Genomic DNA, 243,793 nt, shown 5'->3' with positions numbered 1-243,793 from the left:
GCTTAACCGACTGCGCCACCCAGGCGCCCCAAGACATAATATTTCTAAACACTATTTATCATTTATGATGTATATGAGTCTACACTTTTCATTACAACAAGATTTCACACAACAACTATCTTAAGTGTATGTTTTTTGGCACCAAAAAATAATTTACTTGACATCAAATCAATAAGATCCAGGGCATTTACTAACTTAAAAAGTTTTTGTGGGGGGGGCACCTAGGTGACTCAGTGGGTTAAGCATCCAACTTTGGCTCAGGTCATTATCTCACAGACAGTGAGTTCAAGACCCGCATCGCACTCTGTGCTGACAGCTCAGATCCTGGAGCCTGCTTCAGATTCTGTGTCTCCCTCTCTTTCTGTCCCGCCCATGCCCGTGCTCTGTCTCTCTCTCTCAAAAAATAAACATTAAAAAAAAGTTATTTTTGTGGGGCAAGGTTGCTAGTTGAGATCCTAGAAAACGTGGCCTGATGTCATCCTGGCCAGTGACTCTGAAGAGCTGACAATTTATGGATTTTTTTCCTGGGTCATGTGGGATTATGTTCTGTTTATTTATCTCCCACAATGTAATGAAAGAAATCTTGGGAATTTATCTTCACAAGCCACATTATTTTGGAAGTTTCTGGAATTATCTGAAAATTGTTTTTATTATGGTTTGTGTAGGAATGACAAATTCCCTTTCCAGTTACAATTTTTTAAAGCATGTTAATCATGTCCTTGCTCATTTCAATAGTGCAGATCTTACCACCCAAGGAAACTCCAAACAAGGTCTCTACTATTGGATTAACTTTACTGCTCTCAATTTTTTTTCCCATAAGTTACCCCTCTGGACTAAGCTAATGCTTAGTCCAACTGAAGGGACATCTGATAGCAACTCTTAGTTAACCTCATAAACAGTGAGAATAAGTGAGTAATTAGTATTTGGATTTGGAACATATTATGAGATCCTGGGAAATAATTGCCAATACTTTTCAAATAGCATGTTTCTTAAACTTGCAGTAAAATGAATTTCTATTTCTCAGCACATATGTAAATTGATGGCAAAAGGAATGATCTTGAAGGCAAGAGAGATTTGGTTGGGATTTCAAGTTTCCTACAGATAACTACAGAAGCAAAAATTCACATTACAATCATTGCATACTGTGACTAAACTTGACTCTGTCATAACTTCTAATATGTTTTCAAGATCTCATACGTATGCCATCATAAACATCTCATTCCCAAAGCCCTCAGTGCAGAAAATTTGCATCTTTCAGCATTAAAATTCCTTGTGATTAGTCCTCCTGAACTTTTAAGCATGTGCATTATTAGAAACAACACTACAGGAGCCCATGACATTGTCACTAGTATAGCTATGAGGTGTATGAGTCTGTGACTCACCTGGACAGGACAAAGTACAGAGATATCCCTCTAAACTCTTGGGAAAGTAATGACTCTTCAAATGTCTTTTGTGTATCATTCTTCGTGGTGCTTTTTCTTCCTCTTATCCTCACCCTATTTCCTCCTTCAAAAAAGTACAATTTTGGCTTTGTGAAGTGCTGCTAGTCTTGACATCAGTCTAGGATTCTGAATCGAATGTCATTTCCCACTATAGTTGTATGATAAAAATATAAAAACAGGGTTTCTGTGTGTTTATAAGGAATTTTTATTATTTTTTAAATTGATTTCTTAAAGTTTATTTTGAGAGAGAGAGAGAGAGAGCACATGCAAGTGGGGGAGGGGTAGAGAGAAAGAGAGAGAGAATCCCAAGTAGTCTCCGCACTGTCGCACAGAGCTTGATCTTACCAATCACAAGTTCATGGCCTGAGTTGAAACCAAGAGTCGAACCCTTAACCTACTGGGCCACCCAGGTGCCCCTATGAAGGATTTTTTAAAAGAATAGCCTCACTGGCTTGTTACAAGTATAAATACTATATAAACTCTATCAGTTTCAGTAATAAAGTAGGTTCTGATATATAATTAATATTCCTATTAATTACAAAAGAAATATGTGAGGGGTGCCTGAGTGGGTTAGTCGGTAAAGCATCCAACTTCTGCTCAGGTCATGATCTCATGATTGGTGAGTTTGAGCCCCACATGGGGCTCTCTGCTGTCAGCACAGAGCTTACTTTGGATCTTCTGTCCCACTCACACTCTGCCTCTCCCCTGCTCATGCCCTCTCTCTCTCTCTCTCTCTCAAAAATAAACATCACAAAAAAAAGAAATATGTAAAACAATGATTAAATAAATAAAAAGTACAGAGGAGTTTTGCCATTATTCTTTGAGCTTCCAAAATATCTAGAAATACTTTAACAATGTAGCTACCTGGAAAAATGTAGGAACATGGTTTGAAATAATAAAAATGTGGTTGAAGAAGTACTTTTTATTTTGGAAAATACTAAGACCTGATATCATGAATAGAAACAAGAGAAATGCCATCTGTACTATCTTTGTTTAAAATCTACAAGTACCCAGTTTCCAGTAGGTCACCAAACTATAACTTTATAGAATTATAACAAAATTTATCATGGTCTTCTAATATAACTTTATGAATTTTCATATACGCCCCCAAGGATACATGGAATATTTCCACATTTTTAAATTAGTTATATTTCCAGAGCTGTCTACCTGCTGGATGATGGGCATGGGTACTTTGAATATTATGGGTAGTTGGAAATAAACTTATCCCTGTGATTTCCAGAATTAAACAACTCTTAAAAAGTCATTATTAAACAGAACTGTATTATTAAGGGTAAGCTAAGATATGCTATGGCAACAAATAAACCACAAAAATCTCTTTGACTTAAAAAAGCAATGGCTGGGGCACCTGGGTGGCTCAGTCGGTTGAGTGTCCGACTTCAGATCAGGTCATGATTTCTCAGTCTCTGAGTTCGAGCCCTGCGTCGGGCTCTGTGCTGACAGCTCAGAGCCTGGAGCCTGCTTCTGATTCTGGATCTCCCTCTCTCTCTGCCCCTCTCCCGCTCACACTCTGTCTCTCTTTCTCAAAAATAAACAAACATTAAAAAAAAAAGAAAAAAAGCAATGGCTTCTTTCTTACAAACTCAGTCATCCAACTTCACTTGGTGGCTTTCTTCCACATGGTATCTCAGAGATCCAGGATCCTTCCATTTTGTGATTTTGCCATCTTGAACATGTAGCCTCTGAAGTTAATATAGAAGGAATAGAGAATGTGTGAATGATAATGGATGGATTTTTTTAAAGCTCCTTTTGATGCTTTTTTTTAATGTTCATTTATTTTTGAGAGAGAGAAAAAGAGGAAGAGAACAAGTATGGGAGGGGCAGACAGAGAGGGGACAGAGGATCCAAAGCAGGCTCTGTGCTGACAGCAGAGTATTATCTCCTCTGCCTACTACCACTGGATAGAACCTAATCACGTGGCTACAAACTAACTCCAAGGAAGGCTAAGAAATGTATACCCACAAAGAAGAAATACTTGGTGTCTAGATAGTGTCTAGCTAGGTTTCCATCACAAAAAAACCCTATAGTATGTTCTGTGCAAAAATTTATTGTTAGTCCTGAGCTAGACCTATAGAAAGATGTGTAACATTTATCTTGGCTTCTGTAATTTCAGCAATAGCATGACTTCTTTAAATGAACACTAAACTGTGATTTTGTTCAAATTGGTAAGTACTGAACAACTGTGAGTATGAGGTCATGTTCCCTGACAATATGTAGAACATGTAGAACTCTTCTATCTTGCCTATTAATGCTGAATCATATGCTTTAACTCAGCAGAATGGAGATGAGACTGATACTGTTTTATGAAAGCTGAGGAGTTCAAGAGGTCTAATGACTAAATAGAAAGTTATCTCCCAGACCTACCTTGAAGGTAACCCAAAGGAGGGCTTGAGGACAGTCCAAGAGTTCTCAAAAATTAATTTTGCAATTCTCCAACACACAGAATGATCCAGCCGTAATGTTCTAAATCAGCACTGTCCTATAGAAATAAACAGTGAGCCATATATGTAATGTTCTAATACCCACATTAAAGATAAAAAGAATCAGGTGAAATTTGAGTATATTTTATTTAAGCTAATATAATCACAGTGTCATTATTTAATTATATAACTATTAATTTCCTATTCGTTGCTGTAACAAATTACAAGACAATGGCTTAAAACAAACACATTTGGGGCACCTGGGTGGCTCAGTTGGTTGAGCCTCCGACTTCGGCTTCGGTCTTGATCTCATGGTTTGTGAGTTCAAGCACCACATCAGTCTCCTGCTATCAGTGTGGAGCCCTCTTCAGATCCTCTGTCCCCTTCTCTCTCTCTGTCTCTCTCTCTCTCTCAAAAAAAATAAACATTTTAAAAAATAATTTAAAATAAATAAAACACATTTAGTTATTTAATTATTCACTAATTCACCTATTTTTCTGTAGGTCAAAAGTCCAATGAAACCCTCACTTGGCAAAAATCAAGGTGTTGGCAGGGCTCTGTTCTCTCCTGGAAGCTCAACAGGAGAATCTGTTTCCTTGTGTTTTCCACCTTCTTGGAGGCCCCTTCCTCTATCTTCAAAGCCCATTAACATTGCATCCCTCTGTGTCTTTTTTCTGTAGTCACATCTTCCTTTCCATTTTTAAGAACTCTTGTGTTGGACTGTCAATCTAACTCTATAATTTGGGAATTCTTTTTATCAAACTGTTCATAAGCAAAATAAACATAATCTTACTATCCCATGCCCGACTTCTGCTCAGGTCATGATCTCATGGTTCGTGAGTTCCAGCCCTGCCGTGAGTTCGAGCCCCGAGTTGGGCTCTGTGCTGACAGCTCAGGGCCTGGAGCCTACTTCCGATTCTGTGTCTCCCTCTCTCTCTGCTCCTCCCCTGCTCACACTCTGTCTCTCTCTCAAAAATAAATAAAGATTAAAAAAATTTTTTTTAAACAACCCACAAATCTCAGTGACTTAATACAATAAAAATTTGTTTTTTTTTTTCACACTACTGTCTGATGTGAGCTGTCCTTGATGTAGCTAACATAGCTATACCATCTGAAATATGAGGCATCCAAGGTCACTATGGAAGAAGAGAGATGGAGAATCACATCCAATGCTATTAAAGACCAGAACTGCAAGTAGTTTATATTACTTCTGTCTACACTCTGTTGGCCAAAATGAAGTACATGGCTCCACTTAACCGCAAGTGAGAGGAGAGGAGGTAAGTTTCATCTTTCTGTCTGCCCAGGAATAATGATTACACAGTATCACCTCTGACTTAGAGGTAGAGCTTTTCACACTCCAGAGTTCCCCAACTAGGACATGGACCTCTGGGGGACATTCTTACAAATGTCAGGTTCATGAAGTTTTCTTTACCATTCTCAAGGGAGCAATTTTTTACTATCTTGGAACCTCCACTCTCATTTGACTATTTTTTTTTAAATTTTTTTTTTTTTTAAATTTTTTTTTCAACGTTTTTTATTTATTTTTGGGACAGAGAGAGACAGAGCATGAACGGGGGAGGGGCAGAGAGAGAGGGAGACACAGAATCGGAAACAGGCTCCAGGCTCCGAGCCATCAGCCCAGAGCCTGACGCGGGGCTCGAACTCACGGACCGCGAGATCGTGACCTGGCTGAAGTCGGACGCTCAACCGACTGCGCCACCCAGGCGCCCCTTTTTTTTAAATTTTTAACGTTTATTTAGTTTTGAGAGACAGAGCTTGAGTGGGGGAGGAGCAAAGAGATAGAGGGAGACACAGAATCTGAAGCAGGCTCTAGGCTCTGAGCTGTCAGCACAGAGCCTGACACGGGGCTCAAACCCATGAAACCCAAGATTATGATCTAAGCAAAGTCAGAAGTCCAACTGACTGAGCCACCTCTCATTTGACTATTTTTTAATGTGTACTAATTTTTAATTTTTATTTTCAACTGAGAAGATTAGAAGTTAAAATTCAAATCTGCAGAAGTGAAGGGATATCAAACAGAGTAATTAATCGTCATTAGTCAGGGTTTTCCTGAGAAATAGAACAATAGTATGGATGGCTATATGTAAAGAGATTATAAGGAATTGGCTGAAAAGTTCTAGGATGGGCAGTCAGCAAGCCAAAGATCCAAAAGAGCCTATGATGTAGTTCCAATCCAAGTTTGTAGGTTTGAGATTCAGGAGACCCAGTAGTGTTTCAGTCCAAAAACCAGCAAGCTCAGAACTCAAGAGCCAATCATTCAGTTCAAGTCCAAAGGCTGAAAAAAACCCTATGTGCAGTTCATAGCAGTTAGGCAGGAGGGGTTCCCTCTTACTTGTAGGAGGGGCAGGCTTTTTGTTCTATTCAGGCCATTGGATGAGGGCCACTCATATTAGGGAGGGCAATCTGCTCTACTCAGTCCACCAATTCAAATGTTAATCTCACCCAAAATACCCTAACAGGGGTACCTGGGTGGCTCAGTCGGTTAAGCAATGGACTTGATTTTGGCTCATGATCTCAGGTTGTGAGATAGAGCCCCCAAGTTGGGCTCTGCTCTGAGCGAGGAGCCTGCTTGGGACTCTCTCTCTCTCTTTCTCTCTCTCTGCCCTGCCCCTGCTCATGTGTGAGTGCACTCTCTCTCTCTCAAAGTAAATAAACTTAAAAAAATAAAAGACACCTTCACAGACACATCAAGAACAATGTTTAACCAAAAATCTGGGCACTCGTGGCCCAGTCAAGTTGATACATAATATTAGCCATCACATAATCCAAAAAGCAGAGGATGAACTTGAGTGCTTATTTAATATCCAGATTTTTATTACTATGCAAATGAAAATCAGCATTCTAGTGTTTCTTGTGGTCCAGAAACCCCATAAAAAACAAAAAAAAACCCAACTTTGATACATGTAAGTAAAAAACTTATAATAAAGCCATCATTGGTACAGTGTCACTTAAAACAAAATTTTCAGAGGGGTGCCTGGGTGGCTCAGTCAGTTAAGCATCTGACTCTTGGTTTTGGCTCAGGTCATGATCTCATGGTTCAAGGGATCCAGCCCCATATCGGGCTCTGTGCTAGCAGCACAGAGCCTGCTTGGGATTCTCTCTCTCCCTCTCTGCCCCTCACCGGCTTGCACCCTTTCTCTCTTTCTCTCAAAATAAATAAATAAACTTAAAAAAATAAAAAAAGAATGAGTTGTCTCAGAAACCTCCAAAAGTGCCCCTTAGCATCCCCGCTTTCTATCATGACAAGCTCATCTTGTACATTTCCTGCCCTAGATCTAGGGTCAGCCATTTCTTCAAGGAGCCCTGCTTCTTTTTGTTGGAAAATAGCATTCAGAGACTACAGCACTGGGATGCCTCACCACTTTTGGACTGTCATTATTTCTATGCCCACTCTGTAGACAAAGCTAGGAAACATGTGAATTTTTGAAAGAACACTAAATTATGAATTCATATAGTTATTTCCAAATCAAATGAAATTAGAGTTTTCCCTTAAATTCTTTGATTTTATATTTTTATTTATATTTTATATTTTTGTATCTTTTATTACACAGAAAATATTTAATGAAATTAACATAATTACTTGTTTATGCATTATATATATACATATATACATATATATACACATACACACACACACACACACACACACACACATATATATATATATATATATAGTGCACAAAGTAGTTTCAAAGTGACAATACTAATATTACCACTAACAATAGAACTACCAATTACAACTGACTATTTTATTTACTTAAGATATATCCTGCCAGGAAGGTACATCAAATGATTGAGTTTTAAAGTCATTTCAAATATTTTTTTCTGTGTGGTTATACCATCAATGATATACTCTAAAGTTCACTTGTATCTATTTGTTTCACATTTTTAGGGATTTTCTTTTCCTTTTGATTCAAGTTTATTTATCTATTTTTTTAATTTACATCCAAGTTAGTTACTATCTAGTGCAATAATGATTTCAGGAGTAGATTCCTTAATGCCCCTTACCCATTTAGCCCATCCCCCCTCCCACAACCCCCCCAGCAACCCTCTGTTTGTTCTCCATATTTAAGAGTCTCTTATGTTTTGTCCCCCCTGCCTGTTTTTATATTATTTTTGCTTCCCTTCCCTTATGTTCATCTGTTCTGTGTCTTAAAGTCCTCATATGAGTGAAGTCATATGATATTTGTCTTTCTCTGACTAATTTTGCTTAGCATACTACCCTCTAGTTCCATCCACGTAGTTGCAAATGGCAAGATTTCATCCTTTTTGTTGCCAAGTAATACTCCATTGTATATATATATACCATATCTTCTTTATCCATTCATCCATCGATGGACATTGGGTTCTTTCCATACTTTAGCTATTGTTGATCGTGCTGCTATAAGCATTGGGGTGCATGTGCCCCTTAGAAACAGCACACCTGTATCCCTTGGATAAATACCTACTAGTGCAATTGCTGGGTCATAGGTAGTTCTATTTTTAGAGGAACCTCCATACTGGTTTCCAGAGTGGCTGCACCAGCTTGCATTCCCACCAACAATGCAAAAGAGATCCTCTTTTTCTGCATCCTCGCCAACATCTGTTGTTGCCTGAGTTGTTCATGTTAGCCATTCTGACAGGTGTGAGGTGGTATCTCATTGTGGTTTTGATTTGTATTTCCTGGATGATGAGTGATGAGCATTTTTTCATGTGTTGGTTGGCCATCTGGATGTCTTCTTTGGAGAAGTGTCTATTCATGTCTTCTGCCCATGTCTTCACTGGATTGTTTTTTTTTTGGGGGGGGGTGTTGAGTTTGATAAGTTCTTTATAGATTTTGGATACTAACCCTTTATCTGATGTGTCATTTGCAAATATCTTCTCCCATTCCGTCGGTTGCCTTTTAGTTTTGCTGATTGTTTCCTTCGCTGTGCAGAAGCTTTTTATTTTGATGAGGTCCCAATAGTTCATTTTTGCTTTTGTTTCCCTTGCCTTTGGAGATGTGTTGAGTAAGAAGTTGCTGCGGCTGAGGTCAAATCTTCCAGATTGTCCATTTTATTGGCATATAATTCCTCACAATATTCTCTTACTATTGTTTGTATTTCTGCTGTGTTGGTTGTGATCTCTCCTCTTTCATTCTTTTTTTTTTTTTTTAATTTTTTTTTCAACGTTTTTTATTTATTTTTGGGACAGAGAGAGACAGAGCATGAACGGGGGAGGGGCAGAGAGAGAGGGAGACACAGAATCGGAAACAGGCTCCAGGCTCCGAGCCATCAGCCCAGAGCCTGACGCGGGGCTCGAACTCATGGACCACGAGATCGTGACCTGGCTGAAGTCGGACGCTTAACCGACTGCGCCACCCAGGCGCCCCTCTCCTCTTTCATTCTTGATTTTATTTATTTGGGTCCTTTCCTTTTTCTTTTTGATCAAACTGGCTAGGGGTTTATCAATTTTGTTAATTCCTTCAAAGAACCAGCTACTGGTTTCATTGATCTGTTCTGTTTTTTGGTGTCAATAGCATTGATTTCTGCTCTAATCTTTATTATTTCCTGTCTTCTGCTGGTTTGGGGTTTTATTTGCTGTTCTTTTTCCAGCTCTGTAAGGTGTAAGGTTAGGTTGTTGATTCAAGTTTTTTATATGAACCATTCACATGGTTCCAAAGTCAAAACTATAAAACAGAATGTAGTAAGCGAAGTCTTTTCAACCCTTTTTGTCCCTCAATTTCACAAAAAAAGGGCTTTTTTTAAGGGTACAGAATTGGACCAAATTGTTAAGAAAGCCTGATACCAGAGGGAGGTTCAACAGAGCATTGTTGGTAATAGCCATAGGGGAAAAAATTAGCTATTAATGAATTAAGACTTACTGTTTAAATCAGTTAAACATGTTATAGGTCCAACCTATAACAAAAAGAAATTTTCTTGTGGCGCCTGGCCGGCTCAGTCAGAAGAACATGCGACCCTTGATTTCAGGGTCATGAATTTGACCCCCACATTGTGTAGAGATTAAAAAAAATTTTTTTAAAAAGAAATTTTCGCCTTTCTGGTGAAGTGCCTTACTTGGTTTCTTTAACTATGATTCAATCAGTCACTGGATAGAGGGAAATAGTCACAGAAGTCTTCACTATAAACAAGAGGAAAACAAAGCAGCTTCTTGCAGACTGGAAAATATCTCCAAATTTTCTATTTACAAACAACTAACTGAATATATGATGCAGGGAAAAATTCCTATTCAAAATAGCAAATGACACATGCACACAAACCCTAGGCCTACACTTAATAAAAATGTGCAGAACCTGTAGGAAGAAAACTAAAATTTTACTAACATATATGATAGAATAAATGGAGAGAAACAGTAGTTTGTTTAGTCAGAGTCAATATTCTAAAGATATTGATTATTCCTAAGTTATAAATTCAATACAATCAACGTCAAAATTAGTTTTTTGGAAACTTGAAGAGTGATTCTAAAGTTTTCATTAAAATATGTATTATCTTGGAACATTTGGAAAAGTATAATTGGGGGCATCCCTACCTGTGTGCCCCTAATCTCAGCTGGTCTGCCTGCAACCCCTTGAGTGACAACCCTAGCTCCCTGCACAACCCCACTTCCACCCCGACAAGAAGAAAGGAACTATCGTGAGCCAGGAGAAACTCACCACACTGCAGGCACAAGTACGCACGGGTGGAAAAGGAACTGCTTGCAGAAAGAAGGTGGTTCACAGAATAGCTACAGCAGAAGAGAAAAAATCTTTAGTTCTCCTGAAAGAATATTAGGAGTCAACAATATCTCTCACACTGAAGAGGTGACTATATTTACAAATCAAGGAACAGTGAGGCATTATCACAACTCTAAAGTTCAGGTGTCTCTGGCAGCCAGTGCTTTCACCATTACAGGCCATGCTGAGGCAAAACTGCTGACAGAAAGCCTACCCAGCATCTTAACCCAGCTTGGTACAGACAGTGGGACTAGTGTAAGGAGACTGGCAGAAGTTCTGTCTAAACTCTCTGGGGATGGAAAAGCATCACTTGCTACTGAAGAGACTGATAATGAAGTTCCAGATCTTGTGGATAATTTTCATGCATTTCCAAGAATGCAACAATGTGATTGGAAGTTGGCTTCTGAAGAAGACAGAACTCAAAGAAGTTACTGGGAGATGCTACTTTACTGTAGCATCTGCTACTATTTATAACTGCTTTTAAAAATTTTGTTCATGAACCTGATAAAATCTAGATCCGATAGTTTTAAGCCCAAGTCCCCTAGCCACTAGCAGCTCTTTTCAGTTTTTTGCTTGTCACAATTCATTCTTCACAGCTAATTAAGCTGAAGAAGCCTGGGAATAAATTTTGAAACAGAGGTTAATGAAGTTCTTTGCCTAGTTAAAAAAACAACACATAATTGGGGGAGAATTTAGCACACTAGATATTAAAACCTACCATAACACAACCTTAATGCAACAGCACTCAATTGAATAGAGTCTATAAATAGACCAATGAAAATATGTTAATTTGCTCTATGATTACATTTCAATATAGGGAGAAAGACAAAACTATTCAATAATTATATTGGGATTATTAATAGCAACTTTTTTGAAAAAGTTGATTCCTATATCTTTTTATTTAACGAATCATTTTATGATAAATTAAAAATTAAATGTAAAACAACCTGAATTATAAATGTCCTAGGAAGTTTATTTGACTCTTTATTATGACAGGTAAGCTGAGAAAAGTGTCCTTGTTAAAAAACATTATTAAGTGATGGACCTTAATATGCTCAAAAGACATACGAAAAAGATTAATTAAAAACAAAATATGGGGGCGCCTGTGTGGCTCAGTTGGTTAAGCATCCGACTTCGGCTCAGGTCATGATCTCACGGTTCGTGGGTTCAAGTCCTGCATCGGGCCCTCTGACGCTCAGAGCTGGGAACCTGCTTTGGATTATGTCTTCTTTTCTCCTTGCCCCTCCCCTTGCTTGTGCTCTGTCTCTCAAAAATAAATAAATGTTAAAAAAAAAAAAAAAGCAAGAAATCTTAAAAGCATTTATGAGAGCCCAAGGAAACTGCTTTCAACTTAAAGGCAGAAGGTGAAAGAGTTTTTGCAGGGACAAATACCAAACAACTCAAATACTGTATCTGAGAAATGAATCAAAGGAAAAGAAATGAGATCCATAAAAATATCCCTTAAGAGAAGTAAGCATTTTATGCACGATAAAATTGATGTTGTGGATTGTTGGACCAGAAAAGGAAGAAGCCACAGGCACTGAACTTTCCATTTTAACTTAAAAATCAGGTGCCTTATATATACCACGAGAAATGTTTACATATGTTCATCAAAACACATGGACAAGTATGTTGGTAGTAGCACTGTTCATACTGGCTTCAAACTGTGTGGAAACCACACAAATGCCCATCAAGAATGGAATGGATGGGGTGCCTGGGTGGCTCAGTCGGTTGAGCGGCCGACTTCAGCTCAGGTCATGATCTCACGGTCCGTGAGTTCGAGCCCCGTGTCGGGCTCTGTGCTGACAGCTCAGAGCCTGGAGCCTGTTTCAGATTCTGTGTCTCCCTCTCTCTGACCCTCCCCCGTTCATGCTCTGTCTCTCTCTGTCTCAAAAATAAATAAACGTTAAAAAAAAAAAAATGGAATGGATACACAGATTGTGGAATATGCACAAAGTGGAGTAATGCACAGCAAAAAAAGATAATTACAAACTGCAAAATTAATGAACCTCACAAACCTAATGTTGAACAAATATAAAAGAATCTGTTTATATAAAACATAAAACAGGCAATAACCATTATCCTGATTCCTAACAAAATGCCATGTTCATAGATTGGAAGACTCAGTGGGGTCAATTCCCAAATCAATCTGTAGATTCAAAGCAATTCAGTCAAAATCCCAACAATTTTTTTTGTGTGTGTGGATATTCAAAGGGTGACTTTGAAATTTATATGAAAAAGCAATAGGCAAGAATACCAGCAGAGTCAAGTAAAGCAAGGTGGAAGAATCTGCTCTGATATTAAGACTTAATATGAAGCTAAGGTATGCAAGACAGTGGTATCAACTCAAGCATAGAATAGACCAATGGAACAGATTAGAGAGCTTAGAAAGAGAACCATGAATATATGGATACTAGATATAAAAGGTGGTACTGCAGAGTAATGTAGAAGGCACAAACTTTTCAGTAACTGAGATTGGGCAATTTTACATTCACCTGGAAAAAAGAAATGAGAAATAACCCCCAAATCACAGCATACACAAAAACCAATTCCAGGAAAATAATCGAGTTACATGAGAAAAGGTAACACAGCTTCTTAAAGATAAAATATGAGACTATTTTCTTGACCTTGAAATGAGGAGAGGCGCTTAATTTTTTAAATTTTTTTAAATGTTTATTTATTTTTGAGAGAGAGAGAGAGAGTGGGGAGAGGGCTAGAGAGACAGGGAGACACAGAATCTGAAGCAGGCTCCAGGCTCTGATCTGTCAGCACTAAGCCTGACACGGGGCTCTAACCCACCATCTGCGAGAGGAGAGGAATTTTAAATAAGACACATAAGGAATCAACCATAAAAATATGGATAAACTTAATATTATAATCAAGAAATCTTTTTTAAGTTTATTTGAGAGAGTGGGGGAGGGGCAGAGAGAATCCCTCCGGGTCCACGTGGACAGGGCCAACAGCACAAAGCCCAATGCAGGGCTCGAACCCATGAACCATGAGATCAAGACCTGAGCCAAAATCAAGTCAGATGCTTAACTGACTGAACCACCCAGGTGCCCTACAAATCTTTTTTTTTTTTTTTTTAACTTTATATATTTATTTTGAGACAGAGAGCATGAGCAGGGAAGGAACAGAGAGGAGAGAGAATCCCAAGCAGGCTCAGTGCTGTCAGCACAGAGCCGGATGTGGGGCTCGAAATCATGAAACTGAGAGAGATCATGACCTGAGCCAAAATCAAGAGTCAAGACACTTAACCAACCGAGCCACCCAGGAGCCCCTAATCAAGAAATCTTCTTAATCAAAAAAAATACCATTAAAAAAGTGAAAAGCCAAGCTACAAAGTAGAAGATATTTGCAGTGCATATATTCAATAGACTTATTTCCAGAATAAATACAGAACTCTTAAAATCAAGAAGAGAGAGTCCCCAAAGAGGATATCTAAAGGTTTTTTTCAAAAAATGGAAAACATTAGTCATCTAGAAAATCCACATTAAAAAATATGTAACTTGTGACCTAGTGATTACACTCTTAAATATACCATATATCCATGCATATGTTTACCAAGACATGAATGTTCTATAGCAGACTTGTAAGACCCTAAAATTGAAAACAATCTCAATATCCATATACTGGTGATAAATATTAAGTGACATACAAAAATGAGTCACAGAAACATGTGGACAAAAGAAGTCAAAATACAAAATTCATTATGATCTCATTTATGTAGAGTAAAAAATAGGAGATGAAAAAATAAACCAATGTTGAGAATGCATGAATCACTTTCAAAACTATGAAGGAAACCAAGTAAGTGACTACCATAAAGTCAGGATAGCGTTGTATAGAAGATAAACTGACATACTGTAAAATTTTGAAATTTGAGCAAACAATTTTGAATCTGGGCAGCACTAAACTCCTGTCAAGAGCTAGGGGAAAGGCTCTTATAGAGCAGACAGGAAGCAAAGCAAGGAAATTATTTGATTGGCTATAGCTGAAGCAATTGCCTTATCTGTGGAAGCCAAGTTGGCTGTTTGTGATTGGCTGTCTGTAGGTTTTTCAATTTCCTAACCTTGAGGCATCTCAAGGAATTTACTGTTTTAGGTTTTAGTTTGCTGAAGTAGGCTGCCATGGATTAGAGCTTCCTTGTTTTATTACGTGGTTATGGTAGGGCAGGAAAGGGAGGGAGAAGTCATTGGAAGGGATTCTTGGGTCCTGGCAATGTTCTAGTTCTTCACCTCAGCAATTACATAGCTGTCAGCATTCTAACAATTCATAAAGTTGTATATGGTGTTTTGTATACTTGTCTGTTAATCTCAATAAAAGAGCAATCTGTTTATCCATGTATGAGTCAGTTACTTAGGAATACATTTCCCAAATGATATCTAAGACCTTTATGGAAAAACATTAAAGGAAACTGAATAATGGAGATATTCATGTTCAGAGTTTGGGTCACTCCTAACCCACTCATATCCACTATCCCCAAACCTGTTCATTCTAGTCCTCATCTCAACTAATGGCAATTCATTTCTAGTTGTTCAGGTAAAATCTTTACTCATCCTGACTTCTCACAACCACCATAGTCCACCAGCATATGCCCTGGGAAATATCTTTACCCAAAACCTGATGACCACTTTTACAACTTAAACATCTTGGTTTAAGTCATTATATTTTGCCTAATTATTGCAATAGTCTCGTTTCTGTTCCTGCTCTTGGCCCCATTTCATCTTTTCTCAGCACAGCAGCCAGAGTAATTCTGTTAACATAAATTTTATTATCACTTCACCTAAAACTCCCTTTAGACTTAAACTGGCCTGTAATGCTTTGTACCAGCTGCTCACCTACCCCCATTACCTCTCTGAAATACTTTACAACCTTTCTCCTTGGTTACTCTGCTCCAGCCATAATGGCTCCTAGCTGCATCTTGGTTCACTGTTTGAAACAAGCATACTTTATGTGCTGGAAGAGACGCAACTGAAGTTGGAAAGACAGATTGAATCACAGAAGCCATGTTAAGGACTTGTTGTAATTTACTTATAAATTGCCTATAATGCACAAGGCCCCATCCTAATTATTTGAAATAGAGCAATGGGTTAAAAATAATTTTAAAAACCTTGTTCTCCAGCGTGCATTCAAGTGAGAAGCAAATAAACCAAAGTACAATGTTAACTATATGATATAATGGTAAATGTTATGAAAATAAAGCAAGTGGACAGTGATGGCAAGTAGTGATTTTAAGAAAATCAGAGTAGGGGCGCCTGGGTGGCTCAGTCGGTTGGGCGTCTGACTTCCGCTCAGGTCACGATCTCGCGGTCCGTGAGTTCGAGCCCTGCGTCGGGCTCTGTGCTGACAGCTTAGAGCCTGGAGCCTGTTTCAGATTCTGTGTCTCCCTCTCTCTCTGACCTTCCCCCGTTCATGCTCTATCTCTCTCTGTCTCAAAAATAAATAAATGTTAAAAAAATTAAAAAAAAAATCAGAGTAATCAAATGGCAATAGGAAGCAGTTGTAGGCATTTGAGTATCATTTTTTGGAAAAGATAATGCTAGGGGACATAAAAATATTTAAGAAATTTTCAGATTTCTCAGGTTTATTTTTTATCAAGTTGCAATCTTCTTCACTGACTTATTAGTACGAAGATCCAACCATGTAATTTGTTTTCTAGGCTAAGTGCTTTAATGGAATTACCTCAAGAAGGAAAACTGGTTATGACTTTACTCAAGGATTTTAAGTTCTTTTTGGGGGGGGGCGGGGGGGGGGTACCTGGGGTGGCTCAGTTGGTTAAGCAGCTAACTTTGACTCAGGTCATGATCTCACGGCTTGAGTTCAAGCCCCGTGTCCGGCTCTGTGCTGACAGCTCAGAGCCTGGAGTCTGCTTCAGATTCTGTCTCCCTTTTTCTCTGCCTCCCTTGCTTGCTCTTTCTCAAAAATAAAAAAAATTTTTTTAAATGTTTTAAGTAATTGAACCCCAAAACATTTTAAGGACTTGTTCTGACAAACACTGGTTCGTGTTACTTCACCATATAATCATTAGTAGCTTTACTTTCAAATTTATGTCAATTTATAATTTATTACTTTGGTGGGATTTGTTTAATGTAATTACTAAAGTGTATTTGTGTATTTACTGGAGTTCTAGAAATAGTGCATAAATGAGCCCTATTTGGAAATACAACTCACTGAAGATAAAATTATCTTCTATGTGCAAACCTTGGGATTTCAGTTAATCAAGATGTTTCCTAAACAGCTCCTTTGATGTCTCCAAACTAATTTCAGTCCTTAGTCTTGAGCCCTATCCATCTTCTGCTTCTAAATTTTCCATTAACAATAATTTATAACATCTAACAGGAGGACCCCATTATCTCTTTTCCCTAGGAAACTGTCATTGCTTTTACATTCTTCTTGTATCTTTGTAAGGAACCAATTACATGGTTCTCTGAAAATAAATTCCATATAATTTCACTTCTAAAGACAAAGCATTAATTGGAAACATCAAAAAATCAAAGACACCCCCCACCACCACCACCAAAAAAAAAAAAAAAAATCCTTCAGTTTTAAAAATGAAGTCTTCCAGGGGTACCTGGGGGGCTCAGTCAGTTAAGTGGCTGACTTCGGTTCAGGTCATGACCTCGTGGTTCACAAGTTCAAGCCCCACATTGGGCTCTGTGCTGACAGCCCAGATCCTGGAGCCTGCTTCAGATTCTGTGTCTCCCTCTCTCTCTCAAAAACAAATAAAACATTAAAAAAAAAAAAAAATCTTCCAATTTAGAAGTGCATATCACTAGTTATAAAATTTAAAATGGAATTCTTGGGGTGCCTGGGTGGCTTAGTCAGTTAAGTATCTGACTCTGATCTTGATCTTGCAGTTTGTGAGTTTGAGCCCGCATGGGGCTCCACGCTGACCACCTGGAACCTGCTTTGGATTCTGTGGTCTCCCTCTCTCTCTGTCCCTCCCTTCTCTGTCTCTCAAAAATAAGCGTTAAAAAAAAGAATTTAAAATAGAATTGTGTGTGTGTGTATATATATATATATATATATACATACATACATCAAAATTTAAGATAATTAAAAATTGAAATTCCAAAGATCTTTTTTTCTCTCCATGCATTACAGCCCCATTACCACTTTCAACAACTGAGCTTAAAGCCAAAATTAATTCCTGAAAAGCATGATGACAAGTGTTCAAGTTTTCCAGGTAAAAATGAGTGAAAATTTTTACAAAGGATCTTAATACATACAATTATTTTAGATTCATCTAATAAGGATTTTAAGAACCAGGTTACATTTACGGTCATCCCTTTTAAATTTTTACCAACCTTTTCCTTATCATGTTATACAGGATAAAATTTATACTGCATCCCAGAAATTATTAAAATCCCCGGATGAAGTTACTCGGTGGAAACTAGCCCAGGAACGCAGGTAGCTAGCTCTGCAGTTTCAAAAGTTCTACTCACTTACTGTTTCATAATTATTCCAAGAAGGGATTTTTTTTAGAGTACTTGAATATGTCCTCTTATATTTTTACAGTGCTGGAAATACTTATTAACATTTTCACCATCACCATTTACTTGTCAAGGGAAGAAATAATATTCAGTCAAGCCTAATACTAGTCGATGTTATGAACTCAAAGGCCATTTGCAATTAAAGTGCTCTCTTGTGTAAAAGCATCAAAAAGTTAATACAAGTACTAGTCTTAAGCAGTCACACAAGTCTAAGCCACATTTATTTGCACATGTATAGTAATGGCAACAGATACTCCAAATTCATACAAATTGATAAAACAACAAAGTTAATCACTTGGTACACTTGTGTGTTATCTTGCTTACAGATTCAAGTGTAGATGAACTTCCTTCATTCTGTAAACTTTCATACAATACTTAAACAAAAACTCTTGAAAACACATATTGGCATGTTTCAGTTAGAGCCAACACAAAAGTTAAGACAAGACCACAAACTCAAAAACCAAGTTTAGAGTATACTTTTCTACCTCCCTCCCCTACAAAGTGATTATTTTCTTCAATAGATGTATATGCTATATCACACAAGTAGCCATGGAGACAAAAGAATGATGCTCCCATAATCATGAAGAAAATGCCAACCAAATTATACTGTTTTAAGTTATCTACCAAATATATGATTTATATATGAGAAACAGGGGGAAATGCTTAGATTAAAATAACAAGGGAGATTAGAAAAAAATAGTAAATGACTTCGAGAACTATGTTCCCCCTGAAAACTGCAAAGATCTGACTTTGACAACTCAAAATAATCATCTAAGGCAAGTAAAAGCGAAGAAACCTTCAAAGACATTCTAATCACGTTCAGTATCTAGTGATAAAAGCTGAAAATGATATCAAGAGGGTATTTATTATACAAGTGTCAACGAGGACATCCCAAAACTAATGAAAGAAATGCACATTTATTTCTACAAAAGCAAAGTATGGTACAGAATTAGAAGGGAACAGACTTAAAGATTTACCTATTAAAATATACAGATTCTTACTGAAGAGTATAGGATTATTTAAAAAAGATGACAAGGGATGTTAATCTTTTTTTATTATTATTATTTTTACATATTTTGGAACCTCACATAATTTTGATAAATAACTCTTACAAAATTATGCAAAAAGTACAAGAATGTCTGGTAAACAAACAGTCTGTATTTTCCAAAAAGATTTTTTACAACATGCAATTCTTAAGGCAGCATCCTCCTTACAAGGAAAGGTAATCCTTTTACTCATCAAGAAATCTTCTGCTGCAAAGAATAGGCTAAGAAAGCCTGGCTTCTTCCATTAACGCCTTTTGTCTTTCCTGTCTGATTTTCGGTCTCTTTCACTTCTTGAAGATCTTTTGCCTGATCGACTACTCTCTGATATAGACCTCTTTCTGTCGGACCGAGAATTCTTATCCTTTGATCCTTTTGTATCTCTACTACTACCACCTTTCGAAGATTTGTGACTTCTTTCTAGTCCTGATGTATCCCTTCGCTTCCGATCCACGCTCCTTCTGTGCTTTCTATCTCTATTATGTCCCCGGCCCCTACTCCGACTTCTACTCTCACTACTACTAGTAGTGCTGCTGCTACTGTCTCTGCTGCTGCTGCCGCTGGTGCTGGAGCTGCTACTGGAACTACTTCGACTGCTACTGCTGCCACTGCTGGAACTGCTTCCACTGCTGCTACTGGTTGAGCTGCTACTGGAACTACTACTGCTACTGCTGCGACTTCTACTCTTGCTGGTTTTATTTCTAGCTCGACCTCTACTTCTGCTCCTAGTTTTGGTTTTGCTCTTGCTCTCTGGATGTACTGTTAAGACTGACTCTACCATCACCTCAGTGAGTTTTACAGATTCCACAGGAAACTCCTTCCTTTCAGATAGTAAATGCCCTTGCTCCTGAATAACCTGAATTGGTGGCTGTAAAACAGCTAATGGCAAAGTCTCAGGATGAGAAAGAGGCTGAGGTTGGAGTACTGCTTGGGATTGGGGCTGGGGCTGGGGCTGGGACTGGGGCTGGGACTGGGGCTGGGACTGGGGCTGGGGCTGGGACTGGGGCTGGGACTGGGGTTGGGACGGGGGTTGGGGTTGGGGCTGGGGCTGAGGCTGGGGTTGGGGCTGGGGCTCAGGCTGAAGCTGAGGCTCAGGCTGGGGCTGGGGCTGAGGCTGAGGCAGGGGCTGGAGGTGAGCTACAGGCTCAGGCTGAGGCTCAGATTCTTTCTCTTCTTTCTCCTCAGGCTCATTTTCCATTTCTAGAGCACACGCATTCTCTTTCGTGGGAGAAAGAGATTTACATTCTTTATCTGGCTCAACTTCAAATTCCATTTCTGGCTCCAGTTCTTTGCTAGTTTCATTTTCTGAAGGTTCTACACTTTCAACTTGATTGATTTCCATTACCTCCTGCTCAGTAATTACATTTTTGACACTCTCAACCATCTCTAGCACATCCATAACTTCGTCAGGTTGACTATCCTGCTGCTTCTCACTTTCCCTTATCTCAGTTTCCTCCTCCATCTTGACCTCCATTTCCTGTTTTTGTTCCTCCTCCTCCTGTTCTTTCTCTGCATCACTATGAACTATACCTATTTCCTTTTCCTCTTCCTCTCCTGCTTCCTCTATTTCTACATCATTGTGCTGATTACCTGTCTCCTCCAACTCTTCCTCTCGCTGAGCCACCTTACCCTCTTCTTGTTCCGCCTTCTGTTCTTCATTACGCACCACCTGATGCTCTTTTTCCTTCATTGATTGTCTTCTAGGCCTAGCCTCCATTTTATTTATTTGTTCTGCAAATTCGATGCGTCTACCTTCAAATAAAGCTGAAGGGTAAAAACATACATGTATAAATAATTAAAAATCCTCAAACTCACAATTTGACATTTAGTCACAAATTGTCATCAAGCTTTATCTAAATGTCTTTTTGTAAAGAGATAACGACACAAGACTGATTATAGCAAGTAATTACAAATTGACATAAAATGACGCAAAGATCCCCCCAAAAACCTATTATCAGTAGGCAACTACACATTATCCAACTGATGGAAAAACAAAACAATTTTTTGCCATTTTACTTCATGCTGGATGAGAAATTTTGTTTGAAATACAATCATTTTTATGCTATCATATCATGCATTAATTTTTCTGATCCCAGAAAAACACTAATCATCTAATCACCATCTCAGTAGTGTCTATCCTTCCATGTGTGCTCTATGGATTACATCAATGTTCACTTTTGTCTTGCTTCATTAGCATTTATATCTGGCTAAAAAGAAATCCTTTCATTCAGACACCTAAGAAATCTATGTACATACTGCCTAAAACATGGTAAGTTTCAGGTTAAACTCCATCATAAATTAAACACTCCTGCTTCAAACCCATTACGATCTCACAGAATCTTTAAAAAAAAAACAAAAACACTACTGATACACAATTACAGGATACATGTATACATTGAGTGTATCACCTTATTCGTTAAGAAAATTTCACTGTATCTCTACATGTACACTTACCATTCATTTTTCTCTGTGACTCTTCTATTAATTTTTGGGTAGCTGGACACATTCTTCCAGGAATATAGAACAAATGGGGCTTTGTCTTAGTTCTTATATATTTAATTATCTTGGCATTATGCTCATTCCATTCCTCTTGCTAAAGAAAAGGTAAAAGGTCAGGTTTTTGTAAACATGAAGGATTACCAATCTTAGAATTCCAATTCCGAACTACTACTCACCAGCTGCGCAAGCTCAACCTTCTGTTCTAAAAGCCGCAGTTCTGTCTGTTTAGCACGCCTCTCTTCAAACAGTTCTCTCCTCTCATTTTCAACTTGTTTTCTTTCTTCTTCTGCCTGCACTTCAAGTTTTTGTTCAATTTCCTGGCGCCTCTTTTGCTGAAAATAAGCGATTATCTTTAACAACTTATTACATACCGTGATTATATGAAACATTACTATTTTAGTAAGTTATCTGTATAGGTTTCATATTTGCAATTCAGGATACCAGCTAAATCAAACTTAGTACTTAGCATTTGAAGCTAATCCCAATTTCTCTTTCATGAAAGGCAGACTGAAGCCTTTCCATTTAAAAATTGAAATACCATGGACATTAGCCATACTATCAATAACTGTTCCATTTAACTTAACTTTTAGATAAGGTTCTTTCATAATTAACCTAAAAAAGAAGAGCACTGTCTTTGTAAGTTATCTTTAGTTATTCTTTCTCCCGAATCAAAGAATGTGACAGAAGGGACATCCTATTTTTGAACATGATGCTTTGAAGCCTTTTATATTCTCTAGGGAAGTTAACATATAAAAGCTATAATAGAACTTTATTAATCTATAACTGAATTGTTATCTCCCTTTCCACCACAGTTCTCCCTTGAGAATAACTTGGGTGTTCAACACCAAGGACACAGTTTTGTAGGTTTAATAAAACAAAAACTTCTACCAAGATTGCATAGTTAAACAAACTGTGGACGGCAGGGAATGTTTAGGCTTTTACTTCCAGAGTGCTATGTGAAATTAGTGAACTACAATGCTGATTGAGTTCCACTCCCTTGTTTGAAAGAAAGTACTTTGGGGCCTAAAGAATGACAAGTCTTCTCCAAGACCACAAAATAAGACTGTTGTAGAGCTGGGATCAGAACCCAATTCTCCTCAGTCACAGACCAAGGCTCTTGGCTCTATAAAGAGAAGTTCATTCTGTTACTTCACAGGACCTCAAAAAGAGACCAGCTAAAAATATAACAAATTCAGAACATTTTATAAGTTTTTTTCTCAGCTTCATTTTAGGCTTACAATTCAGTCTCAAGAGCATTTCCACTCTTTTCAAAACATGTAATAAACTACTTTGATAACTTAAAGGAAGCAAAGGAAAATTGTAAATACCCTTTCAGTAGCAACAGTGGATTCTTGTTTAAATTTCTGAAGAGTGCCCATCAACAAGCCAAATATTCGTCGGTTCCTAAAGAACAGAAAGAAAAATTCAATTTCAGTAGGTTCCACTTTTAAGCTCACCATTTCCTAAAGGAAACATACTACAGGCACTTGAACAATTTTTAAAGATAAATTTTCCTAAAATTGCATTATTTGACAGGAATTTTCTCACACATAAAAAACTAAAGATACCTTTGCTTTCCCTTTTCATCCATATTTTGATCCTGGATAAGGTCTCTACGTGTGCGTTCTTTGGAGGTAGCTACAACTGAAGACTGCAAAGCTGGCTGCAGGAGAAAACAAATCTCAGTAATTTAACAAGCATATTCAAGGGTGGCACTCCAAAACATACTAAGATGGTATAGAAAGTTCTTTTGATCTCAGTTACCTTTTTAACATCATCATCCTCTGGGTCGCTTTCTTGGCGTGATTCTCTTCTTGTCCGACGCTCCCCGCCCAGCCTAACATAGAAGAATTTTAAAGGCCAAATTTTAAAATTTGATTTAAGTGCATACCAAGGTCAAGTGATTATTTTTATTATGACTTATTTCTAGAAGCCTCATTTTATCAGTCTCCATCCCATTCTACTCTATCCTCTGGTAGTAAAAGGATAAAATGTGTCACCAATGCTTAATGCAAATATTGATATCCTGTGTTTCTCAACTGGTTAAATTTTTATAGTACAAAGCAAAAAAGTGGCACAAACTATTTTCTCAATCTTATTCTTCTCATGATCTTTATTTTGGTAAAATGTCTGTTATTGTTAGTGAAGAACTGAGTTCTGAGGGACATCGGCTTAGCTCAGTCAAACGTAAAGGGAACAGAATCAAGGGAAGTGGTATACTGCTCAACTCTAACACAATAGAACAGTATTTATTAAATACTTAAACTTACATGCTACCTCAGAAAAGAGCATACAAGAATGTCTTCGGAACCTTTCCTCCAACGTACCTAGTGACTGCCCCTTCAAGGTCTCTCTGTTTGGCTGGGGGTCCTCCTCCACTATCTGAGAATCCACGCCTGCAATTAAAAATGTGCAACAGAAAACACTTGAAATTTAAGATAAATGATATTTCCCTTTAGCAAGACAATTTGAGTTTAAAAAAAAAACCCTTCTAATTATAGCAACCACAAACAAGCATTCACTCCAAGATGCTTTTTAGCACTATTTTAAAAACCACAAAAATAAACCAAGTTTACACAAAGCTGGTAGTTAATGTATTCTTCAGTCTCTAGTTTTACATATAAATGAAGTTCCAAGACAAGTACACGGAAAACTACAGCTGATCACAGCTTTAAACAAAACACAAACATTTCTAACATTGACCCTACCACGAATCTTTAGACCAACACTTAATTGAGTATTAAGTGTGTACAATCTTAGCACGTAAATTAAGTCCTAAGAAAATCTTACCTCAGCAATAAACTACCACGTCCTCTACCTCCACCAGGACCAGAAAGGGCCAGCAATCTGGCTTGGATAGGCCTAAAAGATATTTACAAACCAATAAGAAAACCATGTAGACTTATTCGATGTTACCCCACATTCCACGGATGCGGTACATCAGAGAAAAACGACCAGAAAGGTTCAAATAACACGGTTTCAAATACACGTGCTTGAAACCAGACAGGAAATACTATTTTAACTCCCTTGTTTTTTACAAAACCAGCATCACAGGAATTATATTTACCTTATTGCCACTACCCACTAATAAGCTTGGATCAGGCCCGAATTTCGCCAACTCCAAGGAAGCTGCACGTGGGCAAAAGCCTGCGGGGGAGAGGCGGCGGCCCGCGTCCCAGGAGGGTCTCTGGACCAGCACCAGGGCGGGTAGCCGCCGGATGGGGAAGGGGCTTTGTGCTGCAGTTCCCGGCCTGCAGGGCCGAGGGCGGGAATCGGCAGCCCGGGCCTTCCAACACGGCAGGAAGCCATCCGGCATGGCTAGGACCCACTTTCCTTCCTCGCGCACCTGAGCCCCGAAACCTACGTCGAGGACCTGGGAGACTCCTCACCTCGTCCAGGACGGGGTTCTACCGCCGTCCCGGGAACAGGCCTCGATGTTCTAGTCTTCTCAAGGCTGGCCGCCCTTCCCGCCCCCAATTCACCCCAGCTTGCTAGCTATCTCTCGGACCCGGCATTTCTCATCCACCTCTTACCTCACGTCATTCGGATCCCGTCCGGTGAGCTTGCGAATATTCTCATCCACGTTCTTTAGGCTCTCTTTGGCCTTTTCTAGCTGCTCCTGCAAAGTTCTCACCGCGACCGCCATCTTCTCTCTGCAGCAGGCTTCCAGACTGCTCTACAGGCCGCGCCTGGCTGTGTCGCGCTGCGAGACGCGAGAGGACTGACAGCAGGGCCCAGCCAATGACTATAGGCGTTGTTTTTCGGCCTCAACCACTCAGCGTCCGGAAGGGGGAGAAGCTGACGGCCTCTGTGGCTCGGGGCCAATGAAAAGTCTTCTAGGTGGTTGCCTCCCTCCCCAATTAGAAGCGGGTGGTGGGGCCCCGCTTCTAGCGCAGAGCAGGGGCGCGTTTGAGAGTTCCTGGGTCCTCGAAGACGCCGGCTCACAGACCTGCTCTTGTGGCGCGGCGCACAGAGTTTTCCAGCCCTTTTAACCTGTGGTATGACGTGCTCTGTATCGTTTTAACCACCTAATCACATCAGTGAGATGGAGGCGAGTCTATTTAACCCTCTCTCCAGTAAATGATCAGATTAGGAAAGGGTGCGGCCATTCTGTTGGTGCGCATGCCCAGAGAGGAGTTGGAGGGGTGGCGCAGTCCTCCCTTCATTGGATTAAACCAAAATGAGGGAAGCAAAAAATGAACTTGAAAAATCATTAATCGTAATAGCTAACAATTATTTTGTTCGATACTAAATGAAACGTTTTACATAATTTGTCCCTCACAAACCAAAAGCTTGAATAAACTGCCTGTTATTACTGATAAGGAAATTGAATCAGTAGATACTGTAACTATCTCTAGGTCACGCCAGCTGAGAATCAGTGTCTGATCAGACCCTCTGCAAGGGTATACTAGATGAAAATACCGACGAAAAGACTGCAGGTATCCTCTACACCCGGCCTATACAACCGGTTTAAGATGGGGTCTGGAGTAGCGGCCCTATTGTTAGTTGTGTGTGTACGACAGTGTCTTCTAGCTCGTGGTTCTGCTCCGTGTACAGAGCCAACATGAGAACTGTTTTGTTCCAGAAATACATTTACAAATTACAGCTCAGAAAACATTTCCCCAAGAAACAGTGTTATAAATTACCTTGGTTCTCATCGTCTGTTAGCTGGGCATCAACCTTGCACCAAACATTAGACAACACTATTTAACTCTAGTTACCATTTTAATTCGTCTCTTTAAAAGCTCCTATTGAGCATCACCAGTAATCCAGGCTCTGAAGATAAAACCTAGAACAAGATCGCTGTGGTTCCTGCTTCTGTGGAGTTTGTAGGCTCTTCAAGGAGCAAAAATCATTCATGTAACTCATTCACTCATTCAGTAAGTATTTGCTGAGCACTTACTATGTGCCAGGCACTTTTCTAGGTACTTGCATAGTGTGCAAAAAGATCTTTGTCTTCAAGGAGCTTGGAGACAGACAATAAACATAAGTAAATTACAAAACATGTTAGAAATGGACAAGTGCTATAGGAAAAAAAAGTAAAACTGGATAAATGGGATAAGGGTTGATAAATAAATTAATTATGATTGTAAACATACTTAGTATCCAATGATCCTTACTACAAGGCTGTGTAATAGATTGAACATGAAGCATAAGATTGTGGTAATAGTAGATCCTAACCACCAAATGTAACAATGTTTACATGGGAAAATGCTTTTATTTTATTTTTTTAATATTTTTTGGGAGAGTGCAAGCGGGGAAGGGACAGAGTGGAGGGGGGAGAGTATCTGGAGCAAGCTCTATACTGACAGCAGAGAGCCCAATGTGGGGCTCAAACTCAAGAGCCCTGAGAGATTGTGACTTGAGCTGAAGTCAGATGCTCAACTGACTGAGCCACCCAGGTGCCCCCATGAGAAAATGCTTTTAGAGGCAACCAAAAACATAGGATCTGTTCCTACTTCCATAGGACCTAATATTAGGATTCTGGACAATTCAACAATTGATGGTGGTGATGAAGGGAGAATGCAGTCAGGACATAAGGGACCTGATTTCATATATGGAAATATTAGTGCTGGAAAAAGTAAGATTATGGTTGCAAAATAATCTTTGAAATTCACTACTATTGTTAAATAACAAAAACTAAACAATAAATTTTAAAGATCTAATTAGCTTTATTAATTGATTCATGAATTGGGCAGCATCCCATCTGGCAAGCAGAGGGGGAGCTCCAAAAGGCTACAAAAAGAGAAAGATTTTTAGAGGTAGGACAAGGAAGTCATAAACAAAAAAAGGATTATTTGAGGTGAGGTCACCTTCCTTTGGGGACAAAAGGGCTTATAAAGTGGCTTACTACATCTATCTTTGGGGGTTAGAGAGGGCCTCTGTGACAGATTACCTTATTGGTGCTGGCCAGAAATATTCGTAACTAACCAGTTAAGACTACATTTCTGGTGGAGGTAAGCTCCAGTTTGGTGAGGGGCCTAACATAAATGACTCCATTTTGGGCCTGTGGTTTTCTTTCTAACAGTGTTTTCAAAGGCTTAGGTGGAATTTTTATGTGATGCTCTAAAAACTGATCCAGGGGCACCTGGGTCGCTCAGTCAGTTAGGCTTCTGACTTGATCTCAGCTCAGGTCTTGATCTCAGGGTCCTGAGTTCAAGCCCTGTGCTGGGCTTTGGACTGGGCATGAAAACTACTTAAAAAAAAAAAGAAAGAAAGAAAAAAACTGCCATAATTCTAATTATGGAACATGATCTTAAATATCTGTGGAAGAATATGGAGAATTGAGAGGTTATTGTTAACAACTTGAGAAAACTCAGTATGTTAATTTGGGGGAAACATTAATTGGGGGAAAAAATATTCCTTGTGAATTACTAAGTAAAGAAACAATCACAAGCTAAGCAACACTTTTAAGCCAGAATTTGCCAAAATTTAAGAGGTGCAGATGATCTAGCTATGTATTTGCATCTGTGTAGTAGTTAAATCCCACATCTGCCGTAGATTCTTATGAACTACTTCTCACAGTGAAGTTGCTTTTTTTTTCTTCTTCCTCTTTCTCTTCTTTTTTTAATTTTTATTTCTTTTGAGAGAGAGACAGAGAGCATAAGCTGAGGAGGGACAGGAGAGAGACACAGAATCAGAAGCAGGCTTCTGGCTCTGAGCTGTCCGGTACAGAGTCTGGAACCACAAGATCATGACCTGAGCTGAAGTCCCACTAGCCAACTGAGCCACCCAGGTGCCCCTGTATTTTGTTTCAAGTACGTCCTGTTCTTTGCTTACTTCATCCCGTTTGACCCTTATACCCCACTCCCAGTAAACTTCCTTGTGGCCATAATGACTCTAAATCTTTTTGCATACCCAGGCTTAATTCACAATGGGTTGGGCTAATTTCTCAATATATCTAAACTTTGTAGCCTGAAAAAATGATTTATTCACTTTTTTTTTTTTTTTTTACAACTTTTCTCCCTATTGAACATGTGGCAAAAATAAAAGCTTTTGATGAAGCTAATTCTTGTCAGTTCTAACACATAGTTCGGTAACACACGGACGGCAGCGGGAGCTCCTTTTGATTTATTTTATGCTGCTCCCTCTCTCCCCCGCCTCCGATATCGTCTGGAGGAGGAACCTTTACCCTATGGGGACGCGAGGAGTTCAGCACGGAAAAGGAACTCTGTGATCATAGAGCTGGCGGAATGCCGGGGTAGAGGGGACCGGAAGTTGATTTTCGCCCCCCGCCCAGGGGCCAGATAGGGTCTCCGCTGACTCAGTTTGGTTCCGGCTGCTGTCAGATTCCGTCGTTGGGCCTGAGGGCTTGTTGGCCCTGGGGTGGGCTCGCCCCGGTACCGGCCTCACTCTTGTAGCAGCCTTGGGGAAACGGAGCGAATTCCTGGTCTCCTAGCAACCAGGGACCGGCTGTGGACTGAAGGAGCTGCGGCGCCACAGTGCAAATCGCTCAGGCGCTAGCCGGAACCCTTGAGCCCGGCCAAAACGGGAGCCTAAACTCTGCGCTTGGAAGAATAAGCAGGAAATGGCGGACGAGGCGTTGTTTTTGCTTCTACATAACGAGATGGTTTCTGGAGTGTACAAGTCTGCGGAGCAGGGGGAGGTGGTGAGTTCTCCCACAGGCCCTTGAGGTCCTTTCGCGGTGACACTTTTTGTTTCTTCTCAGTTCTTTCCTTCAATCCCTGTTCTATCGCCACCCAAAACCTCCCGAAGTGTAGACAAACTGGTCCACCTCCAAGTATCCTAAGACTAGAACCTGTGAGCTGTCTTCAGTCTTTAATCCTCTTCTCTTTCGTATTTTCTGTTTGACACTTTTTTTGGGTCCAGGCCCACAGCTGATTCCTGCAGGTCACAAAATTTCTTACTTTTAGCCTTGTTGCTACCATGATTTATGGCAGGGTTCATTGCAACGCTGATTTTGGCACCCCTACTTAATTCTGTCACTTCCAGCACTACCACTGGACATACTTGAGAATCAACCCCTATCCCCTCTCTGTAACCCTCAGTATTCACCGTTCTTGAAGACAGAAGGCTAATGAGATTTAAGATTAAAGGAAAGTTTGCAGGCGTTACTATAATTAGGAAACAAATTTAATTTAAAAAAATGTTATCTAGTGCCCTTATGTGTCAGAGGTGGTTTTGTGTGTTGGGAGTATAGTAATGAACGAAACAGTGACTTCATTTTCCTGGAGGTTACCTCTAATATGTGGGAATCCTCATTCATTCACTGATTCATTCAGAAAATATTTATCAGGTGTATTGTGAGCCTGACACTGTGCTAGATAAGATCATAGTTACTGGGGAATAGGGGTTCAATGAATAATTAATGTATTGGGTAGTAATTAGGAATAGAATCATGGAGTTGTAATGATTATTAAAAATGAGATATTTCTAAGTCATGCTCAAGTCAGAAGCTCTTTGTATAATGCTGTTGATAAAGATGGGTGGAAAGTGGGCAAAAGTAAAGACACAGATGTATGAAAGAGTGTGTGTATTTATGCTTAAATATTTCACTGTGATTAAATTGAATGATTGGAGAGTAAGAAGTGTTAAAAGCTGAAGCTGGAAAGAGTCCTGTATGATTAAAGAATTTGACCTTCTCCGTGGAGAATTTTTAAAGAGGGGAATGACATGGTCCATTTGCATTTTAGGAAGATAATCCCGTGTTTAGGTTAGAGAGAGAGGATCTTTGTAGTGAGAAGAGTTGTTAATTCAGGGGTCCAGGCAGGAGATGATGAAGATCTGAATTAAGACAGAAGAGAGAATGGTTTGTAAAATAAGAGGTAGAATCTCAAGGACTCAGTTAAGTATAGGAGTGAAAGCTCAGCGTGGATGGAGCCTGCTTGGGATTTTCTCTGTCTCCCTCTGCTCCTCTCCTCGTGCATTCTCTCTTTCTCAAAAAATGAAATAAAATAAGTATATAAATAAATACGTAAATAAGTAAAATAACATTAAAACAAAATCTTGGGTCATGAGTTCAAGCCCTGTGGATCTGTGCTGAGCATGAAGCTAAATACATAATTAATAAATAAATAAGCAAGCAAATAAACTACTTTAAAAATAAATGAATAAATAAGCAAATACACAAACTACTTTAAAAATAAATGAATAAACTAATAATACCTTTCTTTTCCTATTGCACTTTGTTTACAGTAAGGAATTGAAAGTACATATAAGCCAAAAGGATTTTTAAAAGTTACGTAGCAGAGGTGCCTGGCTAGCTCAGTCCATACAGTATGTGATTCCTAATCTCAAGGTCCTGAGTTCAAACTTGGGCTTGGAGCCTGGTTAAAAAAAAAAAAAAAAATTAGGTGGCTGTGAAGACTAGAATCCATGTTGGAATCTAGGTGTATGATGGTTCATTGTGTTAGTGTCTCTACTTTGAGTGTATTTCAGATTTTTCATAATAAATGTAAAAGAAAGACACGTAATCCTGACATTAAGCTGTAGTTTTTATGTACCTTTTCAGAGATGAAGTCATTAAATTCTGAAGTGAAATAAAGGGGGGTGCCTGACTGGCTCAGTTGGTGGAGCACGTGGCTTTTGATCTCCGGGTCGTGGGTTTGAGCCCCACATTAGGTGTAGAGATTGCTTAAATAAATAAAATAAATAAACTTTGAAGTGAAATAAAGAACCAGTAGTTTTTACCCTTCAAATCAATGATTTTCAAACCATGCTTGGAGAGGAATTAAATTTTTAAAAATGGCGTAATTGGACATTTACCAATTTATGGAGAATAGATTTTTTAAAAGGTTAATAGAGAATAAAATATTCTCAAGTTTAATTTTCTTTAAAAATTTGGTACCCACTAGTGAGCATTCACAGATGCCAAAGTGAATGAACAAGTAGCAAAATCAGGAGGTATTTACTAGGGCATAATTGAAAAGCTTATGTGATCATAGTATTTGAGAATGTCTACATAAACATAGTTCCTGCTAATCAGCATACTCTTGGGTGATTCTACAAAAAACGTATTGTTCCACAAAACTTATGGGTTACTTATTCTACCTGAGCATGCTTGTTTGTTCTCACCTGAACATGTTTTGAAGTGAGTTGGGAGAATAACTGAAAAACGAATGACTGTGATAGTATATTTGTGTGCCGAGCATTATGACAGCATAGGACCCAAAGGAGTGTCAAGGAAGGCTTTTGGGAGAATGTGATACTTGAACTGAATTTAAAGGATGTATAGTCTGTGGAACAGCATGTGCTAAGGCGTGGATGCGCATGGAACTCTGGAGTTGCTGCAGAAATTTCAGAGTGGAAGAAGGAGAGATGTTTGTGGATATATGGCTGTTAGTAAATCTGGTTAACTAACCAGGATCATTTAAGGAAAGGCACATAATGCCATGCTAAGGAGTTGAACTTTATTTTGAAGAAAGAGGAGAGGGTGTTAAAAGGTTCAATAGAGAAATAACCTGATTTGTTTTTTAGAAAGTCTATATCAGAAATATAGGAGGTAAATCAAAGGAAGAAAAAACTAGAAACAAAGAGGTAATTTGGAAGGCACTAACTGGAAACCAGTAGGGAAAAGAGAAGGGCTAACTTAAATAGTAAGGATAGAGAGAGATGGATTTTGAAAGCATGTAGATAATAGGCTTCGTAGGACTGCAGTGCATGTGGAAGGTTGGGAATAAAGAGGTAAAGTAAATGGCAGTTTTCTGGTTGGGGTAATGAAGTGGTTTCTTTTAATGAAGTTAAGGAATTTTAGAGGCAGCACAGGAGGAGGACATTAAAATAATATCATTTTGAATATGCCTTATTTGAGGAAACTGTGGGAACTCTAGATGGCTCTGTCCCATGAAGTCTGTACTATAAAAGTACAGATTTAGTTGTCACAACCTCATTAGTAGAATACATGGTTCCTTAAAAAAAAGTTGAGCAAATAATGAGGCCTATGGAAGTTTCCACTTCCACTAAGAAGTGGAAACAGGCTCCATTATATAAATATCCATGCCATCTTGGAGCTGTATTCTAGCAGAGGGTGGGGATAGAGGGACATGGACAATGTGAAATTAGTAAAGTATATAGTATGTTAAATGATGAAAGAAGTTCTTTGGAGACAAATTAAGCAGAGAAATGGGATAGGGCATCAGTTATCACCTACATGGGGCTGGAACTCACAACCCTGAGATCAAGAGTCATATGCTCTACCTACTGAGCCAGCCAGGCACCCTACTTTTAGAGGGCTTTTTAAAACACAGATTACACTGGGTTTCAGAATTTGCAGCTTTTGATGCTAATGTTGCTGGTCTTGGGGCACGCTTTGAGAATCATCAGAATAGAGAATTTCCGAAGGGGAATAATTTAGTTTTAAAGAAGATAGTAAAAAAGAGCCTCACTGATGTGGGTGGGTGGGTGGGAGGATGGGTGAAATGGATAAGGATGATTAAGAATATACTTATTGTGGTGAGCACCACTTATTGTGGTGAGTAATCTATTAGAATTGTTGAATGATTATATTGTACACCTGAAAAAGCGGGGCGGGGCGGGGGGGTGGGGATGGACCTCATGAGATGGTGACATGTGAGTGAAGACTTGAAGCTAGGGAATTGGTCATGTGGATATCTGGAAGAAGAGTTGCCCATGCAGGAACCCTGAGGTGGGAGCATGCCTGGCATATTCAAGGACAGTAAGAACAGTGTAGCTAGAGCCCATGTGAGTGAAGAAAAGTAGAAAGTTGAGACCTGAGGGGTAGAGAAATCTGGATTGTAGAGAACTTTGTAAATGATCCAGAGGATTTTGAGAGTCTTCAGCATAGCGGTAGTATTTACAGTCTGAAGACCGGATGAGGTTGTCAAAGAAAAAACAAAGCAATTGCATGATTTCTGACATAGGATGGTGGGATCATCAACTAAGACACATTGAGGACTGGAAAGCTTGGATGACTCTAAGAGACATTTTGAAGCCAGGAACAATAGAATTTAATGACCGCCCAAAGGGAGTGACTGGTGGAAAGGTGATACTTTGACTTCATTTCTATAACTGAGGAGAGAAGAATAGTTGAAAATGGAAAAAAAAAATGTGTAGAGGGAGTAATTAGGCAGAGGCTTTGGCGTTTCTGAGAAGTGGTAACAGTTCCCTGTTTACCTTATTGCCTTATGAAATGATTAGTACTAAGAAAATTGAAATATAACTTATAATTCACTTTTTCTTAGAATATTTTAGTAAAAAAAGTATAAGTACTTTCATATTTTTAGTCGGCATCTTAAAACAATTTTTGAATACTGATATTTTGGTATTCTAAAAATATTCAAAACAATTATTTTTTAAAATAGGAAAATGGACGCTGTATTACTAAGCTGGAAAACATGGGGTTTCGAGTGGGACAAGGATTGATAGAAAGGTGAGCAGTATGGATTTGAAAATTTTCTTCCAGGTAGGTTATAAACAAAGATGATCCATTTCAAAAGATTGCATAAAATTTGAAGTACTTTAATTTTAATTTCTAAATTTTATTTATCCTGTGTTCTTTAACTCACAGATTGAAATTTCTCTTTAGTTCTGATGCCATTTTAACTCGGTTAAAACTTTTAATATCAGAAGAAAATATATATTTGTATTTTAGACTTTTTTCCTAAAAACTTTGGTGTACTGTCTAAAATCTTGTTGCATTTTTGGGGTGCCTGGGTGGCTCAGTTGGTTGAGTGTCCAACTCTTGATTTTGGCTCAGGTCATGATCTCACAGTTTGTGGGTTCAAGACCCATGTTGGTGCTAGGCTGACAGCGTTGGGTGTGGGACTGATATCTTGGAGCCTGCTTGGGATTCTCTGCCTCCCTCTCTCTCTGCCCCTTCCTTGCTTGCGCTCTCAAAAATAAATAAGCATTTTTTAAAAGCTTATTAAAATAAATAATAAAATCTTGCTGCCTTTTTTACTTAAGGTCTAGTAGGTTCTTTAACCTAAATGGATTTTTGTTTAAATGCAAGGGATGGAAATTCTTTAGAGTCTATGTTAATGTATGTACTAATTTTTCAATTTATAGATCCAGTCTTAAGGTCTTATTCCTTTCTCATTATTTGAATAGCTGAACTCTGGTTATATTTTATATAACAATACCATGATTATGCTCAGCTTTTTTTTTTTTTAATGTTCTAGAATTAATTTTACTTAAAATTGCAGCTTGCTGTTAGACTAATTTTCATACTGTAATTGCATAACAGAATGTAAATTGAGATGAGATCTCCTTTGCTTGGTGCTTATCACTTTGTGACCATCAATAAATGTTCAGTGCTGTTCTGGCATTTCAAAATTAGTGAATAATGTGACCCTCCTGCTTTCTTTGGAGGAAAAATACTGATTACTTTTAGTTGATCTTTTTAGGTTTACAAAAGATACTGCCAGGTTCAAGGATGAATTAGATATCATGAAGTTCATTTGTAAAGATTTTTGGACTACAGTCTTCAAGAAACAAATTGACAATCTAAGGACAAATCATCAGGTATTTAGACAAATTAAGGCCTATTTTTTAAAGTCCTTTGACTTAATATAAATGTCCTATTTTAGTTATTATATAAAACTTAAAATAATTTCTAGTCAACTTTGAAATGTTTCTCTTACATGTTATTAATACATCATGATTTTTTTTCTCTAATAGGATACAGTATATAAGAACAAATAGATAGTTATCAGTAATGATAGCTGTTTCTTTCCCCCAAATAAAAACATTATCTTAAGTTTTAAAAAGTAGCAGAATGTCAGAATGATAAAGGTTTTAGGATTTGGTTCCTTAGTTATCATTACTTAATGGTGATTATATGTAGAACCACAAATATATCATGTTTGTCTTTAGAGTAATTTCTGATGTCTAATTTATAGAGCATATTTAAGTAACTCTTGCATTATTTGTTGCATTGTTGGTCATTTTTCTATTAAAATAATTTGTTAAATAAAATTTAATAGATTGGGGCACCTGGGTGGTTCAGTCGGTTAAGCTCCGACTTTAGTTTGGGTCATGATCTCACAGTTTGTGAGTTCGAGCCCCACATCAGGCTCTGTGCTGACATCTCAGAGCCTGGAGTCTGCTTCGGATTCTGTGTGTCTCTCTCCCTCTCCCTCTCCCTCCCTCCTTCTCTCTCTCTCTCTCTCTCTCTCTCTCTCTCTCTCTATCTCTATGTCTCTCCCCGACTCACACTCTGTCTCTCTCAAAAATAAACATTAAAAAAAATTTTAAGAAAAAAATATAATAGATAAAATTTAATAGATTGCGTGGAAAATTATGCATTTAAATAGATTTATAAAACTCAAGGAAATATTTTAGAGTGGATTTGGCATTTTGATTAAATATTAGAAAATGAAAATAATGTATCTAGTAGTTACCAGTACTTTTCATTTTTTTATATAACAATAATAGTGTTACCTTGTAAGTATTGAAATGCTAATGAGAGGAATTGAATTTGGTTATTGGCTTTCTAGATATGAGCTAATAATATATAACTGTTAATTCCACCTGGACATGTATTTCTGATTCCTTTGAGTTCTTTAAGGGTAGGAACTATCTTTTGCATCTTTGTATCTACAGTATCTTAAATCTTTCAATAAATATTAGCTTTATAAAGTTCTCAACAATTCTTCAGCCTACACACTGCAAAACTCTTTCATTTAAAGAAATTTGACCAATGGAAAGGAGAGTTTTAATAACTTAAAAAACTCTTAATTGTTGTGAGGAGAAAATTTTTAAGGACTACAGCATACATTGACTCTGGATGTTTTTTCTGTTTTTGAAACAGGGCATCTATGTACTTCAGGACAACAAATTTCGTCTGCTTACTCAGATGTCTGCAGGAAAACAGTATTTAGAACATGCATCTAAGGTATTTAATGGAATAGAAGATTGGGATTTTCATAGGGAAGAGTACGATGTCAACCACAACAGAGTTTTGAATTTAAAATAGGTTTTAAAGTTGTTTTTTTTTTTTTGTTTAAGTGCTTTTCTGTGAAATAGGAGACAGGTGTTCATCATACTAAAATAATCTGTGTTAACCAATAGCTGAGTAGGCTTATGATGACTAATGAAACACTATAACAAAATGCCATTGAAAGGTAGATTAATGTTAGATTCTTGAATTTAGCATAGGTGTATCAGAAAAGATAGTCAAACTTATAAAACTGGTATTAACTGTGCAAAACTACTCACCTGAGTTTATATTTATAATATCCTTTAGCTAATTAAAAATTTTTTGAGGGGCGCCTGGGTGGCTCAGTTTGGTTAAGCATCTGACTCTTGATTTTGGCTCAGGTCATGATCTCGCAGTTCATGAGATTGAGCCCTGCATAGGGCTTCGTGCTGTCAGTGTGGAGCTAGCTTAGGATTCTCTCTCTCCCGCTCTCCCTGCCCTCCCCTGCTCGCACCTGCATGTGCACTCTCTCTCTCAAAATAAATAAATAAACTTAAAAATTTTTCCCTGTTATTAACGTGTTTCTAAGAATACGTTTTTTGTGTTAAGTATATCTGTGTTTCTGTGTTTTGTCTAGTTTTTGTTTTTAAATCTCAGGTAGGAATCAATAAGTAGATCAGCAGATATATTAAAGCTGACAAGTTTAATGTAAGGGTTCTTTTGAGATGATTAAAATATCTGGGGCAGTATGAGCTATTATTTATCTGTAAACATTTATCTGTACATAAATTATCTAACAAAAGCATTATAGTTATAGTGGAAAGAGCATGCAATTGGAACCAAATAAATCTAAATTTTAAACTATGCAATTTACAGTTTTGTGACATTGGATAAGTTATATAGCCCCCTTTGGACCTTAATTCCCACATTAATAAAGTTGGTTATAATAGTACCTATATTATTAACAATCTCTAAAGTCCCTTCTAGGTCAAAATTTCATGACTCCAGATTTAATTACTGATCAGTACCCATTTATGTAATTATAACATTATCTATATTATTCATAGATATATTGTGTTATTGGCTGTCATACAGTACAAACATGTGCATAATCAAAAATTCCTTGGATAATTTATTTTTTGGTTCCTGTTTTTATCTGGCTTTCTGTGCTGTAGCTCAGCCCCATTCCCTTTTTTTTTGTTTCCATATGACAGGGTTTCCCACGTTGGTACTGTTGAGATTCTGAATGGGATAATTCTTTGTTATAGCAGATTGGCTGTAAGTCTTGAACAAATCAAGATTCTTGGTTGTAGAAAGCAGACACCAACTCTGATTGAATAGGGGAAAAAAACATACAGAATTGATGAGAAAGCTCAGAAAACAGGCAAGAACTGTAGAAGGTTAGGGCAGCCAGAAAGACAGCCCAAGTCACTCCTCAGGCAGGGTCTAGTTAGAGACCTTTGCACTAACAGACACCAGCCACGTTTGCTGCCTCTAGAACTAATTATAACCTGTTTCCAGGTTGTTTTTTCACTCATTCTAGATTCAGAGTCTGTGACTGGAGCACCCAAGTCACGTGTCCATGGTTTAGTTGCCAGGAAGCTGGGAACTTGTTTTAACAATCATTATTTTCAATAATTTAAAAAATTCTTCCACTACCTTTTTTTAAACAGCAATGACTTATTAATAGGAAGGCTTGACTCAGTGTCGTATTTATCAATAGCATTGCTTTCTTAGTAAATCCTTAATATTCTTTACATTTTTCTTCCTTTCAGTATTTGGCATTTACCTGTGGCTTAATCAGAGGTGGCTTATCAAACTTGGGGATAAAAAGTATTGTAACGGCTGAAGTGTCTTCAATGCCTGCCTGTAAGTTGAATTCACATTTCTTAAAAATGTGATTATTTTTAGTGATTATTTTTCAAGTCTGGTGGTTTTTGTTTGTTTGTTTTTGTTAACTTAGAGTTAACTTAGAGGAAATTTAAAATGCTAAAACCATTTTGTTTTACTTTTACCAATTTTAACATTTAATGTAGTAACATGTAGCATCCCTATATTCATATTCAAAGATTTTAAAATTTATAATGGTAATGATTTAAGAAAGTAGGCTAAAGTAGTCCAAATTTATAAGACAGCTTATGTGATGATTCTTAACTTTTAAAGGAAAAATTTCTGCATTATTCTTTTAAGATAGCAAATTGCCCTATAGTATTGAAAATGTCTTTTTTAAAAAGTTTTCTAGGGGCACCTGGGTGGCTCAGTCGGTTAAGCGTCCGACTTCGGCTCAGGTCATGATCTCGTGATTCGTGAGTTCAAGCCCCACATTGGGCTCTCTGCTGTCAGCGTGGGTCCTCTGTCCCTGTCTCTCTGCCCCTCCCCCGCTCATGCTCGCTCTCTCTCTCTCTCTCTCTCTATCTCAAAAATAAACACTGAAGTTTTCTAGAGTACATCTATTATATATAAAGCTATATAAAGCCAACTAGTCTTTTATTGCTAAACTCCTTTCCAAAGATATTTTCACCAGAGCTACCAACCAAGAATAAAATTGACTTGAGCATCATTGTATTTCCTTTTTATTCACAATGATAATTAGCAGTGAAATATCCAAAAGGTAGGAATCACAAAGAGGAGGAGCAGACACCTATCTATTCACAAAACAAATAATCACCTCATAAAAATGAAATTTGCTTTGTTGAGTATTGTGAAAAGTGTGAAAAGTTGTTTGACATAGCAGGTTTCTCCATTGAAACTACTTTCTAATAGAACAGAAAATTGATGTTTAAGCTTGTTTTCTTTGTATGTAAGTCAAGGAATGATTTTTCATTTTTCTTTTTTTAGGTAAATTTCAGGTGATGATACAGAAGCTCTAAAACATACTGAAATGCAAGGCAAGCCTTCAACAGTGTAAAGAGATAAATTATTCGTGTATGAAGTATTTCAAGTAGCAATGATTTAATTACATTGTTGGACATTTGTATTGATATAAGCTATTTGCTAATTTATGTAATGAAAGATGCACTCTTAACCAGGAGTAAGATTGTATTTTATTAATTTAACACAGACCAAGTTAAAGCAGATAAAGACACATTCTACCATAACATAGATTTTACTAAAACTATTCAGAATGAAAACCTGATTTCAAACAACTAAACCCCAAGATTTAGAACCCTTATTTTAAACATTCATATTTGCTCAGACTGGTATGTATTTAACCACAGATAGAAAAGCACAACTCAGGGTTTGATAAATTAGCATTAAGAAAGGTATGCATCAGGGGTGTTTGGTTGGCTCAGTTGGCTAAGTGTCTGACTTTGGCTCAGGTCATGATCTCGTGGTTCATGAGTTTAAGCCCTGCGTTGGGCTCTGTGCTCACAGCTCGGAGCCTGGAGCCTGCTTCAGCTTCTGTGTCTCCCTCTCTCTCTGCCCCTCCCCCACTAGCACATGCGCACATGCTCTCTTTCTCTCTCTCAAAAATATAAATAAAACATTATGAACTTTTTTTTAATTTAAAAAAGTATGTATTAGTCAGAATCATTTCTGTAAAAATGAGCAAATTTCAGTTTTGCTTTATGAATTTCTTTTAGTTATTTAAGAAAAGCAAACAATACACTAAACATTTTTTATTTTATTATAATTTATTTCTTTTAAGAATTTTTATGCCTATGAAAATTTTATATACATTGTGTATTATGTGTGTGATACATATATATACTATATCTAACCGCCTAAATTGCAAAAAATTCATTTTACTTTAACAGAATTTAGTCCTTAATTTTACTTTAATAGAATTCAGTCCTTGAGAACTCCATTAATGTAATTAAAGTGTAATATAGATTAGTTTAAATGTGAATTCAGTGACTCCAGGGCCAAAGACTATTAGGCATTTTAGGAAGGAATTTTATACTTACTCCTGTTACAGTTTTGACTTTCACCTTTTTTCCCCATGTGTGGAAGGACTGGTGAAGGTTCTAACATCCTTATTTTTATTCCCTAATTACTATTTCCCAAGAGCAGAGGGGTGGATAATTGGCTTAGTCACACCAACATTTATTGGACAATGTCTATTCAGTGGGTTGGGTCAGTGCTCATCTAGTGTGTCTATCATCTCCTCTTCCATCTGATAACCAAGAGAAGACAAGCGTGAAGATGAAAGTCATCACATTGAGGATAGCAGGATGCATCAATAGCAAGCACCTTTATTGTGCTTCTGAATTAACCAATCCTGGAACTGCTTTACCTTTGGACTTTTTGTTACATGGGATAATAAATTCCTTATATTGTTCAATCCACTTTTGGTTCTGTATTTTGTTACTTGTAGTCAAAAAGAAGTCTCTTCTAGCTGAGGCAAGGAGAGTTAGGTTATACAAAAAACAATACAGGAGAATTGAATTTCTTTTTCTCTCAGGAAGGGAGGGAAGAGAAGAACTTAAAGGTTTACATGTAAAATGATAAAACCCTAAAGTACTAAAGAAGATATTAGTTTTATCATCTTGTAGTAGAGAAGGACTTTTAAAAAAATGTACAGTGTTATAAAGGAAAATAGTAAAAAAATTAATAACCTCTTCAAATGCTGTTAGGAAAATTGGATATCCACATGCAAGAAAATGAAATTCAATCCTTACTTTATACCATACATAAAAATTTACTCAAAGTGGATTATAGACTGATACTTAGGACCTGAAACCAAAAAACTCGTAGAACAGAGGAAAAGCTTCATAATGTTGGTCTTGGCAATATTTTCTTGGATTTGACACCAAAAACAAGCAACAAAAGCAAAAACAGACAAAATGGCACTACATCAAATTTAATAGCTGCTATACGTAAAGGAAACAGAGTGAAAAGGTAGCCTACCGAATGGGAAAAGTATTTGCAAACCATGTATCTATAGGGGTTAATACCTAAAATATATAAGGAACTCTTACAGCTCAATAGCAAAAAAATAACCCAATTAAAAAATGGACAAAGGACTTAAACATATTTCTCCAAAGAAGATACACAAATGGCCAACAGGTATATGAAGAGATGCTCAGTATCAGTAATCACCAGTGCAAATTGAAACCATAATATCACCTCACACCTTTTAGGACGGCATTATCCAAAAAAAAATTTTTTGCAAGGATGTGGAGAATTTAGAACCCTTGTGCCCTGTTAGTGGGAATGTAAAATGATATAACTCCTATGGAAAATACTATGGAATTTCCATTAACAACTAAAACTGGAACTGCTGTATGATGCAGCAATCCTGCTTGTGACTATTCAGAAGATTGAAGTCAAGAACTTGAAGAGAGATTTGAACTCTCCTGTCTCTTGTGTTATTCACAATAGCCAAGAGGTAGAAACAACTTGCCCTTTAACAGATGAATGGATAAAGAAAATATGGTATATACATTCAGTGAAATACTATTCAACCTTAACCAAAAGAAGAAAGTCCTGTCATATGCCAGCATGGATGAACCTTAAGGACATGCTTAAGTGAAATAAGCCAGTCACAGAGTGACCAAAAAAAAAAAAAAAGCAGGTTATTGCTTTTACGAGGTACCCAAAGTAGTCAAATTCATAGAGGCAGAAAGTAGCATGTTGACAAGGCTGGGGAAAGAGAAATTAGGAGTTGTTCAAGGAGTACAGGATTTGTTTTATGCAAGATGAAAAAGTTCTAAGATCTGTGTTAACAATGTGCATATAGTTAACAATACTGTAAACATAAAAATTTAAGAAGGTAGATTTCATGTTAATGTGTTTTAATTTTTTTACTGCAGACAGAACTGTTGACAAAAATTTTAAAAAATTTTTGCATGGCAGAAAACACTTAAAATGTTAAAATAGGGGAAAATATAGTGCATACCATATTTGCCATAAGTGCATATCTGCCCTTTAAAAGAGCACATCAGTGGAGCACCTAGGTGGCTCAGTCAGTCAAGTGTCCAACTTTGGCTCAGGTCATGATCTCCAAGTTCCTGTGTTTGAGCCCTGCATCGGGCTCTGTGCTGACAGCTCAGAGCCTGGAGCCTTCTTCAGATTCTGTGTCTCCCTTTCTCTGCCCCTCCCCTTCTTGTGCTGTCTCTCTCTCGCAAAAATAAACATTAAAAAAAAAAAATAAAAGTACATCAATTTAAAACACGGATATCCTTTAATGTGGCAATTCCATTTCTATAAATTTAACCTAAGAAAATAAATGAGGGTAAAGGTGGTCAAAGGGTATAATCTTGTTATAAGATGAATAAGTTCTAGGGATGTAATGTATAACATGGTGACTATAGTTAACAATACTGTATATTTGAAAATTGCTGGGGATGCCTGGGTGGCTCACTTGGTTAACCATCTGGCTCTTGATCTCAGCTCAGGTCTTGATCTCCAGGGTCATGAGTTCAAGCCCTGTGCTGGGCTTTGCACTGAGCTTGAAGCCTACTTAAAAAAAAAAAGAAAAAAGTTGCTAAGAGAGTAGATCTTAAGAGTTCTCACCACACACACAACATTTTGTTAACTGGAGTAAGTGGTGGATGTGTTCACTATTGTAATCATTTTGCAATATATATGCATATTAGTCCAGCACACTCTACACCTTACACTTAAAAGACAATGTTATATGTCAAATATATCTCAAGCTGGGAAAAATGAGTAGGCAAACTTGTGTGTATAAGGATTTTCACTATTTAAGTGTTCATTTTTTTAAAATGTGTTATTTATTTTTGAGAGAGTGCAAGCGGGGGTGGGGGCAGAGAGGGACAGAGGATCTGAAGTGGGCTTTGCGCTGACAACAGTCAGCTCAACATAGGGCTAGAACCCATGAACTGAGAGATCATGACCTGAGCCAAAGTTGGACACTCAACCAGTTGAGCCACCCAGGTGCCCCTAGTTAAGTGTTCATTGATGACACTTGATTAAATTATGGTACTGGCATACAAGGAAATACTGTGCTGCTGGTGAAAGGGAGGAACTAGATCAACATATATTTATGTAAATGAATGTTAATTGGTATTAAGAGAAGTTTGTTACAGGATACTGCGCATGGGGGGTATAGCTCACGGGTAGAGCATTTGACTGCAGGACACTGCGCATATAATGTATAAATATACATGATACTATCAAAAAGACTGGAAAGTTACAAGTAAATTGTATAATAAATGGAGATTTTTACTTTTAGCTTTATATTATTTGAGTTTTAAAGTAATCATCCCCACAATCCCTAAGTCAGGAGGGCTAACTAGCAGAGGTCTTTGGTTAGGGAGAAAGACATTATGGAGGGTGCCATCTGGAAAGAGGACTTATTGTACATCAAGATGCCCAGTGCCACAGAGAAGAGATCGTTTACTATGTGGAAGTCAAGCCAATGATACAGATCATGAAGTATTTCAGCCATTTGTGCTGAGGAACCATGTAAACTGTTGTTTTCTCTTTCAAAAGGGGGAATCCATGGGTTATCAGTTATAGATCTGCTAGCAGAAGGAATACTTCTCTAGTCTCACCCAAAGTTGTACTGAGCCTCATCCAAACTGCCCCTTTTGGATAATAACCCCTTCTTTGAAGCAGTTCTTTATTTCATCTATCTATCTATCTATCTATCTATCTATCTATATCTATCTATCTATCTATCAGAGCCTCATAAGAGTGCAGTCCATGCATCAGCAGGGGCTGCAGCCATCACAAGGCTCAACTGCAGCAGGGACACCCTCCAAGTTCACACTCATGGAGTTGTTGATAGAATGCAATTCTTCATTTGTGTTAGGCAGAGACACCTCTCAGTTTCTTGTCATGTAGGTCTCTCCCCTGAGCAGCTCACAACATGACAAATGTCTTCATCGGGGTGAGAACTTTTGAGAGAGAACACAAGTGGAGGAGGGGGCAAAAGGAGAGGGAGAGAATCTTAAGCAGGCTCCACACTCACTGTGAACCTGAGGCTGACCTCAATCTTAAGACTGAGATCATGACCAGAGCTGAAATCAAGAGTAGGATGCTTAACCGACTGAACCATCCAGGTGCCCCTGTAGCAGGAGTTCTTGGGAGGAATGTTGAAGGGGAAAACTCTCAGGACCCATATTTGGGATGGATGGGACAGTGGTGAAAACTCATTTCCTCATAGTATAGGGTTTGTTTGTTTTTTAACCTTTTGGGGGCCAGGGACTCCTATTTGGCAGTGTGTTGATGTTTATGAACTCCTCATAATGTTTTTAATGCACAAATAAAATACATAAGGCTACAAAGGAAACAATTGTACTGATATAATGTTATCAAAGAATTATTTTTTTTGAGAGAGAGCACAAACAGGGGAGGGGCAGAGAGAAAGAATCCTAAGCAGGCTCCATGCTCAGTGTGGAGCCTGGTGTGGGGCTCAGTCTTATGACTGTGAGATCATAACCTGAGCTGAAATCAAGACTTGGGTGCTTAACCACCTGAGCCACCCAGGTGCACTTCAAAGTATTTAAAATGTGATGTAGGGGTGCCTGGGTGGCTCAGTTGGTTAAGTGCTCAACTTCGGCTCAGGTCATGATCTCACAGTTTGAGTTCGAGCCCCGCGTCGGCCTCTGTGCTGACAGCTCAGAGCATGGAGCCTGCTTCAGATTCTGTGTCTTCCTCTTTCTCTGCCCCTCCCCTGCTTGCGCTTTGTCTCTCTCTCTCTCTCTCAAAAGTAAGTAAATATTAAAAAAAAATGCGATATATGTGCTTTATGTTAAACAAGGCAATATATTTAAAATAGAGGCAAGGGGTGCCTGGCTGGCTTAGAAGAACATGTGACTCTTGATTGTGAGTTTGAGCCCCATGTTGGGTGTAGAGATTACCAAAGAGAATAAACAAACAAACAAACTTAGAAATATATATATATATAGAGAGAGAGAGAGAGAGAGACAAATTAAAATTAATTTTTATGTGAAGACATCAGAATGACAGCTGTTGTTAGCTTGCCTAAGAACCTGTGGGGTGTTCTTTAAACTGAAGTAGTCTTGTGGCTCAGTTCCTTCCATTTATAGATCAGTCATACCTAGGTAATACCAGAAAGTAATGCAGATATTTGTGAAACCAGAGTGAGAACACACAACTACAATGTTTGGTGTTGGCTTCCAGGCCTATAGTTAGTTGGCACCAGAAGCTATAGACAGGAAATCTGCAGTCAGACATGATCTAAAGGCAGGTTTTATAACTACTGTATTCTGAACTACTGTGAATATTCTGAAACATCTGCAACTACACTTTGATATGAAAACATCTAGGACTTCTGATGCTAACTAACAAAGTCACAGGTATTGATGAATGATACTATGGTTTGTTTCCTATATTTGTAACTGAAGGAAATGCTAAGTAAAAGGAGGATAGTAAAAATAGAGATGTAATTTTTTTCCTTTTCAAGTTCATGGGCTCCAGGTTAGAAACCTGCTAAAAGGGATAAAATCATAAGATTGGTGTAAACATTGAGATAATCTGTGTAAATAGCACAGTGCCTATTGTGTGTACATATGGAAATAAAGAATAAAAATATCACACAGAATGTTTTGGTTTATAAGCCTTTTGCAATTAGAAAGTGGCTTAGATTTCAGTATCCTTTTGTACGACTTCATCTTAATTAGAGTCATCAAGGGCCCTTACTGAGTAGCATACCTGTTTTAAAGAGCAGAAAGTAGAAAAGTGTACCATATGAATGACAAACTATGAGGACAGCATAAAGTGTTTAGTCAGTGGCTTCTTCTAACCATAATGACACAGCTTGATTCCTTGTGTCTAGCAATCAAACCTTGTAACTGGAGATGTCATCAGAACTTTAGTCCATTTGGGCTGCTATAACAGAATACTATAGGCTTATAAGAAACAGAAATTTATTTCCCACATTTCTGGAGGCTGGGAAGGCCAAGATTAAGGGACAAGGAGATTCAGTGTCTGGTGAGTACCTGCTTCCTGGTTCACAGATGTTTTTGCTTGTGTCCTTATTTGGCAGAAGGGCACTAGCTAACTCTCTGGGGTCTTTTTTATAAGGGCACTAATCACATAATGAGGACAGAGTTCTCATAATCTAATAATCACTTCCCAAAGACCCTGCCTCCTAATATCACTTTGAAGGTTATGATTTTAATATATGGATTTTGGGGGGACATAAGTATCCAGTCCACAGCAGGACCCAATATGCAGTGACAAAAGGAAACAAAATCCTAGAGCCAACGTTGCCTGGTGAACTGTGTCAAAGCTCTACTAGAATATAGCTATAGGATGGGAGTTCACTCAGGCCCTTAGACTGATCGCAGAAACTGGAATTGGCACAATTTTGGGGGTCATCAAATTTTAAGAAACTGGACAGAACCTACAAAAGCTTTTCAAAATGCTCTTTGAAAAATGAGTATTGTGATCAAATATATTTTGGAAATCCATCCTCTTTTGTAGATCTTTAATGCACATTAATGACATTTTACAGGTTCTGAAAACCTCAATAATCAGCTTAATTTTATTTTACCTAGTACTTGATCATAGTAGCATTTTTTTTTTCAGAAACCCTAATAGCTCACATAAATCAATATTCTAGCGTCATTTGGGAAACATTTTTTTTACAAATTTGATGGGAATTTGGTAACATATATAGGCAAAATATAATCTTGGCATGAACACAGGTCAACTTGACCTGTCTCAATTTCTAAAGCATTTTTCTTTTTTTTTAATGTTTATTTTTGAGAGAGAGAGAGAGAGAGAGAGAGCGAGAGCAGGTGGGGGAGGGGCAGAGAGAGAGGGAGACACAGAATCCGAAGCAGGCTTCAGGCTCTTGAGATGTCAGCCCAGAGCCTGACGTGGAGCTCGAACTCACAAACTGTGAGATCATGATCTGTGCCAAAGTTGGAGGCTTAACAGACTAAGCCACCCAGGCACCCCTCTAAAACATTTTTTTATCTTTGTCCCCAGATGCTAGAACTGATAACCTAAACCACTTTTAATCTAATTCGGCCTCTAACTGCTTATTCTGCTAAAAGACACAGATGAGGGGAGCCTGGGTGGCTCGGTCGGTTAAGTGTCCGACTTTGGCTCAGGTCATGATCTCACGGTCCGTGGGTTCGAGCCCCGCGTCGGGCTCTGTGCTGACAGCTCAGAGCCTGGAGCCTGTTTCAGATTCTGTGTCTCCCTCTCTCTGTGACCCTCCCCCGTTTATGCTCTGTCTCTATCTCAAAATAAACGTTAAAAAAAAAAAAAATTTAAAAGACACAGATGAAATAATCTTATTTTTAAAAATAGAAATGAATATAGTTTTAATTAAAATATCACAATTTAATAAACATATAATATCCTCCTGAACAAAAGAAGTAATCTTTTATGTGGAAGAAAATTATAGGTGCAATCTAATTTACTTTGTCACTGCTCCCATCATAGACATGATTAAACTACCATTTGGTAGCTGTAATTTTCAAAATACCTCTAAATTTTATATTTTGGGCGCCTGAGTGGCTCAGTTGGTTAAGTGTCCAACTTCAGCTCAGCTCACAGTCTCATGGCTTGTGGGTTTGAGCCCTGCGTCAGGCTCTGTGCTGACAGCTCAGAGCCTGGAGCTGCTTCAGATTCTGTGTCTGCCTCTCTGTGCCCCTCCCCTGCTCATGCTGTCTCTCTCAAAAATAAATAAATGTTAAAAATTTTAAAAAATAAATAAATAATTCACATGTAAAATGTGTAATTTTTCAATAAGCTTAAGACTTTCTTTTAAAAAAAATTTTTTTAACGTTTATTCATTTTTGAGAGAGCATGAGCAAGGGAAGGGCAGAGAAAGAGAGGGAGACAGAATCCAAAGCAGGCTCCTGGCTCTGAGCTGTCAGCACAGAGCCCAATGCGGGGCTTGAACTCACTTAACCAACAGAGCCACCCAAGCGCCCCTGAACTTTAAGGCTTTCTACCTAAGAGTTGGGGAAATTTTTCTCCTCAATTTCTCATTAAAATCAAAGGTACTTTTAATTGTGAAAGGCTTGATAAACACTAAAGCTATATTGGTAGTCTTCTTTATTCTTAGGACATGAGTGGTTTAAAATGTCTTTAACTTTCATTTGTCTCTACACTCCTGAAAAATATCCTATGCCAGATGAGTCCTTATAAACATGAGTTCTCAGTTCACTATTAGAGATTCTGTGGCTTGCTGGAAAATAGAGGTGTAACTACTTAATTTATACCACTTGTCTTCTGCACATACAAAATTGCCTTTTTTAATCTAGTCCATAGGAATTCTGTTCTTCTGTGAGCAGCATGTGTAACAAGATGCTCAGCCACTAGTTATAGAAGAAATGTAAATTAAAAGAATAATTGATATTTCAACTTTATTAAATCAACCCCCAGCCCCTCACCCCCTAAGCATCAAATCAGCAAAAAATGTGAGGCTATACACTGGTAACTGGGGTATAGGTTGGAAATCTAAACTCTTTAATGTACACAGTGCTGGCTCCCTACCCAATATTCACTCTCTTTTCTAACAGAACTCCCATTTTTGGCAGGCCTGACAGTGTTATCAGCTAAAAAATTATACTTTCCAGCTTTCTTTATAATTAGAAAATTTTATAGATTGCTGGCAAATAATACATAAATTGAGGGTTTCTTGTAATGTTTTGCTCCCTGATATAGACAAGAGGGAGTGGTGCCATTCTTTCTGGAATCTAGATATGAGGCAAGAGATAAAGCAACCATATCATGACTAAAAAGATGAAAGCTATTAAAATTGATGAAAGAGAAATCTGGACGTAGTCCAGGGCATTTAAGATATTGTAGAGCTGCTATACCAACCCTGAACTTGTTACACCATAATTATTATGAGAAGCAAAAGTAAATCCCTAATTTTTAAACCTCAGTTCAGTTTTCAAATGCAGTATTAACTGATAAACTCATTACTGGCAACCCTACTCTTGGGAACTTCTGGTCAAAGAAAGGAAAAAGTTTTATACATGAAGATATTCATGGCAGCATTTTCTATATGGGATTAACACTGAAAACAGATTAGATACCCAACAATGAGAGTGTTTAAATTATGGTAAAACACAATTTGGATTATTAGGCTATAATTTAAAAATCAGCTAAGATGTAACAAGATTCAAATATAAAATTTCTAGTCAATGTGTAACTAGTGGCAAAACTACTGGTAGCTTGGTCCACAGGTATTTCCAATCCCCTCTTCCTTTCACTCCCCTGCCCCCCCCCCTTTTCCTTTTCTACCTTTTACTAGAAAGACTGGAAAGGCTTACAATTTTGCTTCCCCACCCTTCTCCAAGCTACAGGTGATCCTGTTATACACTGTGGCCAACAGATGAACACAAATCTGCTGTGAATTTCTGGAGAAGGTTTTGCCTTCATGACAAAAGAATCAGATGTGAAAGGCTCTGACTCCTTCACCCTTTTTTGGTCCTGAGTACAGACACATTGCCTTGAACTGCAGTGGCCATCTTGTTACCACAATGGAAAGGCCAAAAGATTCTCAGAGACATTGGTATTGTGGGATCAATCATGGAACCAATGCTAGTAGCCATCTCCTCTAGCTCCTCTAGACTTCTTGTGTGAGAAAAATAATCCCCTACTGAAAAGCCATTGCTACTTGAATCTGTTAAGTAGAAAATATTCTTAACCAACAAAGAAATAGATAAAATATACATAAAGTATAAGTGATTGAATAAGAGATTTGACAGACAAAATGATGCGTTAAGAAAAAGTATTATTGAAAATGATGTTAAAAAGTTAAGTTAAAAAGAGAGTGAGACAGAGCGTGAGCAGGGGAGGGGCAGAGAGAGAGGGAGACACAGAATCTGAAGCAGACTCCGGGCTCTGTGCTAATAGCACAGAGCCTGATGAGGGACTCTAACCCATGAACTGTGAGATCAGGACCTGAGCCGAAGTTGGGCACTTAACCGACTGAGCCACCCAGGCACCCCAATCAAAATTATCTTAATTCTAATAGTAAGGACATTTATCCATTATCTTTTGTCAAGAGTCAAACAAGATTTTTTTTTAATGTTTATTTATTTTGAGAGAGAAATAGAGAGGAGTGGCAGAGAGAGGAAGAAAGAGAATCCCAAGCAGGCTCTATAATGTCAGTGCATAGCCCAATGTGGGGCTTGATCACACTAACTGTGAGGTCACGACCTGAGCCAAAACCAAGAGTTGGGCTCAACTGACTGAGCCATCCAGGTGCCCCAAAAAACACATTTACAAGAAAAGTTCATGTGTATATATGTAAAAACACAATGAAACAGCACCTCTGTACAATTTCACCATACAGTTTCTGTACAGGATGCTTCACCAATAAATGGCACTCAATTTGTTTTATAAGCATGTGATTACAGAAAACTGTTTAAACTATTCATCAAAAACTCACTGGGATTTTCCAAAGATACTTTGGATATTCAAAGCAATGCAATTTATCTTCTGAATATCAAGTTGAGATGCACAGGTTAAGATGAAGACCCTTCAAATAGTGCCGAAGATACTTGAGTTGTCACTGTATATCCTCAGACTCAGGCTGCCTTCATCACCAGTATCTTCCATTCCTGAGAGATCAACTACATCAAGATGGTTCATCAGCTAAATCACGTTGGTCAAAATACCTAATAAAAAGAATTTAACGTATGTTTAAAAAATGTTAATAGCACTATTTGTAATAGCAAAACACCACAAATAACCCAAATATCCATCAATAAGGGCACTGGTTGAATAAATAACAGTACATCAACACAGTGGAAGACTATGAGGCTTCTGTAAAGAAGGAATGAGGAAAATACCTACACTGCTATAGTGTAGTTTCTAGGATTTAATAAGTGAAAAAAAAATGCAAGGTACAGAACAGTATGTTTAGTATGCTACATTTGTGTACAAATGCAGATATATTTATATATACTTGCTTATACTTTTAAAAAGAAACAATGAACGATAAACCAAAAATTTATAATAAAATGGAAAACTAAGGGGGAGAAAGGCTAAAGACGATAAAGGTGAATTCTAAAATATTTCAAATGTATCTTGAATTAAAATTTTAACTTTGGAATAATGTAAGTATTTTATGTAATTATAAAACAAGATAAATAATCAAATGAAACAAAATTGCAGTAGAATGAAATATTTTTTACCTTCACTGGTAATTAAACACAAGTAAATAAAAATAATTTACATCTTTTTATTATGAAAATGGAAATATTTATATTAGTTGAAAATGCCCAGTGTTGAATAGGAAATGGGCGGTCTCACTGACACTTTCTGGGAATACAGAAAGGTATGAGTTTCTGGAAGGGAAACTATTAATAAATATCTGTTTTAAAACTACATGCCTGGGTGGCTCAGTCAGTTAAGCATCTGACTCTTGATTTCTGCTCAGGCCATGATCTCACGGGTTGAGTTCAAGACCCACACTGGGCTCCATGCTGACAGTGCAGAGCCTGCTTAGGTTTCTCTTTCTCCCCTCTGCCCCCCCACCTCAAAATAAATAAATAAATAAACTTTTAAAAAAAGTACATGCATAAATAAATAAAACTACATGGCATGCCTTTCAACTTACTTCTAGGAGTTTGCCCTCAGGAAATAATAGGATCTTCACTGAAGCATTACTTACAGAGCAAAACTAGAAATATAGGGAATTGTGGGGCACCTGGGTGGCTCAGGCAGCTGAGCGTCTGATTTCAGCTCAAGTCATGATCTCATGGTTTGTGAGTTTAAGCCCCACGTCAGGCTCTGTGCTGACAGCTCAGAGCCTGGAGCCTGCTTTGGATTCTCTGTCTCCCTCTCTCTGCCCCTTCCCCACTCACACTCCGTCTCTCTCTCAAAAATAAATAAACATTAAAAAAAAATTTAAAAAAAATAGGGAATTGCGATACATATAATACTGTTTCTTTACACCTTAATTTCCTCTGCTTGAAAATGAAAACAATTAGGGGCGCCTGGGTGGCTCAGTCAGTTAAGCGGCTGACTTCGGCTCAGGTCATGATCTTGCGGTCTGTGAGTTCGAGCCCCGCGTCGGGCTCTGTGCTGACAGCTCAGAGCCTGGAGCCTGTTTCAGATTCTGTGTCTCCCTCTCTCTGCCCCTCCCCCGTTCATGCTCTGTCTCTCTCTGTCTCAAAAATAAATGTTAAAAAAAAAAAGAAAATTAAAAAAAAAAAAAGAAAATGAAAACAATAGTCTCCATTAATAACACTATTATAAAGCAAGGAGCCAAGGGTTACTTACCTGCTAACCAGGCAGATTAATAAATTCAAAGCAGGAACCCGCTCATCATCTTTGCTGTCCTAAAGGGAAAAAAACAGAAAAATGCAGAGAGTTCTCCCTAATATTTCTGAAGCAAATTTGCTTTTAAGATGTAAAACATGAAAAATTTATTAGATAATAGTAATAATCACACGGCAACAGAAAACCTCAAAGAAAAAGGAGAAAACTATAGAATTAATAACCCTTGAGGAACATCTAACATGATCTTTTGAAGAAAGATCCTCAACAGGGAAAAGAAACAGTTGAAGGCTCAAAGGAGAATAACTTGGGAGAGAGATCTTCTCTTGTTCCAAGTAGAGGAGCAAAAAAAAAAAAAAGGAGCCCATATCCTAACTAGACAGTAGTGAAAAAAAAAAATTATATAAAAATGTGTTGGGGCGCCTGGGTGGCTCAGTTGGTTAAGCGTCTGACTTCGGCTCAGGTCATGATCTCACAGTCCGTGAGTTCGAGCCCCGCGTCGGGCTCTGTGCTGACAGCTCAGAGCCTGGAGCCTGCTTCCAATTCTGAGTCTCCCTCTCTCTCTCTCTCTGACCCTCCCCCGTTCATGCTCTGTCTATCTCTGTCTCAAAAATAAATAAACATTAAAAAAAATTAAAAAAAAAAATGTGTTAAAGAGCTTACAACTGAGGAGTGAAATCCTGGCTTCTAAAAATTTTTTTTTAATGTTTATTTATTTTTGAGACAGAGAGAGAGAGAGAGAAACAGAGTGTGAGACGGGGAGGGACAGAGAGAGAGGGAGACATAGAATCTGAAGCAGGCTCCAGGCTCTGAGCTGTCAGCACAGAGCCTGACGCAGGGCTCGAACCCATGAACTGTGAGATCATGACCTGAGCCGAAGTCGGACGCTTAACCACTGAGCCACCCAGGCACCCCTTCTAAATTAAGACATACCAGAGGGGCATCTAGGTGGCTCTGTTGGTTGAACATCCGACTTTGGCTCAGGTTGTGATCTCACGGTTTGTGAGTTCAAGCCCCATGTCGGGCTCTGTACTGACAGCTCAGAGCCTGGAGCCTGCTTCAGATTCTGTGTCCCCCTCTCTCTGCCCCTCCCCCACTTGTGTTCTGTCTCAGTCTCTCAAAAATAAATAAATAAATGTAAAAAAAAATAACAGACATACCAGAAACCAGTTCAGGTAAGGGTTCTCAATTGTAATGAAGGTAGTTGCTGAACTGTATGTTTTATAAAGTGGTCTTACAGAGTATAAACTTTATTGATTTATTCATTCATTCTTCATTTTAAGATTTTTTTAAAATTACTTTTTTAAAGTTTATTTTGGAGAGCTTGTGTGTGCACGAGCAGGAAAAAACGTGGAGAGAGAGGGAGAGAATCCCAAGTAGGCCCTGTGTTGACAGTGCAGAGCCCCATGTGGGGTTCGATCCACAAATCATGGTGAGATCATGACATGAGCAGAAATCAAGAGTCAGACACTTAACTGACTGAGCCATCCAGGCACCCCAAGATTTTATTTTGTTAAAGTAATCTCCACACCCAACGTAGGGGCTTGAACTAACGACCCCACAATCAAGGGTCACATGGCCTGCCAACTGAGCCAGCCAGGCGCCCCTGATACTTATTTTTATACATTTCAAGATATAGTCACAATAACCTATTGAGTAATGTTGTAACAGACATATCCCATGTTAATTCAAACTCAGGACAAACTTCTATGGTGTTAGTATACTCAACTCTATGTGTCAAGTGCTATATGGAACAAAGCTAAATAAAACCTACTACTTGCTAATAGCACAGAAGATGAAATATCCATATTAACTTTAATGAAAGGAAAAATATGCTAAGTGCCCATAAAAAAGATACAAAGTATACTGGGAAAATAGAGGATACAAAGATTCTTCTTAATTGTTAGGATCAGGGAAAGTATCATAGAAAGTAGTGGAATATGAGGCGGCCTGGGTAGCTCAGCTGGTTAAGCGTATGACTTCGGCTCAGGTCATGATCTCAAGGTTTATGAGTTTTAGCCCTGCACTATTAGTGCAGAGCCTGCTTGGGATTCTCCCTTTCTCTCTGCACCTCCCCGGCTTGCACTCTCTCTTTCTCAAAATAAATCAATAAAAACTTAAAAAAAAAAAAAAAAGTAGTAGAATATGAGCCAGATTGTAAAAAGTAAATGGTATTTAGATGCAGAACTAGAAGCCTGAAAAGGCACTTCTGTAGAGGAAATAAAGTCTAGGAACAAAACATGGGAAATATTTACTGATTATTAGTAGCAAGTACATTTGGCTTGGAGTACAGGCCATATAAGTTAGTTTGGGCCGTAGCATGGATGTTTAATAAAAATATTTTAGAGTAGCCAGTGGACAACAAGTATACATTTTGTGGAAGGGAAAGAAGGGATGAAAGAAAAAATCACAAATGGGCTTAATCCAGCATAAAATTTATTTATAATGCTGCAGGCATGAGTTAGTTAAGCATCTGACTGGAGAAATTCAAAATAATCATTTTGTCAGAGACTGTTAGCTGACCATTCCAGCTTGTGTCCCCTTACTATTTAGCAAATGAAGCTCAGTTTTAGCTAAGGACACTGCCACCAGCTAAAAGTAAACATTTTCCACAGTTCCTTATGGCCATGTGACTAAATTTTGGCTAAATGAGCTATATAGCCAGATGTGCTTGTGGAACCTCTGGGAAACTTTATTAGAGGATACCTTCTCTTCTTTCTAGCTTCCTAAAAGCAAATAATATAGTGGCTGAAGCTCCAGCAGCTGTCCTGGATCATGAGGTGAGCTTGAAGATGGAAGCCACGAAGCAGAACTGAAAGGCCTGGGTTACTGCCATCTTAGATCTGATCTATCCACTTGTAGACTTTACTTATTTAAATTTTTCTTTTTCTTTAAGTAGGCTCCACACAGAGCCCAATTTGGGGCTTGAACTCATGACCATGAGATCAAGCCTAGGAGGTAGACAATTAACTGAGCTACCCAGGAACCCCTTAATATTTATTTCTTTTAAACTTGATTTAAGTCATCTCTACATTCAATGTGGGGCTTGAATGATGACCCTGAGATCAAGTCACATGCTCTTCAGACTAAGCCAGCCAGGCACCCCCAGACTTCTTTTATCTAAGAAAAAAACAGTTCCATTTTGTTTAACCTGTTATTTTAGGCCTATTTTTATTATGTACCTAAATCTAATCTCGACTAATAAAATATTCCACATTTTCCTATTTCAATGGGATCCTTTTTATCACCATATAAATTGAAGAGTGCTTTCAATTTGAAATAGTAAGTTGTAACTTACCACTAGGAGTCTTACTTCAGAGCACCTTCTTGCAAGCTGCCGAATCAGTGAATGAGCCTCAGGTAATAAAGGTTTTTCAAGACAAGCCAATAAAGCATAAAGCCACCTTCCCTAAACAGGATTTTAAAAGGTAGTAAGTAGCAAATACTACACTATAAGTTTAACTTAAAAAATGTCCAATGTTGTGTCTGGTTATTTGCTATGGATAACTTTATTTAACATTTAACTGTATTATGTTTGGATACAGACAACAAAGGATCATCTAGACAGCCAGCTGATCTCTTTTGTATCCTCTTACTATAAACACAGAACATCAGACACTTCAAAATACCCTTAGCCCCAAAGAGTTCATTTCAGAGATTCTTACTATAAATGAAGTCCTAATTCATGACCAGAAAACTACATTAAGAAGTGTGTAAGTCCCTGCAAAAATTAAGATACATTTTTTCCTCTTCCGTCCATAGACAGATACATGAATAATTTTATAATTTTCTAACTTTGTCCCCTGTGTCTATACAAAGGAACTATACTCTAGATGAAATAATGTTTTGATACTTCTATACTTCTATTAAGTACCATGGCAAATGAAATCTATCCCCATCCTCTTTTAAAATGGGTTTTTCTGACCAAAAAAAATAAATAAAATAGTTTTTTTTCTTTTCAATTACAAAAGGAATATATACTTAATGCAGAAAAACTGAAGAATACAAAAAGCACAAAAAAACCTGCAATCCCACCATCCAGATAAAATTTTCGCTAAAACTTTAAAAATGTTCATCTTTTTCCTATTTACACATACAACTTTTAAAAGATAAAGTTCTATCATTATTGTAACATTAATAGTGGGGTAATAACATTTTGTAACCATCTCATTTACTTGCAATACATAATAAATATCTCCCAATATTGTTAAATGGGATTAACGAGGGAATGTTATTAATCTCAACATAGCACTTATATAAATACTCTTTAACCAAGTACTTATCATACTTTCCTATCATAGCTGGTTTATTCTTTCTTTCCCCCAAACTCTGTGAGGTTATAATGATAGATATTATACCCCCAGGACTCAGTCTTGAGTTGGAACACAACAGGAGCTTAATTAAAATATTTGTGAAATGAATGTTCCATTCTGGATGCACCAAAACTTACTTAGCCAATTTCCTATTATTGAGCACTTAAGAGGCTTAATTTGTTGCTGTTATATAAAAAATAGTGTGATAAATATCCTTAAAATAAGTTTTAGAGCATTTCTCATTGATTTCTTGGGCTAAATTCCTAGAAATAAAATGGTGGTATCAAAGCATATGTATGTTCATAAAGGTTTCTGAGATATAACCACTAAATTTTACTCCATAAAAGATGTATCCAATTATATTTCTACCAGCAGTGTATATGACAGAGTTTAATCTGAGCAATACATCACTTTGGAGAAACCTAAAGAATATTAGAACAACGGTTACATAGCAATTTATGCAACAAAAGTAAATTAGCTCCTCAAGCAACCCCAAAATCAATAAAACTTTTTCCTAAACAAAAGATTCACATCTAGGTTTTTTTAAATAAATAGTAAGTGGAATTCTCTTCTATATCAAAAAAGCTATTGTACATTTAAACTTGACTCACATGTTCAGCACCACATTTACTATATATAGCTGGCATTCAGGTATTCAAATGGTGCTTAAACCGCTGATTGTCTAAGATTTATAGTGAGAGGTTCCTTTTTTCAAAGGTCAGCAAACAGTGAGCACACTGTGGCAATACTAAAACATAAAACCCACCACAAAATAGCAAAAAATTTTCCTTAATACTTTCATATTTGGATGAAAAATGAGGCTGTATTTCTCAAAAAAATATTAAAGTAATCCCAAGTACAGAAATTTTCAAAAAGAGTTCCATTTTCCTTTTGTTAGTATATGATAAGCAAACTTCATGATCTAGGTTTTTACTTTAAACACTGATATTCTCAATAGGAGTGTTCTGATGGTATGGTTACTTGGATACAGAAATTGAACACTGTTGATTTAAGATACAGTTACTCAAAGTTAGACTCAAAGGATTAACTAGGTTACAATTTAGTAAAGCAGTTGTCATTGGTTCAGAAACACTTCGATGGTTCCTCTGGCAAATACAGTTACTTTTTGGTAATATGCTTTCACTAATTAATAGGAAAAGCCAAACTTACCACCCTCTTCAGTGAGTAATCTTTAGAAGTTAAAAAAAAAAAAAAAATCAAAAAAAATCTTACAACACAGAGTTAAAAAAATAAAGATTAAAGGAAGAGAAGGAAAACAGGTCATGTAATACTGCTAAAAGGTCACTATCAGACAGAAAGAACTGATACAGAATTTAGAGTTCAATACACAGATGCCAATGAACAAGTAACACGAATATGAACAAAGTTTTCTATTGAAGGTATAGCTAATATACTAATGCATGGGAAAAATATTGTTTCACTGACACTGAAAGAAATATAAATTGTCTTTAATATGAAATACTACTATAAATTCACTCAATTTGAAAACAGAAATTATAAAATGTTAGATTGAACCATACTGAATTACTGATAATCAAATGTTTTTAAACTACAGAAATAGCAATTGCATATGGTTCCAGAAAAATAGAGTTGCAGGGAAAAGAAATAAGAATCCTTTGCTGATGGCATTCTTAACTAGTTCATTCCTTTTGGAAAGCAATCTGGGAGAGTGTTACAAATGCTTATAAAACCTTGACCCAATAATTATATTCTAGCAATATCCTAAGAAATTGACAAAGTGAAATTAATATAAATGTTTATAATTTAGTCATGATTGTAAAATATAAGGAAGAACTCAAATGATCATTAATGAGAGAATCAAAGTAAACTATAAGGCATTAAGACAATGGAAATTATGTGAATTATATTATCATACGGAAATATATATATGTAATGTGAGCTAAAAATTCCAGAATAATACGTTAATTATACTATGTAAAAGACATGTTTGAGCACTGAATCAGAAACAGTGATTTATTTTTTTAATTTTTGTTTATTTTTAATTAAAAACTTTTTTTAATGCTTTTATTTATTTTTGAGAGAGAAGGACAAAGCCCGAGTTGGGGAGGAGTAGAAAGAGTGGGAGACACAGAATTGGAAGCAGGCTCCAGGCTCTGAGCTGTCAGCACAGAGCCCAATTTGGGGCTCAAACTCATAAACCATGAGATCATGACCTGAGCCAAAGTCGGACGCTTAACCAACTGAGCCACCCAGGTGCCCCAACAGTGATTTATTTTTATTTTTTATTTTTTAGAAGCAGTGATTTTAAACATTGTTTTCCCCTTAAGAAGTACATGTAACATAGCAGAGACTTAAAAGAATAAAATACAAAAACGAAAAATGAAAATCTAGTGATAAAGGATATCACCATCATACTTATGTAAGAGCCTTATCTAAGCCACTTGGCTGAATGGCAAGCTTAGAAATTTGTACACTATATAATGTTGGTTTATCTGTTTCTCCCAGACAGATTCTAAACTTCTGGAGGGCAAAGATTATATCTTATGCTTTGACAGGGAGCTTTGGAGCCTCAGGTACACTCTTTTACAAATATCTTTTAACTATAAAAAATACATGTTTCTAAAAATCAAATCTAGCTTCAAAGGACAATAAAATTTCTTACTAGGGGACTAATGTAGATAATTCATTTATATAATGCCCATCAAACTGACCCCGGTTTTGAAGGTGAAAAATGATCTGTGAATATAAAACTATAAAGTAGAGAGACCATTGAAGCGTAGTTGTTAAGAGTATAGCCAGACTGGTGGGGTGTGAATCTCTGTTCTGCCAGTTATGAGATGTGTGATCTTAAGCAAGTTACTGAATCCTTATGTGCCCCAGTTTCCTTATCTGTAAAATGCAAATAACAGCTCATAGGTTACTGGAGGACTCAAGGAGTCACTATATTCAAAGTTCTTAGAGTAATGCCTGGCACATAGTGCTTGGTATTATTGTTGGCATTTAATATTCTTTTGTGGATTGGATTTCAAAGCCATTTGAGAAAATGTATTTCTAACTTTGTTAAGCCAGTCAAAATGGGATCTCCAGACTGGATGCCAGTTTGTAACTGTTTGTTACTACACTGCCATGAGATATGTTGCTTCTCTCAGGATATAAATCAACTCTTTAGTTGACTTTTTCTAAGGCAAGTCTTTTTCAACAAAAGAAGTAGCATGTTGATTTGCATGCTAGCATAAATTCCTAATTTCAGTGCAAACAAACATAGTTTACATCATACACATAATTATACACAGGTATGATACATACATCTATACATAAACATGTTAGTCATATCTCATATATGAAATAAGTATGTATAATTTTGTCTGCATTATTAAAATAAAAAGAAGCAATGCTACCAATTCTGGAGTAAAGTCTCTTTCTCCAAACCAATTACTCAGATATTCCAAGACACTAGTTACTGTTGCCTAAAAAAAGGAGAAAGGGGAAGTGGAAGAAATGAATTAGTAATAAAACAAAGACAAGTTCAACATGGGTTTCATTAAGTTTAGTTAGAAAACAACTCTGATATTTAAAATGGTCCCATTCTTTAGACTTCCAGAGAAAATTATGACTGTATTTAGTAATTGGTTAGGTGGCTCACTAAGTGAGAAGACCTTTTAGACAAATATTCTTATATACTTTCAAGTATCAATATCTTGGTTTAAATCCTAGGATTTAGTTTGTAACTACTAATTTAGTTTATAAATACCCGAAAAATTCCATGTGCTCTTAAAAAAAAATCTTTGCATAAATACCTTCAAGTTATTTTCATTAAGTCAAAGTAAAAATATAAAAAAAAAGTTACTGTGGAGAAAGATCTGTTTTAAAGCTATATAGACAGAATTTATTAAACTGTTGAAAATATTCTCTTGCTTATTCAAGGATAGTTGGACACTGAGAATGACTACTACAGCATTTAATGCAAATGATCAAGTAAGTGAAACTGTTAGCCAGTATATGATTTACAACAGCATATGACCCTTAAAAAAATTTATCTTCCAAGGGCACCCAGTGCTATGTGAAGGCAAAACAATCAAAATTTTTACTTGCTCTTTAAGTAGGTAATAGAATTCCTCATCCTAAAAGACTGAAGAACCAAAGTCCATTTTTCTCCCCTTTTGTCTAAGAAATTATTTCATTCTTTTTCTTTTTAATTTTTTTTTTTTTTAATGCTTAATTTTGAGAGGTAGAGAGAGACAGACCATAAGCAGGGGAGGGGCAGAGAGAAGGAGACAGAATCCGAGGCAGACTCCAGGCTCTAAGCTGTCAGCACAGAGCCCAATGTTGGGCTCGAACTCACTAACTGCTAGGTCATGACATGAGCCGAAGTCAGAGGCTTAATCAACTGAGCCACCCAAGTGCCCCTGTGTATTTCATAGCAATTTCACCTTCATTTTATTTCAAATCCCAAAATCTAAGACTTATAACTGAAATGTACACAATTGAATAGTTTAGCAAAATGATTTAGCATGAGCTATGGAATTAGGTCAAACTGGGACTGAATCCCAGTGTTGCCATTAAATTTTGCTGAAAAACTCCAATTCTGTTTCCTAATCCATAAAAGTTGGATATTAATAATAACTCCCCATAAAGGGTTATATTGGTGATTAAATAAGAACTGTTAAAGAGTTTAGGACAGGATCTTATATATTGTAAGTGTTCAATAAATGTATTCATAATACTTTCATACACATTGGAAATAAAAGAATAAATACATACTTATTATGGATTTTACCTGATTCATTCTGCTAACAATACTAAGCAAGGGAGGAAAACCAATCTGAAAGAAAAATGAGACTGACATTTACTAAATGGTATTATAAAGGAGGTATTGAAAAATGTTTTTCAATTTGACTACATAAATTTAAAGATAATGATTTTAGTAATTAAAATGTTAAAGTATGAAATTTCTTAAAATGATAATATGAAAAAATTGATACTATGACAATAACATGTTGTATACACTTTTTCAAAATCTTCAGCTAAAGCTAACATTTTAGGAATTAAAGGTACTTGACTTAGAGTGATTTTTTTTCAAACCTAATCTGATTCAGTTAAAAAAGTACGCTGAAGTTTAATGCTGGGATCCTTCATTATGACAACAACACTGATTTCTGAGAAAGTTAAGAGGATATGCATTAACTCTGCGTCCTTAAATGGTTCTTTCACATGGTGTATTTTACTTGTATATATAAGTAAAATAAATACAATAAATGTTAATAAGTTTTAATTGTCAAATTAAAATACATTTTGAAATGTAACATACATTATGGATATTATCCAGAAGAACAACAGATTGTGTAAGAAACAGTGTCAAGATAGCTAGCTTATAGATCTGAATTTACTTATACCCCTACCACCATGTGTAAGAGTGCCTATTTTCCCAACCCTTGTTGACACAGAATATCAAATTTCCTTTGTTAACGTTAGCTGGAAAATAGCAGCTCAGTGGACTTATATTTCTATTACAAGTGAATGCGGGCATCTTCTCATGTAAGAGAAATTCATATTTTTCTTTCTGTGAGCTACTTATATCCTTTGCCTTTTCTGTTTTAATTGGGTTCTTGATCTTTTCATGATTTTTGGAGATTTTACATTTTTTGGACCAATTAGTTTTTGTTGTTTTGTGAAGTGTTGTTAACACTTCATCTCCAGAATATGAAATCTACTAAGTATTTTTTTTAGGTTTATTTATTTATTTTGAGAGAGAAAAAAAGAGTGCACGCATGCAAGTGGGGGAAGAACAGAGAGAAAGGGGGAGAGAGAGAATCCCAAGCAGTCTTCCCACTGTCAGGGCAGAGCCTGACGCAGGACTCAAACTTAGGAACCGTGAGATCATGACCTGAGCCAAGAGTCAAGAGTTGGATGCTTAACCAGTCAAGCCTCTCAGGTGCCCCTGAAATCTACTAAGCATTTTTAAGCATCTGTGTCATGTTTTCCTTTGTTTCCCTGACTACTCAAAACTCATAACCCAGGCTAAAAAAAAGCCCTGGGGGCACCTGAGCGGCTCAAGCATCCGACTTCCATTCAGGTCATGATCTCACAGTTCTGAGTTTCAGCCCCACATTGGGCCTTGCACTGAAAGCACAGAGCCCACTTTAGATCCTCTGTCTCCTCTCTTTGCCTCTCCGTTGCTTGCACGCATGTGCACATGTATGTGCTTCTCTCTCAAAAATAAAAATAAACATTAAAAAGAAAAAATAAAAACCCTGAATCTTATCTAACTCAAAAGTATCACATAGCTAAAACCTAAGAGATAAGAAGCCCACCTTAGAAAGGTCACAGTACACTGTTTCAAAAACTGGGCTGCACATTTTTAAGTTAAAGAGCCACTTAATTAAGTCATAGGTTGGCAAACATTTTCTGTAAAGAGGCAAACACTAAGTATTTTAGGCTTTGCAGGCCACACACGGTCTCAGTCGCTTAGTATTATAAAAAACAGTCGTAGCTCATTGGCTGCACAAAAACGGGCTGCAGACTAGATTCGGCCTAGGCTGTAGTTTGTGAAGTCTTTATGTTAAATTACACACCAAAATTAGAACACTTTTGTTTTGTTTATCCACATATCACCTACTTGTACATAATCGATTCCAGGACCTTCACTTGTAGCTGGTCCCACAGCCCCTTCAGCACATAACCTTTCACCCAGACAAAATTTTTTCCAGCCTTCTTCATCTTCAGACTTTGGCTAAAAGAAAAAGAAAAAAAAAAAAAAAAGGAATTTACTTATTTCTATGTATTTTTCTTTTATTGAATAGTAAAAAAAGAAGTGAGGTCCTCTGTATTCCCACGACTTCAACACAAAGATATGGTACCTGTTATGGGCTGAATTTTGTCTCACCAAAATTCATACGTTGAAGCCCTAACTTCCAGTATCTTAGACTGTGACTGTATCTGGAGACAGGACCTTTATAATGGATTATATTAAAATCAGGTTTTTAGGGTGGGCTTTCATCCGATCTGACTAGTGTCCTTATAAGAGGAAATTCAGACATACCAAGAGGCACTAGAGATGCTTGTGCACATAGGAAAGACCATGTGAGGACACAGTGAGAAGACGGCCATCTGCAAGCCAGAGAGGCCTCAAGAGGAGTCAAACCTACTAACACCTTGATCTGAGACTTCACAGTCTATAGAGCTGTGAGAAAATAAATTACTGTTTGTTAAAACACCCAATCTGTAGTGTTTTGTTATGGCAGCTCTAGCAAACTAATACAGTGCCCAAGTGTTACACATTATGTGGGACATGTCTAGTTTGGATCACACTTTAATGGACACTAACAAACAAGAGTAGGCTCAGAAAAGGGTGATAAAGATGGAAACTGGTATGGAAAAAACACACACTAAGAATGTTTATAAGAACAAAGGATGTTTATACCAGGGAAAGAGACAGGATGATGTACTTCACATACCTGGAAGGGCAGTTCAGTCAAAGAAAGAATAGGTTTATACTACACCATCAAATGTAGGACCAGTGGGGAGAGGCATTCAGCTCAATGTAACCACATTAAGAAACAATTTTTATTTGTACATATCAACTTGCACATTACTTTGCATAGGTACGGTTTTTCCCCCTGAGGATAAATAGCTTTCATTAGATTCTCAGGACAGATATGAGACCCCGAAAAGGTCTATTGTACTAAAACAATGTATTTGCCCTTTCCATTACTCCATTAGGTCAGAGACTATTTCTGCTTCAGGTAACACTGAATAATTCCCGGATTATTAACTACAGCAGGTACTTTATAATAAATGACTGAATAGATCAATAAATGTTTATATTTACATAGTTGCTTTAAATGTCAGAATGCTTTAGACATTTTTAATTTCATTATTTACGTAACGATTACTTTTGCCATGATGAACATGTTATTGCTATTAATATTCCACTGTTTTGATGGACCAGAATTTATTCAATCAATTATGTTAGGTCATTTACATTTTTGACAAAATTATGTTGTCATAATGTTACTGATGCAGCTTCTTTTTAAATTAGTAAGCATGTACCCTAAAGTCCTGATGCTGAGCAAGAAAAAAAAAATCTACTCATCTACCCTTCCTCCCCTACCCCCTTTTTACCAGGAGGCCTCACAACACAGCAAAAGGCTTTATAGCCAAACAAACTTCAATTTGAATTTCAGCTATCCCTTTTATGAGTTAAATGACTGTGGGCAAGTAACGTTAGTTCATTTCACACTTTTCCTAGAGCAGAGCTTTCAATTGGTATGGAGAAGAAAGTAGAGTCTATATAGTGAATCTCTCAGCTTTCAGCTGGTAGTCCAAGGCTATGCAAGCAGCCTGCTCCGTTTATCCCAATGTGTCACCATGTAAGAGACATTAGGAAGCACTGCCTATAGGAAGCTTCTAAAACCTGGAATCTACCAGCTACCTGAAACTGTGAACAAAACTGTGTGCTGGGGCACACAATTTTCTCCTTTGAAGATAAATACTTGCATTTGATTCTCAGGAAGAACATGAGACTCCCTAAAACATTAAAAGTATTGTCCTGGAACAATGTATCCATCTCTTCCCCAACTCCCCTTTTTATTCAGTAGTCCAGAGAGAACATATTTCCTGAAGAGTTTAAAATTATATCTAAGTTGATAAAGCACAGAAAATACTACTTTCTAGTATGCATGACGGGCTTTAGCAAAACGTCTGTGGTATGGCACCATTACCTCATTGAATCTTTTTGTAAATACTGAAAATATATTTATTTTCTTTCTTAAAAATTTTTTTTTAATGTTTATTTATTTTTGAGACAGAGAGAGACAGAGCATGAACAGGGGAGGGGCAGAGAAAGAGGGAGACACAGAATCTGAAACAGGCTCCAGGCTCTGAGCAGTCGGCACAGAGCCCGACGCAGGGCTCGAACTCACGGACCGCAAGATCATGGCCTGAGCTGAAGTCAGACACTTAACCGACCGAGCCACCCAGGCGCCCCTATTTTCTTTCTTTAAAAAATATATTTATTTTCTAAAAAAGCAATGTCTAGAAGAACTCTTAAAATTTGCAGAGGCCTAACAATACCTATCCAAAGCCTCTCAAGATGCTATGGATTAAAACTGTCATAAAATAACAACTTGTATTACTGATTCTATATTTTTAAGACCACCAATATAATGGAATTGTTTCTATTAATGGTCAGTGAAAAGGAACAAAAATAATATAGGTTAAGTAAGTGAATCTTTAAAGACTGGGAATAAATAGGAACTGTCTCAAATAGGTACACATTGTACAACTTAAAGAAACTTACATACCATGGTCACATTACTGTCCAACTGTTGTGATTTCCAGTGACTTCTATGTCTGATCACACTCTGAAGGAAGAAAAGTTAGACAAGTGATCTCCAGTGAATGGATAACTGAAAAGAAATCAACTGTGCAGCATTCTAACAATCCTGAAATTTGGAAAACATGTTTCAAACTGTATTATCTCTAATAATTATTATTTGGTAATTGATTAATAAATATTTTAACTTCATCCTTCAGAATAATGAATCTGATTTTTACAACTATAGTCTAAGAACAGAAATAAATCTTGATGGAGGAAGGGAGGGAGGGGAAAGAGGTTTAATTTGGTTTAAATAAAGTACACTTACCTGTCGAACAGATGAAAACTGTGCCACTTGTTGTTGTTGCCACTGAAGTGTGGGAGAATATCCTTCAGGAGCAGGCTGGCATCCTGAAAGCTAGAGATCAATTCATAAATATTACAGTAAATGTCAGTGGTATAAATAGAATCTCATGCCTCTGTAAAGTAAAAGCAGAATCAAGATGAAGAGTAATAAAGTAGATGATGAAGACCATATAAGAAAAATACTACACTTTGCACATGCAAAACATAGGCCTTTCACTTTACTATTTATGTTCAAATTTAAACATTAGTAAACGGGGAGCCTGGGTGGTTCAGGCTATGATCTCATGGTTCCTGAGTTTGAGCCTGGAGCCTGGTTTGGATTCTGTGTCTCCCTTTCTTTCTGCCCCTCCCCGACTTGAGCGCACGTGCTCGCTCTCTCTCTCTCTCTCTCTCAAACAAACACACATTAAACATTAGGAAATGATCCTTGCATAGTCACTTCAATAAGAGCAATCTGGAATGGTTCATAGTTGAAGTTTTTAAACTAAGAAATATTATATGAGTCCTGAAGATATAATCTAGTCCTATCTTTCTATAATAACAAAACTGTTTGGGGCACCTGGGTGGCTCAGTTGGTTAAGCGTCTGACTTTAGCTTAGGTCATGATCTTACGGTTTGTGGGTTCAAGCCCCATATCAAGCTCTGTGCTGATAGCTCAGAGCCTGGAGCCTGATTCTGATTTTGTGTCTCCCTCTCTCTCTCTGCCCTTCCCCTGCTCTCCCTCTGTCTCTCTCTCAAAATAAATAAACATTAAAAAAAAATTAACAAAAATAACAAAACTTTTGAAACAGATACATTACAAATAAAGGATTTTGGTATGGGTAGAATGTTCTCAAATAATTTAAGACACTTGACTTTACAAGGGCTACTTCAGCTTCCTAAGACAGCACAACAGTTCAAAATTAATCACATACTGCCTTGAAATAAAACAGTACAGCCACTTTTTAAAAGCTAAGTATATAACACCTTCTCTTCCATCAACTAAAAACTTATAAATAGGAATAATATGAAACATTACAGTATCTAAGTTAAAATTTCCTGATTATAAACATCAGATAAAGAAATTACTTAGTAAAAGGAAAAGGACTTATCACAATTTACAAACTGCTGCTTTCCTTTGACCTTAGGTTAAATAGTAAGTTCCCAAAAAAGATCTTCTGTGACTACTTTATCTTGTTACTTATTGGTCTCACTTTTTAAAAGCTAAGTATATAAGACATTCCCTTCCATCAACTAAAAACTTATAAATAGGAATGATATGAAACATTATAGTATCTCAGTTAAAATTTCCTGATTATAAACATCAGATAAAGAAATTACTTAGAACATAAAAGGAAAAGGACTTATCACAATTTAAAAACAATACTCTCCTTTGACCTTAGGTTAAATAGTAAGTCCCCAAAGAGATCTTCTCTGACTACTTTATCTTGTTACTTATTGGTCATTATACATTTAATTTTCTTCATAGCAATAGTCACGATATATAATTATTTAGTCTGCTTGTTTGCTCTCTGTCTTCCTCAGGAGAATGTAAACTCTGCTAGGATAGGGATTTTTCTGTCTTATTCTCTGTTGTATTCCCAGTGAGTGGCACAACCTAGTTGCTTAATAAAAAAATATGCTGGATATGTGGTGCCTGGATGGCTCAGTCAGTTAAGCGTCTGACTCTTTTTTTTTTTTTTTTTTTTGGGACAGAGAGAGACAGAGCATGAACGGGGGAGGGGCAGAGAGAGAGGGAGACACAGAATCGGAAACAGGCTCCAGGCTCCGAGCCATCAGCCCAGAGCCTGACGCGGGGCTCGAACTCACGGACCGCGAGATCGTGACCTGGCTGAAGTCGGACGCTTAACCGACTGCGCCACCCAGGCACCCCAAGCGTCTGACTCTTGATTTCAGCTCAGGTCATGATCTAGCAGTTCATGAGTTCAAGCCCCGTATCAGGCGTGCTTGGGATTCTCTGTCTTCCTCTCTCTCTGCCCCTCCCCTACTTTCTTTCTCTCTCTCTCTCTCTCTCTCTCTCTCTCTCTCTCTCTCAAAATAAATAAAGAAACACTTTAAAAAATATGCTGGATAATATAAATGAAAAAAAAATGTTCAAGGTGTTCAAGTAGTTAGAAAAATGTAAGAAACTTGAGTTTCTATTCTTAAAAAACAAAACCCAGTCAAATTCAAAACATGCAAACTATACTAAATAAGATTAAACACCAGTCCAAGAATAATTATGAAGACAACTGGGAAAAGGTTCCCTAAAAATAAAGGGTAGTGTAAGTAACCTAAAGAGTCCTTTAGGATTGGATCACCTCCTTAAAATATGATCAGTAAGTCTTCATGAATGCCAGGGTTACTGAAAACCTCTCTGGAAGCAGTAAATGCCAACTGTCCTTTTGGGGGAAAAGTACAAGTTAATGTCTAAAGTCACAGGGAGTAGTCAAATCTTACATATATCATCAGAGATACTGTGGGATACCATAGCATCGATCTTTCAATTCCGGCGGGGGCGGGGAGGAAGAATCCCCTGCTGGGTAATAAAACTTACAGAAACATTCACACTTTGCTTCCTTTTCAACTTCTTTGGGTCAATTTGAGCTACCACAACATCTGGGCATTGAGCTGCTTCAATCCTACAAACAAGTAATAAATCCAAGAAATGTGATTACGGCTGTGCTTTGTTCATGTGTAGTAAAACAAGCGATCCATTTCTACAGTTCTTAACGAAATTAGAAAACAAAGTTCAGAATTGCAATTGAAGTACTAAACAATATATTTCTGAAATTAACTGGACTGAAAGCAAGGAATTTAAGAGCACCAAACTTGACACAGGTAAAACTCGCCCATATAAAGATATAATCAAGTGATCCTGATTCGACCCTACCTCGCGAGAGATTGGGGACGGCCACAGAGGTGGGGGCAGAGCGCTTTATCACATTTAGGGGGCAGAGAGGACGACCAGCCCACCCTCAAGGGTCAGATCACTCACTGGACCCGCCTCAAGTATTCCTGAGGCGTGCTCGGGGGTACGGAGGGATCAAAACTTTCTGTCAAGTCGCAGGGCTCCACTGGCAACAGCCGGGGCATCAACTCTTCTACTGCAGACTCTGCTGGTATCCACGCCATGGTTTTTAATCCAGCAGTCCCATCCGGCGCATGCGCCAAATTTAGGTCACGGCGCAGGCGCAGAAGTAGGCACCTTAGGCGCGGAGTTGAGGGAGGCAGGGCTTAGGGGTCGTAATTGTTCTTGAGGAAGCCTGCGGATTGTCCCAAGGTTAAGGTTTCGGTACTGTAACGAAGACTGTGAATTTCGTTTCTTGCAAAGACGGTTCTGAAGTATTTCTTCGTGTTTCCCTTTGTTTTCTCTTATAAGGCAAGGGTAAAGACTGAGGATTATTAACCTTTATGCATCTGCAGTAATGAGGGATTCTTGAACGTTTTTTGAATTAACGAGCATGTTACTGTTACTACCATTTATTGAGCTCCAGATTCTTTTTTGTTTTAATTTTTTAAAACGTTTATTTATTTTGAGAGAGAGAGAGAGAGAAAGAGAGAGGGAGACACAGAATCCGACCCGGCTGGATCTCAGGAACCCCAAGATCGTGACCTGAAGTCCGATGCTCAACCGGCTGAGCCAGCCAGGCGCCCCCAGATTCTTTCTTTTTTTTTTTTTTTAATTGTCTTCAAGAAACTTTTTTCTTTCTTTCTTTCTTTCTTTCTTTCTTTCTTTCTTTCTTTCTTTCTTTCTTTCTTTCCTTCTTTCCTTCTTTCTCAGCTCTAGATTCTTAAACTTCTGGTAGTCACGTCAACTATATTTACTCATGTAATTTTTACAGCAATCTTTTGAAGTAAGTGATATTATCCAGGTTTTGTAGGGGAGGAAATCAATGTAAAGAGGGATTAAATACTACAACTGTGACTTTCTCCCAAAGAGAAAGAGCCATTTCCAACCCAGATTTATCTGATACCAAATGAATGAAAAATTAATTTTCCAGAGAAATTTCTTGTGCTTGGTTACTTGAAAGATCACTTTATATTTGTCTGAAATGAATGTTAGTCCTTGAGTAGCCATCACTTTCTTTTTTTTTCTAGAAAGATCCCTTTGCTTAAATAAAAATAGTGAAAGGATAAAGCTAATGCCAATACTCAAAAGTTACCATGATTAATCTTAGAGCCAATCTTGTGAGGTAGGTGCTGTTATATCTCCATTTTATAGGTGAGGAAACAAGTCAGAAATGGATTAAGTAACTTGTGCTGGGTAACAAATTCCAAGAAACAATGAAAGTATTATATTTCATTCTTTCTAAACAAGCTCTGAGTGAATACAATTGACTTTTATTTTCTAAGATTTATGTTTATTTTTAAGTTTTTTTTTAAAAAGACTGCTGTTAGCTTGCAAGCAATTGATTTCTTCTTTTTTTTAATGTTTATTTATGTTGAGAGAAAGAGTGCTTGCACATGCATGGGAGGGGGAGAGAGAGAGAGAGAGAAAATCCCAAGCAGATTCTGTGCTGTCAGTTCAGAGCCTGACGCAGGGGCTTGATCTCACAAACCATGAGATTGTGACCTGAGCCAAAATCAAGAGTCGGACACTCGACTAATGGAGCCACCCAGGTGCTCAAGGCAACTGGTTTTAAAACCAGAACACAGCTTTTTCGTTTGAAGATAAAGTCAAGACACACTCCTTAGGTTAAGTGCTGAAGAATTTGTACTTCTGAATGGTAACTAAATAATTGGGAGACTTGGAAACACATTGCTTGGCTGAAGTCAAACTAGAATGTTATTTGGTTAAAAATGTTACTGATTTTAGGGGCGCCTGGATGGCTCAGTCGGTTGGGCGTCCGACTTAGGCTCAGGTCATGATCTCACAGTTTGTGAGTTCGAGCCCCACGTCCAGCTCTGTGCTGACAGTTCAGAGCCTGGAGGCTGCTTTGGATTCTGTGTCTCCTCCTGTCTCTGCCCCTGCCATGCTCATGCTCCGTCTCTCTCTCTGTCTCTCAATAATAAATAAACATTAAAAAAAAAAAAGTTTAAAAAAAAATGTTACTGATTTTGTAGTAACTTTGTGTGGTGACAGATGGTAACTACATTTATGGTGCTTAGCATTTCAAAACAACAACAATTTTTTTTTTACTGATTTTGTAAGAGACAAACTTAGAGGAAAATGTGGAGACTTCTGTCCCTAAGTGTTTTGGTAATAATCAAGAAAAAAATTAGAAACAGTAAGTAATGACTTCATTTCTGGATTTTCTCACAAATTTTTTTTTTTTTTGAAACTAACTTGTTAGAAATTTCCACTCATTTTTTGGAGAAAAGAACAGGAGATTACCTAGAAAACTAACTACCAGTGGAACAATGCTTAACACTGGACTCACTGTATGGAACCTCACTGGAACCACGCGTGGAGGAGGAGAATAGCAGAATGGAACAAAGGTTGTCCTGGGAAATAATTATTTTCCAAAGAAGAGGTGAGTAATTAAGTACGTGAATGAATTGAAATAGTTCTAAATTTTTGTTTTATTTTTGAATTATTTATTTATTTATTTATTTATTTATTTATTTATTTTGAGAGAGAGAGAGAGAGAGAGAAGGAGATAGTGAGCAGGGCATGGGCAGAGAGAGAGGGAGAGAGAATCCCAAGCAGGCTCCACACTGTCAGCACGAAGCCTGATGCAGGGCTCGACCTCACAAATCGTGAGATTATGATCTGAGCGGAAATCAAAAGTCAGACGTTTAACCGACTGAGCCCCCAAGGGGCCCGTAAAAATTTAAATACATAGGAATGAGTTCATTCAGGAAAGAGGAAAGTAAATTAAAAATTTATAAGAGTTGCTGGGCCTAATAATTAAACTGACATTGGAGTGATTAACAGGAGAAAAGCATTCACATTTTGTTCAGTATTTCTTACATGTACGTGGGGTGCTTCACAAGAAAAATCAAGACCTAAACGAGTCAGGACTGAAAGCTTATATAGTAGGTTGCACAAAGAGCAGTACATTTTGAAAAATGTAACAAGACAAAGGGGTCTGGGCTGGCACAGTTAATTGCGGGAAAGTAGGAAGATGAGTTTAGTTTAACAAGGTTTGTTTGTACACGTTTATCTCGGGTTCAAGTCCCTCTGTCTCTGGTGATAGTCCTGCTGGTATAGGAAGGTTACCTTTCACATGAGAGTTTTATTTCCTGCTTTCAGGAAGAAAAAGGAAAAGGAAGGTCAGAAGGTCCTTCTTGCATATGCTTTTTTAAAAAGTGCCTTTAAGTGCCAAAGTGGCATATTTGGGGGTGGCATGCTCTGAACCCCTATTCTACTTAGAAGAGGGACATCCTATGAAATTGGTTTGCGGTGCATATTTGGCTTTCTTTGGTTGGTTGATCCTAAATTGGAATCAGGGGAAAATATTAGAAAAGCTGTCAACTTTTAATCAAGTTCTGGGACAATTATTATGAGGTTTTTGTTTGGCTTCCTGGATTGTTGCTAGAGATAGCCATATGACATCCTACAAGTCTGACTTCTAGGCTGCTTTCCCTGGCGGGTTACCATAGAATAATAGGTTGGTTTCCTGGGATGCTTGCTGCAGATTGTAGGTCAGAGTCCTCTATTTTTATATATATATGTGGTCTGGCCGTTGTCCATTTGTATATTCAATCTCAGCAGGTAGAGGAGTTTTTTCAATACCTTATTACTAGAAGAAGTAGGTCATGTTGGAAAAATTGGAAGGAGGTCAGTATGGCTGATGCATAGAAAGTAGGGAGTGAATGGACCTGGACAGGGTTGTGAGAAATGTAGCTGTTTATAGTTATGCACGGGGCACCTTCTTGCTGTGTGCTGGGGGCTATCAATGCCCTCCAACCAAAGACTACTGGAACACTCCTGTAGTCACATGATTATGTGACTAGGGTATGTCTCAGTAAAAGGATGCTAATACTAACTTATTTGTCGTAGGATTGGGGACTTGGTGATTTGGGGATGGTGGAGGAATTGAGGATAGTTTTGAGTCTGACTGCTGCTTAAAAACCTACGGGTGAATTTTCGCGTCTGACCGTAAGCATTTAAAAAGGCTTTACCTGGTAGGCTTCACAGGGCAAAACTGCCCTCCTGCACCAGCTTGGTGCACAGCCAGTGCACTGCAGTCTCTGAAGGGAGTTGCAGTCAAAGACTCAGCCCCACCTGGCTGGCCTTGCTGTTGTGCATAGTTGAATTCCTAGCCAGGTGTTCCCATTTGGAGGTCTCCTTATCAGGAAACTTACCCACTCTGTCACTATGCAGTACGTTTCCATTCCTGTCACCCTCTCCCCTTCCCCCCTCCCCAGACAATGGCCCTGGTTCCATAAATCTGCAGAAAGCTTTTGCTAGGGACTCCCTCAATAGTGAGATAATCTCCAGGTTTGCATTGATCCACCTGACCCTCAACCAGTGGGAGAGTTGGTTCCAGGGGGTAATGGGACAGACTCTTTCGCTTATACAGTCATAGTAAGTAATTAGAGGCTTCACTGTTATTTCCATTTTGGCTCATTTTTGTTTTAATTGCCTACTCTGACATCTGGCAGCTCAATTCTCTCTCCAGCTCATCTGAGCACTTGACAAATTCTGTGATTAGGTATCTTAATAATTTCTTATATAGAAGGCAGGATGAAGAAGGGAAGCTAATGCTATAATTGGTAAAGAAATAGCAGTCACTCAAAATAGCCAGTTAGGGAGGTATTTGGTCATTTTGTGGTTTGGACAATCTTCCTGATTTGTCTGAGTTCAGACACGTTTACAGAGTTGTCTTGTTTTTGTCTTGATCCTTCAGGGACACTAAGTGACCTTGTCTGATGCTGGTGTGCTGTGAATTGTTTTATATTTAACAGGAGAACAATATGGTCTTGCTGTGGGTGCCAGGACAGCTCCTAAAAACAACTAGGCCCAGTTGATAAAGCCAGGCCAGTTTCAGGCTCTTAGAAGCTGCTTTTCTGGGCGCCTGGGTGGCTCAGTCGGTTAAGCATCAGACTTTGGCTCAGGTCATGATCTCTTAGTTTGTGGGTTCAAGCCCTGCATTGGGCACGGTGCTGACAACTCAGAGCCTGGAGTCTGCTTCAGATTCTGTGTCTCCCGCTCTCTCTGCCTCTCCTCCACTCATGGTCTGTCTCTGTCTCTCTCAAAAATACATAAACATTTTTTAAAAATTAAAAAAAGTTCCTTTTCTTTCTCTGGACTAAATGTTCTCTATAGATTATCTCACTTAATCCTTACAATATGTTGTTATCCTAAGTGGCAGGTTACTGTATTTATCTTCGCTTTCAGATGAAGACACTATGGAAACTCTGGAAACTCAGGAAAAGTTATGTGACATGCCTAGGTCACCCAACTAGGAAGTGGATGCAGTTGAGATTCTGTTCTGCGTGGTCAGACTTAAGGAGCCATTGCTCTAAATCCCTATTTTTCACAAGATACAGCTCAATAAAAGTTAGTAGCTAAATAGAGACTTAATGACCAGAGCAGAGAGAGGCATAAGCCGAGAGAGGCAATGAAAAGATAAATATAAGGAGTGTGTCTTAATATACATCCTCTGGACACGAACAGTCTCTTTATCTCTCTGTCTCTAGGTCTCCATCTCTCATTCTCTTTGAGACTGCTGTCCTTCACCTTTGGGGTACAGATCCACAAAGAAGACTACAAAGCTAACTTGATGTCAGAAAATCAAGTCAAGGACTAGTTTAATTATAGAACCTGAAACAAAACCAAAACTTTACTCCTCTTTTAAAGTAAAAATACAGGGGTGCCTGGATGGCTCAGTCGGTTAAGTATCCAACTTTGGCTCAGGTCATGATCTCACGGTTAATGGGTTCAAGCCCCACATCAGGCTCTGTGCTGATAGCTCAGAGCCTGGAGCCTGTTTCAGATTCTGTCTCTTTCTCTCTCTCTCTCTCTCTCTGCCCCTCCCCTGCTCACGCTCTGTGTCTCTCTCTCTCAAAAATAAACATTAAAAAAATATTTTTAAGTAAAAATACAAACCCAGCCTCTTCCTTTTGAAGTAGAAGTTCCCTTTTTTGCTACATGAGTTTTAATAATTTTTATGTTCTTTACAAATCAAAATATAAATATTAGGTAAAAAGAAGGGGCACCTGGCTGGTTCAGTTGGTAGAGCATGTGACTCTTGATCTCAGGGCTGTGAGTTTGAGCTCTGTGTTGAGCATGGAGTCTTCTTAAAAAAAATAGAATAAAATAAAACAAAACAAAAAACAAAATAAAACAAAATAAAATAAAATAGGGGCACCTGAGTGGCTCAGTGGTTGAGCATCTGACTTCGGTTCAGGTCATGATCTCACAGTTTGTGAGTTTAAGCCCTGCATCAGGCTCTCTGCTGTCAGTGCAGAGCCTGCTTAGGATTCTCCGTCTCCCTTTCTCTCTGCCCCTCCTCTGCTGACGTTCTCTCTCTCAAAGATAAATAAGACATTAAAAATAAAATAAAATAAAATAAAATAAAAACCCTGTGTATTTAAAAAGATATCCATTATTTGTTTCTTTGTGTCACTGTAAATGGTGTAAGAGTAGATAAAAGTAATAAAGAAGATGTGATTTATATATACGATAGAATACTACTTGGCAATGGGAAAGAATGAAATCTGGCCATTTGCAGCAATGTGGGTGGAACTAGAGGGTATTGTGCTAAGTGAAATAAGTCAGTCAGAGAAAGACAGATACCATATGTTTTCATTCATATGTGGATCTTGAGAAACTTAACAGAAGATCATGGGGGAAGGGAAGGGAGAAAAAAAGTTACAGAGAGGGAGGGAGGCAAACCACAAGAGACTCTTGAATACAGAGAACAAACTGAGGGTTGATGCCAGGTGGGGGAGAGGGGAAAGTGGGTGATGGACATTGAGGAGGGGACTTGTTGGAATGAGCACTGGATGTTGTATAGAAACCAATTTGACAATAAATTATATTAAAAAAAAAAAGTAGAGCACGCCTGGGTGGCTCAGTTAGTTGAGCGTCTGACTTCGGCTCGGGACATGATCTCAGTTCGTGGGTTCGAGCCCCACATCAGGCTTTGTGCTGACTGCTTGCTCAGAGCCTGGAGCCTGCTTCAGATTCTGTCTCCTTCTCTCTCTGCCCCTCCCCCACTCATGCTTTGTCTCACTCTGTTTCTGAAAAATAAATAAATGTAAAAAAAAAAAAGTAGATGAAAGTATTTCCTTTGTTTTGCTTGATTAAATAAAACTCTTAGTAATCATTCTGGAGTTGGTCAAAGTGGCAGAATGAAGTGATGTTGGAGTATAATGCTGGTAGGTCATTCTGTGGAAGAGAAGCACTTGCTGTTTGAACAAGAGCTGGAAAGTTTAAAGGCAAGTCTTGTCAGCCTTTCAAGGTGAAAAGACAGCCATAAAATGAAAACAGTGTTGTAGGTTTTAAATGAGCCTCAGCACCTTGACCTTGGATGTGCAATTTAACCTCTCTTATCTTTACATTCATTGTCATGTACAGGGATTAGACCAAATGATCATTAAGGTCTGTTTGAATTTAGAATTCCGTAACTCTCCTGTGTAATTTATTAATTAGCCTTATTTAGTATTACTATATCTAATGTGATTGTAGTAATTGTGTGTGCATACTAGAGCACCAGACCCATAATATCCTATATATGGACTGGACACCCTATTGATGCTGAAAATTCAAAGTTAGAACAATCTGATTATTGTTTTTCTAGTGAGTACTACAAAAAGAGTTGGCCAGTGCCATGTAATGTCACCATCTGAACAAATGGAAGAGAATCCATGTTAAAAAAAAAACGCAAAGTGCTTCATTTGTACTAGGAAATGGATTAAACCAAAAAGAAAAGTACAGGTGAAAGCGCCATCTGGTGGTAACCATGTAAAATTTCAAGAAATTTACGATATACTTCACTTGACTATCTTTGAAGTTCTGGCTAGAATCTTCAGTTTAGAAACATCTGTGGGGTCAGAAGAAGGAAAATACTGGTTGTTACACATTAACTAGTATTTAAGGTAATTAATGACTGAAAACAAAGTCATAGGGTGTTTAGAATACTTGATCCCAGATAGTCCCTGGAAAAAAAGTTCCAAGATCAAATATCTTTGGGAAATGTATTTAAATCCTTCTCTTAAAGGTTCACAATAAATGTTAGCATATTAAAATCCCTGACAAGTCAAAAGACCAAGTTTTTCATAATTTAACTGGTGTTTCCCAACTTTATTTGGCTATAGAACCTCTCTCTCTATTTATTTTTATTTTTATTTTTTAATTTTAGAGAAAGATAAAGAGCACACATGGGGGAGCATTTGGGGGTGAGGGAGGGGGAGGGGGCAAAGAGAGAGAGAGAGAATCCCATGTAGGCTCCATGCTCATCTCAGAGCCGCATGTGGGGCTTGATCCCAAGACCCTGGTATCATGACCTAAGCTGAAATTGAGAGTCAGATACTCAATTGACTGAGCCACCCAGCCACCCCTCCCTGTCTCTTTGTAATATTCTCTGGCATTTTGAAAAATGCCAGTTTGAGGAAGTAATGATCTTAGAGTATTGGCTTTTAACAAAGACTTTTGTTTATTGCAGTATTATTTGCAATGACCTAAATGTCCATTGATAGATGAATGAATAAAGAAGTGTATATATAAGTGTGTGTGTGTGTGTGTGTGTGTGTGTGTGTATGACTCAGCCATAAAAAAAAAAATATTTCCATTTGCAACAAAATAGATGGATCTAGAGACTACATAATGGTAAGTGAAATAAGCCAGAGAAAGACAAATACCATATGATTTCACTCATTTCATTCATATTTCATTTATATGATTTCACTCATATTTCACTCATATGATTTTGAGAAACAAAACAAATGAACAAAGAAGAAAAGAAACAAACCAAAAGACAGACTCTTAACTATACAGAATAAATTTATGATTAACAGAGAGGTGGTAGGTGGGGGGATGGGTAATATAGGTGATGAGGATTGAGTACTTATTGTGATGAGCACTGACTGATGTATAGAATTGTTGTATCATTATATTGTGCACCTAAAACTAATATGACACTGTATGTTAACTACTACTGGAATTAAAAAAAATGTTTTTAAATAATGAAAATAAAAAGGAATTTTTTGGGGGGCTTATGTCAGATTTTATATTTTCACAGTCAATCTCAAAACATTAAAGTGATGATGATAATAATTTATAATTGTTTAGGTTATCATGCTTATTCATGAATTTTTAAGGAACAATCATTTTGTGTCAGGATCTGACAAAGTGCTGTAATGAGAGCAAACATTTGCAATCAGTTGCATGTTGGTAAATGTTTAACAAATATCCTTCAGATTCACAGATTAATCTCAAATGCCTTGGTCCAGGAATGTCTATAGTTTAGTCAGAAAGCCAGAGAAGGTTGTTTTAGGAGAGTCTCCCCTTTCTCCAATTCCTAGTCTGACTCTCCTTTCTAAGGAGCTCAAGAAATTTTCCTCTCTCTCTCTTTTTCTCTCTCTTCTTCCTCAACCCAAAACCTCTTAACTTTCAGTATACCAAGAAAAATAGTCTTTACCATTTACAAGCTGGGTCTAATTGACTCTTTTTAATTTTTATATCTTTCTATCATTCCATGAATTTATACAAATTAGAGTAAAGGGATATTCAGTAAAGCTGTTATAAAAAGAGTAAAGGGATAATGGAAAACAACTTTATTGAAAATTTAAATACATATCTAAGCATAGCAAATACCAATTTTCATTCCATATTTTCCTTTTTTTAAGTTTTTTTAAATGTTTATTTTTTAATTTATTGTCAAACTGGTTTCCATACAACATCCAGTGCTCATCCCAACAAGTGTCCTCCTCAATGCCCATCACCCACTTCATATTTTCCTGGTTTTGAAGACGTATCCAAAATGGGCAATGTCCTCTGAATGCAACTACCAGCTTATTGCCTGTGATACATGAATCTGGAACATACCTATCTTGTAAACAGTGATTGCAGATTTCAGATGCATCACTACTACATCCTAGCTAATTGTTACTTCTGGTTCTTCATGCATTTGTATCATCAAAACACAGGACTTGAATTTTTTGAGACCTCTAAAGGCTCATAATTTTGTTGAAGAAAGGACAGCCATCTTTGCTACCTAATTGTAAGACTTTTGTATTTTTGGCTTTATAAGTAATCAACCTAAAGAATTTTTAATTTCTAGGTTATCTATTTCCTTAGATATCATCTTGTATATACATAGCTGCCATTAGCATTTGTCTACTTAATCATATTAAGTAAATTTATCCACATAAACATCATAAAAGATGAAAGAAATACTGTAATATGTGTTCTTAGCAAAATGAGATGGTCCAGATTTTTGTTGCAAAATATTGTGTAATCAAGTTATCCTTTTGAATGAATAACTGGATGAAAATAACATTTTTTTGACCTTAGAAATGTTAACACGATGATCCTTGAGTTTGAGAAGTTCATCTAGGAGATGGTAATCCAAAGATTAACAGTCTAAGATTTCACAGTCATTATCAGGATCTAGATTGCTGTTCTCTGTCTCTTGGCATTTATCTTCCAAATTCTGAATTCTCAACTATATTTATTGAAAACTAAAAACATGTACAAAGGTCTTGAAAAATGCTGCAGAACTTTAGGCATTGCAAAGAGAAAATGCAAGAATGATAGCTTACTCCACTATTGTATTGTCTTGGGTAATTCTATCATTTTTCTGGTTGTCTTATTATTTTAGTCTTTTTAAAAGAAGAGTTGGAATAATTGATGAGTAAATCATTTCATGATGAATTAGGAGAATGTTTCAAGATATAGGAAAAATAAGATCACTAAGATCCCATAATGTATCCTAGATTTACAAGAGTCCAATGGACTCATAAAGCAATTGCAAGTTTTATTCTATTTTTTTTTTTTTAAAAAGCGTCTGACTCTTGCTTTTGGCTCAGGTAATGATCTCATGGTTCGTGGGTTTGAGCCCCATGTTGGGCTCTGTGCTGACAGCATGGAGCCTACTTGGGATTGATACTCTATCTCCCTCTCTCTCTGCCTCTCCCCCTTTACTCCCCTCTCAAATAAATAAATTAAAATAATTATTTTCTGTGTTCTTTGGAAGATCTCTAAGAAAGATTAAAAAGTCATTAAATATGGATTCTTACATATAGAACTCAAAAAAAAAGAAAATTCCAGAAAACTAAAGTTGGGTCCAGTAGATCTTGATGCTGTATCTGATGGTTAAATGCAAACCAGTTCATCTTAAAGTACATAAAGACAGATCTAAATGAATTCATTACCCATCCTAACATCTGTTTCATTGTAACAGGGAACAGAGGCTTTTGTTCAGCCAAGAACAAGGGAATTATGACTTTTTAGTCTTCATTGAGCTGCATGGTGGCAAGACACATTTCTGGGGACAATGAAATGAATGAAATTACCGAAGGTACTATATTTTGGTTTATTCCTCACTGAATTCCAAGATCCCCATGGATCCTCTCTTCTATGTCTATTGGTTCTTGGATCGTGTTTCTTTTTGTGAATGTCCTTATTCCACTTTTATACCATAGTCCACAGCTGTTTACTTGCTGTGCTTTCAGTCAAGAATCCTCATTGAGGTAGCATCCTGAGCTCACCTTATTTGCAGGCCTATGCTAAATTTTGTGTTTTTTTTTTTAATTTTTTAGTGTTTATTTTTGACAGAGAGAGAGAGAGAGAGAGAGACAGAGCACGAGTGGGGGAGGGGCAGAGACAGAGGGAGACACAGAATCCAAAGCGGGCTCCAGGCTCTGAGCGGTCAGCACAGAGCCCTAGGCAGGGCTCCAACTCACAGACCAGGAAAGCATGACCTGAGCCGAACTCGGACGCTCAACAGACTGAGCCACCCAGGCACCCCTAAATTTTGTTTGATTCCCATTTCCTCCTCAGAATTTTATTCAAATTTGACAGACAAAGTCATCCTCTTCTACCTTACAAAACAACCTTAGCATACACTTTATAGGCCGAAAATACATGTTTGGTGCACATCTTATTTCTCAACTATAATGAAGAACAAGGATTTGATCTTTTTTCCAACTCCTTAAAATGCTTCGAGGGCTAAGCCTGGCAAGGTTTTAGGTGTAGTCATGTCTGGAATTAATTCCATGAGCAACCTCACTTAGGGATGAGGTGCTTGAGATCGCCAAGCTGTAATGTCTTTCCAACCCGTTTCTGTCTCTCCCATTTTGCTCAGCTCTTCCTTTGGGAAAGAGAAGCAGAAAACGCATTAAGATGAATCAGCCAGAGATTGCAGTAGTGGGGAGGAGAGGTGGCCGATGTAGTATAGGAGGCAAGAGGTAGACTGTCTAGGAATACAAAAATCCAATGTACAGGCCACGGATTTTGGCCTGTTTTGCCTACATCAATATCACTAGCATTGCTACTGTACCTGGCACATTGTAGATGTTCAGTAAATATTTGTTGCACTAAGTGAACAAACGAACTTCTCACTTTGTATTTTTTTGGGGAGATGCGGTTTTGTAGTCCTAGGAATCAACCAGGGCCCTACAGGTGAGGATGTCCTCCTACTGGACGTTGAGTGGCCACAGAAGGTGCCACTCTGGCCTGCGGCCCTCAGGGAGTGGGGTCGGACGCGGTTCCTGGGAAAGGATTAAGGCGCTCCAGTTTCGCTGGGGTCCCTAGCCCTCTGGAGTTTCCCAGTCTGGTTTGTCTTGGTTGTCCCCGCCCCTCAGGCTCCGTAGCCTCCCTTCCCTCCAGTCTCTTCTCCTTCCCCACCCTTCACTCGGCTCCGCCCGGGTCCCGCACTCTCACCATTAGTTCCCTCCCCTGGTAGCCCCGCCCCGGCTCCGTCCCCGCCCCTTCCACCTCCCTCCTATCCCCTCGCGCCCTATACCCGCTCGGTTCTGCCCGGTCCCGCACTCTCCCCTTAAGTTCCCCGGCGCGGCCGCCCCGCCCCGCCAGCCCTTGACGTGGCAGAGGCGGCACCAGCCATGTTGGCCCAGTCGTGTTCTGCGTGGAGGCCGGGGGCGGGGCGGCGCCGGCCCTGATCGAGTGCCACGGCTGCTCCAGCTCGTCGGAAAGGACCGATTTTGCTGGGCGGAGGTTGCAACCGGCGCGGATCTTGTCTGGGGGCACGGTGGTAGGGACTGACTTCTGGGCCTCCTCCTCCCGGCTCCCTGGAGGGGACGCGGGCTCTCAGCGGAAAGCGGGGGAGGGGCAGCTGTGCGGCTGTGGGCCGGCGGGCGGGTGGGCCGGGGTCTCCGGGATGGTGCTCGCTCTGCCTTCATGATACTCGGGAACAGGTTGGACGCGCCTGCTGTGGCGAGCGGGCTCTGGGGGGCAGCCTTGAATCTTGACCCCTTCGCCCTCTCACCAACCGCTCTGCTTCGTTTTTCCGGGGCCTGGGGGCCCGGTCCCCTCACCAAGCTCCCTTGGATAAGGTGCGAAAGATAGAAGTCGGGTGAAAAAAGGTAGTTCAGCATCTCGCCCAGCGCCCACTCCCGCCTCCCGGGCGATCTGCCTTCCTTACTCCAGCCTATCACCGGTTCTGGACCCTTGGGCTTCTTGGTTCTTACCTTGCTGGATCTGAAGTGCCCTAGACTTTGAACCCAGGTGACTTCGTCACCGGTAGTTCGGCCTTGGGAGTCAAAGGGGATAAGGAGAATTAATTGCCAGGTAAAGCTAACGCCTTAGGCCTCAATTACAAATGGAGTTCAGTTTTCAGGTCCGATCAGTCTTTTCTGTTGTGCTAGTGTTTTCTTCCCGTTTTGGTGGGAAGGGAAAAGCATGGTCAATCTACATGTAACCTCTGGGGTATGTTGAATTCACGTGAATTTCTTCGACCTCCACCCTGCAAAGCCATATATACCTAGCCAAATTAACTTGGTTAAAAAAAGTTTTAGATTTAAATATAAATGTTAAGTCTTCCTTCTCTCTCCTTTTCAGTAGCCTAATTAACATCGTTTTGGAAGTCTGACCATTTTTATTTGACTCATACAATTTTAGAGTTAGAAGAGGCCTTGTAGTTTCTAGCCTAAGCCCCTTATCTTTTTCATGAGAAATTGAGGATCATAGAGGTTAAGGTTTTGTCCAAGATCAACAGCTATGGAAAGCAATTGAAAACACTTTATTGAGGTTTTTACAATTGAAAAGTAGAGACGCACACTTAATTGTTAAATACATCTGATTGGAAGAAACTCAAATTTTACTTGCAATTGAGGATATTTTTCATTTAGAGTCTGTAAAAGTGCTCTAATATTGAAAATTTCCCATTATTTATTGAATAAGTGAAGCTTTTAAAAATACTGTGGGCATGTATTTGATATGCTAGGTTAAAGAAACATTAAGTGTTTTGCTTCTTTGCTTTTAGTTATACCAGGAGAAATTAATTAACCAAAGTAACTCCCACTCACAATAAGTTGTGCTGGGAAATGACACATTTCTTTAGAATGGTCTTTTGTATTTGTACCACTTAAAAAAATATGACTACTGTATTAAATCTCCATCCTAATATAGTGTCTGAATCATTTTTATTTGGCTTTAACATAATTTTAAGGGAGAGAGTGCTGATCAAATAATGGTATTTTATAAAAAGCTAGTTTGTAAAAATAATTTATTTCAGATATGCCATTGTTGGATATGGGGCCCAGCCTGGCAGGTGTTCTATTAGAAAGCTATCTAGAAATTAACACCAGAAAAAACACTACCTAGAAAATCTAGAATTAGTGATTTTGAAATGGCACAATACCTACTGTGGAAAGGTGAGGGAAGTCAAGGAGGTGTTGTGCATGGCCATGTAATTGGACCAGTTCAGAAGAAACAGGTGGGACTTTTTAAAAAATAATACTGGAAAGAGAATGTACAACATAAAACAGATGTTATATAGTGAGCATATATGATCTTAGAGCAGAGAGATTGAAAGGAAAAAGTGAGGAAAAGGAAGTTAATTGTGCACAAAATATCACAGGTAGTATTTAGTGTGTCATAATAAAAAGTCAGGATGTGTAGTTACAATCTGGTTATTGTGTGTAAATGTCTTTATGCTAAGTCTCATAGAGCCTTTCTCTACTGGGTTCCTTGATGGAATTAAGTAAGCCCTATTGTCCTAAGATGGTGGTCCTTAGGACCACTTTAGACTCTTAAACATTACTGAGGATCAAAACAAAAAGAAAAAAAAAACAAAAAAGAAAAACACACCCCTGCCTTAATAGAAGACAGGTGGATTTTCATATCTATTTTTGCGGTCAGTCTATTGTGATATGTTATTATACTTGAATTGTATGAAAGAAATCTGGCTTCACATAGATATGTAGTTGGAAAAAGGGGTATTTTAATAGCTTTTTCAGGTAATTTTGCATATTCTTCTTTAATACTACACTGCAGGGGCACCTAGGTGACTCAGTGGGTTAAGGGTCCGACTCTTGATCTCAGCTCAGGTCTTGATCCCAGCCCTACAAGAGGATGAGTTCGAGCCCCACGCTGGGGTTTGGAGTTCAAGCTCCACACCCAGAGCAGAGCCACTTTAAAAAAAAAAAAGAGATACTGCACTACAACTTGATGGTTTTAATTCATAAATCAAGGGTTAATAGCAGTGTGAAATTTGAAATCTTAGAAATGAACTTTTTGCACTCTATTGCATTAAAATTCATTGGTCTGTTCTGCACTTTGAATGGGTCTTTACTCATGCATGGATCTTTACCTTTGCATGATTTTGTAACATCATGAATTGATCATTTGGGAGATTTTGCTTCACTGAGTAAGGTATATTTTCTAAATGTGGACATGGTTCATTATATAATAGAAAAATCACAATAATAACATTACTGATCTTAGAAAAATCTTTACATATTAGCAAGCTGTGAAGCTCATGGTAGTGGACCCAAGGTTTTCAAAAATTTTGATATTTGCTTGAAAACTCAAATTTTTTCGTTGTTAGTAAATACTGTCAATTATTTTCCAGGTTACAGGCTCACTTCAACATTATTGAGAAAATGTATGCCACATAGCTAACTACTAGTTATGTACCAGTTTTGTAGAATTGAGAAAGTAGTCAAAACATTTTTTTGAGTTTTTGTGGTTCAGATAAAAAACCCTGATTGGTCTGGTAGTTTAATGCTTTTTGGTGGTGCATTTTAGATGACATAGATTATACATTGCAATTAGGTAATAAACAGAAAACTTCATTTGCTTAACATTCTGTAGAAATTATGGGAAGGATTGCATAGTCCCGGAATTTATATTCACATCTGTAACACAGAAGCTATTGCTAATCTGCAGACTATGAAGCAGGCTCCAGGCTCTGAGCTGTCAGCACAGAGTTGGGCATGGGGCTCGAACTCCCGGAACCATGAGATCATGACCTATGCCCAAGTTGGATGTTTAAATGACTGAGCCACTCAGATGCTCCTGTTTCTCCTTTAAAACTGAGGTTGGGGCGGGGGGGGGGGGGGGGGCGCTCCTGGGTGGTGGAGTTGGTTAAGCACCCGGCTCTTGATTTCAGCTCAGGTCATGATCTCACGGTTTGTGAGATTGAGCCCCATGTGGGGCTCCACACTGATAACTTGGAGCCTGCTTAGGATTTTCTCTCTCTCTCTCTCTCTCTCTCTCTCTCTCTCTCTCTCTCCCTCTCTCTCTGTCTCTCTGTGCCCCCTTACCCCCTCCCTGCTTGTACTCTCATGTTGTCTCTTTCAAAATAAATCAATGAATGTGAGAAAAATTAAAAAATAAACAAATAAAACTGAGATTGGCATGTAACACACCTCTGACTATCCCAGATCTTTGTTTTATCATTATTTTTCAACACCCACATTTTCTTGAAAACTCACAGTCTGTCTCTCCAAACTGCCTTCTATATTTAGTTTAAAGATAATCTTTTCTAAACAAATTTAGTTACCTTAGGATTCCTCTTTATCCTTATCAGCCTTTGAAAACTCTGTCTGCTTTTGATTAGTGTAAAATTCTCTAGTTGTGTCTGAGATTCTGATAGGAAATAGTGGTTAATTTTTCTTTTTTTTTAAACTGAGGTATGTTTAATTCTTATTTCTTTCAAAGAAAAGAAAATTCTTAGCTGCTAAGGTAGTCATATTTGTTGAGCTTCACTTTTTGGAACTTTTATTATCAAATCTTTGAAAAATTTTCTAAAATTAAAATTATTGTATTCAGTATGTTTTTTTCAAATACCTTTTCTTCCCTCAGTTACATTTTAGAATCAGTTCCTCATCCTATTGTTCTTTGCAACTTCACCTTCCATGTTGGCTCTTTTGGCATCCTACCTTCGTAATTCTTCAGTTCTTGATGTCCTTCATCTCTCCTACAAATCTTTTGGCCAGCCACCTAATACTTGAAACTCTCTGTCCTCTCAGAACTTTGTATTTTACAATTTCCTTCCATCACTGATCACTGCCGAAGTTTGAGATTGTGAGATAGAACTGTTGCCTAGGTAGGAAAGCTGGCATTCTAGACAGGCAGTAAGAGAGTAACAAGATGGAGATGTCTCTTGATACCGGGCCCAAACCAGAGTGGCATCCTCTTCCCCCTGCTAATAAATGTAAATGATTATATTGAAATTGTATACCTCAAATTAGAGTTTAAAATGCTCTCCCACTTTCCGAAATAATAAAAAAAAATGCCCTCCTAAATTGGAATATTAAAAATATTCTGGGTGAGGGGCACCTGGGTGGCTCAAGTTGGTTGGGTGTCTGATCGGTTCAGGTCATGATCTCATGGTTCATGAGTTCGAGCCCCACATGGGGCTCTCTGCTGTTAGCATGGAGCCCGATTCAGATCTCTGTCCCCCTGTCTCTCTGCACCTCCTCCACTCATGTGCTCTTTCTGTCAAAAATAAACATTTAAAAAAATATTCTGGCTTAATTTTCTGCAAAAGAAGTTAAATGGCATATAAATCATAGGGAACACCACTTATTAAGCATTTTATTTATTGTGCCACAAATACCCTATATTTGCACAATGAAAAAATTACCTATCTAAAACAGAAGTACCTAGTTTTAGAAAAATCTTTTTGTTATGCACTGTTAAGCATTCACGTCTAGCAAGTTTAGTAGAAACTTGTCATTTTCTACATATAAAACCATATGAACTTTAGAATTTAATGGTTTCAGTAATCTGTTCATTAGAATAATATAATTTACAAGGCTGATATGGAAAACATGGGATCTAAATTTTCCCCCATTTTTACTTTTCTTTCTTATACACACTTAAATAAATAGGACACATATTTCATTATTATTATTATTTTTTGCTCTAGCTTTTTCAAGAATGAATAAATAAGGATAAAATACCTCTTGCTGGGCTTAATGAGCATTGGATTCTGGAGGGTGATTTATTTTTTTTTGTTATAAGTGAGGTTATTGTTGCTTGCTAATTTTTTTCTGAGATGAATACCTTTATTTCATTTTGATTTCTCGTGGATTAATATTGCTGAACATGGGAAAAACATTTATTTTAGATTTCCTTACGAGGATTTTTAAACATCTTAAATTTTGTCACAGAAATAAGAATCAGGCTCTACAATGACAACCTATTTGGAATTCATCCAACAAAATGAAGAACGAGATGGAGTCCGATTTAGCTGGAATGTTTGGCCATCAAGTCGACTAGAAGCTACAAGAATGGTTGTTCCCGTAGCAGCCTTATTTACACCACTGAAGGAGAGACCTGATTTACCACCTATTCAGTATGAACCTGTTCTGTGTAGCAGGACCACTTGCCGTGCAGTTTTGAATCCTTTATGGTAATTAAAATATATTGAAACAATTAATGTGGCAATATGATTTATTTTTATTATTTTTTAAAGTTTATTTTTGACAGAGAGAGAGAGAGACAGAGCATGAGTGGGGGAGGGGCAGAGAGAGGGAGGCACAGATTCTGAAGCAGGCTCCAGGCTCTGAGCTGTCAGCACAGAGCCCGATGCAGAGCTCGAACTCACGGACTGCGAGATCATGACCTGAGCCGAAGTCGGTGCTCAACTGACTGAGCCACCCAGGCGCCCCTGTGGCTATATGATTTAAAAATGTAGTTTCTTGTTCATTTATATAAAAATGTCTGTTTTATTTATAGTTATTTTTTCAAATTAGGATAGTCAAATCCAAAGAGCTGTAAAATTGAAGGATATTCTAGTTGTAGTGAGTTGATTACAGACCAAATGTAAAATTGTCACTATATGAACTGTTAGATCCAATCACTAGTATATCTAGATGCTGTGTGTCATTAGACCCATCTCGTGTCATTAGAAAAGTCATAATTGATTGGTATGGTGTTTGAATTAAAAATGTTACAATTTCCTATAGCATAAACCAGAATATCAAGAATCTTCCTTTATTCCTCTCTCCATTCTGTCTCCCTACCCAATCCGTTAGCAACTCAGATTGATTCTGCCTCCAGAACATTACTGATTCTGTCTCCTGTATTCAGTTGCTGCTAGTACGCTCTACTTTAAGATACACCATCTTTTTACTGGACAATTTCATTACCCACCTAACTGGCCCCCTTGTTTCCATTCTTGTCTTTCAGTAGTTTATTCTCTATCCAGATGCTAGAATGTTACAAATGGATATCAGATTATTAAAATCCTTCAGTTTTGTTTTATTATACTTGGAATGAGAAATCCAAACTGCTAGTTAAGACTTACAAAACCCTATGTGTTATATCATCCATTTCCCTTATTGTTATCTACCTTATACCTTACCCTCTTTCTGATCCTTGAACATACCAAATTTATTCCTATCTTGGAATTTGTATAATAGTTGTATATTCTGCTGGATTACTTTGCCCCTAGATTTTCCTGTGACCTGTTCTTTTCATTTAGATCAAATTTCAATTGTTTATTTCAGAAGGTCTTCTTTTAAAGTAGCCATCCCAGGGGACCATGGTGTCTCAGTCTGTCAAGTGTCTGACTCTTGATTTCATCTCAGGTCATGATCTCATGGTTCCTAGGTTTGATCCCCACCCCACCCCATTGGGCTCTGCGCTGACAGTACAGAGCCTGCTTGGGATTCTCTCTCTCCCTCTCTCTCTGCCCCTCCCTTTTCTCTCTTTCAAAATAAATAAATAAACTTTAAAAAATAAATAACGTAGTCCTCCCAAACACACTTTCACATCCTGCTTTGTTATCTTTAGTCTCTTATTGTCACTGCTGAAAGTATCATTTGTATTTATACATCTACTTTCTTTTTGTATGTCTTTCTGTTCCATAATAAGCTCCATGATAGCAGGGACCTTTGATCTCTTGTTTACTGCTGTATCACCAGCACCTAGGATAATGGCTGGTACATATTAAGCATTGAATAAATACATTTTTGAATTAAATGAATGTTTTCTAGATCTGAGTGTAGAAATCACTGAATCATTTGAAAAAAAAAAGAATTATTTTTACTGATATTTGCTATATATTAAAAGTAATAATATGTTCATTTAACTGAACATTTGTATATACAGTTAAAAATATGAGTTCTTTTAGAAAGAAGTTAATTTTATTAAAATTAGGATCATTGTACAATGGAACTGAAACATGAGCTCTATTGTATCTTTTCTTAAAACAGTCAAGTGGATTACCGAGCAAAACTCTGGGCTTGCAACTTTTGTTATCAAAGGAATCAGGTAAGAAAATCCCCAATGCAGATGTTAATGCTGTAGTACTGGTCTTAATATGTAGAAAAATGCATATTTTAAAAAAAGATGAAATAATTTTTCATATGATGAAAAATAGTTTTTAGTAGTTAAGTGATCAGAAAATTATTTGCAGTTTAAAATTTCATTCTGGCAAATAATTCATTCAAAATGTTCATTGTTTTCTCTCTGTAGTTTCCACCTACTTACGCTGGTATATCTGAATTGAATCAACCTGCGGAGCTCTTACCTCAGTTTTCTAGCATTGAATATGTAGTTCTGGTAAGAACATAAATCCTTAAGAAAGTCTTAAATATTCAGCGATTTACTTTATACCAATAGAATTGTTAAATTGAGATGACTTAAAGGGCATTGTTCTCGATTCCCACATTGAATTGATGGAGCATTTCAGAGATAAGAACTGTCCTATTCAATTTGAACAAGGTAATTTCCCTGTTGTAGTTATTTAACGGGTGGCTAGGATATTGGGTGGTGTGATGTGATTTGCTATACTGAGTAGATCAATAAACAGTACACTCTCAATGTTGCTGTGTGGTTGGAAGGTCAGTTCACAAATAGTTAAGTTACTATGATGCTAGAACCTGATGATATATCCCCAAGTCTAACTGTTAAAGTTACTTTTGCATTGGTCCTTGTTAAGAAAAATCATTTTTCTTCCCTTTCTGAACAGCTTTACGTAGTTGTTTACATATTTAAGTTGTAAAGTAATGATATCCTCTGTGATTCTAGTAGAGAAAGCAGAATGTGGTTCACGTGCACCAGGAAGTAGCAGCCTAGCTAGTTCCCAGTTCTCTTATGGTCTAATTCAGGTTGAGATCTTTATTGTTTTCTTTTTAAGCTTTATAACTACTGTTTCCTTATTTTAGGAGAAATAAATACTTGTTATAAGAAATGAAGCCTTATGCAGTTAAACAGATCAAAGATGAAAGTCTCCTTTATGTAATTATAAATAATGTTTTTAAACTTAATTTTTCCTTTGATATGTCTCATATATCTCTCCATGCATAGATAGCTTCTCTCATTTCTGAAATGATTTTATTAAGATTTCATTGTATGAATGTATTTTAAATTACGTAGTCCTCTAATTATCCTTGTATATTGTGCTGACTGTTAATACATTATTTCCTAATTATTACAACATTTTTTAAAAGCGTGGTCCTCAGATGCCTTTGATATTCCTCTATGTGGTTGATACTTGCATGGAAGATGAAGATTTACAAGCCCTGAAAGAATCTATGCAGATGTCATTGAGTCTTTTACCACCTACAGCTTTGGTTGGACTTATTACTTTTGGGAGAATGGTACAGGTTCATGAACTTGGATGTGAGGGCATTTCAAAAAGCTACGTGTTCAGAGGAACAAAAGATTTGTCTGCCAAACAACTGCAGGTAAACAACAAGAATGGTAGTTTCAGCCTTATCTGTGGGCATCACTCCATAAATGTCTATAAATGCCTTTTGGATTTAAGTTGCTAGAAAATATTTTTACTGTGAATGACTAATATAATTGTATTATGACAAAGGCTTTATTTCATGTTGACATCAGTTTTCTTTCATTTGCCCTTGAATGTTGTTATACAGATGGAAGACCCCTCACTTTTTCTTTTTTTAGTTTTTTTTTAAGTTTATTTATTTTTGAGAGAGACAGTTTGTGCACACATGTGAGCAGGGGAGGGGCAGAGAGAGAGGGAGACACAGAATCCAAAGCAGGCTCCAGGCTCTGAGCTGGCGGCACAAAGCCCATCGTGGGGCTCGAACTCATGAGCAGTGAGATCGTGACCTTAGGTGAAGTCAGACGCTTAACCAACAGAGCCACCCAAGTGCCCCAAAGACCCCTCACTTTTAATGGTGAGACTGAAGGTGTTTTGCTAGAGATTTGAAGGGCTAATGGGAGAGTCATGCTGAAGACTGAGGGAAAGCAGCCACAGAATATTAGCTTTTGTTTTTTGACATCTCATTTAGGACCTGAACACTCTTACTATGTTTGGCAGGGGGAGGTATTTTAAGTCTTGAGAGTTGTATGTATGTATGAACCAAGAGTACATATTTTTTCATACACTAGGACAACATTTTTATTTTTGGAGCAAATTGAAGCTTTATCTTCCAAGGCAGAGAGGTTATGTGTGACTTACTAGGATCATCTAGGGATATTTTTCAATAATATATATATATATTTTTTGCCCAGAGATTTTGCTAGACCATGAGAAAGTAAGTGAACGTGTGCTTGTTTTGGGAGGCTGTTGAGAGGGTAGGATTGTTCATGTAAGGCATTTGAAAAACTTTATAAATGATTCTGATACAATCTTGATAAGAACAGTTACCCTGGAATATGGTAGGTAAGTCTTGCATAAAGTAGATAGCAGGAAGTCAGACTTTGGAGCATCCAGGTATCCCAAATGAAAAGGGAAAGAAGATTTTGAGAACAATATTAAATGATTCTAATTTGAAGCTTAGCAGACTGGGGTAGTAGTGCTGCAGTTAACTGAGATAGAAAGTAGTGGAGGAATTTGCAAGTTTGGATGGGGAGGATGATGAACAGTGAATAAGATCACGAATAAGGTTTGAGGAGGTGAAGAAAATTAGAGTTTGCGCTCTTTCCAGAGGTTTGTTGAAGGTAAGGAAGACAATATTGTGGGAATTTGAGAGAACCGAGTTAACAGGTTTAGGTTAGGAAGGGAACTTGAATGTGTTTATACATAGAAGGGGAAGAGAGACTAAAGAGGGTGAATTGAAAGCAAGAGTGAGCTGAGCTTTCAGAGGACATGATAGGGATGCCTTCAGGAAGAGAGGAAGCAGAGTACCTTGGAGAGGAGGCTCATCAGTTTCCATGAGACAGGACAGAAAGTGGGCAAGTTTAATCTTTCTGTGCCTTAGTTTTTTTCATCTGTGGAAGAGTTAATAATAGTGTCTACCTTATACAGTGGTCATGAAAATTGAATGGATTGTGCCTGTAACTGTTTGCTATTGTTATTTTGAAGCTGCAAACTTATTTAAAGTTCTGTAGTGTTACTTCTGATTGTAGAGTACATTTTACTTGAGTTATGTTATTGCATATGAAACACATAAGATACCTGCTTTTTTGTTGCAGACAATAAATGCCTACAGACTAAATTTTTTCCTCCATTGAAATGTTTTTATTTTATTTTATTTTTTTGCCATCTTTATTCAAATATTTCACGGCAGTTATGTTAACAATTACAGTAAATGTTCAAAATTCCAGAATCCAAAAATGAAATAATTTACTTCAAACTAATGTAAAATGAAGTCAAATGCAAAATTTCAATTTAATACAATTCTGAATTAAACTATAAACTCAAAATAGACTGTAGTTGATGAAGTCTATTTAACCTACAAAGTTGATTAGGAGGTCTCCCAAAGTCTAAATAACTGAATGTACAAAATACTAAAGATGCAGGTATAAGCCCAAATTCAAGCTTACAATGTGATTACAAGTAATTATTATAATAACAATGGCATTTAGCTATGGAACCTGACACTGAAGATACCTACTGAATAGCACCATAGCTGAACCAGCTTAATCAAAAAATGGGAAGATATTATCACCCCACTCCCTAAAAATAAAATCTAGGGAACCTACAAATACATTGGCATATGAGAGAAATCAAGTCATGAAAGGACATTAAACAAAACTAAATCACAGGTGAGATTCAAGCTGAAAAACACAACTCTACAGCCATTAGTTTCAACCCTAGTGCAGTTCCATCATCTTCAGAAAGTTCCCATGGTCCCCATAATTGAGCATTAACTATTGTTGGGCTGTGCTGTGATGAAGTGTTTTTGTTTTCCTTCTGTATCCATGTGGTTGAAAAGAGCCTGGTCTTTGCTCCCCAAATAGTCCTGAATTCAAATCTGAAACTCTTCTAGTTGTGTAATATTGGGTTGATCTCTGCTTGTTTTCTTATCCTCTGTGGAAAAGGCTAAATAATTCTTACTTTACCAGGTTACTATTCATGCTAAGGGAAATAATGTAAGAACAGTCAGTATAGTGTTAACTCTTACAGGGCTTTGTGGCAAACCCTGGCTTAATATCTTGCTGTGCAACTTACTAGTTGTGTAACCTTTAGCAGGTTAAAAACCTTTCTGAGTGTCAGTTTTCATTTATAAAGCAGGGATTAAAAAGTATTCTTCATTATTATTCTGTGAAGAAATAGTATATGTGAAGAGTTTAGCACAGAGTCTAGCACGTAGTAAGTTCTTAGGAAAAAGATGCTCTTCCTGCTAGGAGTGTAAGAAATATAGGATTAGTTCAATAATTTTTTCTTTGCAAATCTTTAGACTTTCTGGTTTTCTGTTGTATACTTTTACTCTGTTACTTCATGACCAAGATTCAAGAAAACTTCAGTAAAATAACATTATTTTCATGTGTCTAGAGAGGAATTTTGTACACTTAAAAATCAAAACAAAACTGGTTAGGAATTAAGTCAGAAAATTAAGTATAGACATACATATGTATGTCTTATAACCCCTTTTATACGATTCCATGTACCTCTCCTTTATAACATTTAATACAATTGTAATTTTATACTTTTTTAGCTAATGATTTTATTAACTGCTGTCTGTTTCACCAGATCTTAATTTCATAAGGTCAGGGGCTATATATATTTTTTTTACCATTAGATGCCTGGCACATAGCAGGTACTTGAAATATAGTTGCTCAAAGGGATGGATGAATACAAGTTAAGAAATGTAGACATTCATGTGGGGCGCCTCGGTGGCTTAGTCCGTTAAGCCTCCGGCTCTTGATTTTAGTTCAGGTCATGATCTTACATTCATGAGACTGAGCCCCATGAGATGAGCCCCGTGTCGGGCTCTTTGCTGACAGCATGGAGGCTGCTTGGGATTCTTTCTCCCTCTCTCTCTGCCCCTCCCATGTTGGCACTCGTGTGTGCTCTCTCGCTCTAAATAAATAAGATAAAACTTAAAAGAAGTACAGACATTGATGTTACATAGTAACTTTTTGACTCTTAATTAGAAATAAACTATTTCTGAGCTAGTATCCCTGTTTGCTCATATAGCACCTTATACTTTGTTCTCTTATGCTTGTTATTTCCTTGCATTGTTCTTGTTTACCTGAGGGTCTCCCTAACTAGACCTTTTGCATTCTAAGGAAAGAGACTTTATGTTCTTTATTTTTGTGTTCCTAATACCTAGCACAGCATTTTGCATATGGTAAGTAGTTGATACATCTTTGTAGGAGTACTTAAATGGATATCACAAAAATAATCTCTTTACAGGAAATGCTGGGACTCTCTAAAGTACCCGTTACTCAAGCTACACGTGGTCCTCAGGTACAACAGCCACCTCCTTCCAATAGGTAATTATTAAATATGGCAAAGAGAATTTTACAATTTGTGCAGCTCTTTTAAGCATCCTGTACCCTTAACTGGAACATAGACATTCAGTAATACTATATTGTTATATTTTTAGGAATATAAATACACAGCATTAGTATGTCTTCTAAAAAGTTGAGGCAGAATCATGCCACTGGAATGGTTGGTTTCTTATTATTACAGTGTTAAGGACTTTTTTAGTTTTGATATATTCCTAATCTCCTGTTTTTAAGTTCATAAACTAGTTGAAGGCAGCCAAACAAAAGTAGGGCCTAAAAAACTTTTCATTTAGCCTTAGAGGTAGTTTCCCCCTCCCCAAACTTACTAATCAGAAGTAGTATTACTAAAATTGAGTTGACATATCTTCTCATAATTATTTCAGTAGCCCTAAGGCTGACTGACTGGTAAATGAAAGACGTAGTCCTGATATAATACTTGGTGTGAGTGTTTCACTTACAGTGGTTGTACTAAAACTTTGGTTGTGGACCAGTAGATAGCATCACCTGGGAACTTGTTTGAGATGCACATTCTCAGACCTGCAGAAACAAGACCCTGGAATCTGTTAAAATGAGTCCTTCCACCACTTCTTATGCACACAAAAGTTAGAGAACCATGGGTCTACCATGTATTCAAATTACTTTTTTCTATTTCTAAAAAAGGAAACAGTTTGTTTCTTACAGTCTTACCCATAAACATTTATAAATGACTTTTGATTTAATTTTGTTTTGCAGATTCTTGCAGCCAGTACAGAAAATAGACATGAATCTCACAGATCTTCTGGGAGAACTGCAGCGAGACCCTTGGCCTGTACCACAGGGGAAGAGACCTTTGCGTTCCTCTGGGGTGGCACTTTCCATAGCTGTAGGACTACTTGAGGTAGTGACAATAGCTTTGTTTTGGAATGTAAACGTGTATGTTTGTGTATCAGTGATATCTACAAGGCAATGTTGAGTGAAAAAATTAGGTCATTAAGACAGCAGATACTTAACATTTGATCTGTGGTATATTTTTTTGTGTATAGAGATGCATCTGGAAGGGTGTTTGTTCATCCAAATGTTAACAGTGGTAGAATAAGGGGAATTTTGCTTTTAAGTAGAATTTGAAAATTTTACACTACACATACCTTAGCTTTATAATTAGAAAAGAGACTTTTAAAAAAATTTTTTAAAAAATGAGATGCTATCAAATTTACAGAAAAGTTGTAAAGAACATTTTTCCCTCTGAACTATTTAAGTTGCTGACATGATGTTCCTAACCACTTGAATACTTTAGTTGTTTCCTATGAATCAGGATATTTTTGTATATAACTACAATATAATTATTAAAATCATAATATTAACACTGATACATTACTATCACCTAGCTTTCAGATCTCTTCAAGTTTTATAGATTATTTCAATAATTTCTTTTACTAAAAAGAATCTTATTAAAAATTTATTTTACTAAAAATATATTCAGAGACATGTATTTAGTGGTATGTCTATTTAGTCTCTCTCCTACAGTGTGGAACAGTCCCTCAACTTTTCTTTGACTTTCATGACTTTGATGCTTTGGAAGATTCAGGCCAGTTATTTTATAGACTCTCAAATTACTTTTGTTTTGATATGTCCTCACAATTAGATTCAGGTCTTATAGCAGCAGGACTATCATAGAAATAATGCTGTGTTCTCATTACACCCTGCCAGGTGGCACATGATTTTCATTTGCCCCATTCAAGGTGATATAATCACCATGATCACTTACTAAGATTGTGTCTGCCACGTTTTTCCACTGTAAAATTACTCTTATTTCCCCTCCTTTTGTAATCAATAAACATTAGAAAATGAGAGTCTTTGAAACCAAGCAAATATCCCATTCTGCATAAAACTTTCAGTTTCTGTATTTATTTATTAATATCATTATGGAGTTTACATCTCCTTCTTTCTGTGTATAATTACTTTGTTCCACAGTTAATGATATTTATATAATTATATTAGAAATACTTTGCAATATCCATAAGCAGTTGTTGGACAAAAATACAGAGCACGTTTTTCAAGTTACATTATAACTTCAGAAAAGAATGTAAATGATACAGCTTTTGCAATCCTGTCTGTTTTTGAGTCCTCAAAATTTCTAGTCTACTGATAGCACTCTTATTTTTCATTTATGTAGTTACTTATTTTAAAAATTCTACCATTTTTCTCATTTCACTTTGGAAAAAGGAAAGGTAGATTGGAATACTCAGTGCATCATCTTAAACTAGAAAGATAAGCCATGCATATGTTTTAAACATAAAAAAGAAAAATAAAACTACAGCAGCAAAACAGGAAGATGTCCCTTTTCTTACTCCTTCTCTACTCCTCCCAGTCTAGGACTGGTTAAGCAGGAGCAGCATCCTTATTTATAGGGATCAGGCTTATAGATTATTTAAAACAAATTTTTTTAACATTTATTCATTTTTTTTTTTCTCTTTTTTTTTTTTAATTTTTTTTTTTTTAACGTTTATTTATTTTTGAGACAGAGACAGAGCATGAATGGGGGAGGGGCAGAGAGAGAGGAAGACACAGAATCAGAAGCAGGCTCCAGGCTCTGAGCCATCAGCCCAGAGCCTGACGCGGGGCTCGAACTCACGGACTGCGAGATCGTGACCTGAACTGAAGTCGGACGCTTAACCGACTGAGCCACCCAGGCGCCCCGCATTTATTCATTTTTGAGAGAGCATGAGCATGGGAGGGGCAGAGGAAGGGAGACACAGAATCCGAAGCAGGCTCCAGGCTCTGAGCTGTCAGTACAGAGCCTGACGTAGGGTTCAAACCCATGAACTGTACATCATGACCTGAGTCGAAGTCAGATGCTTAACCAATTGAGCCACCCAGGCACCCCATATGAATTATTTTAAAGCTAGGAAGGCACTATCATTTAAGATAAGATTTCAAAAGAAAGGTATTCAAACAAATACCATGTGTTTAAATTTCATTTTAAACATTTGATTATTCTTGGATAATTTATGCTTTCTTGTTTTCTAGAAAGAATATATCAGAATTCACTTTTAGAAATATATATCCTTGTATCTTCCTTTAAACTCTTTTGACAACTTACTTTTTTCTGATAGTGTACTTTTCCCAACACTGGTGCTCGTATCATGATGTTCATTGGCGGTCCAGCCACTCAGGGGCCTGGAATGGTGGTTGGAGATGAATTGAAGACACCTATAAGATCATGGCATGATATTGAAAAAGACAATGCCAAATATGTTAAAAAGGGAACAAAGGTAATTTGGTTAAGTTTTTTGTTTTAATAGAAAAATTTCATTTGATGGAAGAGGAAGAATAAGCATACTTTATAATAAGAAATCTGATATTGTGAAGTCTGATGCAGTAACTACTGTTCAGAATTGGAGGAATAGTCTCTTTTTGTTTTTGATAGTTTAAGTTACAATTTTTCTAGGTGTAAATATTTAAAGACTTAATAGTAGCACCAGTAGGTAGCTCTTGTTTTTTTTTTTTTTTTGTGGTTGTATTTTTTTTTTTCCCAGTAAGTGTCTCTTTAAAGATTACTCCTGAGAGAAACCCTGTGTGCCTTTTTTGATATTCATGTTAAAGAATATCTTTCCTGCTTCAGGAAAAATTTCTTGAATTTTCCAGTTTTTCATTTGTAAGAGGCTTCCTCTAGATATGTATTTTGTTCATAGGGTGAATAGTCCATCATTGACATATGAGTTGTTTTATGTTCATGTAACTTTAATTTTATTTGAATTTGTGCTAGTACATTTTCACTTTTGACTATTGACTCCCTTGAATTGGTTCTGCTGTTAGTGTTCCTTTTTAAAAAAAAAATTCTCTGGAGTTTACAATTTTAGTTTAGTTGTACTATATTAACACTTCTTTTTGGTAGTCATAATATTTTTAAAAGTGTAAATAATAACATAATTTTTGTCACTATTACTGGATTTTTTTCCTGCCACCAGATTTCCCTTTTGAGGTTGGAAGTTTTCTTAGAGCTTCAAAAAATGTTTTGTATTTGTTTATCTTACAGCTTTTGTTAGTGTTTTTCTGTATTTTGGTGTTTTTGTTATCTGGGTGTGGACTCAGCCAAGAAAAAGAGTTCTGTGTTCCTCTTCTACTATGTTTATGTATAAAGAGCAAGATATTTCTTATACCTTTTCTCCAAGTTTAGCTTAATTTAGGAGTTTATTAGAATGCCTTAAAAATGTGAAAGTGTCAGACTTCTAGAAGTTATTGTATCACTTTATGAGGAGTTTTCTATTATAGAAAATTAGAACATATCACATTTAAATTATTGTGGGTTATAGTTTTAGTATTTTTTAAGGCCATTTTGATATCTTTATGGGAAAAATGATTTATAGGATGGTTGAGTTTATACATTGATTTGATTTGATTTAAAAAATCTTTTGTAGCATTTTGAAGCATTGGCTAATCGAGCTGCTACGACTGGTCATGTTATTGATATATATGCCTGTGCGTTAGATCAGACAGGTCTCCTGGAGATGAAATGCTGTCCCAACCTTACTGGGTATGTATTTAAATTTTTGTAGTTTTTAGGATTATAGGCTAATAATTAGTTTACAAAATATAGACCAATAATGACAGTTTAGGAAAAACAGCCATCATTCTACCACTCCAGGACAACTCCTAACAGTTTTTGATATTGCTTTCAGTAAAGCTCACTTTACATTTTTTTCTAAAATTCAGTTATAAATGCACAAGTTCTGTTTGAAAAGTTCATCTTGATGTCCTGCAGTCATTGTTTTATTATTGTAGAGCTTTTTAAGCTATAATTCACACACCATAAAATTTACCCATTTAAAGCATACAATTGAATGTGGGTTTTTTTTGATCTGTTCACAGGTTGAGGAACCATCACCAAATTTAGTTTTAGAACATTTACATTACCCCAAGAAGTAACTGTACCCATTAGCAGTCAATGCCCTTTGCGGTTTCCTTCTCCTTCTCTCTCAGCCTAGACCCCTAATTTACTTTCTGTCTATAGATTTACCTTCTCTGGATCTTAGGGAAAAACCATTTCATCTTTCACCATTAAGTATGATGTTCGCCGTGAGGTGTTTTTTTTTTTTTTAATTTTTTTTTTTAATGTTTATTTTTGAGAGCGAGAGCGAGCGAGAAAGACAGTGTGTGTCAGGGAGAGGCAGAGAGAAAGGGAGACACAGAATCCGAAGCAGGCTCCAGGCTCTGAGCTGTCAGCAGCTTGACACGGGGCCCAAACTCACGAATTGTGAGATCATTGACCTAAGCTGAAGTCGGACACTTAACCGACTGAGCCACTCAGTCTCCCTTGCTGTGGGTTTTTGTAGATGCCTTGATCAGGTTGAAGGATTTTCTATCCTTAGTTGAGGATTTTGTCATAAAAGGGTGTTAGGTGTGGTTAAATGCTTTTTCTACATCTATTGAGATGATCACATGGTTTTTGTCCTTTTTTCTATTAATATGTTGTATTACAGTGATTTTTATGTGTTAAATCAACCTTGTATTCTTGGGATGAATCTCATTTGTGAATAATACTTTTTATATATTGCTGGATTTGATTTGTTAATATTTTTTGAGGATTTTGCGTCTGTCTTCTTAAGGGATCTTGATCTATAGTTGTTTTATTTTTCTTCTTGTGATATCTTTGGTATTGGCATCAGGATAATACCGGATTCATAAAATGAGTTGGGAAGTGTTCCTTCCTCTTGCATTGGCAAGAATTACTTCGGGGATAATTTAAATAGGCTTTAAAAAACTCAATTAGGGGGGCTCCTGGGTGGCTCAGTCGGTTAAGCATCCGACTTCGGCTCAGGTCGTGATCTCATGGTTCATGAGTTCGAGTTCCACATTGGGCTCTGTGCTGACAATGCAGAGGCTGCTTTGGGTCCTCTGTCTCCCTCTCTCTCTGCCCTGCTTACACTCTTTCTCTCTAAAAAATACAGGGGCGCCTGGGTGGCTCAGTCGGTTAAGCGTCCGACTTCAGCTCAGGTCACGATCTCACGGTCCGTGGGTTCGAGCCTTGCGTCGGGCTCTGGGCTCATGGCTCAGAGCCTGGAGCCTGCTTCTGATTCTGTGTCTCCCTCTCTCTCTGCCCCTCCCCCACTCATGCTCTGTCTCTCTCTGTCTCAAAAATAAATAAACGTTAAAAAAAAAATACAAAGACATTAAAAAAACTTAATTATGTATGTCAATTCATTTCTCAGGTTTATTTATTTAATTTTATTCATCTAATAAATATTAATGAGCACTTACTATGTATCAAACTGTTCAGGGTATTGGATATACACAATGAACGAAACCTAAAAATTTACCCTCGTGGAGCTTATCTTCCAGTGTAGGAGTGTTCAGTGTAATTTTCTATTGTACATGTTCTCTGTGTTGTCCCACTGAAATCTGGTGAGTGTGACTGAGGGACTGAATTTAAAATTTCATTTTAATTGATTTACATGTAAGTTTTTGTATTTTCTAATTAAAAAAATTTTTTTTAACGTTTATTTATTTTTGAGAGACAGAGTGTGAGCAGGGGAGGGATGGAGAGAGAGGATGGACACAGAATCCAAAGCAGGCTCCAGGCTCCGCTGTCAGCACAGAGCCTGATGCAAGGTTTGAATTCATGAACCACGAGATCATGACCTGAGCCAAAGTGGGATGCTTAACTGACTAAACCACACAGGTGCTCCATTTACATGTAAATTTAAATAGCCGCATGTTTGGATGCACAGTTCTAGTGAGAGGAGATGAGACAAGTAAAGTAGATAGGATGTCAGTAGGTAACAAATGTTAAGGAGAATAATAATGCAGGAAATGAGGTTTGCAGTTCTAAAGGGGTGAGAAGGGAAGGCCTCATTGAAGATGAGGTTTTAGCAAAGACCTAAGGAAATGAGGTAGTCAGCCATATGCATAGATGAAGGAACAGTGTTCAAACAGAATAGCAAGGGCAAAGTTGAGAACATGCATAGGGCGTTTGAAATATAACAAAGAGGCCACAGTAGTGGAGTGGGGTGAGTGAGAGGGACAGATTGTGATGGTCTTTTGACTATGGTAAGGGCTTTGGATTTCACTTTTGTTTTTTTAATTTTTTTTTATGTTTATTTATTTTTGAGAGAGACAGACCACAAGCGGGGAAGGGGCAGAGAGAGAGGGAGACACAGAATCCAAAGCAGGCTCCAGGCTCCAGGCTCCAAGCTGTCAGCACAGAGCCTGATGCGGGGCTCTGACCCACGAACTGTGAGATCATGACCTGAGCCAAAGTCGGATGCTTAACTGACTGAGCCACCCAGGCGCCCCTGGATTTCACTTTGAGTAAGATCAGTAGAGGAGTGATATGATCTGTAATGCTATAAAAAGGATCATCTGACTCCATTTACCTTCAGTGGTGAATAGGAATGCAGGAATACCAAGTGGTGGCCGAGAAGTGGTTGGGTTTTGGATATATTTAGAAGTAGAAGATTTGCTGATAGATTGGATCAGGGTTTGGGGAAAACTGAAAATCAAAGGAATTTACTGGAAGGATTGAATTGCCTTTTATTGAAATGAGTAAGACTGTGAAAAGAAGAGTATTTGGAGAGAAGATTAGGAGTTTAGTTCTGAACATGTTCGGTTTAAGATGCCAGTTGATATCCATGAGATGTTGAGTAGGCAGTTTGATATTATAACATAGAATACAGAAGATAGATCTGGGCTGGAGACATAAATGTGGGAGTTGTCAGAATATGGTGTGTGTGTGTGTGTGTGTGTTTTTTAATGTTTATTTATTTTGAGAGAGATACAGTATGAGCAGGGGAGGGGCAGAGAGAGAGGGAGAGAATCTCTAGCCGGCTCTGCTCTGTCCGTGCAGAGTCAAACATGGGGCTTGATCCCATGAATCGTGAGACTGTGACCTGAGTAGAAATCAAGAGTTGGATGCTTACCCAGCTGATCCACCCAGGCACCCCACTGGTGTTTTTTTTAATAGCAGTAAAAATGGATGAGATTGTAAGATTTAGCAATCTAAGAGCAGTGCAAGTTGACTTATAGTGAACTAGAAAAAGAACAGAGGGGTGCCTGGGTGGCTCAGTTAGGCATCCGCTTTGGCTCAGGTCCTGATCTCGTGGTTTGTGAGTTCAAGCCCTGCGTCTGGCTCTGTGCTGACAGCTCGGAGCCTGGAGCCTGCTTCAGATTCTGTGTCTCCCCCTCTCTCTGCCCCTCCCATGTTCATGCTCTGTCTCTCTCTGTCTCTCAATAATAAATAAACATTAAAAAAAAAAGAACAGAAAGAGAGGATTGGAAACAGTTGGTAGAGATTACAAGTTCGCAAGCTTTCATATGTGCAGATCATCTGGTTATCTTGTTAAAGTTAACAGATAACTTTAACAGATATAAACAGATAACAGATAACTTTAACAGTTAAAGTTAACAGATAAAGTTAACAATCACGGCTGTGCATAGGATGGGACTTGAAATTCTCCTTTTCAAACAAGATCCTTGCTGATAATAATGTTGCTGGACGAAGGGCCACACCGAGTAGTGAGGTTATAGACAGTTATTTCGTGGAGGTTTGTTGTGAAAAGGAAAAGATAAGTAGGGTGGTATAAGTTGTCTTTAATGTAGGATGCATATCACTAGGTATAGTGATAACATAGATCATCATAGATGATGTTTTTTTTTTGTTTTTTTTTAATTTTTTTTTTCAACATTTTTTATTTATTTTTGGGACAGGGAGAGACAGAGCATGAACGGGGGAGGGGCAGAGAGAGAGGGAGACACAGAATCGGAAACAGGCTCCAGGCTCCGAGCCATCAGCCCAGAGCCTGACGCGGGGCTCGAACTCACGGACCGCGAGATCGTGACCTGGCTGAAGTCGGACGCTTAACCGACTGCGCCACCCAGGCGCCCCTAGATGATGTTTATAAAAGTAGAAAATCTAAAAGAAACTATTTACTAACTGTTGGAATTAATATGTTAAGTTGTCAAGACTTCTAGATCAAGGTCATTGTACAAAATTCAACTATATTTTTGTATACCAGTGACAAATATAGAGAAAACAACATTTAAAAAGATATATAATATATAATAACATCAGAGATGACATAAATCCAGTATCAAAAATAAAATTACCATTAATTAATTATGCCATATCAGTTTTATTCTTTTGCCTATTTAAATTTTTATTGTATTGTTTGAAAGCTACTTAAAATATTTTAAAAATATGAGCAAATGTATGTAAATGTTTGTATGCATAGGAGTTTATGGGTGTATCTATCCCCTTTTTGTAGAACAGGAGAAAATTCTACATATCCTTATCCACTTTGCATTTTCACTTATATTCTAGATAGTAGTCTATAGCAGTATATTACCTCATTGTGTGGATGTACCATATTTTACCCAACTAGTCTCTAATAGATGGTCCTCCGGATTGTTTCCAATCTTTTATAACTAGTAATACTGAATACACTTGTGCATATATTTGCTTTTTGTTTTTGTTGCCAGAATATTTTTGGGATAGATTCCTAATAGTGGGTTGGCTAGATTAAAGAGAAACCACAAGTGTAATTTTGTTAGATATTGGCAAATTCCCCTGTGTTGAGGTTGCATCATTTTGCATTCCCACTAGCAGTGTATGAGGGTAACTGTTTCTACAACCTCACCAACAGAATATGTCATCAGACTGTGATTTTTGCTGATCTATTAGAGAAAAAATGGTACCTCAGAACTGTTTTTATTTGATAGTTAATGTTTTTTAAAACTTAAAAAAATGAGAACAGGTACATGCTTACTGAAAAAAATTGTACAGTACATGTACATAGTGCTTAAAGTGAAAATCGTTCCATAGCATCCTCCTATTCTTCTTCGCTAAGTTTCATGATCCTGTTATGTCTGATGTGATTGATACACACAGACAGTATATGCATATATATACATATACAGGTATGTATTTGTTTTCAAGAATGAGAATGTGTGCTGGAGAACTGGGTGGCTGGGATGGAAGAGACACATTTGCTACCATGTACCATTTTGTATCTTTTGAATTTTTGTAGCATGTGGATGTGTTATCTATTTATAAAAAATAATGTTGGGGCGCCTGGGTGGCGCAGTCGGTTAAGCGTCCGACTTCAGCCAGGTCACGATCTCGCGGTCCGTGAGTTCGAGCCCCGCGTCAGGCTCTGGGCTGATGGCTCGGAGCCTGGAGCCTGTTTCCGATTCTGTGTCTCCCTCTCTCTCTGCCCCTCCCCCGTTCATGCTCTGTCTCTCTCTGTCCCAAAAATAAATAAAAAAAAAATGTTGAAAAAAAAAAATTAAAAAAAAAAAATAATGTTAATAAATTACTGAGAACAAATGCAAGTGTTAGGGGCACTCAGATGCTCTCAGGATTGAGATTATTTGTAGGGTGAAGATATTCTCATATATTTGAGTTTTTAAAATTAATGGTAGTAGAGTACATTTAGAAAGTATCTTTAAAATTTGTTGGTAGTATTAAGAGGTAATTTACTTTTCTGGTTTTAACACATAGGCCCAGTACTTGTGTCACATATATTATTTTTTGTTCTTTCTGTGCAGAGGATACATGGTAATGGGTGACTCTTTCAACACTTCCTTATTCAAGCAGACTTTTCAAAGAGTTTTTACCAAAGATATGCATGGACAGTTTAAAATGGGCTTTGGTGGTACATTAGAAATAAAGGTAAGCATCAAAACTTGACATGTGTGGTATGTTATCAAAAGAAATTTGTAGTCTTGACCATAATATTTAAATATCATTAATCTGGGGCGCCTGGGTGGCGCAGTCGGTTGAGCGTCCGACTTCAGCCAGGTCACGATCTCGCGGTCCGTGAGTTCGAGCCCCGCGTCGGGCTCTGGGCTGATGGCTTGGAGCCTGGAGCCTGTTTCCGATTCTGTGTCTCCCTCTCTCTCTGCCCCTCCCCCGTTCATGCTCTGTCTCTGTCTGTCCCGAAAATAAATAAAAAAACATTAAAAAAAAAAAAATTTTAAATATCATTAATCAAATTCAATATAGACTTTAAAAGTAGAGATTTTGTTTACCAGAAAAATGTATCATCATTAAATGTACATGAAATTTTACTTGAGCATTTACAAATAATTATTGGAAAAGGAGATACTATATAGGTAAAATTTCCTTTAACTGCTTTTTCTTTATATAGGATTTAACTTTTTAAGTGTGTTTTTTCTTTTTTAGTGCTGTATTTGCTTCTGTGAGTGCTAGATTTTTTTTATTTTGAGAATCAGTAACTGAAGAGAAATCTATTCCATTTGGATAATCAGTAATTGTTTTTTGATTAGTAGGTTGTTGATATTATTTACTTTTTTTTTTTTTTTTTTTTTTTAGAGAAAGAGAGTGCGTGCGCATGTGTGTACATGTGGGCAGAGGAGGGGCAGAGACAGAGATTCCTAAGCAGGTTTCATGCCCAGTACAGAGCCTGATGCAGGGCTCGATCCCACAACCGTGGAATCATGACCTGACCCCAAGTCAAGAGTCAGGTGCTCAACCAACTGAGCCACCCAGGTTCCCTGATACTGTTCACTTCAAATTTTGATTTAAAAAACCCAAAAGTTTAGTGTTATAAAAGCGTATTACAAAATCATTGACTTTGAACTTCCATTAAATATTTCTTCGTAATCTTTTTATTTTATTGAATGCTTGCTATGTGTATAGCATTAGGCAGGGAAATTATGAGGATCTCAAGGGATATATAAGGCACAGTGCTTCTTAAGAAGAAACTTAAGTCTTGTGGAACCTGGCTAGCTGTCAGTGGAGCATGTAACTCTTGATCTCAGGGTTGTGAGTTCAAGCCCCACATTGGGTGGGAAGCCTACTTTAAAAAAAAAGAAACTGGGGCACCTGGGTGGCTCGGTCGGTTAAGCATCCGACTTCGGCTCAGGTCATGATCTCGCGGTCCGTGAGTTCGAGCCCCACGTCGGGCTCTGTGCTGACTGCTCAGAGCCTGGAGCTTGTTTCAGATTCTGTGTCTCCCCCTCTCTCTGCTCCTCCCCTGTTCATGCTCTCTCTCTGTCTCAAAAAGAAATAAACGTTTAAAAAAAATTAAAAAAAAAAGAAACTTAGTTTTGATAGATAAAATTAACATTTGTGATAGAATGAAATAACAGTAGATTATAAAAGTCCTATAAAGGTTTAGGGAAGAAAAATGAATGTATGCAGGACACAATTTATTCTTGGTGATAAATGGTTTTATAGTGAATTACAGTGGTTTTGAAAGATGGCAGAATTTAAGTTTGTTGAAGAAAACACATTTTAGTTAGGATCCCATGTGAGGAAAGGTAAAGAAGTGAGAATCAGCGTGGTATATTTGGGGAAACTTCCCAGTGAGAGTGGATGGTTTGTATTGCAGTGTAAGGGAAATAGTTTTAATTATGTGGTCAGTTGTATTTTGGTGATGCATGTGTAGCCAGAAGAAGCCATTGTAAGTTAATAAAGAATAGTGTTTCAGGTAAAATTTGTCTGACAATGGTATTCAGTTTGTCAGGAAGAAGAATCTCGAGTAGGAAAAGTGAATTAGGTTTTCTAATTTTCTTAGATGGAAACTAACAATGGCTTAAATTTTGGTGTCAGAGATTGGAAAGAAACCAATCTTGGTGACAAATTTTCTACGGGAGGAAAAACAGAAGATAGTGTTTAAAGTTTAGAATTAGGATGTATGAATTTTGGGTACGGTATTATTTTGAATTGAGGGTGAGATTACCAAATGGAGACCTCCTATGGGCAGCTGGAAATAGAGTATTGAAGTTAGGTCAGGGCTAGATTGTAAATTTGGGAGTTATAAACCTCGAAGTGTCCACTGATTTCATTATTGTTATTGTTTTAAGTGTATTTATTTATTTTGAGAGAGAGAGAGAGCGCGCGAGTGTATGTACATGCACATGAGCAGAGGAGGGGCAGAGAGAGAGAGAGAGAGAGAGAGAGAGAGAGAAACCTAAGCAGGCTCTGCACCATCAGTGCAGAGCCTGATGTGGGGCTTGATCCCACAAACCATGAGATCATGACCTGAGCCAAAATCAAGAGTCATGCACTTGACCAACTGAGCCACCAAGGCACCCCTGATTCATTATTATTATTTTTTTTTAATTTTTGTTTTTAACCTTTATTTTTGAGACAGAGAGAGACAGAGCATGAACGGGGGAGGGTCAGAGAGAGGGAGACACAGAATCTGAAACAGGCTCCAGGCTCTGAGCTGTCAGCACAGAACCTGACGTGGAGCTTGAACTCACAGACTGCGAGATCACGACCTGAGCCGAAGTCGGACGCTCAACCGACTGAGCCACCCTGGTGCCCCTATTATTTTTAACATTAGTTTGTTTTCATTAACCTCTGGGTTATAAATGTGGAAGGGTGTCTTTATTCTTTTTTTTTTTTTTTTTTTTTTTAAAGAGCCAGATAGAGTGTGAGCATGGGGAGAGGGGCAGAGGGAGGGAGGGAGGGAGGGAGAGAGAGAGAGAGAGAGAGATACTGAGAATCTTAAGTAGGCTCCATACTTAGTGTGGATCCTGACATGGGGCTTGATCCCAGCCGCCCCAGATGTCTTTATTCTTATGTACTTATAGTTGAATGTATATTTGAACTTATCTTTGAGGACACTAAAGTGTTCACTGTATGCTTATTTTGCAGACCTCAAGGGAAATAAAGATTTCAGGAGCTATTGGACCCTGTGTGTCTCTCAATTCTAAAGGACCTTGTGTGTCTGAAAATGTAAGTCACCTTTAATTTACTCGAAAAAGAAAATCTAGTTAATTCGAAGGACAGACCAACAATAGACTTGGAATGACAGCCTATAGTAATCCTTTCAAAATTATTGTGTGGGCTAAGTTTTTCAGTAGAATGTGGTTCCGTTTCCATTAGTATATATCTGTTTGTGGTTGCTCTTTATGCATACCCTTTTTACCATCTACCCCTAAATTAAAACCTTCGTGCTGTCACCAGTCTTTTGTTTTTTTATGCCTAAGTTATTCCTTCCCCCAGTGTGCCTAAAAAACCCAACAACTGTGATTTGGAAATTTGGAGACTTCTGAAAGTCAAATCTGAATTTTTTTTTGTTAGTAGAATTTCCAACAAAGTAACCAAATTAGCCAGATTTTAGTTTCAATTCCTTTCTTTTTTGTTACCCATCTAGTGGATGTATAGTACACTTTAAAATGGTAGAATTATGTACCTGTAGAGAGGATGATGGAGCAAATAAGGTGAGTAATCATCTGTAAAATGTCAGAGTTTAAAAATTAATTTTAAGCAGTTTGCATGGTAAAAACTCTTATCTAAGAAGTTTTTTTGGGAATCAGAGTGTTTGATTTATGGAATTCTGATCTAGAGAACCTGTATTCTATATATGCATATGTTATGTGTTAAGTCAGTATCTCTTTATACCAATGAAATAGTTGGATAGAAAGATAGTTGTAATTACTTCATTAAATAGTTTATACTGTCTACAATATTAAGAACTTGTATCAATATTTAGAAAGAATTTCAATTGTTTTATAATTTTATTGTGTAAAAATTACTTGATTTTATTTCATGATAAGTTTATATGACTTTAAAAATCTTAGACTTTTAACATTCATTAAATTAGTTAGACACCTGAAATTTAGTTTTTCTTACTGGAGTTTTTTCTCCCCCTTTTACCTTAATATATATTATAGTAATAAATTGGGAGCACCTGGCTGGCTCAGTCGGTGGAGCATGTGAATCTTGATCTTGTGGTTGTGAGTTTGAGCCCCACCTTGGGTATAGAGATCACTTAAAAATAAAATCTTAAAAAATTGTGTTCTCTAGCTTTCAAACATACTATGTTTTTGTTGTTTTTTTACAGGAGATAGGAACAGGTGGCACTTGTCAATGGAAGATATGTGGACTCAGTCCCACTACAACCTTAGCCATATATTTTGAGGTTGTCAATCAGGTATGACTTTTTATCTTGAAGTACTCAATTTAGGCCATAAATATTTCATATTTTTTCTAATAGTAATTATGACCTAGAGCTTATTCTGTTTTGGAATTTTTGTTTGTCATTATCTGTTTTTCAAGACTAAACTCTTTGGTGAGAGGATAAACTATAATAGAAAGAGATGTTAGGGAAACCTGCAAATTCCCAGCATTGGACAACCCAACTTTTAGTCTCAGTTTTCTTGTTGTTGTTGTTGTTGTTTTAATATAAAATTGAAGGCTAAATAAATCTTAAAATTTTTTTTTTTTTTCAACATTTTTTTATTTATTTTTGGGACAGAGAGAGACAGAGCATGAACGGGGGAGGGGCAGAGAGAGAGGGAGACACAGAATCGGAAACAGGCTCCAGGCTCCGAGCCATCAGCCCAGAGCCTGACGTGGGGCTCGAACTCACGGACCGCGAGATCGTGACCTGGCTGAAGTCGGACGCTTAACCGACTGCGCCACCCAGGCGCCCCGAAGGCTAAATAAATCTTAAATTCTGTTCTAGCTATGCATTTTTATAATTAGGCATCTAGGTCCTCCTGATTGTCACAAGGTATATAACGATACATGAAATCTCTACAAGAAATTTTAATATGTCAAAATTCATAAAAAAGGATTGGAAGGTAAAGATTCCAGTACTTGAAAAGATTTTTTTTTTTCTGCTGCAGGAAGAAGTTATCATATTAACGATATAATGTACAAATTACTGACTTACATATTAATAGTTTTTAGGCATAAAATGAACCACAAAGTATAAATAGCCTTCCTAAGACATGTACAGGCATTTTTTTTCTTTAAGCATCAAAATATGTGAAAAAGAGTTGTTCTTACCAAAAAAAAAAAAAAAAAAAAAAAAAAAAATCAAAAAAGCAAGAATGCTAATTGTCAAAGGTCATGAAGAAAGTTTCTCTTATTGACCACTTGCTATTTCTTTCTGAGGACCATTATTATATACTACTGTTGGACTTTTCTCATTAATAGTTTTCTGTTGGTCACCTCTTCATCAGGTGATTATTTTCCTAAAAGTTGTGTTTTCATTTTTCGTAGCGAGGGGAGGAGAACTTGCTTCAATTTCTCTTTATCCAATTACTATTAGGCAAAATTGCCTTACTTGTGCCTTTCTGTATCTCATCATTTCTTTATACTTCTCCCTTCATTTTGTTTCATGTCCCTCTGAATTACATATTACTTGCAATTGATATCATAGCTGGAGTCATGTCTCTATCCTTCATCATTTTCCCCCTTTCCCAGGTCCATTTCTCTTATGTGGCAAATCATAGCTGTTTGGTATGCACTGGAAACAGGCATCCCTCTAGTCGATTTTAGGATGAATTTCATTAATCTAGGGTAACTATATGATAAGACTGTAATAGATTTTGCTTAGTTTTTACTCTTATTTTTACATAGCATAATGCTCCAATTCCTCAAGGAGGGCGTGGTGCCATCCAGTTTGTGACTCAGTATCAGCATTCAAGTGGACAGAGACGCATCCGAGTGACCACCATTGCTAGGAAGTAAGTTGTATTTTTTAGAGATTTAATTTACGTATCAAAACTATCCTGGGTCATGCTTCCAAACTGGGTTTCTGTTTTGAGTGACATCCATAATTATAAAATGAATATTTATGACTAATAGCATTTTATTTCTTTCTAATTTAGCTTATTTGCCAGAATATTCATTGTTAGGATCTGTAAAGCAATTTAAAAAACTACTCCTAAGACATATTCTTCAAAATAATTCCTTTATTGGGGCACCTGGGTGGTTAAGCATCTGACTTTGGCTCAGGTCATGATCTCACAGTTTGTGGGTTAGAGCCCTGCGTCGGGCTCTGTGCTGACAGCTTGGAGCCTGGAGCCTGCTTTGGATTCTGTGTCTCCCTCTCTCTCTACCCCTCGCCTGCTACACTCTGTCTCTGTCTCTGTCTCTCTTTCCAAAATAAATAAACATTAAAAAAAAATTTCCTTTATTTACCATATTTCTCTGAGAGGAGGAGAAATGCTAATAAACATTATCCTATTATAGGCAATAATAATATGTATATACATACCTCATATAACACAATAATTAATAACATTACTTTTCAGTTGATGATAAAGTTCTTAGCTACTATTATCATTGTATGTTTTTTTTTTAAATTTTTTTTTCTTTCAACGTTTTTTATTTATTTTTGGGACAGAGAGAGACAGAGCATGAACGGGGGAGGGGCAGAGAGAGAGGGAGACACAGAATCGGAAACAGGCTCCAGGCTCTGAGCCATCAGCCCAGAGCCTGACGCGGGGCTCGAACTCACGGACCGCGAGATCGTGACCTGGCTGAAGTCGGACGCTTAACCGACTGCGCCACCCAGGCGCCCCTATCATTGTATGTTTTTTCAGCTCTTATTATAATGTCATTTAATTCATTTACCAAATCTTCATTCAGTGTCTCCTTTGTGGCATAGGTAATTTTGGGGCAGGATATGGAATGCAAAGGACTTGAACATACTTGGTCTGCTATATGATATGGAAGAGTCCAGTCCTCAACCTCTCTGTAGTGAGGGGACAGTGTTTTTTTCCTTCCAATTTTTTGGAGACTGATACTTGTAAATACACTAAAAATGCATTACTAGAAAATGAAATTTAAAAAATTCACAATGCAGGTCCCTATTTTTATTATTAGACTTATTAGACAAAAAATTATTTTGTTAAATTGCTTAAAAATTAGTAAACATATGTCTCAGTTTCTGTTCTTACCACATGGTGAACTGATACTAGGTTTGTATACCACACTTTGAGTAGCACTGGTTGAGACCACAAAAGGTGAAGTCTCTTAACAGTTAATATTACAGGGTAGTATTTTGTGTAACAAAGCCATGTCCTACATTTATTAATGTAGTTAACAGTTTCCAAAAGGAAGTGATTAGGCATGACAGATGCCTTTTCTTGTTCCTATCTATATGATGTATTCTCTGAATAAGACATATATTTGGTGACATGTTCTTGCACAGCATTTGCACAGAGAACATGTTGAACTGAACCTATAGCCCCTCTGTTTTCTAACAAATAAATTATTTCTCAGCTCCTTTGATAACCCCTCTGTATATATTTGTGACATGTAAAACAAAGGGAAGATCATTTTGGAATAAAATTAGGAAAGGATTCTTAGATGAGGTGTGTCTAGAAGCAAACCAGTTTTTGGTCTATTTCTGTTTGTCTTGAACTTGATTGTCTGGGTAGGGAAAGTGTTGATCAGTATAAACTTAACCTGATTTAAGCATGGGCTAGAAAATGAACACAGAGACATCTGAAGCTCTCATTTTATTGAACTGTATTTATACTCTAGCTTCATTCCTGAAAATCATGAGATTGTTTTGGTGAGTGATGGACATTAGCTTTATGTTTGAACTGAGTATTGGTTGTATGGTCTGTTACTTATCACAGGATTATACGTAGATTTATTTATTGTCCTCCTCTGTTATCTTGCTTTGACTTAAAATCCTGCATCAGTGTCAGGGGAATATATTATTCATTTGAGCTAAATATCCCAGCTGACTAAGCATTCACTTAGATTTGTTAATACTTCATATCAGGAACTTGGAAGTTTGATTCTTGGCAAACATGTCAATTTATTTATGCCCCCTCAACACACACACACAGACACACACACCCACATGCACACACACGTGCAACTTAAATTGGACATTCAGAACATTTACTTAAGGAAACAACTGGACATACCAAGTTGAGGGATATTTTACAAAGTTACTGGCTTAGAATTGTCAAAAATGTCTTGGAAGGCAAGGAAAGCATTAGTAACCAGTCCAGATTAAAGGAGACTAAAGAGATGTTACAACTAAAGCCAATATGTGATTCTGGATAAAATCCTGTGTCAGGAAAATATTTGCTATAGAGGATGCCATTGAGACAATTGGAGACATTTCAATATGGTTTATGTATAGGATGATAATATTAAATCCATGTGTAATTTCATGAATTGATAATTAAGGCTATATAAGACTATAAGATACTCTTGTTCTTAAGAGATATATACTGAAGTATTCACAGGAGAGGGTCATAATATCTCTAACTTTATCTCAAAAAGTTTGGCAAATGAAAAAGTATGTTTATGTATAAAGGAAGAGAGAATGATGGGGCAAATATGTTAAAATGCTATCAATTGATAAATCTAGATGATAGATATATAGGAATTTATTCTACTCATAGCTTTTATGTATAAAATATTTTTAAAATGAAAAGTTTTAAAAAGTTAGATAACCCAGCGAAGAAATGGGCAGGGGACCCAGGCAGGAGCCTGGGTGGCTCAATCGGTTGAGTGTCCAACTCCTGGTTTCCGCTCAGGTCATGATCTCATGGTTCTTGGGTTCAAGCCCTGTGTCAGGCTGTGTGCTGGCAGCATGGGGCCTGATAGGGATTCTCTCTGTCCTTTGTGCCCCTCCTCCTGCTCACACTTTATCTCTTTCATTTCTCTCTCTCAAAATAAATAAACTTAAAAAGGGGGGTGGGGTGGGCAGAGGAGTTCCTGGGTGGCTCAGTTGGTTGAACATCTCTGACTCTTGATTTTGGCTCAGGTCATGATCCTAGGGTCATGGGATCCACGACTGATCCACACTGAGTGTAGAGCTGCTTAAGATTCTTTCTCCTTCTCTGCCTCTCTCCTCCACTCGTGCTCTCGCTCTCTTTCTGGAAAAAAAAAAAAAAAAGGCAAAAGATATGAATAGATTTTTCCAAAGAAGACATGCTGATGGCCAATAGAGACATGAAAAGATGCTCAACATCATTCATTATCAGGAAATACAAATCAAAACTATAATGAGATATCACTTTACACCTGTCAGATGGCTAAAATTAACACAGGAAACAACAGATGTTGGTGAGGATGTGGAGAAAGGGGAACCCTCTTACACTGTTTGTGGAAATGCAAACTGATGCAGACCCTGTGGAAAACAGTATGGAGGTTCCTCAAAAAGTTAAAAATAGAACTACCCTACAGTTAAGAAATTGCTCTATGAGGTATTTACCATGAGGATACAAAAATACTGATGCGAAGGAACACATGCACCCCGATGTTTATAGCAGCAGTATCTACAATAGTCAAATTATGGAAAGAACCTAAATGTCTATTGACTGACAAATGGATACAGATGTGGTGTGTATACATACAGTGGAATATTAGCCATCAAAAAGAATGAAATCTTTCCATTTGCAACAACATGGATGGAGTTAGAATGTATTATGCTAAGTGAAATAAATCCGAGAAAGACAAATACCATATGATTTCACTCATGTGAATTTAAGGAACAAAACAGATGAACATAGTGGGGGGAAAAAGAAAGACAAATCATAAAACAGACTCTTAACTATAGAGAACAAACTGAGGGTTGGTGGAAGGGAGATGGGTGGGGGATGGGCTAAGCGGGTGACAGGCATTAAAGCAGGCACTTGTTGAGATAAGCACTGGGTGTTATATGTAAGTGATGAATCACTAAATCCTACTCCTGAAACTAATATGACACTATATGTTAACTGGAATTAAAAAAAAAAAAAAATGTGAAACAAACAAGAATAGGTAGTCTTTTGAGAGAAAGGGAGTTTCTTGGAGAAATTTCATGGGTTTATATATTTTTAAGTTTTTATTTTATTATTAATTTTGAGAAGAGACAGAGACAGCATGAGTGGGGGAGGTCAGAGAGAGGGAGAGAGAGAATCCCAAGCAGACTCTGCGCTGGTAGCACAGAGCCCGGTGTAGGGCCTGAACCCATGAAACTGCGAGATCATGACCTGAGCTGAAACCAAGAGTCGTACACTTAACCACTGAGCCATCCAGGTGCCCCTATGTATTTTCAGTTTGCACAGAATTTATAAGGCCATTGTAGACCTATATATCATGTATGTTTTGGTGCTATTTATGTCATTACGTCTCACCCAAACACCCATCTTTTCAAATTAACTTATCCTATTTTCAATAATCAGCACTTATTTTTTCTTTATTTATTAGTAATATGATTTTAGGGGCCTAGGCGAGTGTAATTGTTTAAGTGAGCCATGTGAAAGTAAAGAACTCAGGTTCCTGAGATACAGTCAAAAGTTACCCTATTTTTCATATAGAAAACAACTTTGACCTGGAAAGTTTGGTTTAAAACTACTTGTAAGAATTACAGTGAGGAGGGGATATTGGAAATAAGATAGATTTTACAATGTGAACAAACTCTTTAAACTTTATTTTAAGAGCATAATTTTTAAATTATAGCTAAATAAGATTTAATTCGTGAATTTGCATGCGCTTACTTGTCAATGTAGTTAAAATGTCACCTTTATGTTTCAGATTGCAGCAAGAGAATATCATGGTCATCTTAGTTGGGAAAATGCTGATTTAGATAATTTTGGTTTTAGTTCTTTAAATTAAAATTTAAAAATTTTTTAAATTAAAATTAAAAAATTTTTTAAATTAAAATTTAAATTAAGTTTTTTAAATTAAAAAATTTTTAAATTAATTTTTTAATTAAAATTAAAGTTTTTTAAATTAAAATTTAAAAAATAATGTAAACCATTAGTATAACCACCAAGTTTAAATTACTTTAAAAAATAATTTCAAAATTGCTGGTTCTTATTCTTTTACTGATTCTCATTCTTTTTTGCCTCTTGCTATTTCTCTAGACTGAGATACTTAACAGTTACCAGTCATCTGGAAAATATTAAAAAATTATTTGTCTACTTGAAAAAAATTAAAAATAAAGAAGGAAGAATTTTGAATATGTTACTGCCTAAATCTTGGGGGGATGACTTCTTGCATCTTTGAGTCATGCAAAAGTGGTCTAGCTTTTCAAAAATCTTTAAATTTTTCTAGACTTGCTTAAAGTGAGGTACTTTGGAATTAGAATCAGCTGAAGTATTACAAAACTCTGTGAAACATTAGACAAAAACTGTTGCTGGGTCTCCCCAGGATTAGTTTGACTGGATTGGATTTATAGAACATGTGAATTTAATAGATTACTGCTATTTTATTTGTAATAGCAAATTAATCCCTTAGACTAAAATTTTTACTAACATTTAGCATGGAGGGAAAATAATACATAGAAACTATAATTGTATCATTTTTTCCATTAATTGAATTAAATACCAATGAGAAAATAATTTTTGATAATTTTTAGTTTACAGTTTAGTAAATGAGTTACTTATTTTTGTTATATTTCCATGTTTTTGCCTTTAAAAAAATTGAAGAAATTTTCTTTTTTTTTCCTTTTTTAAAATTTATTTTATTTTATTTTTTTATTTTTAAATGTTTTTACATTTATTTATTTTTGAGAGACAGAGCACAAGTGGGGAGGGGCAGAGAGAGAAGGAGATAGAATCTGAAGCAGGCTCCAGGCTCCGAGCTGTCAGCACAGAGCTCGATGTGGGGCTCGAACTCACAAACCATGAGATCATGACCTGAGCCAAAGTTGGGCGCTCAGTCAACTGAGCCACTCAGGCTCCCCCTCTTTTTTTTTTTTTTTTTTTTTAATAAGATAGAGAAAGCAAGTGGGAGAGGGGCAGAGAGAGAGGGAGAGAGAGAGAGAATCCCAAATGGTCTCTGTACTGCCAGTGCAGAGCCCAATGCAGGCCTTAAACCCACAAACCAGGAGATCATGACCCAAGCCAAAGTTGGAGGCTTAACTTATTGAGCCACCCAGATGCCCTTGAAGAAATACAGTTTAAAGTCTGATATAGAGACTTGTGTATCTATGTGCACATGTGCACATTCACACACATACCTGTGCTATTTTCTTAGCTGTAAAAATCTTAATGTCTTAAGGAGTGTGTTTGGAGATTTGTCTTTATAATTACTTTAGAGGACTTGGGGTGCTTGGGTGACTACGTCAATTGGGCATCCCTTCGGCTCAGGTCATGATCTCGCAGTCTGTGAGTTCGAGCCCCATGTCGGGCTCTGCACTGACAGCTCAGAGCCTGGAGCCTACTTCAGATTCTGTCTCCCTCTCCTTCTACCTCTCCTCCACTCACACTCTGTTTCTCTCTCTCAAAAATAAAATAAAAACATAAATAAAATAATTACTTTAGAGGACTTTATTAGGTTTGGATATATTTTTCTGAAAAATAATGCTATACTGAAACTGCTGTTAGTGATTTTTAAAATGTTAATTTTCCAGATGATGTTGGAATTTTGAAATATTGGAGTAATTTTCTGCATCATTTTAATTTAAATCTGTGTCATAGTCAACTATGATATTGTGAATATAATAATGCAGCGCATTTCTATGCTTTCTTCTTGGCTTTAGCTGGGCGGATGCTCAAACTCAAATCCAAAACATTGCTGCATCTTTTGACCAGGAGGCAGCTGCCATTCTTATGGCCCGGCTGGCAATATACAGGGCGGAAACAGAGGAAGGACCAGATGTACTTAGATGGCTAGACAGACAGCTCATTCGACTGGTAAGATGGAAACATGGTGCTTTATTCAATCTGTATGTTTTTGTTTGTCACAAGTATTTATTGCTGATAATCTCTTTCAACATACTTAACACTTTAACTGCAAGACTGTATGAGGGATACCTATTCAACTTGCTGAGAAAGGCAGCTTGAATGAATAGTAAGTACCTTTATGTCTCCAACTGAGCTAAAATACCTTTTTCTTTAAAATGAAAGAGTGACAATTATGTAACCTATTCTTTTTCTTTTTTTTTTTTTTTTGGTGGGGGGTGCTGGTATCACATTTGTTCCAAATTTGATCCTAAATTATTGTGACTGTTTTTTAGTGCTTATTTGCATATTTTTTCTTCATTGCTATGGTTTTAGTTTTCTGTGTTTATTTAAGAGAAGTTAATTGGGATATAAAAATTATACACTTTAACATACAAAAATATGGGTAAGTTTTGATTATCTGGATCTTTGTTACTAAAGTATGTGTTAGTAAAGTTATTGATAATGATGGTATATTTGGGTTTTTGACACGGCAGGAACCCATTATTTACAGTATGACCTAGAATGCTTAATTAAGTTCCAGTTTTTTTTTAAGTTTTTTAAAAAAAATATTTAATTTTGAGAGAGAAAGCATAAGCAGGGGAGGGGCAGACAGAGAGGGGTACACAGGATCTGTAGCGGGCTCTGTGCTGACAGCAGCGAGCCCAACATAGGGCTTGAGCTCACAGACCATGAGATTATGACTGAAGGTGGACGTGCAACTGACTGAACCATCCAGGTGCCCCAATTAAGTTGTATTCTTTTTTTTTTTTTTTTTTGAGACAGAGAGGGATAGAGAGCAAGCAGGGAAAGCGCAGAGAGAGAGGGTGAGAGAATCCCAAGCAGGCTCTGTGCTGTCAGCACAAAGCCTAATGTGAGCCTTGATCCCATGAACCATGAGAGCATGACCTGAGCTGAGATCAACAGTCAGATGCTTAACTGCCTGAGCCACCTAGGCACCCCAATTAAGTTCTGTTCTTAATACCCCGTTTTTACTCAGCAAACTCTGGCCTATTATTTTAGTCAAACACCCTGTTGAGAACTCTCTCTGCTAAGCTATCAGATTTCTTTTTTTTTTTTTTTTTAACATTTATTATTGAGAGATAGAGAGAGACAAAGCATGAGCAGGGGAGGGGCAGAGAGAGAGGGAGACCCAGAATCTGAAGCAGGTTCCAGGCTCTGAGCTGTCAGCACAGAGCGTGACGCAGGGCTCGAACTCACAAACCGCAAGATCATGACCTGAGCCGAAGTTGGACGCTTAACTGACTGAGCCACCCAGGCGCCCCTAAGCTATCATATTTCTGTTTCTAGCAGGAGTTTTTTGTGCTCTTTGTTTAGATTTTTATGTAGTTTTTAACACATTCTTGAGTGAATTAGTCTTTGTTTAATAAGATCAGAGGGGCGCCTGGGTGGCTCAGTCAGTTAAGCGTCTGACTTTGGCTCAGGTCATGATCTCGTGGTCCATGAGTTCGAGTCCCGCATCAGGTTCTGTGCTGACAGCTTGGAGCCTAGAGTCTGCTTCAGATTCTGTCTCCCTCTCGCTCTGCCCCCTCCCCTTCTTGTGCTCTGTCTGTCTCTCTCTCTCAAAAATAAAAAAAATTAAAAAAATAAAATAAAATTTGTCGTTAAGTAGCGTCATCCAGAACTTTTTTTTTCATTTTAACTTCAAGAGTGTTTTTATACTAGCACCTCTCTGTGAAGAAAACAGTGTTACAACATCAGCATGTCTTTTTAAAAGAGGTAAAACCTCTCATAGAGTCAACCATCAATTGGACACCATCAGTACAAATACCAACACAGTTCCTCTAAGATGAACCATTGTTTCTAGATAGGAAGATAAAATATTAAATATATTTTGACTTTTGCTAGTTTAGGACAGCAGAAACATTTTCTTGAATTTCACTATCATTTAGCAGTTAGACATGACATTAGTGAAATCAGTTGACTCATCAAACTGAATAGAGAAGCTGTTATATTTTTAAGTGGGCTTCATACCCAATGTTGGGCTTTAACTCACGACCCTGAGGTTGGGAGTCTCATGCTCTACCTCCTGAGCCAGCTAGGCACCCCCTTTCCTGAGCCTTTTCAATGAAGGTGACTTTGTTTTAATAAATACTTTATTGTTTTGAGAAGAAGGTATTTGAAGTAATCAGCACCTTTATTTGCTAAATGGCTGTGATTTGTAGGAAAGTGCTTTTGCATTTTACTAGAACTATTTCTGAATTTGTAGGTTATCAAATATGACAGAAAATTTAATAGTACAACTTGGTTATCAGTCCACATAAAACCCACTGATAAGTAGCTTTCATTGTAAATATAGACCTTTTCTGTGTCCTTTGCTGCACGAGTGTAGTGAAGTGACTCAGAAGATAATTCTTTAGAATTCTTTGTGGGCTTATGTCTAGAATCTTTTTCTTCTATCTTACACCTGAACTTCAAAATTTGCTGCATTGTTTGACATACTTGTAAAACAGAAATACTATTAAAATATAAAACAAAATGGCCTTGTAAAGAACTAAATGAGACAGTTAAACAAAAAGTACAAAATTACAAAAACCTAAAATTATAATTCATGTCTGCACATTCTGCAGTTTTATAGCATTACAATGGCAGTGCAGGGCTTTTGGGGATAGAGAATAGATGAGTCATGGCATGCTGAAAATTTTACTCTTCTGTCACACCAGTATAGCTTGTCTCTTCCATTTTTTTTATTTTTTTTATTTTTAACATTTATTCATTTTTTAAGAGAGAGAGACAGAGTGCAGGCAGGGGAAGGGAAGAGACAGAATCCGAAGCAGGCTCCAGGCTCTGAGCTGTCGGCAACAGAGCCCGATGCGGGGCTTGAATTCGTGAACCGAGATCATGACCTGAGCCAAAGTCAGACACTCAACCGACTGAGGCACTCAGGTGCCCCATATCTTCCATTTTTTAAAAACATACTTATTTTGAGAGAAAGAGCATGCATGTAAGCAGGGGAGGGGCAGAGAGAGAGGGAGAGAGAGAATTCCAAGGAGACTCCATGTGAAGTTGGATGCAAGGTTTCATCTCAATCGTGAGAACATGACTAGAGCCGAAATCAAGAGTCAGACGCTTAAATGATTGAGCCACCTAGGCACCCCCAGCTTGTCTCTTCCTATAATTCAGTTGGCAAATGTGTATAAGAGAAAATTGGTAGAGGTAATTTGGGAAGGAGTGGCTGACATTATCAGACTATCACCCTGCTTTCTGGGCAAAATAGCTTTCACTAGTTATTGGTGGCCTCTCTTGTCTTACATCAAAAACTGAAGGGGCGCCTGGGTGGCTCAGTCGGTTAAGCGGCTGACTTCGGCTCAGGTCATGATCTCGCGGTCCGTGAGTTCGAGCCCCGCATCGGGCTCTGTGCTGACCGCTCAGAGCCTGGAGCCTGTTTCAGATTCTGTGTCTCCCTCTCTCTGACCCTCCCCTGTTCATGCTCTGTCTCTCCCTGTCTCAAAAATAAATAAAACGTTAAAAAAAAAATTTTTTTTTAAAAAAACCTGGAAATGGAGTTCTCCAAGTGAGCATAGTCCTACTGCATAGTGCCACATGGGACTGTAAGATGGCTAGAAGAAATTGCTAATAGGATTTAGAAAACTGTCCATCATTGTGGCTGGCATTTTATGGTATGCAGAGTTCAAACACCAATTTTTGACAAAATCACAGTCTCTTATGAACCCCTAGTGACTAAGAGACCCTCATATGTGGTAAATGTGGTGAGAAGGTGATCTTTACATTTTTCTTTGATTGAATATTAGCATACAGTTGAAGTGAAGCTTCAGGTGATGACCAATGAACCTTAGTTATGGAAGCTAAACACTTTTGTACTGATTTCGCACTGCTGAAATTTTAGCTGTAGCAATTATAACACAAATAGAGAAGGGGTTAGTAATACCTTTTAGGTACTATACTTTTGTAAATTTTTGCTAATGAAAAAAAAATCTATGAAATTATATTAAACTTCTTGCCTTAATTTGGCATAGTGAATATAATTTTCTTTTTTTCTTGATGACTCTAATTTTTGTTAAACATAAACATCTTTTGGGGCACCTGGTTGGCTCTATCAGTTAAGTGTTTGACTTGATTTCTGCTCAGGTCATTGCTCTCACGGTAGTGACATCTGAGGCTCTGAGCTAGGCATGGAGCCTGCTTAAGATTCTCTCCCTATGTCCTGTCTCTTTCCTGCATGCAAGCCTGTGTGCATGCATTCTCTCTCAAAAAAAAAAAAACAAAAAAACCCAAAAAACAAAACAAACATCTTAAAAAAATTTTTTTTTTAATGTTTATTTTTGAGAGACACAGAGCGTGTGGGGGGGGAGGGGCAGAGAGAGAGGGAGACACAGAATCCAAAGCAGGCTTCAGGCTCCGAGCTATCAGCACAGAGCCCGACATGGAGCTTGAACCCATGAACCGTGAGGTCATGACCTGAGCCAAAGTTGGATGCTTAATTGACTGAGCCACCCAGGTGCCCCGAAACCAAGCATCTTTTTAAAAAAGACTGTTTTGTAGATAATGGGGCAACGTATGGCCAGATCGGTGCTGTACCACAATTGCTTCTGACACTTACTGTAAGTCTTTGCTTTCCTTTGTCAGAATCACTTAAGACACTGGTATCAACATATGATTTGTTGCATCCATCCTCAGTCTCTTTTTGAGTCCATCTTATTTATGCCCAGCTTCATGGATTTGTTTCTTACCTTTTTTGTTGTTGTTCCTTACATTTTTGACTCCTGACCTTTTCTACTGAGTGACATCCTTTTACAACTTAAACTTGATATTTGACTTTTTTTTTTTTCCATTTTAGACTTTTGGTTTACCACTAACAAGTGTTTTGTTAGTTATTTTGAAAATAATTGTATTTTCCCTGTTCAGTTCATCTGATTAGATTTGGCCTAGGAAATGTCTCTTGTTTAAGACTTTGGGACTTTCCTACTAAATGCTACCCCAGCCAAATTTTTTCTTAACATTAGTGTGACAAGGCACTTTAGATGTGTTTTTTTTTTAATTTTTTTTTTTTAACATTTATTTATTTTTGAGACAGAGAGAGACAGAGCATGAATGGGGGAGGGTCAGAGAGAGGGAGACACAGAATCTGAAACAGGCTCCAGGCTCTGAGCTGTCAGCACAGAGCCTGACGCGGGACTCGAACTCACCACGAGATCATGCCCTGAGCTGAAGTCGGCCGCTTAACGGACTGAACCACCCAGGCACCCCTAGATGTGTTGTTTTTAAAGATGACCACATTGGGGCACCTGGGTGGCTCAGTCGGTTGAGCGTCCGACTTCAGCTCAGGTCACGATCTCGCGGTCTGTGGGTTCGAGCCCCGCGTCAGGCTCTGGGTTGATGGCTTGGAGCCTGGAGCCTGCTTCCGATTCTGTGTCTCCCTCTCTCTCTGGCCCTCCCCCGTTCATGCTCTGTCTCTCTCTGTCTCCAAAATAAATAAACGCTAAAAAATAAATAAATAAATAAATAAATAAATAAATAAATAAATAAAGATGACCACATTTCTGGGGTGCCTGGGTGGCCCAGTCAGTTGAGCGTCCGACTTCAGCTCAGGTCGTGATCTCACGGTCTGTGGGTTTGAGCCCCGTGTCAGGCTCTGTGCTGATAGCTCAGAGCCTAGAGCCTGCTTCGGATTCTGTGTCTCCCTCTCTTTGCCCCTCCTCCGTTCATGCTCTGTCTCTCTCTGTGTCAAAAATAAATAAACATTAAAAGATAAATTAAAAAAAAAAAAAAGATGACCACATTTGTCAGTACCATTTTCTTTTTATTTTTTCTTAATTTTTTTTAAACGTTTATTTATTTTTGAGACAGAGAGACAGAGCATGAACCGGGGAGGGTCAGAGAGAGAAGGAGACACAGAATCTGAAACAGGCTCCAGGCTCTGAGCTGTCAGCACAGAGCCCGACGTGGGGCTCAAACCCACGAACTGTGCGATCACGACCTGAGCTGAAGTCGGACACTTAACTGACTGAGCCACCCGGTGCCCCAGTACCATTTTCTTATAGAGGTTAGACTTTGACCATTAGGGTCCTTTTATTTGTATGCCTTTATGCATAAATAATTACTGAATTAAAGACAGAACTAGATATCTTGAAAGTGTTGTTTTCCTCAAGAAAATTATATTACTGTTGCTTTATCTGCCTGGTTTTATTAATTCTTGAATAAGTCAGACCATGAATCTTTGATACACTTCCTTTATGCTTCAATCTTTTTTTTTTTTTCCCATCTATATTTGTATTTTGGTTAGGTTGTATAGGACTGCTTCTCATGATTCCAGTAATTAATGCTAGGGCACTTGATAAATGTTCAAAAAATTTTTAAGAAGTGGGGCACCTGGGTGGCTCATTCGGTTGAGCGTCCAGTCATGATCTTGCGGTCTGTGAGTTCGAGCCCCGCATCAGGCTCTGTGCTGACAGCTCGGAGCCTGGAGCCTGTTTCAGATTCTGTGTCTCCCTCTCTCTCTGCCCCTCCCCCGCTCATGCCCTGTCTCTCTCTCTGTCAAAAATAAACATTAAAAAAATTTAAAAAAATTTTTTTAAGAAGTAATGCAAAGATTAGAAATGTACATATATATATATATATATATATATATATATATAATGCAAGTTTTATATTGTTATCTGTAGTATAGCCTATACAACTTTAACCTATACATATATACTTATACCCGATACATACGTTATTTAGGTTGTATATATAGTTTATATTTTAGCTATATTTATCAGGAAATAGGTTAATATGCATTTAACCTGGAGGCAGAAGGACTTTTAACATGAAATTAAAAGCAGGAGCATTAAATAAGAATATTAAGAGATGTATTAAAATGAAACAAAATCTGTGTGGTAAAAATACCATTAGCAGAATTTAATGCCATCTTTTATGTATGATTTGTATGTAGGACATATTCTTTACATTTGGCAGAATGTGGAAATATTCATGTATATGTGCTCTTATAAATCAATAAGATTTGGGCAAAAAGAGCAAAGGTCATGAGCAAGGAATTAGCAAAAGAGGGAATGCAAGTGGGCAGTAAACATATGAAAAAATTATCAATCTTATTTATAATCAAAGTTAGAAAATAGAAAAAGACAACAATATTTGTCAAACTGGTAAGAATTAGAAAAACACAGTAATGCTTAAGAATTGGTTAGTATTCAGGGAAACAGCATCATAGCTTGTAGGTTTGAATTGTACAACTTTTATAAACATTTGTATAACCTTATATGTAGAAGGTAGCTGGTGACATATATCAAAAACTTAAAAACTTCTTTTTACCTAGAAATTCTACCACTAAGAATTTATCCTAAAGATATAACAGGATAAATATATATGCTAATAGTGAGGGATTAGATAAGATTGTTATGGTGTATATTTTAATGTAGTGGAATACTAGTCAGCTTTTAAAAATGAAATAATAGATTATATTTAGTCATACGAAAAATGTTCAATGGAATAATAGATTATATTTAGTGATATACAAAATGTTAATAATGCAAGGAAAGTTTTGGACATAAGTCGCAAGCATGCCCTACTCTGAAAATTAGCCTTGTGGATATCACTGGTTACCCAAGTATAACAACAATGGGCTCCTGGCTGGCTCATTTGGTAGAGCATGTGACTCTTGATCTCGGGTCATGAGTTCGAGCTCCATGTTGGGCATAGAGCTTACTTAAAAGAAAAAAAAAGATTTCTTGGGGCACCTGGGGTAGCTCAGTCAGTAAGCATCTGACTGGCTCAGATCATAATTTCATGGTTTGTGAGTTCAAGTCCCACATCAGGTGAGCTCGAGCCCTGCTTTTGGTGAGCCCCACTTATCTGTCTCGCCCTCTCCCACTCTCTCTCACTTGTGCCCTCTCTCTCTTAAAAAAAAAACAAAACCAAACATTTGAAGATGAGTGGTTACTTCATTGGAGCAATATGTTGTTTGCTTCTCAAATTCAAATGTATTTCTTTAGTTGTAATTATCCTCTTGGTAAGTCTATAAGTAATATTCAAATTTTATCCTATATCAATTATCTGCCTTCTAAAGAGTAATAGCTTTTTAAAAATAGAAAACATATAGGCAAGAGGGTTGTTTAGCTGTGTGCCAGGGAAAATATTGCTAACACATTTTATTTTATTTAGTGTCAGAAATTTGGAGAATATCACAAAGATGATCCAAGCTCCTTCAGATTTTCAGAAACTTTCTCCCTTTACCCTCAGGTGAGTAGATAAAAGGTCCATGTTCTTTTCTTAGTGTTGACAGTAGCATTGGGTCTCATTTTTCCTGTTGTATTTTATTACTCATCTTATAGGACCTGTTGTATTGGGTTATTCTTTTGGTAATGTTGTAAGTTTGGGATAGCTAAGAAATCACTATTGTGCTTGAGTAGTCAGTGAAAAGTATATAGTATTTTTTTTTTTACACCCACCCCTAAATGTATAGTATTTTTATGATGGCCTTGAAAATATTCATCTGTTTGTGGTGAGTAGAAATTTACACTGGAGTCCTAGTGTGGAGTAGAATCAGATGTCAGGCAGATTAACTTTCAACTTTCCATCTAATATAAAGGATCTAATTACAGTAGTACCAAAAGGAAGTAACTTTACTGGTCAGCTAGTCTTACAGAACAATCTGATATACCAGGTAAATAGAAAGAGCTGATTTTCTGTATTTTAGGGAAGTTTTTCCACTTGGGTAGTTGAATCTACCTGTCTTATTTTGATCGATATTTAAAAAAGTCTAGGTTGCTTATTTATTTATTTATTTATTTTTTATTAAATTTTTTTTTTTACCGTTTTATTTATTTTTGAGACAGAGAGAGACAGAGCATGAACAGGGGAGGGTCAGAGAGAGGGAGACACAGAATCTGAAACAGGCTCCAGGCTCTGAGCTGTCAGCACAGAGCCTGACGCGGGGCTCGAACTCACAGACCGCGAGATCATGACCTGAGCCGAAGTCGGCCGCTTAACCGACTGAGCCACCCAGGCGCCCCTAGGTTGCTTATTTATATGATGAATAGCATAGATAACATTTATTCACCTGAGTTCTGTGTGAAGGGAACTTTAGGAGAATAAAGATGGCTGACATGGATCCTCCTTTCAAGGATCTTTCAGTTTGAAGGGTGTTATTTGAAATATACCTAATGCAGAACAGAAAGAGAGAAATGCTATGAGAGATATGCAAAACTTAAAGGAAATTTAGAGGAATCCTTCCAAGTGAATGTTGTGATACACCTTTATAGAAGAAGGAGCATTTTAGCTCAGTCTGGAATAATGATTATATTGAGATGTGGAAATTTAAATTTTGCCCATGAAAACTTTGCTTAAACCTTCAGCTTTCTTTTCTGAACTACTCTTATTAATATTTTTTTGAACATTTTTTATTGATCTCTGGTGTAGAAACTTGTTGTTTATGCAGGGAGACTTCCCTAAACCTCTGGTTGCAGGTTTGGAGAACTAGCAAAAGGCAGAGTCTATTTGTTTTAAAGCAGACAGAACCGTTTTGATTTGGGAATCCTTAGGCCTATTAGTAGCAGAAACTAATAGGAAAGAGAATGAAGGCATTAGCCTAATAAGTATTTGACTGAAAGCCATACACTTTCCTTTTTCTTCTCTTCTACCTCCAAACCTTCTCTTTAGGCTTTTGATAGTTGATAGATCTCCCAAGAGATCTGGACATCCCATCTTTTCCCCTCTATTGGAAATAGCAGAGGGCCCAGAAATAATTTTTTGGGGGGGTTTCAAAGCCTGATGGTCTTCCAAAAGGTGGCATAGCTTACATTTAAAGAAGGTCTTTATTTCTAAAATATTTACCCCCAAATTACCAATTACACATTTCTGTTAGTAAGGAATGGCTAAAGTGGTGAGGGATGAGAGAGCCTCTCAGTGAGTTCTGATCACTGAAAACAGAAAAGGAATGAGAATGTCACTGAGCTGCCTTTGCTGGGAGAGAAGCGTGGACTGAGTCCCAGGCAGGAGCAACACACAAGCACTTGGGCCCTGAGGGCTGAAGGAAGTTGGGAGGAAACTCCAAGACAAATGAGAATTCTTTGGAGAGCTGATTCTGTTGATTGTATCTGAGACTCTTATTCAGGCCTAACTCTTCCCCTTTTGAGCTCTTTAATATGAGGAGTGGGTAGAAGGAAAATGAAAGGAGAAAGAAGTAATGAAAAAAAGTCTAGACAATGTTTCTTAGGGATGAGGAAGAACTTAAAAATGTGAATATATGTAAGTCCTTTTCTTTTTTTTTTTGTCATCGCTGACCCTTCCCAGTACAACTTTTGGGAGCCCTACAAAAAGTAGAAAATCTGTTAATCTACTTTTACTCTTGGAGTCTTTTGATGGTGGTAAGAAATAGTAATAAAAAAGTTCAGAGTTGTGGCCAAAGACATGAGGAATAAAAACAAAGGATGCTGATAATGCACCATGTAATATAACTTAGACCAGAGCAAGGAGTTTTTTGTTCCTATTTTTGTTTTCCTTTTGAGTCACCTCTTTTGCTTTAATTTTTTTATTGTTTTGTATATACATACACACACACACACACCTACACACATATTTTTAATTAACTTATTTTTTGAGAGGGAGAGAGTGCACATGTGAGCTAGGGAGAGGGGCAGAGGGAGAGAAAGAGAGAATCCCAAGCAGGCTCCATGCTGCGTATAGGACGCCGTGACCCTGAAAGTATGACCTGAGCCAAAATCAAGAGTTGGACACCCAATGGGGCGCCTGGGTGGCTCAGTCGGTTAAGCGTCTTACTTCTGCTCAGGTCATGATCTTGCGGTTCGTCAGTTCGAGCCCCGCATCAGGCTCTGTGCTGACAGCTCAGAGCCTGGAGCCTGTTTCGGATTCTGTGTCTCCCTCTCTCTCTGCCCCTCCCCCGCTTGTGCTCTGTTTCTCTCTCTCTATATATATATATATCAAAAATAAAATGTAAAAAAAAAATAAAAAAGTTGGACACTCAACCAAGTGTCTTCTTGTTGAATTATATTTTTAAATAACTGATAAAGATCATAGTAAGATTCTGAGGAGTACAGTTTAGAATGTTCTTATTATAACTTGTTTTATTGTGTTGATAGTTATAATCAGATGCTTTTGTAATAGTAAACTGTTGCAATAAAATCAGTAAAACCTATCTTACATGTTTTTTTCTTGTAGTTTATGTTTCATTTAAGAAGATCTCCTTTCTTGCAAGTTTTTAACAATAGTCCTGATGAGAGTTCATATTATCGTCATCATTTTATGCGTCAAGATTTGACTCAGTCTCTAATCATGATTCAGCCTATTCTGTATGCATATTCTTTTAGTGGACCACCAGAGGTAAGAGAAACAGAAAACAAAAATTGGTTGCTGTGATGTGTCATCAAAAAGTGAAAACAATTAAGTTTTTCTTGGAATATAGTTACTACATACAAGAATTTAGTTTAAGAAGTTATGTTACATTATTCATATATTTGCAGATATTTATGAGTGCTTATTATATGCTAGATTGCACTAGGAAATCATTTAAAAAAATAGAAAAATTGAGGTGGAAGAAACTTTTAAGATCAATTTATGCAGTTATTTGGTTGATCAAATTCTGTAGGGTTTATGATTGTTCTCATATCTTTAACAGTGCCCAGAGGTAATGATTCTAGAACCTGCAGCTTATTCCAGGGTTTAGTGTCTGACAGGACATTCTGTCTGAACAAAGCTTCTTGCTTAAAATGTCATTTTCTTGTAGCCTCTCTTGAACATGAGATACAGTTGATTATAAAGATGTATGCTTAGGTGATGATAAAGTTATCCGTGATAAAGCTATGCCATTCCTAGCAAACTCCCACTTATTTTAACCTATTATCAAATAAACAGTTTTTTCTATTTTGTAGCTAATGTTGTCTGTTTTACCACGTAAAAGTATATAATGACTATATGTGAAAATAATATTGAAGAATGGTCAGTATAAAGAGGGTATTTATAATATCTCTTGATTCATGATCTCTCGTGATGCCTTTATATACTGTTTTGTAAAAAATAGTTTATAAGGGGCGCCTGGGTGGCGCAGTCGGTTAAGCGTCCGACTTCAGCCAGGTCACGATCTCGCGGTCCGTGAGTTCGAGCCCCGCGTCAGGCTCTGGGCTGATGGCTCAGAGCCTGGAGCCTGTTTCCGATTCTGTGTCTCCCTCTCTCTCTGCCCCTCCCCCGTTCATGCTCTGTCTCTGTCTGTCCCAAAAATAAATAAAATAAAATAAAAAATAGTTTATAAAACATTCTATTTTGTTACTATAATTTTTTTTTAGCAGTTTGTCATAGTTTCTACTTTTCTAGAAAATATAAGGTGTTAATGTGATGGCCTAGTTATTTATTTGGTCTTGTAGTTCTTTGAATCAGGAAAGAAAGTTTTAGAGATTTTGTTTCTAATTTCAGAGTAATATATGTAAATTTAGATACCTGTAAAATGTAGATTACTGTTTAGAAGAAATCTGGAATCCCAACATCCCTATTACCTGCTGCTGTTAAATTCTAACCTTGCCATTTAATCCATGAACGCCATTAGCTTCATTTACTTAAGGCTTTGCTTTTGGAGTTTTCCTCCTTCCTGCATCATCACCTGCTGTTCCTCTGGATCATTCTCATTAACATAGAACCCTAAATAGCACCCACGTTAAAAACCAACAAACAGAACCACCTTTGGCTTCACATTTTTTCTAATTGCCACCTCATTTCTTTGGTCTCAGTTGCAGCTAAACTCAGTAAGTTATCTGAGTAACTGTATGATCTCACCTCACATTCTCTTCTCAACCTAAATTATTCAGATTCTTGTCCCTAACATTACACTGAAACAACTCTTACCAAGCGGCTACCAATGTCCCACATCTTGCCAGAACTCTCAACAGCATTTACCTAATGAGGATTGTCCTTAGAAACCTTTTGTCCTAGGCTTCTCTGACACCTGCAGTACCTACTAGTTTTCCTCCTAATCACTGCCTGTTCCTTCTCCGTCTCCTTTTGCTGACTTCTTCCTTTCAGATCTCTTAAGTGTTGGCATGCTCTAGGGCTCTATCTCTGGATTCTTCTCTGTCTTCCTTTCTCTGAGTGATACAGTATAATCACATAGCTTTAATTACAATCTTTATGCATGTGATACCCAAATTTATGTCATTAATTCTGGCCACTCCCTTTCATTTTCTATTTAGAACTATTTTTCTGTCTCCAAATTTCCCCTTTCCCAAGCTTTTTGTCTGTCACACAGTGGGGTCATCACCAGACTTAGGAATTATCCCTGATTTTCTCTTGGCTTTACTCTGGTTTTCTATTGTTACCTTAGTTGTGATTTCTCAGAAAATTAAAATATACTGTAAGAATTCATGAAAGCAAGATGTCTTAAGTTGTAAGGTAGAAATTTAAAGTTTTAAAAATATCTTGGAAAGATCTATTTTGTATCTTTAAATAATTTATTTTTCCATCTTCCTCTTCTCTCATTGTTTTCTTCCATTAGCCGGTTCTTCTTGATAGCAGCAGTATTCTTGCAGATCGCATTCTTCTCATGGACACGTTCTTCCAGATTTTGATTTACCATGGTGAGGTAAGATTCCATAGCATTTAAAGCCATGCATGTATGTGCAATAAAGTCTTTTTATTTATGGAAACTTTCCCCTCTTCACTAAATGGCTACTGTTTCCTCTATGATAAACTTTTATTTCCATTTTTATAAAATAGGTTTAAATATGATTTTTCCTACTACAGGTTTTTAGACTTCATTTGCAGTTTACCCACCTGTGGTTATTTTGTCCATTTGTCTACATACGATTCAACAAGTGGATTTTACACAAAGCATAGTATTGTGAAAGTAAGGACATAGATGTAAACATAGGAGTATAATACTTTTGATTTTACCTGAAGACCTCAAGAGGAGAAAAGTCTGCCTTTGTCAGTAGGCAGGCTTTCCCTTTCATTATTTCACGTAATCATTTAAAAAGTATTCTGTATGATGTGTATAAAGCACTTTATTCTTAAAAATATTCCACATGATCTAAAAACTCATTTAAAGCATAAGTGAATTAAAATTTATACCTTCTCTTAATTGGAATGGTAAATTATTGAAAAGAGAAGAATATTTGAGTAGTCAGTAAACTTTAATTCAGTTCTTTAGCAGAGGTCTGTTCATTCCTGCACTTACTCACTCAGCAATAATTAAAATGCTTTCTCTGTATAAGAAAGTACTGTTTTCTGGATGCCTTGAAAGATAGAGATTCGTCGGGGCGCCTGGGTGGCTCAGTCGGTTAAGCGTCCGACTTCGGCTCAGGTCACGATCTCGCAGTATGCGAGTTCGAGCCCCGCATCGGGCTCTGTGCTGACAGCTCAGAGCCTGGAGCCTGTTTCAGATTCTGTGTCTCCCTCTCTCTCTGCCCCTCCCCCGTTCATGCTCTGTCTCTCTCTGTCTCAAAAATAAATAAACGTTAAAAAAATTAAAAAAAAAAAAAAAAAAAAAGAAAGAGATTCGTTTTTCATAGACCCACACTCAAACTTCTAGTCTAGAATTATAGTAACTTGTGCAGATTTAGTTTTCCAATTGTTTTAGTTGTGATTTTAGATTTGCACTGTAAGAGTAGAGGTGTTACTCAAAATATCCTTTTGAGTAATATTATCTAGACCTTTTAAAAGATTTACTGATTATTGTTTTTAATTGATATCAGTACTAATGTCCTTTAATTTTTAAGAATAATGCCTATTACATGACAGAGTGAAATATTTTGCTTTTGTGTGTGTGTGTGTGTGTGTGTATAATTTTAAGTAGCTTGTTAATGTAATTAAAGGAGAAGTCTGAAATGCACATGACTGTTCCTCTGTTAACTACAAAGATATAAAGTGATGCAGAGTATGTATTGACTGATGCAGTTAAGTTAGAAACCAAACCAAATTTAAATTTTTGGTTGATTTAATCCCATGCTTTTTGGAGCCATTACCTTAATAAAAGAATTGACTCAGATGCTCTTTCCAGGCATATTTATAGTGTTATTGCTATTATTATTAAAGTTTTTATGTTTTCATGTCTTGCTAGAATGTAACTCCATTGATAAAGATTTTGTAATAGTCGGTGATTAATTTTGAAGTATCTGGGATGTCTTCTGTTAGCAAATTTTCTGGTTTATTACTTCTTTTTACTTTTAAAGGAGAAGTAACCTCATTTTTCATCTATTTACTCAAAAATACTGAAAGTAGTATTAATTTAAAACCTGAGATAAATGAAATAATGATCTATAGTTTTCTTATTTTCTGAAGATTAATTCCTTTGTAAAAATCTCTTAAAGATTTTGAACAGGTAAGAAATTAAAAGTAATAATTCCTTTAATTGTTTTAAAATTAGACCATTGCACAGTGGCGCAAGTCAGGATACCAAGACATGCCAGAATATGAAAATTTCCGCCATCTTCTACAAGCCCCAGTGGATGATGCCCAGGAGATTCTTCACTCCAGATTTCCAATGCCAAGATACATTGATACTGAACATGGAGGTAGCCAGGTAAGTACAGTTAATTTGCTTGTTGCTAGTTTTGTAATGAGTTGTTGCTATTTGCCTTCTGACTTTAATTTGAATAGACTGCTTCCCAAGGCAAGTAAAAGAGGGAGGAGATGGATAGGAGGAGGTTTACAAGGGAAAATATGCTTGCTTTTTGCCTTAGCTTTGAGTGCAAAGCAGTGGTGATTGACTTGTTACCTAAAGCTAGCAGTTTCTCCCATCTTGTGCTACCAGCCCAGATTTAATAACAGAGCCAGGATGGTGTTATGGTGGTTTGTCTGCTTTAGCTGAGCAAGAAGAGCAAGTTGGAAAATAATTTAGTGTACCTTTTTCAGTGTAATTTTCTTTAATCTGTGTATTTAATGAAGAAGTCTATGAATATGAAGTTTATGGTAACAATTTTTTGTTTTCTTCATTCTGTCATTTCAGTTTTCTAGAAAATTGTCATGTAATAGGAAAACATTATATTACAAAAGGCTTTGTGGTTTTTAGAATTATTAGGATTAAATAAGATACATGTACATATACACATGTACATATATGTGTGCATATAGCCTTTCAGAAGGCTAAGTTGAAGACCCCTTAACATACACTCTTTTTTTTTTAAATGTTTGTTTATTTCTGAGAGAGAGAAAGTGCAAGCAGGGAAGGGACAGAGAGAGAGGAAGACACAGAATCCAAAGCAGGCAACAGGCTCTGAACTGTCAGCACAGAGCCCAACGTGGGGCTCAAACTCATGAACTGCAAGATCATGACATGAGCCAAAGCTGGACACCCGACTGACTGAGCCACTCAAGAGCCTCCTCCCTTCCGCCTTTTTAAATTTAATTTGAGGTTGAGAGTAAGTGGGGGAAAGGGGCAGAGGGAAAGACAGAGAATCTCAAGCAGGCTTCATGCTCAGCATGGAGCCTGATGTGGAGCTCAATCCCATGAGCCTAGGATCATGACCTGAGCCAAAATCAAGAGTTGGATGCTCAACCTACTGAGCCACCCAGACACCCCCATACACTTGTTTTTTTTTGTTTTGTTTGTTTTTTAACTTTGTTTTTATTTATTTTGAGAGAGAGAGCAAGCAGGGGAGGGACAGAGAGAGAGAAACAGAATCCCAAGCAGGCTCTGTGCTGTCAGCATAGAGTCCAATGTGGGGCTCAGTCTCATAAACCATGAGATCATGACCTGAGTAGAAATCAAGAGTTGGACACTTAACCGACTGTGTCACCCAGGTGCCTCAGGTGCCTCTGTACACTCTGAAAACACTTTTTACTTCTCCCTTGTAATTTTATTAGAATTATAATAAAGTAATTATAGATTATTATAAGTTTGTTTCTCTTCTCCTTAAAGGCAGGGATCTTGCTTCATTTATTGTCGTATCCGTAGTGCCTAGTGCAGTATTATAAAGTAGGTGGTAAATATCAGTAACTATTATTCAGAAATGATAGCAGTTATTTTTAGGATTTTATTATATTTATAATAGGAGCTACCACATATTGAGAATTTGCAAAGCTGATAGTACTTTACACACCTTATCCCATTGGACCCTCCTAACAATTCTGTTGTTACCTCCATTTTACAGATAATAAAACCAAGACTTAGGTTACTTGTCGCCAAGGTTACTTGTCGCCAAGGAAACACAGTAAATGCAGAAACTGGGATTTGAATCTAGGTGTTCTGACTCTAGAGCCAATTTTCTTGTGTTAAGCTGCTTACTCATAGAGTAGAAAATGATTTTGTGTGGTACTAAATTTCAAAAGATACGACTGCTTGTGTTCTTCCAATATGAAATTATATTCGTGCCTGGTTCTCTCATCAATGTCTTACCATCTTACCATGTATAGTGCTATTTTCTGCTTTTATTTTGGTTATTATTTTTATAATGATGTGACTTAATGGATAGATGGTTAAAATGTTAGGTAACTTGTCTTATGGAATAGCCTGCAGTTTAAAAAAGTTTGAGAGTCATTGTTTAAAGAATGTATAGGTCACTTTTTGGAACTTCAAACCTCTGATGATGTTTCAGACCAAGTGTTTAGTAAAATTCACACTAATCTTGTCCTACTTGTTGCACACATAATTTTTATATACTGAATTTTTGACTAATTTATTATTTGTTGTTATGAATGTATGATTTAGAGAGAAGAGGGTATATTTATTTGTAACATGTAGTGGCCTACTATTTCCAAAATTAGTTCATTTTTAAAAAGTTGCCTTTTAATTAAATTTTAGATCACATAATGTATTTGTTTGGCTCATATTAACTAAAATCTATTTTTGATGGTTGTTACTTCTTCTTTGCTTTTAAGGCCCGTTTCCTGCTTTCAAAAGTCAACCCTTCCCAGACTCATAATAATATGTATGCCTGGGGACAGGTAAGTGTAAATAGTGGATCTTGGAAATTATTTCTTTATGTATTTATAGTTTGTCATTTTAATGAGAACTACACATTTTCCTACATATTTGCTAATGATTTCTGTTACAAAAGTAATGAAAAAATGAGTAGAAAATCGAATTAAGCATTTGGTGGCACCATAGAAAATAAAAAGTAATTATGTCAAATAGAATTCCTTCATATCCCGAGTTTAGTACTACACCCTTGAGACAAAAAAGCAATATAGTGTATAAGATAGGAAGTGATGATTTAAGCTAATACTAGGACATGAACTACAAAAGGGCCACACATAGTAAGTTGGAGAGGTCAGGGATTGTAATTGAATAAGAGTGGCAGGAAGCCTGGAAATCATTGTTAATATATTTTAATTTTTTTAAATGTCCTACCTCTTGATACAGTATATCAACATTTATTGAGTGTCCAATGTACAGGATTCTGTATTGGTACTTTAGAGTACATAGTGATCATCCTTTTTTTTTTTTTTTTTTTTTTTTTTTTATGTTTCAGGTTCTTATTTAAATTCTAGTTAGTTAACATACAGTGTAATATTTGTTTCAGGAGTAGAATTTAGTGATTCATCGTTTTTATCATCCCTGCTTTTTTTTTTATTTTTTTATTTTTTTAAATGTTTATTTATATTTTGAGAGAGACAGAGGTAGAGCATGAGCCGGGGAGGGGCAGAGAGAGAGGGAGACACAGAATCTGAAGCAGGCTCCAGGCTCCGAGCTGTCAGCACAGAGCCTGACACGGGGCTTGAACTCACGAGCCATGAGATCATGACCTGAGCCCAAGTCAGACACTTAACCAACTGAGCCACCCAGGTGCCCCTTGATCATCCCTGCTTTTAAAGAGTTTGTAGTCTAGTATTAGGAAAAGATACATATCTGAGTAATTAAAATACACGAGTCAGTATAAGATATGTTCTTTTTGAAAGATATAAAATATAGAGGGTTTAGAGAAGGAAGAGAGCACATGGTGGCAGCAGGAGACAGTGTGTGATAAGAAAAGAGCTCAGGAGAGGGGACATTTCCTTATAGAATGGTTACTATTTGAAGAAGTAGAAATTGTATGAGGAAGGGAATTCCAGGTAGAGGACAGTAAGGTACAGGGACATATAGGGATGAATAGAACAATAAACTGGAAATGTATTGTGCAGTTAAATTGTAGAGGATTTTGAATGCCAGATTGAGTGCTGAGGAGCTGAATCTATTGGTAAGTAATAAAACATTTTTTGGGCAGAGGAGCAAATTTGAGTCTTAGAAAATATAGTTGAATCTTAAGATTAATTGAGAACAGTCTGTAGGTTGAAACTATATTTTGAAGTAATCCAAATGAGGGGGATTGAAGGCAAGATAGTGAAAAGGAATAGATTTTGGTGATATTTTAAAAGTGGAACCAGTGAGATTTGCTAGAAGTTGTAGGAAAGTAAAAGTTACTCTAAGGCAAGATCGCTAAATGCAAAATCTGAATTCTGATTGGATTCTAGATTAGAGAAAACAGCTATAAAGAACATAAATGGGATGATTTGTATCCCATTTGAATATGGACCATATATCAGATACAGGTATAATATTAAATTTCTGGAGTGTGATTCTGCTGTTGTGGTTATATAGGAGGGTGTCCTTGACCTTGGGAGATATATCCTGAAGTGTTTGGGGGTGGGGCACCTGATTGGCTCAGTCGGTTAAGCATCCGACTTTGGCTCAGGTCATGGTCTTGCAGTTCATGCATTTGAGTCCCGTGTTGGGGTCTGTGCTGACAGCTTGGAGCCTGAAGCCTGCTTCAGATTCTGTGTTTCCCTCTCTCTCTGCTTCTCCCCTGCTCATATTCTGTGTATCTTTAAAAAATAAATAAACATTAAAAAAAAACTGTTTGGGGGTAAAATATCATGAAGTGTTCAACTTACAGAAATGATTCAACAAAAAAAAAAAAGGAGAGGAAGAATATATAGAAACAAAGCAAATGAGGCAAAATAAAATGTTAATCAGTGAATTTAGGTAGAGTATGTGGGTGTTCATTGTACTTTTTTCTCAACTGTTCTGTAGGTTTGAATTTTTAAAAAATAGTTGAGGGAGGTGCGCCTCGATGGCACAGTCAGTTAGGTGTCCAACTTCGGCTCAGGTCATGATTTCGCAGTTTGTGAGTTCAAGTCCTGCGTCGGGCTCTGTGCTGACAGCTCAGAGCCTGGAGCCTGCTTCAGATTCTGTGTCTCCTTCTCTCTCTTCCCTACCCCACTTGTGCTCTGTCTCTCTCTATCAAAAATAAATAAATGTAAAAAATAGTTGAGGGAGTACAAGGTAAATGTAGGGTTTTGAGCCTGGGTAACTAGGAGAACATGTGCCAGTAAGTGGGAAGGTAGAGAGAAAACGTTTGATTTTAGGCACGTTGAGTTTGAGGTAACATCTAGATGGCCAAATTGAGCAGGGTGTTAGAAATTTGCGTTTGGTGATGAGGCAAGGATGTGAAAGTTGATCATGGACAAGTTATATTTAAAGTCATCAGTGTTACTTGTCCAAGGAAAGTGCAGAGAGGCAGAGGAAGGATGAGATAAAACCTTGAGGAAGTACAAGTGGTAGGAGTGTTTTATAAATAATCACAGAGGTGGGAGGAAAATGAAAAGAATACTATACCATGGCATAATAGGTGAGGGAGGACTTTATAGAAAAAAGAAGCAAGAGAGTTAACAGATTCTGAGATGCTGCAGATGTTTGAAGGAGGATGAGGGTAGATGGATTTCAAGGGTCATTTGTGGCCCTGGTAAGCAGTTATTTTATTTTATTTTATTTTATTTTATTTTATTTTATTTTATTTTATTTTATTTTTTTAATGTTTATTTATTTTTGAGAGAGAGACAGAGTGTGAGCAGGGGAGGGGCAGAGACAGAGGGAGGCATAGAATCTGAAGCAGGCTCTAGGCTCTGAGCTGTCAGCACAGAACCAAACGTGGGGCTCAAACTCATGAACTGTGAGATCATGACCTCAGCCCAAGTCGGACATTTAACTGACTGAGCCACCCAGGCACCCCTCTGGTAGGCAGTTTTATTTTATTTAAAAAAAAAATTTTTTTTTTTAACGTTTATTTATTTTTGAGACAGAGAGAGACAGAGCATGAACGGGGGAGGGTCACAGAGAGAGGGAGACACAGAATCTGAAACAGGCTCCAGGCTCTGAGCTGTCAGCACAGAGCCCGACGCAGGGCTCGAACCCACTGACCGTGAGATTGTGACCTGAGCCGAAGTCGGACGCTTAGCCGACCAAGCCACCCAGGTGCCCCTCTGGTAGGCAGTTTTAAATAGTGGTTGAGTAGAAGATAGATTGTAAGGAATTAGTGGGTACTAAAAAAGTGGAGGTTGTAATTGTAAATGGTTCTTTTGCAAATTTAGCCTGATTTCAAGTAATAGGATAGAAGGTTGATTGTTATTAGGGTAAAGGCACGGAGTTTATTTGTAGACCAAGTATAAGATGCTGACAAAATAACAGCTTATAACAGCTTATAGATATTTAAGATCCTCAAAAGCAGACCATGTGATCACAAGCACGATATGGAGTTTCAGCATTGGTAAGGAGGCAGGACATTTATTTCTGCAAAAGCAAATGGTATGAAGGGTGATGACAGAGAAGGACATTGAGGAGAGAAAGCTCACATTGGATAATTGCCTATTTCTTTTCAGTAATGGTGAATTATTTGCTAAGAGTGAGAAATGCTAGGGGTAAAGGACTAGAAAATAGAAAAGATGTTAAAACAGCTATAAGGAGGGGCGCCTGGGTGTCTCAGTCAGTTAAGCATCAGACTTTGGCTCAGGTCATAATCTCGCGGTCCGTGAGTTCGAGCCCCGTGTCGGGTTCTGTGCTGACAGCTCAGAGCCTGGAGCCAGTTTCAGATTCTGTGTCTCCCTCTCTCTCTGACCCTCCCCTGTTCATGCTCTGTCTCTCTCTCTGTCTCAAAAAAAATAAATAAGGGGCGCCTGGGTGGCGCAGTCGGTTGGGCGTCCGACTTCAGCCAGGTCACGATCTCGCGGTCCGTGAGTTCGAGCCCCGCGTCAGGCTCTGGGCTGATAGCTCGGAGCCTGGAGCCTGTTTCCGATTCTGTGTCTCCCTCTCTCTCTGCCCCTCCCCCGTTCATGCTCTGTCTCTCTCTGTCCCAAAAATAAAAATAAATAAATAAATAAATAAATAAACGTTTAAAAAAAAAAAAAGAGCTATACGGAATATAAGAAAGCAACAGCAGGTAAATAAGCTTTTACAGCAGTGAGGGGCCACTTTATTTACTATTAATTTCTGTAGCTTGCTTCCATTATGTTCTTTAGCCATGCTTTATAGTTCAGGCATTGCATCAAAGATGATAGACTTTGGGGGGTGATTTATCACTTCAGATAAGAAAGATGGACACATTAAAGGGAGTGCAATAATTTAGAGCAATGTTAAATGACTGAAGTTCAGGCTGGGTAGAAAATAAATGAAGCAGTGATTAGGATGAAGATGCCTTCCGTTTGAATATAGAGGTGCCTCAATATTTTGCCCTCATTTTTCTGCATACAATTCTCTTCTTCTGGGCAATTGCATACATCCTGTGTCTTCAGCTTTCATCTGAGGCTAACTTACAAACCTCTCCCTTTGGTCTGGCCTCACATTGAGCTATAGACTGTTACACATCACTTGAGTTTCCTTAGACATTTCATAAGCTGTGTGTGCCAACTTGAACTTCTCTTTCATACCATCTTGTTCTGCCTGACTTTCTCATTTTTACAGAGGGCCCCACCATATCTCATTTCCCAAGGCTTGGAACTGTAGTCATTTGCATTTATTTTCTCCCTTCTGTCTCTAACTATTCACAAATGGTTGGATCTATTTCCCTTATCTGTTCCCTCCTTTCCCGGTCACTAACTGAGGTCAAGCCCTGTTACTATTCACATAGACTGTCAGTGCTTCAGCCCTTTTCTTTCCATTTTGGCACTGGCCAGAGTAGTCTCTGTAATGCAGTTCTTGGTCAGAGTACTTCCTAGAAATCTTTAATCTTAAATAACCCCTTATGGAATTACATATAAACTCTTTATAAGACCTTCTTTTGAGGGTCACTTATGGCATAATCCAAATAAGTTTTCCCACTTTTAGCTACTGTTTAGTCTTATTCCACTTTGAATATACTAAGCATGTTACCCTCTGTGTGACTTGTCCCTATCACCACTTGTACACATGGTAGCTGTCCATCAAGGCTGAGTTCAAAGTTCACTTACTCCTTGAAACTTTTTCTGTCATTGCATGACTTGATTTGTATACTATCTCTGCCCCTTCATTCCTTATTTTCATCCATTAAAAAAAAATTTTTTTTAACATTTATTCATTTTTGAGAGTGAGAGAGACAGAGCATGAGCGGGGGAGGGGCAGAGAGAGAGGGAGACACAGAATCAGAAGCAGGCTTCAGGCTCCAAGCTGTCGGCACAGGGCCCAACGCAGGGCTCGGACTCATGGACTGCGAGATCATGACCTGAGCCGAAGTCAGACACTCAACCGACTGAGCCACCCAGATGACCCCTCATCCATTTCTGATGGGCCTTATCTCTCCCGTTAGATTATAAGTTACTTGGGAGTAATAGCTATGTCCTTTTAATTTTTGACTTTCCACAGTACTTAAACGTAGCATGTATTGAGTATTACAGATCTGGGCAGGAGAACAGAGATTAGAGTATGGGAGCTTTGTGGAGGTGTTCAGGAGTTAAGGAGCATTTAGGATATAGATAAATAAGTTGAATCCATGGTCTAAAAGTTCTGAAAGGTAAGGTTTTTATAGTGAGGACAGGAGCTCACTCTGGGAAGATGTAGAAAGAGTATATAGCACATGAGAGTAAAAGATGTATGCCCATATAATGGATATACATATAAATCATCAGTATCACCCTCTACCCCATTCCACTTGCTGTAGAACAAGAAGCCAACTATGACGTGGAATTTTGGAATACACAATGTACCATAAGTCAGCCTTTCCATTATACTTTAGTTATCTGAGTACTGGTTTTAGTTCTGGATCTCACAACTTAAGAGAAACTTGTTTAGGGAAAAAAGTTGCAAGAAAACAGGAAAGTAGCACCAGTTAATAAAGTTCATGGAAATGGTGATTAATCGTCAATATGGAGAAGGGGAGGTTGAAGGATACTTTAAAATAGTATTTGTCAGGTCCCCTATCAAATGCTCTGAGGGGCCAGGTGACTAACAGATGAGTGAAGCGGGATGAATATAAGAAAATCTGATACTCTCATTGTGAAGAGGCAATACCTGGGGTCAGAGGGCTTATGGGAAGGATACAGAAATCCTTTTCCAAAGGGGGTAGCTGTTCTTCCCCTCCAGCTGATTGTTGCCATTCACATAATTTAGTTAACAAAATGTTGCGAGCCCACATTAATGCAGACCAAATAAAATATATCTTTGTAGCTTAATTTCTGCATTAAAAAATACAGTTTAGGGGCACCTGGGTGGCTCAGTCAGTTAAGCATCCAACTTCAGCTCAGGTCATGATCTCACAGTTCATGGGTTTGAGCCCTGCGTCTGGCTCTGTGCTGACAGCTCAGAGTCTGGAGCCTGCTTCGGATTCTGTGTCTCCCTCTCTCTCTGTCCCTCCCCTGCTCACGCTCTGTCTCCCTCTCTCAAAAATAAACAAACCTTTAAAAAAAATTTTTTTTAACGTAGTTTAGATCATGTAAATAATAACTTGCTTCTTGCTTTTCTGGGTTTAAATTACAACATGGGGGCACCTGGTTGACTCTGTAGAGCATGCGACTCTCGACCTCGGGGTCGTGAGTTCAAGCCCCACATTGGGCATGGAGCCTACTTAAAAAAAAATTACAACATGGAGATGTAGTTGGTAGACTTATAAAGAACTTGTTGAGCCGTTAAAGATGGAGAAACATCATTCTGGGCTGGTAGTTGAAACCTCTATAAGTTTTCAAAGTCTTCTCTTTGCCTTTTCTTCCTTGTGTGTTACAGAGTTTAATACGTGCTTGATATGCACGGTAAGACTTGGTAAATATTAGTTTTTCTTGTTATCAATGGGGAAAGAAATTAAGTCTCTCCCTAAAGATATTTTAAATAGGAAATAAAATCTGATTTAAACTTTGAAGTTTAATTATTATAGCCTGGAAGCAAAGGCATAAATGAGAGCCCTAAGGTCTTTCTTGACCTACGATTTTTGTAAATTATGCTAATATTTTTATAGATATCATAACTAATAAATTGAATCTATGCTGTTTTAGTTACTGTGCTAAGATTTTTATGCAGTCCTATTTAATCATCAAAACACTCTTATGAGGTGAGTACTATTAACTGTATTTTTCAGAAGAGGAAATTGAGGCTTATATAGCTTAAGTAACTTATCCAGGATCACATAGGCAAATTATGGCAGGTCTGGATTTGACTCTAGGCCTTTATGACTGGAGAGTCTGAATTTTTAATCATTAAATTAAATTGATGATTGCTATTTAGGAAGTTAACTTAGTAGCCAGGCATTTTACTAAAAATTATACAATCTTACACTTTAGTTTTCTTTTTGTCAGAAATCAAGTCCCCAGTGAGTTTTATCTATGGATGGCCTGAAGAGGGCACCACAGCAACACTGTTTCCCCATTGCTTGTAGTGCTTCATATACTAAATGATATAAAGTTTAGATCTTTCTGCCTGAACCTGGATATATTTTAAGGAGGAAAAAGGCGCAGTTGAAAAATTAAGATCAATCAGCTGCAAGTTTTTGATAAGTTTGAGGTGACCGTTACTATTTATAATTTCAAATAAGATCTCTACAGTATATAAATTAGAAAATTGATAAATATTTTGCCTTGACCAGGAGAAATAGATCTGAGATTGGGTGAATTGAGGTGGAAAATGTGTAAATTGAAGAAAAATCAGGAATAGTTGCAGAAAGAAAAAATCCAAGAGCTACCAGGTTATTACTAGTCTAAGTCATATTTTTGAGACCTTTGCTTCTCTGTGTTAACTGTGAATGTTGAATAAGGAAAGATATTTCAGTGTTATAAAATAATAGGTTTTTCAGAAAAGGTAATAATGATAATAGTTGAAACATGTATTCCTGTTGTGTGTGTCAGGTATTCTGTTTCTTTACACAGTTGAACTTATTTAATCATTATAACAACCATGTGAAATAGGTCCTGTTATTATCCTTATTTTAAAGATGAGGAAACTAAGACACAGAGGGGTTAAGTAACTTCCTCAAAGTCATACAGGCAGTAAGTGGCTGAGCAAGGAATTGAGCCCATGCAGTCTGGCTCCAAACTCCAAGCTGTTAATCCCAGTGCTATTGTCTCCCTTCCTTAACAAGTTTTTAAATTCTTATAATTAGCTCATGAAAATACGTAATAAAATGGACTTTTCTTTATTCAGCAGAAGTTATGGCAGGTCTGTGGCTATGCCAGACTAGAATTTACAAGAGCTATAAATTTCCATCTTACAATTGATCCTTACTTGCTGATCTCTGAAAATTACCTAACTACTTTGTTTTAGATTTTTTATATTTACTTATAAATGAGAACTTGAGTATTAGGTGAAAAATTTTAAAATCCAGATATAAAATCTAGAAAACCTTTTTAAAAAAATTTTTTATTTATTTATTTTGAGAGAGACAGAGAAAGAAAGAGTAAGTGGGGGAGGGGCAGAAAGCGAGAATCCCAAGCAAAAATCCTGGGGTTCAATCCTAGGAACTGTGAGATCATGACTTGGGCCGAAATCAAGAGTCAGATAGATTCTCAACTGACTGAGCCACCCAAGCACCCCTAGAAAACCTTTTTCATTATTAGTGGATTGGATTACCAGGGTCATTCTGTCAACACAGTTTTTATTAAAATAAAGGATAGGAATTTTCCCTAACTCTTGTTACTTAGAACCCACAGAGATCAATTAAAGTGACTTGAGTGAAAAGTTATAAGAATAGTTTATTTTAAAAATGCTGTGTGGATGCCTGGGTGGCTCAGTCAGTTAAGTGTCTGACTTTGGATCTGGTCATGATCTCACAGTTCATGAGTTTGAGCCTTACATTGGGCTCTCTGCTGTCAGCACAGAGCCTGCTTCAGATTCTCTGTCCCCTTCTCTGTCTGCCCCTCCCCCACTTGTTCTCTCTTTCCCTCTCTCTCAAAAAAACCAAAAATTTAAAAATAAATAAAAATACTGTAAATATTCTTCCTTCCAACTGGCATTTCTGTTAAAATATGTGCAGTTTTTTTTTTTTTTTTTAAGTCAGGGGGAGAGGGTCAGAGAGAAAGGGAGAGAGAATTTCAAGCAGACTCCATGCTCAGTGCAGAGCCCAACGTGGGGCTTGATCCCAGGATTCTGGGATCATGACCTGAGCCAAAATCAAGAGTCAGATGCTCAACTGACTGAGCCACCCAGGTGTCCCCAAATATGTGCAATATTATTTTCCTTATTTTTCTTTTTTTTTATTTGAGAGAGAGCTTGTGAGCAGGGGCGAGGGGGAGAGGGAGAGGGAGAACAAGAGAACCTCGGGTAGGCTCCATGTTCAGCACAGAGCCTGACATGGGGCTCTATCCCATGACCCTGGAATTATGACCTGAGCTGAAAGCAAGAGTGGATACTCAACCAGTTGAGCCACGCTGGTGCCCTGAAATATGTGCAATTTTATTTTTTTATTTTTATTTTAGAGAGAAAGCGAGGGAGCACAAGCAGGAGAGAGGGGGGAAGAGAGGGAGGGGGGGAGAGAGAGAGAGAGAGGGAGAGAGAATCTTAAAAAGGCTCCATGCTGAGTGTGGAGTCCAGTACAGGGCTCTATCCCATGACCTTGGCCAAAATCAAGAATCAGAAGCCCAAAATCAAGAGTCAGAAGCTCAACCGACTAAGCCACCCAGGTGCCTCTCAAGTGTATTTTAGTAGGCAGCAATAATCTCACCAAGAGAGATTTATTCCTTAGTAGTGATAAAAGCGGCAATACAGTCAAGACAAATGAGCACTTACTTTAGTACTATAAAGATTAAGTTGGGTCTGGAGCTATTCTGATTCTGCGGTGCAAATCTGATGCTGACCACTTACTGGTAATGCAGATTCTGCAAGTGAAAGGACATGGTTCAGAACAAGACTGCCCCCAACTTCAGATGCCAGCTGCAGGTGGGATCCCAGGTTCCCTGTACTTCTGACCAACTAGCTACAGATCTGTGTGTGTGTGTGTGTGTGTGTGTGTGTGTGCGTGTGTATGTGTGTGTGTGTGGTTGTAGGGGGTGGCTTCCCCACAAGCCCCCCCTCAGGTTTGATAATTCCCTAGAACAACTCACAGAACTCAGGAGAGCACTGTTACTTATGATCACAGTTTTATATTAAAGATTACAAATAAGGATTAGCAAAGAGACCCACAGAGTGAGGTCTGGAAGGGTTCTAGATAGAGCTTTTGTGCTCTTTCTCTGTAGAATCAGGATGTGTCACCCTCCTAGCATTGATAAATTTGTTAAACAGGAAGCTCCACTGTGCTTTGGTATCCAGAGTTAACTTGTTTGTTTCTTTACTACCAGCCAGGATTGATTGAATCTCCAGCTCCCTTCCTCTTTTCCCTCCCTTCACCTCACTTCCCTTCCCTAAAGGTCAGGCTGTCTTAAATCCCCCCACCCCACCCTCTAATCATATTGATCTTTCTGGTGATTGGCCCTCACCCTGAGTTATCTCAAAGCATAAACTCAAGTGTGATCTGAGGGCTTATGAATAACAAAGACACTATGTTAGGAAATTCCAAGGAATTTCCCTCTTAGGAACCTGGGACTAAGTAAGGCCAGTCAAATTCTGTATTATACAACTGGAGCGTAGGCATTATTCTGCTTACAGTGATTTTCTTGTGATTTATTTATTTATTTACTTATTTACATTTAAAAAAATGTTTATTCCTTTATTTTTGAGAGAGAGAAAGAGAGAGAGTAGAGAGTATGAGCACACATGTGCACAAGCCGGGGAGGGGCAGAGAGAGAGAGGGAAACGGGATCCAAAGCAGGCTCTGTGCTGTCAGCATACTCTATGTTAAAACTGCTGTTTTAATCATAGCAAATATCTTTCTTTTCTTCCAGGAGTCTGGAGCACCTATTCTCACAGATGATGTTAGTTTACAAGTGTTTATGGATCACTTGAAGAAACTTGCTGTGTCAAGTGCTGCTTGAAGTGCTAAACATATTAAGGACACTTAAGATGAAATAATACTTCAATTTCCTTTTTCAGTTTATCTGTGGAAACCAATACAGGTATCTCTGTAGACTCTTTGTATTAGTATGGTTTGAGACATGTGGGAAAATGTTCACATTTGTAGAATAAGCTGGAATATAAGAGCAATAAGAACAAATTTATTTTGCTTGCCACAGTATTATGGCTGGTTTTAGAAATCTGAGGTCTTTATAACTTAATTATGTTAAAGAGTTGAAATAGAGTTGGCCTTGCACTACAGAGACATAACTCATTTGTATATTGCAGAAAAATACAAAGTGGCACTGAATGTCCTTGCTGACTTTTTGAAAACTTGTTTCTTGATTTTAACCAAGTAAGCAAAATCATTGACAGTAATGATAAATGTGAACATTTTTGCCTATTCGTTGAAATATATCTGTGATTTTCGAGCACTTATGTATACACCTTTTTCTGTACTTATTCTGTTAAGGCAGATTTATTTTTATGATGATTTGTTTAGGGATTATTTGACTTTATATATGGTAATTTTCATGAAGATAATTTAATGTTTTTGGTCATTTGGAAAAATAGTTTAGAGATGGAAAGTTTTTTGGGGTAACAATCCCACAACTGACAAATGTGAAATTCCCATAAAGTACCCAACCTATGTAATGAGACGTGATAAGTTTTTTAAAAAGGGAGATAGAAATTAAACCATTTTGTCAGAATGCGTTTTAGGAAGGCTTTGCAGTAAAATAACTGTCATCACTACTAAACCAAATTTGGTTTTTACTGCATGGTTATGTTGTTTCCCCTTGTTTTTCTGAGGTAAATTTTATATTATATCCTTCAGTATTTTAACACTATTTTGGGAGTTTACATATTATTTCTTATTTCTGCTTCCATATTGTGAAATGTATTAAGTTCTTACTCAAACAGTATTATATAATATTTTGTTGAATTATATCATGTGGTGATGCTCAGTTTTATTTTGATTTATTCATTAGTATAATTCACTTTTACCTTTTAAAGTTTACTTGTAGCAAATGTTTACATTGCTAAAGCCAGATATGTTTGACAATGAAATTTATATCAAGTACTGCAAATAAAAGGTGGTGCTATGATAAATGCTTGGAAGGACAGTTTGATGATTGTACTTGCATGAACACAATCGTATGATAAAACAGAAACTTAAAAAAAAAGTTTATATGTTGTATTCAATTAAATAAATTGCTCTGTTCCATTTTATTTGAGTTGAACTGTGCTAGGCCTAAATACCAATAAAATATACTTTTTCTGTGTTTTCCTGCTTATTTCAAAGTCTAATAAAGCCTGAGAAGCCTAATGTAAAATTAGAGCAATTATAAAATCTGCTATGAGTAGATTAAAAAGTATTCATTTTTTAAGAATAGCAGCTTTATTGGGGTATAGTTCACACACCCACACAATTCACCCATTTAAAGCGTACAGCTCAGTGGTTCTTAGAATATTCAGAGTTGTGTAATCATCGACCACAGTTATTTTAAATGTTTTTATGTATTTTTGAGGAAGAGAGGAAGAGCACAAACAGGGGAGGGGCAGAGAAAGAGGGAGATGGGGGTGTGAAGCAGACTCTGCAGTGACAGCAGAGAGCCTGATGTGGGAGTCAAACTCACAAGCTGTGAGATCATGACCTGAGCCTAAGACAGATGCTTAACCAACAGAACCACTCAGGTATCACAACCACCATCAGTTTTAGAGTATTTTCATCCTCCCCAAAGTAGTTGTTTTGGCTATAAGGAAATTGTGTTTTGGAGTTAAACACACTTTTGAAAGCCCCTGTGATGATGATACATGTTTATTTGTGTGGCCCCTTAACTTAAGCTCTTTAAGAATGCATTGTTACTCTCGAATGATAGAAGTCAGTACTTACCCTTTACTTCTAACTCAATTACACAAGCTGAAGCACCTTTGTATTGAAGGGATAAAGAGGAGCAAATGTATCATGCCCTTTTAACTTGACATTTAAAAGAAATAACCTGGGATCTGTTTGTGTCTAATTTAGATATTACTAAATTATTAGCTATTTAATTTGATTGTTGAAGAACGAAATGTTTAACCCTTTTAATGAAATTTAGAGTGAATAAAGAGCATTTGTGAACTCAGCAGCAGCACTGAAAAGCTCCAGTAGGTCCAGAACTATTTTGTATTCACTGTTGAGCCTACTGCCCCCTAGTGGCCTTACCTCTAAAAACAACTTTAGGGGCACCTGGGTGGCTCAGTTGGTTAGGTGACCGACTTTGGCTCAGGTCATGATCTTGCAGTTTGTGAGTTCGAGCCCTGCATGGGGCTCTGTGCTGACAGCTCAGAGCCTGGAGCCTGCTTCAGATTCTGTGTCTCCCCCTCTCTCTACCCCTCCCCTGATCACGCTCTGTGTCTGTTTCCCAGTAATAAATAAATATTAAAAAAATTAAAAAACAACTTTAGACCTCATCTGTGTAGTTTTATTTTGTTGTAACAACATAAATTTATTCTTTTGTTGGCTGATTCCAAAAGTGAGCTGACATTTTCTCTATCCAGTTCCCCACTTGATTGATAAACTTGTGTCTTATATTCCCTACCTCCACAGACTGCATCTGAGAATGTGCTTGTCCAGGCCAGAAACCAATGAATCATTTTCCATTCTTACTCTCCACATCGTTAGTAACTATATTCACCAGTTCAGCCTCTCTAATAATCCCCCTAATCTATTTACTACGCTCCGTTTTACTGCTGTTCTACCTTCATTGTATCTTACGTGGTTGGGGCAGCAGCCCCCTAACCAGTCTACTTTCCCCAGTCTCCTCCACCCCCCTCTTCAATTCACTGAAATACAAATCTGATGATGTCATTCCCTTTGCCCTAATAATAAAATCCAAATACTTTGATCCAGTAACATTGCATACTACATATCAATTGGTTCCTAGATCTCCTTTAGAAAAATAGCACAAGGGCGCAGATGAAAAGATGTGCAGTATTGGAGAGAGGTCTCTAGTTCTACCTAAGCATTAGTCTTAGGTGTAGTGCTTGGGAATTATATAGTGACAAAAGCGAATGCATTTTTCATTAACTGTTACAAATTAAGTGCTGTGGCTTATTGCACTTGGTTTTATTTTAAATGAAAATAATTTTTCAGTTATTTTTCAAACACCAACAAATTAGGATTATTTGCTTTCTAATGCTCATCTTTCCATTTTATTTTCATTTTCCATGTTTCTGATATACATGCATGCATACTGTTTATACTCCCACATGCTTGATTTGCATTCATTTTGAGCATTTTATCAAGTAATTCAGATGGTTTCTCTTCCTTGCTTTTTAATAGTTTATGTAGTGAAATTAAAACACTTCATCCTTTCTTTAATAGAAAAACAAAAGCTGATCTAGATTTAACGTATTATTATCTGATGAATATAATAATCAGTATACAATACTAGATATGGAATAATGAAGTTACATTACTAAAGAAATTCAGATTTTTTTTCTTTCCCATCTATGGATTATACCGACATAAAGTCCAATAATTTGGGTTGAGGATGTGATACTGGGAAGTTGGGGGTTTTTTCCCTCCTAAGGAAACATTAAAAAAAAAACAAACCCAAAAATATTAAAATGTCTCAAGCATTTGGAAGATGGATGGAGAGATGTCAGTTTTAGGCTTAATCAACATAAAATTAGCTATGTATTTTTAAAAGTTAAGGATAACACAGATCAAACCAATGAAACTTTCAAACCAGATCATGTAGCTTCCAAACCAGTGGAAGAAAAAAAGCAATAAAAGCAATCTGATCATGGGGCACCTGGGTGGCTCAGTCAGTTGATTAAGTGTCCAACTCTTGGTTTCGTCTCAGGTCATGATCTAACAGTTTGTGGGTTCGAGCTCCATGTCAGGCTCTGTGCGGACAGCTCAGGGCCTGGAGCCTGCTTCAGATTCTCTGTCTCCCTCTCTCTGCCCCTCCCCTGCTTATGCTCTCTCTCTGTCAAGAATAAATAAACATTTAAAAAAATTAAAGCAATGTGGTAAAAAAGCAAGAAAAATGAAGGTAGCAAAGGGAAAGCATGGTAAAAGACAAAGGAAAAAATACTGGATTAATACTTTTTAGTGTATTTTATTAAAATTGAAAAACATTTAATGGGTTTTCACTGTAATGAGCAAAATCATATACTATTTGAAGAACACTTTTTATTAATTTCAAGTTTTTTTTTCATTTGAAGCAACAGATATAAATAGCAAAACTTTCTAAGTAAATTTGATATTTTCACAAATTTCATAAATTCCTAAATTCTTAAAACTTTCTTCGGGATTGATGCTAGCGACTTTCAAAAAACTTCTTGGTAAAACAATTTCCACTATAGTATATAAATTAGAAAATTGAAGATAAATTCCTATTACATTTGGTAAAACCCTCTGAAGTTTTTCTTCTTTCACAAAAATGAGAGCAAGTGGCTGAGTGATGGTGCACATTGACATTTGATCCTTTGGTTTCGAAGAAATGTCCAGTTAGTTATAGATCAAGGCATTTGAATATTGCTTATTTCTTTTGACCATGTAGGACAAACATCTGTTACTTTCATGGTGTTCTTTGAAATTTGATTCTTCAGTATAAATGTTTATTTTCTTATATTTTGTTACTGCATATTTAATTGTCTTCTCTGCAGTTTCTGTGTGCTGATCTAAAGCTTAGTGTTTGTTTGTTTTTTTAATTTTATTTATTTTTGAGGGAGAGAGAGAGAGACAACAAGCAGGGGAGGGGCAGAGAGAGAGAGAGGGGACAGAGGATTCAAAGCAGGCTCTGTGCTGACAACAGAGAGCCCGATGTGGGGCTCAAACTCATGAACCATGAGATCATGACCTAAGTAGAAGTCAGGCACTTAATCCAACTGAGCTACCCAGGCACCCCTAAAACTTAGCATTTTACTGTAAATTGTTTAAGCCTGGTTTAGACTGCAACTGTTTTGAGTTTTGATTAATGTCATCTAAAACTTTACACCAAGAAAAATTTCTAAATTGTTCCACTGATGTAATGATTTATTTTATTAAAACATTTTTTTCATGTTTATTTATTTTGAGAGAGAGTGGGGTGAAGGGCAAAGAGGGAGACAGAATTGCAAGCAGGCTCCATGTTGTCAGCACAGAGCCCGATGCAGGTCTTGAACCCATGAACCGTGAGATCATGACCTGAGCAGAAATCAAGAGTCACATGCTTAAGTGACTGAGCCACCCAGGCACCCCAAGAAGCATAATTGTTTAGTTGCTTAATGACCAAGCCATCTAAAATGTTTCCTTTCATGAATTTCAGGGAAGATTAGATGTTATAATCATACATTTACTACCCAGGAATGTAGAAGTAGTTTCAAACTTGAGAAATTGTGGAATTTTGGAGTTCAAAGCTCCACTGAAGTCAAGAATTATCCAATTCAAGAATTCCCTGTCAAAGCCCCAGATTGTTGGTCATCTGACCTCTGTAAAGTACTTTCAGTAACAAGTAAAACATGATAGCTGTAAATTGCTGAATCCTGCAAATGACTTAACACGTTTAAAGATAATGTTAGTGAATTGGGAACGAATAACATGTCACATACCAAAATAAACCTTGACCAGAATTTGATGGAGAATATTTAAATCTGTTTTATACAACACATTCTGAGGAACTGTGATCATTGACCTACAAAGCCATCCGGCATTCTCTGATCTTGTCATTAAAAGAGAGCAGGGCGGCCTATAATGCAGGAGGTGTTTGCCAATTTAGAAAAACCGCTTCCAAGCAGGACATCGTGCACCCACTTTCTTTTTTTTTTTTTTTTCTTTTTCTTTTCAATGTTTTTTTTTTTTATTTTTTTATTTTTTGGGACAGAGAGAGACAGAGCATGAACGGGGGAGGGGCAGAGAGAGAGGGAGACACAGAATCGGAAACAGGCTCCAGGCTCCGAGCCATCAGCCCAGAGCCTGACGCGGGGCTCGAACTCACGGACCGCGAGATTGTGACCTGGCTGAAGTTGGACGCTTAACCGACTGCGCCACCCAGGCGCCCCGTGCACCCACTTTCTAACAGAGCACTGTGTGTTTTCCAGATGCAATAACCAGAGTATTTAAGTAAAGAAACGTGCATTGCAGAGCCAAGTGGTGTGAATCTGTTTTCCATAGGAAATGTGGCTTGCTCTCCTGGGGAAAATGCTGTTTTCTGCCCTGGGTCTAGATAATGCTCAGCTGCCTTAACAGGGCAGAGCAGTCCCAGAATGATCCTTCTGTATATGTTTAACCTATTCTGGGAACTGCACTGTTTGTTTTGACAAAGTAGGGAGATCCATAGAATCAACAATTTTTGTAGAGGTTAGAGATTTTTTTAAGAATAACAAATTTGGAGATTGCTTTTGAGTTACAGTAAGGATGTCATTTTGAACTGCGATAAGTATACTGATAAAAGAACCTCTAGAAATGAAGGATTACATTTCACTTTATTTAGTGCATTAGAGCAGATAGTTCCTGTCTTCAAGGCAATTTAAAAATAACTTAATCTGCAAAGGTTTAAACATTAATCTTCATAAAATCCTTGTGAGATGCTGATAGGTCAAATACTTTGCATGTTTGAAAACATCTGTGAAGAAGTAAAATTCAACAGAGATGTATCCTACAGCAGTACTTCCCAAACTCGAACATGCATAGGAATCACCTACAGATAACCAAAATGCAGATTTTGAAGTAGGTCTGAAACTGAGTCTGAGGTTTGGCACTTTTAACAAGTTCCCAGGTGATACCAGTGTTGCTTTCAGGACCACAATTTAAATAGCAAGTTCTGCTAAAAGCAACATTTTCAGCATGTTTTGGGACTTCCATACAAAGAAGTCGAACAGTCAGTTGGAAATGTGCATTCTGGAATCGGGAGACTCAGGTTTTGGAACCATAAGCATAGAGTTTGATAGCTGAAGCTATGAAATTAGATGAAGTTCTTTTATTAATTATTTACTAAGTGCTAACAAGGTATGTAGGGAGCACAGTCAGGCAGTCTTCCTCTGTTGAGCATGGATTATGCCATCATGTATGGTCTCTTGGAACGTTTAATTCTAAAATTCTATTTTTAATGAGAACATTAAGCCAACTGATTTATCAAATATATCTTTTTCAGCAAGGAAGTATTTCTATTAGAAAAGCTATCAAGTTACTGAAATATTAATGGTAGTACAATATCATGTGACCAAAGAGAATGTTTTCATTGAATCCCGGGTTTTGATAATACCCAGAAATAGGTTCTGTATTTTAACAGGGGTTTTGAGAAAATAAGATCCTAAGTAATAATCTGTGAAATGGCTTAATTAACAATTGCCTTTAATCATTTTAAGGATGATATGTTCCATTTTTTAGGACCATGAGAGAGATTGCTAAGACATGTTATGAAGTGTTCTTAATTAGGTATGTTTATTATGCATGAGGGTAGACATGGATCTTGCCAAAGTTAGAAAAATTAATTTGATAGTCTGAGCAGACTTTAGACCAACAGACTACAGTTTTGTGTATGTTCTTGTCTTCTCATCTTCTCATCTATTTACAGTGAACCTTTTTGATTATGTTTACTTATTGAACGTCATACACACATTTGACATGGCTTGTTGTAAATGACTCTAATGATTAGTTTCCATTTGGAGTCTAAAGTCCAGCATGGTTTCAGGGAACTAATGTTTTGTTATTGCAGGTTCTCTGGCAGGAACACTCAGCACCCACTCATAGCACTGTGTGTACTCAGCCTATACCGGTGACAGCTACATCTGCTTCTCCACCTGCACCTTACAGTTTTATTTATTTATTTATTTATTTTTAAATTTTTTTAAATGTTTTTTATTCATTTTTGAGACAGAGAGAGACAGAGCGTGAGCAGGGGAGGGGCAGAGAGACAGGGAGACACAGAATCTGAAGCAGGTTCTAGGCTCTGGGCTGTCAGCACAGAGCCCAACGCGGGGCTCGAACTCACAAACTGCGAGATCATGACCTGAGCCGAAGTCAGACGTTCAACCGACTGAGCCACCCAGGTGCCCCTATAGTTTTAAGTTAATAGCATTTGTTGTCTGTAGAACTTAAGAATCTGACTGTATCTAATGAAGGAGACTAACTGGATTGAAAAAACTCTCCACCTTTCTGCAAGACCTTCCATAAAATCATATTTCTGTGGAGTGATGTGGGGATTTCTTTTGATTAAATAGATTATGAAGCTGTGATTGTCAGAGATACATTTAAATTTGTCCAGAGAATACTTTTATTTATTAAGAATATAATCACAAAATGTGTTTAATAATGATGTAGCTATGATATATGTTATATATATATGGCTCAGTTTCTGTCATAGTTAAAACCCACTTATAACTTAAAACCTAAGGTTACCACTACAGAGGAAGAAAACCAAATCTTTTACATAGTGTATGAGACATGTCAGTCACCATGCCTGCTACACCCAAGATGTCCTGCCTCTTACAGCCCTCTGCTGAGTTAAGCAGCCAACCTCAGTCTCTTTCCTAAGCAAAGGGATGGGATCAAATTTTCTAAAGGCACTCCTAAAAGTTGAATAGAAAAATCCAGAGAACAGTAGCCATTCTGTAATGAGAGGAAAAATGATAGAAAAGAAACAAAATGTGGTGGAACATTAAGGTTAAGATCCATGAAGTCCAGCTGGGGAATGGTTCCTAGATTGCCTTGAATCTTGCAGAATTGCTATTTCTGGAATCTTTTCATCCTGATTCCCAAATGTGCCCTTACAACAAATCCCCATTATGTGAGAAGAATTAAACTTATTGGTGAAACGAAGATCACAGTGACCATGATAAATTTACCTTTTGACCTGATATTGCAAAGAATAGGGATTTGGTATTCATGAAACTAATCAGAGGAACTGAGAGTGTGGCACATTTGGATACAGTCCCAGGAGTCGTAGTGTTTTATCTGCCCATCTGGTTTAGGGGTCTTTCTAACCAGCAGGATCCAGCAGGATTACTAACTTACAGCTTTCTGAAGACAACAAAAGCCTTAATATCAATGAGTAACAGGAGTTATATATGATTCACTCCACATCTTTGTAACTAGTACATTGAATGAGTAGGATCATGAGCCATAATTATGAAAGCTACTGTAATTTGTGTCTGCCTGTCCCTTTAAACTTGTTCAGCGTGTGTAGTTTCCCACCCCTCAGCCACCTAATGGAGACTGTAGCTGGCTGATCACTTTTAGGTTACTCCCACCAAATAGACTTAAAGATCACTCTAAGTCATAGACATAGTCCCATTTAACAATGGCTAGGTCCTGTGCTAGGTGGGAAGCATGCATCACCCCATTTATAGTTCTGCTTGATGGCCTATCTTACAGCTCACTCTGGGATCTGCTATCTGTGTTATCTGGACATCTTCGTCCAAGCCCTTTGTTACACACCCACAAGAAGAGTGTGAATGGTATGCATAAAGAGAATCCCACTGTCAGTCTCTGGTTCTTCTCTCACAGATACTTTTTTTTTTTTTTTTTTTTTTTGAGGGAGAGAAAATGCATGAGCATGAGCGGGGGAGGGGCAGAAAGAAGGGGAGACACAGAATCTGGAGCAGGCTCCAGGCTCCAAGCTGTCAGCACAGAGCCTGCTGTGGGGCTCAAACTCATGAACTGTGAGATCATGACCTAAGCAGAAGTCGGACACTTAACCAACTAAGCCACCCAGATGCCCCTCTCACAGATACTTCTTAATCAGTATGTCTTGGGAATGGGTCTGTTTTCTGATACATTCTTGCCCAGATTTTTCTCCTGAGTCCCACCCTCTCGACTCTTCCTCCACACTCTATTTCGTGATACACAGTTCTTACTGTTATTCCTAGTTACAGGATTTGCTTATATAGAGTTCTTACTGTTATTCCTAGTTACAGGATTTGCTTATAAACTGCTCAAAGTAAACCTTAACAGCTGAACCTTCATCAACCAATTCTTTTTTACATTTTTTAAAATGTTTATTTATTTTTGAGAGAGAAGAACAGCGTGTAAGTGTGGGAGGGGCAGAGAGAGAGGGAAACACAGAATCTGAAGCAGGCTCCAGGCTCTGAGCTGTCAGCAGAGAGCCCGATGCAGAACTCATGACCTGAGCTGAAGTCGGATGCTTAACTGACTGAGCCACCCAGGTTCCCATTCATCAGCCAATTCTAATGAAAGGTTATGCTTGCCTTTAAAATGCTGGACAAAGCCATCTGCCTGCTTTTCTTGTTAATGAGGAAGGTGACACGAGGCAGCAGCTCTCTGCACAATGTTGTGTGGTTATGGTCCTTTCTGCCTGCTGGGTCTACTCTACTGGGTGGGGATTCCTTGTGGGCTATAACCATAGGAAGTCCCTCCCTGCTTGGAGTTTGGGTTAAAAATGGACACTTCTTTTCACAACTCAATGATACCATATGTAGCATATGTTTCTTGGAAGTTGTAGCTAAAAAGTAACTCAGAGATATTACCATTCAATCACTATATTATATGTAATAGTATGTAGGTTACATAAGCCCTCAGAGATTAGAGATAAAAATGATTTATACAGCAGTGCTTTGTGCTAAAAATATCAGTTGCTGATGATTCTAGAAAGTTATAGAACTAACCTACCAGTCAGATATCTGTAGGGAGGAAGGCATATTTAATATTTGCCTATCAATGAAAGATTTTTTATGTGTTAGAGGACTCATACAATAGAGTATAATTGTCATTTATTTCTGAATCCTGTGATTTCATAAAATTAATAAAGTTTTATTTCTAGCAAATTCTTTACTATTAAATTTTTAGAAGGATGTGAGACAAAACTTGTCAAGAGACAAAAATGATTCTGTGTTCTTTTTTTCTGTTGAGGAATGTGTCATTACATTTCTCTGTATTATTTTCACTTTCTATTATTTGTGGAATTGCTGAACTAGTTCTTGAATTCAGGGAACACTTTAATTCACTCTGATTTTTTATATTGTTAAGCCTTCAATGAACAAAGGAGAGAATCACTAAAGGAAGAAAATAAATAATAACATAATAAAAACAGCAAAGGGAAGCATTTCAGAGGAACATGTTAGAAAATGCTAAGGATAGGGGAGCCTGTGTGGCTTAGTTGGTTAAGTGTACGACTTTGGCTCAGGTCAGGATCTCATGGTTTGTGGGTTCAAGCCTTGTGTTTGGCTCTGTGCTGACAGCTCAAAGCCTGGAGCCAACTTCAGATTCTGTGTCTCCCTCTGTCTCTGTCTGTCCTCTGCTTATGCTCTGTCTCTGTCTCTCAAAAATAAGTAAAAACTTTAAAAAATTAAAGAAAAAAAGAAAGTGCTAATAATAAATTTCAATCGAGGGGTATATTGCTTGGAGTCACTAACACTTTTTAACCTCAGGGGGGCAGTAGCTACTACATAACTGAAAACAAATCATGCTTTAATATCTTCCTCCTGCACTTTAAATTCTGAACTTTTCTAGTTCTTTATGTGATTTTTTTCCCTATCAACACCCATGCTTTAGTGTTTGTTTTCTGAAAGCTAATACCTACTCCTGTCTGAAATAATTGGACCTCAAAAGTGAAAAATAGTTTGTTCAAAGTGTACAAAATTGGAGAGATGACTTTAGTTCCACATCATGCACGACAAGCTTTCATAATCGGAGTTCCCAGAAGAAAATTATAAATACATGACATGTTTTATTTGCTTTGTAAATCAATTCTTTTAAAAGCAGTGATTATGGACTCTATAACACAATAAGAGAGGCTGCATTGATATTGAGGTCACACATTATCCTAGTATCTCCAGATGTGACCATATTTTTGGCCTATAATTTCTTGTAGAATATTTAATATTTTGACCATATGTCCATTCTTGTCATAACCTAAATATAGATTTAAAGTATGATGATAGTATTTTTCTTTTTTTTTTAATGTTTATTTTATTTTATTTTTTAATGTTTATTTGAGACACAGAGCACGAGTAGGGGAGGGGCAGAGAGAGGGAGACACAGAATCCGAAGCAGGCTCCAGACTCTGAGCTGTCAGCACAGAGCCTGACATGGGGTTCAAACTCACAAACCCTAAGATTGTAGAGGCCAGTCAGTCACGGAGAGTCGGGACACCGAGACTTTTCTTTCCAGGAAGCAGCTTTATTTGTGCCAGCACAGGCTCATCGGGCTAAGACCCCAAAAGGCTGAGCCCCAAGTGCAGTGGGGTGTTGTCTTTCATACAATTTTTACTCCTTTGTCTCTCAATCAGTCTGAATGGGCAGTCTATGTTACAGAGTCATGAGGAATGCCATGCATGCACACATAGCCAGGTTACCTTCCCTTGTCTTGAGGTTTTCACCACATTCCTTAGAGAGGGGCCCTATCACATTCCCCCCTTTGATGCTCAGATCCCCTATCTTGGGTCAAAGAGCATCATCTTAGTTTAGAGGTTTATATTTCCATAACATCATCACATGCGTGGCAGTTTTCTTTTTGACAATTACCTCAATAAGGCTGGAGACAGACCATATAACCAGGGGAGCTAGGCAAGGTAGGATTAAGCAAGGCCCCCAAATCAAGAGGATAATACCTGTGATGGTTTTGAATCCCCTGAGTGTTGAAAACCATCCTCCAAATACCTCCCCGGGGTTCCAACCTTTCCAGGTCTGGACTAGGACATGAGCAACCGTTCTCATTCCATCTGTGATCTCCTCTAAGACTTTTTCTTCATCATCTATCTGTAGGCAGCAGTTGCTCAGATTAAATTTTTCCACAAACTCCTCCCTCAGAAGCAAGCAAGCAATCTAAGGCCCAGCAATTTTGATAGATAGCATTGTGCATTTTTGTCTGATGCTTGGCTAGTAAGTTAAGAGCTCTGGCAGTTTCATCGGTTATAATTTTTGCAACTGCTTGCAGTCTGATTATGTGGTTTAGCGTGTAAATGGGAGTGCAGTAGCCCCAGGAGCAATCCTCTGCCCAGGTGGCAGGGACATAATATTGGATTATATGCTCGGGAGGCCATTCATCATCTTTCCAATCGCCAGTTTGTAGGGCACGTCATTTCCATTGAGTCTCCCTGTCCCCATACACTTGGACTCCCAATTGTTCCCCTCTGGCAAGTGGGAACAGGAAGAAAGATGGACGAATAGTTCTCAGCACACATGAACCTGACCTAAGGGACGTACTGTATGGGCTGTCCTTCCACATATCCAGTATAGTCCACCTGGGGCCCACCACTTGATGGCTGCATTGAAGTTGTCCCAAGCCTTTAGAGATCAGAGAAGTTAGACAAGGGGTGGGGATCTGGCTCAAGGAGATCTGGAGAGCCCCACCATTGGGTTCCCCAGGCAGTTGAGTTATAAAATCTTTGGTCTGGGCATGTTAAGCTTCCAACATAAATGGTGAACTTTCTTCCCCATTGGGCAAGGCAGTTTTCCCCAATAATTGATGTTTTGAGGAGCTAAGCCCTGGTAGTAGGACTGGGGTATTCTGTTCCCTTATATGGTTTGCAAGGATATAATTCTCTAGCCTTCCATGGCCATTGACCTCCCATGTTGGTTCCCCCGCATACATAGCAAGAAGAGATCTTCAGAATCTGGGCTATAGTCTCTGCTAGGGCTAGAAACAAGTTCCTTGCTGTGACTGAAATGGGAGGGGGCTACTTCTTATTTCTTCATAGAAGGAGTAGAAGCCTTGATGGGACATGGTTGGATGGGTGGTAATGACTCTCTTGAAATATAGCACAGTCCCTGGGTTTCTCCCTTGCCCATGAATCCAGATGCCAATTTGGGTGCCCCTTTGCCATTTTTAGTCTCCTGGGTTAATGATGGTAAAATGAACAGGATTACAGGCTTTTGATTGACAACCTGATGTAGTGGTCCCCTTCTTAAGGAGCACTGTTGTGCCTTCTTTTTCCCAAGTAGCCCATGAAACACAGCTTCAGCTGGGGCATAAAAACTCAGGTGTATAGGCATATAAACCGTTTTCCTCACACACGTATTTGTCATTGAGTGGGTATTCCCGCTCCCAATCTAAGCCTCTGCATGGTATATCAAGAGTCCTTGGGCCCTCTATGAAAAGTGCCCACTTTTTTCATATGACAGATGCCTCTGGGCCAATACCTATAACCGCACATACATCAAACAGTATTGATACCAGTCATTTGGGGTTACTAATTTGTGTCTGACTGACCAAAGCCCACCCTCCCCCCACCTTAGGAGGATCGGACTTCCAACCAATCTTCGCTAGGGGAGTATTGTGGGTCAAAGCAAGTGTACTGACTCTCCCGTTGGCAGGTAGCATAGGTGATCTTATTGTGTCTGCAGGTCTCCAGGACTTTTCCTTGGCATGACAAGTGCGTATGATATAGTAAGGTCCAGGTGACTCCCTGGCCTGACCTGGTTATGTGAATACATGCATCACAAGAAGAGGAATCTAGGTCTACAGAAGGGGTCCAGATTAGAAGCAACCAATACCAAATGAAGCATCCTATCTATAAAAGGAAGGTAAGTGCTAACAGAAACCTCTTAGAACACTCCCAGCTAGGTGGGGCGGCCTCTGCCAATCCTATGGCGGAAAGTAGAGCAAGAATCACAATAACAGTGAGACACAGGGGTGGTGGTGCATCACAGTAAGGAAACAGATATAGAAAACAAGGACAGTCTGTTTGTTTCACTGGACCGTCGATTCTTCAAGCTTCTGTGTGTAGATTAGTTAGCTTCTGCAGTCACTAAAGCAGGGCTGCAGTCTCCCAGAGCCTCTGGAGTTGCAGATTGCTTCTTCTGTGTGGTCAACTTGCATGGTGTTAATGGATGAGGAATGCACTCCCAGTTTTGAGATGCCAGCTTCACTCTGCTGTGGTGAATCCAGGGACCTACTTTGGCTACCTTTACTGCAGTAGGTGTGGACAAAATAATAGTGAACGGGCCTCTCCAGAGGGGTTTTAGGGGTTGGACATTCCACTCCTTCACCTATACAGCATCTACTGGTTAAAGGAGTGAGCAGCTGTGGTCAGACTCACAGGTAATCACTCCCTAACCCAATGGTGTAAGGTGGTTAGGGAGAGCCAAGGGCCTGCATCTGTTGCCTTAGGGTTAGATTGCCTATCTCATTTAGATCACCTCTTATGCCCTTGATAAGGGGGGGGGCATCCATAAAAGTTTTCATAAGGGGAGAACCCCCATCTACTTAGTGGGGCTACACCTGATTCTTAACAAGGTGATTGGCAACATCTGGTCCCAGTGTAGGTGGGTTTCCTGACATAGTTTACTTCATTGCAGCTTCAGGGTTTGGTTCGCTCGTTCCACCTTCCGGGAGCTCTGGGGTCAGTATGCCATGTGTAACTTCCAGGTGATCTTTAACCCCTTTGCCACCAGCCACACCACCTCAGCCTCGAATGCTGGCCCGTTATCTGATCCCATAGTGATAGGGATCCCAAACCGAGGAATGATTTCTTTTTCTTTTTAGTATTTGTTTTATTTTTGAGAGAGAGAGACAAAGAGACAAAGCACGAGTGTTGGAGGGGCAGAGAGAAAGGAGACACAGAATTGGAAGCAGGCTCCAGGCTCTGAGCTGTCAGCACAGAGCCCGACATGGGTCCTGAACCCACAAACCTCAAGATCATGACTTGAACTGAAGTCAGAGGCTTAATCAACTGAGCCACCCAGAGGCCCTGAGGAATGATTTCTTTTAGAAGAAGTCGGGCCATTTCATGTGCCTCTTCTGTGCAAGTAGGGAAGGCTTCCACCCACCCTGAGAAAGGACACACAAAGACCAACAGATATTTACAGCCTCGGACCTGGGGAAGCTCAGTGAAGTCCACCATCATATTTTCAAATGGGGCTCCCTGGACACTCTGCACCCCAGGGGCATCCTTGGGTCCCTGACGTGGGTTATTCTGGGCACACATTTCACATTGCTCACACACGGCTCAGACAATGCTGGAGAGTTGAGGGATGTAGAAATGTCGGCTCAGCGTAGTCTTGAGAGCTGTCCAGCCAATATGGGTTTCCTGATGGAACTGGTTGACAAAAGCTGGAGCCAGGGCCTTAGGAATTGCTACTTGGCTGTCTTCAAATTTCCACCATCCACCTGGGAGGTAGCTTCCATTTTCAGTCATAAAACTGTCATGTTGTAATCAGGGTCCCATTCTGCCAGTGGACTAGGGAACAGTGCAGCGGCTAAAGCTGCTGATTGTTTCTTTGGAGGCTGCAGGATTTGCCTCTCGGTCTGCCTTATGGTTTCCCCGTGCAGCCGTGGTGTCTCTCCTTTGATCTCCCTGACAATGCATGACTGCCACTCTTTTAGGGGCCCACACAGTGTCTAAGAGTTCAAGGATTTCCTTATCACACTTTATGTCTTTTTCTCCTGAGTTTATTAGACCCTTCTCTTTATATAAAGCCACATGTGGGGCGCCTGGGTGGCGCAGTCGGTTAAGCGTCCGACTTCAGCCAGGTCACGATCTCGCGGTCCGTGAGTTCGAGCCCCGCGTCAGGCTCTGGGCTGATGGCTCAGAGCCTGGAGCCTGTTTCCGCTTCTGTGCCTCCCTCTCTCTCTGCCCCTCCCCCGTTCATGCTCTGTCTCTCTCTGTCCCAAAAATAAATTAAAAAAAAAAAAAAAAAAAACGTTGAAAAGAAAAATTAAAAAAAAAAAAAGCCACATGTATGTGGAGGGTGGTGAAGGTATACTTAGAGTCTGTGTATATTAACATGTATGCCTGCCGCCAGTTGGAGGGCTCAGGTTAGTGCGATGAGCTCTGCCTTCTGCGCCAAAGTCCCCTTTGGCAGGGGTTTGGCCCCAATGATAGAATTCAGGGTCACCACCACCCTGCAAGGCATTCTCCCTCTTTCACAAAACTGCTATGTCAGTGAAATACTCAGCGTCAGGGACCTTGAGGGGCTGGTCCTTCAAGTCTGGTTGGCTGGAGAACACCTTATCCATGACTTCGATGCAGTCATGGTCTGGTTGATCTGGCCTGACAGGCTGTAGGGTTGCAGGGTTTAGGGTTCACTACTTCTAGGTGAATGTGCGGGTTCTCACATAGCATTCCCTGATATCTGATCATCCAGGCATTGGTTAGTCAGTATTGTCCCTTGTATTCCATTGTCAATATTGAATGTGGCATTTGGACTGTCAATTCTTGTCCCATAGATAACTTGTCATCCTCAGACACTAAGAAGGCCATGGCTGCAAGTTCCCATAGGCAGAACAGCCAGCCTTGGGCAACACAGTCAAGCTGCTTGGAGAGATATGCCACCGGGTGATGCCATGACCCCAACATCTGGGTTATGACTCCCACTGTGATGCCAGGACACACAGGAGGGTAAGGAGCTGCCTATTTCCTTCCACGCAGTCCTCCCGAGACCTTCCAGCTGCAGTAAGTCATCTATGTGCTGAAGCAGGACACAGCCATGTTGATCCACTGGGAAGGCTCTTAGGTCTGAGGCTAATGCAGTGCCAAAAATGGTGGGGTAGTTTTTGAACCTCTGAGGCAATCTGGTCCAAGTCAACAGGCTCTTGTCACGATTTTCAGGATTCTCCCCCTGGAAGGTGAAGATCAGTTGATTCTGGGGGTGGCGGGGGGGGGGGGGCAGGTGGATGCAGAAGAAGGCATCCTTGAGGTCTAGGCATGTGAAGGCAGCTACGGCAGGGATAAGACCCAAGATAGTGTATGGGTTCGGGACAACTGGGTGCAGGGTGACGGCGGCCTGGTTTATTGGGTGCAGGTCTTGGACCGGCCGATAGTCATCAGTACCTGGTTTCTGGATTGGGAGGAGAGGCATGTTCCAAGATGATTGACAGGGTCAGAGGATTCCGTATTTTAGAAGTCTTTCCAGGTGCTTCTGTATCTCCACCTGTGCTTTACAACGGATGAAATATTGTTTTTGGTGGATTGGCCCTGACCCTGGCTTTAGTTGTACAATTGCTGGAGGTATGTTCCGGGCCAGTGCTGGTGGGTTGTCTTCAGCCCACACCCCTGGTACTCTTCAGAGGGAAGCTCAGGTCCCTGTTGTGGCCCCTCCATGAGACTGTAGAGGTGCCATTCTTCCCCTTGGGGAATTGTGAGAGCCATACTCTTTTCTTCCGGTTTTCTTAGAGTCAGAGCAGCTTGTCTATGGGAGTTGAAAGTTATCTGGGCCTGTAGCTTTCCCAGCAGGTCCTGGCCCATTAAAGCCACGGGGCAGTTGGGGAGTTACAGGAGTTCATGGATGACTTCATGGCCACCTAAATTGCATCGCTGAGGCAGCAGGAAAGGATGGTGAGTCTGATTGCCCATGGCCCCCACAATGGTGGCTTGTTTCTGTGAGAGGGGGCCCATGGGTTGGGTCATCACCGAGTGACTGCCCCAGTAGCTACCATGAAGTCGATGGGTGGCCTCCCCACATTAATTCAGACCATAGGCTCTTGGGGGCCTTAACAAAATAGAGCCTGGTCTGTGCTATCCCTCCTCATAGTCCTCCATGGTGGCTAGCCCCACAAAATCCTCTTCAGGGGCCCCATGAGGCTGTGATGCTGGTTGGTACTGGCCCTGGACCACATGGCCTCTTTCTTTCTTCTTGGGGCCCTGCTGAGAATTACCCAGCCACAGGGGGCACTCAGTTTTCCAGTGGCTCTCCTGATGACAATGAGCACACTGGTTCCGTTCTAACTTTGGTCCTGGGTGAGATGATCCTCCCCAACGTTCCCCTTTTTGGCCCCGGCCCTGTCCCTGTGGGGCACCTTTCCAGGAGCATTCTGACTGCTTTACCAAGGCAACAGCTAACAAGTTTGCCTTTTTCTGAATCTTCTTGTGTTCTTGCCTCTGCGCTGCCTGATCACGGATGACAAACACCTGAGTTGCTACTTCCAGTGACTGACCGGCATTCATGCCTGTGAAACCCTCTAGCTTTTGCAGCCTGCACTGGATGTCCCCTTCAGCCTGACCTATGAAAGCCACAATGACGATCGGCTGGTTAATGAGTGCCTCTGGATCAAGAGGAGTGTAGAGATGAAATGCCTCACATAGTCTCTCATAGAACTGGCTCGGGCTCTTCTCGGGTCCCTGGAGCACTTCTGATGTTTTATTCATATTTATGGCCTCCCCTCACCCCCCCCCCCCCCCCACCTTTTTTCATGCCATTTAGAAGGGTTTCTTGATACTGTTCAGTCCTTGTGAGCCCTCCATATGCACTTGAGTCATTTGGGTCCCATTTGGGGCCCTCCCTAGGGAAGTGAGTCTGAGCATAAGCATGGGTGTCTAGTGTCCCAGCTGGGGCATTCTCCTCTAACCATTTTAGAGCCACTTGGGTAATTTGGGGATACTTCTCCGTGTTAAAGAGGGTCAGGAGGAGTTGGTGGGAGTCCATTCGAGTAGGTTTATGGGTTTGAATTATGGACTGCATTAATTCAATCATAGCCTGGGGCTTCTGCTATAGGAGGGAGTATGGTGCTTCTAATTTAGGAGGTCCATAGTGGTAAAGGGTTGGTACACAAAAACACTGGACTCCTCGGATCTGGTCTTCCTGATCATAATAGATGGGTTCCCTAGTTTCCCTCAGTGGCATCTGTAGGGCTCCCTGGTGTTGCTGCAGGGAGCGACTGTCTTCCCTGGCCTGATCTTCTAGTTGCCTTCCGGCAGGGGTGTATGCAGTTAGGACCCAGTGAGCCAGTCACATCCAGAGAGGCTGGTGGTGCTAGAGGAGGCAAGGCCTCAGGACTAGGGGCAGGCTCCGGTGGGGTTTCAGAAGCCTGGGTGGCTGGAGGTGCAGGTGGCAGTGAGGGGTACAGTGGGCAATATGGTGGTGGGGTCCCCTCAGGCTCTCCCCACAGTATGGGTTTTTCAGGTTTTGGCCGGCATTTGGAGGAAACCGTGACATGAGCCATTATAACTTTACAGTTCTCTTCAATACAGACTTTTAGCCAAGGCGACCAGGATAGGACCAGGTCTTGCCAACAGTCAACATAAGGAAATTGGTCAGGGTGGCCTGGATCCCCCACAACGACTCTGAACACTCGGCCAACGAGTTCATTTTCTTTTTTTTTTTTTTCAACTTTTTTTTTTATTTTTACTTTTTTATTTATTTATTTTTTTTGAGACAGAGACAGAGCATGTACAGGGGAGGGGCAGAGAGACAGGGAGACACAGAATTGGAAGCAGGCTCCAGGCTCTGAGCCATCAGCCCAGAGCCCGATGCGGGGCTCGAACTCACGGACCGCGAGATCGTTACCTGAGCTGAAGTCGGACGCTTAACCGACTGAGCCACCCAGGTGCACCCAATGAGTTCATTTTCAAGTGGGCCTTTGGAGGGCCAGTTTACCAAGAACAATGGCCAATTAATTTCCCAGAATGTCCGGAGCTTTCTGGGAGTTTTTTTCACACTATAATCTCCTGAACATCCCTTTTTGAAATTCCTCAACATACACTGTAGGGGAGTCAGTTTACTCTGCTTTCTTCCCCCTAACGGACAACTTACATGCACAAGAGAGAAAAAGGGGGAAGGGAGGGACTAATTTGGAGCGGACGCACACGCGCTTCAGTCCGTTTCCGGCTGCTCTCCTCTCAGAGGTATTTCAGGCGCCTCTTAGAATTGACGGGTTCAGTATCAAGCCCTGCCTCGATAGACTGCGCGGGAAGTCTGACACCGCCCTGAGCCATATGAGGTTGCCAGGGAACCGCGGACCAGGACTCAACACTCGCTTCGGCTCATTGGTCAGGTCAGAACTTTTCTGCTGTCGGTTGCATTCACACACAGCCACACAGCGACTCCATCCCGCTGCCCAGTGCCCAGCGCCTTAGCGTTGTGGTTCCGGTTCCCTACTCCGGCAACCCTGGCAGATGGTCAGGCTCCTCTTCTGCCTCTTAGGGGCAGGTCTGCCCAAAGGATCCTGGGTGCTTACCAGTCTGATGGGCGGTGCTCCTTGAGGTGGTTCCTGGGCTTCACTGGGTCCCTTTGTGCACCTGGGGTCCTTGCCCCAGTGCGCTGGGAGGGGCTAGTCTACTATGAATCGAGCGGTCCGCTGGCGCCAGGTGATGTTACCTCTCCCAGTGCCCCAAGTTTCATACCCCGGCCACAAGGGAGGTGAAACACCGTCTCCGCTTCCGGGGTGAGCCCCCATGAAATGTAGTGGCTAGTCACACACAGAGTCGGTACACTGAGGCTTTTCTTTCCGTGCCAACATGGGCTCAGCATGCCAAGACCCCAAAAGGTTAAGCCCCGAGCACAGCGGGGGCAGAGGCAGGGGTTGCCTTTTGTACAATTTTTGCTCCTTTGTCTCCCATATATGGTAACGTACAGTCTGAATGGCGGTCTATGTTACAGAGTGGTGAGGAATGTTGCGGACGCGCACATGGCCAGGTTGCCTTTGTCTTGAGGTTTTCACCACATTCTGTAGGGAGAGGCTCTGTCACAAGGTCATGACCTGAACTGAAGTCAGTCGCTTAACCGACTGAGCAACCCAGGCGTCCCATGACCGTCTTTTTTTTTTTTTTTTGGAAAAGCACAACAGCCATAATCAGAGGAATTTGTGTCAGAAAGTTATATTTTATAGTGGAAGATCCTAAAATGTTAAAAACTCTTTCACTTGTGTTCAATTTCTGTGCTTGAGTGAATTACTTATCATATGAGTGGAGATCTTCTATTGGGGATAAACAGCTTTGGTAAATGTTAGAAATAGTGCATGTTTCAGCTATTTTTTCTTTTTTTTAATTTTTAGTGTTTATTTTTCAGAGAGAGAGACAGAAAGAGAAAGAGAGAGACAGAGTGTAAGCAGGGGAGGAGCAGAGAGAGAGAGAGAGGGAGACACAGAATCTGAGACAGCTCCAGGCTCTGAGCTGTCAGCACAGAGCCCGATGTGGGGCTCAAACTCATGAACCCTGAGGTCATGACCTGAGCCGAAGTCAGAGGCTTCACCGACTGAACCACCCAGGCGCCCCTGTTTTAAAGCATTTTAAAGCATTAACTTTTGAGTATTTGCTCTTATTTCCAGTTGGGGTAATCCAAGATAGTTTAGTTTCAGAGATTTTTTTCTTCTGTTATTTTTTTTAGAAATAACAATCAGATATGTTGTCATCTAGCAAGGAAAAGAAAAGATATAGTTCATATCTTATTTTATTTTATTTTATTGTATTTATTTTTGAGAGTGAGCACTAGTGGAGATGGGCAGAGGGGGAGAGAGAAAGAGAGAGAGAGAGAATATTACAGGCTCCACGCTTACTGTGGGTCCTAACTCCGGGTTCCATCCCAGGACCCTGGGATCATGACCTGGGCTGAAATCAAGAATTGGAAGCTCAACCGACTGAGCCACCCAGCTGCCTCTAGTTCATATCTTGTAAGGAAAAAAAATCAACTGATGTTGACTTTAAGCACAAATGTAGACAGCAGAGTATGGCAGAGTGAGATGTTTAGGGGCATGGACTCTACATGGGTTCAAGTCCCAGTTTTGCCACTCCCTGGGTGAATCACTTTGGGCACATTGTGCAGCCTCTCTGGGCCTGCTTCCTCAGCTCTGAGATGGGGACCATCATAGTACCTACCTCATAGGGTTGTGTGAGGATTAAGTGACAGTGCTTGTAATATGCAGTCAGGCCTCCCAAGACAATGATGACAGCCAACACTTACAGGGCATTTAATAAATGCTAGCTAGTGTTCTATGTGCTAAGGATAACCTCTGAGACAGGCACTATTATTATTCCCATTTTGCCAATGAGGAAACTAAGGCACTGAGTGGTTAAATAACTTACTCAAGATCACATAGCTACTTAGTGGTGGACTAGAGAGCCCAGGTGGTTTGCTCCAGAATACTTGCTCTTTTTCTGCCCTATTCCCTGAGGGTGGCTAAAATTCCTGTGGAACTTGTACGTGCTCGAGGTCAGGGAAGTGTGTTAGTGGAGGTCGTTGAGAGGGTTGAACTGTGGGCTGGCCCCAGGCAACTGGAGGCTCTTCACCCGCTCCTTGTCCTTGTAATGTAAATTCCCCCTGTCACCCTTCCCTCTTTGTAACACAGCCTTGATAGAGGTTGTCTGAATCCAGTCAAGGCAGCTGCAGAAACTTGGTGTTTTGATGTATGTATACATTGTGAAATGATCACCACAGTCCAGCTATATAACTTATTCATCATCTCTACCTAGTAACCATTTTGTGTTAGTGTGTGTGGTGAAAAGACTTAAATTGAGATCCTTAGCAAATTTGAAGTATACAATGCAGTTTTGTTGCAGTTTCCTTCTTAACATTTTTTTTTTTAATGTTCTGTTAATATTTTGAGAGAGAGAGTGTGAACAGAGGAGGAGCAGAAAGAGGGAGACAGAATCTGAAGCAGGCTCTAAGCTCTGGGCTGTCAGAGTAGAGCCAGATGCGGGGCTCGAACTCAAAAGCTCTGAGATCATGGCCTGAGTTGAAGTTGGAGACTTACCTGACTGAAACACCCAGGTGCCCCATTTTTTCCTTCTCTTTTAAGGCTGATAATTGTTCATTGTGTGTGTAATATATATAATATTGAATGATTATTCAGCCTTAAAAAAAAGAAGGGTATCCTGCCATTTTCAACAGTATGGATGAAACTGGAAGACATTATGCTAAGTGAAATAAGCAGACACAGAAAGCCAAATACTGCACAATACTGCATACTTATTTTTTTTAAAGTTTATTTATTTGGAGAGAGACAGAAAAAGTGTACGTGCAAGTGGGGGAGGGGCAGAGAGAGAGGGAGAGAGAGAGAATCCCAAGCAGTTTCCATGCTGTCAGCATGGAGCCTGAGCAGGGCTCAAACCCATGAACTGCAAGATCATGACCTGAGCCAAAGTTGGACACTTAACTTACTGAGCGCCCCACGGCATACTTACTTTTAAAGATACTTTCCCAGTAAAGCCTTTTCTGACTTTCCATGGCTTGCTCCATAGCTACCTGTACACAGTTGCCTATATATATTTATTTTATTTTATTTTATTTTATTTTATTTTATTTTATTTTATTTTATTTTATTATTTTATTTTATTTTTTATTTTATTTTATTTTATTTTATTTTTTACTGTGTCTGTCTTTCCCACTAGAATGTGCTGCTGTCCCTATTCAGGGCAGTTATTTTTGCCCAGTTTTTGTATTCCCAGGGCTTATTAGATTGCTTGGCTCATAAAAGGCTATCAAATATTTGTTGAATGAATAAATGTATGAATGAACTAATGAATAGACTTATCAGGGTAGTAGGTATTATTTTATTTATTATTTTTTTTAACGTTTATTTATTTTTGAGACAGAGAGAGACAAAGCATGAACGGGGGAGGGGCAGAGAGAGAGGGAGACACAGAATCGGAAGCAGGCTCCAGGCTCTGAGTCATCAGCCCAGAGCCCGACGCGGGGCTCGAACTCACGGACCGCGAGATCGTGACCTGAGCCGAAGTCGGACGCTCAACCGACTGAGCCACCCAGGTGCCCCAGTAGGTATTATTTTGTGAAGGGTTATGGCCAGCCCTTGACACACAAATTCCCTGAGAGGCACAAATGGAAAACACCTGGATCCTGCAATGCAGACAAGGGTATTATCTTAGAGCTGGTGCAACAAGAATGTTGAGGCATGCAATCTGAACATTAGGGATTGGCATTGGCTTCTTGAGTAGCAAATGTTGTTTCTGGATTTTAATGTGTCTGAGGCATTAACAAATCAGGGAGCCCTCCATTCTATGCTTCTCTGACCTAGTGAGCTAAAATTCCAGTGTGCCACCATGGAAAGCAGGGAAGTAATGGGGAGCTGCATCTAGCCACCTGCATTTTAGACAGATACTCTTTGCACTATTTGCTGTGTTGGGAGTGGACCAAAATAAAAGCAGCTTAAGCTACTTGAAGTCTTCCATCTTGCAAAACCTCAAAATTAAAGCAGGCTTCAGTAGTCTAGTCTAATTTGTTATTGTCAGTTTTTTTATGATTTTTGCTAAACTAACTGTTTTGAAACTGTATTTTATTGTTTGATGCAGATTTTCACAACTTTTAGTCTTGTATTTAAAAAAAAAGTTGTCATATCTCAATTCCTGATCCTCTGAGTACTTTCTGTCTTTGCTTGCTGATTAAAATCAACAGAATTTTGTCCATTTTATGGGTTTTTTCAAAGAGCTATCTTTGGGGTTATTTATCAATTCTGTTTTCTTATTCATTACTTTCTTCTTTTATTAATTCCTATTTTGTGCTTACCCTTGACTTGTTTTATTGTTTTCTTATAAATGCTCAGTTCATTTATTTTAATGCTTAATATTTAAAGTGTTTATTAATATTTTTGTCTGAGTGTCTCTTTGGTGATATCATATCCTTTTATATGTAGTGTTCTCATTTTGGTATCTCTCAGTTGATCCTAATCATAGCTTTCATTTTTTTTTTTTTTTTTACTTGATAGGTTTATAGGAAGTATACATATCTATTATATGTATATCATATCCATGGCATACATTATACCGTATTCCTGGTGTACATATCCATTAACTTGGGCTTACTATGTATTTCTTGAAATATCATCCTTGTTTATTTTTTGCCTACTTGATTTCTCAGGATAGAGACTGTGTCAAAGTCTCCTGCTACTACTGAGATGCTGAAAGTGTATTCTTGTATTTCTGAACACCTGTTTCCTGTATGTGTTTCAATACAATCCTAGTCAGCATAAAAGATTTGACTGTTATGATGGTATTAAGGATCATGTCACTTATTAATATAACATGATCCTATTTACCCCATGTAAGGCTTTTGGCCTTAAATTCCTCTCTTAATTTGATATTAGTATTTTCATTGTTGCTTCTTTTATATTTGTCTTTGTCTTTCATACATTTTCCTTCCCTTTAACTTTTATCTCTTTATGTCACTTTGTATTAGATAGGGCTCTTAAAGACAATCTGCAACCCATTTGACTCTAAGACATTTGGTTTTACTTTTCATCTTGTTTCAAGTTTTATTTTCCTTTTTTGTGTTTTTTTGCATTTTCATTATTTTGAAGTATGGATCTCATTTTCTTTGCTTTTTATCTTCCTTTGGAGATACTCACACACATATTTGAATTCTGCTCGTGGTACTTAGTTTCAAAGTTTTTCAAAAGCATTCTGCAACTTACATTTCTCTACCATAAACGAGTAGAACTATATCTTTGATTACCATGGCAGAGTAGTTTCATCTACCTTCCACCTTCTCATTCCTCATTGTCCCTCACCCACCCAGTTTTTGTTAATGGGATCTGGATTTTTACATCTAGATTATTGTAAAAATTTTAAAAGTTATGTTTTGATATTGCTTTAGTTTTTTTTTTTTAAACCTATTTCTGCAGTATTTAAATTAAACATAAAAATCCTTTTGTGGTATGACTCCCTCATTTTTAACTTCCTTTTAGGCCTCTTCTCTTGGTCATTTGAAATTTGTCTTCCAATATGTATTTTTTTCCTCTATGTATTTTTTAAAAGAATTATACATGAGTGGGTATATTTTCTGAAATATTTATTTGTTTTATTGCTTTCCCAGGTGTGAGACAACTTGGTTGCACATAAAATTCTTGGATCAAAATGAGTTTCTCCTTAAAAGGTTTAAAAGCTTTTTTCCAATGACCGTTGGCCTTGAATCTTACAGTACATCGTGTTTTAATCCAGAGTTGAAAAAAATAAGTGGTAGTGTGGTGTAATGGTTCAGAGGACTGACACGAGTACCTCGCAAACAGGGGTTCAAGGCTTCTATTTACCACTTATCTGCCTACTACTTACCAGCCATAGGATATTGGAAAAGTTAGGTCTTGGTTTTCCCACTAGTGTAAAGAAGGAAACTGATGTTGAGATTAACCTCACAGAGTTATTGTGAGGATTCAGTGAGTTAATTTATATAACCGCCTAGCATCTGTTATCATTTATTTGATTTCCCATTCTATTTCATTTTGGACTTCTTTTTCTGGGGATATCTGTTGTCTAAATTTCAATGTCTTCTTTCTTTTTCCTCCATGGTCGTCATCCCCTCTCTCATTGCTTTCATCTTTGATCTCTACCTCTGTATTTTATAAGAGTATATAAGTTTGCCTTCATTTTTTTTTCTTTTATCATACCTGCCTTTTCTCTCAACCTAGATTGAATTCTGCTAATATGTGTCTAAAGCTTTTTAAAGTTGTGAAATATGAACATACAGAAAAGTGTCTACATCCTAAACGTACAGCTTGAGAAATTATAAGAGAACAAAGTGGGTACCAAGTCAGGTTGAGAAAGAATATTGTAGCATTCCAGGGTCTCCACACAGGCCTCATCTCAGGCACAGACCCTTTGCTCCTGTCAAATGTCCCATACTTCTTTTTTAATTTTTTAAAAATGTTTATTCATATTTGAGCGGGGGGGGGGGGGGGAGAGTGTGTGGGAGAGGGGCAGAGAGAGAGGGAGACACAGAATCTGAAACAGGCTCCAGGCTCTGAGCTGTCAGCACAGAGCCCGATGCAGGGCTGGAACTCACAAACCATGAGATCATAACCTGAGCAGCAGTCAGATCATAAACTGAGCCACCCAGGTGCCCTAGATGTGCCACACTTCTGATCTTAACCACTGCCTTACTTTTGTTTTTTAATAATTTGACTACCTACGTATGCATCCCTAAATATCATAGCATTTCAACTTCTAGGGGCACCTGGGTGGCTCAGTTGGTTGAGAGTCCAACTTTGGCTTGAGTCATGTTCTCGTGGTTGGTGGGTTCAAGTCCCACATCAGGCTTTATGCAGACAATGCAGGGCCAGCTTTGGATTCTCTGTGTCCCTCTTGCTCTCTGCACGTCCCCCACTTGCACATGTGTGTGTGTGTGTGTGTGTGTGTGTGTGTGTTTGTGTGTGTGTGTGTGTGTATGTGTACACGTGCATGCGCACCCGTGCTCTCTCAAAAATAAATATTAAAAAATTAAAAAAATGTTTCTGGCTTCTTCCACAGAGTGTGTGATGAGTGCTGTGGTGAGTAGTTTTAGGTTGCTCGTTTTCATTTCTGAAGAGTATTCTATTGTTTGTGTGTACTAACATACTATCCCATTTACAGTTGGACAGTGGGTTGTCTTTTTTTGCTAATACAAGCAATGCTGCTGTAAACATTCTTTAAAAACTTAAAAAAATAAAACTGTATATATTTAAGCTATACAATGTGGTGATTTGATATACATTTACATAGTGAAATGATTACTACAGTCAAGCTAATTTAACATATCTTCTCCTATACTCACATTTTTTGTATGTGATTACAGCATCTAAAATCTACTCTCTTAGCAAATGTCTGGTATTCAATATAGTATTAACTTGAAGTGTGTATCCTGGTGCCCCTGTGACATTTCTTTGGATAAATATTAGATCTAAGAGAGGGTTTATTGGTTGATAGGGTATGCATATGATTAGCCTAGTAGATATCATCAAACCATTCACCAAACAGTGCTGTGTGCTATAGTGCACATAGTGATTTCCTTAAAATCATTTATCATTTTGCCGTCTCATTTCAGCCTGCTCCTTCCTTGTCCCACTTCTTTTCATTAAATCCTGTGTCTTTTTATATTTTCCTTAAAAAGCTAATCAGAGTTTGGAAAATTTCTTCTGGAGTATAAAAAGAGTTTATTTTTGGAGGTTCTTTTTTTCTTCGTCTCTTACATATTGTTCTCTTTTTCTTTATCCTGTGATTTCTTCCCATAGACTCATGTTGGTTTTTCTTCTTTCTTTTCCTTGAACAAGGTGAGATAAATCCAGACTGTATTTATCATCAGACAGGGTGAGTAGGTCCTTTGTTATTTGCACTTCACTCATATCTCCCACAAAAAAGTATAGATGTCTTGATATGGTCCAAAGATGTTTTGATATGGTCTCTTTTCCAGAAGAGATAAATGTTTTTAATGGTTTCTTTTTCAGAGAAGGGCAGGTTAATGCACTTGAGCCTTCAACTTTACTTCCCATTTCTTTTTAAAAATTTTTAAATGTTTATTTTTTGAGAGAGAGAGACAGACAGGCAGACAGACAGACATACGCAGACAGCAAGCCGGGGAGGGGCAGAGAGAGACAGAGAGGGAGAGAGAAATCCCAAGCAGGCTCCCCACTGTCCATGCAGAGCCTGATGTGGAGAACTCACGAACTGTGAGATCGTGACCTGAGCCAAAACCAAGAGTCACATGCTCAACTGACTGAGCCAGCCGCTCAGGCGCCCCACCTAACTTCACATTTGTAAGTAGGCATTTGTTTAACTGACACACACATCTATCTCTAATGCTTGATTCTGTGATATATGAAGCATCGTAATACATAAAAACTATCCCCAGCAGTCAGGTTACTATGGCAGAAGCCACCAGCTGCCACCGAACCCGCGATGCATCTTCTTGCAGCTCTGTACGCATACTTATCACCCACGACTTCCTGGCATTTGCAGTCTCTGCTTGGGTAGAGATTTGGGGGAGTAGGGTGGGGAAGGGAGTATTGGGGTGATATTATATTTGGCACGTGGAAAATCACCTAAGGGAGGATAGAGGGCAGTGACCTTTTTCTCTGGGTTACATTCTTTTGGACTCTGAGTCAGTGAATGGAAAGTGGGGGTGGATAAAAATATCTTTTTTGAGTTTGAGGTGAAGCTCAAGCCCTTGTGGTAATGTGGGGGAGGTGGGTTAATGGTTGGGAAGGGGCCTGGGGGCACCCTCTGGGCAGCCGGTAATCTTTCTATTGATCTGGGTGCTAGTTACACAGGTGAGTTTAGTTTGTGAAAATTCAATGTATCATTTAGGATACATGAGCTTTCCTGTATCTATATTACACTTTAATAAAAAAATCTTGTTGCTTGTGTCAATAAAAAATCTGTATTTTTTTTTATCCCCTAAGTGGCTTCTTTTTCATGATGCAAACCAGAGTATGTGGCATGATGAACAAATAGATTTTTCTATTTGTGCATTTCCAGAAGTCTTGGACTTTGGATTCCACTAAGATTCAGGCACAAGGTTATTGATCACTTAGTTATATGTGTGGTGGGTTTTGTCTTATATTTTCATGGCTATTTCAGTGCAAACATAGGAGCACCTTTATGGGAGGATGTTAACCATATTCCACTTTGGCCTGGAAGACATAAGACATTACACATAATTAGCAAAGTAGAGACACATGAAGGCAATGTATATAGTCTTAAATCTGAACCGTATCAGCTGGAAACATTATAGTAAAGAAGCATTAATATCTGTGAAGAATCAAATCTAAATCTGTCTTGTCATTTTATGGGATAATGGTACCAGTTTTAGGATGACTACTGAGATTTTTAAAACTTACCTTTTGAGCTATTTAAACTAATTTTATGTCTCAGCATAAAAGCAGATTGATGACATCTAGTGAATTGACGATGTCAAGATAGGCAATCCACATAATTAAAAATGTATCCTCTTTCACATACCATTAGTATCATATGTACCCTGAGGAGTAAAAACTACTAGTTTTTCCTGAATTAGTTATATTTTTAAATGGACCAGGACAGTGTTTTTCAAACCTGATTGTGTATCAAAATCAGTTTAGGGAGCTTGTAAAAAATCTATACTTAATTGCTGTCACACCCAGACTTACTGAGATAGTATACCCATGGGTGTGCCTGGATGTGGTATGCATTTTAATGCATTGGACTTGGGTATACATTTTCTCTTTCTGTTTTTCTAAGACTCTGAAATGCTATCCTTACAGCTACATCTGGCCCAGAGGGATCGTTGGGTCTGGTCTTCTGGTCCTAAGGGCTCCTTGCATAGACTGTCCTGAAGGGAAAGCAACTGTCTTCCAAGAAGGTGTTGTTGAGGGGCTCCTGGGTGGCTCAATTGGTTGAGTGTCTGACTCTGGATTTTGGCTCAGGTCATGATCCCAGGGTCGTTGGATTGATCAGGCTCCATGCTGAGTGTGGAGCCTGCTTAAGATTCTCTCTCCCCGACTCCCTGCTTGCTCGATCTCTCTCCTTAAAAAAACAAAACAAAACAAAAAAACCAAAAAGAGGGAGTTGTTGACATTTTGTAACAATTTCAGAGTTGGGATGGATTTTAGGGAAGAGGAGGCAATGTGAGTCCAGTAGTATCATGCATAGGGAGCTGAAACTTGAGTGTATGGGGTCATGGAAGAAGTCTAGAATCCCATGGAAAACCACTGTTAAAACTGGGGCTGTCGATTATACCTCACTGGCTACAAGTGTCCATGAGGGCAGGCTGATGGAATAGAAACAACAAGGGCATTGCAAGCACAAAGTTTAATATTTGAATCCAAGTTTTTACACTTTATAACTGTTTGACTTTGACCAAGTTAATCTACTTGTCAGAGCTTCAGTTCTTTTCATTAAAAAATGAAGGAAAATAATATCTACCTCATTGGGTTGTTGTTGAGAAAATAAAATGTGAATGTGAACATGCCTTGGTATAGGGCCTGGGACATAGAAGGCTCTCAAGAAATATGTTTTTTCTCCTTATCTATGCATTCTCCTTCTTTTCAATCCACTCTTTATGAGTTTTTAAGAATTTTTTCAGATGGAGTGAATGGGATTTAAAATTTTTTTAATTTAAATTTTTAATTTTATTTTTAGAGACAAAGAGCACGAACAGGGGAGAGGGGCTGAGGGAGAGAATCTTAATCAGGATCCATACCCAGTACAGAGCCCGATGCAGGGCTCGATCTCATGACCCTGGGATCATGAGCTGAGCTGAAATCAAGAGTTGAATGCTCAACTGACTGAGTATCCAGGTACCCTTCCCTAAAAAATTTTTTTCTTTAAATTGAGGTATAATTATAGCACTGCTAGGAATTTACCCAAGGGATACAGGAGTACTGCTGCATAGGGGCACTTGTACCCCAATGTTTATAGCAGCACTCTCAATAGCCAAATTATGGAAAGAGCCTAAATGTCCATCAACTGATGAATGGATAAAGAAATTGTGGTTTATATACACAATGGAATACTACGTGGCAATGAGAAAGAAAGAAATATGGCCTTTTGTAGCAATGTGGATGGAACTGGAGAGTGTGATGCTAAGTGAAATAAGCCATACAGAGAAAGACAGATACCATATGGTTTCACTCTTATGTGGATCCTGAGAAACTTAACAGAAACCCATGGGGGAGGGGAAGGAAAAAAAAAAAAGTGGCTCTCTCCCACTCTAACCTAAGCATAAGAGACTGTTAAAAACTGAGAACAAACTGAGGGTTGATGGGGGGTGGGAGGGAGGGGAGGGTGGGTGATGGGTATTGAGGAGGGCACCTTTTGGGATGAGCACTGGGTGTTGTATGGAAACCAATTTGACAATAAATTTCATATATTAAAAAAAATGATTTTGAATAAAAAAAATTGAGGTATAATTGATATGTAACGTAACAGGTGCATAACATAGTGATTCAGTGTTTGTATACACTGAAATTATCACCACAATAACTCTAGTTACCATCTATCTCCATAAAACTTATAAAATTTAAATTTAAATTTAAATGTTTTTATTGTGATGAGAACTTTTAAGATTTATTCTCTTAGCAACTTTCAAATGTGAAATACAGTATTATTAACTATAGTCACTATGTTGTACATGAAATCCCCATGACTTATTTATTTTACAACTGGAAATTTGTACCTCTTGATTCCCATGACCTATTCATTTTACCCTCAACCCCCTTTCTCTCTGACAACAGTTAATCTGTTCTCTGATCTGTGAGTTTTGTTTTGTTTGTTCATTTGTTTTGTTTCTTTTTGAGTTTTTAATGTCTCATTTGTTGCTATGGTAGTTTTGTAGCAAAAGTAATAAAAAAAAATGAATTCCATTCATTCATTCATTCATTCATTCAACAAATATTTTTCAAGTACCTGTTTCAGTTATCCGTTATTGTATAATAAATCCCCAAATTTAGTGGCTTAAAACAATAAAAAAGCTCAGTTTTCTTATAGTTCTGCAGTATGGGCTCGGTTGCAGAGTTTGATTGATCTTATTGGTCACTCCTGTGGCTCACTCAACTTGGGGGAGCAGCTGAGGGTTGGACTAAATTGCAACAATGGGATGACAAGGGCCTCCTTCCCTTCAGCAGAGCAGCCCAACTTCTTATATAGTAGCTCAGAACCCCCATGGGCTCAAAAGTAGAAGTTCCAGATCTTCTCAAGGCTTAGACCAGGAATTGACAGTGTCACTTCCAAGTCTCTGATTAGAAGCAATCACATAGTATATGCCCCAATTAAGTGGACAGGGAAGTACACAAATGTGTGAATATTGGGTGTTGTGGTTCACTGGGAGTTACTGATGTAATTGTCACAATGACTGTTGCTGTGGTAGATATTGACAAAGGGTCAACGATATGAGGAAGCAAAACTGATGTCAAAAGGTTACATTCTAGTTGGAAATGAGGTTAATATAGAAGTACTTATAAATAATACTGAATTAAGGCTATTAAGTCCTTATACAATTGTCAGATCTGTGCTGAGAGAAGAATTCTGTATGGAGATGGAGTGCTTGAGGCAAAGTCATGGATGCACGCACAGTGAGTGAGGTGGATTCTTGAGAGATGGGTAAGAGTTTCCCTAAGAGGAAGGCTGTGTACTTCAACAGTCGTTAAGCTCTGTGATAGTTCATACTCCACACCTGGGATGTTTGATGTCCTTTCTGAACAGGTGCTTGGTTTTAGAATCTTTCTAGGCCACCCCCATTCCTCAGATGCCTTCTGGTTTATTAGGTGGAGCTTAGCTCAGGAGGGAAGGAGACATAGACGTATGTGCAGCAAGAGCAAAGAGGATAAAGCTTGACAAAGCAGGGCAGGGATGAAAGAAACTACATGTTATTTTCAGGCTGGGCTACCTTCAGGGGGACATGCATTTGTATCTTCTGCAGGGATGGTGCCTGCATTTACATTGTTGGAGTCTTCCAAAGGCACAATAGCTAAGGTTATTTTCCATTCTTAAAATCCTGTTTGCCTGACAAGATAGGATTTTAAGTTTGAAATTCTGTTCTTGCAAAAAGACCAATAGTCTCACTATTGTATAATTGTCTTTATGTGTGTTTAAAAATTTCAGGCATATCAAAGATATTTTGAACTCCTAAAGGGCCTGACTTTACACACAAAATCTGTCTTCTTTTCCCCCTTCTTAGTGTGTGGACTTTGGGTGGAGCTGATTTTGACCCCTGTGCCAGAGGTGACCCTGTGACTCAGGGCCGGGCCTCTTACCAATAGCCTCAGGACTTCTTCCAGAACTTTGGGGAAGAGGATCTTTTTTCCTGGGTCTCCAACTTCTAGGATTATACAAAGTACCTTGTGGGGAGAGCTTGCCTGGGAAAGAAATCGCAGAGGGAAAAGCACAGCCGAAGGGATGGAGAAGGAGGCAGAGATCCTGATGACACTGATAGAATGTGTGGACAGAGCTGGCCCTTAATTCCTTCTCCTTCCTCTTATGGGAACCAATGTGGGCCATTTATTAGAATTCGTTCTTGTCAGTGAAAGAGAAGACCATATAGGCCAGGGTGAGTGGAAAGACAAAAAGATGCAGGAGGTCAGAGAAGAGCAAGATCAGAGGCAGCCGATGTGACTGGAAAGATGTAGATGTGGTGGACTTAGCTGGACTCAGGAGGACGGAGATGGATAGGCCTGGTGAATGGAGAGAAAGAAGGGCTGAGGGAAAGGATGTGAGAAGAGAAGTGTCTTCCATTATTGAAAGAAAAACGATCAAATGTGAGAAAGAGAGGAATAGGTTAGAGCAATCTCCTAGTAGAGTCAAGTCTTGCAGAAACGGAAGTGAACTAGACTTCCTCTCATCCCAGATATTTATTTATATCTTCAAATAGTTCTTTTTTTTTTTTCTAAGTTTGTTTATTTATTTATTTTGAGAGAGAGAGAGAGAGAGAAAGCAGGGGAGGGGCAGAGAGAGAAGGAGGAGAGAGAGAATCCCAAGCAGGCTCTGTGCTGTCAATGCAGAGCCTGGTCTTGGCTCAAACTCACAAAACGTGAAATCATGACCTGAGCCGAAATCAAGAGTTGGATGCTTAACTGAGTCACCTAGGCGCCCCGTGGTTCTTTTTCTTAATAAAGACGTACTCAGTTTCTCTTAGAATACTATTTGGAAAGAAAAATAAAATGCAAAAAGAGAAAGCAGTTATTAACGAAATCTTCCAAAGAGTAGTTTGGTTAACCACAAAAAGAAAAAAACAATGCTTTGCTTCCATCTGGGTTAAACAGGGTACCACTTCTGGTTTCAGTGCAGTCAGTCCTCACAGATCCAATAATATCAGATCTGGCCTTTAGCATTTGAAAGGGGAATTTGACCTTTAAGTTTGAAAGGAAATGAGAAACAAAGGGATTACATAATTAAAAATCTGTTTCTGTCTCTTAAAAGCAATTCAATTTAGGTCAGGAGCCAACAGTCTTCCTTTCCCTCTAATTGTTTTACCTTGGCTCCGGGTACCCTGTTCTTGTTTCTCCTGTGAATAGCTCGTTAGTGTTGGGCAGATGTTCCCCTTGGGTGCACTGTGTTAATGGGGAAATAATGGAGGCAGCATTGTCATCCAAGAGAAGTTAATATTGGATCCAAAATAGAACATGAATGAGAACATGTGCCTCCTACATGCCTGTTAGCAGCAAACTCTCAACTGTGGTTTATTTTGTATTTGACCTTGGTAAACCTACCATTAAGAAAGATGAGGTGAAAATATATGAAATGTATGGCTGTATCCTTCTACCCAGGTCATCTTCCTTTTAACATTTGAAAAGAAATGAGGTATGTATGTATGTGTGTATATATATATATATATATATATATATATATATATATATATATAAATCATGCAGATGGATATTTGAATATAACTGATATATATATCAAGACGAAACCACTAAACCCATCAGTTAGGCACAATTCTGGGAATACACGATAAGATAAGTCACTGAGAAGTACAAGACTAACTAAAAATTTTGTTTTGGACTAGGTAATACAGTTACAAGTTTCAAACATCAAAAAATAAGAGGTTTATCCCTGTCCCCCATCAGCTCAGTTGGTTTTCTCACAGGTGAACACTGTTTCAAGTTTCTTACTTACCCTTCGGATAACTTTTATGACGTATGCACATATAAACCAGTCAAATGTATCTTCTTTATTTCCCCTTCTTTTGTGAACAGTTGGTTGCATACTCTAAATTTTCTGCCTCTTCATTTTGCTTTTTCACTTAATACATGTTGTGTATGTAAAAACTGATGATTTTTAAAGTGCACTAGATGTGGACTCTGGAAATTTGTGTACAAATCTTATCACTGTATTTAGGGCATAATATTGCTTGCTTTTAAAAAGTGATACAGTAAAAAGAAATAAGTAAATGCTCGATAACTACTTAAATGATCAATTTCAGCCATAGCTACTCAGTTTTATTTTGGGCAGGTTTTTTTTTTTTTTTTTTACTTTTTATCTATGTAAGTCATAGTTCTTATAGAAAAATTAGAAAATAGAAATAAGCAAAGAGAAAGAAATCCATAAGTTTTGTCTTTCAAAAATATCCATTTATATCTTGGTGCTTAATCAAATCTTTCTTCCCTTTCCCTATTTTTCTGCGTATACATACACACATATTCAAAGATACATGCAAACAAACATCTTTTAAAAATGAGATCACATTATACTTCTAGTTTTGTAACCTGTTTTTCTTACTTAACAAGTTTCCATGTCAGTGAAAACAGGTCTATCCCATAACTTTAAGTCACAGCAGACTATTTCATTGTATGGATAGTCCATAATGAATATTTAACCAATCCCCTGTGGTTGAAGAGTTCACCAATTTCAAGTATTTGCTATCATAAATGACTCACATTCTAACATTTTTACAAGCTTAATGCCTTATTGAGAAATTTTCAGATACTTTGCCAAAAGATAGAATACCTCTTTGATCTCTCCTCTCCTCTCTTCTACCCTCCCCTCCATCCCCTCCTGTGTCTCTGTGTCCTTTTTTTTTTTGGCAGGGGTGGGGGGTGGGGGAGTTTCCATCAATAAGGTATTTAATTCTGTCCTGGTAAGATAGTGGGCCTAAATCAGGGTGGGCAACTGACAAAGAGTGTAAGAAGAGGCTTTAACAGCTGGTGGGAAAAAAGAGAGGTTTCTGCCTCTGTAAACTCTCCATGGGCATTAAGGTGGCATATAGCCCTGCCTCTGCAACGCTTCCCATATAGTATTTTTTTTGTTGTTTATTTATTTTTGAGAGGGAGAGAGAGCTAGCACGAGTGGGGGAAGGGCAGAAAGAGGAGACAGAATCCCAAGCAGGCTCCACACTGTCAGCACAGAGCCCAGTGCAGGGCTCAAACTCATGAACTGCAAGATAATGACCTGAGCTTAACTGACTGAGCCACCCAGGCACCCCTAGTGTTTCTGATATAGTATTTAATACAGGATTTTGGGGGGATATAGTATTTTAATGAGAGCTCACTGGTATCAACACACAGCCATGTGAACTAGATATTTAGCCTCCCAAGGTGACTGCTCTTTCAGCGTGGTGTTCTGTGTGTGTGTGTGTGTGTGTGTGTGTGTGTGTGTGTGTGTTTGCATCAGAGCTTCTGGGCCCAATTCTCCAGGATTTCTCAATTAGTTCACAGTATCTGTGAGCCCAGGATCGCAGAGGAACAAGACAGTCACTGATGATGAGCAGCAATCAGGGCGCTTTTCGTCCCATTGTGATAACTCTGGTCTTCATCTCCCAAATGATCTGGCCTTAAGTTTCGAGATTTGGGATGTTATTTCAAGCTGCAGGTTGTTAAAGTAAAAAATAAAAAAAAACCTTTCTTACTTCCAGTGCAATTAATAGATGTCTTTCTTGTTAAGTAGTTCAAAGTCTTCCATATTTCCTTTTAAAAAAATGAAAGAAGTATTAGGTTACACAAGCCGGAGTGATTGATACTCAAGACCCTGTCTTTCTAACCATTTTAATGTGGCATAACATTTCCTAAACTACACTGGAGCATGAGAATTCTCTGGGGTCTGATTTTAAAGGTGTTCAGGGCATTCTGATTAGACAGCTTGTGTTTGCTCCTCTGGACCCACTTCCTTTGGCTTTTCTCCATCCAGCTCCATGTCCCAGGAGGGTGACCTCTATTAACACTTGAAAGAGCTCCTTTTCCTCCTGGCTTCTGGTTGGGTTCAGTCAGTAAGAGGTTGGAGGGAGGGCAATTGGGGTACTTCCCTGCTTAGCTTTCTTCCTGCAGGCCACTGTGAGTGGTGGGAGGTAATAGCTGAGGCTAGTCTCAAGTATTGAACTATCCATTGTGCTTTCCCTGCCACATCTTTGTAAAAAAAAAAAAAAAAAAAAAAAAAAAAAAAAAAAAAAAAGTTATGGGTTGAATTGTATCTCCTTAAAGTTATTGAAGTCCTAACCTGTGAATGTAAGACCTTTGGAAATTTGGAAGGTCTTTGGAAATAGGGTCTTTGCAGATGATCAAGTTAGATGAGGTCGTTAGGGTGGTCCTTATTTCAATGTGACTGGTATCCTTATAAAAAAAGGGAAATTTGGACTCAGAAACACACACACACACAGGGAGAATGCCGTGTGAAGATAAAGGCAGAAATTCAACATAAGCCAAGGAATATCAAAGATGGCCAACAAGCCACCGTCGCTGGAGAGAGGCATGGAACAGATTCTCCCTCACAGCCCTTAGAAGGAACTCTCCTTCCAGCTTCCAGAATTGTGAGACAATACAGCTCTGTTGTTTAAGCCACCCAGTTTGTGATACTTTGTTATAGCAGCCCCAGGCAAATAAAACAGGTCCTTTATTAAGTTCTCTTCCAGTTATCCAATTTGTATGTACTGTCTTTTATGTGGGGCTCTAACTGATTCTCATCCTATGAGATTTTGAGGTTTTGGCATAGATCAAGGAATCTATATGTTAACACACACCCTAGGTGACCCTTAGGATGAGGTTTGAGGAGTCTGCTGAACTAGATAGGGATATAGGCTTTGAGTCAAACTCACCTGCATTCTGAAACTGGCTCTGTTTCTAGCTGAGTATGCATGGGTACCACTCTGAGCTTCAGTGTCATCTGTAAAGTCCTTATCACTTCTATCTAATTTTGTGCCATGTTCCCTTGGCTTGTTCTGAACTGGCCACCTGCCCTCTTAGAGCAGACATTAAAAATATTTGTATGCAGATGACCTCTACATGTGTATATATAGTTCTAGACTTACCTCACATTTCAGCTACAGTTCTGAATTTCCAGTTGTTCTCTACAAGTCATTGATATCTGGTAATAGCTATTTCCCTAATTATTTTAGTGGGTTTTTGTATCGCTGTCATTAAAAAAAGCAATTGTATCATGTGCTATTGTGAATTTAAAAATGTTAATTCAATCTTTTTTAAAACAGGTGGCAGATTATTTGGCAGATCCAAATAAATAAAACAACCTATTGATTGAATATTTTCATTTACATCTTTCAGTATCACCTCAAACCCAGCATGCTTAAAACTAAACTCTTCAACCTCTTTCCAAATTGACTTCCTCCCTGATTTTTTTGAGATCCTTTAGTTAGTGACACTATTATTTTTTCAGCCAAACGAGTGAGAGCCTTTTAGTATCCTTTGGTTCCCTCTCTTTCCCCATATACCTTCATACCATTAATTATTTAAAAAAAAATTTTTTTTTTACGTTTGTTTATTTTTGAGAAACAGAGTGAGACAAAGCATGAGCGAGGGAGGGGCAGAGAGACAAGGAGACACAGAATCTGAAGCAGCCTCCAGGCTATGAGCAAGCGGTCAGCACAGAGCCTGTTTCGGGGCTCAAACCCACGAACTGTGATATCATGACCGGAGCCGGAGTCGGACGCTCAACCGACTGAGCCACCCAGGTGCCCCCATACCATTAATTATTATGATTCCATTGCCACCAGACTCCTGGCTCTTATCCTTTTCCACTTTCTTTAATCATATCTTGGTAGTTTCTCTGAATTCTGCCTCTCTTCCCTCCCAAGCTCTCTGTAGTTTTCTAGAAGAGAAATAGATCTGGAATTCTCTTTAATGACTTTTCCTTTTCCACAGAGTTCCAGCTCTCCGACCTGGTTTTCCAGGTCTTCCTCAGGCTGTCCCCCTACCCACAATTCCAATCTCATTTCTTCTGTTTTCTCACATGCATGTTTTTCTCAGTCAGATTTATCTATTTACTTGTTTCAAGATGCTGTCCTTACTTTCTGTGAAAATAACTCACTGAATTCCTTTAATATCTTCTCTTCCTTTAAGGGTATCTGGAAGGGCTCTTTTTGTAGATGGCCCTGTCCTAGACCTAATGAAGATTTACAGAATGAGGTAAACATGTTCCTTGACCTTGAGAAGCTGTTGGGAAAATAAGGAGAAATGGATAGAGTTCACCTCTTTGCTTTAGCTGTCTTCATGATCAATGTCTGTTTTGACTAAGTCAATTTTATGGAGCCTGGAACTGGTGGTTAAAGACCAGATTGAATACTGCAACCATGTTATGTATGTCCATTTGTATTTTTCAAGTTGGCTGGGCCAGGGGCCATACATACTGTGTGGTACTATCACTGGGGTTAAACGTATATATAAGTCATTCTTGAAATGGGTTATTATTCTTCATAAAGATTTTTTTCAGTATAAAACAAACACTATGGCTTTATCACAACACAAGAAAACATGAGTCACAAACTTACAGTCCAAAGACAGTGATTATAAGACCTAGATAAAGTTTTTTAAAAAATTTTGATGCTGTCATTTATTTTTTTCCACTCACCATAGCAACTAGAAAAAAACATTAAAACAGCACCAAAAAGTCTTGTATTAATCTTTGGGAACTAATTCCAAGTAGAGCTTTTCATTGTTCTTTTTCATAGCACTTGGTTGTTTCTTCATTATTCGCAATACTGTATTTTCTCAATTCTCATTTGTTTCTCTCATGTAAATTTCATAAGGGCAGTGGATGAATTTGTTTTGTTCCTTAGTGAATCCCAAGAGCCCACCACAGTGCCTGACTAGAGTTGGTCTTCTGGAAGTTCCCTACCTCCCTTCTCCTTTTCAGTTGTTTTTAGAAAACTGTAGCAACAAGAGCTTAACTCTGCCCAAATTTTTGTCTCTATCTGAAATAAGGTAACTTTCTTTATTTTTTTCACCAGGATGCTTACAATCTTACTTGATATTATTTTCAGTTGGTTATTATAGTTTTCTTTTTTATTTACTTAAGGGGATGTGTTTGAGGTAGCCTTGCATTTAATTTTTGTATTTCAGTTTTAATATTAAATATTATACTCATAATGCATTTTTTGGAATAATATAAATACTCGTTTTTAAAAAGGAATAAACTAATATACTTTGTTTAAAGCTTAAGACATTACATTTTTGTATTAGTCATATATTATGTATACATGTATGTATTAATGTCTTGAGATGGACTCACAGGGGATTGTATCTGCAGTAAAACCCTCAGGGACATACTGTATATTAGAAATATAATTATACTGCTAAACTACAAGCAAGTGTATTCTTTTTCAATCTAACCAAGTATGGCTCTCAGCTTATAGTTTTCGTTTTGTTTCAAGAGGCATTTTTTTCTTAAAGACCTCAAGGAATTATGATACATAAGAAATGGGTTTATGTTTTGTTGCTAAAGTATGATCAGGCCAAAAATTACATGTATCTTAGTGATGACAATTTATCTATTCAGGCATTTTTAGTTAGAGAGCATTAGAGTTTCTGAAAAAACCCTTCCAGACGCTATAAAATAGAATTCATCTTAAAAACCATATTGTTGATACCACTGTTCTCACATGTCTTTTACACTTTGCTTACCTGTCATTTACACTATTAACTCCACTGAAGCATGTATGTAAAAAAGCATTTTCTTTTTTTTTTTAAATTGGGATATAATTGACATACAACATTTTATTACAAAAGTGCATTTCCCATATGAAAATCTTGTACTACCACACTAGTAGTCACTTACCTAGTTACTAACATAACATGTGACTCTCACATTGTTTTTCTTGAAAATTAGCTTGATGGATTCATTTTCAAGGATTATCAATAATTTGGGGTGAATTACAAGCTCCCACTGAAATAGGTCTTTATACATTGGAATCTATTTTTCTTGACAAAGCATCTCTCCTTAATGGGCAAGGATTAACAGAGGTAAGACCACCCAAGACCCCAGATGGATCAGTGTTGCTCAGTGGCTAGAGGCTACTGAACAGCCAAAGATGCACTTGGTTGGCATGAGGAAAACTGCACAAACCTTCCTCTGCCCATCCCTTCTTTAGTTTGGTCCTGATTTTCTATGTTACCTGACACCTGGCAGGCACCCAAATATTTGTCCATTGAATGAGTACATTCAGTAATTAGAGAGGAGCTTTTTAAGTTAATCGTAGACAATAACAAAAAAATAAGTTGGTGGAAACGTGTCCATTAATATTATATACCAGTTACAGTAAAACCTTGATTTGTGAGCATAATTCATTCCTGAAACATGCTTGCAATCCAAAGCACTTGCATATCAAAGTGAATTTCCCCATAAGAAATAATGGAACCTGAGATGATTCATCTCCTCAACCCAAAAATATCCATATAAAAATGATTACAATACCTTAATATAATACAAAATAATAAAGAAAATACAAACTATAAAGAAAAATAAATTAACCTGCATTTACCTTTGAAAATCTTCTTGGTTGGTGTGAGGGAGAAAAGAGAGAGGAAGGTTATTGTGTAGGATGACTTTGACTATCATTAATGGAATCATTGTTATCTATTGGTTCAATGGAATCTTTTACTGCATGGGCACCATTGTATATGTTTGCATGAATGTTGACTACAGTACAACATTAAATACAGTCACATACTGTATTTAATGAGCTGGCAATAAGGCAGCACAGGAAAGGGTCTATATCTGCAGGCAGGCTGACCTAGAATTGCAGCAAAGCATTCCTAAGCTTACTCTTTTTTTTTTTTTTTTTAAATTTTTTTTTCAACGCTTTTTATTTATTTTTGGGACAGAGAGAGACAGAGCATGAACGGGGGAGGGGCAGAGAGAGAGGGAGACACAGAATCAGAAACAGGCTCCAGGCTCCGAGCCATCAGCCCAGGGCCTGACGCAGGGCTCGAACTCACGGGCCGTGAGATCGTGACCTGGCTGAAGTCGGACGCTTAACCGACTGCGCCACCCAGGCGCCCCCTAAGCTTACTCTTGTATGGAAAATCAAAGGACTGTCCATAGGTGCTTTGAAGTGGCAAAAAATACACTAGTGTCTGTTGTGGGCACCTTCCAACATTCTGAAAAATCACCGATTTCTGCCAAATACCGAGACCCAAGACTGAACATCCGAACATGAGAGACAATCACCCACAATCCTACAGCGAGACAGAGAGAGAGAGAGAGAGAGAGAGAGAGAGAGAAAGATAGAGAAAAGAACCATTGGCTCAGTTGTGATCATGTGATGTTCGGTTTCACATACTACTTGTCTTGCAAGACATTGCTTGTTTATCAAGTTAAAATTTATTAGAAATGTTTGCTTGTCTTATAGAACACTTGAAGAACAAGTTACTTGCAATCCAAGGTTTTACTCTGTATTCAAATAAGGTGAAGTTGTCTGGAGGCTAAAGGGAGCTGGCATTAATATTTATTTTCTCCGGGTTATTGGAGATACAGTCCAGTAACTGTCAGGGACATGGTGGAAAAAAATCTAGTGCAAAGAGATGGTGTCAAAGTATTAAAAGGATGTCTCTTTCACTTCCCCTTTCTGCTGCTTTTCATTGGTGCTAACCAGTGATACTGGCAAGGGCCCTGGCATGGGACCCCGATGGCAGTATCTGAGGTATTATCTCGGAGCCTAGCTTGTCGTTATTGATTGTGTAAATTTATTTAATCAGTTAGAATTTATTCCCTACTATATTTACATAGGTAGTTGTTGAGAAATAATAATTTATCTTACATTTAAAAATGATCAGGATGTAGTGTCTTATTTGCATATGAATTCTGATTATATATTGTGGTGGTTGCCAGGCTTGTCACTGCAACTAACAGCAGTAATCTGGGAAAATATTCTTAGGATTTTAATATTAAACCAAGAAATTAAAAAAAAATGATCCCTAGGGCATGAAAAGAGACCCTAACGTCCCCAATGGGTTGGGTATAACATGATTTTTGCTCTTTGACTCTATACATAGCAGTTGCTTAAACAAATGGATGCTGTTTTTATTTCCAAGTGCTCAATTTTATTTATTTACTTATCAAAAAAATTTTTTTAAGTGTACTTATTTTGAGAGTGTGTGTGAGAGAGAAAGAGAGCAAGCAGGGGAGGGGCAGAGAGAGAGAATCCCAAGCAGGATCTGCTTCACCAGCACAGAGCTGGATGCAGGGCTCAAACTCATGAACCATGGGATCATGACCCAAGCTGAAATCAACAGTTGGTTGCTTAAACTGATTGAGCCAACCAGGTATCCCCACGTGCTAAATTTTAAATTGCCTTTGGGCTATACAGTTACAGTCTCAAAAATAATATGGTAAATATTTGTACATTTTAAAAGAATATTAACATTTCTATTTTCTATTTAAGAGAAGGAAATAAAAACAAGCCCCATTACTTGTGGGAGAATTACTCTTTTTTTCTTTAAAGATGTTTTTTGCTTTTTAATGTTTATTTTGGAGAAAGAGATAGAGTGCAAGCAGGAGAGGGGCAGAGAGAGAGGGGGACAGGGGATCAGAAGCAGGCTCCAGGCTGATAGCAGAGAGCCTGACGCGGGGCTTGAACTCACGAACCACAAGATCATGACCTGAGCCGAAGTCAGACACTCAACTGACTGTGCCACCCAGGCACCCCTAGAATTACTCTTTGATTACATCAAACACTTTGGGACTGTTTATTAAATTACTATTCAGGCTCTTATTGGTTGGAAGAGGGCAGAGGAATATAGTGCATCATTTTAAAAGAAACCATAGTGACTTTTGATCTTGGGTTGTGCACAATGGTTTACTCTCCCTTCACTTGGCTACTGCTGTCATTAGAAGTGCATACTATCTTTTGAGTAAAAAGACAATTATAATCATTTTGATGTATATTGATTTGCCCAGAAGATGTTAATTTTTATTATAGCCTAGATATTGAGAGGAGAGAATAAACCTGTGGAAATAGAGGTAGTATTTAAAATAAAATTCTTAAATTCACTGATCTCAACTTGTCATTCTTATTTGAGATAATAAAAAGATACCTTAGGGAAGAATGCAGATTCTGACTAATGATTAAATCTGAAGGCAGCACGGGGCAGGGGAGTTTGAAACTCATATCATTTTATTATTGTCAATAGCAGTCACAAAGACTGACAAGAACACCTAATAGATACCTCCTTCAATAAATTTATGAGCTAATCTGAGTTAATCTTTGTAAAATCCCATGAGCCATCTATACCTGGACACTATACCAAGCAATTCATAAGAGGCCACATGGCTTTCTCATAATTAGAAAAGAGTTAGAGCCTGGTGTATTCTATGCAATCATAAAAAAGCCTCAATTCACTCTTCTGTGATTAAAACTCCAAGATATACAGAGAAGGAACAAAAAGCTCTATATTGGAATTCTCCAGCATGTTTAAGAATGAATTGAGTGGCTCAGACCTAAAGCCATCATACACAACATTGATTAATCAAAACATAAATGTGAACAGGTCCCAGGTTGTTAAAAAGAATCTGACAGCACCGAAACTTGGCTGAGAGGATTGGGCACCTTAACTAAATTATGAGGCAGGCAAAGTGTGAGACTCAGTTTCCCTGTCCCCAGAATAAGGCTTTAAGATTTAGATGATCTGATAATTATCTTTTGGACTTAAAATGCCATGAGGCTATAATTCTAAAATTTAGGGATTGTCTATTTCCTTGTCTCTAAGCTGTCTTTGGAGCACCTCCCTCATCTACTAGTTGTGAGCCTTTTCGCCACATCTCAGACCTAACTAAGGGGACTCACTCAGCTGTGTCTCTTACAGGCTCTAGGTGTTTTGTTTTGTTTTTTTTCCTTCTGTACTCTCTCCTCTCATGTATCCTTCACCTTCAGGACCTCCTAAACCAGCAACCTAATTTGTTCAAATGATTATTCTAATGTGTTACCTCTAACCTGATATATTTGCATTTATAGAGGGATATTTTCAAATGTTTATGCACTTTTTCCCTTATTTTGTTTAGCCCTTGCAGCATTTAGACAGTGAGGTTGAATCCTATAGTGCCAAGGGAAGGAAGAATACCAAGAAACACAGAGAGAAGAAAAAGATCTCATTGAGTTTCTATCTAGATTGAGCAATGACAACAGCACTAGAAACAATAGATACAAAATTCCTGGATTTTAATTATTTAATTTAATTTATTTAAACAACAAGTGCTAGATTCTGCTTCTGGTAATTGCTTAGTAGCTTCTATCAGAATAACCCTTCCACAAATAACTATTAACTTTGCGTAAAATAAAAAACACAACCATCTAAAGATATCAGGAAGCAAACCAAAGTAAGCACATATCGTATGTATTTTATGTGGACTTTTGGAGGAAGGAAGCAGTACTGAATGGGTTTCCAATTTCTTATAGGTTTCAGCCTGAAGCTAAGTCCCAGTTGTCACAATAGAAAACCAAACATGGATAGAAACCCTATAGCCTGAGTTTAAAGCTTGCGGCAACCACAGCAGTTGAAATGCAGGGGCGCCTGGGTGGCGCAGTCGGTTAAGCGTCCGACTTCAGCCAGGTCACGATCTCGCGGTGCGTGAGTTCGAGCCCCGCGTCAGGCTCTGGGCTGATGGCTCGGAGCCTGGAGCCTGTTTCCGATTCTGTGTCTCCCTCTCTCTCTGCCCCTCCCCCGTTCATGCTCTGTCTCTCTCTGTCCCAAAAATAAATAAAAAAGCGTTGAAAAAAAAATTAAAAAAAATGAAATGCAAGGGGGTAGTTTTTGAAAAGAGAGAGCTGCGGAGAGGGAGCCCAAATTCTTCCTATCAATTGCCCAAATGTCTGAATGAGCCCTGAATGACACACATATGGGAAGACTCCAAGCTTCCCAGCCAAGGCTTAAAGAACTGAGCTGAGATTTCTGAGCTTGAATTCAGCCTAGTTAACTTTTTGTGAAATAAACAGACAAACGAAAATAAAACTCTTTGGAGAAACATAACAGAATTCATTTTTTTGATGTTGAAATTGAACAGTATATAAAAATACATAGAACTTCTTTGTGCAGCTTAACAAATTGTCCAGTTTAAGAAAGAAGATACTGCTAGTAATTGAGAATCTTTTAGCATGCTCATTCATGATCATAGACCCCTTCCTTCCTCCTAATGGTAAACACAACCTTGATGATTGGTTATTGTTTCTTTTCTTTTTTCTTTTTTTTTTAAAATAATTTTACCACCTAGTATAAGAGCAATCATGCCATAATTACTCTTATACAAGGGCCACAATTACAGGCACACACATTTTTATAGGATGAATACTTAAGAATGGCATTGCTGAGTCATAGAATATGCATGTCTTTGCCTTTCCTGAATAATATCACAGTATTTTCCAAGTAGTCCTACTAATTTTCATGCCCACCAGTATATGAAGGTTCCTGTTGTTTAAAATCCTTGACAACTCCTTTTTTTGTATCAAATTTTAATTTTCTTGCTAGTAATGCTCACGATATTTTGCAGTCCTCATTCTCAGCTGATGACTGTTTCTCCTGTTTCTCTGAGAAAATACAGTTGGAATAGACACGCCACAGCTCACAATTCACAACTTCTACCTCCCCATCTGCATCACTGCCCCTGTACATGCATTTTCTCCTATGCTTATGGAGGAATGGTCTCTGCTGTTAGCTGTAGCAATCATCCTACTTGTGCCCTGGATCCATTCTTTATTATCTATGCAAGGACATTGAATTCTGTCCTCTTTTTCCCGCATCATCATTTACCCTTGTTTTACAATAGTTTCCATTTCTGTTTCTCCCAACCTAAAATAAATAAAATAGTGGTTAACACAACGGACAGCAACTGCTCTACCTTTCTGCTTTTCTTTACAGCAAAACTATTAAAGAGTTGTCTCTTGTCTCCAATTCCTTACTTCCCATTCTTAAACTCAGTACAATCAAGCTTTCTTCCCTACTATTTCACCAAAACTTCTCTTGTCAAAGTCACCAACTGATTGCTGGATCGCTAACTCCAGGGTTACTTCTCAGATCTGTCAGCAGTATTTGACATTACTTTCTTTAATTTTCCAGGATACCTTCCAAGTTTCCTCCTACTCCACTGGTTATTCTTTCTTGGTCTCCTTTGCTGGTTCCTGCTCTTCACTCTGATCTCTTAACATTGGATACTCTGGACCTCAGTCCTTGCATTTCACCTTCATTTTTTTTCCCTCTCTATTGGTGAACTTACCCCTTGTCATGGTTTTAAACAATATAATTAAGCTCATAACGCCCAAATTATATTTCCTTTCTGGATCTGTTCAGGGAACTCCAGATTTGTTTGTTCACCTGCTTCCTTGACCAATTTTCTTGGATATCTAATAAATCCCTTAACATGCCCCAAAACAGGCTTTTGATTTTTCTTAGAGTTCGCATAACATTCGCTTATTGCAAATTAGAAAAAGATGTATCTTTCTCTAGACAGATGCTGCCATGTAGGGTGCACTGCTTTGGCTTCTCTTTTTGGCAGCTTCCCTTATCTTTCTCTTCAAACTGTTCCCACAGGTTTTCATTTCAGATAATAGCGACTCCATCCTTCCTGTTGTTCCAGTCTAATATTTTGCAGTTGTCCTCGACTTTGTTCTTTTTCCCAACGTCCAATTAACCATTAGTCCTGATGGATATAGAAGGTTGGATAAGGGGGAAGAAAATTCTAGCCAACAGAATAATGTGTCAAGACAGGGAGCCCAAAGAGCAGGTAACACATTTGAGGAGGTAGTGTAGCTCTTGAGCCTTGGCAACATTTTTCATGCTATGCCTTTTGCCTGGAATGTCTTCTTTTCCAACGTTTTTTATTTATTTTTGGGACAGAGAGAGACAAAGCATGAACGGGGGAGGGGCAGAGAGAGAGGGAGACACAGAATCAGAAACAGGCTCCAGGCTCCGAGCCATCAGCCCAGAGCCTGACGCGGGGCTCGAACTCACGGACCGCGAGATCGTGACCTGGCTGAAGTCGGATGCTCAACCGACTGCGCCACCCAGGCGCCCCATGGAATGTCTTCTTTTCCACCTTGCACAGCCCAGTGCATGGTTTACAGCTTAGCTCAGATAGGATCTACTCTATTGGAACTTCTTTAACACTGTCTTTTTCTAATTATTACTCTTTATGTCAGTTTGGTTTTGCCTTTGTTTTCTTATCTGCACAATGGGGATAGTAATATTACCCGATTCATAGAATTTTTATGAGATTAAATTGAGTTAATACTTGTAGGTTGCATAGAACAGTGATTGGCACATGGTAAATACTAATGCTTTTGATAATGCTGATGATGTCACTGTCTTCCCAGTAGATTGTGTGCTCCTGAGGAGTCAGTGGAGTTACGTGGTTTATCTTTGAATACCCAGCATTTAACATAGTGCTTAGCACTTAGTAGATGATTAATAAATGTTTTTTGAAGGGGTGGATTCATATTACCAGTCATGCAGATGTGGTTGTGGTTGGATCCACACAGATACATGGAGGCAGCAGTGGTACACTGGAAAAAGGGCTGGAATTAGATTTTGTGGCAAAGTTCTGGCTCAGACTTTACCAGCTGCATACATTTGGGCAAGCTACTTGGCCTTTCTGAACCTTAGTTTCTACAGCTGAGATTAGGGATAATAATATTTCAGGATATTTAAGAATCATTTGAGATAAGGTACATGACAGTACTTGGTAATCTATAGCTCATGATACTGTAAGGTTTTTTGGTATTCACATTTGTAATTCAAGGTATATCTGCTATAATTACAAAGAAATGAGACTTGTATAAGTAAACCAAGTTGTATAAGAAAACCAATCTTGTTATTTTATTTTTATTTTATTTTATTATTTTTTTTGGAGAGAGAGAGTGTACGAGTGAGAGAGAGGGGCAGAGGAAGAGAGAGAGAATCTCAAGCAGGTGCCATATTCATCATGGAGCCCGATGAGGGACTCCATCTCATGACCCTATGATCATGACCTGAGCCAAAATCAAGAATCAGATGCTCAACCTACTGAGACACCCAGGCACCCCCAATCCTGTCATTTTATACTTATCATTGTTATATATGTATGTGGATCTTTTTACTCTTTGTAAGGGAAGGTGATGTGTGGCTAATGATTACTTTTGCAAGTATGATGGAGGCTGTGAGAACATTTCTTTTTTTTTTTTTTAATTTTTTTTAATGTTTATTTATTTTTGACAGAGAGAGAAACAGAGCATGAGTGGGGGAGGGGCAGAGAGAGAGGGAGACACGGAATCAGAAACAGGCTCCAGGCTCTGAGCTGTCACCACAGAGCCCGACGCGGGGCTCGAGCTCACAGACCGCTAGATCATGACCTGAGCCAAAGTCCGATGCTCAACCGACTGAGCCACCCAGGCACCCCAACTGTGAGAACATTTCTATAGTCTGCTCCCAGAACATTATTTTCTGGCTTGCTTGAGTCCTCACAGTTGAAGTGAACAGCTTTCTGCAATCAGCTTCTTAGTCTTCCTCTGTCTTAGAAAATCAGTTTGTGAAAGATAATGTATAATCACACAGTATATTGAAACTAATTTGTAGAATTAAATTAAAAAAAATTATGAGTTAATAGTTTTTTATCAAAATGAATTGCTAGGTGATTAAATCCACACTAAAACCCTTGACATTCAAATAGCTTTCTCTTAGGTGCGTTTTTATCAAGGAGATTGTGTGCAGTGATGAGCAGCCATCAGCGTGAAATGTTACTCAAACAGAACTCAAATCTCTCACATTCCTCACTACGGTGGGTTGGCTGTCTGTGCTGATATTTGGCAGCAACTCTTAGTTGTCAGGTCTATTGCAGACCCTGAGCCAAGAGGGACTACTCTGTCAAAATTTGTTCTTGCATGTGAAGCTGTATTTTGTCCCATTTATTAAGGGTTTCTTCTGTGTCCCTCTCATAAAAGTACAGAGAAGAACTGTTTTTGTATTCTGCTGCTATCCATTTAAACCAGCCATGCTGAAATGTAAGAAGCCTAGTTTCTTTGTCAGAGCATTGATTACATTTCAGGTCCTGGATATTGGTGATCTGTCTCATCATTTAGTGTTTAGCAACACTGCTGAACTGCTTCAAGGAGCCACGTGCATCATCAGTGGCAGCTGCAGATCTCACAATCATACTGAAGCTTGTGCATAATTGGTTTGATCTGAAAGATGTGACCCAAACTTGACTGCCTTGCAGCTATGTATTTTATTACTTGTAAACTTATTTTCAGACTAACTGTTGCTTCTAACTGTAGCTATGACAGTCTCATGAACATCTCAATGTTGTTAGAATGACTCTCAGTTAAGATTAATTTATTTCTTGGAGCATGTGGGTGGTTCAGTCGGTTAAGCATCTGACTCTTGATTTCAGCTCTGGTCATGATCTCATGGTTCATGGGATTGAGCCCCGCATCAGGTTCTGTGCTGATAGTGTGGATCCTGCTTGGGAGTCTCCCTCTCTCTCTGACCCTCTCCTGCTTGTGTGCTTTCTCTTTCAAAATAAATAAATAAACTTTAAAAAAAGGGTTAATTTGTTTCTTCATTTTACTCAAATGAATTATATAGAAGGATCTCTATTTTATATAAGAAAATTATATCTAATATGAATGAATATATAGTTTTATTTATCTATATAAATAGATATTTTAAAATGTTTATTTAAATTGAGAGAGAGAGGCAAGGGGAGGGGCAGAGAGAGAGAGAGGGAGAGAGAGAATACCAAGCAGGCTCCATGCTGTCAGCACAGAGGCAGATGTGGAGCTCAATCCCATGAACCATGAGATCATGACCTGAGCTGAAATCAAGAGTCAGATGCTTAACTGACTGAGCCACCTAGGTGCCCCTGTAGTTTTATTTTTTTAGTTGAGCCCAAGTTCTCATATACTCTGAATAATTCAAATCTGTGATTGGGAAAGGCAATTGACTGAATTGTGTCCCCCCAAATTTATATGTTGAGGCCTTAACCCCCAGTGTGACTGCATTTGGAGATAGGGTCTTGAAGAAGGTAATTAAGGTTAATTAAATGAGATCATGAGAGTGGGGCTCTAGTCTGACAGGACTGGTGTCCTTGTGAGAAGAGGAAGAGATACCAGAGCTGTCTTTATCTCTGTGTGCACACAGGAAAAAGTTCTTACGAGGATAGAGTCTGACATGGTGTGCTTAGACAAAGATGAACAGCTTCATGGGCTGGAGACAGGGACATATGAAAGGATGTGGTGGGAAGTGAGAAAGTTAAGTTTGTTTTTTGAATAACTGGATAACCATGAAGGAGCTGGCTACTTGGCTTACTACCTCTTGTATTATAAATCCTGATCATGGAGCAAAAGGAGCAGAAATGGGAAAATCCTTGGACTTCTTAAGGAGGGTCAGGGCTAATAGTCATATTATATTTGCATCACAAAGGCTATTGGGGTAGCCTCCTCGTAATTAAGACCTGAAAAATTAAGATTCAGGTAAAACATGAAGCATTTCCCACAATCTCTAATAGATGTATTGCTATATAGATATTAGATATGTTTCATTACGTGATTTTTGGCTCCTTGGTTAACAGTATTTGAAAACCAGCTTGAGGGGCGCCTGGGTGGCGCAGTCGGTTAAGCGTCCGACTTCAGCCAGGTCACGATCTCGCGGTCCGTGAGTTCGAGCCCCGTGTCAGGCTCTGGGCTGATGGCTCGGAGCCTGGAGCCTGTTTCCGATTCTGTGTCTCCCTCTCTCTCTGCCCCTCCCCCGTTCATGCTCTGTCTCTCTCTGTCCCAAAAATAAATAAAAAACGTTGAAAAAAAAAATTAAAAAAAAAAAAAAAAAGAAAACCAGCTTGAGAGTAATGTTCACAGCACCACCCAGATGGCTGTATTCATTAATCTTGTTACTGTCAATGAAAGAAGTGCTCACACAGGCAGCTTTGCTGAACCATCGTGAAAATGTTCCTTTTCCATCTTCTTGAACCAGCAGGCTTCAGCATGATGTGTTGACTGATTAATGCTAGTCTAGGCCAAGCCAAAGTCATGTACAAAGCAGCCAGCTCTCCTCTGAATAATCAGCTCTTATTTAGAAGGAAATACAAAGTTGTTTAAAATTAAACACTAACGGGAAAGTGGTGACAGATGTTTAATTGGTTGCTTTTTTGTCCCTTCTTAATGTGTGACACGCCCTCATGAGAAAGGTTAGACGGATTGAATGGAAACAGCCGCTTAACTATCTGCTCTCACACTCATGATAATATTCACTCCTCATTTCTTTTCAATATGTCCTCATTTTATTTTATTTTATTATTTTATTTTACTTTATTTTATTTTACAGAGAGCATGCAAGCAGGCAAGAGAGGCGGAGAGAGAGAGAGAGAGAGAGAGAGAGAGAGAAGAGAGAATCCGGTGGGCTCTGTGTTCAGTGTGGAGGCCGACACAGGGCTTGATCCCATGACCCTTGGGTTATGACCTGAGCCAAAATCAACAGTTGGATGCTCAACCAACTGACCCACTCAGGTCCTCATTGTAAAATTTATTATATTTTATTTTATATTCTCCATTTCTTATAATTTTTCAGTATCTGATTATAAACAAGGAGTTATTGTCCCCATATATTCATTACTGGTTGGAAAGATAGTTTTGAGTGAACTTTATATTTATCACACAGGAAATGTGGAATGCTGAGCTTGGCCCAACCTTGAGAAGTTCAAAGAACTTGTTTCTTTTATTCTAGGCTCTTCAAATACCATGACTTGCTCACACCAAGGTCTATTGCAAACACACAAGCATCTAGGCACCTTTCATAGAGCTCATATTCTATAGTGTTCATCAAGACCTTCACAAATTCTCTTCTTGCTTCTACCTTCCATTTCTTTCTTTCTTTCTTCCTTTAAGTTTATTTATTTATTTTGAGAGAGAGAGAGACAGTGTGAGCAGGGGAGGAGAAGAGAGAGGGGGAGAGGGAGACTCCCAAGCAGGCTTCACACTGTCAGCACAGAGCCTGATGCAGGGCTCGAACTCACAAAACCATGAGATCATGACCTGATCCAAAACCATGAGTTGGACGCTTAACCGACTGAGCCACCCAGGCGCCCCATCTACTTTCCACTACTGATCTACCCCCATGTCTGAAACCCACCTTTCTAACTATGCTTTTGGCATAATTTGGTATTTGCTCTCTGGCTTTGTGCAACAGTGGCTGCTAGTAAGGTTACACTCAGATCTTCTGGCTTGCTTTGGAGGGGCGTGAACAGAGAAATGAACGTTCTAAAGGTAGCTGCTGAATGGGGGTACATATACACGGTATTGAGCAGAGAACCTGCCACAGGTCATGACATACACTTCAGTGAATGGCAATTTCCTGCTATTTTCTATCCTTAGCATTTTCAGGTATCAGAAGAAGGAGATGACAGGAGGGAAGTTGAGAATTTTAGGTTATTTGCTAGATGGAATCAGAATTGAGAAGGGAGATTTTGGAGTGTAGAGTTAACATTTTTCTCTCTCCTTTGATCCATCATAAGATCTAGTTTCATGTTAGACCTTCCTCATTGGCATGGTGGCTGAGGTTGGGAAACATGGGTTCAAATCCAGATTCGCTGGCTGTGTGACCTTGAGAAAATTATTTAATGCCTCTGTGCCTCATCTGTGAAATGGAGATAATAACAGTACCTAACTGAGAATTATTTAGAGGAGTAAAAGGCATCACATGTAAAGCACCTAGAAACAGATCTTGGTGCTTAACAACTGCTTGATCAAATTAGCTATTAGTATTGTTATGATTATTTTGCTGTTCTCCGCAAAAAAGTATCTGGCATTTGGGGTGCCTGGGTGGCTCAGTTAGTTAAGTGTTTGACTTTGGCTCAGGTTATGATCTCCCGGTTTGTGGCTTTGAGCCCCACATTGAGCTCTGTGCTGACAATATGGATCCTGGGCCTGCTTCAGATCCTGTGTCTCCTTCTCTTTCTGCCTCTCCCCCTCACTCTGTCTCTCTCTCTCTGTCTCTTTCAGTCTCAAAAATAAAATAAACATTAAAAAATTCTTTTAAAAAGGTATCCGGCATGTAGCAATGTTATTATTACTAACATTATTATTGTTACCCATATTAGTCACTTCCTGTAGGTATGACGTAGATTCAGGGTATAGTTTTGTGCATTTTTAGCCTTATTTAAATGGCACGTGTGTTTGTTCATAAAGACTGCAAACTCACTCTCATTTGAGCTTTTATTTTTGCCTTTTTCAGAACCACCAGAGGCTGTCTCCTAGACAGGTGAAGTCACTCATCTCTTTGCAGCTGTGTGCTGAGACTTGGCAGCCAGTATGTAAGAGACCCTTGGAGGAGATATGTCTTGTATCAGAATGCAATTTACAACATGATGCCTTGACTACTGATGCTTTGGACTGACTCACTTTTTTCCTCAGTGACTAACTCCTTTAGTTACTCCTTCCCCTACCTGTGGATTGTCTATGTGGATTACTGCTTTCTTGCCTCTGTCTTGCTGTGAATTGTTTGATTCCTGGGTCTGGCCTGATGGAATTTCATCTTCCATTCCTGGGTTCGAAGAATTGGATACTGCTTACCTTGCTGACCTGGAGGCTAGTCCTTGAGTCCTGATTTTGATTCTTACCTGCCCTTATATTACTGATGACCTCTGAGTCTAAACATCTTCCTGGTTATACTCAACCATCACAACCAGTCCTGCCCAAGAGACAAGAGCCTTTCCTGAAAATTGGTGTGGCTGACATACACCATGTCAGGTAAGTTTGCATTTGGTAGTTTGTTCTAGAGGATTCCAAGAAAATTCTATGCCTCGCCTCCTATGGTTCATGTGGTGTGAGTCAGTGGGTATTGTTTAACCACAAGTAAAAAGTGGGTTTGAATTTCTGTCCTTGAGACTGGATACTTCCACTGTGGGGGTGGGGTCAAAGAACAGTTTAGAGTGACCTGCTGAATCCATACATATTCTTTGTCCCAAATGGCGGGCACTTTTTATTTTGTTTTCTTCAACCACAAATCTGTGTAGCACTGCGTGATTTGCAACTTCTTGAGAGAGTAAGTTTTTGTTTGTGTCACAAACTCAGAGTCCTTGATGACATGTTGACAGGTACTGGAAATGATGGGATTGGAGAGCTGACAGGTGACTCATGCATATGGATGTCTTCTGTGATTATACATAGCAATTTATCTGGGGTTATTTATGGTAGCATTGTCACGGCGATCAATGAGCAGTAAACAAGGCTCTCAAAGCCACAGGCAGGGTTTTTACAGCCTCAGACCAACTGTGTTACTTCCATTTTAAAAAGCAAGTTTGATGATTAGCTTATTGAACTGAAGAGTCTTAATATAATTCTCTTTTTCTCCCATAAAACTTAAAAATCATGATGAGCTACAGAATGTCTGATGAGATGGAAAAGAACTGGGTTTGTGGTTGAAGCCAGAATTCCAGGCTTCACTGAGTGGTTCTATGACCTCGGACCAGTCACCCATTTTGAGTCTTAGTTTCTCCATTCTTTTTGGGGGCTTAATAGTGTTTGTTCTAGCATAATTCATGAGACTGTTGTAAGGAAGAAATTAAATGATGAATATGAAAGAGTAGTACAGCATGCCCATGAGAAATAAGCCTGCACACAGCATTCTGTGAGAGAGGCTGTGCATCTGGTTCTGCTCATTTTAGGCACCAGAATCTTGACTTCATTGCTCAGGAATCCATATACAGTAATACTTTGAAAGGGAGATTCTTAGCTTAGATTTTAGGAAGATGACAAAAGGATTCCATGAGAATGATTGAAACTACACTTCCTAATGAAACAATATACACTCGACTCTCCATCAGCTAAATAATGGTAAATTCAATACTATACAGGCTATACAAGGATCCTCTGGCAACTCTAGTTCTTTACACTAAGCAGCTGATAAGACCAACTCCTCAGTGTGTCAGAAAAGATGCTCTCAGGTCTGTTCTGCTGCGGATACCTCTGTTTAGCTATCGTTAGCTGATACCTTCTGTATTCTGATCCTGGTGGAATTGACCGGAAGTTTTCAGTTTATTATTTTTTTCAGGAATCATTTCTAGTGGCATATTTTTCAATCTCTGATGATGTGATTGATCAAAGGTCACTTTGCTCATTATTTTGATTTAGAGACTGTTTCCTTCTCTGTAAAATGCTGCTTTTCCAAGCTGTGGAAACCCAAGATTTCTGTAAGTTAGTGAGTCTATAGAAAGGAGACTTTTAACTAGAGAGACGAAACGTTACCTTGGTGAAGTGGATAAGCTACTGTGTGCTTTCCTCATTCTACACGAAGATGCACCCTGGGTCCTCTGGTTCATATGGGTGGGGGACCTGCCAAGCAGAGGAGCTATGAATTCCCTCACACTCCTGTTTGTATTCTCTCCTGTATTTGGGTTCTCCAGAGAATCAGAACCAATGGGACCTCTATCTTTATCTCTATCTCTAAGTCTATCTCTAAGTCTATCTCTATCTCTGTTTCTCTCTCTCTCTCTCTCCCTATCTCTATCTCTCTCTCTATCCTCTCTCTCTCTCTGTCTGTCAAGATATACCTCAAGCAGGGGCGCCTGGGTGGCGCAGTCGGTTAAGCGTCCGACTTCAGCCAGGTCACGATCTCACGGTCCGTGAGTTCGAGCCCCGCGTCGGGCTCTGGGCTGATGGCTCGGAGCCTGGAGCCTGTTTCCGATTCTGTGTCTCCCTCTCTCTCTGCCCCTCCCCCGTTCATGCTCTGTCTCTCTCTGTCCCAAAAATAAATAACAAAAAAAAAAAAAAAAAAAAAGATATACCTCAAGCAGAAAGCGAATGAATTAGCTTTTCCTCTAACTTTTTCTTTTTTTTTTTTTTAATTTTTTTTTTCAGCGTTTTTTATTTATTTTTTTGGGACAGAGAGAGACAGAGCATGAACGGGGGAGGGGCAGAGAGAGAGGGAGACACAGAATCGGAAACAGGCTCCTGGCTCTGAGCCATCAGCCCAGAGCCCGACGCGGGGCTCGAACTCACGGACCGCGAGATCGTGACCTGGCTGAAGTCGGACGCTTAACCGACTGCGCCACCCAGGCGCCCCTCTAACTTTTTCTTTGATCCACGTCCTCCGTAGATTGAATGATGTCCTACACTAGAGAGGGCCCTCTGCTATACTCAGTTCAATTCAAATGCTAATTGCTTCTAGAAACACCTCCACAGACTTATCCAGAAATAATGTTCTACCACCTATCTGGGCATCCCTTAGCCCAGTCAAGCTGACACATAAAAATAACCATCATACCTTCCAATTCAGTAAGCCACAGCATTACATCCTAAACCCTGCATTGGTCCTGTAGCTGCTCCATAACTTGGGCTTGACTTCTGCAATTTAAAAGTTGGGTTTCTAGTTGAGCCACAGAACTCAGGACTCTCCAACTTTTATTAAAGAGTCCGGATGAGTGCCCTCCTAAGCAGTAGTCCTGGCCCTGACCTTCCACAGTTGCCAATACTGGAAATGGATTTAAAAAACAAACCTCTGCCTGCAGTTCTTTTTCTAACCTGAATTTGCTCTTTTTCCCGCACTGGGCTGTGCATGTCCTCCATGAGGTTAGAGCCTGTGTCTGTTTTTACGCAACATCATTTCCACAGAGTCTATCATGGTACAGAAAAAATAAATGTACAAATGAGTTGGTTACATGAAAATTACAAAAAATCCAGTGAACATATAAAAATATATTAATATTACACTGATAATTAAACACTAATTACAAACCACTTATTAAGTTGCATATAATGTTGTGATTTAATAGAAAGAGGTTATTAAACTAGATGACTCGAATTCAGATCTTAGCTCTGACTTAATAGCCGATGGCAATTTATTAGCTCTTAAAACTTTGATTTCATAAGTTTCAAATGAAATGATACAGGTAAATGCATAGCAGACCATTTGACAAGTAATAATTTCTCAATGAATGCTAGCTTTAATTTTTGCATTATATGAAACATAGAAAAGAAACACTTTATTTTTCAAAAAAAAGATAAAATACTTAGTAGCAAATTAGTGTGTGTGAAAATTTACATAATCTTTTTGGAGAAAAAAATTGGCAATAAAAAGCAAAAGCATTAAAATGTGCTTATTCTTTGATCATATATTTTCATTTTTAGGAATTACTATAACAATAATTAGGCATTTCTAAAAATATGCAAAGAATTTCTGATAACTCTTATTTATAATTATCAAAAGGGGACAATTAAATATTCACCAATAGGTGAATTTTTTAGGTAGGTTTTTAATATTACCAAATATATGTATTTTTAAAAAATATTTATTTTTGAGAGAGAGAGAGAGAGACAGAGCACGAGTGGGGGAGGAGCAGAGAGAGAGGGAGACACAGAATCTGAAACAGGCTCCAGGCTCTGAGCTGTCAGCACAGAGCCTGACGCGGGGCTTGAACCCACAAACCGTGAGATCATGACCTGGGCCGAAGCCAAATGCTCAACCGACTGAGCCACCCACGCGCCCACAGATACATGTATTTTTTAATGGGAAAACCCCCATAAAAGGCCCAGTGGAAAAGCAGACCACAAACAGGAAAAATATGGTACTATCACTACTCAGATGAACTAATGGCCCTTGTAAACGGAATATATATAAAACCATAGCCCCGATTAAGTGTCCAACTTCGGCTCAGGTCATGATCTCATGGTTTGTGAGTTTAAGCCCCATATGGAGCTCTGTGCTGACATTGCAGAGCCTGGTTGGGATTCTCTCTCTCCTTCTCTCTCTGCCCCTTCCCAACTTGTGGGCTCTCTCTCTCTCTCTCAAAATAAAAAATTTTTTAAAAAGCCCTACACTTGTGATTGTTTTCAATGTTTTCTTTTCCCTGTGTTCTTATTTCTGTAAGTTACACCATTTAGCTGAAATCCTTTTTCTTCAGAGTACTTACACTCCATATTATATAGTTATTTATTATCCACTTCCATTATCAGTATGTTAGTTTCATGGGAGCAGACATTTTAACTCTTATGTTCATAGTAGTATTGCCAATACCTAGAACAATGACTAGCACATAGTAGGCAATCAATAAATATTTGTTTCTTTAAATTTTTTTTTTAATGTTTATTTATTTTTGAGAGAGAGACAGAGCACGAGCAGGGGAGGGGCAGAGAGAGAGGGAGACACAGAATCTGGGACAGGCTCCAGGCTCTGAGCTGTCAGCACAGAGCCTGACACGGGGCTTGAACTCACGAGCCGTGAGATCATAACCTGAGCCAAAGTCAGACGTTCAACCGACTGAGCCACCCAGGTGCCCCAATAAATATTTGTCTCTTAATTGCCTGAATGACTACTTAAAATGCATTAACTAGAAAAGAATGACAAAAATGTTACAAGTGATTAACTCTTGAAGGCAGAATAGTAGTATTTATTTGTTTGTCTGTTTTTTTGCCCTGTCTGCAGACAAACTTATCCCCGGGTTCTAGGGCATGTGGCAGCCGTTTGGGTCAGTTACTGGTGTAATGGGACTGGGGCTGAATTCGACTTCACTATGGTAATGGTATTATTTTTAGACTTCTTCTATATTTTGCAATTTTCTGTCTAGTTGGAAGAAATTAAAATTGATATAAAGAGCCTAATTTATAAATCTACTGAAATAATGTACACTATTGTTTTTAATGGTCATGATGAAAAGCAGAGAATGAAACTGAATAGTTTGCTATATTAGGTCTGTATTATTAACATAGCAGCAGAAGATCAATCAAATTAATCATGAAAATTGTCAGCAAAGAAAATCATTAAGGTCAACTATAACCCCAGTGAAATAAGTCCTGAGATGGCAGTGTACTGTTCTTAGAGAAATCTTGCTTCATAAAAACTGAACCAGTACTCTTTTTTTAATTTTAATTTTTATTATTATTTTTTTAATGTTTATTTATTTTTGAGAGAGAGACAGAGCACAAGTGGGGGACGGACAGAGAGAGAGGGAGACACAGAATCCAAAGCAGGCTCCAGGCTCTGAACTGTCAGCACAGAGCCTGATACGGGCCTTGAACTCGTGAACTGCGAGATCATGATCTAAGCCAAAGTCACACACTTAACCAACTGAGCCACCCAGGTGCCCCTCTTTTTTTTTTTTTTTTAAATGTTTATTTATTTTTGAGAGAGAGAGAGAGAGAGAGAGAGAGAGCACAAGCAGGGGAGGGGCAGAGAGAGGAGACACAGAATCTGAGGCAGGCTCCAGGCTGTCAGCACAGAGCCTGACATGGGGCTCAAACTCATGAACTGTGAGATCATGACCTGAGCCAAAGTTGGAGGCTTAATTGATTCCCAAGCACTCCTGAACCAGTACTCTTAAAACAGAATCAAAGATTATTCAAGTTTAGGAAACTTTAGTTCTAAAAACTTACTTTGTTCAAGTTTATTTATTTTCACCTTAAAGTAAATTCAATTTTTGTTTTTCTGATTTGAGAAAAATAGTTAATGTTCTTTATGAGATTGAAATTTCTGTTATGGTGCATGCGACCAAAACTGTCCTTTGCAGACCTTACATACACCCCACAAAGTATAGGATATTTTTGTAAATTCCTTACCAAAAGCAGTCTTTGCAGCTCTCTTGATATTAAAACAACAACAACAAAAACCAAAGACATCCTCTCATCCTGTTTTCTGTGTTTTCACACTGTTTTCATACTGTATTATAAGTTCCTAGTGGGCTAACAAAATATGATTTTGTTATTAACCTTGATCAAGTACCATGCACATCTCTATGCTTAACAATGTTACCTTTTTAAAAGAAAAAAATCTCTGAAGCCATGGAGATGGGAAAGAAAGAATAATTTACAAGGAAGCGTGCAAAACAATTTTCCTTTCATAATGCATTATTATTGCATAGTATACCCTGGGGTACTAAATATGAAACAACTTTGATGATATATGTTTGTTAGCCCAACAGATAATGGGATATCCCTTGCTATACTTAACAAGAAGTACAATTCATTTTGATAGTGTCACTGAAGTAATATTACCTCCAGCATTAGAAACATGATGTTTCTCTGAGCATATGCAATTATTTTGTAGAAATCAAACTACCAAATATGGATATTATAAGATAGTTTCTATCATGTGCCTAGTAGTTTTTAAGATTCAAAAAAACCTCATTAAAATGGTGGAAAACGTGCATATTTAGTTATTAGCTAGCATTTGGAAATACAGACTGTAGGTGTTAGTAATAATGCTTGGGGCTAATTTAGGTGCAATTATGGAATTTTTATTACTATTTCTTATTTTTCAGAACAGCACATTTTGTCAAATATTTATAAAACAATTCTAATAGGGCCAAATAGTCTTTATTATTTTATTCCTTCTTCCTCCCTCCCTCCCACCCTCCCTCCCTCCTTCCCTCCCTTCCTTCCTTCCTACATTTCTTCTTTCATTAGATATTTATGGGACACCTACTATGTCTTAAGTGCTATGCTGGCTTCTGGGAATAGAGTGGGGAACCCAACAAATATGGTCTCTGTTCTTGTGGAACTTACAAAGCAGAAGAAACAATTGCTCATTGATTCAGCATATATTTATTGGGCAGCTAATGTGCCAGACACACTGCAACAGTGAAAGCTACAGACAGGGCAATGAAGTGGAAAGCACTTGGTATGTTCCAGGAACAGTAAGGAGGCTGACATAATCAATAGATTGGATTGGAAACAGAAGGGTAGCTGTAGCAGTCATCTAGGTGAGAGATGATGGTGGCTGGAACTAGGGCAGTGGTAGAGCAGATGGGGAGAAGGGAACAAATGTAAAATCCACTTAGTGGTAGAATTGACAGGGATATTCGGAGGGTACCCTCAAAATATTAAGGTCGTTAACTTTGCTGATCCATCAAAGTCTAGTTCACATCTGGTTTTCCATAAATCTATCCCTGATAATTTAGAGCTAAGAAAGACCGTTATTCATCACATATGGGATTAGCTTTATGTGCACTGTAATAAGTATATACTAGATTTTGTTTTGTAACACTTTACTTATCCACTAGCTTATTAGCTTTTGAAACTTTGTTTTACATAAATAAAATATAAAAATATAAAGTTTATAAATATTTTATTATATAATATATAAAAATATATGTATAAAATATGTATTATATATAAATATATAAATATGCATAAAATATGTACATGTTTTATTATATATAATTCTAATTATAGTCAACATGGGTCAGTAAACAATTAGGATTTGGTAATGATGCTCTTCTCCTGGAAATTTATTTATTTATTTGTTTTTTAAATAAGAAGTCAGTTCCATTACATCCTGGAACCACTTTTATTTTTTTTTATTTTTATTTTTTATTTTATTTATTTATTTTATTTATTTTATTTTTTTTCAATATATGAAATTTATTGTGAAATTGGTTTCCATACAACACCCAGTGCTCATCTCCAAAGGTGCCCTCCTCAATACCCATCACCCACCCTCCCCTCCCTCCCACCCCCCATCAACCCTCAGTTTGTTCTGAGTTTTTAAGAGTCTCTTCTGGCACCACTTTTAAAGAGATCGTTTGTCAGGACACAAATCATATAAGAGGAACAGAACTAGGGCTTCCGGAGTAAATCATTCTATTTCCTCTACAGCTTTTATCCTGTAAGTCTTTTATTTGGAACTTGGATAAACCATCAGATATCCCTAATATAGTACAGAGTCATAGCACTAAGTAGACTTAAGAAAAAGAGGCTTTATTAACTTCATCTTGCTTTTTGCTTTGTGGGTAGACCTTTATCATAGTTCCTTTGTCCTTGAAATCTTTTTTGGACCTTATTCTATACTTTATGGAAAGTAACAGAAGAATTAGTCCCAAGAATTATGAGCATAATCTCATGAGCTTTCAGCAAGACAGTTTCAAAGTATGTAATACTGAATTCTCTATTTCAGCAACAACATTTTATCTTCTGTTGAATCGTCATCTCTGTGATTTGCAATGGTAGTCATTATATAATATGATGGAAAAAGAGACATGGCCGGAGATGAGGCCAAAGAGGGATGGATCTTGACAGATTGGAACTAACTTCAAAAGAGGAGAAAATTGATTTGGGGTTGTATCAAGTGTACTTGGAAATAGAGGGTGTAGTCTTCATCCCACGAGTATATGAGTCTTCATATATCACTAAGTCCCTTGGGAAAAAATGGCTACTACTGCAGAAGTGCTTGTCAGGTCAGATTTATCTAACATGGTATTTGCTGCAGACTTTTATTCTTATAGGTCAATGTGGCATATGAATCCATCTTTAGTCTGTGTGTTTTAAGGCCTTATCTCTGTAAAAAAAAATTGGTATTAAGGTGACAAAGTTTGTAGAGCAAGCCTTGGAGAAAGGTATGTATCGTTCCAGCTTGATTGTTACTAGAATGTAGATGCAGGACTTCCTATTGTGAGATTAATGGAAATACCACCCGCCATTGCTCACATTACTGGGCAATTTAATCTGTCCATAAGGGAGGGGAGTAAAATTCAAAGAACAGCAAAGAATGCTTAAAAGGATTCATTGGAAATGATGAAACAGTGGGACTTCAAAATAGAATCATAAGGTTAGATCTGCAAGAAATCTTAGATGCCATTTAGTCTTGTCTTTTCATTTTACTGAGAATCATAAATGGGGACAAAATCTCCTTTTGCTCAGAATCATAATCCAGAATCACCTGTTTTGGGACTTCCACCGGTAGATCAGAGCTGTGATAAAACTCAAGAAGGGTCATGACTCCCTTTCTCCTCTTCTTTCTGTCACACTGATCTATCTTGAAGTTGAAGCCATTACTTATAAAACTATCTGTAAGGTGCCACTTTATCTGACCTATTTGCACCCTCTCTGCTTTCTGGTGAATTTAATGATCTCACGGAGCCACAGATATAGCAGCTTATGTTGCTTCTTACCTTTGTCATATTATTACTCATTCCTGGAGAATTCCATGCCCTTTCCCCGCCTGTTAGTCTGCAGTCTACTATAGTTGACAGTCTACTCGGCTTGGTCAAATCCCATTTCTGCCACAGAGCTTTCCCTGACTGTTCAGCCATGACAGATTTATGGTTTCTGAATTTCTTAAGTCCTTACAGTTTATAAAAGTGGATCTCAAGTCCAGCTACTTTTTAAAAATCAACTGGGGAGTTTTTTTTTTTTTTAAGATTTGAAATTTTATTTTATTAAAAATTTTTTAATGTTTATTTATTTTTGAGAGAGAGAGAGAGAGAGACAGATCGTGAGTGGAGTAGGGGCAGAGAGAGAAGGAGACACAGAATCAAAAGCAGGCTCCAGGCTCTGAGCTATCTGCACAGAGCCTGATATAGGGCTGGAACCCACAAACCGCGAGATCATGACCTGAGCCAAAGTTGGATGCTCAACCGACTGAGCCACCCAGGTACCCCATGATAAGTGTACTCTTAATCCCTTTTACTTATTTCACCCATACCCCCACCACCTGCCTTCTGGCAACCACTAGCTCGTTCTCTGTATTTGAATCTACTTTTTTGTTTGTCTCTTTTGTTTGCTCATTTGTTTCTTACATTCACATATGAGTAAAATCATATGGTATTTGTCTTTGACTTATTTCACGTAGTATATACCCTGTAGGCCCATCCATGTTGTTGCAGGTGGTAGGAGTTCATTCTTTTTTTATGGCTGAGTAATATTCCATTATATCTATATCTATCTGTATCTATATCTATCACATCTTCTCTATTCATCTTTTATTTATTTATTTATTTATTTATTTATTTATTTATTTATTTTTCAACGTTTTTTATTTATTTTTGGGACAGAGAGAGACAGAGCATGAACGGGGGAGGGGCAGAGAGAGAGGGAGACAGAGTCGGAAACAGGCTCCAGGCTCCGAGCCATCAGCCCAGAGCCTGACGCGGGGCTCGAACTCACGGACCGCGAGATCGTGACCTGGCTGAAGTCGGACGCTTAACCGACTGCGCCACCCAGGCCCCCCCTCTATTCATCTTTTGATGGTCATTTGGGCCACTTCCATAATTTGGCTATTGTAAATAATTCTGTAATTAACATAGGGTGGATATCTTTTTAAATTAATGTTTCATATTCTTTGCGTAAATACCTAGTAGTGGCATTACTATATCAGATGGTAATTCTACTTTTAATTTGTTGAGAAACCTCCATACTGGTTTCCACAGTGGCGGCACCATTTTGCATTTCCACCAACAAACAGTACACAAGGATTCTCTTTTCTCCACATCCTCACCAATAATTGCTGTTTCTTGTGTTTTTGATTTTAGCCATTCTGACAGGTTTGAGATGATATCTCATTGTGGTTTTGCTTTGCATTTCCCTGATGATGAGTGATGTTGAGCATCTTTTCATGTGTCTGATGGCTATCTGTATGTCTTTAGAAAAATGTCTATTCTGGTGATCTGCCCATTTTTAATAAGACTATTAATTATTATTATTATTGATTTTTGAGCTGTATAACTTCTTGATATATTTTGGATATTAACCCCTTATCAGATTTATCATTTGTAAATATCTTCTTCCATTCAGTAGGTTGCCTTGTCTTTTTTGTTGACGTAGACCATACTAGTAAAGATGCAGTAAATATTTGCTGAATGAATACACTTGATAACATGCATTTATGAAAGTGAGACTGGGTTAGAAGATTTAAGGAATGACAATAAAAAACTTAAAAAGGAAGAAATGGCTTTAAAGATGAAGAACAATAAGGATAAAATTTGGAAATAGAGTATGTAGTCTATATAGATCAGTCATAAGCCGAAAGGCCTTCAACGTTAGCAGACTGCCTAAGAGAGTGAAGTCCAGATAAGACTTTAGTCAGTGACAAGGATTCTGGTGGCCTGGGAAGTATATCCTAGCCTAGAAGTGTTCAAATCCATTATGAAACAATCACAAACCACTGTGCTGGCAAAAAAACAAAACAAAACAAAACAAAAAACCAAACAAAAAACCACTTCTAAATGCAGAGCGGAATTCTGCTCCTGCTGTCCATTTGCAAGTGATGATACCATAAAATTCTATGGAAATGCAGTTGTAGTCCTTCCAATTACTTTTTTATATGTTAAAATGTGTGGCATAAGTCACAGAAACTGCACTGACCAAGGAAGGAGTTTGGCCTTTTACTTTCTGGAAGAGTCTCTTCCACTGAACCATCTGTGACTTTGGACCAACTAATTAGCTGTTGTGGGTCTCAAGCCATTCATCCTTTGGCTGTAGATAAAAATGTCACTCCCTGGAGTATAGACAGATATTTTTAACTCTCCAGAGTAAAGGTGCTTATAAAAGTTAAAAATAACTGACATGAGGGGTGCCTGGGTGGCTCAGTCCGTTAAGTGTCTGACTCTTGATTTTGGCTCAGGTCATGATCTCACGGTTTGTCTGTTCGAACCCTGTGCTGGACTTTGCATTGACAGTGGGATTCTCTCTTTTCTTTCTTTCTGGCCCTGTGCCCCGTACTTGAGTGCTCTGTCTCAAAATAAATAAATAAACTTAAAAAGAACTGATATGGGGGCGCCTGGGTGGCTTAGTCGGTTGAGTGTCCGACTTCGGCTCAGGTCAGGATCTCGCAGTTTGTGAGTTAGAGCCCTGTGTCGGGCTCTGTGCTGACAGCTCAGAGCCTGGAGCCTGTTTTGGATTCTGTGTCTCCCTCTCTCTGCCCCTTTCCCACTCATAAATAAACGTTAAAAAAAAATTTTAAAAACTGATATGATTCTATAGAGCATTTAGACTTCTTAGAAAAAAGTCTCTTTATATGTGTATTTTATTTCTCCTTCTTTTTTCTGCCTAAAGAAAAGTAGACAAAGCTTCAACCATATCTCTTATTTTCATCCATGTCCTATCCATAAGAAATGCATAATAAATGTATTGATGAATTACCATGCAAGCTGAGAAGCTGCATGCTGGCTTGCTTGAGGATTCAATTAAAATTAAGCAGTATTATTTTGAATAATCAAATGCTGTTCTGAATAAGTAATTCAAGTAAACAAGGCAATTAGTAAAAAGTGATGGTGATGAAGTTGAGTGGGAGCAGTTCTTATATATATATATGAAATATAACTTTAATATATATTTTAAATATAACATCAGAATTGAAAAAATAATAGCTTGTTGGAATGGAAAAGTTTATATTGGAATTAATAATTTCCCCAAACAGCTAAGAAGTCCTTTAAAATTTTTTTTTTTACATTTCATTTATTTTTGAGAGAGAGACGGAGCACAAGTGGGGGAGGGGCAGAGAGAGGGAGACACAGAATCTGAAGCAGGCTCCAGGCTCCGAGCTGTCAGTATAGAGCTCAATGCGGGGCTCGAACCCACGAACCATGAGATCAAGACCTGAGTCGAAGTCAGTTGCTTAACCGACTGAGCCACCCAGGCGCCCAAGAAGTCCTTTTAGTTTGCAGTCAATCTATAACCCTCCTTGATAAAACAGGTTTAATACAGTTTATAATGCTGTATTTGATAATAATGTAAAAGACTGTCCCTGTCCAGTAGCCAGGTCTAGAGCTAATATGAAAGTTAGGATTGCACCTATACCACATTAAACAACTGTATGAAAAACAGTCCAGGAAAGCATTCATGTGATAGCTAAGTAATTTAAACTTCCATTCTCTTCTCCTCTGTCTCTGTTTCTGTCTCTCTCTTTCTCTTTCTTGGAATTGGCTCATGTAATTGTGGAGGTTGGCAGGTCCCAAAACTGCAGGTAGGCTGGCTGGCTGGAGACCTGAGGAAGAGATGATCTGCAATTGAAATCTGAAGGCTGCCTTTTGGCATAATCCCCTCTTCTTTGGGGAGATCAGTATTTTTATTTTATTTTATTTTATTTTTTTTATTTTATTTTAATTTTATTATTAATTAAAAAAATCTGAGTATAGTTGACACATGATGTCACATTAGTTTCAGCTGTACAATATAGTGATTCAGTAATTCTGTATGTTATGCTAGGCTCACCACAAGTGTAGCTACCATCTGTCACCATACATGCTATTACCATTTACTGTATTCCCTATGATGAACCTTTTATTCCCATGTCTTACTCATTCCATAACTAGAAGCCTGTATCTCCCACTCCACTCCACCCATTTTGCCCAATCCTCTACCCTCATCCCTTTGGCAACCACCAGTTTGTTCTGTGTATTCATAGGTCTGGTTCTCCTTTTTGTTTATTCATTTGTTTTGTTTTTTAGATTCCACACATAAGTGAAATTTTAGTATTTGTCTTTCTCTGACTTATTTCACTTATTTCAAATAACCCTCTAGGTCCATGCAGGTCAGTGTTTTCTTTTTTGTTTTTTGTTTTTTGTTTTTTAAGGACTTCTGCTGACTGGAGACCCATCTACATTATGGAGGGTAATGTGCTTTACTTATAGTCTGCTGATTTAAATATTAATGTCATTAAAAATATCTTCACAGAAACATCTAGAATAACATTTGATGAAATATCTGTGTACTATGGCCTAGCCAAGTTGACACATAAAATTAACCATCTTAATATGCTATGTATTTTTGTAGCCCTCCTTCAAATCCTTGTTGAAATGAGGTAGGGTATAAAATGTACCTAAAGTTAAACATGGTCTATTATAGTTATTTCTAAAAGCATTATCTGGTACTACTTTTGGTTTCCTTAAGCCCCACCCTGGCTTGTCTGGGACTGCTGTTTCTTTATCACTCTGGCATTGAAGAGCTCTATGCTGCCAGAGAGAAGCAAGCCTCAGTTGGGTGTCAGCACATTGGCTGTCGAGGGTGAAGGAAGAGGGTTTTCAAGGCAGTCACCAGTAGTTTGGGCTCTTACTCATGCTCTCTGGGCATCAGGTGGAGGTGAAAATACCTGACAGGCAAGACTGTTGTGAAGATCAACTACAGTTGCCCACCTTGGACATATCCTTTGTTTTGAAATTGCTATTTTCCAACCCTGCATCATAATGTAAAAGTTTACTCCCTAAATGAAGCTGATCTCATCTATAGGAAAAAAGAGATTCTTGGCTTCTGCCTTTTCCTTTTATTGCCACTCTTCATCTTATGTACCTCTGCTTAAGGAAAAGGGGTCAGTAATTTGGCCACCCCATTGCTGAAATGTTGCCAACTCTTGGTATATGCACAGCATTGTGGAGAACTCCCAAGGCTCCAATTGCTTTATAAAACCTTAAAATCACTCAGTGATGCTTATCAACAGCTAATATTAATGGATAACGATGAAAACCACAGATGTCTTCCCAGAACTGACAGCATAAAATCAATCGAGTCTGAGCGATCTTTTTTTGTTGTTGTTGTTAGGAAACGTCAAAAAATTATGGAAGTAAAGTAAGCATATTTTTTCAACTTTTATCTTATAAATTTTTTTTTTATATTTTGTAGCATTAAATTATCATGCCTACCTGTTGTACATTAATAATATCAAATGCAATTGGTTGAACTATATTTGAGGAAAATAAAACATCAGAAAAATTTTGAAAATTTTAACACATTTTTAAATTTAAAACTTCACTTATAAATGTTTTTATAAGGCAGCCATAATATTGCTAAATAGGCTGTAGAGAATATGATAGAGTTTTTTGGATTGTGTGGGCACCAACCATTAAACCTTCGGCTTTGACTATGAAAATTAACACTACAGTCTCATCAGAGCATGCACAGTGAGCTTCGGATCACTACCCTGCTGGGAGCTGAGAGAGGAATTTGTGGTATACATTCACTGTGGACTCAATAAATGCTCATGGCCATTTTGTTTTTGGTTTTTAGTTGGAGGTGAGAAGTTTTTGCTGAACAGCTTTTGGTTGTTCAGAATCAAACGCCATGTCTGGATAGATAGTAGTAAACATTGTATTCTTGAAAGTTTTCTGTTTAAATTTAACACATGTTTACTGAGCACTTATTACATACAAAGCTTGATATTCTGGGCTGGAAATATGGATAGGATACAGATCTGTCCTTCAAGGAAGTTAGTATTTTGTGGGAGATAATACATGCATTTTCTTAAAAAAAATTTTTTTAATGTTTATTTATTTTGAGAGAGAGAGAGAGAGAGAATGAGTGGGGGAGGGTGGAGAGAGAGGGAGACACAGAATCTGAAGCAGGCTCCAGGCTCCAAGCTGTCAGCACAGAGCTTGATGTGGGGCTCGAACTCACTGACCATGAGATCACAATTCGAGCCGCAGTCAAGACGCTTAACTGACTGAGCCACCCAGGTGCTCCAAATATTATCTTTTTAAATAGCTAATACCAGAATTATATTTAAGAGAGCGATTACTTTCCATGAAGAAGAATTTACTTATCTGCTTCTGGAAGTATATAAGCTTTTATTCTCAGAGCTGAATGAAAGAGGCTAAGGGTCCCATTGTTCATAGTGCAGAGTTCCAATTTATTCCTCTGTTTTAATTATACTTCAATGTAGATTTACATGGAGCACAGAGCTCCTCCAGTTCAGCCTCTCCAAAACTAAACCTGTCTGCTGGAAGGAGGGGACCTGGGTCTCTAACTACCCTTAATGCAGAATTTCTATAAAGCCTTCTTTTGTTAGCACTGTGCCACACCCCACCTATGAGGCAGGCTTTGTTTCTCATTTTTGAAAATTTCTTGTTCATCTGCTTATCAGCATCCAAGATTTGTTGACACTATTTATCGTCATTTCCTTTTTCAGGCTCTTTAGTATTTTGGTTTATTAATGTTACTTCCTTTACTTTTATGTTTTGGGCTTTGGGGAAGAAGCAGAGGTAATCACTTGCACAAGGATTGTGTACAATTACCTATGCTTAACCCTGTGAGATCTTTGAACATAGCACTGAGAGACCTGATACCTTTGTGGCATTGCTCCCAGACCGCTGCAGATATGGTTCTTGGCATATCTCATTCATGCTATACATTGACCCAATTGGAAGTTTACTATTAAATAGCATGTGCCAAATTCCAGGTCTGAAGGACATTACATCACTATGTGGGGATCTATGTGACATTATTATAACCGAATCCAAATCTGTCTGCCTCATGCACAACAAAGTTAATCACTGAGACATCAGATTTACAGCAAGGAAGGGCTTATTTGAGAGGCAGCCACAGGAGGAAACAGGACAGCAAGACTCAAATCTGCCTCCCTGAAGGAGAGAAAAAGATTTTATAATCATGGGGGTTGCGATTACATACCTATTGAAGAGTGGGGAAATGTGACTATTTGTGAGGAAAGCTCTTGAGCAAGTGTATATGTAACATACATCCCATGTTCACTTTGGTGTGGAGACTTAACATCAGAAAGAAGCAAAATTCAGCTCCTCACCTAGGGAGGTTATCAGAGGACAAGGAGAAGGGGCTATGGGCATTCTCTAAGAGCTGGTATAAACTGGGTGGGGTCTTGGGCTCATTATCTCAGGTAAGGAGTGCAGGGTCCTGCTTGCCCATAGGTTGGAACCATATTAGTTGACTTTGAGTCCAGGTTTCTGCAGAGATACTGAGTAGATTTATTAGTGGGGTCCAAAAAGACACAATAGCTGATTAAGCAGAAACAGTTCTCTGAAAAACAAATTTTAAATTTCCTGCTAGTTTACCTCATTAACCTTATGGAACATAGTTTCAGTTCCCCCTAAGTTATGATCATTCTTCAGTCTTGAAGGAATGGGGATGGTGTCCACTCTGCCTGCTTTCCTTATCTCCTTTGGTAAGGTAGGTTTTGGGTAAAGAGCAGTTTTGAAAATGTTAGCTATAAGCAAAATTCCTTCGATGATTAACATGCCTACATACAGGGCTAAGCAGAAGTTCTTAATCTGTAGATCACGGCAGCAAGGGAAATAGAAGCAACATGCAGCCAGACATGCTAAGTTTCTCCCTGTTACATTATATAGCATAGGGCCTTCCTATATTTGCTAAATACTTGAAGGGCAAAGTTGTATCCTAACTGGGATATAATATCTGAATAAGACATGCAATTAGATTGTAAGGAGTCTAGACTCCAGGTACTCTGCTCAGGGAGCTAAGGACACACACAAGTAATGATAACACAACAAAGGGAATGCTAGGTGCTCTGTAGTAGGTATTGGGAAGGTACTCTGAGAATTCAGGGGAGGGAAAAATTAATTGTGATGGAAAAGACATGAAGATCAGAGATGAGTTGGCATCTGACCTAGAGCAGAAAGATGAATAAAAAGGGCATTTCAGGTGGAGGGGAAAGTATCAAAAAAAGAATTGGAAGCATGAACATTTCAGTATTGCGTTTACCAAATTCCATTGATTGTAAGATGCATCTATTGGAAAATACTCAACAATTTTATATATTAGGAAAAAGCCCAATCCCAATTAATACATTATATGATTTTTTCTTCATAATTTTTATTTCATGCTATTAAGAGCGCTTTCAGATTTATGTAATGTGGATTTTATCATATTTTATCCTTGTGCATTTGTAAAAAGGAAAATATAAACAAAATATTCCTAATAGGTTTTTAAATTCAGAATCTGACTCTTCTGAATCACTGTTTATGTAGAATTGGTAATATCCATGTTCTTCTACACAGTGTTATCCTTGTGCTTTTCAGTGCATCAGTGAACGGGGTGCTCCACTTGTGTCTTTGGAATTTTATTCTAAGCAACTGGACACCTAATCTATACCTCTTGACTTTATTAGGAGGTAGCAAATAGATACCTTGATCTTACCAGAAGTGTTAACTGAATATTTTCTGATAATGGCCAGGACTCATACCTTTTATTTAAATGATCCTCATTTAATTTGTTGGCTGAAATGTTGAGGAGTTGCATGCTGTCTGGTCATGCCACTAAGAATAATAACTGAGTTCTTGTATGTGTAGGCAATGACAATTTGCCATGACTGGCCTGGCTGGAAGTGGTTATAAGATGCTGTTGATATAAGGCATACATCCTGACTTTAGAAATGTTAATACATGAAAAAACTAAATTGATAAGGTACAGTACTATGATTTGGCATTAAGAAATCATTTGTGTAATTGAGTAATAGCTATCTCCCTCAGCATTCATAAAGACAGAGTTGTCTTGTTCAACATTAAATGCCTAGGGCCTAGCATGGTGCCAGCTGAAAGCAGATGGGCAATAAATATTTATGGAATAATGAGTAACGGATGGAGAAGGACAATTAGGTCTCTTTGTCTAGAGATACTCTGTCCAATATGGTAGCCACTAGCCAGATGTGGCTATTTAATTTTTGATTAATTGAAATGAAATAAACTCAATATTTAGATCTTCAGTTGAACCAGCAATATTTTAAGCACTCATTAGATACAAATGGCTAATGGCTACTGTCTTGTATAGTACAGATACAAGACATTTGCTTCGTCACAGAAAATTGTTTGGGTAGGTCTGGTCTAGAATATAGGGAACATGAAGGAGAGTATTGGAAAAGGATGGAATGGGATTTTGGAGATAGGTAGTGATCTTGGGAAATTAGACAACATGAGGCTCAAATAATCAGAACATGAAAATACATACTTGGTATATCCTTAAAACAAGGTGCCTTTTTTTAAAAACTGAATTTATCAGGTGCTAGAGTACTGCAATTCTCCATATATCTTCCTAGGCTTTTCTTAGATTCTTCTATATAGCAATAAACAGACAAATAAACTACTATAACTGCCATGTGGCCATGCAGTATTGTAGTTTGTAAATTGCAATCATCAACTTGTGCTTTCTCCTGTGATTTAGTCAAAAAACTTTTAAAACTTTTTTAGGTAGGGATGCATGTATGGTAGAATATTTAGAATCCTCTGGCCAAGTTAGAGCAAAGAGGGACAGAGTGGAATATTGTGGTTTTGGAAAATTCAGGGAACCCACTGAATATTTGTATCAGGAAAAACACCCAGTCCCTCCCTCCTGAGTAGGGAAAAACCTCTTGTGTCTTTTCCTGTGTCTCTCCTTTACCCTCACACTACTACTGCACTCACAACACTTCTGGGACGAGATGTGTATGGGGTTTTCCCAGACCAAGCAATTCTGTGACACTCACTGGTGTCTTACAGTTTAACTCAGTTCTGATACTATCTATCTCTCTGGACATAACATAAGATCCCACAGGTTGAGAGCTCAGTCCCACAAGACTGCCTTCACTTTAGATGCCAATCTCAAGCCCAGGTTGTCACCTGTGCTTCTGGCCCATTGGCTATACCAGAGATTTTCGTGATCCCCTCCTCAGGTTTGATTAATTTGCTAGAGTGGCTCAAAGAACTCAGGGAAACACTTACTGCATTTACCAGTTTATTAAAGAATATGAAAAAAGCTACTGATAAACAGCCAGATGAAGAGATACGTAGGGTAAGGTCTAGGAGGGTCCTGAGCACAGGAGTTTCTCTCCCCATGCAGTTGGGGTGTGTCACCCTTCCAGTGTAGATGTGTTCACCAACCTGGGAACTCCCTGAAACCTGTGGTATTGGGATTTTTTTTTTAATTTTTTTTTTAACGTTTATTTATTTTTGAGACAGACACAGAGCATGAATGGGGGAGGGTCAGAGAGAGAGGGAGACACAGAATTGGAAGCAGGCTCCAGGCTCTGAGCCATCAGCCCAGAGCCCGACGCGGGGCTCGAACTCACGGACCGTGAGATTGTGACCTGAGCTGAAGTTGGACGCGCAACCGACTGAGCCACCCAGGCGCCCCTGTGGTATTGGGATTTTTATGGAGGGTTCCTCCTGTGTAGCTTCTTGTATTAACTTCGTTTCTAGCCCTGCTGTCCTTTCTGGAGAGGTGGGGAGGAAGAAGGAGCTGAAAATTCCAAGCTTCTGATTAGGCTTGGTATTTATGGTGACCATCCAGAAGGCATCCAAGAGCCCACCCAGATTTGTCTCATTTGAACAAAAATGCTCCTTCAGCTCTTACCACTTAGGAATTTAGAGTAGTTCTATCTTATCTATGGTTTTGCTTTCCATGGCTTCAGTTATCTGCATTCAACCGTGGCCCAGAAGCAGATAATCTTCCTTCTGACATATTGTCAGAAGGTCAGTAGTAGCTTAACGCTATGTCGTAATGCCTGTGTCATTCACCTCACTTCATCTCACCACGTAGGAATTTTATCATTTCGCTTCATAACAAGATGGAGAAGGGGAGTATAAGATGTTAATAAGATATTTAGAGAGAGAGGAAGAGATGAAATTCACATAACTATTACAGTATATTGTTTTAATTGTTCTATTTTATTTTCAGTTATTATTAGTATCTTACTGTGCCTAATTTATAAATTAAACTTTATGATAGGCATGTAGGTATGGGAAAAAACATAATACAGATCTTCCTTGACTTATGGGGTTACGGCTCAATAAATCCATCGTAAGTTGAAAATACTATAACGGAAAGTGCGTTTAATACCACCTAACCTAAGGAATATCATAGTTTAGCCCAGCCTAACTTAAATGTGCTCGGAACACTTACGTGTAACATACAATTGGGCGAAATCATCTAAAACAAAGTCTATTTTGTAAGTGTTGAATATCTCATGTAATATATTGAACACTGTGCTTGAAAGTGAAAACCAGAATGGTTGTGTAATTGGTTGTTTGCTCTCGTGATTGTGTGACTGACTGGGAACTGTGGCTGCTGCTCAGTCATGAAAGAATATTGTACTGTGTATTGCTAGCCGGGAAAATGTCAAAATTCAAAATTCTAAGTAGAGTTTCTACTAAATGTATATCTGTTTTGCACCATCTTAAAGTAAAAAAAAAAAAAAATCCTAAGTCAAACTATTGTAAGTCAGGGACTGTGTGTTTATATAGGGTTCAGTACATCTGCAGTGTCAGGCATTCACTCAGGGTCTTGGAACACATAGCCTGCAGGTGAGAGGGGCTACTGTACAAGGATTTTAGGAGACTATGTCAGGGACAGGGTCAAAAACCAAATATTAGAACAAGAAATGCTCATAGTGCTCTTATTCACTTAGGAAATTGACAAGGGTTTTAGGATCTTTGTGCCAGGAACTGGATCAGAGACCACTATATGTATTTTCTGTTATCTCACAATACTTCTCTGTGTAGAATTAAGATTTACTTTAAAGCTGAATGGTTCTGTAAGTCATTTTTTTGGTGAATGCTGAGCAAATTTATTATTCATTGTTGTTTCTTTATAGATAGAAAACATTCTTTTTCTAAATTAATTATAAAATTAAGACCCATCTAAAGCTTAGCTAACTTTTTACACCATATACTTTGGAAGATTTTTATCTATTGCATTTCATGGGAATGTTCCTCGTGATAATTTTCATACGGATTGAGGCACCAAATGAGAATTTCTCTTTTTTGTACTGAGTGGGATGTAATCAATTATGCCATGGGTAGTTCAGCAACGAAATAGCAGGTTTCTCTGAGTTTTTACTTGGGCAGAGCATCAGCCTGACCTTGGGGTTAAGAGCATGAACCATGGAGCCTAGTGGCCTGGGCCAAATCCTGACTCTAGGAGCTGTGTGTCTTTGGATAAATCACTTAACCTCTCTGTGTCTCAGTTTCATTCTCTGTAAAACGAGCGAGGATGATAACAAAAATACTTCTCTTCCATGATTGTTGTGAAAATTAAATGAATACATATACTCATTAAATTAATTTATTAAACACAATCAATCATGCTTAGAATAGTACCAAGAACAGAGTAAGCACATTTAAGTATTTGTGATTATTTTCTGATCTCCTTCCAAGTGACTTCTACCAGGTTGTGCTCCCAGGCTGCAGATCATAAGCCCCTGTGGAATGATTGAGTGTCTTTTAGTCCTGTTCTTTTTCATTCCCTTCAGATGAACTTCTATCTACTATAACCACTATTTCCTATACCCTTTGCAGAGAATCGAGCCTGGAAGTTAGCAGGCTTTATTTTGATGGTTTTCTGTAACAGGATATTATGGCTAACAGTGTAGCTCACTGTTGTTATGGGGGATGGTTTGACATTTGTAAAGTGAGGTACAGGAATATCAGTTAGGAGCCCACATAGTGTCTTTGTCAGAATCAGCCAAACAAAATTCTAGACAACTGGCATAGATAGGGAAGGACAGAGAATCATCCTGGGCAGGCTTCCCACCTTTCTCTATTTTAGCGTGAGTGGTTATTTACATCCAGAGTACACGGCACTCTGTTGATTTTGTGGGTAAAAATGCTAAAAGGGGAAAAAATGTGGAGCCGTTTTGTTAGAGATGCTGAATCTAAATTGTACTATCTCCTTGATTTAGTAAGTCTGTCCCTTTTACTTAGTGATTATATAATAAAAACTTGTAAAAATATTTAAAACTTCTGGGTAAAGTTATCTAAACACACATTTCATAAGTTCTTTATTGAAACAGAAAGCATAGTGGTGATTGCCAGAGCCTGGGGGAAGGGTGCTGTACGTTGCAACTGCCAAGTGGGTACAGGGTTTTATTTTGGGGTGAGAAAGAAGTTTTGAAACTGGATAGAGGTGGTGTTGCACACATTGTGAATGTACTAAGAAGTCACTGAATTGTTCATTATAAAATGGTTAATCTTATGACGTATGAATTTCACCTCCATAAAAAGAAAGCAAAAAAAAAAAAAAAAGAAAAAAAAAAAGAAAGAAAGCAAAAACCCAATCCACAAAATCTTCGAAGTTCCAACTTCCCCAAGCCATGGCCTCACAAAACAGTAGCCCATTTGCTTAAGAAGAGCACAGAACAGAGCAAAAAGAAGGATTACCTTGTTGTTCTTTAACCTTTAAAATTATTAGGCATGTTTATTACTTTGCAGGAGCATGACACTGCTACCTGTGAGGCTTTCTGACTGTGGGTTTTTACTGACCTAAGGGAGTGTCAACAATCCTGTTCTCTCATGTTATCTGCATAGTTTTCATGCACCTGTGTGTTGTTTGAACTGAATAGAGGATATGTTGATCTTTATAAGGATAGATTTCATTGTACTATATTCTCTTAAACTTGGTTTGTGGTGCATGGGTTTTAATAACTTTCACTATTCAAAAAATTTTTTTAAATGTTTATTTGAGAGAGAGGGAGAGAGATGGAGTGTGAGGAGGGGGGGCAGAGAGAGAGGGAGACAGAGAATCTGGGGCAGGCTCCGGCTCTGAGCTATCAGCACAGAGTCTGAAGCAGAGCTCGAACTCATAAACTGTGAGATCCTGACCTGAGCTGAAGTCAGATGCCTAACTGACTGAGCCACGCAGGCCACCCCATATCTTTCATTATTCAGATGTTTTGGTTTGTTATTGCTTCTTCCCTCTCTGATGTTATGAGTATCTGTTTGTTTAATATGAAAAATGTATCAATGGCATTTATCCATTTGGTCTGATGATCAAACAAGGACTCTTCCTGTAGCAATAGACAATTGTGAAGTGCATGTAATATCTAAGCTGAGTTGATGTTGGTGATTTGTATTGGCTCATTTTAATTTATGGGAAGATATAATAGTTCATAGAAAAGATTTTAGCAACTAAATTAAAAAATAAAATCTTTTAAAGCCTCATGGCTCTGGATCCCTGGGTCTACCAAATGGGCTACACGGATGAACAGGGTTTTTTTTGCAACTTAATGGTCTGTGTTGAAGCTGCAATTTATTGCCTCCTTTTTTCCTGTTCAGCTGAAAGTATTCTAAGTTTCTGGAAGAGCAACAGGTGTTTTACTAAAGCGTTTGGCCTACTGCCACAGTCCATTTGAAAAAGGGGCTATGAATACTTGAGTGTTAACCTCCTACTCAACTTACATAATCTAGGGTTAAGTTTAGCTCTGTCACCTCTTGGCTGTGTGATTTTAACAAGTTACTTAAACCTAATCCTCAGGTACTACAGCTTTAAAATGGTGCTAACATGGGAATACAAGCTGGTGCAGGCACTTTGGAAAACAGTATGGAGGTTCCCCAAAAAACTAAAAATAGAACTACCCTATGACCCAGCAGTTGCACTAGTAGGCATTTATCCACGGGATACAGGTGTGCTGTTTCGAAGAGACACATGCACCCCCATGTTTATAGCAGCACTATCAACAATAGCCAAAGTATGGCAAGAGCCCAAATGTCCATTGATGAATGAATGGATAAAGAAAATGTGGTATATATATACAATGGAGCATTACTCAGCTATCAAAAAGAATGAAATCTCGCCATTTGCAACGACGTGGATGGAACTGGAGGGTATTATGCTAAGTGAAATTAGAGAAAGATAAAAATCATATGACTTCACTCATATGAGGACTTTAAGAGACAAAACAGATGAACATAAGGGGAGGGAAACAAATAATGTAAAAATAGAGAGGGGGACAAAACAGAAGAGGCTCATAAATATGGAGAACAAACTGAGGGTTACTGGAGGGGTTGTGGGAGGTGGGATGGGCTAAATGGGTAAGGGGAACATCATTGTTGCACTCTATGCTAACTAATTTGGATGAAAATTTTAAAAAATAAAAAATAGAACTAAAAAAAATAAAATGGTGCTAACAGAAGAAGTATCTCAAACACAGGGGTATTGCTCAGATTTCATGCAGTAAGTATAAAGTACTTAACACAGCATCTGTCATACAATTAGTGCTCACATTATTGTAGTTGCTGTAGTTATTACTGGTCTACTAAGAAGTAGATCAGTATTCCAGGCCCACCCTGTTGGTCCTTCCCTATTTGGTAAGAGATATGGACATTTTAGCCTTGGCTGTGAAATATTTGGCACTTACCTAGATGTCTTTCCCTGTTTCCAAATTAAAGAATTTCGAAAGGTAAGGTGTTATAACTGATCCTTCTTTACAATGTCATTGCTAGCTCAGAGGAACAATTTATTCTAAGTATGCAACTGAAACTAATATAGGCAGTAATCGCATGTATCAGAAGTTAGTCTTATTCTTGTTAGAGAAGAATGGAAGAGGAGGCTTTAAAACTCTGGTTTCTGGAGTTATCAGGTTACTTTTTGCTATTGTCATTTTTTAGCTTTTTAATAGGGGATAGAACTTACAGAAGCCATTTTGTGACCTTGGGGAAGAAAGTCCTACACCAAGAAATGCAGAGCAAAAATATAGAAGGACCTGGGTCCTTGGTGAATACCAGCTCTGTAGAGATATCACCCAAGACTGTGGCATGAAATAAGAAAATCACTTAGATGATTTAGGCATCTTGTACTGAATGCAATCTTTTTTTTTTTTTTTTTAAATGCATTCTTAATATCCTCAGATGTCTTCTAGTTGCATTTGATAGATGCACTGAAGTGGTACAATGGCTTAATTCCATGGAATTACTCTAATGATGGATATATTGCAGAGAAACTTTCTCAGACTTGGTGTCCTTCAACCTTTCATCCTGTAGCTGACTGCTGAAGGATTGAACTAACCCTCTGTCGGTACCAACCCTGTGATTGCCTGTTAACGTAGCTGCATTTCTATGCTGAAGACTAGCTAATGAAACAGGGATTCGGTTATAAAGAGTATGAAAAAGAAAACAATACACATTTTCATGCAAAAAGAATCTTCCTGTGTATTCAAGCAATGTTTTTTATTGAGATATTTAGCTTGGTCAGTAGAAAGTCCAATCTTTTGTGGTTAGTGACATTAAAATTAAGTGTTTCCTTTTGTGACATTTATTTTATGTCACTGGTTCTGTTTCATCAGCTTTTTTCTTTGCACTGCCCAGTATCAGGTCACCATTTTGCTCCAGAGGCCCCATTGTGCTCTATGTGACTTGTGCCCCAGGGTTTGTATTGCAGCACTGATTCTTTTGTGGGAAATGATAGCTTTTGCCTTGAAAACACATATTACAAGGGCTTTTCTTAAAGTAGTTCTCTTCTTTGCTTATAAGGCAACAAAAGTGTCCAATCTAGCATCTGCTGGTTCCACTTACTCAGTGTTTTTGGAAATGGTCTGTTTTCTGGCAAGGATGCACATTAATCTTGGTCAAGTGGAGCTTTTTGTATCTGGGCATCTTTAACTCTTTAATCATTTAATCAAATGGTTGGAAAGAGTATTGATTACACCTTCTAGCCTGGAGAAAATTAGGAGTCTATCATGGTTTCTGGTGGGTATTTCTCTTAGAATTGTCTTCCATGCTGCATTTTCGATGCTTTCATTGCCTGTTATTCTACTTCTCATTCGTAAGGTAGACAGATTTGCTATATATTTTATTAGAATAAAATGAGACTCAAGTAACTAACTTTCTAATTATTGTGAAATATTTTTTATTACCTCGTGTGATTTTCTCTTTTTTTCTACAGAGTAATTGCCCTAACTTGTCAAAACTATTGATTCTTTATTAGTGTTCCTTGTCTGTTATTTAACCTTAAATAACATGCATCTTTTCTTGTTCTCTGACAGCAAATTATTCCCCTTGTACAAGCTTTGTTCAGCTTGCATTTAGCTCTTTTTTTTTCTTGTTCCTGCCTTCTATACATCAAGTTAGTGAAGAGCTATTGGAAAGAACATAATGAGTTATACTGGGATTCAATTAGAGGCTATTTAACATGCTATACTTCCTATTTTGACAAATTTATTGCATGTGCAATAACAAATTATTATTATACAAATGTTAATATGCCATTTTCATATATTTGAAAAGTTAATTTTTATGTTATGGAGAAATCTCAGGGTAGTTCCATTTAATAAATATTAAAGCTTTTTTTGAATGAATATCTTTTACCTCATAATAAAACTATAATGTTTCCCAGTTGTCATTTTAAAAAAGTCTCAGAAACAAACAAATTGATGGCTTTTTGTGTGTGTTTTGTATTAAGAACATTTCAGAACTGCAGCTGAAATCCTCATCTTTTCAAGTTTCATTAATGCTTTAATTTTAATATTCTTCACTGGGCATCACAGCGGACAAGTCTCTGAGTGCTAGGAGACAATTAACAATTTACATTTGTTTAACGAATTTGGAACACAATGCTTTTTTTTTTTCTTGTGCTGTGGTTATGCAACTTTGAGCTCTACATTTCTTTTTTTTTTTTTTCTCTAACGTTTATTTATTTATTTTGAAAGGGGGCGGGGAGAGGGAGAGAGGGGCAGAGAGAGAGGGAGAGAGAAAATTCCAAGCAGGCTTGCACTGTTGGAGCGGAGCCTGACACGGGCTTGAACTCGCAAACCATGAAATCATGACCTGAGCGTAAGTCAGCTACTTAACTGACTGAGCCACCCAGGTGTCCTGAGTTCTATTTTTCATACAACTCATTAATACTTACCATTAATAGTAGATCTTTTAAAAATAACACATTTTAATTATAAAAGCACATAATTAAAATGCAAACATAATGAAGAAAGATAAAATCTTAATCCTACCACTCAGACATAATGGTAAATTTATTGTGTATCCTTTTTAAACATTTTTTTTAAGTTTATTTATTTTGAGAGAGAGAGAGCAAGTGCGAGCAGGGGAGGGGCAAAAAGAAAGGGAGAGAGAGAATCCCAAGTAGGCTTCATGCTGTCAGCACAGAGCCCAATGTGAGACTCGATCCCACCAACGGTGAAATCATGACCTGAGCTGAAACCAAGTCAAACGCTCAACTGACTGAGCCACCCAGGCGCCCCTACTGTATATTCATATAATGTAATATAATATTAATATTAATATAAAATATGCATATTTTCACAAAGATGAGATTACAGTTTTTTTGTTTTGGATTCATATTTAAACACAGTATACATCTTATCAGTCATTCTTTTTTTAAACGATCATTAAAAATAGGAATTAAAACTTTTTTTATTTCTTTAATAAAAATACATGTTTAATGTAGAAAAATGAAGAAATAATGGAAAAATATACAGGGATACATTTTGGTATTTAGGTTTATATCTTTCTGAGCTTTTAAAAGTATGTATATATATAAATGATGTATTTTAGGTTCTGTTTTATACATATATTTTCAGTAAATTGTGTCTACATTTTTATAACTATAAACATCTAAATCATAATTTTTGACTGGGCAATAATCGCACTGTATAACGTACCATCATTTATTTACCAAAACCTGTGTTGAATAATAGGTAATTTTTTTTTTTTTTTTTGCTATTATTCACATTGCCTCAGTTGACCTTGCTGAACATACATGTTTCAACACTTGTTCAATTTCTGCAGGGTAAATTGTAAGGCTTTTGATGGAGAGTGCCAAATTACTCTTAGAAGGGTTGTACCAGCTGACACTCTTTCTAGCGGTCACTGAAGCCTGATTCCACACACTCCGTGTGCTTACCGTACATCACTGGGTTTTTCAGGCAGAGTTCCTTTGACTGGAAGTAATGGGTACCAGGAAATGGTATGTGTTTGATGTAGCTTCATTTCAAATCTTGTTTCTGTTGCTCACTAACATGTTTTAAAGCTCTCTGGGCTTCCATTTCCTCATCTGTAAAATGCAGGTAATAACAATATCCATCTCATAGGGTTATTCTGAGGATTAAATGAGATGGTAGATATCAATGCTTTTAGAATTATCTTTGACACATAAGAAGCAGTAAACACACCCTGGCTGTTTTATTACTTATATAGTTAAAATGATGTGGTGATATATTGGTTTGATGTTGTCATCTTGCTGGTTTGTATATTGTGTCCTCTTAATTCAGTTATAGACAAAGAATTTTTTTGTTGTTTGATTCTTATCATCTTAAAAAAAATCATACTATAGTGGCATGGTCAATTAAGTGTCTGACTCAGTTTCGGTTTAGGTCATGGGCTTGAGCCCTGTGACAGGCTCTACACTGGGAATGGACCCTGCAGAAAATTCTCTCTCCCTTTCTCTCTGCCCCTCCTCCACATGCACAAGCGTGCTCTCTCTCTCTGAAAAAAAAAAAATAAATAAACACACAAAAAATAAACATAGATTAAAATAAAATCATACTATATATCTGTTTTATTTTCTGAATCTTGTAACAGCTCAAAACAATAAAATTCTGACTTAAGATATGAAATGTAACAATACTGTAAGGAGAAATCCTGCATGCCTTATACAATGAGCTCCTAAGGTTAAACATCTTCAGAAAAGCTAATTAATTCAGGGAAAGAAGAGCAGCTGGAGAGCATTTCCTTTGTAAAATTTTACCAACCATAAAAGTACTTTATTTTCAGAGTATAACTATGAACTCTAGGATCTAACCCCTCACTCTAAATACCCTGTAGCACTGCAGAACAATATGAAGTAGTTGGAGAGTGCTGAGAAGTAGTCACTGGCAGACTCCTCAGGCACAGAAATTGGTGCAGGTGGGGTGACTGTTTTCACAGCAAATGTAAAACCGAGTCTTTAGTGGAAAATTTCAAAAAGAAACAAAGAATAGTGCCATCCTTGGATGCAATACCAGCAGTAAAATACTTGGTTTTGAGAGTGCCAATCCAGTCTGGGTAGTGCTCTGTTATCAGGAGTGCTATCTTTGATGTGGACAAAATGGAATACTCCAGAGAGAAAAGCAGCCATGAGAACTGAAGTCCTATCCGTCAAGGAAGAGTAAAAGGCTCCTAGAGTGTTCAGCTTGGTATGAGAGTCACAATAATTGACTTAAAATAGTTGAGAAATGAGATGTGGCCTGTCTTCTTGGGTGATAACCACACAAATGGACAGAAGTTACAAAGAGGCAGATTCTGGTGATTCAGGTTCTGTTAGGACTGATAAGGTAAATGGCTTTAAATATTCTTTGAACAGAGCCACACAAGTTATGGTGTGTGTGTGTATGTACATGTATTTAATATTTATTATTCTAAGGAGGTAATAGATTCAAGAGTTCTGAGGAATTTGTGGATCTAGTAAGTTGCAAACCTGCTTAATTCATAATTTGTGAACTGTTCAATTTTCTCATTTGAATGCAATTTCTTATTTCCCTAAACATAGGTATATTAGATTCTCCCTCCTCCTCCCTCCCTCCCTTCTTTCCTTCCTTCCTTCCTTTCTTCCTTTCTTCCTTTCTTCCTTCCTACTTTTCTGCTTTCCTTCCAACAGCTTTGGGGACATTGGTAGCGCTCTATTCAATAAATGACAAAGTCTATGCTGAAGTTAGTGCAACTGGCCCAAGGCCCTGGGGTAGGATAGGGGAACCTCTGTAAGCACTTCTTGAGCACATAAGGCTTAAAAAAAGAAAAGAGTATTTACCAACATTACTCATTACCAGCATGTCCTATGGAGACTAAACAAGGAGTTCTGCCTCAGACTGCATCTGGGCAAGCCCAGCACCTAGCACAATGTCCTTGGAAAGTAAACACTCAAGAATATTTAGTGATGAGAAGGATGGGGAGAAAGAGAAAGGCCATGATGATGGCCGTTGAGGTGGTGATGTAATGGTGGTTATTTCATAGTGATGACAATCATATCACTTTGATTTTATTGTCCCCTTATTTTTGAAAATTTAAGAAGTCAATTTTATGTGTCATGGTAGAATTAGGAAAACTTGGCTAAAAAGCATAATTCCGGAACAAATTTTCAGTTTCCTTTCAAGCAGTGAGTTCTGAGAAAACTCAATCCAGGATTTTATCTGATGGTAGTAGTCAGTTTCACCTTTTTTTAAAATTTTTTTTTTTATTTTTTTTTATTTTTGTGAATCTTGTACCCTTGTCAAAAGGGTTTGGGTGTCAAGAATTGGGTAGTGCTCAGAAGTGCTACAGCAGGCCTGACTACAAAAGTTCAAATTGAAGGACCCCGAGAGGTAATGAAACCAGAATTCTGATAAATGAGACACCTTAGTTATCAAACCAAGCAATACCTAGAGCCCCACCCCCACCACCAGTTTCAACACCCAAGGAATTCATTTGTTCCTAGATTCCAACAGGAGCTCAATCAAGGCTAGTTAATTCCATTCTGAATATCTTAGCCCCTGCCCTGAAGAGCAAGTCCATTGTGTCACCTCTGCTTTTCCTTTAGGTTTGCTCTTCCTTTCCTCCCTCCTGGATCATCTTTCCAGGGCCCTCTCTTCCAACACTTTCAAACATGCTCAGAATGTTTAATGCTAGCCATAGCATTAAATATCTTGACCCTAATAGAATTTCATACCCAGAAGTGGAGTGCTGCCATGAAGACATCTGAAAAAAATGTGACACTGGCTTAAGATTGATTAGTGGGCAGTGAGAATATGACTGGAGGCTGGAAAATGAAGATCCACCTAATACATTTGGTAAAACACTTGGTAAGATAGGTACCTGCACTACCTTGGAAGGTAGACATGTGTCTAAGGAGAGTATTACTCCATGGGGAGAGGTTGGAAAGGAAAATGTTAATGGTGTGTGTTGAGAACTACTGGGTGCATTTGTCAAGGTATTCTACAAGAAAGAAATGAGCTCAGGTGTGCAAACAGATAAAGGGGCATAGAGAAACACAAGTTTCTCTAGCACACTATTTTAAGTTTCTTTTAAAATTTTTTTTTTTTCAACGTTTTTTATTTATTTTTGGGACAGAGAGAGACAGAGCATGAACGGGGGAGGGGCAGAGAGAGAGGGAGACACAGAATCGGAAACAGGCTCCAGGCTCCGAGCCATCAGCCCAGAGCCTGACGCGGGGCTCGAACTCACGGACCGCGAGATCGTGACCTGGCTGAAGTCGGACGCTTAACCGACTGCGCCACCCAGGCGCCCCTTAAGTTTCTTTAAATAGCTTTCTTTAATCCTCACAAAATCCTATGCAACTTCATTAACTATATTTTACAGATAAGGAAAAAGAGGCCTAGAAAGTAAATAATTTGTCCAAGATTAGCTAGTAAGTGGAAGAACTTGGACCTGAAGCCTTGCTATTTACATTCCCAAATTCATCTTCCTAACAATGCATTCTGGTTAACCCCAGAATTCATTAACAACCCTGGCATCTGGAGGTTCCCCAGGTGGCTCAGTTCGGCTCAGTTCGATTAAGCATTTGACATCGGCTCAGGTCATGATCTTGCGGTCCATGAGTTTGAGCCCCGCATTGGGCTCTGTGCTGACAGCTCAGAGCCTGCAGCCTGCTTCCAATTCTGTGTCTCCCTCTCTCTCTGCCCCTCCTCCACTTGTGCTCTCTCTCTCTCTCTCTCAGAAATAAATAAACATTAAAAAAAAATTAAGGATAAACCCCTGGCATCTGAATTACAATATTCCTCTCTACCACTAACTCCTGTCCGTTTGGGTATTTTACAATATTCATCTGGAAAATCCCTCCAACTCCATTAGAGTTTTCTTGACATTCTTTATATAGTGACTTTTACTTCCACACCACTACAGGATTTTACCACAAGTTCTCTTATCAACCTTTCTCTACCCTCAAAAAACTATTTAACAGCCAGAATTCCATTTTGCAAACACAACCACAAAATTTCTTCCCTCCATAAATACCCCATTTCTAATATTTATGCTCTGATCCTCTCAGTTCCCCCCCCCCCACCCCCCCCCCAGTCTATCATCCCCCACCTGGCTTCTTTATACTTTTTTTTCCCAATCTATCTAGGACCTATACTATCTAGTGAGTAATTTTAATTACTCCCCAGAATTTTCAACTCCCTTGCCCTCTGTTTTCTATCGCATCTGTCTATCAAACTTGCAACTCTGGACCAATATAACCATCTGCTTTCTAAACTCATCCGTTGTAGAAAATTGAGCAATTGTGTTCATTGGGAAACTCTAAATTACGGCTTCCAATTATACCAGTTGTGAAGCTATGTGTCCCTTGGCTCCAAATCCATCCTTGTATACTCTACTGAGAGATATAGGTGTTTCTCCGGGAGCTGGGACCCCGCAAGCTCCATTTTTCCTGTCCTATAATTGATCAGTAATGAACACAATGGAGCTTGGGCATTTACAAACCTTCTTGATACTCCAGCTCCTTTCATGGTAATAGATAATCTCATTATTTCATTCCATCATTTTTGAAAATTATATGATAAAGTAATATTGTGAAGTTAAAAATCTTATTTTAAATAAGATTATTAAAGATTGCAGTATCTTTTTTTTTTTTACTTTTTAAAATTTGAGGGGCGCCTGGGTGGCGCAGTCGGTTAAGCGTCCGACTTCAGCCAGGTCACGATCTCGCGGTCCGTGAGTTCGAGCCCCGCGTCAGGCTCTGGGCTGATGGCTCAGAGCCTGGAGCCTGTTTCCGATTCTGTGTCTCCCTCTCTCTCTGCCCCTCCCCCGTTCATGCTCTGTCTCTCTCTGTCCAAAAATAAAATAAAAAAACGTTGAAAAAAAAAAAAATTTAAAAAAAAAAAAAAATAAAATTTGAGTACAGTTGACACACAATGTTACATTAGTTTCAGGTGTCCAACTTATTTGACGAGTTTATACATTAGGCCACTGTTCACCACAAGTGTAGCTGCTATCTGCCCCATTACATTGCTATTACAAGTCATGGGGATAAAAAGCACAGCATAAGATTGCAGTATTCCTAATGCACTCTAAATGTAATACATTTAAATGTAATGATCTGAAAGTATTTAGATGTATTTAGCAAGAAATATACACTATTCACTTTAAATTGATAGAGTATTGTTTTTCTTTTTTTTTTTTTTTACTTTTTTTTAAATGTTTTTATTTATTTTTGAGACAGAGCACAAGTTGGGGAGGGTCAGAGAGAGGGAGACACAGAATCGGAAGCAGGCTTCAGCCTCCGAGCTGTCAGCACAGAGTCCCACGTGGGGCTCGAACTCACGGACTGTGAGATCGTGACCTGAGCTCAAGTCGGATGCTCAACCGACTGAGCCACCCAGGCACCTCAGATAGAGTATGGTTTTTCAACAAATAAGTTAAAAATGACATTATTTGTGTTTGATTTTTAGGATAAAAAGATATTTAAATATAGATTAACTTTTAAAAGTTTGAATGAATCTCAAACTTTTAGAAGGGTTGTAAGAATAGGACAAATAACTTTTACCTCCCTACCCTTGCAAGAACAAGACATGATATCCTATCACATTGTTTGGAGGCATCTGAAATGGGAGAAAATGTGTGTGTGTTTTTAAAAATCTGATGTGTGGATTTCTTGCATTCTGTGCTTTAAATGAAAAGCGATTGCTTTATTTTGTATCTTTTTTGTGTTTTGTTTCCATGTGACGAAATACCAAAATTTCTGCCTGCTATTTTGTAAGCACTTCTCGGCAATGGTGTACAGGTGTGGATGAGCTTTTTTCCAGTGAATTAGAAAGCAAAATTTAATGTAACTGTCACTCTATTTCATCTTCGTAACTTTGCTTTTACAGTATTGGAGACGTTTTGAAATTCTAGATAAGAATTTTTATCATATGAATGCAATTTAGAAATCTGAAAAAGATGACTTTGAGGTGAAATTTGAGAATTATTATCACTTTTATACTCTTTAGATTGGGTGTTAATGCTGATGTTCCTTAAACTTCCTGAATTTAACTAATAGTCCATTGTAGGTGGAAATCAACCAGTTGACTAATAAAAACAAAAGTCCTGTGTAACTGTTTAGTGGCAACATGAACTCTGGCAGCTGGCTGTGTTCAGCTGTCTGGGAAACTGGATATGGGTGTGTTCTTTGGATCTCCGCTTACTTGAATCACACTTGGAGGTCCCTCAAAATGCTATTTGAGAAGGGGAAATATTAATTCCTTTCTTAAGTTTTTAAAAAAAGTCATAATTTAAACATGGCTTTATTGCTTTCAATGACATAAACCCTGTGGAACACTCTGTAAGCCCCTGAATGCCTTTTGGAATCTGAGAAAAAGTATATTTGTGCACAAATGCACAGAGCTTTTGTATATAACTTTAGGAGGTTCATACACGCCAGGTTAAGCCCCTTTAAAAATTTGCTTATAGTTGTGGTATTGTAACTGAGGTTAGAGACTGTAACAAAATGATTAATTCCAAATCAGTAACAGATCAGGGATTCACTTTCATTTTTAGTTTTTTCTTTGAGAAGAGTTATGGTAACTGATTTACATTTGAAAACACAGCTTAATTTTGATCACCTTCAAGATGAAAAACCTTTGATTAAAATGTTTCAACCAAAACTATTTCAAAAAAGTGACTTCAAATTGGGCCTCAATTTTTCTGTTTTACAGCAAGCTGCATAAGTCAGAAAGGGGGCCAAAATTTTGTGCTTTAGGGGCAGTCAGGTTCTGAATGTGTATGCCTTTGTCTTATGATTTGTGATGGTGAGCATCCTGGCTTTTAATAGTAATAGAGTGATTTGTTGGTTATCCAATTTCAAATGAAAGTGGCTTTTGAATTCTACCTGGTGAGCTGATCAATTTGAGATACTCAGCAATATGGAGAAAAGGCAGATTTCAGATTTTGTCTATAGTGCCATTTGGGCTTTGTATTGAGAGCCATGAGCAAAAACTAGTCCATTTGGGAGTGCCAGTCCAAATTGAAAACTCAGGGAAAAGGCTGATCTCAGCTTAAAAATCAGCAAAGCCAGTTATTGAGTTCAAAGACAGTGAGATAAAAAATAACTAATTATGAAGCCGAGTCTTAAGGATTAAATAATTATATAATAAAATGAGCTTTAATTAAAAAGGCATATAATTTTACAGCTCAATAAGTATTAAAAATGTAAAATTTGGTGTGCCTGGGTGGGTCAGTCAGTTAAGCAGCCAACTTTTGATTTTGTCTCAGGTCATGATCTCATGACTTGTGATTGAGCCCTGCATTGGCCTCTGGGCTGATAGTGGAGCCTGCTTGGGATTCTCTCTCTCTCTTTCTCTCTCTGCCCTTGCTTCCCTCAAAATAAACAAATAAACATTAAAAAATGTAAAATGAGCCTATTATTTTAAATAATAAGAATCAGCAATAGATCTATTATGTGCCAAATATTCTAGGTTTTTTGCATATATTATCTAATTTTTATGATAGTTTCTCAAGAAAGAATTGGGTTTACTGTTTTACACATGAAGAAACTGAGGCTAAAGATTAAAAACACAAAGCTAGGAGGTGGTACAGCAGGGATCTGAACTCAGAACATGCTGGTGCGACTCCAAACCTAAGTGATTTCCACTCTCTGGGTTGCCTCTCTATAGGGCCTGAATGGTAAATTCTTGGCATTTGTATTAGAATTAGGTCAGTATTGTTTGTATCATATTAGTTAGCTTACAAATCTTAGTGGCTTACCACACTAGGGATTTATTTCTCATCCATGTAAAGCTCAAAGGAGGAGATGCTCTAGGTCATAGTCCTCAGACCCATTTTTTTTTTTAAATTTTTAAACATTTTTATGTATTTTTGAGAGAGAGAGACAGCACATGAGTGGGGGAGGGGCAGAGAGAGAGGGACACACAGAAGCAGGCTGCAGGCTCTGAGCTGTCAGCACAAAGCCTGATGTAGGGCTCGAATCCACAAAATGTGAGATCATGACCTGAGCTGAAATCGGATACTTAACCAACTGAGCCACCCAGGAGCCCCCATCAGACCCATGTTGATGGTGGTTCTGCCACCTTCAGCCTGAGACATCTTCTGAGGTTTCTAGAGGTGTTGGTATTGGAGCTGCTAGATTTAGCAAGTTAAAACATAGGACACTGTTGGAGGAGGTCATCGAGATGACATGACTTCTAGGAATGCACATCCTGTCCACCATTCCCAGAGTGGGAAACTTTCTCAAGGATGCTGCCTGGAGAGACCAATGTGTTAAGACCCTCTGGATGGTATATGTGACCGAATCCAGTCAAGGCCTTTATATGAACTTTTAAGATTCTGGCCCACAGATTTGGACCTCTACTTATCTTGCAGCTGCCTAAGACAAGCCTGTAAGTTAAGTTCCCTTGTTTATGAAACATACCACCTACCAATCTGGAGTGTCCTGCATCTTTTTTTGGTCTCTTCTTACCCTCTGTGTATGGGGGGGCAGTTTGTCAAACAACAGACACCAGTTAAATTTGAATTCCAGGTAAATGAAAAATAACTTCATGGTATAAGTATGTCCCATGCAATATTTGGGACACTTAACATTTTTGGTGCATTTTATTTGCTAAATCTGGCAACCCAAATGTCAATGCCCCGGATATAAGTATGTCCCAAATATTGTATAGGACATGGTCACACTAAAACATTTGCTGTTTTTCTGAAATTCAAGATTAACTGTGTGTCCTCTATTTTATCTGATAACCCTAGTTGACATCAAATAAAAGATGGGGTGGCGGGTGACCATAGAGAATCCCTTCGGAGGTTTTTATGGGCTGGGTCTGAGAGTGACCTACATCACTTCTGTCCCTACTCTATTGGTAAGTATTACAGATTCACCTAGATATAAAGGGGGTTAAAAATGTAGTCCCTCAGTGGACATTTACCAGCATCAACATTATGCATGGAAGGATGGCACAAACTGTAGACAGCTTACCATCTCTGCCTTAGCACGTGAGCAGGTGTCACATGTGAGTTTGTAGGTGGGCCTGGGTCTGTACCTAGAGGCAACATATCACAGTGATTGAGCACTTTGTCCTGACAAATCTAGACTTAAACTGCAGGCCAGTTTCTAACTAGCCATAAGGCTTGGGCAAATTTCTTTACCTCTTTGAGCTTCTGTTTCTTCACTGATCAAATGGAAATAATACAGAAGATCCTTAGAGAGTGTTTATGAGGATTAAATCAGATAATCCATGTAAAGTACTTTGTACAATGTCTGGGAGCACATAATAGTAGCTACTTCGTCTGTGAGTCACAAAATAGAAGTATTTGTCAGTCTATTTACTTCATGTCTTTTCTGCTTCTAATCTTTTCTGATGGCTAAAAGAAAATAAATATTACTTTTTAAAAATGAATGATAAATAATGAGCATGCATTACTTATCAGATGTAAATATTTACCTAGTCTATTCATGCACACACATACAAATTATTACCCTGACTTGTCATGACATTGCCTTCTAACTTTTTCTGAGCACGCTTAGTGCTTGGAACTAAAATTATGTCATTCTTCAGAATGATGGGTCTTATGCAGACTTATCTGTCAAGTAGCCAGCTGTGTTATGACAGGTCATTCAGATTCTTTCCCCTCTCACTTTAATTTACTTTCTGGAGAGAGATGGCTGGCAAGGTTTAAGCAAGCATGATAAAGACTAATTAAAGAGTTGTTCCTCAAATCTCCTTGAAATTAGAGGTTGATTCACTGAAATAATTCATATTTCAGAACCTGAAATAAGCAAAACTTTGAATCTTAGCAAGAAAATTGAAGAGCTATATGGATTACCCAATTCTTTGCTGTGGAATTGTGCAATTGAATTTAGAATATATAGAATTTGTGTTTCCAATAAAATCAGCTCAGAACAGCTTCACATCATAGAACTAAATTAGACCGTAACTCCCTCTAATTAGTTTGGATAGTAATATTTTTAGTCCTTAATCATACCTTTTAGTGAAGAATTCTGAAGTCCTTAGAATAAAGTCTATTGTCCTATATCCTTGGGGGTAGATCTTGAGAGGGGGTAGTTAACATATACAATGATGAGAGTTACTGGAGCTACTTTATAACTGTTACATTTAAATTTTTGCCAGCTATTGGAGCTACCTTGTCATATTACCCCAGAGTGCAAAGACAATAGGGGGAACATTACCCAGGGGAGCCTAAAGAGGTATGAGCCAGGCAGAACTGGATGGTGCAAGCACAGGGACTCACTGGTCTACATTCACTAGGCCCTCCAACTGTTGCCTAGGACATCTGCATGATACCTTTTCTTTTCATTAAATGGACCGGAAAATGGATGTTATGGAGAACCAACAGAAGTGGATAGGGGAGTGGACTACTTAAAATTACTAGAATTGAGGCAGGTGGATTTCGCACAAGTTACCCACTTGATTGCATCAGCCTTCCATTTCATTTTCCAGAATCTAGTTTGTGAGTTTTTTTTTTTTAATTGAAAACTTGTAAGTGTGGTATCATCTAACAGCTCATATATATTCTGAAACATCTTTAATGGTAGAACATGTGATAATGATTAAATATTTCATTTTCTGGAAACTTCATTAAGGTTGTGGATATCCATTGCACAGGTATCTCGTGGGGGCAGTAGATGTAAATAGTAGGACAAATCCTCCTCTTAGATAATTTATTTCCTGTATCCACTCTCCCCTACTAAAGAACCAGTCAACATTTAGAGATCAATTCTTCATTATGTGTAAAAGCCTTTGTCACTTTCCTTAGTACAGTCTTTAGATCTGTCTTCTAGACTGAGACAAGAAAGGCTATTATTAAGGATAGGATATTAAGGAAAGGATATTATTAGAGTGTCATTGAAGTTTGGTTGTGGCACTTTCGAAAGCAGTGAGGCGATGTGGATATTGTGAGGCGATTGGAACATCCTCAGGGAGATATTTAGATGGAATCTCCGAGGTTATGATTCAAATCAAGGAAAAGAAAAATGGCACAGAAATTATTCTTTGATTTCTGTTCAGTTTAAATATGAGGACAAGCATATAGAAAGCATTGTTTACTTTGAAGTTAAAGGCCTGAGTAGAACAATGGAACTTAAATCTCTTAGCAGTGACATTTCCATCGATGACATTAAGAATTTATTGAAAACCTAAAGGGCACATAAAAACAAACTAGGGAAAAGGGGGAAGGGAAGGTATCTGTGGGATAGGGTAAAGAGTATTTTGAGGATGGGAACAGCTTGGATCATGCGGTTAGGGGTTCTTGAGGAGTGGCAATGATCCATACAGATCTACATGGGAATAAAAAGACTGAAAATTAACCAGGTGGCCTTCTTTGTTCCTATTTTCTAAATAAGTTTTATCTTCCAGATATATTTAAGCAATAGGCAGCCATGTTGAGAAGGGAGGAACCCTGGCTGATAAATGTGCTTAGTCTTTTCTATTTTGTTGTCATTGAAAAGTTGAATTAAACCACAGACTCTGGGCAAACCATTTTAGTATGATTAAAAACATTCATTACATTTCCCTCCTAAAAGCAGCTTCCCTAAAGCACAGAAAAATGTTAAAAATGCATTCGCATTAAACTCTGATTCTTTTTTTAAATTGGAAAACATGAAAGTGCATTAAAATATTTTCCCAGTGAACAGTCATTAGAGTAATAAAGGAATTTGCTGGTGATGAATGTCTAGAGGGATCATGACCTACCTCATCTTTTAGTTTTCTTCTCATAAAAACGACATTTGG

General features: G+C 38.2%; 4 protein-coding genes, 2 long non-coding RNA genes and 1 pseudogene across 15 annotated transcripts; 5 read left to right on the top strand and 2 right to left on the bottom strand.

The window, feature by feature from the left end:
* The first annotated feature begins 6,597 nt into the window (after positions 1-6,597).
* Positions 6,598-11,066, top strand: LOC131517972 (transcription factor BTF3-like; annotated as a pseudogene).
* Positions 11,067-18,276: 7,210 nt separating this feature from the next.
* PNN (pinin, desmosome associated protein) lies at positions 18,277-25,364 on the bottom strand. Its single transcript, XM_058738890.1, has 9 exons — positions 25,161-25,364; positions 24,418-24,489; positions 23,955-24,023; positions 23,392-23,464; positions 23,196-23,290; positions 22,956-23,031; positions 21,804-21,959; positions 21,583-21,721; positions 18,277-20,892 (listed from the first exon to the last, which is right to left on the bottom strand). Exons 1-9 carry the CDS (start codon positions 25,271-25,273, stop codon positions 19,376-19,378), a joined length of 2,310 nt encoding a protein of 769 aa, XP_058594873.1. The 5' UTR covers positions 25,274-25,364; the 3' UTR covers positions 18,277-19,375.
* A 189-nt stretch (positions 25,365-25,553) lies between these two features.
* On the top strand, positions 25,554-40,755 carry TRAPPC6B (trafficking protein particle complex subunit 6B). Of its 3 annotated transcripts, none has more exons than XM_058738898.1 (6): positions 25,554-25,678; positions 33,909-33,976; positions 34,953-35,070; positions 36,359-36,442; positions 38,242-38,335; positions 39,305-40,755. In XM_058738898.1, exons 1-6 carry the CDS (start codon positions 25,673-25,675, stop codon positions 39,334-39,336), a joined length of 402 nt encoding a protein of 133 aa, XP_058594881.1. In that variant the 5' UTR covers positions 25,554-25,672; the 3' UTR covers positions 39,337-40,755. The 3 variants fall into 3 exon arrangements, with proteins under 3 accessions (XP_058594881.1, XP_058594880.1, XP_058594879.1); XM_058738897.1 differs by lacking the exons at positions 25,554-25,678; positions 39,305-40,755 and adding exons at positions 28,839-29,236; positions 38,701-38,879; XM_058738896.1 differs by lacking the exon at positions 25,554-25,678 and adding an exon at positions 28,842-29,236.
* Positions 40,756-42,581: 1,826 nt separating this feature from the next.
* On the bottom strand, positions 42,582-69,742 carry GEMIN2 (gem nuclear organelle associated protein 2). 5 transcript variants are annotated; one of them, XM_058738892.1, is made up of 10 exons: positions 69,558-69,741; positions 69,117-69,201; positions 66,543-66,632; positions 66,201-66,260; positions 63,515-63,628; positions 61,676-61,720; positions 60,297-60,365; positions 55,902-56,012; positions 52,607-52,665; positions 42,582-42,868 (listed from the first exon to the last, which is right to left on the bottom strand). In XM_058738892.1, exons 1-10 carry the CDS (start codon positions 69,692-69,694, stop codon positions 42,832-42,834), a joined length of 807 nt encoding a protein of 268 aa, XP_058594875.1. In that variant the 5' UTR covers positions 69,695-69,741; the 3' UTR covers positions 42,582-42,831. The 5 variants fall into 5 exon arrangements, with proteins under 5 accessions (XP_058594875.1, XP_058594874.1, XP_058594877.1 ...); XM_058738891.1 differs by lacking the exon at positions 42,582-42,868 and adding an exon at positions 50,608-50,997 and having other exon boundaries at positions 69,558-69,740; XM_058738894.1 differs by lacking the exons at positions 42,582-42,868; positions 55,902-56,012 and adding an exon at positions 50,608-50,997.
* LOC131517133 (uncharacterized) lies at positions 68,169-68,592 on the top strand. The gene is made up of 2 exons (XR_009264414.1): positions 68,169-68,228; positions 68,447-68,592. It is a non-coding gene; the product is annotated as an uncharacterized LOC131517133 (long non-coding RNA).
* A 421-nt stretch (positions 69,743-70,163) lies between the features above and the next one.
* LOC131517128 (uncharacterized) lies at positions 70,164-78,201 on the top strand. The gene is made up of 3 exons (XR_009264412.1): positions 70,164-70,755; positions 71,857-72,036; positions 78,121-78,201. It is a non-coding gene; the product is annotated as an uncharacterized LOC131517128 (long non-coding RNA).
* A 38-nt stretch (positions 78,202-78,239) lies between these two features.
* On the top strand, positions 78,240-149,222 carry SEC23A (SEC23 homolog A, COPII coat complex component). Of its 4 annotated transcripts, XM_058738888.1 has the most exons (21): positions 78,240-78,284; positions 80,860-80,976; positions 88,037-88,278; positions 90,086-90,143; positions 90,348-90,434; positions 91,325-91,561; positions 95,428-95,507; positions 96,255-96,399; positions 98,615-98,773; positions 99,920-100,035; positions 106,044-106,167; positions 109,126-109,206; positions 110,318-110,407; positions 111,844-111,950; positions 118,709-118,862; positions 127,032-127,109; positions 130,047-130,208; positions 132,367-132,453; positions 134,236-134,391; positions 136,689-136,754; positions 147,831-149,222. In XM_058738888.1, exons 3-21 carry the CDS (start codon positions 88,058-88,060, stop codon positions 147,918-147,920), a joined length of 2,298 nt encoding a protein of 765 aa, XP_058594871.1. In that variant the 5' UTR covers positions 78,240-78,284; positions 80,860-80,976; positions 88,037-88,057; the 3' UTR covers positions 147,921-149,222. The 4 variants fall into 4 exon arrangements, with proteins under 4 accessions (XP_058594871.1, XP_058594870.1, XP_058594869.1 ...); XM_058738887.1 differs by lacking the exons at positions 78,240-78,284; positions 80,860-80,976 and adding an exon at positions 82,455-82,631; XM_058738886.1 differs by lacking the exons at positions 78,240-78,284; positions 80,860-80,976 and adding an exon at positions 82,456-82,668.
* The last annotated feature ends 94,571 nt before the right edge of the window (positions 149,223-243,793 follow it).

The sequence above is a fragment of the Neofelis nebulosa genome, chromosome 7 (assembly GCF_028018385.1).
Source record: "Neofelis nebulosa isolate mNeoNeb1 chromosome 7, mNeoNeb1.pri, whole genome shotgun sequence".
Classification (NCBI taxonomy): Eukaryota; Metazoa; Chordata; class Mammalia; order Carnivora; family Felidae; genus Neofelis; species Neofelis nebulosa.
This window is presented reverse-complemented; position numbering and strand designations above follow the sequence as displayed.

Bases quoted from the DNA above. Each gene is read 5' to 3' on its own strand.
- PNN (XM_058738890.1), bottom strand. From the start codon at position 25,273: ATGGCGGTCGCGGTGAGAACTTTGCAGGAGCAGCTAGAAAAGGCCAAA. The intron at 24,490-25,160 runs GTAAGAGGTGGA...AATATCTTTTAG, and splicing joins CGGGATCCGAATGACGTGAG to GCCTATCCAAGCCAGATTGC. The intron at 20,893-21,582 runs GTAAGTGTACAT...TTTACCCTTCAG, and splicing joins GTCACAGAGAAAAATGAATG to CTTTATTTGAAGGTAGACGC.
- TRAPPC6B (XM_058738896.1), top strand. From the start codon at position 29,156: ATGGCGGACGAGGCGTTGTTTTTGCTTCTACATAACGAGATGGTTTCT. The intron at 29,237-33,908 runs GTGAGTTCTCCC...TTTTTAAAATAG, and splicing joins CTGCGGAGCAGGGGGAGGTG to GAAAATGGACGCTGTATTAC. The intron at 36,443-38,241 runs GTATTTAATGGA...TCTTCCTTTCAG, and splicing joins ATTTAGAACATGCATCTAAG to TATTTGGCATTTACCTGTGG.
- GEMIN2 (XM_058738891.1), bottom strand. From the start codon at position 69,694: ATGGCGTGGATACCAGCAGAGTCTGCAGTAGAAGAGTTGATGCCCCGG. The intron at 61,721-63,514 runs GTAGGTGATATG...TTTTTCTTTCAG, and splicing joins CTGGAATCGATTATGTACAA to ATTGGTTTTCCTCCCTTGCT. The intron at 56,013-60,296 runs GTAGCATTGCTT...AATCCTGTTTAG, and splicing joins GAGACTTTACTCCAGAATTG to GGAAGGTGGCTTTATGCTTT.
- SEC23A (XM_058738888.1), top strand. From the start codon at position 88,058: ATGACAACCTATTTGGAATTCATCCAACAAAATGAAGAACGAGATGGA. The intron at 100,036-106,043 runs GTATGTATTTAA...CTTTCTGTGCAG, and splicing joins TGCTGTCCCAACCTTACTGG to AGGATACATGGTAATGGGTG. The intron at 127,110-130,046 runs GTGAGTAGATAA...TTTTTCTTGTAG, and splicing joins CTTTCTCCCTTTACCCTCAG to TTTATGTTTCATTTAAGAAG.